At 40.8% G+C, this 288358-nt stretch overlaps 4 protein-coding genes across 5 annotated transcripts in view; 1 reads left to right on the forward strand and 3 right to left on the reverse strand.

The window, feature by feature from the left end:
- The window catches only part of UPF3A (UPF3A regulator of nonsense mediated mRNA decay), an 18848-nt gene extending 1066 nt beyond the window's left edge, over positions 1 to 17782 (reverse strand). Inside the window, exons 1-9 of one of the 2 annotated variants that reach the window (XM_075265096.1) lie at positions 17506 to 17782; positions 15098 to 15204; positions 13536 to 13642; positions 10972 to 11070; positions 7850 to 7960; positions 7039 to 7094; positions 6790 to 6948; positions 4849 to 5003; positions 2436 to 2677 (exon numbers count right to left, since the gene is read on the reverse strand). In XM_075265096.1, the coding sequence (XP_075121197.1) occupies positions 2436 to 2677; positions 4849 to 5003; positions 6790 to 6948; positions 7039 to 7094; positions 7850 to 7960; positions 10972 to 11070; positions 13536 to 13642; positions 15098 to 15204; positions 17506 to 17646 (1177 nt within the window). In that variant the 5' untranslated portion in view covers positions 17647 to 17782. Of the gene's footprint in view, positions 1 to 2379; positions 2678 to 4848; positions 5004 to 6789; positions 6949 to 7038; positions 7095 to 7849; positions 7961 to 10971; positions 11071 to 13535; positions 13643 to 15097; positions 15205 to 17505 lie in introns of both variants that reach the window. The other variant, XM_075265095.1, reaches the window with a different exon arrangement.
- A 6211-nt stretch (positions 17783 to 23993) lies between these two features.
- CDC16 (cell division cycle 16) lies at positions 23994 to 44483 on the reverse strand. The gene is made up of 18 exons (XM_075265097.1): positions 44212 to 44483; positions 41407 to 41461; positions 39759 to 39856; positions 38387 to 38425; positions 37086 to 37226; positions 34793 to 34952; positions 33829 to 33920; positions 32194 to 32327; positions 31610 to 31689; positions 31455 to 31504; positions 30590 to 30663; positions 28739 to 28864; positions 27749 to 27901; positions 27146 to 27209; positions 26947 to 27008; positions 26304 to 26439; positions 25617 to 25707; positions 23994 to 24717 (listed from the first exon to the last, which is right to left on the reverse strand). Exons 1-18 carry the CDS (start codon positions 44257 to 44259, stop codon positions 24449 to 24451), a joined length of 1872 nt encoding a protein of 623 aa, XP_075121198.1. The 5' UTR covers positions 44260 to 44483; the 3' UTR covers positions 23994 to 24448.
- Positions 44484 to 49782: 5299 nt separating this feature from the next.
- On the reverse strand, positions 49783 to 65620 carry CFAP97D2 (CFAP97 domain containing 2). Its single transcript, XM_075263128.1, has 5 exons — positions 65520 to 65620; positions 56781 to 56861; positions 53715 to 53833; positions 52529 to 52724; positions 49783 to 50241 (listed from the first exon to the last, which is right to left on the reverse strand). The coding sequence occupies exons 1-5, from the start codon at positions 65610 to 65612 to the stop codon at positions 49783 to 49785; spliced, it is 948 nt and encodes a 315-aa protein (XP_075119229.1). The 5' UTR covers positions 65613 to 65620.
- Positions 65621 to 74478: 8858 nt separating this feature from the next.
- Positions 74479 to 235512, forward strand: RASA3 (RAS p21 protein activator 3). Its single transcript, XM_075265117.1, has 25 exons — positions 74479 to 74604; positions 75086 to 75423; positions 132480 to 132597; positions 147943 to 148046; positions 160483 to 160577; positions 170157 to 170233; positions 187678 to 187758; positions 190151 to 190223; positions 194760 to 194836; positions 196806 to 196910; positions 199038 to 199191; positions 202109 to 202257; positions 203104 to 203218; positions 205173 to 205247; positions 208954 to 209077; positions 214305 to 214411; positions 215883 to 215960; positions 218669 to 218746; positions 219460 to 219533; positions 222830 to 222936; positions 223551 to 223633; positions 224990 to 225198; positions 227543 to 227646; positions 228898 to 229081; positions 234761 to 235512. The coding sequence occupies exons 2-25, from the start codon at positions 75369 to 75371 to the stop codon at positions 234834 to 234836; spliced, it is 2502 nt and encodes an 833-aa protein (XP_075121218.1). The 5' UTR covers positions 74479 to 74604; positions 75086 to 75368; the 3' UTR covers positions 234837 to 235512.
- Positions 235513 to 288358: the final 52846 nt, after the last annotated feature.

Genomic DNA, 288358 nt, shown 5'->3' on the forward strand with positions numbered 1-288358 from the left:
TTCCAGAGAGCTGATATGTGCATAGTGAGATCTAGTTTTGTTCAGTATCTCTTATGATTTATATATTTTTTTTTCGCTTAGAATCAGTCAAAGAGTCAGTGATAAGTGATTGCTAGCTATTTCTGTATGCCAGACATACATAGATAGGACCCCACCCCATAATTCCATGACTGTATCTAAGTGTAGGAAAAACTAAAATGTATTAATAAGTAAATGACAATTTATACTGAATCTTTCCCCACAAAACATTATTTCATTCTGTTCAGCATCTCCTGCTGTAGTCCCCCTGCCGATTATACTGCATTTTATGCTGAAAGCTTCACTTTAATGTGTGTGAATATGTGGGTAATTTGCTTATACTGCCCATATGTATGCAGAATGTGCTCGCTCTCTCTATATATATATATACTGTATGTGTGTGTGTCTTTTACTCTTGGTGCCTGCCTGGTTTTGGCACTACACAGAAGAGCTACATTTGGGGATCACTGGAAACCATAGTGAATAGTATTCAGCACCTGAGGGGTTTTATATGTAACTTGAACTGGAATTTACTGGAAGGTCTACATACAATTTGAACCAATAAACAAGTGAAAACACCAACCAAACACTTTAGTAAAATCCTAAAATGTACTTTTTTAATTACCTTCTGAGACATCATCTCTAGGTCATTGACTATCTTTTCTTTATTTTATAACAAAATGAAAATGAAAATTTCAATGCCACTCCATGAGGCCAACATTTCCAGACTGATTTTCTGGCCTACTAAACGAAATGTAGAATGATATGATTTTATGTCTGTCTTCTAAGGTATTACTGGTATTGTTGCCGCTTTCTTGGAAATAAATAGTAATACTCATCTCAGTTAGTGACAAATAACAGAATACTAATATGTCATAAACATCAGGTATTAACAGGTGGTTGAGGAACAAACAGCATGAGGAGCTAAGGCCACACCGTATGGATTCCTAGCTCCTGGGAATAGATGTTGATGTTCACCTGAGTGTTACCCTTTGTTCACATCTGCATTCAGTATTCAGTTCAGCGAGTCCGCGTGGGGACCAACCACCCCCCCCGAACGGACTACCAAACTCAACTACAAGTGCTGTGCAGTAAAAGCACACGGACCCCATAGACTATAATGGGGTCCTTGTGCTTGCCGAACGCTGCCTGTATGAATCATGTGGACAGGAAAGTAGATTGTGAACTACTTTCCTGTCCGCATGATCCCTGCGGAGATCTGGCGGCAAGCACACAGACCCCATTATAGTCTATGGGGTCCATGTGCTTTCACTGGCACACCGCTTGCAGTTGCGTTCGGTATTCATGTGGACTTCCCCAGACAGAATACCAATGCAGATCTGAACAAGGCCTTAGAAATAACAAAGTAACATCTGTTACTCTTCCAATTAATGCCAGTCTTAACCGAGTTAAGAACCAAATTAATGGCACATAACTCCTGGGTCAGGCTCATATAACAGGCATTCGAACCTATAGACAGCTGAGCACTTATTTAACAGCAACAGCAAAAAAGCTGTGTTTCTGCAACGTGGGGCGTCAGCCTTAAGGTATCTTTATTTCATAATAGAGATAGTGCTACTTTTTATATCAAAATGTAGATCTCAGAGTAAAATGAAACAATAGAGACCTGTGCATCAGAGATTACACTTCATAGCTCCCGTTGGCAATGCATAACAAAGTGGTATGAATATAATCACAGAAAAGCACATTAAGGCCGGGAAGCATGTCAATTATACCTACAGAAATGCCAGTAGTTTCCATATAGGTATAATTGAAGCAGAAAGTTGGCAGAGGAAACCATTGTGGTTTTTCCCACAGCACTCTTTTGCAGCGACTCGCTGCATGGAGACTTAGCCTTAAAAAAACATATGTATTCCATTTTTTGGAGCAATTCAATGACCAGTAGGAAAAGTTTTTACATCTCTCCTTATAGTGTACTGTATGTATAAAAACATTTGCAAAGAAAATATATGCAGTGTACATTGTAAACAATGAAATTAAAATTGTCATTTACCATGTACAGTTCACACAATAGAATCAAACAGGATTCATTCCTATGGAAAATATTGCTGTTTGCCTTTGCAATATTTCATGCAAGATTCATTCTATTTGTCATGGATTGCACATGTTTACTTCTACTCACCATGTTGTGTATATTTTGGCTTTATATTATACAATCAAGACAACTGAAGCTGAATAACATCCAGAAAAGATGCTACATGGAAGTCATAAATGTGGCCATTTTTATATAGAGAGTATTTATAATGCGCTTCTTTATGCTTTATAGTTGGTGCATAAAGAACACTCTTTAGAAGGGGTATATTTAGCGAATGAGAAATTATCCTAAAAGAATAAAAGAACCTTATTTCTTATGCGCTCCTTTTTGGATGCCATGTCATCACACTTGTCCTCTTTACCCAGTTTGTCTACAGCATCCGCTGCATAGCTGTTGTTGTGGCTCCCTTTCTTGACCCGATCTTGGCTGAATCCTTTTCCCCATTTCTGGTCATCTTCATTCCTTCTAAGAAACTTGTCAAACTCATAGTGGTTTCTCGGTTTTCTGCCATCATCCATTCGATGATACCTTTGTCGTTCTTGATCTTTATCTCTGTATCTCCTTTCAATATCTCTTTGCTCCTTGTCACTATCATTTTGTGTCCTACAACCAGAAAACAAGATATTTATTGCGCTAGTCCTCTGATACATACATATATACATGCATATACTAGAAAAGTGACAATTATTTCATTCTGGACACTTATCCCCTATACACGGGATCGCCAGTGATCAGGAGAAAAGGGGACGGAATGTCCTCCTAATGCCTTCTTGTGAATGGGGCATCAGTGCGTTTGTTTTACCGGAACTCTGGAACAGCCAGCGCACCGATTACGCATGCGCACTGGCACTCCATTCACAAGGAAGCTTTAGCGGGACTTTCTAACCCCTTTGTTTTGCTGATCATAAAGAAAGTAACGGCCTGAAAAGTGGAGAAGAAAACATATTTCTTTAATAAGATATATTACAAGGTTTCTTATTTTAACCTGTGATATTATTTTATGAAAACTTGTTTCTAACTGGAGACTCACTTTAAGAACCCTCAAAAATGTACACATATACAGTCCTATGAAAAAGTTTGGGCACCCCTATTAATCTTAATCATTTTTAGTTCTAAATATTTTGGTGTTTGCAACAGCCATTTCAGTTTGATATATCTAATAACTGATGGACACAGTAATATTTCAGGATTGAAATGAGGTTTATTGTACTAACAGAAAATGTGCAATATGCATTAAACCAAAATTTGACCGGTGCAAAAGTATGGGCACCTCAACAGAAAAGTGACATTAATATTTAGTAGATCCTCCTTTTGCAAAGATAACAGCCTCTAGTCGCTTCCTGTAGCTTTTAATCAGTTCCTGGATCCTGGATAAAGGTATTTTGGACAAACAATTCAAGTTCAGTTAAGTTAGATGGTCGCCGAGCATGGACAGCCCGCTTCAAATCATCCCACAGATGTTCAATGATATTCAGGTCTGGGGACTGGGATGGCCATTCCAGAACATTGTAATTGTTCCTCTGCATGAATGCCTGAGGATTTGGAGCGGTGTTTTGGATCATTGTCTTGCTGAAATATCCATCCCCGGCGTAACTTCAACTTCGTCACTGATTCTTGAACATTATTCTCAAGAATCTGCTGATACTGAGTGGAATCCATGCGACTCTCAACTTTAACAAGATTCCCGATGCCGGCATTGGCCACACAGCCCCAAAGCATGATGGAACCTCCACCAAATTTTACAGTGGGTAGCATGTGTTTTTCTTGGAATGCTGTTTCTTTTTGGACGCCATGCATAACGCCTTTTTTTATAACCAAACAACTCAATTTTTGTTTCCAAAATGAAGCTGCCTTGTCCAAATGTGCTTTTTCATACCTCAGGCAACTCTATTTGTGGCGTACGTGCAGAAACGGCTTCTTTCTCATCATTCTCCCATACAGCTTCTATTTGTGCAAAGTGCGCTGTATAGTTGACCGATGCACAGTGACACCATCTGCAGCAAGATGATGCTGCAGCTCTTTGGAGGTGGTCTGTGGATTGTCCTTGACTGTTCTCACCATTCTTCTTCTCTGCCTTTCTGAAATTTTTCTTGGCCTGCCACTTCTGGGCTTAACAAGAACTGTCCCTGTGGTCTTCCATTTCCTTACTATGTTCCTCACAGTGGAAACTGACAGGTTAAATCTCTGAGACAACTTTTTGTATCCTTCCCCTGAACAACTATGTTGAACAATCTTTGTTTTCAGATCATTTGAGAGTTGTTTTGAGTAGCCCATGATGCCACTCTTCAGAGGAGATTCAAATAGGAGATCAACTTGCAATTGGCCACCTTAAATACCTTTTCTTATGATTGGATACATCTGGCTATGAAGTTCAAAGCTCACTGAGGTTACAAAACCAATTTTGTGCTTCAGTAAGTCAGTAAAAAGTAGTTAGGGGAATTTTGGTTTAATGCATATTGCGCATTTTCTGTTAGTACAATAAACCTCATTTCAATCCTGAAATATTACTGTGTCCATCAGTTATTAGATATATCAAACTGAAATGGCTGTTGCAAACACCAAAATATTTAGAACAAAAAATGATTAAGATTAATAGGGGTGCCCAAACTTTTTCATAGGACTGTACTTATTTAATAGTAGTAAGTTATAAGACATTCTACCATTATATATTTCTTATGCTTAGAATCAACATACATTATACAAAGAATGTAAAACATTGAAAAAATATAAAAATGTGTAATTTGCTTGAAGAAGATAACATCAAAGTTCCTTACTTTTCCTTCAGCTCCTTCACAAAATTATCAAATGTTCTCACTTTATTGTTCCCTGATGATTTTTCCCATTTTGATTCTTCGTGGTCAATTTCATCTCCTTTCTCTTTTTGTTTCTCACTGGTGCTTTCATCTCCCCTTTCAGGTTTTTTAAGGAGCTACATGTGGAGATATATTAAAATGAACATTGATAAGAAGTGAAAAAAGAAGTCAGAAGAACACTTCTTGAATTGAGAAATGTTCAAACTGCTGCAAGATAGCAAGTTTAGTAAGCTTATGCCACAAATCATAATGGGCACATTTGGATATACCAAATTTACAGAATAGAGTTTTCAGTAATTGTCCAAGTGACTGTGATAGGATTTTTCTGATGGAAATAATGGCAATTTTTCCAGCAAGCATAGGGTAGCCTGCTATACTATTCTAACTTTGAAAAAAAAAAAATATATATATATATATATATACATACAGTATATACTGTATATATATTGAACCTGACAGATTCCATTAAAGTTAATGCAATCATTCAGAATCAGTGTCCTCTCTAAGGGTGTGTTCACACGGAGGAATTTGACACGGATTTCGGGGCAGATTTTACCCCCGATTCCGGAGCAGATTTCTCCCGGAATCCACTTCCATTTATTTTTAATGGGAGGCAGAGATCACTGTATCGGCACCCCATCGCAGCTAGTCCACGGCAAAAATGCTGGCAGAAAAAAAAAACCTTTTCATTTTCCGCCATGTGAACACACACTTAGATGCTCACTGTGTAGGCAGGTAGAGCTTTTATTGAGGTCGTAGATACTTATTAGGCTGGAGTCACACACTGAATTTTAGCTGCTTTTTGGCAGAGATTTTGATTCGTTTGAGCCAAAGCCAGGAGTAAATACAGCAGGAAGTAGAACTGAAAATCCTTCCTTTACAATTCCTGTTTTTTAAATCCACTCCTGGCTTTGAGTCACAAAACACAGCAAGATCTGCACCAAAAAAATCAACAAGCTTACTGAGTATCTTCAAACTCACAGACAGCAGACTTGTTGCAGAAATTTCTGCGGCTGTAAATCAAGAGCATTGATCTAAAAGGAGTTAGTTTGCAGCAAGTGCTTGCTTTTTTACATGCCCTATTTAAATGCATAAGACTGTTGCAAAAATGTTTGCAGCCAATCCTCCACATCTTACTTTACCCTAAATATGCTGTTTTAACATTTTCCTTTCCAGAGATTAAAGGAAATAAATAGGTTCACTTAGGGTATGTTCATAAGGCGGAATTTGCATTCTGCGTGGCTAGCCGCGACTGTTGCAGTGCATCGGCATCCCATCGCAGCATTCCGCTCCGGATTAGGCCCAAATGAATGGGCCTAATCGGGAAGGAGCCTCGCACTGCAAACGCCACGGCTGAGTCAACCGCGGAATCAACGGCAAAAAGGGTCATCTCGCTTCTTTTTTCTGCTACTAGCAAGCGGAAAAAAGAAGCAAGCGACTCCTATTGAAGTCAACGGGAGCCGTTTTTGGCAACGGATTTTGATGCAGAATCCGCCTCAAAAAACTCAGTGAGAACAGACCCTTATGCTTTAACTTAGGTTAAACTACATAATGAATCTGCCAGAAACCAATGTTTGAGGCTGACTGAATTATTGTCCAACTAGTCAATGTCATGAGTTTGGAATCAAATAGTACATATAAATGTGATATCCACAGTGTTAGCGGTGGTCTATGGGGCAGATTTATTAAAACAGTCAAAAAGCAAAACTATCTTTGTTGCCCATAACAAGCAGTAATCACATTTTGTATTCCTCTCCTGAAAATGGAAGTTACATTGTGACTGGTTGCTATTGGTAAGACAATTTTTTTTAAAACCATTATAATAAATCTTCCCTTATGACTGTTTATTCTATTATATATCAATTATATGAATTATTGACATGTTAAATAACACATTGCTACCTTAATGCGTATTTCTTTTTCACACAATTTCTTTTGCTTGTCTGCTTCTTTCCGCTTACGTCTTTCTTCTTCTCGCCTTTTTCTCTTTTCTTCCTCTCTCAATCTCTTTTTTTCCAACTCTCGTCTCCTCCTCTCTTCTCTTTTTTCTTCTCGTATTCTCTAGAATACGGTTACATAAAACTTTGCGTATTAAGTGACATAGGAATCTGTATCAAGTTATACCAACTATGGCATTGTAATTCCTCATACCTGTTTCTCTAACTTCCGATTTTTGATAAATTCTAGAAGTGGAGTTGTTCTTCTCGCTGGAAGGCAAAACAGATTTTTGTACTCACCATAAAATCCTTTCCTCATTGTATCCATTGTGGGACACAGCATCATGGGTATAGACCTGGCCACTAGGAGGCTGACATTAAAACTAACAAAAGAAGTTGGCTCTGCCTCTACCATTTCCACAGATATTGCACTAGCCAGTTTGTACCACAGCAGTAGATGAAAGACACACAAATAAACAAAAAAGAACACAGAATCAAGAGTGAAGGAGATGTGAATGCCGGCACAGTGAATGTCGAAGAATGTCCTGGACTCTAGAGATAACACCACTGACTATAGGAAGTCCATGCAAAACTTTCAGAACTCCTAGGGACACCAGGCTAAAACTAGCTAGCATAGTGTCGTGGAGAGGCTCAGAGGCGGGGCTGACATCTTTTGTTATTCCTAGTGTCAGCCTCCTAGTGGTCAGGTCTCTACCAATTGTGCTGTGTCCCCCAATGTAATAAATAAGAAATTGTAATAATAAACAACAATGCTTCACAACACTAAAAATTATAGTAAATATGACACCAGCTAGCACTCTACTGGTTCACAGTGGAATATATGCACATGATATTTTAAGAAATAAATTATAATGTCTGCTGTTACTGAACTGTAACAACTCTTATCAGTACTGTTATACAGTAAAACTCTGTATATATATATATATATATATATATATATATATATATATTATGTTAGTTAATGGCTATGATAAATGCAAAGCAAGAGACAGAGCTGTACAAACCAATTAGCTCCTTTGTTTTAGCTTCAATTTCTCCTAAGAGGGTCTCTGGATTTGCACATATTTTTTCCTCCTCTGCACAGTAGTTCTCCAAAAACTTCTTATATTCCAAATCTGTACAAAAAAAAAAGTGCTTGCTCAATTTCCAAAGTCAGCTTATCTGGTAGGAACACGTCTCGTTTTCTGGCACAACAGTAAGTTTGTGATTACTGAAGCCTTTTACTATATATGCAATATACAAATTTATTTTTTATCATTATATCCATTCTCCAATCTGTTATACTATAATATGATGTAGTTCTACCTTATATAATTAATGTAGATATTTGGAAATGTACAAAATATTTAGTGGACTCCCAAGTGTGTAACCTACCATCTTTCTGCAGAACAAATAATATGTTTCTATAAAGCTTGATTTGGATCAATGGAACCGCTACCAATCATGAAAATTGAAATTGCTTATTCAGTGAATCCCCAATCATGAAAATGGAGGTCCTATTTCCTCTGTTTCAATAGAGTTGCAGTCAAAAATGTGTATTCCCCCTTATTTAAAGTTTATACGACTGATGTAAATGGTCACATACAGCACTCAGATATCTCTATCGATATCATAGAGTCTGAAAGGATCAGTAGTTGTATGCTCTACTGCTTCTCCACTCAAATGTATCCTGTGATCACTAAGGGTCCGTGCACACGATGTAAAGCGCCGTTGATTCTGACACGTAAACTCGTGTCAAAGTCAGCGCTGCAAAACAGAATTCCATTGACTTCAATGGGCTCCGTTTAGTGTACGTAACACATTGAGTTCAATGGGAGGCTATTTAACCCATTGATTTCAATGTGTTACGCACGCTAAATGGAGCCCATTGAAGTCAATGGGATTCTGTTTTGCAGTGCTGACTCTGACACGAGTTTACGTGTCAGAATCAACGGCACGTTAATTCGTGTGAATGGACCCTAAGGGTTCCAGGAGTAGGATCCCTGGCCAATTAGTCATATATTCTGTGGATACTGGATAAGCTGTAATTGAGTGACTACCCCTTTAATGGATTTTTAAATTTTACATATGTAAATGTCTCCTTTCACTGACAATAAGCACAGATCTTGGTGATGTTGAGGAGCTTAAACTATTTTATACAGTTATAAAATATTGACTTTATTAATAAAAGTAAGGCTTGGCGATATTTGTTTAAAAATAATAGCTCAATTTTATTCATGCTTATGGGTGATTATTGATTTTAATTAAAATTTTCATGTCTTTGTTAAATATTTAAAAAAAAAGAACAGTGAGTTGACATAAGAAGATGTCGTCAGATATAGTCATGGCCAAAAGTTTTGAGAATGATACAAATATTAATTTTTACAAAGTCTACTGCTTCAGATTTTCTAATGGCAATTTGCATATACTCCAGAATGTTATAAACAGTGATCAGCTTAACAGCAATTACTTGCAAAGTCAATATTTGCCTAGAAAATGAACTTTATCCCCCAAAACATATTTCAACATCATTGCAGCCCTGCCTTAAAAGGACCAGCTAACATCGTTTCAGTGATTGCTCCATTAACACAGGTGTGGGTGTTGATGAGGACAGGGCTGGAGATCAATCTGTCATGATTAAGTAAAAATGACACCACTGGACACTTTAAAAGGAGGCTGGTGCTTGGCATCATTGTTTCTCTTCTGTTAACCATGGTTATCTCTAAAGAAACACGTGCAGTCATCATTGAACTGCACAAAAATGGCCTAACAGGGAAGAGTATCGCAGCTAGAAAGATTGCACCTCAGTCAACAATCTATCGCATCATCAAGAACTTCAAGGAGAGAGGTTCCATTGTTGGCAAAAAGGCTCCAGGGCGCCCAAGAAAGACCAGCAAGCGCCAGGACCTTCTCTTAAAAGCTGCGGGATCGGGCTATCAGCAGTGCAGAGCTTTCTCAGGAATGGCAGCAGGCAGGTGTGAGTGCATCTGCACGCACTGTGAGGCGGAGACTCTTGGAGCAAGGCCTGGTCTCAAGGAGGGCAACAAAGAAGCCACTTCTCTCCAGAAAAAACATCAGGGACAGACTGATATTCTGCAAAAGGTACAGGGAGTGGACTGCTGAGGACTGGGGTAAAGTCATTTTCTCTGATAAATCCCCTTTTCGATTGTTTGGGACATCTGGAAAACAGCTTATTCGGAGAAGACGAGGTGAGCGCTACCACCAGTCTTGCCTCATGACAACTGTAAAGCATCCTGAAACCATTCATGTGTGGGGTTGCTTCTCAGCCAAGGGAATTGGCTCTCTCACAGTCTTGCCTAAAAACACAGCCATGAATAAAGAATGGTACCAGAATGTCCTCCAAGATCAACTTCTCCCAACCGTCCAAGAGCAGTTTGGCGATCAACAATGCCTTTTCCAGCATGATGGAGCACCTTGCCATAAAGCAAAGGTGATAACTAAATGGCTCAGGGAACAAAACATAGAGATTTTGGGTCCATGGCCTGGAAACTCCCCAGATCTTAATCCCATTGAGAACTTGTGGTCAATCATCAAGAGACGGGTGGACAAACAAAAACCTACTAATTCTGACAAAATGCAAGCATTGATTGTGCAAGAATGGACTGCTATCAGTCAGGATTTGGTCCAGAAGTTGATTGAGAGCATGCCAGGGAGAATTGCAGAGGTCCTGAAGAAGAAGGGTCAACACTGCAAATATTGACTTGCTGCATTAACTCATTCTAACTGTTAATATAAGCTTTTATTACTCATAATATGATTGCAATTCTATTTCTGTATGTGCTAAAAACATCTGACAAACACACATAAAAACCAGAGGGCAGCAGATCATGTGAAAATATAAGATTTGTGTCATTCTCAAAACTTTTGGCCATGACTGTATAATGCAGGTTTCCTTGGCCTACCAGCCCACTACTGAAGACAGTGAAGGAACTGTCGGTCATAGTTTGCAGCTGGAGGGGAAAGACTGCAATGAATTTATCAGACTCTAAAGCAGGGCTAACAAATGCACGAGTTTGGTTAAAATCAGAATTACGATATTTAGAAATGGCAAATTAGTTGAATTAATTTGATTAATTGCACAGCCCTAATATTACAGAATTGTGTGCTTTTAAAGGAAAATGCTTACCATCAGCAATACTTCCAACTTTTGTGTCTTTTTTCTTCAGTTTCTTTTTTGAAATTTTCTGAAAGGGTGCAAATTCAACAACTGCGGGATACTCCTGACCTGCAGATGTGTATTAGAGACGTTAGTAGCACAGCACTGTTATTTGTACAACTGTGCTTACAATATTTCATCCAGTCTAGGATGTCTGTACACAAAAGTATTTTATTAACCCCAAAATTTTACATGTCAAACCTGTGATCAGTTTTTATGCACAAAAATGGTCCTACTACAATATAGTTCACATAAAGACCTTTGTAAATGTATAATTGTCCCCAGCATATGCAAAAATAAGTTCAAATTCATGCTGTATATAAATGAGACCTCAAGTGTCCACTGGGCATAAACTGAGAAATGTCCAGCCTTTTCATCTGTAACTCAAACACCTCTTTCCCTGATTGACATGATTCCTTTGTCCCACACAGACTTTGCCAAAAAGGGACCAGCTCATATGCACTATGGGTCAAGATTTCAATTCCCTCCTGGGCATGGGCCAATCCCAATCTGGAGAAGACTACGGATGACAGAAGACATGTTATCCATGTCTGTTATAGAAACCTGAATTGGGTTAGAGATGAAAACGCCAGATGTCTTCCTGCTGATGCTGGGTTCACACCAGCGTTTGGGTCTCCGTTATGAGGTTTTGGGCTCTCCGCAACGAAACTGTTTTTTTTTTTTTTAAAATGTAGATTGTGAGCCCCACAATGTACATTTTTCCCAATCAGTATGTATTTTTTGGAATATGGGATGGAAATCCATGCAAACACGGGGAGAACATACAAACTCCTTGCAGACGGTTTTTTGCCCTTGGTGGGATTTGAACACCAGGACTCCAGCGCTGCAGTGCTAACCACTGAGCCACCCTGAACATAAAGGAGATGCAAGTGTGAATCTAGCCTTACTCACATCTCACTATTTTATTTAAAAGAAAATAAATAAATGGGTTTGAAAAAATGCCTGCAGGTTTCCATCTCCTGCCCAGTTTTGGGCAGGAAACGGAAACCTAGAGAACGGAGGCCGGGACGCAGATGTGAACGAGCCCTGAGTCTACACTGAACAGTCCCTTCAGGTCTCACCTACAAACGAGTGGGGCATTTTAGAACTTCCTTTTATGTGTTATGCTGTGCCAAAAACAGTCCTATTTAGGGGAATAAAAGCTAATGGCAGGTTAACATAAGGGTAACTCAGATTAGCTACATTATTTTCTTCAAGGAAGCTCTCTATGGCTGGTGCTAGATACCACTATGCCTTACACTAGGTTCACACCTACGTTCAGACTTTCGTTCTAGGGGTATGGTTGGGGACCTGAAGAATGGAAACCCACTCAGCTTGAAGCCTGTGGACCTCATAGCCTGTAATGGAGTCTGCCGGGTTTCTGTCTGAAAAATGCAGAGCAAAAAGTCTTGCTTGCAGTATTTTCTCTCTGTGTTTTTTAGGATGAGGCCCCACTTTGCGGAAATGCAATTTTTTTTTGTTGCAGATTTTGCTGCGATTTTTTTGAGCCAAAGCTCATGGTTACAAAAGGAATGGAAAGTATAAGGGAAGTTCTTATACTTCTCCCTTCTGCTCAATCCACTCCTGAATTTGGCTCAAAAAACGCAGCAAAATCTGCAACAAAAAAAGCTGCGTTTCTGGGATGGAAACCCTGAATATAGAGGAGATGCAGGTGTGAATCTAGCCTTACTCACATCTCACTATTTTATTTAAAAGACAATAAATAAAACCAAACATTTGCAATTTGTATCAGATACAGTTTGAATAACATTTTCTGGAAAAAAAAAAATCTCACAAGTTTCACATGTCAGTATTTTGGGTCTCTATCACCCCAATATCTCCAATAAGAACCAAGGCTCTAACATATCGATCACAACAGATTGTTAAAGCCTCACTCTGGCAAAAAGTTTATGCCTTACCCTTGTAGTACAGGGCATACTAAGGCAGCATTCACACTGAGTAACGCTGGCGTTTTCTGTGCTTATTTGAGCACGTAGCACCACGTAAACGCCGCGTTTGCGCCGTACAACGCTACCACAAAATAGCGCGGCGCAAACGCGGCGTCTACGCGGCGTTACGTGCCCAAATAAGCACAAAAAACGCCAGCGTTACTCAGTGTGAATGCTGCCTAATACAAAAGGAATGATGCACTCACCCACAAAGTGCAAAGTGCATGGACAATGCCCAGTTAGAGTGACCTGCTGATTCAGACACCAGCCAAAAGTCACTTTTTCTATGTAAGGCTATGAGAAGCTGGATCTTATACTCTTATAGCGTTAAACAGAAATCAGTTTGTACACTTTGTGTCAGTATGTGCTATACTCCAGGGCTAATATAGAAAATGTTTTGCCAGGGTAGGAAAGCTTGTAACATCAGATAAGTAATGTGTAGGAGTCTGGGTAGCAAAAAATATCTTGTGATGTGTCTTATGTTTAGATAGAGTAATAGTACACTGATAATATTGCATGATGTACAATATGCTAATATGAACTATGATACATAACTTCAAAGGAGTTATAAAAAAGATTCCTAACCTTTATTGTCAATAAAGATAAATCCATCAAATCTATCTCTGAAGAGAATAATGTCTTCTGGGTTTCTGAAGTTAATGTAGGCTCTTGAGAAGAGATGCGGGTACAGGCTACAAAAAACAAAGTAACTGAAGGCACACAGCATTGGAAGTGTATTCTCACATGCAGTAGTATACTGAGCAGAAAAAATGTTTACCACTAATACTGTCAAGTTAGTTTTTATCTGCATAGTAATTACTGGTGAAACATAAGTATTACTCCTGTTATTGACATGCAGTCAGGCACGATGTTAAATCGATATTGACTTCCAAATATTGAATCAGCTGGATTCTGCCAGCCAGAACCCCTCCAGATCACCTATTTCCCTGTACCAGTGTGACTTGTAATGCTTTCTTGTCCTTTTGTTAATAGTGGCCATTGTGAGAACTGCAGTGGTTGTCCAATTCAAGTCTATGTTTTCTATTAAAACTATTGTGAATGAGTCTGTGGCTTATTTCAGCTGATCTACAGGGGTCTTGGAAGTAGGACCCCAACTGATCTAAAATTTCCCTACTCTACTGCATTATCTTGAAAGCTATGTGACGTGAAAAGGTTATCTGGGCAAAAAATTATTTTTAAAATAGGCCAAGAGGTGAAAATTAAAAAAAAAACAAAAAAAACATACTCGCCTGTCCTTGATGCTCCGATGTCCTCCCAGCACGGTCCGGTCCTGCTGCTTCGGTGTCTTCTAAACATTAAACTCCTCGCCGGCTGTGACATCCCGGATCCCTTCCACTGAAGCTGCTGATTGGCCTCACTGGTCACATGACTGTTGAAGCCTGTCAGCAGCATCAGCATCCTATTGAGTGGCCTATATCGGCCCTAGCAAACTATAACGTCAATTGTGCCTTGCCGGCAATTTCCAATTGTTACATTTGCTATATTGTTTTGCGCATATTTTTACTTTTTTTTCCTTCTCTTTTGAATAAAAATTAGTTATAAAATAAATAAATAAATAAATGGATAGGATATCAATTTAAAAAAAAACAAAACAAAACTGCAATTTAAATTTTTTGTCCCTAACACGTAGGAATAGCCTAAAGAAAGGCTATTCCTCTCCTACCTTTAGATGTCTTCTCCGCGCCAATGTTCTGTAGAAATCCCGGTTTTCGTCGGTATGCAAATGAGTTCTCTCGAATTTTTAAACCACCGCCGGAAGAAGACGCGGAGAGAACTCGTTGTTGAAGAAGATGGATGCGGCACTGGAGAGTTCTCTCACAGCATTGGGGACAACCCCAGTGCTGTTTGAGCGCTGGGGCCTGCCCCCAGTGCTGCAAGAGAACTCATTTGCATACCGACGAAAACCAGGATTTCTACAGAACGGCGGCGCGGAGAAGACATCTAAAGGTAGGAGAAGAATAGCCTTTCTTAAGGCTATTCCTACATGGCAGGGACAAAAAAAAATTGAGTTTTATTGATAGGATCCCTTTAAATCTACGGGATTTTGGTGTGGTTTTTGGCATACCAAGAAACAAACAAATCATAATGGGACAGCTGAATCTCAGCTTATTTCCATATAATTGTACCTGGGATCAGCAGTACAGAATTCAAAATAATCGTATGCTGGTAAAGGATGTAGTTGCTCCTCCAGTTGCTCTTTACTTATGCTTGGCGGAAGACGACGTATTACCACCTGTAAGAGACATCACATAGTAAACTGTGGCACTCTGCAGTAGGGTTAAAATGAAAGAAGCATAAGATTCCTAGCCCTAATACCTATTTCTAGTGTAAATGACCATTATTCACATAGAGGGGTATAACTAGCAAACACATAGCAATCTTTGACGTGACCCTTCCCCCACACACACATGGCATAGTGTCCCCTTCTTGTTGCCCATACCATATAATGCAAACTTTACTGGCCCACAAACACTAAATCGCTCTCTTTACTGGCCCCAAAAAGTTAAACACCCCATTTATTTTCCCCCACATAATATAACTTCCACATTTTTGGCTCCATATGGTATGAGGGCCTCCCACACTCCTTAATAGCCCTCAAACAGTTTAATGCATCCTTTACGGGCCCTATACATAGAATACTGCCCCTTTGTTGGCTCCGATGCAATAAGTGCCCCTTTTAGGCTGCCACCAGCCCAAGGCACCTTCAGAGTTTGTCCGATACTTGGTCAATCCCTTTAGTGCATTGCAGTATAATGTCCCATAGCAGCCCTACACATAGTATAATTTCCCAAAGTGGACTCTTCACCAAGTATAATGTTCCACAGTAGCCCTTCCACACAGTTTAGAATCGCATAGTGGCCCTTCCACACCATACAATGTCCCTAGTGGCACCTACTGTGTTCTTTATGCATTTTGCAATCATTTTAGTGTTCAGCAGAACCTGAAATTTTTGGGGTTTGCCTCCCACTAACTATGATTATACTCTGTAATTGGGCCTCAGCACTCTGTGACGTCATTTAAGATGCCTGAAGACCCGCGGCGGTGCCCAGGAGTAACACTGTTTTCACGTGTAATCACCTTCTCTGGGCCTCTGCTCAGAAGAAGAAGACCACAGAGCTTTCTCCCACCTCCACTGCTACCTTCAGCCTTGTAGTCCTAGGTGCTGTGCTGAATAGGGATGTTTTCATGCTGTAAAACTATCTTCTTCTCTAGTGTACTCCCATAGATTTTGGGGCAAAACATGCATATTCATGATGGAGTACTACTTGTGTTTTTCAATAGGTAAAAATCCTAGAGATGTTTTTAGATTCGATCCTCTTTACAACAACAAATCATTATTTTGGTCATTAAAGGTGTGTTCTATTGTACTTTTCTTGGATGTAACAATTCATGTCTTTCCTAGAGATGAGCGAGTATATTTGATCAAATACCTCCCCTGCATAGTTATTGTCATAAAAAAAGGCGCCAGGGAAGGTGGGAGGGGAATCGAAATTTTCCCGCGTGGTATTCGACCAAGTACACCAATAACTATGCAGGGGAGGTATTCGATCAAATACTACTATTATAATACTACTATTCAATCGAAGACTATTCGCTCATCTCTACTGTGTAGCTAGAAAAGGTAGCAAAAGAAGCTCTGGGTTAAAGCATGAACTGCTGTCCATGGTGCTGTCTCATCCTGTCTGTCACGGTGTGTGACCACAAGCCATCATTTCAAGTTCTATATATAGATAATCTGACACTCCAGGGTCAACTTAAAGTGCACCAAAGGTGGCGTTCCACTATTGCCGTTGTCCGCCCAGAGGTTTCCGTCCTAAACCCTGGGGAAACTGGACGGGGACGGCTTGCTGGCGGTCAGCTTTAAAACCCATTCATTTAAATGTGTTTTTAAAGCTAACCACTGGGGTCTGTATGCGGCCTCTCTGCCTGGAAACCTTTTATTGCACAGACAAAACGTCGTACATGGCACGTACATGTGGTTAGCTTTAAAAGCCCATTCCAACAAAACCTAAATCCTACAATGGATTATCTGAACTGATCTCAGAATCCAAGTTGGTCATTTTACATGGTTCAGTGACATGCAGCACAGATGGCGGTACTTCTACTAAGTATATAATACCAGAAGAAGCCTCTTCTGCCTCATTGTCTGTACTAGCGTCTGCATAATATCTGCCATTCTGTGCAATCCCCTGGGAATCAGCAGGGAATAGGTTGACATTATATTAGATAACATCTACCTAGAGCCCTGTTCCAGGCTTGGGCACCACCTCGGTCTGCAGCTGCCCAGTGGCTCCAGATGTGCTGTAATAACCAGCCCTATTATCACAGCTGTCTAGACACCATACACACCATGCATGGGAAATAACAGAGGCGCACACAAGGCTCTGCTGAAAGGGGAAGACTATGGGGACAGGTCACGTGACGTCAGCGTCCAATCACAGACTGGTCCCCAGCATAATACCTCGGGAGATACACACACGCAGTAGTAGAGCATAATACAGAGGGGTGATGGGGCAGAGCCGTACAGCCTCACCTTGCTCAAAGTCGCCTTTCGTTCCTCCCGGTGTTTCACGGTGGTTGCCGTTCCGCTAAGTTCCACATCTCGGCTGTCACTGCTCCGGTTCTCCCGGTTCGCCCTGAGCACGGCCGGAGGAGTCTCCCGCTCGCTCCTCATGACCAGGGTGTCGCCCCCAGCCTGTGCCCTTTTTCTTCAGGGCCGTTCGTGCGCTGTGTGTGTCGGGTCACACGTTTCTATTCGGCTCCGTTTCCGGTGACAACAGTCTGCGTTTAGTCCCGAATCCCTCCACGTAACCGTCACAGTGCAGGAGGGGCTGCGGATGGTGCGCGCCCCCGACACCGGCACCTGAACGCGCACCCACTGTCTAGCGATCTGTAAAGCATTTGTCCTTTATTCTCTGCTGTACTATTTGTGGCCAAGTGGCTACAGAGCTGAGGTGTTGTTACAGTGTTGGAGTCACTGGTGCTGTTATATACAGATACATTGCATGACACTGATTATACTATATATAATGAGAAGACTCATATCTATATATATACTCTGTGCCAAGGGGAAAACAACAGTTGTGACTGACAGGGACGGATTATAGCGACTGCGCGAAAGAGTCGCTGCTAAAGGGGCCGCAACAACATACACAGGACACAAACATTTCACAAACACCATATATACATCACACAGACAGCACACATACACCAACCCACAAGCACAACACCACACAAACACCAGACACTTCGCACTCAGATGGATGCACACTACGCACATGTACAAACAGAGCACATGCGTAATCACACACAACTACCGCACGCATGGACACATGCTCTGTGCATGCACAAACACATCAATCACATACACGCATAACTATACATGGACCATACACACGTGCATGGACACGCGCATACATACACATGGATCACACACATGTACATGCACGCATGCACTGACAAAACATGTCTGGTAATCTTAATGGGTGCTTGCATACTATAGTATTTATGGATTTGGCGGTTCCATAGACTTCTTTGTGCACAAAGCTGTGAATTTAGTAGGCTCCATAGAAGTCTATGGAGATGTAGAATCCACAGCCCGGAGACTGTAGTGTTACTGTAGTGTTCAAGCAGCCTTACTGAGCAGCAATATTGGTCAGGCGAAAACTACTTCATAGTAAGATTGTCATTATTGCTGACTGTACAGGGAGCTTTCATCACTGAAGCGCTACAATAGATAGTTGTGTAACTGTAAACCAATTTTACTATTTTGTCCATGAAATACTTATAGATTACACTGGAGGGAGGGGGAAGGGTTGCACTATGTTGTTAATTGGGTGTAAATCAGTGGCATAACTAGGAATAGTGGGGCACCGTGGCGAACTTTTGACATGCCCCCCCCCCTCCCGACACTGATGACCCCGACTGACCCGCCCCCCGCAATCCTGCGTGCACTATTATACCCCATAGTAGCCCCTGCACACAGCATTATGCCCCATTGTGGCCCCTTCACCCAGCATTATGCCCCACTGTGTATACCCATGAACAATTATTATAGTCTGAGGGCTTTTCCCACCAGAGAGTATAATAGTCAGAGACCCAGGAGGGATACAAACATAAAAAAAACACTATTACTTACCTATCCCTGGCTTCACTGTACTTCCCACTGATGGCGGCCATCTTCAATGACGTCCGGGATGTCACGTGACTCGGGGGGCCCTGCGTTGCAAAGGTCGCAGCCAGGATCGGTAAATAAATAGGGCCCGTTACCGACTGGAGTAACTTCAGCCAGTAACAGCCTATTCAACAACAAAAAAACAAAACACAGCGGTAGCAGCTGTCGCCCGGGCCCCCTAATGTCCCGGGCCCTGTGGCTACCCCAGTAGTTACACCCCTGATGTAAATGTTTTATATGTTTGTGTAAGGGGCATAAATTTTAATTTTTGATAAAAAAAAATAGATCTAAAATAGTTGTAATAGTTTATACTACATAATATGTATTGAATATGTAAAATCAATAAAAATGATGAAATGAAAAAAAAAAGTTGTCCACATGAATGTTACGACAAATTAGTAAAATGCCAAAATACCGTATTTTTCGGACTATAAGACGCACTTTTTTTCCCCAAAATTTTTGGGGAAAAGAAGGGTGCGTCTTATAGTCTGAAGGTGGCGCCTGGCATCCGCTGTAATAGAGAGGCGGAAGCCGGTAAGTGATAGACACCATTACAGGTGCCGGGGCCTGCGACATCGCTGCGCTCCTCTGCCCCGCATGAAGCCAGCAGCGGCAGGGGCTCCTCCGTGCCCCCGCCGCTGGCTTCATGCAGGGGAGAGGATCGTAGCGATGTCTCAGGCCCCGGCGTCTATCCCTCCCCGGCATCCGCCTCTCTAGTACAGCGGATGCCGGGTCAGTATCAGCGGCCCCTTCTCCCCCGGGGCCGGTCCCCACCGGCCCCGTACCTGTAAAGTTGCAGGCCGGCTCCTGCGCGGCGATATCGCAGGAGCCGACCTGTTCGGGTGACAGCCGGGAGCCTAATGAAGCTCCCGGGCCTGTCACTGCTATATATTAGTATTGCGGCTGGGTCTATGACCAGCCGTAATACTAATACACAGAATGTCCCATAGACGGCAATACAGTTGTATTGCCGTCTATGGGACTTGCAATCAAGTGACCGCAGGTTCAAGCCCCCGGGGGGGAATAAAATAGTAAAAAAAAAAAAAAAAAGCTTTAAAAATATGAAATAAATAAAAGTTCTAAATCACCTCCTCTTTTTTTTTCAATACAAGGTGATCTAAGCAATAGATATCCCCCAAAATGGTATAACTAAAAATTACAGCTGGCCCCGCAAAAAAAACGCTCTATGCATCCCTGTACAGCTGCAGGGTCACCTGTCAATGTGGTCTTGCAGCTGTTGCAAAACTACAACTCCCATATATTAAATATTTTACCAGTTTTTGCTTCAAAATTTTTTTTCCCTATTTTCCTCCTCTAAAACCTAGGTGCGTCTTATAGTCCGAAAAATACGGCAATAAAAATTTTAAGTGGAAAAAAAGATTTACTGTAGTGCTCTGAAAATGTCAAATTCAATGTGACACTGAAAATTTTACTTTAGCATAATCAACAATTAAACATGTTTTCTGCAAGCAAAGCCGCGGGTATTCTACTAGTAGATCTATAAAGTGGGAAATTAGCAAAGCTGCAGAGCAGACCAAAAAAGTCTGGGACACGCTTGTCTGGTGAAAATGGTTTTGCTCCTGTGGATTTATTTTGCAAAAATAAAACAAATAAAATACAGCCTATGGCCCCTTGTAGGCGACTGGGTGCTAGGTCAATGAGCTATCTGGCACATGAAAAAAATAGAAAAGAAAAATAGGGCACTCACCAGTCAACGGATCTAAAAACAGCAAAATTTTATTTCACCCTTAAAAAACAAGGTCAGCCATTTCGACCATCAGGACAGAGAAGATGGAATGATACAAAAAAGAAAAAAGCGACGATCGTTTCGTGCGTCTAGCACTTCGTCAGGCTTCCATTCATTTCTATGGGAGCGTGCTATTCGAAACGGCTGGTTCTTGGACCGGATTTTAATGCGGAATCCGCCTCAGAATCCGGTCCAAAAAAAAGCCTCCCCTTGACTTCAATGGCAGCCATCCACTTCCTTTTTCTGCAAGCGGTTTCTTCCCGCTCACGGAAAAAAGAAGCGACCTGCCCTTTCTTGCTGTGGATTCATCCGCGGGCGTCCGCGGTGCGACACTCTCTCCCGACTAGGCCCATTCATTTGGACCTAATCCAGAACATAATGCCACGATTGTTGGAATGCCGCGACAGACTTCACTTTTGGCAGGGGTCATATTCAGTGTGATCTGCTAGTGAATAAATACTTGAACTATAGTATAGGTTGTTAAAGGTCAATGTTCTAATAATCGCTGTATTAGTACAGTGTTTTATTAATCACAATATCAAATGCAACCGAAAGTTCCAAAAGGATAACAACTAACCACTCACCTTTGGCTCTTGCACAGTATGATGGCCCCTAAGTACCTCACCACAAAATGCGAGCCCCTTTAGGAACATTGTACACAGAAATAGTATCCTATAAAACTGAAATTCGGACATGTCATGGGCTGTCCAGGACAGTGCCTGCATTCCCAAAGAGCAGTACTGGCCTTATCATAGTAATGGATATGCAGTAACCATACTATGGCATTTCATTTGTATTAGTTGCAGATATTAGTTTTTTGCTGTATTTTTGTCACCCTCTTTTGAAGAAGTGATGACAGAAAAGGCAACAATAATGAACGCATTTCTAAATGAAGAATTCCATGGTAAACTTTCAATGTGTTATTAATTGAACAGACTGACAACATGACAGCTGACCATCTGTTTCTGAGAAGCTATTATTTTAAAATGGACATCCTATATGGAAGCACTTCATGTAACTTGGCCATTAGCGCTATACAGAAAAAGCCAATACCTCTAAGTAAAACAAACATACAGTAATTATTACTGTTCCGATTTACCAGACATACAGACATTTGGTTAATTCTCATACTTATGTTAAAGAGGACCTTTCACCGATTTGGGCACAGGCAGTTCTATATACTGCTGGAAAGCTGACAGTGTGCTGAATTCAGCGCACTGTCGGCTTTCCCGATCTGTGCCCGGGGTAAAGCGCTATCGGTCCCGGTACCGTAGCGCTTTAGTGTCAGAAGGGCGTTTCTGACACTTAGCCAGGGGCGCCCTTCTTCCCAGCAGCGCCTATCACACTGTACTGTGGAGCGGGGAGGAACTCCCCCCCCCTCCCTCTCCTGATAATACTCGTCTATGGACGAGCACTGTGAGCAGAGGGAGGGGGCATTCCTCCCCGCTCACACAGCACAGCGCGATAGGCACTGCTGGGCAGAAGGGCGTCCCTGGCTAACTGTCAGAAACGCCCTTCTGACACTAAAGCGCTACGGTACCGGGACCGATAGCGCTTTACACCGGGCACAGATCAGGAAAGCCGACAGTGCGCTGAATTCAATGCACTGTCAGCTTTCCAGCAGTATATAGAAATGCCTGTGCCCAATCTGATGAAAGGTCCTCTTTAAAATAACTATGGATGGCTGTATGAATACTATGTAACCATCAGGTCACCATACAACTGCAAAAATATAGGTCCTGTCCAAAGTTGTGTGCCAGGAGAAACCCTGGGACAGTGACCAAGGAACATACATTAGGAAAAATTGGTAAGTTGCTTTGTGAGTGTTTAGGCCTGAGTAGATATATACCATAATGTCTAGGTTTCTTTTGGTGTACGTGAGCTACTGAGTTTCCTATCCTGGATGAGGAAGTGAGAAACAGACTCCATGTGTGGATGTATTTGCTCACTATTTGACAGTATTTTTGCACAGAAGTATGCACTGTTGTGTCGCAATGCGTGGACCAATGTATTTTGTCGAATTCATGCAATGTTTCGTACAGTAATAGGTGCTGCATGGCACAATTATGGGGACGCCAATGGTAGTGTTATTCAGGATGCAATTTAAGTGTTGCCAGGTATGTTGTCCAGGTAAAAGCAAGTTATTGGAATGCATATGGTTTATTTGGTGAAGTTAGGTACCGTATATACTCAAGTATAAGCCGACCCAAATATAAGCCGAGGCCCCTAATTTTACCACAAAAAACTAAGAAAACTTATTGACTCGAGTATAAGCCTAGGGGAGGAAATACAGCAGCTACTGGAAAATTTCAAAAATTAAAATGATCGGAGTTTTTGGGTGCAGTAGATGCTGGGGAAGGGAGGGGGTGTTTTGGTTGTCTGTCTGCCCCTTCCCTGAGCTTGAAGACTGTTTTTTTTGTCCCCATTTGGAATTCAGTCTAGCTGAATATAGCGTATCTGCAGTGCTCCTATTAACCCCTTCCTGACGGAACAGGAGCACTGCAGATACCCTATATTCAGTAGAGCGGGCACTTTCAGACACAGGGATACCTAATGTGTATGTGTTTCACAGTAATTTTCTACTTTTGTATCTATTCTAGGGAAAGGAGTGATTTAGAACTTTTATTTTTTTTAAAGCTTTTTTTTTTTATTACACTAGTTTATGGGAGATTCTATACATGGATATTGCGGCTGGTCATTTTTTTTGCTGACTCCAGTATAAGCAGAGGGGGGCTTTTTCAGCACAAAAATTTGGCTTATACTCGAGTATATACGGTAGATTATTTATTGTTCATTGGAGAGAAGAGTTTGTAGGTGGATCGATCAAAGCTCTGTACTAGAAGATTAGTGCCAAGCAGTTGAGCAGGTAAAAAAAGAAAAATAAAAAAGGATCGGAAATTCAGGTAACAAATCCTCATGAATTATCTTCTGTCGAGTAAAAATACGTTCAAAAATCTAATCGAAATCCTTGTAATAACATATAACACAAATCATTAAAGGCACAAGAATGAAAAGTTAAAAAAAGTGAAATGAACACAAATAAATTTAACTGAGGTGATACATTTAATAAGTAAAAAAATAATAAAAAATGTTTTGTCCATCCAAGTATTTATTGTAGACAATGAACACATTTGGTGCAAGTTGTACATTTCAGAGTAAAGCAATTTCACATTATCAAATGAGAGTGGTTCGCGGACGACGCTCTTCCCTATGTAACATATTAAAAGATTTTTCTTTTACAGGTGATTAGTTATACATCAGTGTAACACAATCATAAAGGCAGTCCACGGTACAATATTAAAAAAATAATGTGTGAAATACATTTTACAACACTAAAAATGTAAAACCTCTTGTAGGTAAACATACCATTTTGTTTCCAACAAGGGAAACAAGCAGTTCATTGCTCACCATTCTTCACTAGCACTTCTGTGATGAAGCAAAGGCTTCTTTCCCAGTTCAGGCAATAAGTGGTGTGCCAGTTCTCAATCACATATCTAAACATCAGGGTGCAAAACAAAGTCCCAAATAGTACAAGCAGCCTTGACACCCTGCAACTCATGAGCTGTGGTCAGACATTGAAGTCTCTAGCATCATATCACTTTCATTCATCTCGATCTCTAGAGCTTCTTCCACTGGTGATCTGGCATCAGATGCTTTAGGGAGCAGGTGAGATGTCTCCAAGGCCATGATACCACTTTCATCAAGGGACTGCCGCTCAAGATCAAATTCCCTTTCTTCCCAAGGAGGTGAAATGATGTTCTTCAAGGTTTTCATGGTATGGACGTCAAAGTCATAACATCTTAACTTGTCTTTAATCTCTGTTCCTAAAAGAAAAGTGTTGATAGACACATAAGTAAAAGTTGGTTGGATGTTTCAGTTACTTAGATATAGTTATATACTGTAAATTCTCAAATGGAGGGTAGTGCAAAATTTTCATTACAGTCATGTCAATGTTAATAACATCACTGCTGCTGAGCTAAAAATTACGCTGAACTAGTGATTCTCAATTGAGGTGCAGCAGCATCCAAGGGTGCTGTGACAATCCAGAAGGAAAAATGGACATATGTTCTTTTTCAACTACATCTCATTCTCTCAAACATACAACAAATCAAAATCACACAAAGGAAATCACTCCAAATATAGATGAATTAGTATAAACATTCATTCATTCATTAATAAATCTCTGTCATTTGCCTTGTGCTATTCCTTAAAGGGGCTCTATCATTGGGAAAAGTCATTTTTAACTAAGTACATACTTAGATAGCCTTTAGAAAGGCTATTCCACACATACCTTTTGTATGTAAATCGCCTCAGTAGTTTTTGAATGGGATTGTTTTTATTCATATGCTAATTAGCCTCCAACCAGCACAGGAAGTTGTCAGTTAGCACTGTCTGCTGTGTGTGTGAGAGCAGGGAGACGAGTCATCAGCAACAGCAGACTGTGCTGTACACACATGGCAGACAGTGCTCGATGAGACTTCCGATGCAGTAGATCATTTCCAGTGTGTGCGACTGCAGCAGCAGGTGGAAGAAGTCATCTCAATGGCTAGAAGCACAGAGCTCAGTTCTGACATCATGGAAGGAAGAACTCACCATTCCTTCAAGCATATTTTAAGTAACCAACAATGGAAGGGACCCAAAACATGCAGGTACAACATTTGTGGCTTCAGTATATGTAATCTGCGCTACTGCTTAAGAAGTAATTTTTTTTGGTTCATCTTACCAATGTATGCCTCTGAATCTCCAATATACATTTCTATGCAATGTCCAAGCATTGTAACAGAAAATGTATCATCTCTTCTTAGACCAAGTGCCTGGGGAAAAAATTTTAAAGCATATTTAAAGGAACTCAATAATTTCACATACAAAATTCACAGATAAGATTTCCTAGATTTAGCCTTTAATTCTCATATCTACAACACTACAGAATATCAATGGCTTTTGACTAGGAGACATTATTGTAGTTTAAAAGGGCTGTGCACAGACAGGCATTGGTGGCATGTCACTAGGATAACCCATCAATGTCTGATCACTCCAGGGCTGACCAATGTGACCCTTGATAATCACTAGAACAAAGTGGCAATCAGCCTAAGAAAAAGGCCAAACAAAGCAGCGACTGCCCCTTCCTCTGGTGTCCCTACCCAGATAATTAACTTTTAGTTATACTGTATGCATCTGATTGTTTTTGGCATCGTGTCACCCCTGATGAAGCCCTTACTAGGGCATCAGGTATCAGTACCATATAGAACGACTTCACCCTTGGGGCATACTTCTTGCTATGTGTATAACCTGCTGGCTCATTCATGCACTATATATTTAGTAGCTGTTTGTCTAATCAATGCCACTTTTAAACATTGTCCTATTCAAAATGTAAAAAAAAACCCCAAAGAACTAAAAGCTAAAATCTCACCGTGTGAAAGTAGTCAATCGCACTTTCAAAGTTTCCCATTAAACTATGTATGTATCCAATGGCAGAGTAGGTGGATGCATTTTGTGGTATCAGGACCAAGGCCTGGCGATGATATTCCAATGCATCTTCATACTTTCTACAGTTAAGGGGAAAAACATTCAGATGACACATAATATGTCAACCATAATAATATACACACACAGTATTGTGCAAAGGTTTTAGGCAGGTATGGGGAAAAAATGCTGTAACAAAGAATATTTCCAAAATAAAAGTGTCAGTTTTTTTGGGGAGTTAACTTAAATAAAATTATCAACAAGCAAAAAATTTCAAAGGTCAAGTGAAATAACAAAACACAAGAAAAAAAAAATGGCCAGGGTAACTAATACTGTATTGTTTAAACCTTGTTTTTGTGTTTAAACATACTGTATTTTTTGGGAGAAAAATGGGGGTGCATCTTATAGTCCGGATGTAGTGGGGGAAGGTAAAAGGTGAGGCAGAACAGGGACACAGGAGGCAGGAGCAGGGTAATCCAGAATGGCAGGGGTACACAACTACAACAAACATGTACGGTATAATGCCTTTAGTTTACTCAGAAGATTGAAAATTTTAGTTATGTCACAAAACAGTTTCTGCATTTGCTTACTTGAGTTTTCGTCGGACATGGCCCAAGTTGTTCAGCAAAGGTTCCCATTTATCAACTGTCACCTGTAAAACAAAAAAGCGTTTAGTAACGTTGTAGAGTAATTTAATGCAATGCTAGCTACTGCATCAGATCATGCTTTCCAAATGCGTGATCTGAGACTCACAACAATAAGAATATGGAACTGTCCATTTCGTTTTACCTCATTGCCAATTGCTCTGATTTTTTCCAGTGCTTCCAGGAACCATTTCTCAGCAGTTTTCCAGCTGCAGAGCAGACATAGGAGTGAAAATTAGAGATGAGCGAGTAGTATTCAATCGAATACCTCTCTCCCATAGGAATGCGTGTAAGCGGCCGAACACCAAGGGGTTAAGCGCAGTGAATATTCACTGCGCTTAACCCCTTGGTGTTTGGCCGCTTACACGCATTCCTATGGGAGCGAAGTATTCGACGAATACTATTCGCTCAACACTAGTGGAAATCCAAAAGTACAATCCAAGAGTTATTACTAGAGATGAGCAAGTAGTATTCGATCGAATACGACTATTCGATCGAATACTCATATCGGTCGAATACCACGCGGGAAAAATCCATTGAATTCAATGCAAAAACCTCCTCGTGCTCCTCATCCTGCTACTTCCGGAACTTGGAGGATCCAAGGTGTTGAACTTTGATTTCCATGGAAACCGGAACAACATTCCCGTTTTTTCCCATAGACTATAATAGGATTCGATATTCGAACGAATACTACTCGCTCATGTCTAGTTATTACTTTTTGTAACGAAGAAAAACCTTTCATACTTACTCTCCATTCTGAAATGCCACCACACCAACTTCATGCATTACAAAGGGATCTTCTGGTGCAATACTCAATGCTTGGCTGAAAAATCTTTCCGCTAACTTTGAATTATTAGTAAGCCCATACTCCAGTCCAATATACAACATGGGCAAATGACATCTAAAAGCAAATATAATATTAAGACAAAATAATACAATATAAACACCAATATGAAACATGAAAAACACTTCTTAAAGGGATTCTACCATTAAACTACCTTTTTTTCTAATGAACACGCCGGCGGCCATTTTTGGGTAGCCGCTCTTGCAGTTCAATACAGGAGCCGGCCGGTGGCCATTTTGGGGTGGCCTCTCTATGCTCTTGTATAGAACTACAAGAGCAAGAGGAGCCAGAAGAGGCGGAGTTGCTGCAGAAGAAGGAGGCGGCGCAGGAAAGGGCTCTCGGGCAGCAACGGGGATGCGCTCATGGGCCTTTCAGCGCTGGGGCCCGCCCTCATTGCTGCGGAGAGCTCATTTGCATACCGGTTAAAACGGTATTTCTACGGAACGGCGCGGCGGAGACCATGTCTAAAGGTAGGAGACGAATAGCCTTTAAGGCTATTCCGACATGTTCATTAGAAAAAAAGGTAGTTTAATGGTAGAATCCCTTTAAATATTGTTTTGATAGGTGATATATGTCTAACCAGTGGGGGTCTGACTGCTGGGACTCCAACCTACCCTGACTGGACCTCTTTATGATATAGAAGCTAACAAAGCATCCTTGTTAGGATTACTGTCCCCATTAATAAGATATCCTTATAGATAGGATACCACTTGTAGATAGGATACTCCAAATCAAACTGTTGCTTTTTCCCATTACAATATTTTAGGCAGTTTGGAGACAGAAGCAAGTAGAAAGAGCAAGTCCAGTTCACCTATTGCTGTATTTCATGATGCTTACAGTTCTTGAGCAGCACAGGATACAGAAGCCAAATATACATCACAAGTAACAGCATACCCTTTCATCAGTTGTGCGGCTGTGAAGTAAGCAGCCATCGCCTGGTCATGCTCACTCTCCACTGCAAACGAGTGACCATAAGCAATCCATGCAGGACCATAGCTTCTCTCCAACGTGGTAGCTTTGCTACAACAGAGCACACATTTTAGTGAAAATGTATTACCAACATGAAAAATCTAATATTCACATTCTGATTAATAATAAAGTGAAGGGAAATGAAAAAAAAAAAAACAACTAAAAAACCCACATCTCTAGTATAGGGTTCTTTAGTAGGATTTATGTGAGGAAGTGCAGTAATAAATCTGCCCCCATGATCACTACTTTATTTAAAAACTGAGAACCTACACATTCACTTATATTTCTATGTATGAATGATATAAAAAATATTTTTATAACCTTTATAAAGTTTTTTGAGTAATAAAAATTGTAAAACTTATTTAATTTTTTTTTCCTATTGTGTTGGGAAGTGTTTGGTAAACATTTTTGTAATATACTTAAAGGGAGTCTGTTAGCAGGAAAATTGCTAATAGATTAATGACCGCACCTTGTAGAGTGGCCTCTACACTTTCCAAGGAAGCCTATCTTATTCTGCATTGCTGCTACATGTTTATGGAAATCTGCATTGTATTCCGATGCAAATTTGCTGAAAAGGGCTTTAGGGGTTTTTTTTGGTCCTACTGAGGCTTCACTTTCCACTGCAGATAACCACCCCACACTGTAGACAAAATGTGACAAAGTGGAAGATGTCACTTAAACACTGGGGAGGAGAGCTAGGCTGCAGTTAGAGGTAGGTATCTAAAGCACAAATAATTATCACCAATCCAAAGTCCCCGTCCACATATAATAGCAAAAAAATGTTTAAAGAGGACCTTTCATGGGTTTGGGCACAGGCAGTTCTATATACTGCTGGAAAGCCGACAGTGCGCTGAATTTAGCGCACTGTCGGCTTTCCTGATCTGTTGCCCGGGTAAAGAGCTGTACAGTATGAGTGAGGAGGAACGACCCCTCCCTCTGCTCACAGTACTTGTCCATAGACAATAATAATAATAATACATTTTATTTATATAGCGCCAACATATTCCGCAGCACTGTACAATTTATAGGGTTCAGATACAGACATACATAACAAAGAACGTCATTTCACACAATGGGACTGAGGGCCCTGCTCAAAAGAGCTTACAATCTATGAGGTAGAGGGGGTGACACAAGAGGTAGCAGGGGCGGCATTGCGTATACAGTGTTCAGACAATTTTGTGCATTAGGAATTGTGATAGGCTTGTCTGAACAGATGCGTCTTTAGTTTGCGTTTGAAACTGTAGAAGTTGGGAGTTAATCTTATTGTCCGGGGTAGAGAAGTGGTGCAGCTCGGGAGAAGTCTTGTATACGAGCGTGGGAGGTTCTGATAATAGAGGATGTAAGTGTTAGATCATTGAGTGAGCGGAGAACACGGGTTGGGCGGTAGACAGAGATGAGGGAGGAAATGTAGGGAGGTGCGGCATTATGGAGAGCCTTGTGGATGAGAGTAATAACTTTATATTTTATTCTATAATGAATAGGCAACCAATGTAGTGACGAGTATTATCAGGAGGGGAGGGGGCCTTCCTCCCCGCTCACACTGTAAAGCGCGATAGGCGCTGCTGTGGAGAAGGACGTTCCTGACAGACTGTCAGGAACGCCTTTCTGACTGTAAAGAGCTACGGTATCAGGACCGATAGCTCTTTACCCGGGGCACAGATCGGGAAAGCCGACGGTGCGCTGAATTCAGTGCACTGTCGGCTTTCCAGCAGTATATGGAATTGCCTGTGCTCCAAACCGTGAAAGGTCCTCTTTAACAATCAAGGTACTTCCTACCTTAGATACCGCCTGGCATGTTCATTTTTATGCCCAACCATGAGATAATAGCACCCTACAGCAAACCAGGAAACCTGCAGAAAGAAAAAATACATTTATTAGTTACAATACAAATACTCATCCTCATTTAATATCCCCCTTATTACTAGGATATGTTGTGCCATTCTGATAAGACTCTTGAGATTTCCATTTACTTTCTTCCTGCACAGAGACAATCATAACCACCTACTTTAACAGGAAACACAAAACATATCCATACAAATAAATAAGTGATAGAATATTGTAATGATAGCGGATAAACCCACTTAATTCAGGCCAACATTTATATCCATACTGCCATCTTGTACGGTAACTAACTTTCAAAAATAGAAGTGTTATTTATTATATATTATGATGTCCCGGGATCCGGATATACACAGGAGGGACAGTTAAGTATAACGGAGCTGGGGATGAGCTTCTTTCCACTGACGTTCCAGGGTGCGGATATCCATTAGACCGAGACCCCGGAAGATCAGCGGAAAGGCAAAAAATGTAATATATGTAAATGACATGACATACATATATTACAAAAAAACTAAGAAAAATTATTAATAAATGTTATTTAGAAAGTTGGGGGGCCATATCGTTAAAATATAAATTTAACCTAGATAACCCTTTTCTGATTGTATGCCAGTCTTAATAAATCTGCCGCACTATATACAGTATTTTCGGTCACTGTGTTCGTAAAAAATTCTTCAGATAAAAGAAAGATGTAAAGAAAAGGTCACTCCATAGATACATAACAGAATTAAGTAATATACAAAAAAGAACATCATCAAAGCTACAGTATAGTACTTCATATAATAAATGAAATGTATATACTTACAGGATTATTAGGGTATAAATCAACCAACTTGTGAGAAAGATAGAAAAGTTCTGGAAAGACAATGCCAAAGTTTAGAATGCTAACTTTAACTGAAAAATTATATATTAATGTATCATTATATGTGGCATGTTCTCATTTGAGAGGATAGGAGTTACCATTGGCTTTGTTCAGCTCTACTAAAGTGCCTATATGTACAGGTAAACAATTTGCATGGAAGGGATCTTTTTCCATTACCCTGAAAAGCAGAGAAAGTAATAATACAACATATGTCTGAGAAAGCTATATACATCACAGTCAGTGACCAAAGTCTCTCACAAGGTTTATATTAGGTCTTTAAATTATATTTAATATTTATACAAGAAATCCATAGTTTTTAGTAACATAGCAGGAAAGGGTTAATTTAAAATGTAAATTAGATAGACTACACATAAAATAAATATAAACAAAATTTTCCATTTATCTTTTTATATTTACAGCACTTCAAGCCGCTATCTGCCCTCACTTCTTCTGCAGCAACGTTGTCCTCTGGTTAATATAGGAGTGTCCCAAGGCAGGAAAGACTCCCCTAGTTATATGCCCTTGGACAAAACATGCAGCGACACCTAAAAAACCTATTGGCCCCTGAAAGATTCATTATTGTAATTCCCAAGTACTAACACATGAATTCCTAGGATGAAGGAGTAGCTTTAAATCAAAAGCAAGGAGGAACCGGTTTTCCCAACCTAATTGATTTACTTACGCAGACGTAAGTTTATAGCACATCTTGAAGTCACAATTGTAGTAATGTCTTTCTGCTAATGAAACTACCACATCTAGATTATCCTGAAGACCATCTACAGATTCCGGTATCACTGTTTCACTGGGCTTGTTGTACTAAAAAAACAAAAAACAAGAAATTTCCGTTAAATATAATATAGTGAACCAAATTAAAAAAACAAACAAAAAAGTAACTGTTGCTTACGTTCTTCCCACAAGTCAGAAAAATGCCTTTTACCACTTACTAGCTTTTTCTTTCTCCTTTGCTCTTCCTAAATCACTCATTCTCAATTTCCTGGTAAATCTTTCTTGAGTAAAGATGGGTTAGCAATTTACTAAAGGACCAGACTGTATCTGCTGCCCATAGAAATATATGGAATAGGATGGCAGTAGCTGCTAGTTGAAAGAGAGATATGCTGGTTCTACTAAATATCCTAACCTACAACAGTATTGGATTTACAGCTACACTGTTCATTACTGCCATATAATGTCATCCATGCTGCTGCTGCCGATTGTACGTGTGCTACAAATAGACAGGGTAGCAGGACCTGTTCTGGGTGCTGTGTAAGGGAGACATCATGACAACTATTATCTACCTGCTCTAAAGCTAAGGGTACTGAAGAGCGACAAGAAAAACAGCTTAAAAAATTTCAGGTGTAAGTCATACAATGATCAGATATAGTGTTATTTCACATGTACCACATACAGCTTTTTGAAAAAGTCACTCACAGCAAAGGGTTACACTTTAGGTTTTGTCTAAAACTGGCCATGTGTAAATTCCTTCTTTCTTTATATGCAGCCAACTGTTAAGTGTAGCTGATCACACCAGAAATTTCGCTTACTATATACCGTACTGGGTAAAAGCTTTAAAAAGGTGTTTAAAAAAAATGTTAAAGAATGCTTTCCAAAATAAAAGTGTTAAAGCTTTATTTTTGTCAATGAACAAAGTTAAGTGAATGAGCAAAAGATATAAATCATAACAATATTTGGTGTACCCGCTCTTTGAAGGAAGAGTACTGGAAATAAATATATTTATAGCTATATAGCCTGAACAGAGAGCCCTGACCTCAGCATCATGAAGTCTGCCTGGAATTACATAAACAGACAACCAGATGATCTGTGGTTAATTCTCCAAGATGTTTGGAATAACTTCTCTGCAGAGTTCTTTAAAAAAAAATGGTGTGCAAGTTTACCTAGAAGAATTCATGCTGTTTTTAAGGCAAAGGGTGGTCACTAGAGATGAGCGAACACTGTTCAGATCAGCTGATACGAACAGCATGCTCCCATAGAAATGAATGGAAGCACCTGTGAAGCTGACTTTGCCGGCGGCCGGCCGGCGTCACAGGTGCTTCCATTCATTTCTATGGGAGCGTGCTGTTCGGATCGGCTGATCCGAACAGTGTTCGCTCATCTCTAGTGGTCACAAGAAATAATGATATGATTTAGATTTCTCTTTTGTTCATTCTTTTAATTTAGTTAAATGACAAAAAATAGACTATTAACATTTCTATTTTAGAAACCATTCTTACTGTGCAGAACTGTATATTGTATAAACACTCATCATGGGTGATAGAAATAGCTACCTACTAGACATTTTATTTTGCACGATCTACGGTACCTTTTTCAGCTTGTTCTCAAAGAGAAAACGGAGGAGTTCTTGATCTTCTGGACATTTCTTACTAAGAGGTAGAGAATCAAGAAGTTCTTTCTCTGTGTAAAGAAGAAAAACACTTATTAGAGATCTGGATATACTGGGGCAGATTTATTAAGACTGGCGAATGAAACAGCCGACAGGCACACTGTGCAATTCCAACCATAATCTACGCTAGTCCAGTTCAGGCTAGAAAAACGGCCTGGTTAGTTTCAGCCCATATTTGTAGAAAGTGGTGAGCAAGGACAGAATGTGCAATGTGTTGTAATGATTTCTTGATTGTTTACGCATTATTTCCTCAGACAGCATGCGCTGTCCATGTCTTGCTTCTGTGCTCTTGCACAGATAATCTGATCACAATAAGGGTCTCTGACAAGTGCCAGACCATAGAAAGCTCTTAAATGCCTTTGCCATACACTATGGGTTAAAGGTGTCATACAGCTATCACCCGGTATCAACTTCCAAAATCAGAGACACCAACCCAGAATGTTCAACCACCTAAATGCGGTGGATGAGAGCAACCAATGCACCTGCCCTTCAACGCATTCGGCTTGGCTATCTCTGGCAATACTGCAGAGAACAAATAGACTTGTGGCATGCATGCTCAACCTGCAACTCCATTCAGATGTAGAAAACTAAACAGAGGATAGTGAATAAACTTAAAATTACTGTAATATACCTTTAACTGATTAAGAAACTAAATCTAGTGACGTATAGCCATCTTGCTGTCTGCTTAAAGGGTTGTCTTACAGCTACCTGACTTTTCGACTGTCATCGTTGCTGAAGAGAAGATCAATTGAACAGCTAGTAGACACTTTGAGAATATGTGCTTTTCTAACTGTTGTAGTGTTAATGTAAAATACATTGGGTCATGCAATTCCGAAAAAATGTAGGAGGCCGTAACTGCACAAGAGATATACAGATGGCTAACCTTCTTGGGCTGTCAGCATATGGTGTGCCGTTAATAGGTCAAATGCTTCAAAGCAGTAAACATCAAACTTCAAGGCCTCTTTGTAGCTATAAGTTGCCAGGGTCCGGTTATCCAGAGCATCATAGATCTTTCCACGTAAAAGGCAAATTGAACTTTTGATCTATAACAAAAGCATTTAGTTCCCTTATTATTCCCAAAGTTAGTCTCATACAAATGACATTATTGCAACATAGCGCAAAATAAAAAAAATACAAATATTGAAAACTGCATAAATTGCAATTGTTTTGTTATTGTTTGATAAAACATTCATCGTAGGACTGGGCAATTAATCAAAAAAAAATAACTGAAAATCAATCAGAATTACCAACAGAATTGTATTCACGTCGGTTAGTTCAGTTGGGTTATTACAAAATTTGTGAGGTTTCTATTGGAACTGCTGTCTTCGGCACTTCTGACTGATGTCAGGGACCGCTAAGGCCTGAGATTGGGCCTCAGCTGGTCATGTGGCGCTGTGATACATAGACGCAAACGTCAAGAAACTGCATAGCCCATGTATCCACAGCTAGGCATTGTGCCAGAGCCCAGGAGAGGTGAGTAAAAGTGCTTTTTATGTGTGATCACCTCGCCCTGGGCCTCCACTTATACTCTGGGAAATCTTTGACCCCAGAGTATAATAACAGCAGTTTTGGTTTGGCTGTAGTTTAAAAAGAGTATGACCTAAATAATCGCCATTCATCGTAATTGAGGTAAAATCCCTGATTAATTACTATGGAGGAGGAAAGGCCAAAGAAGAAAAATCAGATGATAAGGAAATTGTGGAGAATATCTACACTTATCACTAAATATATACTGTAAAATACATTCAGAAGCACGAAAACGGAGAATGAGAGAACATTTCTAAGCTCTGAATAAACTGGGGTTTTTCTCTGTTATTCTGTTTCATAATTTGTACAGAAAAATTTACAATAACAATTAGGAAAGCTGTTGAAATGGATTGACCCCCAGGTCCCATGGTTTTTGATGGGCAGAATTCTGGTCTCTAGAAGGTGAAAGAAGCTGTTGTATTTTATTTTTCAACTCGGATAAAAATCCATTCCAAACTACCGTGTAAGGCTTCTATTAAAATAATATACACTACCGTATTTTTCGGACTATAAGATGCACTTTTTCCCCCCCCAAATTTCGGAGGAAAATGAGGGTGCGTCTTATAGTCTGAATGTGGGGGGAGGAGCGGATTTACAGCATGGCCGCGCTACTGCCACCGCTGGTTTTCTGCAGCGGCAGGAGCGTGACAATCTTCAGGCCCCGGCAGCTAAGACACTCCCCGGCATCTGCCGGTCTATTACAGCAGATGCCGGGGACTGTCTTAGCTGCCGGGGCCTGCAGATTGCCACGCTCCTGCCGCTGAAGAAAACCAGCGGTGGCAGTAGCGCGGCCATGCTGCAAATCCGCTCCTCCTCCGCAGGTCCCGGCAGTTAGTTAGCCCCAGGGCCGGTCCCCACCGGCCCCATACCTTTAGTGATGCAGGCCGGCTCCTGCACGGCGAGGCCGCAGGAGCCGACCTGTTCCGATGACAGCTGGGAGCCTAATGAAGGCTCCGAGGCTTGTCATAGATATATATTACTATCGCGGCTGGTCTATGACACTCCGCGATAGTAATGTATAGAATCTCCCATAGACGGCAATACACTTGTATTGCCATCTATGGGACTTGCAATCAAATGATTGCAGGTTCAAGCCCCCTAGGCGGGGGATAATAAAATAGTAAAAAAAAAAAAAAAAAACACTTAAAAAAAAAAACACTTAAAAAAAAATATAATAAAAAATAAAATGAATAAAAGTTCACCTCCTTTCCCTAGAATACATATAAAAGTATAACATTACTGTGAAACATATACATTAGGTATCCCTGTGTCTGAAAATGCCCGGTCTACTAATATTTTTATGTACAGTGAACATCAAAATCAAAAGTGCTAAACCGCCGGGTTTTTTTCTCTGTTTTGCCTCTGAATTAAATAAAAGGTGATCTAAGCAATAAACATTTCCCAAAATGGTATATCTAAAAAGTACACCTAGTCCCACAAAAAAAACGCCCTATACATCCCCGTACAGCTGCAGGGTCACCTGTCAATATGGTCTTGCAGCTGTTCCAAAACTACAACTCCCATACATTAAATATTTTACCATTTTTTGCCTGAAATTTTTTTTTCCCTATTTTTCTCCTCTAAAACCTGGGTGCGTCTTATAGTCCGAAAAATAAATAAATATTTAATTGTTATTATCAAGACTTTACCGAGGACTGTGATATTTGCCATTCTGCAGAACCATCTTTGATTATTTTGTCATCCTTTGAATTCTTCTCAAACAGCTTTTTACTAATTGGCTCCTCCATATCCAAAATATCTAGAGCTTGCTGGTACTCCTTTGCAGCATACTTATTAGATGAAAAAAGAAACATCTAAATTAGCAAATGAGTAATAATTATCATAAACATATCATAACCCTAAAAGTTTTGTGAATACAAAATATTTTTAATTATTAGCTTCTTAAATGGCTTTTGTGAAATTTCAAATTAATAGTCTATCCTTAGACTATACTATAAACATTTATCAATTCCTATATCCAAGGGATGATCTTCAGGTGCACATTTGGCATAGGGTCTTTTCTTGCTCCAAACATACGTCACAACCTTTATTCTGCACCTCCCTAGCCACATTATGTGAATGTGGTTGGAGCAGGGTGAGCCGCAGGGGCCTAGACCCAACATTTTTATTATAATTCACGCCAGTTTTCTAACATGAGTTATAATGGAAAACTAATTGATGTATATATCTCCATTCATGCGTATGGCCGTGCAAGTGATTTATGAAGAGGCCGAAACCTTGTCAGAAATCAATCATACCCTGCTCCTGCTGGGCATTTATTAAGGCTGGAGTATGTAGCAGTCTTAATAAATCTGCCCCAATGTATATAGCAATCCCCTGCAGTCAGCATGGGGTAGATACTGAAAATGACATGTATTCTCTGAAATAGGCTATAGACATAACAGATATATTGCCGAACCCCTTATAGATACAACTACCACTTATGTCATGCCGAGTCCGGCCGTGAGCGCCGGTGAGCGTTTTATGCTCTCCGCGGCGAATCCGTTTTTTTTAAACTGGACACAGAGTCCTGCATGTCCGACTTTGCGTCCGGTTTAAAAATAAACGGTTTCGGCGCGGAAAGCATAAAACGTTCACCCGCACTCATGGCCGGAGACTTTTCAAGCCCATTCAAATGAATGGGCTTGAAACATGCCGGCAGGTCTCCGTCTCCTGCCCCTGTTTTGTACAGGAAACGGAGACCTGCAGAACGGAGTACGGGCGCAGATGTGAACGAGCCCTTAGTGTGAATGTTTCCTATTATAGGGATAAAGCCCTTGGTCACTCATTTCTTATCAGGAATTGTCACACTATACAGTACAGTCCTAGAGAATACAAAAACATAAAAAGCACATGCGGGCACTATATTTCAATCTCCACTCCTACCCCCTTCCAAAAAAAGTAGTCTTGAATCTTTATGCGAAACAATCTATGTTTTGATACTACTTACATGACATCGAGCAGCAAGGTAACGACATGCCTCGTACGCCTATTGAAAAGAGTAATAACAAACATCACATGATGATCGTTTAATAGTTATAATGAAAGCAATAAAACTGTCAATCTAATAAAATATAATCTCATAAATATGTCATCATCTTACAGATTACAGATAGAAAAATGGTTCAAGATAATAAATACCCTGTTAGGTAAAGCAAGTTCCTGTAGTGTAACTACTAATATAATACTATAGACCATGGATGATTCCCAAAGTATCAAACAATATAGGACCACTTCATGATGACAAAGTACTGTAGGTTAGTTAACAGGGAAAAGCACACTCACATAGATATATTTCCAAATGCATATATAACACCAGCATATTCAGAAACTCTATACAGATATTTCCATCACTAACATCAGTCCATGTCATAATGGCTTAATCTAAATTCCTTAACGCACATGTACAAACTAAGATCTTATTCACACTGTGACAGGCAAAGTGCTGGAGTCACGGTATATCTCCCCCAGATTCCTGACCTATGTGTGGTCCAGGGTGGATCTTAAATAAGCTGCAGCTTAGGTTTGAGTCCTGAGGCTCATTACTGGGTCAGAAAGGGGCTGCAGATCCTGTAGTCCAGTGCAGATCCCGGGAGGAAAGGAAGTGACTTGATCTGTCTGGAAGTGACTTGATCTCTCTGGTGAGAAGTCCCTGCGCTAATTTGTTTTGTTTGTGTGGTTGATAGTAAGCCACACGTATAGTTAGTAATTTCTGTTTAGTTAGTGCTCAGACGAGCAGGTTTTGTTTTACCTAAAGTTAAGGCTGTATTTTATTTTGCTTATCCTGTGCCTGAAGTCAAGGTTTATTTATTTTGCTGTTTTTATAAATAAACCAGTTTTTGCTGCATATTTTGTGTCCTTTTCTTGACTGTTTGAGTCCGCACTACTGCTACTACAGAGATAACTTCCCCACAACACAGAAGTATTCCATTCAGTATTTTGCCTCAGTATTTTAAGTAAAAACTAGAAGTAGGTTTAAGCACAGATGAAATACATTTATTTCCATTACACTCTCTAGATTCTACTTCAAGGTTTGACATATAAATACTGATGCAAAATACTGAGCGGAATACTGCCATGTGAAGATATCCTAAGGCCAGTTTAAAAAACAAAAACACCCATATTTTGGGATTATGGGAGGAATTCCATGCAGATGTTGTCTTTGAACAGATGCAAACCCAGAATTGCAGTGATATAACGGAAGAGTGCTACTCCTTGTAAGGTCATCTGTGATGTGTGTTCGGATTTCCAAATCTTGTCAAAGTCTTAGAAAATAACCTCCAATCAATTAGAAATCTATCAGTGTGTTACATAAAACTCACCTTGTCCAGTTTTCTTGACCTGAGGGCATGTGAAGCTCTGTGATACTGAGCAGTCAGATACAGACATTGTGCAAGCCAGTAAATATCTTGTGGTTCCTCTGTAAACAGAAAAAAACAGACTTTTAAAGAAAGTTTTCAAAAAGAAGAGTCATCTTATGACACATATAACCAGCCTCCAAATCAAGCCCTGATAAATGGCAGATTGAGCATACGACTGTAATATACGTGTAATACCATCCAGTAATCTTTATAGGTGGCCAACATGCCACTGCTAGGTCCAAACAGACATCAGACAAAAAACCCTCAGCCTTGTATGTATAGATGAATCTGCTAGTATTGATTTCTGGCTGTATTAACACAGCTGTAACTTTTCTGAGTGATGCCTCTGCTTAGATGATCTGACCAACTCTTGTAACACTAGCTCTGTGTCCTCATCCTTTGTAATCTCCAATAGCCTGAGGACACACGTTGCAGATTTTTTGTTGCAGATTTTGCTGCATTTTTTGAGCCAAAGCCTGAAGTGGATTTGGTGGATTTCCTTTATAGTTCCCATTCCTTATGAAGTCACTCTTTGCTTTAGCTCAAAACCTGCAACAACAAAAAAATGCAACGTATAGCCTCATCATTAAGTTATTCTAAGAGTAATAACTGGGACCCATACCTGTTAAAATATGAATAGATTATATTATATGTCTATTATGGCAATAACCTTTTAACCCCTTAGTGCTGTATGCAGTTTTTTACTTTTTCCATAATTTTTTTTTTTATTTTTCTGTACACATAGCCTTATTTTTTGCAAGGTGACGCCCGCCAGGTTCACACTTGCATCTCGTATCTGTCCACTTGCAACCGTTTAAAAACTCAAAAACAGTTTGGTACAAAAAGGATTCCAAATGGTTATACAGTGGATAACCGAATCAGTTTTTTTTGTGTTTTTTTTTTTAATGTAGATTGTGAGCCCCATATAGGGATAACAATGTAAATTTTTTTTTTCCTATCAGTATGTCTTTGTAGACTGGGAGCAAATCAACGCAAACACGGGGAGAACATACAAACTCCTTGCAGATGTTGTTCCTGGCAGTATTCGAACCCAGGACTCCAGCACTGCAAGGCTGCAGTGCTAACCACTGAGCCACCGTGTTGCCCCCCAAATCTGTTTTGTTAAATGGATTAGTCAATGGGTGTCCGTTCAAAAAAAAAACAAAAACAAAAAACAACTGACAGTTTTTGTCAGTTCGTGTCGTTTTTGACCAAACCATATTTTTTTGTTCCCCTTCTTCATTCTGGGCATGCACAGAAGGAAAAATGGATTGCAAAACAGACACAAACTGATTACTATCCTTTTGTATTCTGATTGGGGGTTTTTTGTGTTTTTTTTAACCTTGGACTTATGTTACATTATATCAAACAAATCAGCAAAAAAGATGTCCGCTTAATGGATGATAGATGGGATAAATTGCAGACCAGTGGGTGTGCCTTGTACCCCAGTCCAAAAATGCAGAGGTCAGCCAGAAACGCTGCTGCTCCTTCCATTCCTTAGAACCACTGGAGATGGCAAACCCCTCTAACTATAATATTCAGCAAATATTTAATAGTACAACATGAACAATATTATTGATACTAGGAATGTAAATACAAATATCCTTACCGTGTGATAATGAAGCAACCTTATCTGCCCAAAACAAGGCACTCTGGTACTGTTGCTGCAAGACACAAAATGATTTATGTTTATTGGTGAAGATACAATATATCATTTGCACATTTCATAATAGGTGCAGAATGCATAGGCAACTGCATTATAAGCAATTCCCAAACATACTGAGGTATAATGTTATTAATAGGGTTGTCAAACAACAAAAAAGGTGCTTCAAATGGCAACTGATTAAAACCGAGACCATATGGGATGCAGATGCAGAGGGTTAGCGGCTGGGTTTCAACCTACAGCAGGTTCATTTCTTGCTGCAGGTTCAGCACAGTTTTCAACTTTTGCAATGTAGGAGTAGGCTAAAGCCCCATGTCGCAAAAATCAGTGTTTTTGCAGCTGCAGAAATGCCGTGGCAAAAAAAACCCGCTGCATTTTACACCAATTACGCTGAGTTCACACCAGCGTTCGGCACTCCGTTCTCAGGTTTCCGTCTTCTGCATGCAGAAGATGGAAACCTGTCATGCCAAGTCCGGCTGTGAGCGTTTTATGCTCTCCGCGGTGAAACCGTTTTTTTTAAACCGGACACAGAGTACTGTATGTTCGACTCTGTATCCAGCTTTAAAAAAAAAAAACGGTTTCGCCGTGGAGAGCATAAAACGCTCACCGGCGCTCACAGCCGGACACTTTTCAAACCCATTCAAATGAATGGGTTTGAAAAGATGCTGGCAGGTTTCCTTCTCCTGCTCAGTTTTGTGCAGGAAACGGAAACCTGCAGAACGGACTTCTGGGTGCAGATTTGAACGAGCCCTTACTTATTCTCAGCAATCACTGGCAGTGGAAGCTCACGGCTACATTCACATTGTGGGAACTGGGCACATGCCTTCACCAACATCAATATCATTACCCTGGAAAACCCCTTTAAACGTACTAATATACTTTATTAATAAAAGCTGTCCAGAGATTCAGATTTCAGTGATGTCCCACAGTCCAGAATCCTCCGCCATTGTACTTGCTCCAACACAGACAGGCCCTTTCTGTCACATGCTAGACGTTGGCTCAGTGCTGTCACTAGTCATGTGCCACACAGAGGGGAAGTAGTGCTGAAATCAAGACACAGAGCAGCTATCATTATAAATATCAGTTTTATTAATCTGGTCAGGTCCTGTATGTCAGAAGTGAAATCTCCGCCAGCCAGGGACTAGCACAGATCTCAGATATACCTAGGGTCAGTGGTAAAACAGGTGTACTCTGTTTAACAAATTTCTGCCAATTTTTTATTTATTTATTTTTTTAATATGGCTGGGTAACCACTTTAAGGGCTAGTTCACACGTGGGCAAAGGGGCGGATTTTGACAGCGGATTTCGCTTCAAAATCTGCCCCTTTACAATGGTGGTCTATGTAGACCGCCGCTAGTGGAGAAAAGAAGCGACCTGCCCTATCTTCAGGCGGAAGCCGCGCGGGCTCAGCCACACGGCTTCCGCCCCCGGCAGCACCCTCCTATGTCGGCTCATTCATTTGAGCCGACAGCGTAGGGGAAAGCCGCGACCGCGATGGTCACGGCAGGCGGGTTTTGACAAGAGAGAGTCGCGGCTCGCTGCGGCTCTCTCGGTGTCAAAACCCGCGCGGGCAGTTCACGTGTGAACTAGCCCTAAAGGGATCTTCTGTAATTACATGTTGATGGTCTATCGATTATTGGTTTGTCTCAAAATTACAATTTACAGTACCACCAATTTCATATGTATAAGATGTTCTGGCTGTTTGGGCGCTCAATTATCATGAGGGACCTCTGGTCTCCATTTGTATAGAAAGGTGATTGAACTGTAATAAAGCTCCATTCAGACTACAAGACTGCCAAAGACACAGTACGGCCTTCAACTTCCACCAGCAGTTTCAGTCTTTGGATGACCTCTTTTATAGAGGACCTTCCACCAATTCTGGATCTTAGCATTTGTTAATAGGTGCTTCACTGATTTCAGCACAGTAGGAATTTTCTCTCTAGCCTTCACAGTTAGTTTTGGTCTCGGATGTGCTATTTAAAGGGTTCTATCATTGGGAAAAGTCATTTTTAACTAAACAGTTCAAAATGACTTTTCCCAGTGATAGAGCCCCTTTAATCTCTGTAATGTCAGAAGAGTATGGTCAGACAAGGGGTGTGATCCAGAGCTCCAATCAGAGGCAGCCGGTGTCAAAGCTCAGAGACACACCCATTGCTGCTCCTGTCTGACACCGCCCTCCTGACAGTATAGAGCCTTAGGGTCCCTCCACACAGCGTAAGCGCACCGCTCATTTATACACGTATATACGTGTTCGAGCGCAGTGCTTCAAAACAGAGCCATTGATTTCAATGGGAAGCGCGCGTATATCAGCATAAATAGCCTGTCAGACATCAAAACTAATAGCATTGATTGCTCAAGAACGGTGGAGACTAGAGAACAAATCCAACTGTGCTGGAATCAGTGGAGAACAAGCTATTAAATGGTGTGAAAAGCTGGACTTGTTGGAAGTGATGAAAGCTTATTTTTAAGCCTTACAAAGAAGAGCCTATCAGCGGACCACTACAACCTGCACATGAAGAATACAGGCTGTATATTCTAGATCCAAAGATGGCAAATAGGTGGCCCAGTCTGGATCTCTGTTCAATGACTTGTCCACATGTGTGAAAATACAGGCACAGTATAACTTAACTTTTAGGCGTGGTTTCACTATACAAACCACCCAGAAACATGTACCCCATGTAGGGCTGTGAGGGTCCAGCACAGGCACAAGGGATGCCCTGTCACGTGATGCACACTGATCACGTGTCTTACCTGCTCTATATACTGCCGCACTCTCTTCCTTAAACGATCTAAATTCATGGTTGCTGTGTTACTAGTGCACACGGAGACGGCCAGGCGCGGCCACGATGGAAGAGCGCGCTCCCGGCCTCCACTGATGAATGGGTGACCCGCTGCTGATTTGTGTCACTTGGGCCCCCGCTTTCCAGCACCGGTTTCCCCTCCTATTCCTCCCTGGTGTGCAGCGGCATCAGCAGGACAGCATCACAACGAGTGCACACACATCATCCGCCCGGCCGGAAACAAAGACTCGACACAGACGTTCCGGGCTAACTACTGACCGCGAGAACGTCCATACAGTGTGACTGCCCTGGTCGTATCAAATCGCCCAAGTAAGGCTGTGCCCTAACACTTGTGATCCACAGAGGAATGCAAGCTGTTGTCCCCTGGGACTAGAAACAATTGGATTGTTCTTCAGGGTACATACTGACAGGAAGTCCAATGGAATGACTTGCTACATTTCTTACAAATTTATATACATATAGGTTGAAGATATTGGGTTAAAGGGATTGTTTTATCAAGACAGCCACCTCTTATGGTAATGTAAAATTAGAAAATGATCTTTTTTTATTGAACAATATTTTTTATCATTTTTAGCGATTTCTTCTTTTTATTTCAATTTCCAGGTTAGTTTCTCTATTTAAAAAATACAACCTTAAATCCCGATCTGTGGGGGTCTGACACCCTGATATCCACCCAGTCTCCTGGTGCTGAATGCTTCTAGTGGAGGGGCAGACCATATGAACGGCACAGCAGCCCCATCCATTGGATAGTGGTGATTACTTGAGGGTCCATTCACACAAAGAAAAATGGCGCTGAATTTGGTAGTGAATTTTCTGCGCTGAGAAAAACGCGAACTGTATTTTCCACGTGTTTTTTTTTTTTTTTTGCACCATACCTCGCGTTTTTCTCAGCATGGAAAATTCAGCACTAAATTCAGCGCCATTTTCCTTCATGTGAATGGACCCTGACTGTAAAATGTCACATCAGGCCCTAGTCTCAGACTGTCATCTGAATGCTGCTTAAAACTTCTCAGTGCTGGTTGGACTCCCAGCTAGTGCAAAACAGCTGTATAAACATCAATTTTTCATGGCCATCTTACATGACCAATATTATATTGGTTGCAACAGACCATCAAAATAACGATCATGTGACTAGCCCCCATTCACTGACATTAAAGTTAATGCTGCCGTCTGATGCCCATTAGAAAATATTAAGCCACACAATCAATAATTATTGTGGTGTAAATGTAGCCTTGGACTGTTTAGGGACACACTTCATAAAAAGGGGAAGGGTAATGTCCAGTTGTCATTTTATTTATTTCTAGGAGAAATAACAACAGTTTCAAGAAAGAATACTCTGCAAACGTTATTTCATTGGAATAAAAGTATTGATTTAAACAAATCTGCTGTGATTTTTTTTTTTTAGACTGAAATCAGTTCTATTCATCTGAACAGGGTTGTTTAGGAAGCAAATACATGTTTTGTTTTGTTTTTAAGGCTGTGGTCGGACTAGTGTTTTGTGACTGTTCGGGGTCTCCACCCCACATTCTGCTTAAAATATGCAGAGAGATAAGTCCATGGGTAACCGCTTTTTAAGCGCATAGGGTTTCCAGGCAGGCTCGAAGAATGGAAACCCGAAACCTTGTGTGAACCTAGCCTAAGTTGCATCTGATGGGACAGTCACATAAATTTCTGCAAAAAATTAACTACACGACATGGCTAGGTAACATCGCCATCTCATGGTCACTGCAAAAATAGCACATAATATTTGTGAAAGGTGAATGTACTAATTTTCCTAAACTATAAGGGGAGATCACATATAGCCGAAGTACTAAGGATTTTCTGTTGCTTGCATGAAAGTAATTTGGAGCATATTATAGTACTAGCTAATTCTGCAGAGGTTTCTGCTTCAATTATATCTATAGAGAAACCGCCAGTGTTGCCTTAGGTATAATTGGCATGCTGTGATTTCTAAAATCATAACTGTTTTGGAAATCATAGCATGTTCTCTGCGTGTATTTTTCCAGAGCTAGCCTCTGCCCGCGACTTCATCTGTGTGTTGTTGGCATCAATGATCCTCCTATATTCAGCAAATTGCTGCCGTCAATGGTTTGCCTGCTCTTAACCTGTCCTGCTGCTGAACTTGTTCCTCATGCTGAGCCTGTGATTGTTTTGTCATCTCAGCAGCTCGCTGGGACGCCATATAATGAGTGTGTTGTTGGCGTTGATGATCTGCCTGCTCCGGCGTTTCAGCAGCTGTCAAGCTGGCCTGCCGCTGAACTCATTCCTTGCACTGTGCCAGTGATTGTTCTGGCATCTCAGCAGCTCACCAGGAAGCCATACAATGAGCCGCTGCCAGGATCGGTAAGCAAATAGGGCCGTTACCATCTGAGTAACTTCAGCTGGTAACGGCCTATTAAAAAAAACAAAAAAAAACACAGGGATAGCGGCTGTCGTCGGGCTCCCAATGTCCCAGGCCCTGTGGCAGCTGCTACTGCTGCTACCCCCGGTAGTTACACCCCTGCTAGAATCCACATTGCAGTGACTGTAACATGCTTTGTTTACACCACATGTGGCCCCAGCCTAAAGTGGCAAATATCAGGTTTGAAAAATGGTGCGGTGTCCTTAAGGGTTTAACATTGACTCCATAGATTGACAGTATCTAGAAATAGGAGGTGTAAGAGAGGACGCTCATCATACATAATACTAAATATCATAATTTAAGATAACTTGTTTGCAAGTTCCACAGTTCACTATTGTGACCTAAAGTTGTGTTTTACCAGGAAGTTTTGAACAGCACGTGGATGACTAATACAATCCTTCAACTGTAGAATTGTGTGTCTACTCTATGTTTATTCTATCACACATCGCATGGCACTACAGATTAAAGTAAACAGAGGCAAAATTAACCTTTGGAACTTCCATTCACCACTGGCATAAGTTGCACAACTGAGACTAAAAGTAATTGTTGACAATAGTTCTATGCAGGTAGTTCAGAAATGCACTTTATTATTCTATACAATTACAACATGTCATAAAGATGAATGAGCAGAAGTTGCTAAAATGTTGATATGTAGACATTGTTCTGGGTTTATAAATGATCATACTAATGTTACTGCTGTGGTCAGTGGTGTACCTTGGAATGGCGGGTTCCCAAGGCAAACATTTGACCTTTTTTTTTTTTTTCACCTTCCTCAGCCTAATATAATTTTTATTTTTTTATCCTCGTCAACCCCTTTTAAGACATTGTACAAAACATTTGTCGCTGGGTATTTCTTTCCACTTTAGGGTCTTTTTACACCGTAGCAGCAGTGTGCAATTACCATTAAACTGACCAATATCTTCTTAATCTGTGACTTAGGACTTGTATCATAATTAAAATGTAACTAAACTTTGGACAACTATTGATTTTTCTGCCAGTATTTGTGCCATTAACAAATTTTGTAATATACTTTACTGACAAATGTCGAATTTCTTTCTGTGAAGTCCCGCATTTCTTTATTCTTTCCCTATTCTCTATTAAGAGCTAAAATCTGTACACTGCTTTCACTAGGTGGTAGGGGTGGGCACTAGTGTAATGCAGAGAAGCTTAGGCTGTGTATGGTGTTACTTCAAATAGTTATGTCTCAGTCATTATAAAGCCTATATGAGATTCTCATCTTTCATATGACTCCAAGATCACAGTTCTGTCTGTATTATTTCCGGCCAACGCTCCATTTATGTGTTTGGAATTGAAGTGTACTGCCCTCCGTTCCAACAGTGCAATGCACATGCTACATTGTCCTTAGAGAACAGTTGAAGTTATTAATCACTAGCTGGTACCCGCGACTTCGTCTGCGGTGATTGTAGAAGTGGGTATATACAGGCGTGGGTAAGGTTTTCGTACTGTGTATAAGGTATGGGATATGAAATGTAACTGTGTATCTTGTTTTTGCTGTAATTCTGAGAATACGTGAGACTTTTGTGTTGCAGTTACTTTGTATTTGAGCTGCTATACGGTGTTGGTATAAACTTTACATAGTGACTTTGGGACAGAGGTATTTGAAGTTAGTTAACCCTTTCCTGCCGATGGCATTTTTTGATTTTCGTTTTTGACTCCCCTCCTTCTAAACCCCATAACTTTTTTATTTCTCCGCTCCCAGAGCCATATGAGGTCTTAATTTTTGCGGGATAAATTTTTCTTCATGATGCCACCATTAATTATTCTATATAATGTACTGGGAAGCAGGGAAAAAAATCAGAATGGGGTGGATTTCAAGAAAAAATGCATTTCTGTGACGTTCTTACGGGCTTTGGTTTTACGGCGTTCACTGTGCAACCAAAATGACATGTCCCCTGTATTCTGTGTTTCGTTACGATTCCGGGGATACCATATTTATATGGTTTTAGTTACATTTTGACCCCTTAAAAACAAATCCAAAACTGTTAAAAAAAATTTTTGTGAAAAGTCGCCATATTCCGACAGCCGTAACTTTTGTATACGTGCATGTACGGGGATGTATATAGCGGGTTTTTTTGCGGGACTGGGTGTACTTTGTAGTTCTACCATCTTCAGGAAATGTTATTGCTTTGATCACTTTTTATTCAAATTTTTATCAGAATCAAAACAGTGAAAACCGGCGGTTTGGCACTTTTGACCATTTTTCCCGCTACGGTGTTTACCGAACAGGAAAAATATTTGTATAGCTTTGTAGAGCGGGTGATTTTGGACGCGGGGATACCTAACATGTATGTGTTTCACAGTTTTTAACTACTTTTATATGTGTTCTAGGGAAAGGGGGGTGATTTGAATTTTTAATCCTTTTTTTTGTTGTTTTTAATATATTTTTTACTTTTTTTAAACTTTTTTTTTTTGCATTTATTAGACCGCCTAGGGGTATTGACATGGGTGGGCGGTGTCGCGGATTGTCAGAGCGGTGGGGGTTGGCAAACATGGCTGCTCCGGAGCGTTAAAGAGCTCGTTAAGGTGAGGGGCAAAGTGGTAAAGTATATGTATATGTGATTGTGTGGGGTTAGGGGCGAGGCTGCAGAAGGCAATATGAATTTTGTGACTTGCTATGGTCCAAAGTGTGTGAGATTGCAGAGATGGTGATGTGAGTTTGGGGTTTGTGGGGGTCCTGGGAAAAACGTATGTGCGCAATTGTGACGAAAAGTAGCCTATTGCGCAATGGGGTGTATTAACTATGTTTGTGGAAAATTTCAGCCAAATCGGTCGAGCGGGTTTTGCGTGATTGACTAACAAACATCCGAACACACAAACCCACAAACATCCAAACTCACAAACTTTCACATTTATAATATTAATAGGATATAAATGGAGCGGGACCCTAAAACTGCAGCAACATAAGAAAATAGAAGATAGTTTTGGGGGTGAGTGTTTACAGACCTTCTGTAGACATTTTCTAAACTTCATTATGTATAGTCTTAGTATAAATAAGATTGTGTTTTAGATTTAGTGATCATGTATGAAGTAGAGACTTGACAAGAATATGTGTTTCAGTCCAATGAAGATTACCATAAAGATCCCTAATAAATTAAAAATCTATTCCACATCTGAATCCTTCTTGGAATAAACTGATCCCTTATTTTCATCATCTGTCTCCTGTTCCATTTCAGAGTGTTCTGGCTTGTGAGCTTCATCTTCTTTACTAGGATCATAGTAACTTGTCTCATTGTTCCCCATTAATACCTTGCTGTCCTCTTCGTTATGCTTCATAAACTCTTCATCCTTTTCTGACTTTTGTTTGCCAACTGTACTTGCCTGGATTTTCTCTTTTTTGTTGCTTACTTTTTGTTGATCTTTATCTTTGCTCTTTTTTTCTTTCTTTTTTTTTGGCTCTAAATCCTTATTTTCCTTGATCCTCCCTGTATTGTCCTTGCTTACACCCTCCTGTTTCTTAGTTTTAATTCCCTCAATTGATCCTCTGTCTCCATCTTTATCAGTTTTTGCTTTGACATCTTTTACAGACTCTTTTCTGACAGTTTTTTTTCCTGATAAAGGCTGTAGAGAAAAAGAAAACAATCAAAGGTACAGTATGATGCACCTAAAAACAGTTTATCCCTATTTCCTAAAAGAAATGATTGTTTATTGGGTTTGTAAATTAAAAAGTATAATAGCAACAGTTGACAAGTGGCAAACCAATAATGACAGAAAAGCAATCGGATCAAGAAATAATGCGTATTTCACAACTGAAAGTTACCCCCTTAAATATACCATAACAAAGAAATAAAACAGAGGGCTGAGAAGAGAAAGAAAAAAGGCTGGAGGATGGAGAGGAAAAAGGGGAGAAGGCAGAGGTCAGGAGGCAAGGGGATCAACGGTTGTCCCATCAAGCCACCAGAGAAGGGGAGTACCTCAGAGTGTATCTTGATGCTGTATGGATATAGCGTGACCTACAAGGTCACGCTACTCTTGATAGCCTTGGAAAATAATCCAGGGATCAAGGCAGAGACAGTGCTATCATGAGTATTTCAAAGATCCTTCATATGTTGGATGCCCTCTACTTTGTATATCCATTGAACCAATGATGGGGAGGCAGTAGACTTATAAAGAGATGCAATAAAGGTCTGCTGGCATTAACAAAATGTATGAGAATCAACTTGCTGAATGCATGCAGAGACAGCCCAGTCAAATGCAAAATGTAAAAAGTGCCCTGAAACACTCTGGAGATCACACCAGGACTGTCCCAAAATATGTGCAGTGGGGGCTCCTTCACTGTAATACACCTCCAGCGAAGTGAAGAGCCAGTTGGGGAAAATTTTACGTATTGAGAATTTGTGAGCGCATTCCAGAATTCTGCAACATTGAGGAGTGAGAAAAAGCATGAGTGCGTAAAAGTCCAACAGAGATTATCGGACTCGACCCAGTTCTTGAATAGACCCTTTCAAAAGGCGTTAAGGATCTATTGTATCCTCATGGGTGAGACAGATAGACTAAAAGTAGGTCCCTGTGTGAACAGAAATGCATTGCCCTTAACTTCCCAGCCTCGCACTAGGATTTATAGGGAACTGAAGGTTATCTAAGATTTTAAATATGGCGGTTTAGGGGAGATCACAGTGAGCTGGACCCTCAGTGCAGCAGAGAAAGAGCAATCCAAACAAGGGGAAATGTGGAGGGGAGTGCCAGAGAAACAGTTTTCCAATAATACCCATTGCTTGGTCGGGCCATGACTACAACAATCCAACATCTGCTGCAGCACTTGTAATGTCATTGATAGTGGGGTAATCCCAAACTCCGCATCAATTTTGTCAGAGTGAAAAGTGATTGCAAGAAGTGCTAGTCTATCCCAAACAAACTAGACTGGCAGCAGTTTGAAGAACATGGGGGGGAAGTCATATGAGGACAGTTTGTAAGATATATAATAGACGGAGAAGAATGCTCACAATTGCACAGTGCCTGAACCAAGTGTAAAGGCCCTTTGACAAACTCTTCTGCAAATCTGCCCAAATTGTTCTCAAAAGACAGATCCTAGAAAAAATCCCTCTGAAGACCACTGAAAAAGAAAGGCGTTAGCTAGCGTAGTCTGAATGTTTGTAGGGGGCAATGTGTTAAGGTCTTCAGACTTTTGGAAATTGATTTTCATGTTGAGTATGGATTGGAATTTAAAAAAATCTGACATTACTCTCAGGAGCTGAACATCTGCCATAGCTGCAGGGTCCATGCTGTATTATGCAGCAGAGTTCCAATGGTAGTGGCTGCGATCAATTCACCACATTCATCACAGACATTAAGGCCCCTGGTTCCTTGGTCAAAGCTGACCAAGGCATCATTTTCCTCACAGTGCATGGGCGCCACCATTTTTGGTAGTTCGGTTGCCGTGGCAGAGAGGAGCCTATAGCAGGCTTGTCTGGCATTTATTTGTATCCAGCCTGTCACACAAAAGATGGTATTTTGCAATGCAACAGCATCGTAATTCATTAGCATTGTAATGCATTGCATTATTGATCAGACCCCCTGGGGTTCAAGGTCCCTAGGGGGGGGGGTCTAATAAATAAACTAAATCATCTACATCTAGAGAAAAGAAGGGTTCTACATTTTCATTGAAAAGGATATTGTAGTCCAATATATGACCTGTGTCAGGATAGAACTCTCTGCTTGAGGAAGTTGTAAAAATGATAGAAACCTGAATGGCCCTAAAAAGAGGAATTAAGAACATTGGCTTCTGCTTCATGACTTCTTCTAGATCAAAACTCACTGCAGGAGTGTGGACTAAACTAGATGGACATTTGTCCTAATTCGACCTTACTATGCAGAAATCAATTTTCACATATTTCATGAACAGCAATACCTTTTCTGGGTGCTGAATAGCATACCATCCCCTTGGGTATTTAGCAATGGTGTCCATGTACTTCTCTGCTTTTACCCAGTCTTCATGCCATTTTTCAACTCTATACTGCGGCTCGCACTTTGTGATTCTGTCTCCAATGGTCTGGTTCTCTCTGGATACTTTCAGCAATTCTTGCTCTCTTTTTTCTTTATTTAAACTTGAAAAATGAAATGTTCAGAAATGAATGTTTTTTTGTATACAAGGGTTAACTAAAAACCTCATGTTCTAAATATAAAGTAATGGGATTTGTCACATCCACTGTGGTTCCAAACAAATCATCAAGGGTGACAATTTTGCTTCTAAATTCCTGTTGGAGCGGTGAATCTGGTCACATGACAAGGAAGTCATTAACATGCAGAGTAAATTGGTAAATTAAGTATTGGAGGAGGATTGTCACAATATTAGGATCCGAACAGATGTAACAATCACATAGTGCAAATTTCTATTATATCATTGTAATATTACTTGTGCTTATACAAAAATAATGATTTCGCCGATGATCTTTAAAGAGGACCTTTCATGTCCTCAGGCACATGCGGTTTTATGCATCGCTAGAAAGCCGACAGTACACTGAATTCAGCGCACTATCGGCTTTCCTGTTATGTGCCCGGGAGAAGAGCTATCAGTGCCGTTACCGATGGCGCTTCACTGTCAGAAGGACGTTTCAGACAGCCTATCTGTGAACGCTCCTCCTGACAGCCTGTCCATAGCTCTGTCAGAGGGGGCATTCCTTACTGCCCAGCCATGACACTGAGCAGTGAGGAATGCCCCCTCTCATCCTAACAGTACTCGTCCATAGACTAGTACTAGGGGACTTTCCTCACCGCTCAGCGTCATTACTGGGCGGTAAAGAACGCCCCCTCTGACAGTATAAAGCTCTTTAAATTTATATTCCTGCATTAGATATTGTAGATCATGTACATGGAAGTGTAAAGAATCTTACCTACGTTATCCATTAAAAGGGTTTTCCTATTAAATAAATTATCCCCTCCCAATAGCAGAGAGGATTAATTGCAGGATAAGGGATTTTTGTCCCCCATTCTGAATAGAGCGGTGGCTAGGCGGCATGTGCACTGCTGCCTTCATTTCAATGGGAATGTGGAGATAGCCAAATGCTTCGATGAGAAAACTCCTTTGGACTACTCACCTTTTAGCTTCATAATTATTTTTGTTGTCAATTCTTCCTTTAGTTCTCATGATAGCTGACATTTTCTCCAGCAACAGTCGGTTGTCCCTTTCAATGATTGACAGCCGTTCCTCTTCAAGCTATTGGCAAAATAAGGGGAAAAAAAAGTAGAAAGAAAATAACTTTAAAAGGGCTCTATCAGCAAAATCATGCTGATAGAGCCCCACATATGCATGAACCATAAATGTTATATTAAACTACCCCCCCCCCCCCCCCCGTTTTAAAATAAAACCCTAAAAAAGAATGTTATCTACTTACGCATTGTGCACGCTGGGCGGGCATTCAGAGTCCGCCGTGTTCTTCACCCACGCCTCTTCTTCCTCCGATGTCCTCCGGTCCCATCCTCCTCCGGCACTCGCGGACTGACACTGATAAAAAAAAATGGCCTGGGCGCCTGCACAGTAAGCCATAGTAGAAGCCGCATGCTACTGCGCATGTGCCCAGGCCATTTTTTTATATCAGTGTCAGTTCGCGAGCGTCGGAGGAGGATGGGATCGGAGGAAGAGAAGAAGAGGTGTGGATGATGAAGAAGACACACCCTGAATGCCCGCCCAGCGTGCACAATGCGTAAGTAGATAACATTCTTTTTTAGGGTTTTATTTTAAAATGGGGGGGGGGTAGTTTAATATAACATTTACGGTGCCTGAATAGCCTTTTTAAAGGCTATTCACGCATATGTGGGGCTCTATCAGCATGATTTTGCTGATAGAGCCCCTTTACTGGGCCATAAAATCCCATATAAGGCTGCCTTCACACGGAGTAACGGCGGGCTCAATTTGAGCTTATTTTTACAGGCGTAGAAGTCCGAGGGTTGCGTCAACGTTGCATTTACGCTGCGTTTTTTTTACTATGAGCGCATACGCTACGTTTTTTGCTAGCGTACACGCTCTGTTAAAAAATGCGGAGCGTGTACACGAGCAAAAAACGGCAAGTAAATGCAATGTTAACGCGACACTCGGACTTCTACACCTGTAAAAATAAGCTCAAATTGAGCCCGCCATTACTCCACGTGAAGGCAGCCTAAATGTAAATCCTAACCAATTAAAATCCTAATGTTAAAGGGTAGGTAAGCCCAATGTTCCCTCAGACTTGAAGAAGTCCTGGTGCTGCTTGGGAATCTCCAAACACCTTAGTTTGCTCATTCCTGTAAAAACAATGTGGTTAAATCTCCTATCAGTTATAAATGTCATATGTGGAAATGGAATATATCATGAGTCAGAGTGGAGAGATGCTGCAAAGATTAGCCCTCCAGTAGTAAACCTGATGTGTCCACATACAGTAATACATGGTTGCCTATTGTCCTTGCATAGAAATACAAGGTTGCAAATTAATGTAATTGGGCATGGTGTATTACTATACTGAAGCACAGTTCTCCTCAAAAATTAAAACCGATAGTTGGGAAGTAGATAAGATGAAGCCATTTCATTGCTTTATTCTGAGAAGGAGTTGTCGCTGTATTATTTATTCTATGGATGAATAACACTGTTTCTGAAATAAAGTTTGCCTTATTTAAATAAAAAGAAATGCTAAAGAGAAGAGGCTTGTCAATCTTTTAAAGCCATCTTGCAAAATAATAGTTATGGAAGGTGAAAACGGTAAAACTGACTTTTCAACTTCCGATATGGCTATCTTTTTGTAATTTACACGGCACCCTTTTTTCTACATGATTTTTGTGTTTGGACTCTTCCAAACAGCTTTATTGCCCCAAATGTTAGATGCTGAGGGTGAGTTGGTAGTAAAAGAGGTATTCTGTTTTATATGACTTAATTTATTTGTGTAGAGAATAGGATATCATATGTTTTTCTGCTGTACATGTATTTATATATTTGAAATCTTGTTCACATCTCTTTGTTATCAGAAGAAAAAATGGTATGGTCCATTCTTTGACCTATGAAATGCAGCTGTAGGAGCAGGGGCGTAGCTATAGGGGGTGCAGTAGTTGCAGTCATGAAAAGGCTCTAAACACTAAGGGGATCGCAACGGTCCTTCTGCCTAAAATATTCCACTATCTTAAATGACACAAGATAGGGGCCCATTTACAGGTCTTGCATTGAAGCCCATGAGCCCATGGTGACACACATGACCCTTACACAAGTCATGTGACCCCAGAGATTCAGTTAATCATCCAGTAGAGAGATTAATAGTGGTATATTCAGGAACAGAACACATACAGTATTACTAAAGCATCATTACATCATATCTGTGGAAAAGAAAATCTTATACTTTATATAAACGTATGTGAGCAAAAATGTAATACATGTAAATTAGAAAATTCTAGGAATTTGATTTCTATAGGCAAATAATTTAAAATAAAAACTGGAATATCCCTTTAGATATGAACTTCTACTTCTAAAACTAAGATTTTGTTTGTAGTATTCATAAGATCCATTGCTAGTACTCACATATCTGCACATACAGCAATGAAATAGTTTGTAGCTTTGTAAAGACTGGACAAAAGCATCTAAACATAATACAAAATACATTTATCTTCCACATAGTGTGTTGCTGTGCAGCAAGCTAATCTTGTTGTGTATTGATCTAAACATATGCAAGAATACATGTATTGTTTTCTATAGAAGCATACTGGAACAGCTTGCTATATTTGTTGCTATGTGAATTTGGACTCTCCAGCTAAATGTTTCCAATCAATAATGGCTATTATATGACCACAACCCATGTGACATTTAGGAGACTGCTATCTTTGCTTATGTTATAATTTATCATAGTTGTCACCTTGGCATAGGGGGCATTATATTCTTCCATCTGTAAAATGTTGTAGGTAAAAAATGATTGCTACCACATCTCTCATATACTTAATACTAAACAAAAGAAGCAAGAACGTCTACTACATAAGAATACAGCAGTGGTATAAATGGCACATGGTACTGTAGGTCGGGGGCCTTGCTGTGAATTTTAAAGACCTTTGGAAGAAAGGGGAGTTTTTTCTTTCGCATGTTAGTATCTACAGAATACCTAGTTACTGTAATACCACATATAGAAATTAAATAGTATGTTATGAAATATTACCTTTAATTTCTTCAGTTTTAGGTTGAGATGTACATACGCTTGAGGACTGTTTGTGTCCACCATAGGTTTAGCTGACTGTACCTATAATATACAATTGTACATTGTATCATTATCAGCACCACTATTATGTATGACCCACTGTGAAAAGGCTACAAAGCAAAATGTGCCAAATTTTTACTTAAATTGTGTATGTTTTGCATCAGATGTATTATATGTTTGTGACACTATAGAGAGGTTATTGGGGTATGCCTGGAAAGGAGTATAGCATAAATATAGATGTGTCTAGAGATGTTTCAATGTGCAACAAAATCTCACCAAAATTGTGTTGGTTTTGTATAGCTACACAAAAGTGTCTCAAAATGTATTAAATTTGTCATCAAGGACAAAAAACTGTTTCACTGGGGTTTACCCGCATTCATACTTGAAAAGGGTAAAGCAGTATATACTGTATTGTCAACAGCACCAAGATATGAATCTTGAAAGTCTAAAATTCAAAACATTGTTACCCTTTTGCTCATCAGTGTACCAACAAATGTCTATGGCATACATTGTTTTGAAGGAAGAAGAATATTTCTGCAGTAAAATGCTGACTGCTAATCAGGTTGTAATATTTATCTGTGTCTGTATTTATTGACCTATTCGCATACATAAATACATATATAACATTGTGCATTATTTGCTCTCATTGCATCTCATACAGTAATCCTTTTATAGTTGTTCTTCCGCCACTGAACGCTGTAATTTTATGCTTTTTTGTTGGCAAACAAAACATAATCTCCTCTGCTCATTTGTTAAGTGAAAATTGTATGTTACATAATACTTAACTTGCAACTATGCTGTGTTTGCACATACTAGTATACTTGTTTCTAGTTGTAGTGTTGTTAAGCAACATTGTATTCATTCACATCCGCTGGCTAATTTGACTAGACTGTAGATTCCAATAGAAAATTTAAAGGGGTTGTATTAAAAAAAATAAATAAATAAAAAAAAAAATATATATATATATATATATATATATATATATATTTACCCATATCCCTGCGGTGGGATAGCTTACCTAGGGAGATGGGAGGGGGTAAGGAGGCGACATTAGTAGTGGTCCATCAACACATTGCAGAAAAAAATCACAGAAAAGATGGCCTCTACGTGACTGTGCACTTAAAGAGTATCTAATTTTTCAGACAACTTTTAATTTCTGGCAGTATTTGTTTCATTAATAAATTTTATAATCTACTTTGTCAACAAATTTGCTGTTACTATATGCAGTATGTTCCTCCTTCAATGTTCATTTTACGTTGTAAAACGTTAAAACTCAATAAAAATACTTGAAAACAACAAATTTTGGATCATTTATGTGAAATCGGTGTTAGGAGTATTTAGGTTCATTACTTTCTATTTTTCTTACCTGGGGAGTTTTTGGCTGCGCAGTGTCTGGGGTGGCATCCTGGCGCTGCGGGGTTGTCCTGTTGTGGGTATTGGTGCACACCTTCTGACTTGCATGCGCGCACTGCTGGTAGGCAGCTTTATCTCCTGGTTGATTAGTCTGTCCTCCCATTTGCACCTGGGAGGAGTGGTCTCTACTCTGTATTTAAACCCATGCCTCCCATGGTTCTGTGCTGAGTGTCGCTTTTACAGAGCTAGGCCTTAGCAGGAGGAGTAGGTGGTTATCTTGGATAGAGGAAGTTCCGTGGTTGGTTTTTGGGAGGTTTGGGTGAACGAGTTGGTTTGTGTGTTTTCCCTTCTGTGTTCACCAATCCTCCCTCTGTGTATAATTGACTGTGTGAGTGAATTGCCTTATCCTTTGATTTCTACTCAGTTTCCCTGTGTTTGTTTCCTAGTGTAAGGTTCCTTCCCATATTGGTTTGGGGGAATCCTTTCCCACATTTTTCCTGTGTGCTGCTTGTGTTGTTAGTCAGCGCACACCCTTGTCAGTCCCTGTCAGTAGCAGCTTCACTTGTTCGTTAGGGGTGTCCCCCTTTAGTCTCCAGTCCCTAGATATCTTATAGGGCATTCCTTCTCCCACTTCCCTCTAGGCCTACGGTATCAGTGAGAGAGGAGCTGTCGGGGTCAGGCTTAGCCTGAGTACAGCCGACCCACACCCGTGAGGCAGGGACCGGGTTAGCTAGTGGGAGTAGTGCAGGGCGAGATTTCCTACTGCTATTCCTTAGCCCTGTTGCAGCTACCTGGACTGACATAACAGTACACTCAGCCTGTAAAAAAAAAAAAAAAAGTTCGTTTGCATTATGACGGACCTGAAACAGTTGTACCAGGCGGTGCAGCAGATTTCCACTGAGATGGAGGGGATCAAGCTACGAATGGATGCCATCCAAGCTTCTGACGTATCTCAGTTACAGCAGTTGGCTAAACACACAAACCAACTCGTTCACCCAAACCTCCCAAAAACCAACCACGGAACTTCCTCTATCCAAGATAACCACCTACTCCTCCTGCTAAGGCCTAGCTCTGTAAAAGCGACACTCAGCACAGAACCATGGGAGGCATGGGTTTAAATACAGAGTAGAGACCACTCCTCCCAGGTGCAAATGGGAGGACAGACTAATCAACCAGGAGATAAAGCTGCCTACCAGCAGTGCGCGCGTGCAAGTCAGAAGGTGTGCACCAATACCCACAACAGGACAACCCCGCAGCGCCAGGATGCCACCCCAGACACTGCGCAGCCAAAAACTCCCCAGGTAAGAAAAATAGAAAGTAATGAACCTAAATACTCCTAACAATCGGGATTGGGTATTGGTACTGTAGTGTACCAATACAACGGGACACCCCCCACCCCTCCAAAAGTGATTCCATTTTGGAAACAACACCCTTAAGAATTTATCAAGGGGTATAGTAAGCATTTTGACCCCACAGCCATTTCACAGATTTATCATTTGGGTTTTCAACTAATTTCTCCATCTTTTTTTTGGTGACACATAGGGCTTTATTTTTAGGTTGTTTTTGTTTTTGCATATTGTTTTTAATATCTATGAGAATATAAACAAAAGAGGAGGGAGAACATGTCTGTTTTTCAATTTTCTTTTATTTATTTTTTGTAATTACTGTAATTAGCATAATAAATATATATCTATTCAAGTAATTGGAACCAAACCCCAAACTAGTTACTTTTTATATCAATTATATTAATAAATATTTCTTTATTTGCCTTACATATTTATTACAGCATAATTTGATTTTATTTATGAGTCTTACTTCTCACTGGTTATATACTATATTTGAGGATTACATGTATAATTGGGCTTAGGGTCAGTGCACACTGAATCCGCCTCAAAATCAGCCTCCAAAAAAAGCCTCGCAATAGAACTCTGTTAGGAGGTTTTTTGTGGAGGCTGATTTTCAGGCGGATTCAGCGTCAAAATCAGCGCCAAAAACCTCCGTGTGCACTGACGCTTAATCGTTCAGACTTACCTAGACTCTGGATTTATATTACAAATATTTTTTTTTATCCTAATAAACATGATTATTGGCTTTTTATATTTTTTCTCCCGTGTATTGTTTCTTAGAATGGATAGATCCAAAATAGAATATATTAAGTGCAAAATCAATCAGACTGTATGAAATAAATGCAAAAAAAAATGTGCGTGCCATGGCTTGCTCAAAACAGCAACAGATACAAGAACACAAAGTGTAGTTAGTACGTTACTAGCATATCAAGTAGTCTTTCCCTGTTAGCTCACTGATCCACGCCAACACTTTTTAACAGTGCCCAATACTGAGCAGGAGTGATGGATGAAGCAGGATTAGCATCAGAATTGCCTTTTGTTATTTCAGTTTAGCTTTTACATGGAAACCGTGATTTACAGTATCTGTTACAAACATGCAGCACAATGACAATATGCTGTATATTGTACGTTATGTAAAATCTCGTCATGTCTGAAGAATAGCGTATGACACTGTGTGCACTGTACTCCCTAACAAGACGCAGACCTGCTGAGAAAACCAGTCCATGGTAAGTAATTGTGCCAGATCGCATAAAAAAAAGTGCCAGATAATGTTTAGGGGATAATAACACTCCTTAGGGAGTGGGCACCTTTACAGGTGTAAGGAGACTTACAATGCTATTTTCACTCCACTGGGGCATTATGGGAAATATATGCAAATTTGTTTTCCAGGATGTAATTAGGAAAACAGTGCCTCTGTTCGCTGTCTCTTAGGACAGCCCCCTTAACATCATGCATGACTTTTTGAATAAGCCTAATAACAGAGAATGTTTAGTATCTCATTTACACTGGAAGGCTACAGTCCAAAAACAAGTCAAGAAAAGTAGCAGCAGAACTTCATACATATAAACTGCTTGCAATACAATATGTTTTACAATTATATGAAATTGTTCTGCAATGAAATCTGTACACTATTGTATATTAATGATATAATATTAAATTGGCTTGGCCTTGTAGAAAGCACATCCCTGACAGATCATCTCAACTGCATGTTTTCAGAATTTATGAACAGCTTTGAAAGTGAGATCCTTAATGTATCTTGTATATAGTTTCCATTGAGCTAGTGCTACTATTCACTTCAGGAACACAACACCATTGATGAGCAGTTAGAGTGGATTTGAAAGGACAAGCCAAAGCTGCAGGACATGATGAACATGTGTCTCTCTATAGCATCTATTGTCTAAAAAGAGATGTTCTCCGGGGCAGACATCAATCACTCCTTACAGTAGGCATTAGTCTCTGGGATAAATGGCATCTAGTAAAACGTGAGTAATCGCATTTAAAAAGAAACTTAAGATGCTAATAGTAATTACAAGCTTACAAGAAAAGTTAACACAATTTATACATTGTACCAACTGTGAGGAAGTTAACTCAGTAGAAGCAGTGGTACGGACCCAAACAGTCAAGACAGAGACACAAAATATGCAGCAAACTGGTTTATTTACAAAAAAAACAGGAAAATAAATAAACCTTGACTTCAGGCACAAAATGAGAAAAAATACAGCTTTAACTTCAGGAAAAAACAAAATAAAAACGGATAATCTAACTATACTCGTGGCTTACTTCAAGCCAAACCAACAAAACAGGAGCAATATTGTCTCACCAGACTCAGGGTTACAGGACAGACGGCGGCCATTTTTGGGAGGTCGCTCTTGCTCTTGTAGTTCAATACAGAAGCGTACTGTGCAGGCGTCAGAAGTTGGACCGACAGAAGAAGACAGAAGAGACGGGGTTGCAGTGAAGATGGAGGCGCCGCTGGACTGAGCTCTCAGGCAGAAGTGGGGACGCCCCATCGCCGTTTGAGCGCTGGGGCCCGCCCTCATTGCTGTGGATAACTCATTTGCATACCGGTTAAAACCGGTATGTCTAAGGAACAGCGCCGCAGAGATTTAACTTTTAATTATCTATACATTTAAGTATGGTTATGTTTGTGGGGAAACCCCTTTAAGGAATCAATGAAAGTGTATTAGAAAATGTTATAACTATTTGCTATATATTAATTAACCTTAAGCTACTTATCACTAGCAACAATGCTACAATTCCTGAAAAAAATGCCATCTCCCAAATAAAAAATAATCTATACTCTATGTACTTTGAGTAACAAAATATATATATTCAGGGGTTTAGACCTTAAAAATTGCTGCACTAGTTCGGATAAATGTATACGCTCTGTATAGCATATAGTATACACTAGTACTAGTATACGCTCTGCTTTGAATTTTTAGAACACAGGTATAATCTGAGACATAACTTGAAGCTCCTGGACCTCAAAACAAAATCTGTAATAGGACCCTCTCTTACTATGTGCTATCTAGAATATTGGTATCTTCTTATGTTGTAGAGAGGCATTTGGGACCCCTGAGGATCCAAGGAATTAGTAAATACTAGCTCGGGATACCATAAATCATATATATTTTACAATGTTTTTAGGGCTTGGTAGCCATAACTAATAATCAAGTAGTTACAATTTATGTCCTTTTCCAATACTACTATGTAACTTTGTAAGTATTGCTAGACCTTCCTCCCAAGTCCAGGCCTGTTACTGGATGTAATTCTACTAGAAAGTAGAACGTGGGTATTTGAGCACAACGCAGAAGATCAGACAAGCTATTGTAAGATACAGTAACTGCTTCTTGTTTATTCTTCTACTGTAACCACTATAAGCTGGCACCATATCAATAAAACACTTAAGAAACAATTCACTGAGATCCACTTCAACCTGAGCAGATATAACAAACAGAATATGCTCGGCACAAAAAGAGCTATTTTTATTTAGTCATACATGATTGCATTTTACCACTGTACTTCAAGAAGCAGTGCATAACAATTGAAGTCATGGGTTAAACTAAGGATTGTGCTTGGTGGCTTTCTCCCACAGAGTGTATTTCATACCATCCATGCAAAGCCAATGTTCAGGGTTATTAATCAAATTCCTCTGGTCTCCACATGACATTTCAACCAGTTAATATCGTATTAACAGCCCATAATACCAAAATATCAAATTCCATTCACATTTTAATTGTCTCTCTTGATCACTACAACAAATAAATTATTTTGAAAAGAGAATTGAAATAACTTTTCAGATGTCATCTGGGATGGTTGTGTTCACTGACATAAAAGTACTTCAAATTGATTTCTAAAAAGAAAATAATTTAAAATTGTCCATAAATTAATTTAAAGTATATGGGGGAATGTTGTGTCCTTAAAATGTAAACCTGGAATGCACATTAGACTTTGGCCAGTGGTCAGACATGTAAATGCCATGAACTTTAGTCTGCCAAAAGCAGGTCAGCCATGCTGGATATTTTTGGCTGTTAGATGAGAATACCATTTTTTGTTCTTTTTGAAATGAACAACTAAATTGCCCCATTGATTGTGCTGTTGCTAATTTTTATGGTTGGATGGAAGTTTTGGTGTTTAGGGACTTATTTTATGTGAATTGTTCTCATGTGATGCCTGCATGAAATAGAAAAAAATCTAAAGTAATGCTAGGTTCACACTAGAGTTCTGGTTTCCGTCCTTTTGGTCCGCTTGGGGATCCAAAAGACGGAAACCATATCCACTTAAAAAGCGATTAAACGCGGAAACTTGCGTACCCCATAGATTATAATGTGGTTTGCCAGATTTAAGTGGAGACAAAAGTCCTCCTTGCAGAATTTTTCTCTCTGCAGATTTTAAGCACAATCTGGGACAGAGAGGCTCAAACTCTAGTGTGAACCTAGCGTTACTTGCATATTCTAGGACTTACTGTAGGGTCTCAAACTGTACTTTGTAATGGCACCATTCAATAACTTTACAATGTACTGGGAAGCTGGAAAAAATTCTGAATAAGGTAGAATTTCTTGTGCCAATTTCTTATTGGTTTTATTTTTATGCCATTCACTATGTGGCAAAAATGACATGTTAAATTTATATAGTATTTGTAATGTTTTGATATCTTAAAAAATGTAAAACTTTGAAAAAAAAATGGTGTCACCATATTGTGACACCTGTAACTTTTTTATATTTATGTGTATGGATCTGGGTAAGGCGTCTTGTTATGCACGACAAGATGGCGGTTTTATTGATACCATTTTGGGGAAGGTCTGATAGTTTGCCTTCTATAATAAAATGGAATAAAAAGTGATCAAAGTGGTGAAAAAACAGCCAGTGGACCATTTAGATTTTTTTCCCTGCTACAACATTCAAAGTATGGGATAAATATTTTTACATTTTAATAGCTTGGGCATTTTTGAGAGCGGGGATACCTAAAGTATTTGTTTACATTTGTTTATTTTAATACGTGATCTACGGAAAGGGGGGTGATATATACTTTTGTGTTTATGTATAGAAAACTTGGGGACCTTGAACCCTAGGGGGTCTGATCATTTACACTATACACTGCAATACTAATGTTTTGCCGTGTATAGTGAAATACTTTGTAATCTATTTCATGGTGTCTATGACAGCGTGTAATAGACCTAATGTAATGACAAACCTTGGAGCCTTTAATAGGTTACCGGCTGTCATGGCAACTGATTGCCGCCCTCCGATGACATTCTGGATTGCGGCGATTGGAAAAAGAAGGCGGCACCCGCAGCATCTAAAGTGTTGACAGCTGTGATTGGTGTCGGCACTAATCGCAGCTATGAATGGCGGGTGCTGGCTATATTATACAGCTGGTATTGGTCGTATAAGGACAGGTCGTAGCTCTTGCGCCATCTCCATATATACCTACATTTATCATACATTTATGAATTATCCTGTGGATTTTCCATAAAGGTCCCAGATGGGAAGAACCCTTTAAGAATTTCAAGTACTCTTTTGCATGCTTGAACAGCACAATATGGCAGTCAGCATTCCTGAAAACTATGGGCACAGAACATATTTTAGCAGTATTTTTTTAAGTGTATTCATAGGCATAACCAATTAAATGGAAATAATTTATTGATACCATAAACTCCTTAAAAATGATGTTTATGGATTTGACTGTTTAACCCTTTATAAGAGTGCTTGAGGAAATTTTCAGCTGCAGTCTTTCTTTTTTAAGAAATCGTTCTATATTTTGAAATCAGTAGGTCTATATTGATTATTTATTTCTTTAGCTTACTTATATAGCTCCATGATATTCCAACGGGCTTTTACAGATATTGTTAACGCTGTCCCATATAGGGCTCACAATCTAAATTTGCTATCACTATGTCTTAAACTATGGTAATGCATGAGTTATTTCATTTAGTGCCATGTGCATAGTCATATAAAGCTAACAAATTCTAATGAAGGCTTTGCGTTTTTCTCTACGTACCTTTCTTTTATGCTCATCATAGTAGGTTTTGTCCCATTTCTGTTGCAGGTATTTGTTACCACATGGTAATATGGGCTGGTAGGCTCTATGCATCTTGAATGTGGACTTCCTTCCCAGGCTGATGACTGAGGATCTGAGACTATGGAGGAATACTGTAGAGACTACCGTGTGTTTGAGGCAGGTCATGTGGTGGTTGTCATGACATTGGTGTTCAGCAGAAAAGTGAATAGCTAGTGGTAGACTTCCAAACATTGAAGCTGTAAATCAGCAAACAAAGCCTGAATATGCCAGCCTCTCTCTATTACGAGATTGTATAATATCACAATGCTTCACCTCCAGCTCTGCTCATATACTGTCACACGTGAAAGATCCTGTTAGATTAAAGGGATCAACTAGACAAAAGAAAAAACACACAAGCTATTTGTATAAAATCTGCCAGAATAATAAATGCAGAAAGCAAGAAGCAGTTCACGTATTTCAAGTCCTAGGGACAACCCCACAATTATATTTTCTTTTATGGATTTGTATTAAGGTAGGAGTTACCATCTACCAGAAACTGGCTTTAGGTGGTTCACTATGTCCTCTGCTCAAGGTTGCAACACCATACCTCCAAACTGTCCCACATTCAGCAGGGCAGTCCCAGATTACGGGTCCTGTCCCACTTTTCCAGTCCAATATCTCCTGGTTTCAACTCATCTGCATCCAGAGGATACAGATATTCACTTCCATTGAAGTGAATGGGATGTGTTCAGCGCTCGTGTATACGTGTCTGAATCAGCGGAGCGTAAACTCCGTGTGAAGGGGCCCTCAAAGTCTGACTGTGCATATGTGAGTGGGTTTTCTACTGAGCCTAGTAAGTCAGCAGTGTGTATATGGGGTGCATGGACTGTGTTGGGGTGTGGTTTACACACAATTTGCAGCTTGAGTGAAGGGTGAGTGCAAGTCTGAGTGAGTAGACTGTCAATTGCTACCATGTCATGTGCTAGGACAGGACACCTTTGTTGCCATAGTCGAAGAGGGCTACAAGTCTCCGACTACAGATTTTTATTTATTTTTTTTAATTTATTTAACATTTCTAATAAGATGCAGTGATACTAAAAAAAATCTTGTGTTTAATAAACCACAACTTCATTTGCTTTGCCATTTTTTGTTAATATGCATAAGTCCACAACTATATAAGAGTTTTGACAAGGATTGTTTTAAATTAAACAATACTTTTCTTGCTGTCGAATTTGAGTAATAGGCTATAGTCATTATACTTCAGAGAACCAAGATATATCCCCCACAACGGAGCTTGGAATGGGCATCACCTTGCCCTATACAAATGGCTCCTAAGTGCAGCTGTCACTCAATGTAGTGTTGAGTAAAATCATCAAAGTTAGGACAGGTGGTCACCTGCTGCCCAACACAGCATCCAAAAACTGGGACTGTCCTGGTTGACAGCTACGTTTTTTGATTGACTGCTAATTTTGGTCCATCCAAAAAAAAAAAGATGTGAATAGACCCATAAAAATGCAGTTATGTTAGTGTAGCCATGTGATGGCTCGTAGAAACATGATAGCCTGTTTTTCACATTTGAATGAAAAGGCCCTAGCACCACCAATTTTGGACCTAGAGACCTGTCCTTATCTGAAGAGCTGTACCAACACACATTCTAGACTGTACATAGGGTACACCGTCACATTATCTGAAACAAACAGCAAGTGGTGCTGCTGAGCTATTTTCAAAGTATACACTATTAATATACTCGAATTCTTACATGGGCACAAATATGCTACACTTTGACAAACAAAAAACAACTAGCATAAAATATAACTTTTATTTCGTCAGCTAAAATGATGTAGCCAGGGCTAATAAAAACAGACAAATATGTCAAAAGACATGATAAGGGTAACTCCTGATATACTCCTTTGTATGTGTCTCTACAGCTTATTGACACAAGTGAAGTAAGATAATTAAGCACCGGGGAATGGTAAACAAAGTTTTCAACAGATGCTAGACGGACACAGTCTTTGAGCCCAAGATAAATAGCCAGCTACTGTCTTGACTCTATAGGATAATTATCCCCCGTTCCCCTGCTCTGATATCCAAATTAAAGCCCTCCAATTTTTCCCTGGCTACATCATTTTAGCTGACGAAATAAAAGTTATATTTTATGCTAGTTGTTTTTTGTTTGACTATTAATATACTGAAATTGTACTTGGAGGATTTTAACCAAACCTTATTCATTGTAAATATTAAATCTCTATCAAAATGTTAAAATTCTGGCTGGAGCTATAGGTGATGGAACCACCCATATGTTTCTTTAAGTAGGTAGGCTCTGTGACTGTTAATATAGGCACTTTATTTGGTCCAGATGATTAACATTGTGTGGCATAATACATGGTGTGTGTGTGTGTGTGTGTGTGTGTATGTGTGTGTGTGTGTATATATCTATATATATATATATTGTCAGGGTCTTGTGTTGCTAGGTGGGGTGGCATAGACACAAAAGTCCAGATTCTTTAGTCCAAAACAAAGGTGGAGTTTATTTTCACTAAAAAAGGCAGTGCAACAACAAAAGGCAACACTACAGAAATAAATACCTGCCTGGCTAGGCTCTGACTAAACATAGAATAGGTTACCTCACCTAGAATAACAGAAATCAATAGCCAGTAGAATCCTTCAGGACACAGCTCCAAAAATATGACCCTCTGTCAGCTCTCCAGCCAAGCTCTGCCTAAAGTCTGCTGCTGGAGCTAACTTCTTAAGCCTCCTCGACGAGGAGACTCTCAACAGCTGAGTCACTGCAGGAACAAGCGCAAAGTGTGGACTGGAGGGGGTGGAATGACAGGTCCCACTACCAACCTACCTACCATTCCTAAAAAATCCAGCCCAATAAACAGAACTTTGAAATAACCCTCAGCAGACTAAAGTATCTGCTGAGAACCATTCTTTCTGGAGTTTTCTCATCCCACCCACCTGAATAGTCTGGGTGAGATGTACACCCCCTCCATGAACTGACCAGCCATCGGCTGGTCAGATCAGTACAGTACAGACCAAAAGTTTGGACACACCTTCTCATTCAAAGAGTTTTCTGTATTTTTATGACTATGAAAATTGTAGATTCACACTGAAGGCATAGAAACTATGAATTAACACATGTAGAATTATATACTTAACAAAAACGTGTGAAACAACTGAAAATGTGTCTTATATTCCAGGTTCTTCAAAGTAGCCACCTTTTGCTTTGATTCCTGCGTTGCAAACTCTTGGCATTCTCTTGATGAGCTTTAAGAGGTAGTCACCGGAAATGGTTTTCACTTCACAGGTGTGCCCTGTCAGGCTTAATAAGTGGAATTTCTTGCCTTATAAATGGGGTTGGGACCATCAGTTGTGTTGTGCAGAAGTCAGGTGGATACACAGCTGATAGTCCTACTGAATAGACTGTTAGAATTTGTATTATGGCAAAAAAAAGCAGCTAAGTAAAGAAAAACGAGTGGCCATCATTACTTTAAGGAATGAAGGTCAGTCGGTCCAAAAAATTGGGAAAACTTTGAAAGTGTACCAAGTGCAGCTGCAAAAACCATCAAGTCCTACAAAGAAACTGGCTCACATGAGGATTTATGATACGTCATAATTGGATATTGTACATAACCACTGTACCAGTTGAAGTGCTACCTCCAAGCTTCTTGCTGACTGACAATAAATTTGCTTATCTGTAAGGAACCTTCTCAACGTATTTTGCTAAAGAACAAACTTTGCCAAACCATTTTCTTCTTGGCTTGTGCCTAAGAGACTTTGCTAGAAACTTTCCCAGAGACTTTACTTAAAGGGATTGTCCCATGAAGTAAACTCAGCAGGACTATTGTTACACTTCACGTTCAACCTGAGCCAAATCAGACTGGTGGTGGTCGGCACTCCCATTCACTTCAATAGGAGCTCAGGAGATAGCCGAGTGCTGTGCTTCAGCAATTCCCATAGCTCTCACTCAAGTGAATGGGAGCACCTTCTAAGTATTCCTTATCAGAAATATACACGCTGAGAAGGTCAAAAAAAGGTCTTATTGTTACTATGGAAAGTTTCAAAAACTTTCTTGGACTGTAAGGCGCTATATAAATAATGCACACATCCATAGCTCTCCAAGCTTTACACATCTTTGTACATTGCTAGCATTCTAAAGCAATATGCTTGTCTTATGGATATTACTGTTTTGTAAAGAGATGTACAGTATACAGGATTAGACCACAATCCTTATATAGAAAGTAACACATGTAAGTGAGGATGGGTAAGGTTGGAAATTGAACTCTGGGATACACTTCTCACAAAGAGCGTCAGCCTCCAGAGTTTGTCCTTCAGTGCTGCAGATAATACCTCTTCATTGTCAGCCAGATGCATAGCTAGGGATCAGCACAGGGCAAACACATCCAAGTGTACCCATAATACCACCATACAATGACCATATGATGGTAGACACTAGCTTTATACAGGTCTCTGCAAACCATTTGAGTGAATACACATTTCCCATTTGTTCCATCTGGACCACCATGACCACTTCTTCCAGCAGTGATTTGTCACGGAAAAGTTTGCAGCACAGACATCTTTGACTCCTTTATTTTCCCAGGCACCTGTCCCACATTTTCCTCCCCTATGCAAAGTCCCCATCCTGCTGTTACCCCCAGTTATAAAATATGTAACATAAAACCCCTCTGGGAATGAATAATACCACCTAGGTACGTGCTTAAATAAATAAACGCCCCGTGTGCTCTCTCAATGAATAATATCCCATTTTCCCATTTAAATTATTAGTGCCCGTAAATTAATAATGTTCTGTGTGCCCCCTAATACTGCCCGTTTGCCACAAAATAAATGCTGCCCACTACCACATAGGTTAACACTCCTTATATTATGCCCCAGGGTATAAATACTGCTCCCCCTGATATTAACCCTTTACTGACATCTGTTGTAATAGCAGATGCCGGGTCTTTAAAGATGGCTGCTACTCTGAAGTAGTACTCTGCAGCTGCCTTAGCCACCGGGATGTCTGATATAATGCCTCGAAAGACCTGGAGCTAATGTATGTGATCACAGTTCACTCTGATCATGGGCACTGCATTCAGTGGTGACCCCCAAAGTTAAAATAAGCCCCGTGGAGCTGATCCACACTGGTCTGTACATTTGCCATGGCAGGATGGCTTCCAGACAGTGAGATTGCGGGAGCTGTCCTGTTCCTATGACACCTAGGAGCATAATGAAGGCTCCCAGTTCTGTCATAGCAATATAACTATTGAGGTTGGTCTATGAGCAACCTTAAAGGGATTCTATCATTAAAATGCGTCTTCTTCGGCAGTGGGGTGAAACTTCTACGCATGTGCAATTCGGCTCTGCTGTCCGGCCCTAGGCAGAACCGACTGCGCATGCCTGCCTGGTGTACGTAGAACAAAAAGTAGACACCGAGCACACTCATAGTGCAGATAATCATAAATATTCTGTGGCAATTTGAAAAACCCACAAGTGACAAATAGACCTGATTGGCCTCTCACCTAATGTGACTGTGATCCCGTTCACAGTTACGTTTAGAAGATTGATGACTAGGTGGAGGGAGCAGCACGTCACAGGAACACCAATAGGAAAGGACCAGGTGTGAAAGAAATGTAAAAAACCAAAAGGACCGCGCTCACAGGTCAATAGATTTATTGGGAAAAAACTGGAGTGCACAACACAGACTCACCGTGTTTCGGGCCTAAATGCCCTTTATCAAGTGCATAAACTGTTTAAAAACACAAGACATGGAAAATATAAAACAGAAATATCACACAAATATCACACCATTTTCTTGTGGCCGCTTACCTCGCTTACTGTGTAAGTGGCTACAAGAAAATGGCCGCTTACACCAGATGGGCATGCGCAGTCGACTCTGTTTGAGGCGCAACAACAGAGCCAACTTGCGCATGTGTAGAAGCTTCACCCCACCGTTGGAAGAAGATGCATGAAGAGGCTGTTCCAGAAGAAGATAGAGGCATCACTGGAGAGTTCTCTCGCAGCATTGGAGACGCCCCCAGCGCTATGAGAGAACTCTTTTTACAGAAAGCCCGCAGACCATCAAACTTAACTGAACTTGAATTGTTTTGTAAAGAGGAATGGTCCAAAATACCTTCATCCAGGATCCAGAAACTGATTAAAAGCTACAGGAAGCGACTAGAGGCTGTTATCTGTGCAAAAGGAGGATCTACTAAATATTAATGTCACTTTTCTGTTGAGGTGCCCATACTTTTGCACCAGTCAAATTTTGGTTTAATGCATATTGCACATTTTCTGTTAGTACAATAAACCTCATTTCAATCCTGAAATATTACTGTGTCCATCAGTTATTAGATATATCAAACTGAAATGGCTGTTGCAAACACCAAAATATTTAGAACTAAAAATGATTAAGATTAATAGGGGTGCCCAAACTTTTTCATAGGACTGTATTATACCTATACGTAGTGTGGGGACGTTAGCTTGGTAGAAGCAGAGATGTGGACCCAAACATGTGGTGACATTACTTGGCAACCCTCTACCTAGGTTCAGCTCATTTACTGTCTTGGTGTGATTTACTGCTTGAGAGCATTATAGATTATTCTTACACACATAGGGACCTATTATTATATTGGTTGTCTATATGAATTTTTGTGCATTGTTTTATTTAAGTTAATATATGATGAATTGGAGATATTAATTTACCCATATTTATTACTACCTTCCATGCTGGGTGCATATAAGAATCCTGAGTGTAATATTCTACTCTGATTAATGTACTGTATATATGAATTGAGGGCATCAGCATTATATATTCTTGTGTCAGATATATACACGGTCCTTTTAGTGCAATATTTCTATAACTACAAACACATATATTCATTACTGTCTGTATTAGCACTTGGGAACTTTATTATACTTAATTATGCAATACAAACATATACAAACATACAGTTACATATACAATACATATACAAACATATAATTGTAATTCACAACTATATGGTTATATGTATTCATAAATGTGAATTGTTTGTTGCATTTTTGGTGCCACAACTTCCATCTAGTATGTATATTTTTAATTGTTTTTAACAGTAACCTTTTCCTTTTTTTGGCTTTTTCTAAAATGTATTCATGAAATTATTTTGTTGTGTAAGATAAGATGAGATAAAATAAGATAATCCAGTGATAGTCCCACCATGGGGAAATTTCAATGTGTTGCAGCATGATAATACGGATACAGGATAATAAACAGTAATATATTACATAAGGAGACACACATAAGCTCAGAATACCAGATAGGAGAAAAATACTAGGAGTCATAGCAGCTAAAGAAAAGAAGACTTCAGGATCATTTAGCTCTCTCTCTTCGCTTGGCCTGATGTAGATAATGTAACCTGACCGCGGTTCGGAGGAAGGATCTCTGATAGCGCTACTTCTCACACTTGGGGTGCAGCAGTCAGTCACTGACAGTGCTGCCAAGTGCCGTCAAGGTCTCATACATGGGATGGGAGTTATTTTCCAGCATGGAGGTCACCACAGACAGTATCCTTCTGTCACCCACCACCTGTACTGGGTCCAGGGGGCTCCCCAGGACAGAGCTGGCCCTTCTGATCAGTCTGTCAAGTCTATTTCTGTCCCTGGCTTGTAGGAACTTATAGGTCTTGACTATCTCAATGCCTGGATCTCTACCGGAATCGGAGCACTTCTCCGCTTACTGAAGTCCACCACCATCTCCTTGGTCTTCCCAGCATTAAACCTAAGGGTATTCCGTTGGCACCAGTCGACAAAATCCCAGTTTAAGTCTCTGTACTCCCTGTCATCTCTGTCAGTGGTGAAGCCTAATATTACAGAGTCATCAGAATACTTATGTAAGTAACAACTAGATGAGTTGCTCCTAAAGTATTGATCCTTGTAGGGAGACATATGTATAGGAATGATGGTATAGCACCAGGGCAATGGGATTGCTATATTATAATGACATTGATATCTTGAGCAGATTTATTCATTTATTTCCCTTTTCATTGTCTGTTCACACTAGAGTTCGAGGACTCCATCCCCCACTCCGCTTAAAATATGCGGAAAGGAAAGTCCTACAATTCTATGGGGTCTGGGGATTTCCGCAGGTAACTGCTTTATAAACAGATAGGTTTTCCATTTCTCCCCAAGTGGACCCGAAAAAGCGAAAATCCGAATGCTAGTGTGAACCTAGTGTTATATATATATATATATATATATATATATATATATATATATATATATAATTTTGAGAGTCTTCAGTGGTTGATACCGTTTTTAATGGCTAAGGGTGCATGCACACTACGTAACGCCGGGCGTGTATGAGAGCCGTACACGCTGGCGTTACAGCAGGGCTGCCGAACACTTCCCATTCACTTCAATGGGAGCGCTCGTAAACGCCGCTGTTACGAGCGCTCCCATTGAAGTGAATGGGAAGTGTTCGGCAGTCTGCTGTAATGCCGGCGTGTACGGCTCTCATACACGCCCGGCGTTACGTAGTGTGCATGCACCCTAACACGGTACAAATATATATATTTGGGAATAGTGATAGCGCTGATACCTCCCTCTTTCTGTCCATGATTAGACTATCCCTTTTTAATTGTTTTATTTATTTAACTTTTGCAACTATTATACTATCCTTTCACTCTATAGCACATGATATACCTCAGTTGTATAATCTATGTGATCTTCTCTCTGTATGGAAAATGTACTGTCTACCAGTTTGAAGATATATTGTAATTTATATCTCTAATTAGTTGTTATGTATGATGTAATTTATACCCACAATGTTGCCATATTGAGCATATCCCCTATTTAGTCTATTTTCAGACTTTTCTTGCCATCCACTAATGAGTTAAACATTTGCCTATTGGCTGTGGTTTGCCCGGTCGCCACACGGTGGCGCTCTACACACTGTAAAGTCCGCTTTTTCTATTGCACATATGCTTGGCTGAATGTCATGTGACCTGATGACGTCATCGGAATGCACCGTCTCCACTATAAGACACCGGAGCTGAGTGAGCCGACGCTACAGTGTGGCATGCATCCTTGCTGTACTCATGGCTGGGTAAGCTCATCCTAGTGAACTTCCTTATACACATTACTTGTTCTTCTTTAGTCTAAACCTATTTACTGTCTTCCATAGTAAACCTGCATCTAGATATGTGTATGGACATATATAATTAATTTGTAAAAACAGCATTAATTCTTCTAATAGGACTAATGCATCTGCATAGAGCGCCCCCTGGTGTTTCTCTTTTTTCATGACAATTGTTTGGCAAATTCTAATAGCCATATACCTGGTTAGATACACCTGGCTCGAGATGTATACAGATTAGACGCATGAATTTATAGTGTAATAAGCATTTTTATTGCCTTTATTCTCGTTCTTGTGAAAAAGTTTTTGGTTGTTTCGATGTATTTTTTTTTTATTTTAAATTTCTTTTTCTTTTTTTTTTTTACATTTTTCTCTAAAAAAATTTCTGCTTCAGAATTTATTTTGTTTCTATATTAATGTACTAATATTGTCTTTCTGTTTTATATTATAGATGGTGGTTGATAAAGGTCCCACATTGGAGCGAAACATCCGATTAATTGTGCCATCTGTACTACTAACTCACTAATTTCTTTAATATTGCCACGATCATTGTTTATTTATGACTTTCTAATAAAATATAATTGAAGAAAGCTTGACGAGTACTGTGGATTTTGCATTTTTTTGGACTGTGTGAGGAGGAGACCAGAGCTCAGAGCTGCAGTGGACGGAACAGAAGTGCAGTGATCGGGGCAGAACCCCAGTGACCAGCTAGCCGTGCTAGAGCACCGAGCACAATGGCGGTGGAGGAAGAAGGGATCCGTGTCTTTCAGAGCGTCAGAATCAAGATAGGTGAGCGTTTACTCTGCATTCGTGCCTGGTGAGATCCAGCTGTGCCCTGTGTGTTCTGGTTCTGATCCAGGAGTACTGGTGACAGGTGGACCCTGGCAGTAAGTTATCTGATAATGAGTGGTCACTACATGCTTCAGGCAGTGGATACACCTGGGCAGTGCCTGCTACTATAGCAAGACTTTACTCTGTTCTTGCCATAATCTCCATTGTGCTATGACGTGAGGGCTGGCATTCTACCTCATCAGCAGTATATTCCACTGCAGCGGTGTGCCCCTTGTTACTCTGTTCCCGCTGCACAGATGATTAGGTGTAAGTGCAGTGGTTTCCTTTGTTCAGTGGATGACACCCTGGCATCAGTGTGTAGAACTTGTATATATCAGCTTAAACTGGCATACTTGTCTAGCCCATTGCTACATAATTCTCTGTGATGTCAGTTGCCAGCCTTTGTGTGGATATGTAGGTAATCTGGCTTTGAGTCTGCCAGTACATAAGAGAAGCTGAATCTCATGCCCATGTCTATATGATTTGCCTGCTGGCAAAACCTCTCCCTGGACAGCAGAGGCTTTTTAGTACAACAAAGCTTTCATTCTTCTATCCCAGTGGAAAATCTTTGTAAAGCAAGTCCCTCAGTGACTGGAATACAAACTCATGGCAGCCTCTTGCCTACTTCCAGCATGGACACATTGTAGCACTTCTCTGCTTTCAGACACTCTAGCTTCAGCCTGTATGCAGCCATCCTAACTTATCTCAAGTGGTCACTCTGAGGAAGTGGTTTCTTGGAAGAATCAGTTACTTAGAGGAATTCTTCATATAGAACCCAGTTTCTTATTTCTGCTTTACACAGTGCTTGTGTGAATGTGTGTACACAGTATATGTATACAGTGTGCATGTGCTCCTATATATAAATACTACTGTATCGTTAAGCACTGGAGGTACTGTCAACATAGTACTTATTACAGTTTTCATGATCGGAGTCATAGACGTCTTGACTTTTCCTGTTTCTTTGCTATGGATACAGTACGTCATATCAAACAAGTAACCACAGCAAAACATCATTGACGAAAGTGCTTTTTTTTTTTTTTTTTTTTTTTTTTTTTTTTTTTTAAACAAAAAACACATGAATGTCCTTTGAGCAGAGGCATAGCTAAAGGAGGGATTGCAGTAGTACTGGGGTCCTGGTACCTGAGGTTTCTTCATCAATAAGAACACAGGAGTACTGAAATGTCAAGTGATAGGTAGGATACAGATTTGCTGATCGGGATGGTTAAGCAGTGGTATATCTAAAGTCTTGTGGGCCCCAGGGCAAACTTATTAACGACCATTATTAATACTGCAGCAGTATCTCACATACTTGAAAAAGATATAACTATAGTAACTACATCTGTGGTCCTAAGACATCAGTGGGCGTTCAGCACCCAGGACACCTGCTGGTCAGCTATTTTAAGGAACTTTCATGCTTTTGCGAGGGCGGTGACCGCTTCACTTTGTACATTCGACAGTATCTGTTTTGTAGTGATTGTACAATATAACTACAGTCTATAATAACATCATGGCTGCTATAAAACAGATGGAGTGTGATGTAAATAGTGAAGGGGCCCCAAACAGTATAATACACCACAATGGCCCCACACTTTATGACATGATCCACACAGTATAATGCTCCACAGTGGCCACCTACAGTATAATGTTCTTTCCAGAGCTTCCCCGCACTGTAATGCTCCACAGATTCCCCACACAGTATAATGTGCTCCTCACAGTATAATGCTCCATAGTGGCCCAATATAGTATAATATGTTTCCCATTGCTTGCCCACAATATAAAGCTTCACAGTGAGCTCATACAGTATAATATGCTCCCCAGAGGTTCCTCCCACAACATAACTCTCCACAATGACCCCACACAGTATAATATGCTCCCAAGAGTCCCCCCACCACAGTGAAATATGCCCTGGAAACTCTAGTCACTTTACGCGAACCCCACAAAATTTATTTCTATGAATATTCATAAGGTTTAGCCGATTCGTTTGTTTCCGTGCAATTATTTTACTCTTGGGTCTTCTCAGGAAGTGAGTAAAAGTAACATACACTTACTTTGTCTCACCTCTCTTTGCATATTCTCTGTGTTTAGCTGCCTCCCGCACCCTTTTCGGGCCTCTTTAGCCTTTGACTGTCATGTGCCCCAAAGGTCACTGCTAATGCCTGTGACTGTGCGACATTGATCACTTGGGGTGAGCTGACGCCATGACACCTATGACTGCAGAGGCTCAGTAACAAGCCGTAACTTTGACCCTGGAGTGCTCGAGATTAGTTGCATGCTGGAAGAGCCCTGAAGAGGATGCTAGGAACCTTTGGAGGTCCAGGAGAGGTCATTTTTACTCTCCTTTCCTGGGCAGGCTTCTATTGGAAAGGAGCCCAGCAGCTTATATACACATCACACCTTGGGTCTCTTTCCGTTAATGATACAGTACAGTACCATCTCTGCTGCCTGAGATATATAGTGGATGGGGCGCCAGGCTTTCCCTGACCAAGCTAATGGTGCTGCGGGGCCTTGGCTATCTCCAGTTGGCTGCAAGCTCCCTTACCCCTCTCGGACACTGTCCTTAAGCCAATACAGCACTTGTTAAAATTGCGTGTATTTATGTGAATTGCCTGCAATAAAAAAATAATATAGATGAAACCTACTCAAAGGCAGGCATGTATTCTGATCAGGCATTATTCACAAGTATCACTGGCTTTGTTGGTATGGAAGCAAAGAGGGATTGTAAGGTGAACATGGACATCTTCCATATTTATTTATTTTTAACCCATTTTGAGCACATCCATGTTTAGCTACCTGGAAGACTTTTTTAATAATTTACTGTATTTAGGTGTTTATTGTTATACACAGGTGTAAAACGTGGATTCTTGAATGAAGGATGACTGAGCAATGAGCATTCTGTCATGAACCAATTGTTCAGTTAATAGCTTTGCTTACATTATACTTTATCATTATTTTTATCCAAACTTGTAGTTATTTGGATTGAGCCGATCCCATAGACCAATGCATTGCTTCTATCTGCTATATTCTTTGAGTTACTGTGCATGTACATAGAGAATATCTGTCATTTTACACCATGAGGATATAACGCTAAGCAGTCTTCACATATTTGATATATAATTTTTTTCAGTTAGAGGTTTTCCCATGTAGAAGGAAACTAGCAGTTTGGTTGTGGTTTTCTATCAAGTGTCAAATCAGCTGAGAATTTATTTTCACTTAAAGGTGGAGTCCTGCTTATGCTAACCACAAAGTGTTGATATTTTTACTGTCATACACATACACTTTGGTCACATCATATTTGAGTCCTGCAAGTACAAAAGTGTTTACTGCAAAAAATGGGCAAATGTCTAAAAGCTATGCATTAGATATTGGACAAGATTTATTACAAGTAAAATGCCAATAGCCAATCAGGTTGTAACATTCATTTGACTTAAAATTTTACATATATATACATATATAAAACCCCTCTTTCTTAAAATGGCAGACACAAAAGCTTCTGGTTTCCAGTTATCTTCAACCTCCCCACTCAACATATATGATATGCTGTGGAATCTGTGAAGTTGGCCACATATGAGATAAATGTGTTTGGTCAATGGGCATTTTGCCTGTCTTTTACATTAGTGTTATGATGATGGTTTGTCGGTTGTGCATCTTCTCATGTAATGGGGTGATCTGCTGGCAACAACATACCAACTGTATGGGGATAAGATTATACTAACAGACGTTGGTCCCAGAACTCACAATCGTTTCTTTATTTGGATGTGCTAATCCATAATATTGTTATCAAGGATTGGCGCTTAGTACCAGTCTGGAGATCTGACTGTGTTAAAGGACCCTGATGGCAGTGTTCAATTTAGAAAAGGAAGTGAGAAAGGCAAAGGAAATTGCTTCATCTAAACAGTGTGGTAGTAGTAGTATCAGTAGTAGAAGTTACAGTAGTAGTAGTAGTACTAGCAGTAGTAGTACTAGCACTATTGGTAGCAGTATTAGTAGTAGTAGTAGTATCAGCAGTAGCAGTAGTACTAGCAGTATTATTAGTAGTATCATCAGTAATAGCACCATTGGTAGCAGTATTCATAGTAGTATCAGCAGAAGTAGTAGGAGTAGTATATTATTTCAATTACCTAGCTGTGTCTTTAGATTTATGCAAGTGTTGTAAATGTAACAGTTACTGAAGTAGTGATGCGATGCATCAACTATCTGTGCCTTTGTTTCCTCTTCTAATGATGAAGAAATAAAGTGAAAAGGTCAAGCAATGTATGAATCAGTCTTTAGAGACTCCAAATAGACAGAGGCCCAGTGCAGGGCAAGACTTGGTATTATGTAAATTTGTCTAGAACTTGAGTGTATTTCTGTGTTGTTCACAGTCCGTTCGGATTTAATAGGAAGGATAATGCTGCATTTCAGTGTTATATAGACCACAATGTAACTTGATGGACCCCACCCAGTGGTAGTTTCTATTGTATGATGCGTCCAGCAATGTGCTCTGGTTTCCTCTATAACCAGAAGCTATTACAGAAGTGTGAACAGAGCCTTGCAGTTGTCACACACAGAATCAACCCAAAATGTTCCATCAAACTTCAATATGAGGAACTATTGTAATATAAACGCTTCACAGATGAATCATGGCACTACTATACTAAAATCTAAGAACTTCTAATTTATTTTTATAATGACCTTTCCCAAGGATGGGTCATCAATATTCTTTCATTGGGTGTTATATACTGAGGACCCTTAGCAATCTACTGTTCGAAGAGGCTACAGTGCCCTGACTCCTTCACTGTCTACATCACGCACCATTTGTTTCATAGCAGCTATGAAATGTAAGCACAGCCTCGGTCCATAGAAATGAAACAAACATTGTATCTAAACTGTGATAGGGTCACATAAGTGTCGTGGTCCCTTCAAACAGCTAATCAGCAGGGGTGCTGGGTATTGAATCCTCACTGATCTTTTCTTGATGATCTTCCTGAGAATAGGTCATCAATAAAAGATAACTGGACAGCCCCTTTCAGACTTCAGTCTTCTTCGTCGGAAGCTTGACACGACTTTATTGATTAATTTGTAAATCTTCTGTGATTTATTATAACTCATAACAGTACTTTTTTAAAGTTGATACTTAGGTATACTTTAAGGGCTTGTCTAGTGGAAAACTGCCCAGCATGAACAACGATGACAATTAAAGTGACCGCTCAGGGGAACAATACACACACACACACACACACACACACACACACACACACCCCAAAAGTGGCCCATCATGCTAGACACTGGTATTTTTAACCAACAGCCAGTGAAAAATATCCAGAATGTATTTTCGGCAGCCAAGCGCCTTGCGATTATCATGAATGCTTGTACAAGCGCTTGTTCCTCATGATCAGCCTTTCTAATAATTCTCCTATAATAAACGGGTGTTTTTACTCATTCATCGGGTGTTTGGTTGCTTTACTTAGGACAGATATTCATTGTTCCTTGGCAGCACATTGTCCTGTGCCGTAAGGACTGGGCTGCTAGCAAACAACAAAAGTACTTGTCGGGGGGGAAAGATCACTTTATTGATCATTTTTTCCTGCACTGACCTGTGGCATGTTTTGTTGTTGAATAGCACTTGTTAAACAAAATGCTTCATCTAATACAGCCCTTAGTCATAATTTGGCTCACTCACACAGCCACATTTTTCGTTCCAGTAGGCCAACCTGTCTCAGATATTGTAAAGGGAAAAGACTGTCACTCATCAGGAAAAGGGGTCATTGCAAACTGACCTAGTAGTGAGATTGTGGAAAGGAGAATGCCATGAAAAGATCTGGATCACTCATTAGGTTACACACCAAGAGTAACGCTTATCGGGGGGGGGGGGGGGGGAATATATATTTTTGGTCCTGAAGGTTATGGTATGGACCATTTTAATCTAACATAACAGGTAAACAAAGCATTATTGCTAAAGCATTGTAGTTAGGAAAACTTTCATAAGCTAGCATTATAGATAGAATCATTGAGATGGGAATGCCCCTTTAATACATTTTGTAATAGACTTTATTAGAAAAAAAAAAATTCACTCCTTTCTGTGAAATCCTGCATCACTTTATTCTTTCCCTTTCTTCTGTATTAAGAGCAGTTCCTGCTTCGCACTAAGTATCTGTGTATTGAGTAGGGGCTAGAGAAAATGAGGGTGAAAGAGGGTCACTTCAAACAGTTATCTCTGCCGTTATAAAACCAAGAAACTTGTTGCATGTGATGTCATATGGAAAAGGAGATTCTGTTCTTTCATATGACACTAAGGGTTTTCTATCTATATTCTTTCTAGAGATACCACTGGTTGAAAACATAGTCAGGTTATCATATATAAAGCGGTTGCATACACACATCCAAATTCTGAATGTTTTCACCCAGTGCTATCTCTGAAAATAATATAAATTGCACATCAACCATATTACTGGTTGAAAAGACAATACAGAAAGAATAAAGAGATGCAGGATTTCATACAAAAGAGCCAAAATTTGTTAATAAAGTATAATACAAAATTTATTAATGACTCAAATACTACCAGAAAATCAAGAGCTGTCCGAGAGTTTAGTTACGCTTTAAATTGGTTAATCTGAAATAATAGATGTTCATTTCCTCCATTGTAGAAGATTCAGGGCTGGCTTGAAAGATGTCTCACTGGTTCCTTGTTGCATACAGTGATATGCATTAGAGTAGTTGTACACATTGTAGAGTTTTATGTGGAAAATCCACAGCATAATACAATAACATTAAAGTCAATGAGACTTGCAGTTTTTCCCCATACAGAAATTGACATGGTGTGGATTTTAACATATGCAGAATATCAAACTCTTTGTGCAGATTTTCACTACAATGAGAAGAGTGAAAACTGCAAAGAACTTGCCAATTTTACTGCAGCATGTGACTGGCAGTGAAGTGTAGGAATAGAGAGGAGGATGTAAGTAAGTATACGTGTATTTTTATTTTTTGGGGGGCCTTCAGACTGGTGTGATTGATCACAAATAACTTATTTAACATTCAGTACCCTAGTAGTGAGAAATGTCATACTAGTGGGAAACAAGGTGCAGATTTATATGTTCATAGTTGGCTTTCCTAGCAGTATCATAGGCATTATATGAAGTTCTGGGACTAGGCATCATGAATGATAACTACTGCAGACCAGCAATGGAGATATTACTTAATCTTATAGCATCTTATTAGATTTCAGCTACCATTGTTTTGAAGAATATCAAATTGGCCGCCCTGCTCATGTTTTTCCACTTAAGGGCCAATGAATCGCCAATTGAGCAACCAATATGAGGACATATTTCACTTTCTAACCTGCACAGGAAATAACCTGTTGATCTGGACAGCAAAGTCACTTTCTCTCTGATACACCATTAACTTCATGAATGAGAAATGTATTTAGCTTGTGCAGAATTAGAAGCCTCAGTTATGGACGGTTCATCCATTTGTAAATACTGCAGATTTTATAATGTACTGTGTTACAGATATAGTAGGAAAGAAGTCTTGTTAAAGGGATTAAATGGCTTTAACAATCAGACGTTCTAGGTGAAAAGTCCACTTTAATCCAGGGATGGACAGCCTGCAATACTGAGTGCCTAAGCTTTATCCCATTATGTTGTGGTATGCTATAACTCTGGCTACTCTTTATAGTGTCATATAGCATATTTGTGCAATTTGTTTTGATTGACAATTGCAAGGTGTGTGTGACTACTTTATCAACTTCATGTGCTCATTCGCTAGTGATTCTGATAGTATTGGACTGAGGTATTTTGTTGGACATGTGAAAGACTAAGCTTTTTTTTTTTTTTTTTTCTTAATTGAGTAATCCCAAGTTTGATAACCGATCTTTACATTGTAATCCACCCATCTGCTTGGTTGCCCTCAGCTGCACGCTCAGCTATGTCTTTCTTATATATCAGTGCCCAAAATTGTGCACCGTATTTTACATGTGGTCTAAACAGTGATTTGTAAAGGCAAAAATATGTCCCTTTAGTGAGCATCTATTCCCCTTTTGATGCATTCCATGATATTATTTGTCTCGACAGCAGCTGTCTGACACTGGTCACTAAAATTGCATCTACTGTCCACCAGTACCCCAAGTATTTTACACTGGTAGTGTTACTTTGTATTTTATTATTCAATACATAAAACTTGTTTCCATGGCCCAGTTGCATTACTTCATATTTAACCACAATTTAATTTGCCATTCTACTTTTCTACTCTGTGCCATTAATGAACAGCATGGGTGGCGCATGCCGACACACGGATGTCACTTATGTGCCCCCTGTGCAATAGGGACTGCAAAATAGGAAAGGAATAGGACCTACAGGCCTATAGAAATGAATGGGTCAGTGTGCTCTCTGGGAAAACCCAGAGAGCACACTGATCCAACACACGGTTGTCTGCTTTTTTTTGTTTCAAATTTTGCTTTTTTTTTTTTTTTTTTTTTTTTGAGCCAAATCCAAGAACTGCTACAAAAGGAATGGGAAATTTTGTTCTTCTTGCTTCTCCTTAATCCACTCCTGGATTTAGCTACAAAAACAAAAAACATAGTATAACCTGCAACCAAAAAAAGCTATCTTTCCACAACGTGTTGCCTGAGGCTAAGGCCCCACAGTGCGGAAACGCAGCTTTTTTTTTTTTTTTTTGTCGCAGAATTTGTTGTTTTATTAAGCCAAAGCCAAGAATGGCTACAGAAGGAATGGGAAATATAAAAAGTTCTTTTACTTCTACCTTCTGCTCAATTCACTTCCAGCTTTTGGCTCAAAAAACCACAACAAAATCTGCAACCACAAAAAAACCTGCATTTCTGCGACGTGGGGCTCTAGCCTTAGCCAGTTTAGTATTATCTGCAAATAGTGGGATTGTACCAATATACTACATCTGCAGCCTTCTCAGGTCCAGGAACTTGCCTCCTTATAAAAGCTGATCACTCTAACAGGACTGATCCCTCATAAATCCATGCTGATAGTGTTATAAGTTTATTATTAGAGATGAGCGAGTAGTACTCGATTGAGTAGGTATTCGAAATACTCGTACTTGATCGAGTACCACTCGCTGTTCGAATGTAAAAGTTCGATGCAGAACCAGCATTGATTGGCCGAATGCTATACAGTCGGCCAATCAACGCTGGTTCTTCTCCTACCTTTAGAAGTCTTCTCTGTGCAGCTTCCCCGCGGCATCTTCTGGCTCTTCATTCACTCTGCCAGGCATCGGGCCTGGGCAGAGCCGACTGCGCATGTCCGCTTGTAGTGCGGGCATGCGCAGTCGGCTCTGCACAGGCCCGATGCCTGGCAGAGTGAATGAAGAGCCAGAAGATGCCGCGGGGACACTGCATGGAGAAGACTTCTCGGAGGATCCAGCCTGACCCTCACTCGTCGACTTGGTAAGTATAATTTGATCGAACGTTGCCTACCCCTGAAACGAGCATTTTCCCCCGATAGACTATAATGGGGTTCGATATTCGATTCGAGTAGCCAAATATTGAGGGGCTACTCGAAACGAATATCGAACCTCGAGCATTTTACTGTTCGCTCATCTCTATTTATTATCATTGTGATACTCAAGATAGCATCTATTAGAAATCTTTCAGATAATTTTCTTCCTTCAAATAGTGCTTTACTAAACTTATGCCAAATGTGCACTTCACTGTTGTGTACGTGTCTCAAGGAAATGTACGCTGTGATTTTCCACTTTTCAGATATACAGATCACAATGCACCTTGTAATTAGTGATATTACTGGCCTTGCCTTATATAGTCATTTTCTGTTATTCCGAGCTGTTATGTAACAAATACGCGCTTGTTCCAAATAGTACACAACATAAATCACATGTAGAGATCATTGAGGTTTCATTTCCTAGACTTGAGCTGGTCACTTTCAAAAGAGAAGATTCTTGTACTATAGGAAATTAGACGTTATTATTAAAGCCATAGACCATAGCTACACATGGTCATTTTGTCATAAAGTGTGTGCCTGACTTGCATTTCATCAAAATGAAAGCTGCATGTACCGTATATGTTACACAGAGTATCTGTCTCTACTGCCTGGAACAGTTGCTGTCACAGCTGCTGCTCTACACAGTCTGTTAGTAGCCCCAGTCACGTTTTACTAGTGTGAGTAAGCAGGTTCCAAATGGAAGAGAGCTTGGCTTCATTGAGCTGCCATACCATATTTAGCCCATGGACAGATGTACAACTCATTTAAAAGAAGTTGAAACTTTTTCTGCTTTTCCATCCATTCTTTTGGGGTCATGCATTAGTGTGCTTTTAATATAATCCCTGTAATGGCGCACGACATTGAGGCTTTGCGACTTATTACAATAGCCTACCCAAAGCTGCATACACATAGTACAGACATAGGTAGGTCATGTGGTCACCAGTACTTCACTGAGGTGGTATTCAGCTGCAAAAGAAGCTAAATGGTCACTAGCTTTTCAGACAACTTAGTCTCATTTAATAGTGCTAGTGATTGTGGACCAAAATGTAATGCATCTCAATTAAAAATGTTGTTTTTTTCAGCCTGAAAAACTTCTCTAAACATCCTACTAATAGTTGTCTTCCTTAAAACTAATTTGCAGTTCACTCCGTTACTAGAAAACTCTGTCCATAGATACCATTAAAAAGCAAGACTATTTTACAGTGAGTGGAAGGAAAGAGGACTGGGCTCTTTTCACAGTGAATACAGAGGAGGAATTGTTTTCTTTGGTCTCTACAGAAGTCTTCAAACTGCTTTTTTTTTCTGTGCACTGGATTGAAAATTCTGCACAGGTCACAAGTTACAATGTAAAAAAAAAAAGTCTTATATGTACTTCTGGTTGCTTGTGTGATTACAGATGGGATATTATTCACAGACCACAAACAGCTTTCCAGGTTGTGCTCACAGACTGCTCTTTTCATGTGCCAGTATTTTTTTTCCTTAAAGGGATTCTACCACTAAAACACTTTTTTTTTCTAGTTACCACGTCGGAACAGCCTTTAAAAAGGCTATTCGTCTCTTACCTGTGGAAGTGCTCTCCGCTGCGCCGTTCGTTCAAAATACCAGTTTGTACCGGTATGCTAATTAGTTCTCTCGCAGCGATGGGGGCGTCCCCATTGCAGCTCGAAAACCGACCGCAGCGCCGCCTCTCTGGTCTTCAGTGTCCTCCCCTTGCCTCTTCAGCGTCTTTCGGACGCCTGCGCAGTATGCTCTCTGTTCGGCGAAGATTGCCGAACGTACTGCGCATGCGCGAAAGTTCGGTGCCCGCACTATGGCTGGGACCGCAATTTCGCGCATGCGCAGTACGTTCGGCAATCTTCGTCGAACAGAGCGTACTGCGCAGGCGTCCGACAGTACGCTGAAGAAGCAAGGGGAGGACACCGAAGACCAGAGAGGCGGCGCTGCGGTCGGTTTTCGAGCTGCAATGGGGACGCCCCCATCGCTGCGAGAGAACTAATTAGCATACCGGTACAAACCGGTATTTTGAACGAACGGCGCGGCGGAGAGCACTTCCACAGGTAAGAGACGAATAGCCTTTTTAAAGGCTGTTCCGACGTGGTAACTAGAAAAAAAAGTGTTTTAGTGGTAGAATCCCTTTAAGCTGCATAATACCTGCATGTAGTTGCTCTGTATTTGTAGTTTAGTGTTCCTGAATCTCATATGTTATGCTCACTTGGGTTTTTTTTTTCTTCTTGCTATTGTACAGTTACTCCTGGCAGAATTACCTTTACATAAACGAGTATTAGTTATAATGGATAAAGGAGGGAGGCAGACTGCCCCTTATTGTACATGTCCACAGCCTTAGCGACAAAAGTAAAATGTGCTGCAGTCATAATAAGGATACTGGAAGTAGAGAAACTAATAATGACACGATGTATGAAGGCTTATACAGCCATAGAACAGTCAATATTAAGATCCTGCAGATATTTCAGCTTTTCATGAAACACAGTTATTCTTTAACAGCAGTTGCTTGGGTATGGTAGTAGTTAACATCGGTTTCTCCAAACACAATAGAAGACCTTCTTTAGTTTGGGATTCACCATCTTGCTGCGACATAGCAGCGCTACAGCTTGTGAAGGAGTTGTCATTAGCTTTCATAGGTTCTGCTAATACTGGCACACACTGAAGCTTTTAGGTGCCGTCTGGGCTCCAACCCCAGAATGAAATGAATACTTTGCACTGACTGGTGGCTTCAACAGTTGGAACAAAGCATTGGCCAGAAGACCAGAGAAGGTGTGGGAAAACCTCCTTTTTATAAGGAAACTTTCCTGCCCATGAAGGTGGTGTGTCCCACTGCATCTTGCAAGGGCTGTACCACACAGAAAAACAATGGTTGTTCCACAGCCAATTGGTTTCACAGGGTTCCGTCCATTTGAAAGAACCATCAGGCTACACACCATCCAGACCGTTTCAGAAGGCGGTGCAAGGCCTGAGCAGCCCAGGTCATCACAGAGATACAGAACACCCAGCCAAAAATCATCGGCATTTACAGATCTTACATGTAATGTACAGCAAATACACAAAGTCTAGATAATCCCATGCTCACTTAAGACCTAACTTAAGTCACCCACTGAAGGCTAGCTTTGTGGAAGGTAGTGGCGCCGATCACCTTGCATCCCATCAATGATACATATAAGTTAAAGTGTGAATATGTTACTCATAGATTCTCAGAGAAAAATTAAAACCAAATCTAAAGAACCAAACTTTTCCATACAGATATAAAAAAAAATAGATATGCCAATGTAGGTCTGAGTTTGGCATATGCCCTAGAAGCTTTTCTTGTGAATGTGCCAAATGTAGTGTTCAGATATAATGTGAACGCATCCCAATCTGACCGCTATATTATAGGCCCTTGTACTTTTGTAGGGTAGCTTCTTGGGAAGTCTCTATTTCTATTCTCAATTGTGACTAAGTTTACCACATAACAGATGTGTTGTGTATGCTTTGTGGTACATTCCACCCGCTTTAGAGTGGTTTACTGTATTGTTTTTTCCTGTGCACCAGTATGGGTGGAGTATATTAATAAAATGCAAAGTTTGTAAGGAAGGGATGCTGTTTCACCTCTACAAAAGCCACTTGAGAGCAGTCTGGTTTGGTTACATGCTGTTGAGCTTGGCATGACTTTCAGTCTACGGTTAAACATTAACTTGTTTATTGGCTGATTTGCTTCTGTTGGTATTTGTCAGTGCTATGTTCTCCACCTGTTTTGCCCTGAATTGGTGTATTCTTTGATATGAAGCTTTGTGTATATTATGCTTGCATGCCACAGAAACTGTAGTAAATGTGACACCAGAAAAAATTATGCCGGCATCAAGCACATGGCATATCAAGGCACAGAATGGCTACTTCATGCGCCACCATATGGTGCCTCTGTTTGGCATTTTACTACTGAGACACATTCCAGTAGATCAGGTTTTTGTGTAAAATTCTGTAGCTCCCTGTTCTGAACATGTCTCGATACATACAGAATCTAACATATGGAAGGTACAGTATGGCCCTATATCAGTGGTGTAACTACTGGGGTAGCAGCTGCCACAGGGCCTGGGACATTAGGGGATTGCTGCGGGGTTTTTTTTTTTTTTTTTTTTTCCTAAATAGGTCCAGTTACTGTCTGGAGTAACTCCAGCCGGTAATGGCCTATTTACTTACCGATCCCGGCAGGGGCCGGGATTGGTAAGTGATGCTGTGGGCCCCAAAAACACTATTATACTCGGGAAGGGGGGGGGGTGTCTTTTCAGACCCACAAGTATAATGATCGGAGGCCCAGGGTTGGTGAGGGTGCATTAAAAAAAACCTGTTACTCACCTCTCCGGGTTCCAGACAGGCTTCAGGCCTAGTTGTGACATCCCCGACCCCCCCCCCCCCCCCCCCGGGTCTCCGGTTATTATACTATGGGATCTGAAAAGATCATTTCAAAAGTTCGCCATGGGGCCCGTCATATAGTTTTACCACACACTATATATAGCTAGATAGATAGATATAGATATATATTATTTATCCTATTAATATTATAAATGTGAAAGTTTGTGGGTTTGTGAGTTTGGATGTTTGTTCCTCAATCACGCAAAACCCACTCGACCGATTTGGCTGAAATTTTCCACAAACATAGTTAATACACCCGATTGCGCAATAGGCTACTTTTCGTCACAATAGCGCACATACGTTTGTGCCAGGACCCCCACAAAACCCAAACTCACACCACCATCTCTGCAATCTCACACACTTTGGACCATAGCAAGCCACAAAATTCATATTGCCCTCTGCAGCCTCGCACAACCCCACACAATCACATATACATAGACTTTACCACTTTGCCCCTCACCTTAACGATACTCCAGGAGGCGCTCTATAACGCTCCGGAGCAGCCATGTTTGCCGACCCCCACCGCTCTGACAATCCGTGACACCGCCCACCCATGTCAATACCCCTAGGCGGTCTAATAAATGCAAAAAAAAAAAGTTTTAAAAAAAGTAAAAAAAATATAAAAACAAATAAAAAGGATTAAAAATTCAAATCACCCCCCTTTCCCTAGAACACATATAAAAGTAGTTAAAAACTGTGAAACACATACATGTTAGATATCCACGTGTCCGAAATCGCCTGCTCTACAAAGCTATACAAATATTTTTCCTGTTTGGTAAACGCCGTAGCGGGAAAAATGGTCAAAAGTGCCAAACCGCCGTTTTTTCACTGTTTTGATTCTGATACAAATTTGAATAAAAAGTGATCAAAGCAATAACATTTCCCAAAAATGGTCGAACTACAAAGTACACACAGTCCCGCAAAAAAAGACGCCCTATGCATCCCCGTACACGGACGTATAAAAAAAGTTACGGCTGTCGGAATATGGCAACTTTTGAAAACAAAATTTTATAACATAGTTTTGGATTTTTTTAAGGGGTCAAAATGTAAATAAAACCATATAAATTTGGTATCCCTGGAATCGTAACGAAACACAGAATACAGGGGACAGGTCATTGTGGCTGCACAGTGAACGCCGTAAAACCAAAGCCCGTAAGAAAGTCGCAGAAATGCATTTTTTTCTTCAAATCCACCCCATTCAGAATTTTTTCCCTGCTTCCCAGTACCCTATATAGAATAAATAATGGTGGCATCAGGGAGAAAAATTTGTCCCAGAAAAATTAAGACCTCATATGGCTCTGGGAGCGGAGAAATAAAAACGTTATGGGGTTTAGAAGGAGGGGAGTCAAAAACTAAAAACCAAAATCACAAAAATGCCATCGGCGGGAAAGGGTTAACTTCAAATCCCTCTGTCCCAAAGTCACTATGTAAAATTTCTCACAACACCGTATATATAGCAGCTCAAATACAAATTAACTTCAACACAAAAGTCTCACGTATTCTCTGAATTACAGCAAAAACAAGATACAAACTTTATCCCATACCTTATACACAGTACGAAAACCTTACCCGCGCCTGTATATACCCACTTCTACAATCACCGCAGACGAAGTCGCGGGTACCAGCTAGTATGTATATATATATATCTATCACTATACAACTATATTGTCAACTATGACCACTGTGTTCAAGGGGTTGTGCAGGATAACAAAACATGGCTGCAGCCTTTTTCTCAGGAAGTAATATAATGCCAGTTGGTCACATTGTAATGCTGAGTTGGATTAAAATGATTTGGATCATTTTCAACTCCCTGGAGCCCTATTCTTGCTGCTCAGGCCCCTTCTATCCCCTGTCAACACCGCACTGTAGAGTTGACGTTGTTCCTCACGATCACCTATGCTACTTGAGCATCAAGAGCAGTGGTAGACTTCCTTTAAGGTTTTTATATTGATCAATGGAGCCGCAGGGGGTCTTGTTTTTGGAAAAAAAAAAAAATGTTCAGCACATTCAGTGACTAGTAAAACTACAGAATCTGAAAAAAACATAGCGTACTAGCGTACTCTGAGAATATAAATTCATTATTGCCATTTTCACATGTAACGCTACTCATAGACGTGTTAAGTTTGTTGGTTGGGTAAGGGTCACAAATAAACAGGTGTTGGCTGTAGGGCTTGTAGTAATTTTTGATGCAAAGAATAGCTCAATGCATACCTTGACTGAATTCCAATGGACCCAAATAATTTAATGGGTCAAACTTTGGCCCATTATAATATCACAACTTCAGTTGTAAGTGGATGCTATGGTGCTAGCGCAATCATAGTAAAAGTATGTTGTTTATCACTATAATGTGCTCTATAACACAGTAGTGACAGTTCATTATACTTGCCAGAGGTGGGAGACTCCCTTTAAACTTTGACCACTGTTGACTAGAGTTGCACTGTAAAGTTTTATGTATGTATGACGTTTAGTTTTGCCTTTGATATCTCCATATACCACACACTAATGTTTGTCTATTGGCAGAAGTATACGCACATGTCTACTTATCTTCATACATCATTGTAATGAGGAGCGTGCTGCACAGTCATAGCCCTTTACACTGTCCTCTGATAAGGCCTTCAGTAGTAACCTAGGAAATCTAATGCTGTGACGCACATGGCTTATTATGTCCACAACACAGTCAAGTGCAAGCAATTAAATAATTATCTTTATTGTACTGGATTTCCCAGGATCTTCATGTCTGAGTTCCTAAGAATTTTTCATTTATTATGTCATTTGATACTCCTGTTTCCATTTGCTGGTTCAGGGAGTCTTTTTACTGGTCTTGTATAAATGCAATCTATATAACTGAGCCTGTTTACAGACTACTTTTGGTTTTGGAGGCACCATACAGTAAATATTAGAAAATATTTTTGGCTGTGGCATTTTGCAGTACCTGTAAAGTGTATGGGATTCTGGCTAATCCCATCCACATATTGCAGAAAAAATCTGCAGTGGAAATGCTGCGTTTTTACAAACTATTGTGTTTATGTAAATCACAGCATGTCAATTATACCTATGGAAATGCTGATGGTTTCCATATAGGTATAACAGAGGCAGAAAGTCTTTCTGTGAAAAGTGCTATGGGAAAAAACCCCAGGATTTTCAGCTGTGGCTCACTACATGGGTAATAAGCCTAAAGGGGTTCTCTGGTCTGCAGGGAACAATAATAAGCTTAATATAAGAGATCATGCACACAGCTATATCTCAAGTGACCACAGTGAAATTCTAGCTAGTTCACACGGGGACAAGGAGGCGTATTTTGATAGCGGATTTTGCCTCAAAATCCGCCTCCACACAATGGTGGTCTATGTAGAGGGCCAGCGTTTTTTTTTTTTTACTCTAACGTTTTTTCCACTAGGCGGAAAAAGAAGTGACATGACCTTTCTTCAGGCGTTTTCCGCCTGAAGAAAGCAAGAGAAGTGAATGGGGAAGTGAAAAATGTGCTTTTTTTTTTCCGTGCAGTTTTTCTCCTAAAAATGCGTCACTTTTTTTGCAAAAAACGCAACACTTTTTTTACGGCCCATTCACTTTACGGGAGGGGAAAACCACCTGGCATTTCTGGAAGCGGTTTTTCAAAAAACTGCTCCACATAAAGTGCGGTAAGGTCCAAAAAATGCTTCCTAATTACGAAGCGTTTTTTGTCAGGACCAAAATAAGCCACACGTAATTTACATGTGAGCTAGCCCAAAATTATCTGTGTGGGTCCCCATAGCATTCAACGCTTTGTATTATAAAGGTTAGAAACCATGTGAGCTGGTATGTTTTTAATAGAGCACTTGGCACAGAGCAGTAAAGGTGGCTTCATACGTGGCATAAGTTTAAGTCTGCAGCAAATTTACATCAAAATGTGCACATGGATTACTATGCTTACTAAAGCTACTAAGTATGTTTTTAACTTTCTACTAGCAAAATAACCAAACAGAAAGTCAGCCCAATGAATTGGTGTGAACTTGCTCACATTGATTATATTGGTTATATTGCAGTGCTTTTATATACACTTCTGGATTTGAGATCCAAGCACTTTGGCCAATTGTTTTTATGTATGCTCAGTGTGTCTGTATCTGAAGCCTGGAAAAAGTGGACGTGCTAGCAATCTGTGTGTGTGAGGGTATATTTATACACGGATATATTGATGCTCTTTATGATGAGAACAAGAAGTGCAACCTCACTGGTTACATTAGAAGTTCAGAAATGAGCAGTAATTTATGACAATGGAGGCCCTCCTCCCACTGCAGGTCCATACACTGCATACCAGTATATCTAACCCCCTACAGATGGCCCATACTTCAAACAGCACAGCATTTTACAGGGGTGCTGCAGACAACACCAAACTTCCTCTTTAAAGATTTTCAGGAAGCTTCCCATGGGGTCCCTTCCTTGAGTCATATGTTATTTTTCTGAGCTTGAAAGAATGAGGACAGGAAATGGCAAGAAAATCCCAGTTAGCAAAGCTGAAGACCCAAGCTTATGTTGCTAAATATATAGAAAATCCAGACCCTTTTATTGGCTGCTCACATTCTTCTTGGCACATGGAACATATAACTTCTTTATGGTTCACAGCATAAAGCACACTGGTGAGGATGTTTCAGTTCAGAAGATCATCTACAGTAAATGTAGAGCTATTTAACACTAGTTCACTTTTTTAAAGTGCCATAAATGGTTAAAAGTCTGAATTTTTGTTGCGAATATGGCCATTTGCTAAAAATTCAGAAACTGGCATAAAATGTATGGCAATTCCTCCCATGAGTAATTATCAGTGTTAAGTGAGTGGGGTATGCTCAATTTATGGGAAAAGGTACTTACATCCAAGGGTACAGTAATCCATTTTCAGATAACTTGTAGATTTGAGTCTATGGAGGGGTCTGAGAAAATGGACTGTGAAAAAAACAGTTGTGTCCCCACCACAACAGTGGTGCCCCTTCACTATTTACATCACACCCCATGTGTTTGATATCAACCATGCAGTGTTATTACAGGCTATTAATTACATTGCACTATAAAAAAAAAGTTAAAGGAGTCATGGTTCTTGCTAAACAGCTGTTCAGAAGTGGTCCTGAGTGTTGCACCCTCACTGATCTTTTAGGACCCTGCAGACCAGCTGTTTAGAGCAGCTCCCAGCACTTCCATGCTCGGTCGCCACATTCTTGCTAACTACAGTTGTGGTTACTATGTTGGATTCCTTTTAAGTATCTAAGGTACCACTGCAGTGCCCATAATTGTAGTTATCAAGAAGGTAGGTAGTAGGTTGGGTGTAGGGGGCCACAGTCAAAGTTTGCCCATAAGACTTTGGTTACGCCACTGCTCTACTTTCCCTTTGATAGCCATAGAATGTGACAATATTGTGACATGCCCAGTCGTCTACAATATAAGTAAGGTAATCTCTCTGAGCAACATACAATCCCATATAGTGACTGAGTGTCTGCAGCTCAGTATTACAGCTCCACAGAGACTTAGTACAACCTCATGGCCTTACACAGGATAAAGTATGTAGAAGCTGTGTAAGGGGATCAAGCGCTCTCTTCATTAGAGGAAATTGACTTCATAATACAATTTATTTTAATTGTTGAGCTATCGATTCTTTGAGGAAAGTTTAATCTCTTAGTGTATTTACAAGCTGAGGGAAGGAGCTGTTCTTGTTACCGAGAGTATACTCGCAAGGTGACTGCTCTGACTTTTATTAGTAAAGTCATTTAATGAAAATGATCTTCCGCTTTAGGAATTGCAGATGGTGCAGCACAGCTATAAGTGTCTGGTAAATTTGGTCATCCAAACTGATTCATTAGTCTCTTTTTAGTGCTATGATGAATGCATTTGCCAATTTGTACTTGAAGAAATCAATATTCATTCTAGGTGCAGATAGCCCAGTGTACTTTATATAGTACAGGAAGATTGGCAATGCTATTAGACCAATTGCCTATGCTAAATCGATTTACTATCACTGACCTTCATCAAGGATTTGTACAAAAATAAGCTGAACCTGAAAAAATGCTTATTTGTTGTAGGTTGTTCGATACATGACATTTTAGATCTCGTAAATTTATAGAGAATGAAGATTATATAGATCTTTTTTGTGAATGGACTTGAAGAAATCTTTGTGCAATTGTGAGAAATAAGTTGTCGCTCAAACTTTTTCAGAATTACGTTGCCCGATGCTCAGGTAGGATGAGTGCCAAATGCCTATGCAAAGTACAGTTGGATTGGCTATTTGCAGCACATCCCCGTGGACACAAGGCAATATGCTGCTGACCATTATGCTCCTTTTATGCTGCATAAAAGATGGAATTGGCTGACAAGCATTTATTGGTGTGGCAGCTTTTTGGTAGCAGAATTACATTGGTCATTTACTGTCATTTAGTCTTCTTAAATAGGCTATTAAAAGCTGCTTTATAGAGCCCAAGTGTTGGTTATTGCCTATTCTCAGTATAGGGGATAACTTGCTGCTATGTGGCAGTCTTTCTCCTGAAGGGAATGGTAGGCCAAATATGCTCACGGCTACTCCTGTCACTGTCTATAGCAGGAATCGGCAACCTTCGGCACTAGAGATGAGTGAGTAGTATTCGATTGAGTAGGTATTCGATCAAATACTAAGGTATTCAAAATACACGTACTCTGTCAAATACCATGCGGTAAAAATTTGATTTCCCTGGCGCTTTTTTTTTTTTTTTTTTTTACACCAATAATTATGCAGGGGAGGTGGGACAGGAACTAGGACAACGTAGGCATTGGATAAAAAAACGTATACAGTCATTGGCTGGCTAAATCAGTGGCGGCAGCAGTAGTAGTAATAATAATAATAATAATAATAATAATAATAATAATAATAATAATAATAATAATAATAATAATGCAGTGACTTGGGCATATTAGATGCACCCAGACATGCTTCCCCTGCTGACCCAGTTGCATTCCAGAGCTGTTGGCATCATTTCCTGAGGTGTCATTGTGGACTTGGTGACTCCAATTGGTCGAATTTTGATTTCCCTGAAACAAGCATGTTTTTCCTCATAGACTATAATGGGATTCGATATTTGAACGAATAGTCGAATATTGAGGTCTACTCGAATCGAATTTTCGAATATTTCACTACTCGCTCATCTCTATTCGGCACTTCAGATGCTGTGAAACTACAACTCCCAACATGCTCCATTCACTTCATGGGAGTTCCAAGACCAGCAGAGCAAGTATGCATGCTGGGAGTTGTAGTTTTACCACAGCTGGAGTGCTGAAGGTTGCCTACTTCTGGTCTATAGGAATGTCGGAGATGACGAAGTATAGAGCCCACCTGTTGCTAGTAGTCCCATAGAGAATGAATAACAAAACGCTGCACATGCTCATCTTGTCATTCTATTCAGACAGGGGAATGGGACCCCTGTTCTTATAATCAGTGGGGGTGTCCGCACTCAAAACCCATCGATCAGCAAGTTGTCTCCTATCCTGATAGGAGATAAAATTTTGGCTAAACTCATTAACTCTTAACTATATATAGTATTTGTTTTACCCTGTTCTTTTTATCATCGTAGAAGCATTCTTAAGTGATGTTTTATTCATCATCTCGTAATAAATATTTAAGATTTATTTTGCCTTTAACTCTTCCTCTACCTATTAAATGTGTATGTTTTTAGTGAGTAGTTATAATTTGGAGTCTGCTGAGTTTCTGCATTCTCAGACTGCACTCGGACACCAGATGAAATGAATTATTGGACATTTTAGCACTTGGAGCAGTTCTGTACATTTAGAAAATGATGAAGTTCATTTACCAAAAAGAGCAGTCCTCAGCTGCGGTCTTAGAAATTCTATCCAGCATGTGTTGCTGAGTCTGATCAGAACATGTCCGCTCACCTGTTCAGCCTCCAGCCATGGAGAGTTTCCTTGCTCAAAGCTGCTCTTTCTTTAATGCTTTGTAAAGTTGTGAAGGAGATTTCTATTCAGACCTGAAAGTATTGTCCTCTAGTGTCATAGAAATATGCCTTTCTACCTTAGATAATGTCCGGCATTTTCAAGACTCTGAGCTAGTTGCAGGTCAAAGGTTAGCCGTATATGGGGTTTAAATCCAAAGGGGTTTCTCTACAACCATTTGAAGCTCTTCATTTATTGACTTTGCAGAATATTCTTTTTCTACTTTTCTGATGTTTTCGGTGCCATGGCATATGGACAAGATATGGATACATAACTCTTCCATCTCCAAGAAATTAAGAAACCAAACAATTGAAAGCTCATGACTCATGAATAGATGGAGATCAGTATTTTCAGGCTGTGTAACACCAACCACATACAGTCATCTAGCACTTTACAAATAAGAGAACACTGAAGCATTGCAGATCTGGGTGACATTTACTTGTATGAACTAGCTGGTGGTATTAAATCCAACTGACAATAAGGAAATCCATAAATGTAGGCCAGATCTTGAATTGAGGTCTGTCCATCTGTCTGTACTCTCCGGCCCCAGGCTCCACAGTTCTTCTCTTCGTATTAGTGTCATGACAAGGCATGTTGAGGATGAACATCTGTCTCTTGGTCTCATATGCATGTTTTATTTAAGCTAGAATTTCTTGCCTTTTTGTTGTGAAATAAACCATTTAGACAATATAAAACTTAAGCCTTTGACTAGCCAGTTAAACCCTGGGATGTAATACCAAAGTATATGAATATTTGTGGTGATATCTGTGTTATAGATTTGTAATAGAATAACATGTCAGAATAAATCCAACAAACTGGGGTCATGTGGTGTAGATCCAGTGAGCGGCTAATCCACTGTCCTATAAAATACCAGTGTAGTGGATGGGATCTAAATTCCACGCAATACTGTAAAAACTAGCAGCGCCAAGTAGTGTCCTGCACTGTGGATTTCAAGCTGCAGCAATTTCTTGAAACCTTTGCAACGCAAGGGTTAAAAATCCACCAAGCTGCGGGAGTATAACACTGCGCCAGTCGCCGTTTTTTTTTTTTTGTTGTTGTTTTGCTGCAGGTGTGTCGAATGTGAGTATCTATCATGTTTGGTCATACCCCTAAATGGATTTTCCAGGATAGTGATATTGATGACTCAGCACCCCGCCGATCAACTGAGACTTTGGTGTTCAGATGAAGATTGAGTCTGAACTGCAGCATGGATTGGAGATGTGCAGTTGCTGTCACTGTAACAAACAATTGGGCAATTGGGTGTTGGTCCCCACTGATCTTTTATTGATGACTTATCTTAAGGATAGGTTATCAATATCATAATCCTGGAAGACCCCTTTGAGCCCTATTCCATAGTCAAGTAGAAGTCATGCTATGTTATTGTGTATGATGGGTTGTGCCATATCATAGACTATCCTCTAGCCAGCCATATGAATTTTATGTCCATCTATCTAAACCTATTCATTTTGTCAGGTTTGGTGACAATCGTATGTATATGGAGGCTTCCTGAATCATCTTCATGGCAGGTATAGGGATGAATTATCTTTCAATATGCATTATGCGTTGCGATAGAAAAACCATTGCTAGAGTTGTATGGCAATATATTATTCCTTTTCCTCATTGAAATGTACATATACACTGGAGCAAGCCAAGCATTTATAGTGCAGTAGGGAGAAATGGCTGCCAACTGAATGAACCTGGTTATCACATGTACTGCCAGCTTATGGGGGAGAATTGAAGAATATAAATAGATGCCTCTGTTACAAGGCAAGCCTCTGACGTGATGTTGGCTCTTCCAAGACATTACTCTTAATTACCTCTTCTGTATGGATTCTTGGTCTCCTAGGGTCCCTAAGTGACTATTGCAAGGTCTTTTCTCTGGTTTCTCATAGCAGTTAGCAAATTGGCATTTGAAAGTGACTGAGACTGTGATAAAAAGGCTTGGCAATCTACGCAACCAGCTATCTGAAGTTTCCTTCCTAGTTTGGGAGCAGAGTGTAATTTTTTTTTTTTTTCTTCTTTTGTCATGGTAAGACGATGTCAGGTAGAAAGGTGTTAGGAGACAGGTAATAATTATAAGCTTGGATAGGTCAAGTTTCAGGAAGATAGGAAGCATGAAGAATGGAGACAGCCAAGAGGCGGTCAGTGCTGTTTGTAATATGAGCAGACTTCTTCATGCTTTCTTTGCTTTTATTCTGTATTATGTGTCATGTGTCTCCCATTTGCCCAGATAGTACATATGTTAGTTGTGACCCCATTTGACTTATTATATACATGAGCCTATTGATGAAGAGGGCAGATTTGAATACAATAGATAAGTCATGTGTTGTGTGTGGGAGTATGTCTTCTAGAACAAAGTTTCAAGGAAGTAAATGTGTAACTTTAGGTTGTGAGGTCATTTATCGACAGTCTTTCAGAAGGAAGAATGTCCCCATTATTATGACATCCTTGTTTTTCTTTCTTAACAGCAGCTGAATGGAACTGAAAGATAAACCATGTGGCTGCAGATAAAAGTGTTCTGCGGCCGCAGGAATCTACGAATAAAACTGTGACATGAAATGCGTTGCACATACTATTGTGATCTGTTCCAATGAACACACTGTCATCGAGACCAGTGAATAGAAAAATCAACTTGTTTCATGACTGCTATATTATTGTTATTTTTTCTAATTAGAATATCAAACTGACTCATGTCCTCACGTGGAAAAGCTACAGATGGTCAGAAATTCTTGGTTACATACTGTTGGGTATATATCCCATTTAGCTATCACTCATAAGGGACCAAAAGGCTTGTTTGACAGCAGAAAGCAAATCCAGTCTGAACAAAAATCTGAGTATATGACCAGGCCATACAATAATTTTAACAGTATTAGTCGGCAGAACTGATTCTTTGTTAAGCAATCCTGTATAAGTATGTTTAATAATAGTTCAAGATGGGAACTTATCTGTGATGTGGGCAATGCAATGTGTGCTAGAACATCATCTATGAATTTTGCTACTATCAGATCTAATGGGATATCATCACCTTAGTTATATCTGCCACATGACCAGCATGGTGTCCTGTGGACCCTCAGAATGCCTGGAAGGGTCTTCTCTCTTCTTGTTTTTTTTTTTTTTTTTTTTTTTGTTACCTGCCCATTTGGAGAGCTGTTTTCTGACTATTTACAAACACGAAATATCCCTTATCTATAGCTTTTCTCTCCATGTCTCCATTAAAGGGGTTGCACCAGAATAAAAAAAAAAAAAAAACTTGTCTACTTTCTCCTAGAAAAAGTGCCAAACTTGTTCAGAGCTTGTGTGTGGTATTGCAGCTCAGCTCCATTCACTTCACTTCAATTTGCTCAGCTGCAATACGAAACACAACCCATGGACATGCAACAATGTGAAGTGCTCTGTCTCTTATTGTTAGGTAATGGATGGCCATAATGCTCATGGTATTACAGTAAGTTATCTATTGTAGTACAATTTCATTGCAGCAATGCTTACTATATGTAATCTACAATGCCACGTCTAATGTTATTACCTGCTAGTACTACTTGAGTGCTAGTTATGACTGATTCAAAGATTCATCCTAAATCACAGGACATTTAAGGCGCCATCATTGATCCACTTGGGAACAACCTCAGACAACCAGGAACTCTCTTTGGAACAAAATGACTTAAATTCCACACATTATGAAAATTCTTGTCATGTGACGGATCTAAGTGAAATGAGTCTGTAACCAACTATGCTTATGGTTCCCAATGACATATATTGTGTCCATCAGATTTCCATTTTTATGCAGTTGGGAATAGTGTATCAGAAAATTGCTCTCAAAAACGCATCAAAAACACATTGGAAAGTAATCCTAACTACTGAGAAGAGCATTATATTGTGAGGTTGTCCTCCCAGGCAGTATACAGCGGCATATAACTTGTATACTTGTCGTTTATAAAATTGAAAATGTACTTGTCACACTGTGCGTGTATCACATTGAAACCAATAGGGAAAAAAGCAGCCAATTCATTTCTATGGGGAGCGCATGTATGCCGGCTCCCATTGAAATGAATGGGATCTGCTTTGTACGTGCTGATTCTGAACGTGTTTTAACGTTCAAAATCAGTCCGCGTATACTCAGTGTGAATGCACCCTAACAACAATATTTTTGTCGAATTGCCAAATATCCTGTTTCTTGAAATGGACTTCACTTTTGACCTTTTCATTCATCTGCCTTTTCAATCATTAGATAAGTGCGGCGCGTTTATTAGCACATTTTCATCTCTGTAGTTTATTTGCTTTTATCGAATATGCAGGAACAGTGATTCTTGGAAGTAGCAGCCATTGTAGGAAAAGCAGGGGCCTCGTGCATTTCTATGCTGAATGCTTCTGATTTTAGTCATTGTTTACAGCTGAGGCCTTCACATTCCCTAGATCTGTTGCAATTGCTTTAACAAACATGGATTTACTGTGTTTCATAATTTTATTTTATATTTTTTTTATTTGTATTTTCTTTAAAAAGTATTTATTATACACACACTTCTAATTTACACACAGAAGTGCATATACCGTACATACATTTTCTGTATATGTTAAAAAGTTGCTGCTGTTACAACATGTACATCCATATAACAACCTGGCTTCATTATATGGCTTTTATATAAGGTAAATATACATTTTTGAGCGCAAACCCCTGCCAGCCAAACAGTACAATGAGTACTGACTTGACCACTAGCAGTACTAATCTGTAGCCATAATATGCTTCCCTTTTAAAGGGGAACATAAAGAATGGTAAAAAAAAAAACACAAAAAACCACACAACTTTACATGGTGTATTCACTGCAGCAGAAGGTGAAACATATTAGTATAGATGCTGTTCCGCCATTGTGCCAGTTACTAGCTTTTAATGGCGCTAACTGGGGGCCAGAAGCCTTCTAACTTGGCTCTACTGCTGACTTTCCAACTATAGATGACGTGGCCTGCTGTACTCCTTCTGTTTTGTCCTTAATGTCCAGCGGGGTGGGTCATGTGATACAGATTCACAACAAAAGATATGATCTAGAAGACTTCCGGGGTCTCCAGGCAGTGCTAATCGTTATTATGGGGAGTGGCATCCATATTAGGAAGTTTCTAACTAAGGCTGATTTAGGCCAGGCCTCACATGGTGTAAATGCTGTGGGGAAAAACAAACCACAATATTTTACAGTCCCTGTATAGTAAATGGGAATTCTAGTTAATACCATACACACACTGTAGAAAAATACAGTTTAGGAAATCGCAGCATGTTAATTATACCTACGGAACCTCCGGTGGTTTTCCTATAGGTATAATGGAAGCAGGTTTCCTCTGTGGACCATCTGTGAAAAGCGATGCAGGAAAATCCGTGATGTGTTGCCACCCTGGTTATCCCCGCCATGCTTTTTTGCTGTGGCTTGCTTTAGCCTTACACTCATTTATATATACTCCTTATTTCTATTGATAGACTTTGCCACAATGGAAATTTTTTTAGTTTTAACAATTTTGTTAATTGTTCCAAGGCACTCTTCGAAGACAAGTTGTAAAATATTGTGGGCAATTAGACCCCCTTTTTGATACTCCTGAGTGTATATATGTAAGACGTACTGTGTTGTCTTGTCTGTGAGGGAGTATATAGCACTCAAGTTCATGAAAGAAGTCTAGTGGAAATGGCATCGGATGTCCTACATCCTTTCTCCCAGTGTTTGTGTTGGCGGGATTTAACACATAGCTTAACTTTCGACTCTTCTCCTTTGTTTCTTTATGCATAACATGATTCATGAAATGGAAATCTTAAAAAGGCCAAACAAATGTGTGTACTGCACTGATAGAAAAGTGCTGCTATGCTACTTGCTCCATGCTGTGATTGTGTTATCACAAGCTTTAGTATTTCCTGTTGTGTCTGATATCAGTAACTACTACGCAAATGTGTTGTATGGGAGGAGGTGGTATATATATTGTATGTTCCATAGTTATCCCATAGACTACTTGATCTAAGCGAGGCAACTTTGTAAAGTAGCTGTAAAAATTGTTTCCATTAACCCCTGTATACTGCTGAGTGTGGCGATTCATTATGCGGTACTGTCAATTTGATGTCACTGCCTGTATTTAAACCCCTTAACCCCTTCCTAACCTCCTCTGTAATAGTTCACTCTGACTGTGGGCATTCATTACTTCTGTGCACTCTGGTCCCAGCCCTCACCTCCCCTGTACCTTTTCCATTACAGGACCGCTGTTACAAGGCGACTTTGTGGGATCTGTCCTGCTTCTATGACCGTAGAGAGCCTTATGAAGTCTTCCAGGCCTGTAATAGGCATATAGCTATTGAGGCTTGCCTGTGGGAGGCCATAATAGCTACATAGTGATTTTCCAAAAGACTGCAATACGGTGGTTATCACTTTTGGAAGGCAGGGAGGAAAACCTTCGGAAAAGGAAAAGAAACTAAAAAAAAAAAGAAAAAGTGTACTGGTACAATGAGGAACAGATATATTTGATGCAGGTTTCCCCATTCTAGATGACTCTGACACTTGGAGTCTCGGTCCCTGCTTGGTATTTGGTCTGAGAAATACTGCCGAAATATGGTTTGAATTTCATGGGCTGAATGCACCCATGTGAAGCCGACCTAAGGCTAGCCATACCCATGGGATAACCATCTGTTGCATTGCAGCCAATTGAACTATGGTGGTTTCGCTCAGATAAACGGTTCCACTATCAACATAAACTAAACTGCTGATCGCGGCGGCAGAAGATTTATTCTGTGCAAAATGGAAAATGATTGGCCCATGCCATATACTTTAATTTCCAATAACTTAAATAAATAAATCAGACATTTCAGAGAACTGGTCATCGTAGGATTTCTGAAGCATGAACTACTTATTCAGGAGGAAAGCTTGTTGTCTGTTCTGTACATATACATACATTATATACTATCCCTTGTTGTCTGTACCATGTGTAGCTGGTGTATTTCCTTGGTAAGGACACGGATGTCCCTTAAGGAAGTAGTATTTTTTTCTATTGCCTTTTTATCAGCTCAGATCCTCGGAGCCTTTTTGTTAATATAGATGGCCACCTCCACAAAGATGACTTTTCAAGATGAGCTGAGAGCTCATTCATTTTCGCTTCCTTTCTCCTGTCCACTGTTTTGTGCATGTCTTCTGTATTCCCCTTGGAACTTCCTTTCTTCTGTGGTACATCTGGATTCTATGAAATTCCTTTCTGTAGATATCATTTCCTGTACAATTCAGTTCTACAGTCCATGGCCTTGAAAATGTTCTCCTCTTATAAAACATCATTATTAACTACGGCTGACCTTTTTCATCCTTAGAAAGCCAGGCATTAGCTTTCAGAGCACTGATGCTGCTGTGCGCCTTTGTTGTATTTGTATAATTGGTTGTCTTGTTTGCGCTGGTGGTTTGGACACTACAGCTTCTTAGTATGTGTGTGGGAAAAAGTAAGCGTTTCCTAAAAGGCCATCACTGCCCAAGGCGAGAATATATTATTCCATGTTAGATTGTGCTGTTACCAGCCCATCTGTCTTGACTCTTTTATAGCTATTACTTTTATATTTGTGTAACTAGAATGTTTTTTCATTTATTTTACACAATTGTATTTTTTTTCTTCATATATGAACCTATATATTTAGTATATGTTAGTTAGACCATAGGGCACATCTTTTGAAATTGGCTTTACTCTGTTGGCAAAATTAGTGTATAGTTTACCATATGCGATGGACTAAGTTAGCAAATTATCACATATCCAACATATGAATGGAATAGAGCAGCATTTTGCTCAGGCAGTCGAGCGCTGTTCTCCGTTATCTAAAACAGTGAATGGAATGGGAATGTGACTCTGCACCCAGACATGGAAAAGAGGCCTAATTCTATAGATCCAAGGGTGTCCCGGCAGTCAGACTTCCAGCGATCAGCAAGCTGTCATACAACCTGTGGATAAGTGATAGCATGCTAACTTCCTCGAATCTCTTTAAGCAGAGTTTTCATCACTAGGCAGCACACAGTGCCATTTTTCCTGTTAAAATGATGGCCACTAGTATAAAACCTTGCTAGAACTCATTATTAGTGGTTGGTGTCTCCCATGTGATTTTCCAGCACTGATGTCGCCATTTCCATTATAGGAAAACCAGGAGTGTGGAGTCAAGGAGATGGAATTGGGGAAAAATGTTCCCGATTTCAGGTTCAGACTAAAAATGTTTATTTTTAATAATAATATTATACAATTATTGATATTTTATAATTAATTAAATGGATAGTTTGTTGCCTATTGACTTTGTTAGCCATTCACTAGATTTTTTTTATGAATTAGAGGAGCTCAACAGTTTCTCTGACCTTGACTGTAAACCATATATGAAGGAGTTGGAGCAGGGCTATGGAAAAATACAGGAGTCAGAGTCGTGGCTTTGTCTTGATGATGATGATAATCATGATGAACAGCCATTAAATTCTGTTGCATTGCATCTGCCTAGAGATTGTATTATGCTACACACTAGTTGCCAGAATCACTGTGATTCTATGGTATGAGCATATTTCTTCCAATGAATGCTTTCCCAAATGCACAGGATTATGCCATAAATGTCGTATTGATATGGTCTGCACTGAAATCTAACAATTCTTTCACCTTACAAGATGTGATAGAGCATGCATTAAATGGGATATTTATAGAGCAGTTTTAGCACTGGGTCTGTAGGGAATGAATCGCTACGTTAGCTTATTTGTGGCTCTGCCTTACTGGTAATGCTGGTATATGTACCTTGTACACTTGAGTACACTTATAGTTGTATCTCTGCAGGCATGTCTGAAGGAACCAGTTTAGTCAACCTTGTTATTGGTAGATAAATGGAATTTCACTCGCACATACTGTGTTGTATACAGATAAACAGCAAGCCCTGATCATTGCTCCTGTTTTCACTATTCAAGGACAAGTGTTACTGGATCATGGTGAAGGACATTGAGTATCATTGGTTTTTCTTTTTACAATCTTTTATTTATTTTTTTTTAACTTATTTTCTATTTATACTCACCTTAAGTTATCTTTCCATTATGCAATATTACTATGTTTATCCTTGGTAATGTGCAGGTATAGTTTCCGCATATTTGGATCTTGTTTGTTAACCAAAATATTTCTTGCACTGATGTACTGTTGTAGAAATTCATAATTAAAATTCAGGTCCTGTTATTTTGGTATGGCAAGGGTTAAAGGTTTCTATGTTTACTTCTCAATAGCATATAGGCCCACAACAAGGGAGCCATAAAATATAAATGTAGAAACCATTATTGGCATATAATCATTAAAAGACATAAAAGAAAAAAAGGGAAAGGCAACAACGAGAAATGGGGGGAGGGGGGACACAGGACAGGCACTACAAAGAAAGGAAAAAAATAAGGGCAGTCCTCCTAGTCAGTTGTCTTCTGCCGGAAGTTCCCGCCGCACATGACTGCTGAAGGGCACATGATGTCCCGGGGTCTTCTTCCTGAAGCTACTGACTGGGGGCTTGAAGGTTTGGACGTGACCAAAATAAGTGAAGTATATCAGCTGAATGGGCACCATACCTACAGTAATTATCTGGTATAGTTGAGTTAAGAGTTCAGCAAAGCAGTGGTGTGGGACCAATGCATCAACATCTTATAGAAAATTTGTTTAAAAGTGGCACAGCGAGAGGTCCTACCAGATTATGGTTCAGGACAGGTCTGATACGGGTTCCCCTAAGTAGCTTTCCCACTTACCCATATTGGGAGGGGTCAGATCAGAAAGGATCCTGTATATGTCTGATATAAGAATTGCAGTGGAGCAATCAGATTTACATAGTGTTACAAAACTAGTAAGGAGAGATACCTAAGTGCTCTTAAAGACAGAGTTAGCTAAGTGGAATATCTGAATATACGGGAATTCACTAAGTCATTTAAGTCAGCAAATGACAGTAGGGAGCAATGTCCGAAAAGTGGAACAATCCCGCTGAAGGGATATCTATACCAGCTCATAGTTGACAGATTTCCATCATGATTTACACCAGATTTCTGATTTTCCAATTGCCTCACTTTTGCACGCCATTTAGAGAAAGAGACGAAGGGGGGTGCAAAAGGTTTGTGCAAAATAATGTGTGACTTTTAAAGCTTTTGTAAGGCACTCTCTTTGTAGAGACTTTACTATTCTACACTGTACAGAATGAGCAAAATCCAAAAATGTAGTCAACATATGTGTAAAAAACCCAAGCCAGCTACATGTTAGAGGAGATAACCGTTCGGTCTGTCATGTTGGTGGTCAGATCATTCACATGTATGCATGGTTGTCAAAGATTATTCCCTTCTTATAAAATGATGGCGTATTACTGGGACCCCCTCCCCCATCCTGAGAATAGGTCATAGCTGAGTTGGCAGTGGTTTTCTCCTCTGTACATCAGAGCTTTTGATCATCTGCTGCAGCCCCTTCATTTTCAGATATGCCCTCGATTTACCCACTATAGAGACTTATCTTCTATCCTGTGGATAGAGGATAACTGTCTGATCACTGTGGATCCCCTTCGATCAGGAGAACATGGTACACAAGTGCATCATGTGAATAGAGAACTTGTGTGCATGCATGGTGGTTGTTTTTTCATTTCTATGGGTCTGCTGGAGATCACTGTCCCAGAAGCCGCATAGAAGTGAATCTGATTTGCAGTTCAATATACAGTGGATGACCATTATTTTAGGTCACACATGAAGTTTAGAGGAATAAATAATAGAAAATAGAGTCTGTTTCCTACCATGTGTCTTCCATGATTATCTTTATTAATTGTTATCAGTGATTTGCAGCCCGTTCTATCTCGCATATCTGGAAATGTAAGGTTTCCCATTGCCTAGAGAATAAGAGGGAAATGTTGTGGCAGCTTCCTGTACAAGACAGCTGTGGTTACTATCCCAGCAGCAGGAAGGAGATGGGTAGATGTATGTGTGTAGTATATAGAATGGTTCGGGGTATTTTTGAATTTGAGATGGAGGAATGCCATCTTACTATAGGAGATTGCAAAATAGTACTGGGCATGACAAAAGGCCAACACTGTTCTTATTGGATGGTAATGGAGCTTTCCAGAGCCTAATTTTTGGACTGATTGATACTGTATATTGTAGTAAGAGTACAGATAACTCTATAAAGACATATATTCAAAGTCGTAAATGGAAATTCTTGGGGGCTTTCTTGAAAAGGATGCAGTCTGACTTCTTAGAATGACTTCTTATTCCAATGTTGACACAGTAGCACTAAGCGGAATCACAAGACATTAGATGCCGTTAGACACGCATGATTTGTTCTGAAAGTTGTAAATCAGAGAGTGAAAGAAACGTGAATACTGTAGTATGACTAATATATACTACAATATGTAATTCTACATACTAATAATGGTGAAGCAGATTGCGTAAAGCTATGTATGAATATCCATGAGTTCCTCTTGGTTTTGCATCTTGCTGATTAGTTTCTAACACATTCTCCTGGCAGCGATCATATATGATAGATAGGAGCTAAAAGACTAAATACAGACTTCAACTCTGCATAGACATGCATTCAGGGCACCAGGTCTCATGGCATGTCTGTTTAAGATAGATTTCTATAAATGAAATATATTCTTAACAATACCCAGTAATCATCCTATGGAAGACACCAGAACATTTATAGTACTTTCCAACTCAAACACATGAAAAAGTCGAAACCTGCAATTACGCTGCATAAATCCCAGATTCTTAGCATTTTTTATTTGAAGAAGTGGTGCTAAGCATACCACTTACATACCCAGATGTATTTCCCTGCTGTATTTTGGGAGGTTGACAAACAGCAGCACCTATAATTTTCTCCTACCTCATGAATAATGAACTTGAGTATGAGTCACTGTTAGCGGAGCTGCTGCCTTCTCTTATTCTCTTTTGCATGTTGAATTTGAAGACCATGGATAACCTAACCATTAACTGCCCTGCTGGACTACAGTCACACACTCCTCTTGCTGTTTTATAGCATATGACCTGGGATTCATTCTATTCACTTAAAGGGGTTGTGCCAACTTTTGAAGTTATTCCCTATCAATAGCGCAGGGGATAACTTCATGATCGGCATTGGTCCAACCTATGGAAGTCCCAACAATCCCACGAACAGGTCTGGTTCCTCCCTCCCAATGGAGAAGCAAGCTGAGCATGCACTCTCACTCCATTCATGCTCTCAGAAAGTGTTAGAGATAGCCAAGCACTGTACTCTATTATCTCTGGTACTCCTATAGAGAAATAATAGAGCAGCAGGGTGCATACTTGGCCCACCACTCCATCAGGATGGGGGAACTGGGCTGCTGTCCTCAGGATTGGCAGGAGATCCCAGCAGTCGACAGTCATTCAAAAAATGTCCATCACATGGCTATTTTTCAACACAATGAGAGTCTATGGGGCTATTCATTTATTCATTTTTTTTTTTTTTATTAATCCTGTCAAAGAAAATAGCACATGTCCTATTTCTGACTTTTTTACAGATCACTAATGGACTCTTCATATATTTCCATATTTCATCCATCTTTCATGGTCATTTTCCATCATGGCTGTGTGAATGAGTCCTAAGTCTTGTCTTTATATTTCTCATTCCTTCTGAATCCAGTTTTGGTTTTGATTAAAAAAAACAAAAAAAAAAACAACCTGTAGAAAGCACTACATGTGTGATTTCAGCCCTAGAGGTGTCCCCTGATAATAGGCTCATCATAGGCTTTCCAATTCTAAGACATCTGGTATAATATGTAACATATGTATGTTTAATTTCTCTGCAGTGCTACCACAGGAAAAATTAAAGGGTTTTGTCCGAATAAAAACTCACTACAGACAGGAAACTGTATACCATAAAGTATGTATGAATAACATCTTACTACCGTGACCAATGATTGGCCATAGCAGTCAAATGATCAGAAACAGAATAGCATCACTTCTCAATGAACATAGTGGGCTCTCTGTGTAATGCGGGGGTATGCCGGGTCTTCCAGAGTTGGATATATTTTTGCCAGTAAGAGAAGGACTTGAACAGGGATAGTCCTATCTTTCCCAGAATTTCCATAAATATATATTTTTGTAAATTAGTTTTCTATTCCAGATAACGCCTAATGTAAGATGTAAATGTAAAATAAAACAATTATCCATGGCAGTCACTTGGGGGTTAATGGGGTTTCTATAAATCTTTTGTAGGAAAATCGATTCTATGACAATCCACATTAGAGAAACCCTGTACTAACCAGCCTTCCCATTAACAGGGTTTTGGTTAGAAGCCTTCTATAAGATACCCATTAGTTGAATTACTTGTCTGCCTCCCAGTACACACATACTGTCCACCTCCCTGCTAGAAACTATTCCTGTTGCTGTGAAATGTAATCGCACCTCATAGACTTTTAATTAGAGCTGCCGCGTCAGAAATGCCCTACTGTAGAAGCGGCCTTGGCACAGATCCCAGCTTTATGTCTGTATTGGGAAACTGCTGAATTATGAGGATGGTGAAGATGGAGAAAGAGAGCTTGTTATATGTGCCATTGAAAAGTTAAGTCGTCACGTTGCTTTTTTTTGTGATGAATGAATACACATTTGGGTGTTTTGTACGTGATACATTTTCCATTCTATGTAATATTTACCCTTGGCAGTGTATGAGCATCCTCACACCAACAACACCTAACAAATACTTTACTTTAGCTGATCCATTTCTAAAAATGTGATCATATTAAAGAAATATCCCAGTAACTAGAAGTATGAAGAAATCTCTATAAATCCACTACAAAAGCCTGTTCAGCTTTTATCAGCTTGGTGTGAATTAGAGGTCATCTTTAATTTTTATTACCATCTGCTTCCTTTCTCTACATGTTTATTATAATATCTTAAAGGAGACCTTTACCACAATGGCTATTGTTTAAAATACAGGTGGTTATTATCTAGGTTTCCTTTAGATAGAGATCTCTTCTTTACATACACTATGGTAGAGAGCCAAAATCTGAATGCCATAAAGAGTAAACTTCAATAGAAATAAATATTTCATTGTAATTTTTATTTTGTGCTTTGGTGCAGATTCCAAAGGCCTCCATTATTTTTGTTGCTATCCTTTATGAAGAAAATGCATAGGGGTTTCTGCCACAAATTGTGATCTGAACAAGGATCTTACGACCAGCCTGACTGTATCATAGATGATACTGTTATTTCTGGGCATAAACCCAGATAAGGAGCCTTCTTGGGTCCACAAGGTGCCATATTATATTTGTCTGAAACTCGCCTTAGGGTAAGGTCCCATGTTGCAGAAAGTTTTTTTTTTTTTGTTTGAGGGTTTTTTTTGTGAGCCAAAGTCTACAGTGGATTTTACAGAAGGGAAACCTCTAAGTTTCCTTTTGTATTTTCCATTCCTTTTCAAGCCACTCCGACTTTGACTCCACAGAAAGTTTTGAAGAAAAAAAACCCGCTGCTCTTCTGCAATCTGGGGCCTTAGACTTAGGCCAGGGCCCCACATGGCGTAGACTGCGGCGTTTTACAGTCACAGCAAAGTGGAAATGGGATTCTAGTGAATCCCAACCCCACGTTACAGGAAGATACGTGGATAACCGTTGCAGTTTTGGAAATTGCAGCATGTCAGCTATATCTACAGAAACTCCGGCAGTTTCCCTATAGGCATAATTGAAGCAGAAAGTCAGTAAAGATCACCTCTGCGAACTTGCTGTGGGAAGAACCGTAATGTGTTGTCGCTGTAGCTTTTCTCGCAGCACTTTTTTGCTGCAGGACACCATGTGGAGCCTGAGCTTCACTCTGATTTGAGTTCTGTGAATTGCGTTAACCCTTTAAGGAACATAGTAAATGGTCCTTGAGCTATTTGCATGGCTTGTCTGGTGGAGTTCTGTCCTAGAATGATCTTAATGTTGACAACATTGCACCACTGGGTTTGTTCATGATACTTGTCCTGAACACACACTGTCTAACACAAGTTACTGGTTGGACTGAAATGTCACATACGATTGTTGATACAGCACTTCAGTCCAGAGATTCTGTTTCAATAACCCTCTGACTTCTCCTTTTAGACTCAAATCTAAGGGAAAGAAAATGCCCAGTCTGTCTGTGGATTGCAGACTGCTTCTTAGAAACCCATAGCTGCAGGGGGTGGTATGTGATGGAGGTTGTATGAGGTTCATTCTCTTCCTATTTTATTACTGCTGTTTATACAGTTGGATATAAAGCTTTGGAGCTATTTATAGCTCACTGTAGCCCACTTTTAGTAAGTATATCCTTTCCTGTCTTCTCGTGGAGAGAACCGTAGGGGTTCCCCCTTATCCCTTTGATGCTGACTTGTTTAGTTGCCCAGACAGAGAGGATTTTAGATTTGGTGAAAGCGTCAGGTTGGTGAGATTGAATGTCAGTGTTCTGGCAGGGCAGCTTGCAGCTGTTGGTGAAGCTCAGCATGCTCAATGCAGACAGCAGACTACAGGTGTTCAGCCCAGATTGTTTTATGTCATTTGTCACCGATGTCTCTTGAGATGTGGGCTAATGCTTGCTCACCACACAGTGACAAAAGGAAGGGTTGTTGCTAAGGCAAGGTTCACACTTAAAGGTTTATTTTTGCATATCCTGTTAATGTCTGGGGGATTCAAGCCAGTGGCGGGGCTTCATTTAACACCAGTCATCACCAGTTTCTCCTTTGTTAGATTTTATCATGAAAGTCAATGGATGATGGACAGAGAAAATGATAGATTTTAATTTGTCACCATTTTTTGTTCAATTTAGATAAGTGGCAGAAAGACTTCTTACATAAAACAAATGAGACTCTAGGATAAGATAGTGTCCTAAATGTTTGGCCACATCCATATAAAATGGCTCATATTTATCACAGTCATGCAACGCATATACTGAGTGGCTCATGATTTGGAAAAATAAGGTCCCGTGGATTGCAATGCTGATATTCCTGTTGTTTGAAAAGATGAGGATAACACCCACAGTCCATCCATATTGATATCTGTATACCAAGGGTTGTGGAATCAGTAGGCAGAAGTACGGACTCCAATGCTTCTATTTTTCCACTGTCTGATTCCGACTCCTATTCTGACTCCTTCATAAATAGCTGACAATGCTGATCAGTCAGAAGCAGAAGATTCTTTAATTAGAAGTAAACTAGTGGCTGAAATCCTGTGAAAGCAAATGTGCTTCAAATTAACTATAATATACATTACTATCATATATTAAGAATTTTATAATATAGTTCAAATAAATGATCATTTCATTTTTAAGCTAGAGTCATTGGGGCAAATTAAGCTACTTGCCCCCTTTTTTTGGCGTGCATTATGCCCTTTTGAGGTCTTTTTTTGCGCTATGCTGCATTTATGAAGCATTTGCACCTTTTTTCATGTGTAAATATAACACAGTTTTTAATATTGTATCAATTGAATAAAATTATATTTTGGTGTTTTTCTTGCATATTTTGCATACATATGGTGAGTGTCTTACCTACCTGGTTTTTCCAGATTCGTGTATCATTTTTCATGTGGTAATTCTGATCTCGCCACTTTTGGGTTTTGATGAGAAAAGGGGGTGTGGCCTAAATGGGGATCCTGTGTTTACTACTTGTGCCTTTTGAAAAGAGGTGCAAATTAGGCACAAAAGCACTCCAGCCCATTTGCAGCGTACACGAGCCGTGGATAGTAGGAGAGTTGAGCTGAGGTGGGAGATAAGATGGGATACTGGATGGAGGGCACTGGATGGCATACATTCATGTCACAGTGAGTGGAGTAGCCTGGGGACAGCTGAGAAGGTGCAGCTGAGGCGTTCAGCACATGCACCGCGGCAACATGCCCTCCAGACCTGTGAAAAATATGGTCAAAAAAGGGGCAGATGATAAATGACCCCCAACAACTTTTTCCCCACTTCACCCAAAATTGGCCCTGACTCTGAATCCACAACCCTGTGTTTAACCTGCCTCATTTCTTGCCACTGCTGTAGGAAAGCTGGACATGTAAGCCAGCAGTGCATACAGAATAGCTGTGACAGCATAAAGTAATGGCATTTCATTAAATTTGCAATAACTAGCTGTCTCTATTCTATGCTGAGTAGGGCCTGAATATTTTCTGTATGCACCAAACCTATGTTGCAGTCAGCAGGGGTTGCATATAACTAGCTCTTACCATGGGAAGCTTCTGCTTATTCTTCCCTTGTGTGAAAGGAAGAAACTCTTTCCTGTTCTACCCAAAACCATTTCCTTCTTCACATTAGACAGCAGGTGTTAGTAGGGCACTGATTTGTACATGGGTCATACTCATGTACCAGAGCTGAATTTGTTATTTAACACAGACACTTTGTTGTTTGTGCAAAATGATTATTCTGAGCTGAGATAATGCACAAGATATAGCATGATATGACATTGTTATAAATGGCAGGAAATGATAGCCAGTCATCACATATGACACTAGTTATGTTGGACTCGTGGCAGGTTTGATGAGATGTACTTTTATATACTGTGCACTTCTGCTTTTATTGATCTATTCATTACATGCTACACTCACCGGCCACTTTATTAGGTACACCTGTCCAACTGCTCGTTAACACTTAATTTCTAATCAGCCAATCACATGGCGGCAACTCAGTGCATTTAGGCATGTAGACATGGTCAAGACAATCTACTGCAGTTCAAACCGAGCATCAGTATGGGGAAGAAAGGTGATTTGAGTGCCTTTGAACGTGGCATGGTTGTTGGTGCCAGAAGGGCTGGTCTGAGTATTTCAGAAACTGCTGATCTACTGGGATTTTCACGCACAACCATCTCTAGGGTTTACAGAGAATGGTCCGAAAAAGAAAAAACATCCAGTGAGCGGCAGTTCTGTGGGCGGAAATGCGTTGTTGATGCCAGAGGTCAGAGGAGAATGGCCAGACTGGTTCGAGCTGATAGAAAGGCAACAGTGACTCAAATAGCCACCCGTTACAACCAAGGTAGCCAGAAGAGCATCTCTGAACGCACAGTACGTTGAACTTTGAGGCAGATGGGCTACAGCAGCAGAAGACCACACCGGGTGCCACTTCTTTCAGCTAAGAACAGGAAACTGAGGCTACAATTTGCACAAGCTCATTGAAATTGGAAAATTGAAGATTGGAAAAACGTTGCCTGGTCTGATGAGTCTCGATTTCTGCTGCGACATTCGGATGGTAGGGTCAGAATTTGGTGTCAACAACATGAAAGCATGGATCCATCCTGCCTTGTATCAACGGTTCAGGCTGGTGGTGGTAGTGTCATGGTGTGGGGAATATTTTCTTGGCACTCTTTGGGCCCCTTGGTACCAATTGAGCATCGTTGCAACGCCAAAGCCTACCTGAGTATTGTTGCTGACCATGTCCATCCCTTTATGACCACAATGTACCCAACATCTGATGGCTACTTTCAGCAGGATATTGCGCCATGTCATAAAGCTGGAATCATCTCAGACTGGTTTCTTGAACATGACAATGAGTTCACTGTACTCCAATGGCCTCCACAGTCACCAGATCTCAATCCAATAGAGCATCTTTGGGATGTGGTGGAACGGGAGATTCGCATCATGGATGTGCAGCCGACAAATCTGCGGCAACTGTGTGATGCCATCATGTCAATATGGACCAAAATCTCTGAGGAATGCTTCCAGCACCTTGTTGAATCTATGCCACGAAGAATTGAGGCAGTTCTGACGGCAAAAGGGGGTCCAACCCGTTACTAGCATGGTGTACCTAATAAAGTGGCCGGTGAGTGTATATCACTATGGAATTGTACTGGCGGATAACGTTTAGTTAATATGCACTTCCCCACATGGAGCCCCCAGGCTTCTTGCTTAGTTTCTGATGTCCTCCCCTGTACCATATACGTATTGTTGAGCAATCTTTTGAGATCAGTATACACATGTGGTTTGTAAAATTCAGCCTGAAATCTTTCCCAGTTTGGGGAAGCTGTTAGTTTAGTGTAACTGGTTTCAGTAAGGTAATGATTTTGTATGAAGTGTAATTCCTGTTCTATTGCATGAGGCAATGTTTGATCCCACCTAATATAGAGTTATGCTGAAGCCCCACATTGTGACAACGCAGCTTTATTTGTTGCAGATTTTGCTGTGGTTTTTTGACCCAAATTCAGGAGTGCAGAAGGGAAAAGTATAAGATCTTCTTATATAATTCCCATTCCTTTTGTAAGCCACTCTTGTCTTTGGCTCAAAAATCCGTATCCAACAATTCCAGCTCTTTACATCTCCAATTACAATTAATAGGTGCCCTCCATTGATTCTAACACATTTATATATTTTTTCTTTGGCCTCCTCCATTCCTGAGCAGCAAGCACAGTTACTTTTTACTACTGGAGTCAGTGGAGCGGCGCCTATTGACGGATATGAAGAACTTGAATTGGTGAAGGTGGTGAAAGGTCCTCTATGTAGCCTATTACTGGCCCAAGCTGAAACTACTATTCACACAAGGAGTGAGGAAGTCATCTGCGAAACAATATCCCTTACACCCCAAAAACAGAACTGAAATAGTATTCTCTTTAATTCATTTTTGCTGCTGCAAAACCTCAATCTGAAAACCTCAATATGTCTCTCAATTTGCCTCCATTCATTTAAATGGAGAGCTCCATTATTATCTCTTATACTCATAGTATGGGTTACATGTATTATTAATGCATCGGTGAAGCAGAATCTCACCAGCAAGTGGTTGTCTGCTTCTTGTTCAGCACAGCTTGCCCAATCCTTGCAGTACATGACAGGATCCTCCTTTTGTTCCATTGTGTGAAATATTCAGAGAGCTTGAGCTTCAACTGGCACATCCTCTGTCTTTTGCTCATGTCTTAAGACCATAAAATTAGGTGAAATCTGTCTTTTCAGCAATTCTATTACCCCAGATTCAGTTTGTGAAAGGGTTAATGCTTCATTCCTTGAAGTGTGATATACTATAAGATCATGGGCTGTGTCATCTTAACTTCATCATCCTCTCCACTGATATACAGAGACTCTTTGTCTTCCTTTCCGGCTAGACTTGTTCTAACCACTTTCTTCAATATAATTTTTTTTTTTTTTTCAAAGGTATCCAGCTGGTTTATGAAAGATTTTTTTTTTTCTCTCTGCTTTCTAGAAAATAAATCTTGTATACCTGCATGTAAAAGAAGCATTAGAGAAGGAGAATGTGTGTGAATACAATTGTCATTAACAATAAAGAATACCACACACACACACACACTATTTTAGTGTTATAGATCTGGTCCTGATGTGCATTGAGTAATTCTGCAATCTTTAAATAACGTCTAATCTTTACAGTAGTATATTAACCTGATGGTGCAAGTGGAACCCTTCTTGAAAAGGACCTGTCACCAAGTCTGAAGAGCCCAGTGAGATCTGATAGGTGGTGTCACCCTGAGCATTTTGGTATTTTTTTTTTTTCAAATCCATTGAGCTAGCTATTCCAAAGATATAAGCCCTTTTAATGCAAATTTGGGAATACTAAGCAAATAGGATGTAACGTTGGCTTCTCTGGGGTGGAGTCTCTGTGTTTAATATATCATGCAGTGTTACTGCCCACTTGGCTAATATACCCTGATCTGCATCAACACTAAAAGGGCTATCTTTGGAATGGCTGAATGAATGGATTTCGATAAATAAAACACTAAAATGCTCAGCTGAGCTGTGTCACTGGGCTTTTCAGATTCAGTGACAGGTCCTGCGTAATGGCAAATCCAAAGTAGAATTGGGTTTCTATGTTAAAATCTATGGAGATTACAAAAACAGCTATTCTCCCAGCAGGTGTGGGTCCCATCTTTAAGGCTTGAGGAAAGTGGCATCCTCCTTAGTCTGGAACCACATTTGCAGTTTTAAAATCATAGCCAAGAGTGGATTCATATAGAAAGTTAAACATAAAGGAAGGATGTATACTTCTCCTTTCTGCTGGGTCTGGCTCAGAAAAACTGCAACTCAAATGACATAAAAAACCTGTCAGTGTTTTCCCAGCCTAAGGATGAGTTCACGCTATTATCAGTCTGTTGCTGTCATCCATTATAGGTTGAGAGCAATGGATATTAACGGTAGTAGAGTAAAGGACACCGATGGTGTGATGGTGATGGATCCACGACAGAACTTGGAGGTTGTCAAAGCTAAACATAATTTTCTAATAACGCTGGGTTCACACCAGCGTTCAGTCTCCGTACTTAGATTTCTGTTTTCTGCCGGCAGAAGATGGAAACTTGTCAGACCGCGTCTGGCTGTGAGTGCCGGTGAGCGTTTTGTGCTCTCCGTGTCGAAACCGTTTTTTTTTTAAACTGGACACAAAGTCCTGCATGTCCGACTTAGTGTCCAGTTAAAAAAACAAAAAAACAAAAAAAAAAACGTTTTTGCCGTGGAGAGCATAGAACGCTCACCGACGCTCACAGCCGGACACTTTTCAAACCCATTCAAATGAATGGGTTTGAAATGTCTGCAGGTTTCCGTTCCTGCCCAGTTTCGGGCAGGAAACGGAAACCTATATAAACGGAGACCCCAGGAGTAGATGTGAACGAGCACTTAGACCACAGGAGGTGAAATAAAAATTAAAACAAAAACAAAACATGCATACCTGTCTCTGGAGCTCTGGGGTCCTCCCAGGACAGTCTGGTCCTGTGGCTGCCGCCTTACTGTTGTCCTTCTCTTCGTCTGTGAAGTCCTGGTTCCCCTCTGCTGAGACTGCTGATTGGCCTTGGCAATCACATGTCGCAGCTACTTCTGCTTGAAGATCACAACTGAGCTGCAGGACCAGATCATGCGGGGAGATGCCGAGCACCGGGGACCGGTGAGTATGGTTTCCTTTTATTTATTTTTTTTCACCTCCACGGCCTAATTAATAAATAAAATTTTAGTTTTGACAACCCATTTAATGTGTCTGTAATACTCATTTCTAGAAACAGGTGGATTTGTTATTTGCAATTTTTTTATATGGGGAAACACTGAGTGCGCAGCAGATTTTCTTTGATATGTATACCGTCATATGTGGCAGTACATTTGCTTTCATTTAGCCACATCATGTGTTCAAAAGAAACGGAGTCATCTGGACAGAAAGGAATGGCTTATGCAAAACTTCAATGGTGTTGTTGCATTGCAGTCATTGGGAGTAATGGCACAATTTTGACACATGGCCCTGATTTGCAACAAAGATAGACCATTTCGTATGTGCTCTACTCCACACATCACTTTTTTTTAACCCTATGGGTACCAATACAAACGTACTGTATGTTGATGCGTACCTGACTAGTATGCTGTTTATGTAGAGCAGGTGTACAAGCCGCTCAGTCTCTGCTGTTTCACAAAGCAGGGACCTCACAGCAGTGCCTGCGATCAGAAATAACTGTAATTTAGAATGCAGGGAGTAAAAAACAAAAACATAAAAATATCTGTGTCCTGTAAGGGTTAATACATTGTGTGGAGCAGGGCATGTATCAAGGTGGACAGACCAGGGACATCTCTGCCCTTCATATGTACTATTAACTCACACCAGAAAACTGATGTGTTATACCTGAAATCAGTTCTGGCACACAGGACCTCACAAAATTAGAGATGAGCGAACACTAAAATGTTCGAGGTTCGAAATTCGATTCGAACAGCCGCTCACTGTTCGAGTGTTCGAATGGGTTTCGAACCCCATTATAGTCTATGGGGAACATAAACTCGTTAAGGGGGAAACCCAAATTCGTGTCTGGAGGGTCACCAAGTCCACTATGACACCCCAGGAAATGATACCAACACCCTGGAATGACACTGGGACAGCAGGGGAAGCATGTCTGGGGGCATAAAAGTCACTTTATTTCATGGAAATCCCTGTCAGTTTGCGATTTTCGCAAGCTAACTTTTCCCCATAGAAATGCATTGGCCAGTGCTGATTGGCCAGAGTACGGAACTCGACCAATCAGCGCTGGCTCTGCTGGAGGAGGCGGAGTCTAAGATAGCTCCACACCAGTCTCCATTCAGGTCCGACCTTAGACTCCGCCTCCTCCGGCAGAGCCAGCGCTGATTGGCCGAAGGCTGGCCAATGCATTCCTATGCGAATGCAGACTTAGCAGTGCTGAGTCAGTTTTGCTCAACTACACATCTGATGCACACTCGGCACTGCTACATCAGATGTAGCAATCTGATGTAGCAGAGCCGAGGGTGCACTAGAACCCCTGTGCAAACTCAGTTCACGCTAATAGAATGCATTGGCCAGCGCTGATTGGCCAATGCATTCTATTAGCCCGATGAAGTAGAGCTGAATGTGTGTGCTAAGCACACACATTCAGCACTGCTTCATCAAGCCAATACAATGCATTAGCCAGTGCTGATTGGCCAGAGTACGGAATTCGGCCAATCAGCGCTGGCTCTGCTGGAGGAGGCGGAGTCTAAGATCGCTCCACACCAGTCTCCATTCAGGTCCGACCTTAGACTCCGCCTCCTCCGGCAGAGCCAGCGCTGATTGGCCGAAGGCTGGCCAATGCATTCCTATGCGAATGCAGACTTAGCAGTGCTGAGTCAGTTTTGCTCAACTACACATCTGATGCACACTCGGCACTGCTACATCAGATGTAGCAATCTGATGTAGCAGAGCCGAGGGTGCACTAGAACCCCTGTGCAAACTCAGTTCACGCTAATAGAATGCATTGGCCAGCGCTGATTGGCCAATGCATTCTATTAGCCCGATGAAGTAGAGCTGAATGTGTGTGCTAAGCACACACATTCAGCACTGCTTCATCAAGCCAATACAATGCATTAGCCAGTGCTGATTGGCCAGAGTACGGAATTCGGCCAATCAGCGCTGGCCAATGCATTCTATTAGCCCGATGAAGTAGAGCTGAATGTGTGTGCTAAGCACACACATTCAGCACTGCTTCATCAAGCCAATACAATGCATTAGCCAGTGCTGATTGGCCAGAGTACGGAATTCGGCCAATCAGCGCTGGCTCTGCTGGAGGAGGCGGAGTCTAAGGTCGGACCTGAATGGAGACTGGTGTGGAGCGATCTTAGACTCCGCCTCCTCCAGCAGAGCCAGCGCTGATTGGCCGAATTCCGTACTCTGGCCAATCAGCACTGGCTAATGCATTGTATTGGCTTGATGAAGCAGTGCTGAATGTGTGTGCTTAGCACACACATTCAGCTCTACTTCATCGGGCTAATAGAATGCATTGGCCAATCAGCGCTGGCCAATGCATTCTATTAGCGTGAACTGAGTTTGCACAGGGGTTCTAGTGCACCCTCGGCTCTGCTACATCAGATTGCTACATCTGATGTAGCAGTGCCGAGTGTGCATCAGATGTGTAGTTGAGCAAAACTGACTCAGCACTGCTAAGTCTCTGCATTCGCATAGGAATGCATTGGCCAGCCTTCGGCCAATCAGCGCTGGCTCTGCCGGAGGAGGCGGAGTCTAAGGTCGGACCTGAATGGAGACTGGTGTGGAGCGATCTTAGACTCCGCCTCCTCCAGCAGAGCCAGCGCTGATTGGTCGAGTTCCGTACTCTGGCCAATCAGCGCTGGCCAATGCATTCTATTAGCCCGATGAAGCAGAGTGTGCACAAGGGTTCAAGCGCACCCTCGGCTCTGATGTAGCAGAGCTGAGGGTGCACAAGGGTTCAAGTGCACCCTCGGCTCTCCTACATCAGAGCCGAGGGTGCGCTTGAACCCTTGTGCAGCCTCGGCTCTGCTACATCAGAGCCGAGGGTGCGCTTGAACCCTTGTGCACACTCTGCTTCATCAAGCTAATAGAATGCATTGGCCAGCACTGATTGGCCAGAGTACGGAATTCGGCCAATCAGCGCTGGCCAATGCATCCCTATGGGAAAAAGTTTATCTCACAAAAATCACAATTACACACCCGATAGAGCCCCAAAAAGTTATTTTTAATAACATTCCCCCCTAAATAAAGGTTATCCCTAGCTATCCCTGCCTGTACAGCTATCCCTGTCTCATAGTCACAAAGTTCACATTCTCATATGACCCGGATTTGAAATCCACTATTCGTCTAAAATGGAGGTCACCTGATTTCGGCAGCCAATGACTTTTTCCAATTTTTTTCAATGCCCCCAGTGTCGTAGTTCCTGTCCCACCTCCCCTGCGCTGTTATTGGTGCAAAAAAGGCGCCAGGGAAGGTGGGAGGGGAATCGAATTTTGGCGCACTTTACCACGTGGTGTTCGATTCGATTCGAACATGGCGAACACCCTGATATCCGATCGAACATGTGTTCGATAGAACACTGTTCGCTCATCTCTACACAAAATCTGCCAGAGTTATTAAAAAGCCAGGACAGGTCCAGTCTGTAATTGAACGGGTGTTGGGGGAGGATGGTTGGCCTTCCCTTGATCCCTAAGACATATCTATTTAATCTACCCTCTGAACCCTCCCCCCTCACTGGAATAACTGTATGCAAGAATACGTGAGGCTAGGACACCTGAATATTTGACAGCTCTCCTGAACAATGAGGAGGAAAGGTTTTTAACTGTTTGGGGACCCTGGGATACCTTCTGGGCGCTTTGGAATTGGGATTTATGTTAATTCTCCCCTTTTCTGAGACAATAGTGTGGCATTGCATTCCTTTGTGGATCATGTTCTGTGTCTCCACTATATATCTTTAATGTTCTTTGGATATATGTCTGTATTACTGTTATGTATATCTTTCTCATGCTAGCTTTCTTTGACTCATGTTATGGGCTTATATATCTTGTGCATACTTTCATTCCCTTGTATTTTTGTTCTTCTTTAAAAAACTTAATTAAAAAAAGCACATATGCCAATGGGGAATGTATTAAGTGTGGAATACACCAGTCTAAATAAATTCCCCTGCTCTATCTTATTATCGTTCTCTCTTTTCAGGCTAGCCATTCCAAGACCAGTTGTATAAAATTATGTGATGGCAGTATTAGGATAAAATCAGATTCACTAGCTTTCTTTTGTTTTTGAGAATTGCTGTAGACGCACATAATAGACCCATAACCTGAAATTACCTTAACATAAATGTATACTGATCTCCATAGTGTTGTGTTTCAGAGCCATTGGTTTGGAATCCCGCAGCTTTTTCTATCTTATTGTATAGCACAATGTGTAGCTCAGGCCTGTGGTTGGAGCTGCAATGGGTCTCTTGAGAAATAGTAGATGGCCCTTAATGTACTCCAAGGAGCACTTAACAGGTTTGTTTATGACTTGTAAAGAACTATTAAACCGATGGATGTACACAAGCTGCTGCTATATTTCATCATTTCACCTTATCAATTGCTTGGTACTAGAGAACAACAAGAATATTTTCTGTTACAGTGTGAAATTGTAACTTTTTCATTGTTTGCTTGTAAAATTAAATTAGGTCAGTTAACTCTTTCATATAATGTACTGTATTATAGATTAATTCAATAGATAGTATGAAACACCAGTATTAAATATTGAAATAAATTCTATAATCCTGGTCATTGAAGTATATTCCAGAAAAGACTAGTGATCATCAGAAAGTAACTTCAATGGCAGGAAAAAAAGGTATTAAAGATATGGATGCTAACATGACAAAACTTGCCTTTCCCCAATTTGATGCTGTCCGGGTACTGCACTCCATTTCCTGATTTCCGAAAAAAAACAGGAAATAATCAAAGATGGCCATTCAGCCAATCACTGGTGGAGACGGCCATCTCTTCACTGGTTGGCTTTTGCAAGCATTTCCTCATCATGAGACTCATTGAAATGAAGAGCAGCACTACCCTCTCCTTCTATGTTTTTGCTTTAGTCCGTCTCCATCCCCATTCTTGGATCTCTCTAAAGCAGATTTGCAGATCACTTTTCTGGCAGATGGGATAGTTGTCTGTCAAAACAATTGGTCATTTGCCCAAAAATGTATTTTGGTACTTGATGATTGGTCAGATATTTGTTCATGGAAGTGTAGACTGGTAGGGGGATTGCAGCCGATACTGAGGCTTGGGAAGTTTAGATGATGTCCATATTGATCCAACTAAAAAGGGGATCTTTATTGAAATTTAGTCTGGATTTATAGTGTAGGTTCCACTACTGTCCCAAAAAGGGAAGTTTATAAACCAGATGTCCAAGTGAATAAATGAAATGATGATAAATCGTTCACAAAGTTTAAGGTAGGTGTATACGAATAGTGATTAAGTGTAGGGAACACACAATTCATTTCTCTCTCTCTTTTTGTCTTCTGTGGTTTGGAGACTGCAGTCTCTATTAGGTTTTCTTTGGGACAGAGCGCTTTGTAGATCACAAGTTCTGTGTGTGGGTGTGACACTGGAAATTATACAGCAATAGAAGACATAAGAGAAGTAGGAATGGATTTTACCCCTTGTGTTTACTTGGAGTGTTGTCAGTGTCTTCTGTGTTTGGAGGTTTTTGAAGAAGTCAGTGGGAACCCCCTCCGAGAGGCTTAAGTGTGTTTTTTTGTTTTGTGGGTTATTGGCACATTTCCTTTCCTTCAGTTTTTCCTGTTATGATCCATTAGTCATTACCTTTATTGAAAGTCTTGGGAACACAATCTCTTTAACTATTAAAAGCATTTTCCTTTCAGTACTTTTTGATACCCTTATTTAGGTAGTGCCTTAGGCTTCTTGCACATGACCATATCGGTTTCTACGGTCTACAAATACTGATCAGCAAAAAGCCATGTTACTATGTTATCCACAATCACAGATCCGCAAAAGACTTGTATGATCACCTACACTTGTCTGTTCTGCAAATGTGGAAAAAATAGGAAACTCTTTATAATTTTCAGTCCTTGGATATGACATGGACACATGGCCTCAAAAAATGTGGTCGTGTGCCGGGACTCATAAAAATGCATGTGTCAATTCTGGCTAATGCCATACACACATTGCAGAAAAATATCTGCAGTGGAAATGCTGTTTTTGTAAATCGCAGCGTGCCAATTATAACTACTAGAGATGAGCGAACAGTGTTCTATCGAACACATGTTCGATCGGATATCAGGGTGTTCGCCATGTTCGAATCGAATCGAACACCACGTGGTAAAGTGCGCCAAAATTCGATTCCCCTCCCACCTTCCCTGGCGCCTTTTTTGCACCAATAACAGCGCAGGGGAGGTGGGACAGGAACTACGACACTGGGGGCATTGAAAAAAATTGGAAAAAGTCATTGGGTGCCGAAATCAGGTGACCTCCATTTTAGACGAATAGTGGATTTCAAATCCGGGTCATATGAGAATGTGAACTTTGTGACTATGAGACAGGGATAGCTGTACAGGCAGGGATAGCTAGGGATAACCTTTATTTAGGGGGGAATGTTATTAAAAATAACTTTTTGGGGCTCTATCGGGTGTGTAATTGTGATTTTTGTGAGATAAACTTTTTCCCATAGGGATGCATTGGCCAGCGCTGATTGGCCGAATTCCGTACTCTGGCCAATCAGTGCTGGCCAATGCATTCTATTAGCTTGATGAAGCAGAGTGTGCACAAGGGTTCAAGCGCACCCTCGGCTCTGATGTAGCAGAGCCGAGGCTGCACAAGGGTTCAAGCGCACCCTCGGCTCTGATGTAGGAGAGCCGAGGGTGCACTTGAACCCTTGTGCACCCTCAGCTCTGCTACATCAGAGCCGAGGGTGCGCTTGAACCCTTGTGCACACTCTGCTTCATCAAGCTAATAGAATGCATTGGCCAGCGCTGATTGGCCAATGTATTCTATTAGCCTGATGAAGTAGAGCTGAATGTGTGTGCTAAGCACACACATTCAGCTCTACTTCATCGGGCTAATAGAATGCATTGGCCAGCGCTGATTGGCCAGAGTACGGAACTCGACCAATCAGCGCTGGCTCTGCTGGAGGAGGCGGAGTCTAAGATCGCTCCACACCAGTCTCCATTCAGGTCCGACCTTAGACTCCGCCTCCTCCGGCAGAGCCAGCGCTGATTGGCCGAAGGCTGGCCAATGCATTCCTATGCGAATGCAGAGACTTAGCAGTGCTGAGTCAGTTTTGCTCAACTACACATCTGATGCACACTCGGCACTGCTACATCAGATGTAGCAATCTGATGTAGCAGAGCCGAGGGTGCACTAGAACCCCTGTGCAAACTCAGTTCACGCTAATAGAATGCATTGGCCAGCGCTGATTGGCCAATGCATTCTATTAGCCCGATGAAGTAGAGCTGAATGTGTGTGCTAAGCACACACATTCAGCACTGCTTCATCACGCCAATACAATGCATTAGCCAGTGCTGATTGGCCAGAGTACGGAATTCGGCCAATCAGCGCTGGCTCTGCTGGAGGAGGCGGAGTCTAAGGTCGGACCTGAATGGAGACTGGTGTGGAGCGATCTTAGACTCCGCCTCCTCCAGCAGAGCCAGCGCTGATTGGTCGAGTTCCGTACTCTGGCCAATCAGCGCTGGCCAATGCATTCTATTAGCCCGATGAAGTAGAGCTGAATGTGTGTGCTTAGCACACACATTCAGCTCTACTTCATCAGGCTAATAGAATACATTGGCCAATCAGCGCTGGCCAATGCATTCTATTAGCTTGATGAAGCAGAGTGTGCACAAGGGTTCAAGCGCACCCTCGGCTCTGATGTAGCAGAGCCGAGGCTGCACAAGGGTTCAAGTGCACCCTCGGCTCTCCTACATCAGAGCCGAGGGTGCGCTTGAACCCTTGTGCAGCCTCGGCTCTGCTACATCAGAGCCGAGGGTGCGCTTGAACCCTTGTGCACACTCTGCTTCATCAAGCTAATAGAATGCATTGGCCAGCACTGATTGGCCAGAGTACGGAATTCGGCCAATCAGCGCTGGCCAATGCATTCTATTAGCCCGATGAAGTAGAGCTGAATGTGTGTGCTTAGCACACACATTCAGCTCTACTTCATCAGGCTAATAGAATACATTGGCCAATCAGCGCTGGCCAATGCATTCTATTAGCTTGATGAAGCAGAGTGTGCACAAGGGTTCAAGCGCACCCTCGGCTCTGATGTAGCAGAGCCGAGGCTGCACAAGGGTTCAAGTGCACCCTCGGCTCTCCTACATCAGAGCCGAGGGTGCGCTTGAACCGTTGTGCAGCCTCGGCTCTGCTACATCAGAGCCGAGGGTGCGCTTGAACCCTTGTGCACACTCTGCTTCATCAAGCTAATAGAATGCATTGGCCAGCACTGATTGGCCAGAGTACGGAATTCGGCCAATCAGCGCTGGCCAATGCATTCTATTAGCCCGATGAAGTAGAGCTGAATGTGTGTGCTAAGCACACACATTCAGCACTGCTTCATCACGCCAATACAATGCATTAGCCAGTGCTGATTGGCCGAATTCCGTACTCTGGCCAATCAGCGCTGGCTCTGCTGGAGGAGGCGGAGTCTAAGATCGCTCCACACCAGTCTCCATTCAGGTCCGACCTTAGACTCCGCCTCCTCCAGCAGAGCCAGCGCTGATTGGCCGAATTCCGTACTCTGGCCAATCAGCACTGGCTAATGCATTGTATTGGCTTGATGAAGCAGTGCTGAATGTGTGTGCTTAGCACACACATTCAGCTCTACTTCATCGGGCTAATAGAATGCATTGGCCAGCGCTGATTGGCCGAATTCCGTACTCTGGCCAATCAGCACTGGCTAATGCATTGTATTGGCTTGATGAAGCAGTGCTGAATGTGTGTGCTTAGCACACACATTCAGCTCTACTTCATCGGGCTAATAGAATGCATTGGCCAATCAGCGCTGGCCAATGCATTCTATTAGCGTGAACTGAGTTTGCACAGGGGTTCTAGTGCACCCTCGGCTCTGCTACATCAGATTGCTACATCTGATGTAGCAGTGCCGAGTGTGCATCAGATGTGTAGTTGAGCAAAACTGACTCAGCACTGCTAAGTCTGCATTCGCATAGGAATGCATTGGCCAGCCTTCGGCCAATCAGCGCTGGCTCTGCCGGAGGAGGCGGAGTCTAAGGTCGGACCTGAATGGAGACTGGTGTGGAGCTATCTTAGACTCCGCCTCCTCCAGCAGAGCCAGCGCTGATTGGTCGAGTTCCGTACTCTGGCCAATCAGCACTGGCCAATGCATTTCTATGGGGAAAAGTTAGCTTGCGAAAATCGCAAACTGACAGGGATTTCCATGAAATAAAGTGACTTTTATGCCCCCAGACATGCTTCCCCTGCTGTCCCAGTGTCATTCCAGGGTGTTGGTATCATTTCCTGGGGTGTCATAGTGGACTTGGTGACCCTCCAGACACGAATTTGGGTTTCCCCCTTAACGAGTTTATGTTCCCCATAGACTATAATGGGGTTCGAAACCCATTCGAACACTCGAACAGTGAGCGGCTGTTCGAATCGAATTTCGAACCTCGAACATTTTAGTGTTCGCTCATCTCTAATAACTACGGAAACGCTGGTGTTTTCCATATAAATAGAAGCAGAAAGTCTCCTGTGAAAAAAAAACTGATGCGTTTCTGCCGACTTAACCTTATTCAGGATATTCACCATGCGTTAAGATTCCATACAGTCTCAAAATTATTTATTAATTCGGCACCCATGTACTTTTCTGAGCCCTACTTTTTCTATTAAATCCAAAAGGAAAGAAAAATCATACTTATTTTGTGTTGCCACTTCTAGGAAACACTGTAGAGTCTCAATACAGCAGATTTAGCTCTGCCGTGTGAACAATGCCTTATGCAGTTTACTGCTATTCCTGGTATCTGATATACAATCTGTGCTTTTAGCTAAATTTACTTATAGTTTCTCCAATTTCTCCTGTTTGTCCAGTTTCTCTCTCTGGCAAATGGGATGCACAATGTGTTCTACTTGGCCTCAGGCATTTAATAATGGGCCTCAGGCATTTAATAATGGATCTAAGGCCCCACATAGTGAGGCACAGCAGAAAAGTGCTGCAGAAAAAAAAGTGGCGGTAACTCATTCTGATTTTTCCTACAGAACTTTTAAAAGAAACCTCTGCAGACTTTCTGCTTCCATTATACCTAGAAGGAAACCACTGGTCTTTCCGTAGGTATAATTGACATGCTATTATTTCCAAAACCGCAATGGTTTTCAAATGGCAGCGGGTCCACTGCAGGTATGTTTTCGCCATGTGACTGTAAAACACTTTGAGTGTAAAATGCCGTGTTTTTTTTCGTGGGCATTTCTGCCGCAGCCAAATCACGGCATTTATACCACGTGGGGCCCCGGCTTAACATTGCCTTATAAACTAAGCTCATGTGAAGGATCTCATCTTGTACCTAGTCTCCATCTTACATTCTTTTCCTGAGCGCTGTCCAGAGAGCTCATCCTCCTAGAAAAAAATGTATCTATAATGAGATACGGCTTCTTCTGTGCCAAAACTTATGTTTCAACTTTATACCCAGCCATGTTGTGTTAGTTACACTAGTCATACCTTCTCTTTGTCTATATATAACCACACCTACACTGTATTTAAAACTCACCCCTTCCTCCATTAAAATTCAGAATTTACTTGGCACACCATGATGATTCTCTTCGCTAGCTCATATAACTAATTAATAATGATATTAATTTGTACTTCAATAGGGTGATACTTAGAGTGGATTATTCTCATACTCTTGTGTAGAGTTCCTATTTATATTAATACTTTGCGATTTATGATTATTCATACATATATCTTATACAGTATCAGACAACTTGCCATGAAAATTCTGTTGCATGTGATTCAGTCTCCACTTCTCATTTAGTTTTCTGAGGTTGGCGTCAGAACCCATGGAATAAAATTAGATCATCTTTCTCCTCTTTAATATAAATTGATAATGTCATATTCCTTGTTTCGCCCATGTAAGTGTTTCTCCATTTCTGTGTGCGGTGACCTGAGGTGCCCTTTATCAGTGGGCTTGTTTGCCTTTTATCTCTGTTTCCCCAGGTCACGCCACTTGATATTTTTAGGTTTAATTGCCTTTTAATGGATATGCTGGCGTACTGCACCTGACTATATAAAGGACACTGGTCATGTAGTTTACATCAGGGCGTCAGCTTCATGCAGGCAGCGGCTGATTGATTGTGTAGTAATGCCATGTAGTGATGGAAGGCGCATTCAGTAAAGTAGGGCAAAGAGTAAATCCTCAGCACTATTAGCATCAGATCCGTTTTACTTTAATGTATAAGTAATAGACTTACTAGTCCTTTTATAATCATTCGTTCTGGCTGGATGTCAAAAATTATTCTCCGTTATGTACATGTTGCTAATAAATAAAACTATAATATAAATAAAGTAAAAGCAATATAATAGGGGTTAATGTTTACAGTGTCCATAAACCATAAAGGAGTTAAATGCATATATATTTGTACCGAGGCAAAACAATTAACCCCATCAGTGCTGTTATGTATCTCCATTTCATCAACAATAATGCCAGGGCTGTACCCCAACATGTTGTATTGGCATATAGGACATATATATGTATATATATACGGTAATATGTTGGTGAAATTGAGCAAGGTTCTTTCATTTGTCTTTTCAGCTAGCTTCCATTCCTTTTTGATGGCAAGAATAGTTTAGTCTGAAAACCTGAAAGACTCATTTTTATTTCATCAATGAGATCACTTATATCTGTCATGGCTTCTATTTAAAAAAAAATAAATAAATAAAAAAATCATAACTTGACCGCATTGTAAACTGAGCCTTGTTTTGCAAAAAATTCTAAAAACATATATTTTATACATATACAATGGGTTACCTTAAAAGGATTCTACAATTAAAACCTTTTTTTTTGTGGATAAGACATCGGAATAGCCTTTAGAAAGGCTATTTGTCTCTTACCTTTAGATGTGGTCTCCGCTGCGCCGTTCCTTAGAAATACCGGTATTTATACTATTAGATTGTTCATATAATTTATTTTTAGGTAGTTCTGAACTACAAAGTTACAAAGTCCAAGTGATGATTATGTAAGGCTCACTCTCATATCCATAGGACAACCCATTAAACCATACCATAATTCTCCTAAAATGCTGTTGATTATTGTTGCATGCCTCTGCCAGGGTCCATTGTCATTCTTGGATAAAAGGGATATAGAATTGCGCACAGATCTGTATAGTTCTACAGCAATATTATCATCATAGTCTTCTTCAGTTAACAATAACGCTTGAAATGCTTGCTTGACATTCTCCACCTTAGGTAGTCCTCAGTAAGCCTATATAGTTAGTGCCTTTGTTTTACCCAGTGATTGTGATGGGTTCAGAGACATCTGTATATTTTCAAGTTGCTGACTCATGAATTAAACAGTGACTATGTCTTTCATACAGGTATGTCTATGTAAATGTATTTAAAACCGAATTGCAGATTTGTCACTGTGCGGACACAGCATTTCACTATCATGTTGTTACTTTGGGCAGCTCCTTTTTCATCCTTATAATCCCACTTGGCAATACTACTTTTTGACTTGGCTGTGAGTAAAGCCACTTGGGAGACGCTATAGACTAGAGACACATGTCCTATGCTTCTAGGAACAAACTCAATACAATTGGCTACAATGTTCTAACAAATTCTGAGAATTATGGATGAAGTTTTTTTTTGGTCAGGTTTCAAAATGTCTTGGCAACCTTTGCTGATAAGATAGGTATTGGATTATATGTATGATCTCTTCTCAGACACCTGTGTTAGCATTCATGATTTGTACTCACAGCACTTGTTGAGGAGGCCCGGATCCTATCGGAAGTGGCGTAGTTACAATTGGGTTCTTATCTACAGGAAGCTTGTGCAGCACTCATCTATATAAGAGTGGCTGTATATCCAACAATAATATTTTGTAAGATCCTACAATCTTACAATTGTCAACTCTTTTATGTAGTTATAAGTCTCTGCAAATAAATGGTCCATTCTTCTGCCTGTAGTGATGTTTTGCTAGGTTTTGTTATCATCTGCAATCTGGATCATCTATATTTATTTGAATGGGGCAGCATTTATTAGAATAGGGTATACAATATACCATAGGGCCGCATTTACCTAGCAGATGCCAAAAGAAGATGGTGGTGTGTGTGTGTTTTTTTTTTTTTTTTTTTTTTTAACTTCCTTCAGACTAGTATATGTATGTAGCTACACCTTTTTAACATTTATGTAAATGTGTTGTTCACTGATTTTCTAAATAGACATCCCATAAAAAATATATTGTACCAATATATCATGTAGGCAATGTTTGCCATGTCAGAGCCTTCAGTCTAAGATCCTCACAACATATACGTATGACAGGAGGGTCAATGTGATCTTACCAGTGCCTAACCTATGTCAATACCTGAATACACTAGCAAGCTTTAGCTAAAATTAGGCTTGACTGTTGTGTTCTTATAATCCTCAGTTCATGGTGTCTTTCTTTTTTTTTCAGGTGAAGCCAAAAATCTTCCTTCTTATCCAGGGCCAAACAAGATGCGGGATTGTTACTGTACTGTGAACCTAGACCAAGAAGAAGTGTTCAGGACCAAGATAGTAGAAAAGTCACTATGGTAATTTTTCACCCTTTCCTGCTTATACTTGATTTATTTTTAATAATTTGTTCAGTACGAAATCGAGTGGCAACTTTTAAGGTTATGTTCACATCCGCCTTCTGGTTATATTCGAAGTCTTCATCACAGATTCCATCTAAAATCAAGCAGGACTTTTTCATTTGGCAGCATAATGGTTATCTGATGAACCCCATTATAGTCAATTGGGTCCATCAAGATTTGTTCGGGATAGGTTCGTCCGATATGACAGATCCGTCCTTATCATAATTTCCTTTTTTTTTTTTTTTTTTTTTGTTCCTATAAGAGAACAGAAAAATGGAAATTCTTATGAGCCTAAGCAGATGACAGAAGCATTGAAAAGGATGTTAATGGTAACAGATATACCGAGCTCATAGGTTTAGCAATGCACAAACCAGAATAAAGTGAATTTCACTTTAGAGGGGAATTTCCCCCCAAACGGTAATAAGTCAATTGCAGTATGTTGCAAACTAACCTTGTAGAAGAGATCAAACGCATCTTCATGATACTTAGAAATGTTGGACAGATCCAAGTCTGTGTGGATTTGATGCTATTTCCTTTTTACCATTTCATAATGTACAATATTGCAACATCCCTCCAACTGGGAAGATTGCAACATTAGATTTACAGTTTACCATGCGGAGGGACTGTGATGTCTCCTGCATTCTCTATGTTCCTTATGTTGCCATAAATCCTGTGTGTTTGTGTCAATGTATACTAGCCACTCTCATGACTTCGCTGTTGTGTTAAGTGTCCTTACAAGAGACTGTTTCCTATTGAGTTTTGTGATAACAGTCCAGCAAATAACTGCATAATGTATCATGTAATGCATGACATGACTCTGCAGACATATGCCCCCATGTACACCAGCAAGGGGAAAGACTAGAGAAGGGTCCGAAAATGGATTTCAGTGCAGGATTTTATGGAAAGGAGACAAAATTTGTTACCACTGTATGTTAGAAAATGTATGAGGCCAGGGACCCGTGTGGTGTAAACGCTGCGTTTTCCAGTCACTGCGGATAGGAGTAAATCCCATTTACACATCGCAGGAAGAAAAATTACAGCATGTCAATTATACCTATGGAAATGCTGGCAGTTTCCTTATAGGTGTAATGGAAGCAGAAAGTCCACTGAAGAAACCTTTGCGGACATTATATGAAAATCACAGAAAAAAACACGTTGCTTCCACCAGAGTTTTTCCCACGCTTTTTTGCTACGACCTGAAATGTGGGGTCTTAGCCTTAATGTCACAAATGCTGGCAGAAAATCTAAAGTTTTTTGCGAATATAAGTTTTAAGCAACTTTATGGATGTACTTGATGACCAAAGGGACTGTTATCTGGGCCTCTTACTGTATGGCCCATATAATTAGTAGCCATATTTGGAAGGGAGGAGTAGCAATAGAAGGTACATATCGCACAAAGACATGGTTCCAAGTAAGCCCTGCTAGGCACATGAATATTCACATTAACAGTTAGGCCCGGTTCACATCTGCGTTCGGTATTCTGTTCGGAGAGTCCGTTTGGGGACCACCCCAATGGAATACCAAACGCATTGACAAGAGCGGTGACCTTATGAAAGCAACCAGACCACATAGACTATAATGGGGTCTGTGTGTTTTCCGTGCAGTTTCCACATGGAACGTGCAGAGAGAAAAGTACTTCATGAACTACCTATTATAGTCTATGGGGTCCGTGTGCTTACATTGCTCACCGCTTGTCAATGTGTTTGGTATTCTGTTCGGGGGGTCCGCAAGCGGACTCCCCAAACAGAATACATAACGCAGATGTGAACCAGGCCTTATATAGCTGTATAGAGCTGAGTTTGTAAAAAATATATTGTATGTACATATCCAAACATTATATACACAGAGGAGCCATTCAAGCATACCATTCCCTTATTCGAATAATAATAATAATTATTTTTTAATGCTTGTTTCATGTGCACTCCTTAATCTGAGCTTTTAGGCAAGTAAGGGGATAGCTAATAGTGCAAGCATATTAATAGACCGGATTGTGCAGCACCAGCTTAAAATAAATTCTATTAACTCTGACTTTTTTTTTTTTTTGTATGAACCAGCTCATTATTATTCCTGATGCGAGTCCCTGTACAGACAAAGCTCAGTGGTGTCTTCTAAAGAGGAGCTTGAATGCACTGCAGGGTTCTGAGCTTACAGAGGGTAGGGCAGGTTACAGGGTTTATTATCACAATGTCAGGCGGGTTAATGTCTGTACAGGTAGTGTGTCATTTTGATGAAGTCAATACATTTGTGGAATTGCCATTTGAATAGATTTAGTAGTTGTTACTATTTGCAGACAGTTTATATTAAGAGTATAACTTGTTGCTGGAACTTCAGGAGTTTTTGATATGTTCGGTTTATTTTGGTATTTTTAGATTTGATGAATGTGTGCAGTCTAAATATCATATATTGTACAAAAACGGATCTATATTGTATATGTTGCTCATTATCCTAGTAAAATAGGTTTATAATAAATACAGTACTCATTGTCCTAATAAAATAGATCAATATTGAATATACTGCTCACTATCCTAGTAAAACAGATCTATAATATACTGCTCATTGTCTTAATGAAATAGATCTATGTTAAATATACTGCTAATTATCCTAATAAAATACATCTACCGTATATTGAATATACCGTTCATTCTAGTAATAAAATAGATCGATATTGAATATACTGCTCATTATCCTAATAAATCCAGATCTAAATTGAATATATAGGACAGTATACCCGCCCTGGGCTTTCTAGTTCATGGATAGACTAATACTTACACAGAGAGCATGGAGGACATAATTCTGCACAAGGCGCATGTAATATATATATACTGTACTTCATATGCTACTTGAATAGAATGAATGGGTGGTACTTTTATAGATGGATAGGTGGATATAGATATATAATAGGCAGGCCTCCTTTAAATGGATCTAAAATATTGTGAACACAGTTTTGAGTATTAAACTATATCCTGACTTATAGACCATATTCCAAATAGGAGACCCCTGTGAAGCCCCCACCCCTTATAATTTTGCAGTGAACAGTTACAGAGAAGAAATGTTCAATTACTGAGCTATAATTGGAATGGCGATTTCTCCTATGTGGCGTAATTGAGAGCAATAAGAGAGCCTCATATGCTTCATCACCATAGCACAGATTACATCTCCATCTCATTTCCTTCACTGAACGCTCCTTTTTTGGGTCCTTCTAAAGTGGGCTGTTGTGAATAGCTAGCAAAAATCATTTTTATAGCCTCTCACCTGCATTTTTCAGACTTCCCAACGGATTCCATAAACTATATTGTTACATTAGCCACAGCAGGCAGTAGAAAATTACTATAGGATAGATCTTTTTGGAATAGTTTAACCAGCGACCTGAATACTGTATAAGGAGTATAAAGGTTTTTTTTATTTTTTATTGCTGACTTGAGCAATGTATCACTATGTCTATTTATTAAAATCAGTGGACTATATCACTTTTTTTTTCTACTCCATTTTTATTTTTAGACTTTTATTTATTTATTTTGTACATTATGGGGGATACTATCATTGCTGAGATTCTCCTGATATTGTGATATTCTATACATAATAGCCGCAATAGACTGGAATAGATTCAATGAGATCTGTGGGAGAGTTTTCTAGACATGCTGTCTGCAGGGGAGGGGGAGTAGATAAACCATTACATCAAGTATTTTCAGTAGTGGATGCTAAGATGAAGTACTATGAGTGTTATCTGGAAAGGTGTGATATTCTATTATAATGCTATATGTTTAGTTTGTGATGTAATTGAGGTGACTTCTGCAATGAATTACACCTATGGAATTTAGAGATGTGAGATTATTATTGGGCATAGTGGCCAGAGTGAAAATTGCAGGATTAGTACTTTTTTAATATACCGTAGATTGTGACATGAAAAATGTAAAATAAAATAATCCAAAAATTGTGTAAAAAATGTCTCGCTTGAAAACTTAAAAAGAAAAAAACCCTCAAAAGACCATTTTTGGTGACTCATTCCATTTAAAGACGGTATACAAACCATAAAGGTGTTGCAGAAATTTCTACAAATAAAAAATATTTCCATTCATCCACTCATTAGGGCTGTTTTTGACAGTGAGGCTATATATTTCTGTAAGCTCCATTCAGATGAGTGAGACAGTCACAGAAGTTTTTACAACAAATCTGACTTGTGTGAATATACCCTAATAGAACATCATGTGCTCCTCGGATAAAATCCTAATTAATATTGTATGTCTGTACTATTAAAGGAACACCCTGATCCAAAGAGCACTAAATAGCAAATCCCCTTCAGGCCGCACTGGATGGAGCACGTTGTACTTTGTTGCAGAACCTTCTGTTGTCCTTGCTCCATTACAAAGAAAAGTGATTTTACAGAGACAATGAACAGTGATATAGCTCCAGCAAGTGAAGGTTTTCAGCAGATTTTCCATATATGAAAGTGATGATAAACAGTTGCAGTCATGCCTTTGTCACTTTTCAATAGCTTGCACAATATTTTTCACCGAGCATGCAGATAGAAGAATGCAGATAGCGGTTAAGATCCCCAGATGATAATGTTACTTGGTAAAACATGTCAACTGGCAAACTCTGTTTTTTTAATCTGATATTTAAAAATGATATAAAAACTACATTTATTAAGTCGTGCGCCACATTTTTATTCATATTTTTAGGGCATATGTATGTATGCCAGCCATGTGGCCTAATATGTTTAGCATACTTGTTTACTATGCCACATTCATCATTTTGGTAAATGGATAGTCACTCTGCTCTACTCAGGGACACTATGACTACTTTTCCATCTTCTGCCTTCAGAATGGAGAGGACACTAAGTAATGCCACATGCAGTGTCTACTGACCCTATCAACATGGTCTGTACAATGTCATTGATAGGCAACAGCAGTGTCTTAGACTGCTCCTTCCCCATATTGTCAATAATCCATTTTAACCTACATTGAATCTTCAATCTGTCCAATAAACAATATAGAGGTTTTACATTGTCATAAATGTCTTGGTACAAGAGCACTAATAAATGCATTTCTCCTCTATGTACTGGTTTTCCTGTGCTCTAAAGATTGTATTTATTTCTAAATATTATATTCATTACCATTTCCACCCATATTCACATCTTTTTCTATCATTTTCGGTCATTGGGATGCTTCCTGGACTTTATTTCATTTAGTTCATCATCATAGTTATGCGGCAACAGAGTCTTTTATAGTGAGTTACTTGTATCTGTAGAATATATTGTTGCTTTTATTATATTGCATATTGTTGTGAAACATGAATAACTGTGATTTTATTAAAATAAGCTATATGGCATAGTATAGAAACAACTACAGGAAATTCCAAATAGGAAGGTAACACAAAGAAGGGAACAGTTTAGGCGGATGTATGTAGAGATTTATACAAGGCATAGGGAACTCTAAGGTTAGATCTTGGTTGTACTGTAAAAGCAGAACATGCATTGGCTGCTACTGAGCTTATGCCTTAGCCATGTCTTATTTCAGTATATCCCTGTAGTCTTCTAGTCAACATTTTTATAAAGAACAGCAACATCTACCTTTGGCTGTGCTTCTTTGTGCTGGTGCTCAACTAACTTTCAGCAGCCCAGTTAAAGTTAGTTTGTTCTTCATTGTTGTGGCGGTCTGGTCCTGAAAGTCATACAGTTCATTAGGTGAATGTAATGTTTTGTGCTGGTTTTAGGATTCACATGACTGATCTGTGCTTGCTGCCAATCTTTCAGCTGTGAAGTTTCCTTGTTGATAGATTCCTGTCAATGCCTCGATGTACGATGGCAACTTTACAGAATTTTGTTTCCTTTTGCTTTGCTAATTGAATTTAAAATGAAATAAAAATTTATTACTATTGTTATTTGTATCGACTTACCATAAGTATGTTGCTCTTTCCTGTTGTTTTACAATATGCACACTTATTTTTCTCACTTACTTCATACCATAAAACAAAGTCGTTGTTAGTGCAGGTTCAAACTGCATTTGGGCTGTAGGCTAGATGTGCACCTTAGTTTCCAGCCATGTGTATTCTCTCTCTCTCTCTCCCCTCCCCTCTCCCCCTCTCCCCTCTCTCTCCCCTCTCTCTCCCCTCTCTCTCCCCTCTCTCTCCCCTCTCTCTCCCCTCTCTCTCCCCTCTCTCTCCCCTCTCTCTCCCCTCTCTCTCCCCTCTCCCCCCCCTCTCCCCCCTCTCCCCCCTCTCCCCCCTCTCCCCCCTCTCCCCCCTCTCCCCCCTCTCCCCCCTCTCCCCCCTCTCTCCCCTCTCTCTCTCTCCCCTTTTTAGAGCTATCTGCTATGATATAGACTGTAGAGTATTCAAACATATGCTGTAACATTGTTCCCTGTAAGGAAGACAGTCAGTGAAATAAAACTGACATGTGAAAATGCCTGTTCAGTTTAATGTGTCATTGCTTAGTCTATGTCCAAGGTATAACTTCTTGACAGCATACTCACTGGAGTCACTGTTAGGCTTAGTTCACAGGTAAATTACGTGTGGCTTATTTTGGCACTGGAAAAAAATGCTTCCTAATTAGGAAGCATTTTTTAGACCTTGGCCTGCTTTTTGTGGTGCATTTTTTTTTGTAAAAACTGCTTCCAACAAGGCCAAGCGGTTTTCCCATCCCTTAAAAGAGAACAGGCCGCAAAAAACACGTTGCGTTTTTTACCGCGCTGTTTTATGTAAAAAAAAACGCAACACGTTTTTATTGCTTTCTTCAGACGGAAAATGCCTGAGGAAAGTTCATTTCTCTTCTAGCGAAAAAAAGCAAGCCCTTTACATAGACTATCATTGTATGGAGGCGGATTATGACGTGGACTCCGCTGTCAAAATCCGCCTCCATGTCCCCATGTGAACTATCTGAATGGAGATATATTGATAATTATCAGTTATCCTTAAACTAGTGGGTGGCCTATCTGCTGTGAAATAGGCACAAGGTGCACAGAGAAGAGGAGATTCAGCTCCCGTATGTATCTGTAACACACCCTCAGAAACAGCAGCAGAACTGACTACATAGTTCAGTAGCTGTAAACCCAGCACTGGGATAGCATAAAACCCTTCAGCAGCAGCGTCTCTATGCTTCTGTCTGTACTCTGCAAAGGCACCCTCTTCCAGGACTATGATGAATGATCGGTTCAGAAGGCAGAGCGGTGAGACTGGCTCAGAACTGAAAAAGAGGCCTTATCGTGTCTTATATTTTATAATTATATTGGCTTGTACTATTGCTTTTATGGGAAGTTTGTTGAAACACTGACTATTAAAATCATTTGCCATGCTGGTATCACAGTGTCCATTTTACTTTGGAACCAATTGATAGCCACAAGGTCATATGCAACTTTTCCACCCTTAGGCAGGGTTTACACTAATGTCCGATGCTAATGTCCACGCAAAATCCACAATATTAAGGGAAATCCTACATGTTGGGTTTAGCTGTCTGCTTGAAAAATCGGACATCTTTGCAAATGGACACTTAAGGACAGACACTGACAATAAAGAACGCTCATGATGTCCCATTTAAAATTATGCAAAATGTAACGGACACAGCTAGTGTCCGATGCTAATGTTCGCGCAAGATTTTGTGCGGACATTAGCATCGGACACTAGCTGTTGGACACCGACGCTAGTGTGAACGCCCCCTTAGAGTTCCAAAGTTGTCTGTTCCTGTTGGGTGGACAGGATGATCATATTTCCCTTAATGTTCTCCTTAATAAACTTTGTAACCATAGGTATGTGGTCAGAAAGACTGAGCTGTGATCTCTTTATGGCCATATGACAGGGGCTGTCTAATCATCAGCAATAATTGTGATAAAAGTTTCTGTTCCTACCTGTAAAGTGTGTATGGAATAGTAAATACAATTTCATTGTACGTGAAGCTCTGATGATCTGTAAAGACTCTAGTAGAGAAAGTGTTATCAAAACCTAATTTAGGCTGGGGCCCCACGGGTTGGAAATGCTGCGGGAAAAATCGGGGCATTTCACAGTATGGGCAAAGTGGATGGGATTCTATGCCGTCCTTGTGGTAAAAACCGCCGTGCGGACATGCCACGGTTTCCAAAACTGGCATGGTTTTGGAAATCACAGCATGTCAATTATATCTACAGAAACGCTAGTTGTTTCCCCATAGGTATAATTGCAAAAGAAAGTCTGCGGAGGAAAACTCTGCGAACTTTCTGTTTAAAGTGCTGCAGGAAGAACCGTGATGCGTTTCCGTCGCGGTTTTTCCTACAGCGCTTTATTGCTGTGGGATGTTCTGTGGGGCCTTAGCCTACCTTTGTTACTATGCAACGTCCTCCGTGTGATATGGTGATAGAAGAAATAATAGACTTCAATGTGAGGAACAGACACATGGAACTCCTTAATGGTGTACATGAGATGCTTTAGATTTGGATGGAGATTTGCTTATAATAATACTTTTGCCTTCAGCAAAACCCAGTAAAATTATTTCCTTTGGGATAAAGTGTAGCATAGGACTGTATACGTTCTTTTAATATAGATTGTATGTGTGCTCTTTTTCAACTTGTGACTGGTGTCACCCATGTGGTTCTTTGCTAAATTTAGCTTTGAAAATTCATGAATACAACATTCCAGAGTAATCCTTTGATGTTGAGTGTTCCTTTTGTTCATTTATCTGTAGCAAATCTAATTTCTATATGTGGGTGGATGCATGTAAGTTTGTCTGGTTTAGGGTCGTGTTAGAGCCAGTTATATCTGAAATACCAAGAAAATGCTGCTTTAATATTTCTATAGAGATTTTGCTTTGCCTATTTGATAGAATTATGGAGATACCACATCCGGTTTAGCGCTTGGGTAGATAGCGGTTACCATGTTTGGGCATTGGATGCACAAATATTAATACCTAATGTGAATGTCCCATGACGGACCAATAGGTTCACCAATGAATTAGTCTAGTTTCTGTTTGGTAGTGGAAAAAAGGAGCATAGGTGGCACTACTGCAGTCTTAAACACAGTAAAGAACAATCTCTTTAAATAGAGAGATAAAGTGGGTATTGGGTGTAAGCGAATTGTAGCCAACGCCTATATGGGTTGTGCACTACATCCCTGAACAACAGTCCATATAATATAGAGTCAAAAAGAGAAATGGGGGGGGGCACTCACCCAAGGCTTTTTATTAATCCATTATCGTTAAAAGCAGTTGGATAAAGAAGAATGCATACACAGGAACCAATAGGCAACGATCATTTTGCTTCCTCAGGCCTTGTACATACTTCCATACTTTTCTTGTATAGGTAAACAAAAAACAGAGACCGCACCGAGCTGCATATGGTGAGGTACCGTATGGTGAGCGAAAGTGTGTGTTGAGAGCTTCTCACCTTGAAAGGTTGTATCAAACAACCAATTGTTAGGCTTTCGAACCACTTAGGGAAGGGAGGGTTCCACCCCAGGTACTGAGACGGCAGGATCCGTACCACCCTTGGTTTCAACAACAATACTTTTCTTGTAAGTATATACAAGGCCTGAGGGATAATTTCAAAACTTACTGTGTGCTGTTTTTATAATTGAGTGAAATTCAGTATATTTATAAGCTCCCTCTAGTGGTGGCTGCAGACATAGGATAAGTTCACATCTGCATATGGTGTTGGAGACTCCGTTGCAATGTCTGCCTGAAAATCGGTGGAGGAAGTCCTGCACCAACGACTTTCTCCTCTATTTTAGCATTCCACCTCTCCATTGGCATTGCTAGTATGAATGTAGCGATACTTTGTGTCATATTTTGAATTTAAGAAAAATAAAATTTAAATAAAATAGTGTTTGAGTGGAAAAACACTTTATCGTTATTATACTGCCACGGTCTTGTTTTTGTTTGGACATTATGCTATATGTATTCTTGTATGTTTGGTCAGCAGTCTTAAGCAGACTTCACTTACCACAATGAGTTGCATATGATATAAACATTTGCTTATCTGGCATAGCAGAAAAACCAAAATATAATGTGGCAGTTCCACAGGAAGCAATATATATATATATATATATATATATATATATATATATATATATATATATATATATATATATATATATATATATATATATACACACTGTGCACTGGAGCAGCTCATAGCTGATATTATAATTAAATAAACCTGTCCCATTCTCCAAGTGTTTTAATAGTATTTTAGAGCGGTTTTATTCATTTCCTTCCTTGCATCCAAGTCAAAAACTGCAATTGTGAATCTCATCTAAAAGGGGTTGTCTGGGCACAATTTTATTTATTGTTTTTTTTTATTTTATTTTTTTTTTATTTCCTTCCCTACCTTTTTAACCTCTACAAATTCTCGACACCCACCTAACATTACTTGATTTTCCAATGAGCACTTATTTGCACTATGGGAGATGGTGTAAAAGAGTAAATAACATGTGGTCCCGGATAATCCCTAGAAGATAATTAATTTATTAGTTTTAGCTTTGAAATAAACCCATTAAATTATTTGAGCTACGAGACAAAAAATATATATATAGACCCAAATATCAGACAGTTTTCAGAATGATGTAACCTTGAACTTGAGTGTCCACATATTTAAACATCTGGTCCTCTATCTGCTTTTCAGGTCAGTTTCTCAATCTGCATTGCACAAATGTGGTTTAATGAGTAGGTGTGATGTAAATCGTACCGCTCTTGTTATTTGTCATTTCTAGTTGTCTAGTTTGTCATGAACAGCTTGTATGTACCAGGTACAACATCATTATCCATGCATAAGAGTATAATGCAGAGCTTGTACTGTATACATGTGAAAAGGTTTGTCATGTGCAGCAGACATACTTTTGGAGTACTTGGGTAAGGCGCAGAATTGTAGATTTGTGCAATAACCAATGCATGGATACTTATATTTAGCAAACAAATTATGTTGTCTGTGGTCATAAAAAGTATGATATATCTTTAATGCACCTTTCCACCCATATTATAAATGTGGCATGTGTTGTTGAATAGTGCACTTTGTTTAGGCACATTATTTCATTTATTAGACCAATAGTTGGTGCCCCAGGGCTGCTATGCCCGCTGTACCAGGGCACAGGAAGTTGCTACCATTACAAGCCATTTCAGAATGCACGTACAACTATTTTTTTGTCAATGAATTACTGACCATGACCATGCATACAAATGCCAAATTCTAGCAAAATCCCATTAGGAGGCATTGACACTACCATTAGTAGTGTCTGTTGCTACCATCCATTACAAAACGTTAACAGACACGTCATAAATCCTTAAAAATCCCATTGATTTAATTGGGATTTGATCTGTTTGTTCATGTCTGTTAGTGTCCATTTTCACCAAATCTGTCACGTGTCAATTTTTTAGCAGACATAATAGTGCTGGGTGCATAAATAAGTGGCGGACATTAAGTTTGTATTATCTTAATGTGTATGGCTAATAGACAGTAACGGATAGCTGTGCGTTATACTGTCTGTATATTATAAAAATGGACATTAACTGATGCAAATATGTCCATTTGCAGATAGTTGGAATAGCTGGAATCTGCTATATACTGTGGTGATACTGAATGTTTATAGATGTTTTTACTATTGGATTTTTTTTTCTTTTATCGCAGAGCTGTCAGCAGTAAATTATGCTTTCATAATGTATTACAATGGTGTTGGCATATCCTTGACTACATTCTCAGTGTAGGTGTTAGTGTTTCTGCCTCAAGGTTTACGTAGTAAGGCCCCTTTCAGATGACTGCTGACCGCTGGCTATGATTAAACATCACGGTCGCCCTATGGGTGGCACACAGATGTCATCAATAAATAGGAGCCTTGGAAGCACGGTCGCAAAACCGAACAGGAATAGGACAGGTCTTGAGTTCTGCGGCCCAGACTGTCAGCCCGCACACAAGACCGTGTAATACACAGTCATGTGCAGGGGCCGATAGAAATTAATGGGTCAATTTGCTATTTGTGAAAAGCCAAGATAGCACACTGATCTGGCCCAGTCTGCAAAGGGCCTAAGAATACAGCTTTGACTAGACAGTATATAAGCTGCCTTGCAGCCAATCTACACTAGAGGACTCCTTGGGTCAGATATTCTCCTAAGTGTTCCCGTATACCAAGTTATTGAAAGGCATGTTTGATCTCACAATATTTATTCCACATGCTTGCATGAAATGTGGTTAAGTGACCATAACACACCAAATATCATCATTCGCTGATGTTCTCTGCTGTCATGCTACATTTCATTTGCTCAGGAAGGTCTCAGATTACATTGAGGCATAATTTTGAGGTCCTTCTAAGATATGGTTTTAGGTCAAAGTTAGTCTTTTTACTGCAGTGACTAACACGTACCATGATTTTTATACAGTATAACAAGTATGCAGAGTGCCCATACGTGTAATATAAACACTAGGCTTTTGGATAGGATATTTTATAAGAGGAGGTGGGCATGCATTGAAGAGGTGAGTGTTTTCATTGTATTTTATGGATACACTGTGTAAAGCAGTTTAGGGTCTACTGGGAACATTGGTTGTGCTGAGGGGGAATGGTTAAGATTTATTTAGTTGCTGGACAGGTTTGACTAGGCTTAGACCTGCAAATACTTCTGTGTTCTTATACTTGTCCTTCACGATTCAGATAAAAAAAACTGCCTTGTCATGTCTGTTGTGTTAGACCTCAGTATTTATTGCATTCTATGCTTAGTAATTAAAAACTGTGTGAGATAAGCCACACAATGAACCCATTACTTCAATTAGATGTGCTTGTGCATATACAGATTGTGTGTGTATAATATATAATATAATATATAATATGTATGTATATATAAAATATATACTCAAAGTGTACTACCTTGATCAAAGTCAGAGTAGATGAGCAGATAACCCTCCTGTTGGCGTGCATTTTTAGCATACTGTTCTTTTTGTTGGGCGGAAGCTTGTACGATGTAAGGGCTCTATTACGTTATTTCCATGGTCTACTACTTGTATTGTTTTGCTGCATATTATCTTGACAGGCACTTTCTTACCTATTCTTCTCTAATCATTATTTCTTGTCTTGAACCCAAAACACTCAGGCACATAAACAATATAAAACAGGTCTCTGTTGACAAGTCTCTATTTTTAGTCTGATTACATTTAGACATGCAGCCTAAGATTTCACCTGATTTATCAAACTGGTTGATAAATGTGGCATATATGAAGATTGTCTAGTTCACGTTATAGCAAGTATTAATTGGCTTAGTTTGGGGCAGAATTTTACGACAAAAGTTTTTGCATCCTAAACTATGCCCCCTTTCCCTACTAATCCACATCCATTTGTCTAGCAAGTTGGGAAAATTTCCTGACAGAATAGACATTCAGTATGTTAAGGATCTCTGTCACATTGGAAAATATGACTCAGTGTTTCTTCATGTGGTATCTGAAAATCTCAAAAGCCTCATTCCCAAATAAACACCACCATCCAAAAAAGGATGAGCCATGCTTTAATGTGTGGAGACTGCCAGTATTCCTTAAAAACAATTGGAGTAAAGCAGTTACAGGTTTATAGAATATATGAAACCTTTAGGCTGAGGCCCCATGTTGTAGAAACGCAACTTTTTTTGTTGCAGATTTTACTACGTTTTTTTGAGCCAAAGCCAGGAGTGGATTGGGCAGAAGGTAGAAGTGTAAGTACTATCTACATAGCTCCCATTCATTTTGCAGTCATTCCTGGCTTTGGATTAAAAAAATGTGGCAAAATATGAAGCAAAAAAGCTGTGTTTCTGCAACGTGAGGCCTCAGCCTAAAAGAGGTCCTTTCATGTCCTCATTAATTTTTGGTATCATATACCATTAGAAAGCTGACATTGCATTGAATTCAGTACACTGTCGGCTTTCCCGGTATGTACCTTGGTGCTGGAGATATCAGTGCTGTTAATTTCGGCACCGATCTCTCCCCACTGTCAGAAAGGTGTGTCTCATGGCTCAGAGTCATTGCTGAGCTGTATAGCATGCCCCACCCAACAGTACTCTAGCATAGCCTTGTATTGTCAGAAGGGGTGTTCCTCACAGCTCAGTGTCATCTTCCCAGAACTGGGAAGAACTGGCGGTCAACTGCCTGATAACAAGTTGTGCAACTGTGTGTGGACCATGGGCTGATTTTTACCTACTGGAAGTAAGCAGAATGAATTACAATACAATGAGGAATTGATACAGAAAGTATATTGGACAACTGGATAACTTTTCATTATACAAACAATAGTATTTGTCTGAAATTGGACAACCCCTATAAGACCACCCACTGAATTTTGATGCCCCGAATGAGCAGAGATTTACAGTAAATAACTATAACTTTATGGCCAGAGGTCTGTTTGTCTGACATCCAAGGGTCATTTATTTCACAAAGGGATGGAAAATAAAGATCTGCTGTTTTCTTCCCAGAAATACTGTCACTGCAATTTTGGCAAATTGGGTTCTAAATAATAGTCTACATAAGGCTATGTTCACATTTGTGGCACTGGTACCATTTATCTATTCCATCATAAAAATAGAGAAGCCAAATGAAAACTGGGCACAGATTCCTTTACATGACAGCGACCAATGGGACCTTACATATTACATTGATTGTAATGGGGACAATAACAGAATTTGCTATAATGGAGAGAAACTCATATGCAGATGTGAATGTAGCCTTATAAAAAAAATTACATATTTTCTATGTTATTAAACTTACTGTGACACAAAAAACCCTCTTAAGGCTAAGGCCCTTTGATGCGGAAGAGTTGCTTTTTTGGTGCAGAATTTAGTCCTTGGTTTGGCTAAAAAAAAAAAAGCGACAAAAGCCACTTTCACAATTTCACAAAGTGAAATGCATAAAAAAACCCAGCAATTTTCATTGTGTTTTCGCACAGTTTTCCTCTGCAGACTTTCTGCACTCATTATACCTATATGGAAAATGCCATCTAATTGACATACTTCGACTTACAGTAAATTCATTGCTAACTTTGTATTTACATAGGGAGATAACAAACACTGTCCAAACCTTTATCAGCAAACTACAGTTAACTGTTAACGGTTGGAACATAAGTGTAATTCAGAAGTGAACCATGTTATGCATCCTATAATGCTAGATAAGGAGAGATACAGGCCAGGTTTCCTGACAACGATGTGTAAACAATGGGAGGAATAAGTTCACATAGCAGGAAAACAAAGCAGCATTGCTAAAGCAATGTATTTAGGAAAACGCTTTAATTTTCATAAGCTAGCAATTTAGGATCATTGAGATGAGAGTACCCTATTTAAGCATAATTGTACGAAGAATTGTGTAAGATTTTCCATACTTATCTGAACTTTTTCTCTTCCCCATTCAGCCCTTTTTATGGAGAAGATTTTTATTGTGAGATTCCACGAAACTTTCGCCACCTCTCCTTTTACATATTTGACAGAGATGTTTTTCGTAGGGATTCCATCATGGGTAAGTGTCATATTTGTGATCATGAAAAATATATGTGCATGAATTGACATTTTAGATTGGAAAGTTTTTTTGGTGGGATATACCGTGTAAGCCTATCTTGTAAATGTAGCTGTCCATGTTTGTGATTGTTATTTATAAATGATATAAACCGCATTATACATTTTCATGATCATTTTTATTAGTCGCAGACTACTACAAATTCTGCATTCTTCTCCTACCTCAGAAATGGTCCAAGCTGAGGGCCGTTTTTACTACTGATGACCTTTTCCAAGGATCAGATCAGTGGGGCTTCAACACCTCGACCCTGCACCAATCAGCTGTTTCAGCAGCCTCTGTCACTGGTAACCTACACAGGGTGTTCTCAGTTGATTTAACCCTTGCTTATGTTACCTCTGCCTGCTTCCAGCCCAGTTTCTGCTTATGTTACTACTTCTTTTCCCTATATAGCTCATGCAGGCCACTGCATATGGTATGGGACCTGGGGTTTATTTATCAGTATGGTGGTTACTGCAATTGGCTAAATAAGTCTGTTGCTTCTCCCTTCCTACTTTACACAGAACTGCAGGTTATCCCTATGTAAAGTATCCAGGAAGAGACAACAGTCTTGCATAAAGTATGGAGGGTTAGACCCATGTAAAGAAAGAAGGCAGTAATGATTTCCTGGCAACCTTGAGTAAAATATCATAATTTACACTGGACTTCTGCAGCCTAGACCCCCCAGCTTTCACCTCTACATTCCTCACACAGCATTGCAAGCAGGACTTTTCTCTCCCCATTTTAAGGGTGGAAACATGGCAGACCACAGTATAATCTTTAGGGTCCTTGGGTAGCCACTTTTTAAGTGGATTGGACTTGTATGTGATCCACAAGGATCACATACAAACTGATAAGGTCATCACAAAGCAATCCTAACGCTGGCTACAACATAGTTTTAGCCAAGATGACCTTATCTTTTTGTATGTGATCCTTGTGGATCTCCTCTTTGCACCACTCTGCTGGAGATATTTATATGATTTTTGGAGGACTTTTATCAAAAATTAGTAGTTAGGTCCCCTGTTAGTAGTTAGGTGTGAAGGCACCATGAAACGCCGCATAGGGACTATCTTTTTTTTTTTTTTTTTTTGTGGAGAGGTTCAGCTTGCAACTGCCCTTGTAAGGGTGGGAGCAATTATGGGGTACGGGGATAGCATCTGAGGGTCAGCCTAGGGACTGTCCTGCACCCTATTTCTGCTCACCATGATATCTCTGACTGTGGGTAAGATCAAACCATATTTTTCTCTATACTCCATGCGGTTATTATGGCGATTAGATACAGCATATTCCTACCCTGAACGCTCTCTGAGGCCAAACCTAGTCGTTTACAATTTTTGTGTTATGTTTTTATTTTATTTTATGTGTGTTATATCCTAGGCTGTACTCACCCTAAGGACATTTTTAGGGGTATATAATTAAATGTTATGTTTTAATATTTTTGCATCAGTGCTTTGTGACTGATAATGTTCAAAAAAGCAGTCGTTTTTGTAATGCAGCTTTTCCGATGCATATTTTTTTATGCAATATGTGGATGGGTTAGCCAGAATCCCATCCACTTTGCATATACTGTAAAATGCTGCGTTTTCGCAACATGAGGCCCCGGCTTAAAGCAGACAAAGCGGTTTTTGGCTGAGGCCCCACGTTGCAGACATGCAACTTCTCTTGTTGCAGATTTTGCTGTGTTTTTTAGAGCCAAAGCAAGCACTACTTGAGCAGTAAGTAGAAGTATAAGTACTTTCTATATATTTCCCATTCCATTTGCAGCCATTCTTCGCTTTGGCTCATTAAAACACAGCAAAATCTGCAACAAGAAAGCTAAGTTTCTGCAACTTGGGGCCTCAGCCTTGCTTAGGTTTATATCTTGACTGCCTGTGTGTAACATTTTGGAGTTTTGTGTATAATGATATAGTTTTGCTCATACATATATATTTTGAAATGCTTCCAATTGGTACACATACCCTAACACCAGTTATAGTATTGAATAGATGCCATGCTATTATATAAGTAAACTGTCTGGATTAGTTTTTGCCAGACACAATTTGTTCAGTTAGACCCAAATCTGAAAGCTCCCTATTGTATACCTGTCTCACAGATTTCTATTTTACTGCTTTGTTTTATGGATTAAGGGTATTTACAGCCTTCAAAACTCAGCCCAAAAGCTCATCTTTGTATAATGGCATTTACATTGGAAATGCAATCTGCTTTAATCCCAGTTTATCTACTCTTTAAAGAGCTTTTGGATAAAAGTAATTTTAGGGAACTGCACGTCATGTGTAATTCTCCAATAACAGGCGGCTTGTGGGGTATAAATAAAAGTAGAAATTTTGCTTCATTTTGATGGATTTATTTTTTATTTATTTATATAGCACCATTAATTCCATGGTGCTTTACATTTGAGGGTTTACATACAGTACACAAAATATACAAACCGATATAATACTAACAATGACCGACTGGCACAGTGGGGTAGAGGCCTCTGCCGACAAGGGCTTACAATCTATGAGGGAAGAGGGATAGAGACAGAAGGTGAGGGGTGTGACTGTTCAGGTGGTGATGTGGTGACAGTAGTGTTATTGGAGGTTGTAGGCCTTCCCATTGAAACCGTGTTTGATAAACATTTCCAATGAGTCGCATCATTTTGTTGACCATATATGTGACTATCAATGTACTTCAGCTTTGTGTAATGTCTATAGGTGGCTTAGGTCTATCAACATACAGTAAACCTTAGTATTTTTGTTCATCCAGAACTCATACTCAAGTGATATTTATGGACTGATATTGTCTGTGAAGGAAACAAACTTGTTGGCAGGGTGTAGAAAGAAAATCTGTTTGTAGGAAGAAACCAGCAAGTATAAAATGCCTTAAAGGGGTTGGCCACCTTCAGACCAATATTGAGAGACAAATGTTATGGTTTGTATAGTAAAAAGGTCAAGCACAATTTTCCAATATACTTTCTGTATCAATGCCTCACAGTTTTCTAGATCTCTGCTTGCTGTCATTCATTCTGTTACTTCTAGTGGATAAAACTCTGACCATGGTCATGTGACTTACGGTCCATGGTCATGTGATGTGTACACAGGTGTACAGCTGATTACCAGGCAGATGTCTGATTATTGTGATGTGACTATAACGAGCAGCACCTGTGTGCTCATCACATGACCATGGACCGTAAATCACATGACCATGGTCAGAGTTTTATCCACTAGAAGTAACAGAATGAATGACAGTAAGCAGAGATCTAGAAAACCATGAGGAAATGATACAGAAAGTATATTGGAAAATTGTACAACTTTTTATTATACAAACCATAACATTTGTCTCTCAATATTGGTCTGAAGGGGGCCAACCCCTTTAACTGGTACCTGAATGTTGCTGGGCAATCTGTAGCTGTATAAGCCTCCGTACATGGTATCCTATCAATGTGTCTGCTGTTAAAGGGGTATTCCCATAACTCTTGTTCTGGAGCCTGCAGGCTCTGTTCTCTCTTCACTTCCTGGTTTTCTCGGCACATTGGTGGGTGGGGTTTCACTTGCTCTGCTATCTGCTATGTTTGCAGTTAGTAATGAGGGATTGGTTGTAAATGCATTACCACAATATGAAGCTGATGTAGCAGATCTGGATTTGAGTCAGTTTGTAATGCATACAGAGGTACTGGACTCCCTATTTCAGCCCTTATCAGCCAAATTCAATTACATCGGCTGATAAGTGGAAGAGCAGGAGATAAAAAGTTCAAAAATCTTGGAGCTCTCGCCTCCCCCCTCCCCTATCTGAAGAGCTCCGTTACTTGTCAGACAAACTGATCTTTCTCTATCCCGTCCTTTTTTGTTCACTTTTTTCTATTACTATAAGGAGTATTAGTATAAGAACTTACCATGGGCTGGAATTTGATGCAGAAACTCTTATAAAGAAATCCTTTTTGAGCCTTTTTGTCTGAAGCATGCCTCCACACAGACAAGGAAGACTGGTTTACACTAAGGAGACACTATTACACCTTAGAAGCATGCTGCAGGACAAGCTGGACAAGCATGCTCTTACCATCCCCCACGAACTAATAAGGAGACTTAGAAAACGCAGAAAACGCGGAAAACGAGCCGGCATACTGAGACGCGAAGGAAGAAAACGCAAAAAGCATGTGATCCCGTCCATCATTATGGGGAATGTGAGATCAATTGTGAATAAGATGGATGAACTGACAGCACTGACCAGACATCAACAGGAGTTTCGTGAGTGCAGTATGATGCTGTTTACAGAGACTTGGCTTACTGAAATCACTCCGGACATACTTGCCTCCGTGGAGGGCTTCAAACTTCTTCGGGCGGACAGAACACTGGAGAGCGGTAAGCGAATAGGCGGAGGAATTGCAATATTTGTCAATGAGAGATGGTGTAATCCAGGACATATTGTGGTTAAGAAACAATTGTGTGGAAAGGATATTGAGCTGCTAGCCGTGGGCATGAGACCTTTTTACCTGCCAAGGGAACTATCACATGTTATCGTACTAGCTGCATATGTCCCCCCCTCTGCTAAAGCTGACGCTGCCTGTGAAGTCCTCCATGCTGTTGTGAGTGAGCTGCAATCATCTCACCCCCATGCCCTGCTCCTAGTGTCTGGAGACTTCAACCATGTCTCAGCATCCACTCTACCAGGCTTCACACAGTATGTAACCTGCCATACAAGAGATTACAAAACGCTGGACTTGCTCTTTGCCAATGTAAGGGATGCATATAACTCATCTGCCCTACCACCCCTAGGCAGATCAGATCACAACCTGGTACATCTGCGACCCACATACATTCCACTGGTGCGCAGAGAACCGGCGGTTACCCGTACCGTGAAGATTTGGTCAGAGGGAAGTGTCGAGTCTCTAAGGGACTGCTTTGATATAACTTTATGGGAAGTGTTTCAAGACTCATTTCCAGAGGACATTGAGGGACTCACACATTGCATAACGGACTACATTAATTTCTGTGTGGACAGCACGGTACCAACTAGGAAGGTGAGGTGTTTCTCCAATAACAAACCATGGATTAACTCTGAGATTAAAACTCTCCTCAAGCAAAAAAAGAGAATTTTTAGGTCCGGGGACAAAGATGGCCTGGGGGCGGTTCAGAAACAGCTGAGACAATTGATCAGGGAAGGGAAAGCCAACTACAGACGGAAGATGGAGCTACAGATGGGGGAGGGTAGAATCTCTGAGGTGTGGGACAGCCTTAAGGCAATTTCAGGACACAAGGAAAAGACAAGGCACTGAACAGTAGGGGACAGGAAGTGGCTTAACGAGCTTAATCTATTCTTCAATAGATTCGACTCCAAGCAAATGCTCCCTCCACCAGCATGTCAGCTAACCGCCCTCCCCTCACACACCAAGACCCAACCCCCACCGACCTGCGGTCAACTGCAATCTGACTATCTGATCCTGCAGGAGTCTCAGGTGTGTAAGGAAATGAAGAATATTAGAGCGAACAAAGCGGGGGGACCTGATGGTATAAGCGCAAGAGTTCTTAAAATGTGCAGTGACCAGCTGTGTGGTATTATAACGCACATGTACAATATGAGCCTGAAGCTGGGGGTGGTACCTCAACTGTGGAAAACATCTTGCGTGGTACCAGTCCCAAAGAAACCCAACCCGATGGGCTACAATGACTACCGACCTGTAGCACTGACATCACACCTAATGAAGGTCCTAGAGAGACTGGTCCTGACACACCTACGCCCCCTAGTGAGCTCCGCTCTGGACCCCCTCCAGTTTGCCTACCGGCCAGGCATTGGGGTAGATGACGCCATCATCCACCTTCTTCACAGAGCTCTCTCTCACCTGGAGAAACCCGGGAACACTGTGAGAATAATGTTCTTTGATTTCTCCAGTGCGTTCAACACCATTCAGCCAGGGCTACTGAGGGAGAAGCTGAACCTTGGTGGTGTGGACCATCACCTGTCCAACTGGATCCTAGACTACCTGACAAACCGCCCTCAGTATGAGAGCCCAGGACTGTGTGTCTGACACTGTGATCTGTAGTACGGGGGCACCTCAAGGTACAGTTCTTGCCCCATTCCTCTTCACACTGTACACTGTACTCTGCTATAGTCGGCCTTATCACTGATGGCGATGATAGGGAATACAGAGACTTAAACCGGGATTTTGTTGAATGGTGCCAGCAGAACCAGCTCAGGATTAATGCTGGGAAGACCAAGGAGATGGTGGTGGACTTTAGTAAACGGAGAGGTGCTCTGACCCCGGTGGAGATCCAAGGAACATGTATTGAGATAGTCAGGACCTATAAGTACCTGGGCGTGCGCCTCAATAATAAACTAGACTGGGCTGATCACCTGGAGGCGCTGCACAGAAAGGGCCACAGCAGACTCTACCTGCTCAGGAGGCTGAGGGCCTTCGGAGTCCAGGGGACACTTCTTAGGGCCTTCCTCAACTCTGTGGTTGCCTCAGCCATCTTTTTCGGTGTGGCCTGCTGGGGAAGCAGTATATCAACCAGGGACAGAAATAGACTTGACAGGCTGATCAGGAGGGCCAGCTCTGTCCTGGGGAGCCCCTTGGACCCAGTACAGGTGGTGGGTGACAGAAGGATACTGTCTGTGGTGACCTCCATGCGGGGGAACAAATCCCACCCCATGTATGGGACCCTGATGGGACTTGGCAGCACTGTAAGCGACCGTCTGCTTCACCCCAAGTGTGAGAAGGAGCGCTATCGCAGGTCCTTCCTTCCAACCGCGACCAGGCTGTATAATCTACATCAGACCAAACGAAGAGCTCTCCGCACAGAGAACTAATGATTATGAGGATGACCATGAGGTCTTCCTCTTTCTCTTCTGTTTTTTTCCTTAGCTGCCATGGACTCCTAGTATATCTTCTCTTCTCAGCTTATCTGTGTCTACGTCTGTAACATATTACTCTGTATTATCCTGTATCTGTATTACCCTACCCCCCCCCCCCCCCCCCCCCCCCCCCCCCGAGAGCAGGCAGCTATGTCACTGAGGGACTGAGCAGATAAGCCCATGGTCCAGGCCCCGTGGTCATAGAAACGCATGTGAGCAATGAAGTGAATAAATTAAGATAGTGGCCAAACAAAGCAGTTTTGATAAAGCAATGTATTTAGAAAAAGTCTTAAATCCACATAAACTAGCAGTATAGATAGGATCCTTGCTATGGGACAACCCCTTTAATAGTTTTATCATGGCTGCAGTACACTTTGCCTTTTTCTCTGAGGCATGGACTTGTACAGCCCCAAATTAGCAAGAAGGGAGACACCTAGTGGCAGAAACTTTAGAGAGGTTTTTCAAGCAGAAAACAGCAACATAATAAAGTGCTTTATACATTTTGGTCCAGAATCACCTACTCTATTAAAGGAGACTAGGTTACCTGAATAGTCAGTGATCATAACAGACAGAATGTCCTGCCCAGCACATTTTTAGTGGAAATGTTGTGTTCTTCTAGTGGCTTGAAAAGAAAGCATGCAAGGACCATGAAAATGATTGTGTTTATACAGTATGGTTCTCACAAAATCCATTATTAGGACTGCTTATAAGAAACGTAGGGAAGAACCACTTCCTAGTTCTCCTGGGCATTTTCCTGGTTCTTTTATGTTTATGTTCTTTTATGTTTTTGTGCCAATGATAATGGTAGATGACATCACACTTCACAGTTGCTTGAGCAGCAGACGATGCCAAGAAGACCAGGGCAGCTCCCAGGTATAGATAAGTTACTTTCCTCTAAGAGTCTTTAAGTTGGGAGATTTGTATGTATTTAACTTGATAGATTCCTGGGAATGTTTGTAGAGATTTGGAAGTGTTTCAGATATTTTATGAACCTCACTATAACATATCCATATGCACTATGGGAGTGTGATGGTGGTTAGTGCCAGTCGTAAATCTGCCATTGCTTGACTTTGGCTTATACTTTTTTACTCTCTTATATCATCAGAGTTGTTAATGAGTTTCCATGCCTGTATTCTTACACCTAGCAGCTGACATTCTGTGTACTGTCACCTTTCTCTTCTGAAGGAGAAAGTAAAAGCGTATTTCTTCTAGTACACAAGGCACATGCTTCATTAATGTACAACCAAAATAAAGCCCAGAATCTTTATTTAAGGCAGGGCTTTTTTTAGTGCAGCCGGCTGCAGTACAAGAGGCGGAAGTGAGGATAGCCCAGACTGGCTGTTGGAATGCACAAGTTAGTTCAGGTTTCTCTGTGTGACAGATCTTAGTAATCCCTCCACTCAAAAGGCAGACTGGCTGGTTATTTATTACCAATGCTCATGTTTCTTCAACCCACATGACTGTTTATTATGGCTTAAAAATCCTGGGAAACGTGTGTATATATAGATATTCAGAAATAATATTCTTCCCCGTACATTTTGGAAAACACTGGCATCAGCTCATTCCTGTAACATGCCTGCCATTAGATTTTACGCTCTTAGGGACATATTTCTATTTTACAGAATGCTTGTTAATACTTGAAAATTTAATCATGCATTGTGTCTTTAGTTATTTGGGAAGGAAGTACTTTTATATTACAAATTATTAGTGGCTCAGGAATTCTTAAAGGGAAATCACCAAAATCATATGTACATCATTCACATAAGCACTGCAGCCTCTTCCATTTCTCTTACTGGCCTCTCTGCTGTTGGTCGGATTCACACAAATACTTTCAGGTCACGGCCCCACGTAGCATAAATGCCACAGTTTGGCTGCAGTGGAAAGTACCTGCAACGTGGATGAGATTCCAGATAATCCCACCGATACATTGGAAAAAAAATCTGCACAAATGGCGCTGTGCTTGGTAAGTAGTGCAGAGTCTACAGCGCTCACCCGAATGTTGCAGCCTCTTCAGACAGCTGATTGGCTGGGGACCTGGATGTTGGACCCCTGACAACATATATCAATTGCATTTGAAAGTGAAAAGAAATGAGACGTGTCAGATAACATTGTCATGGGAGATATATATATATAAAAATACCGGACATCTAGAGGGGTTTAATAGCCAGAGATTAGACTGGTAGATGATGCATAACTGGTTACTGATAACCAATGTCTATGAGCCGCTTTATGTTACAAGCATCTCATCAGATAGGGATCATTCATCCCTATGAATTGAATCATTGCTCACAGTACACTGTGGAAGTCAATGGGAATCCTATACTTACACATTTCCATTCGAAAAATGGCACTGATGTTCAAAAGCTGAAGGTCAATGATATACATTACCCTTGTGAGTAATCCTCATGATTCAGATTCTTTCAGTAAGGTATGTGCAGACACCACCATGTTGTCACCCTATGTTACTTACAGTATTGGTAATGTTGTTCTTCCTTTTCATATAGTCACAGCTCAGGCTTGATAAAATCTCTGGCCTATCATTTTCAGGGGAATGTGATCCACAATTTGGTTAGAGCAGTGAAGCACAAAATGAACAATTTGGAGTCTCTATAAGAACCCGATTGCTCTGTCATATTGTTAAATTAGGTCTTCTCATTCACCTGCTCACTGCAGACTCCACATTGGAGATTATGTGAGCACAGCTTACTTTTTATCGTTTTTCCTCTCTGCACGTGACATCTAAAGCAAATAATAATAATACTACATCATATTTTTATTATTATTAGTAGTATTAATAATTACAACAATAATAATGCATCTTTCACACATATTATTTAATACATTTAGTCTCCATGCACACAAACTTGTCCATGTCGCCAACCCATTATTTTCTATGGCCCCATACACTTGCTGTGTTAATACACAAGTCTGTGTTTTGCGGCCCGGGGTTCACTAAAGGATAACATTGTCTGTTACCTGCTGGTTTAATCCGGTAGACAACAGCCTATTAGATATTTAATAAAATAAGTACATTAAAAGCAGGGGTTGAGACAATAATCTCACAGGCTCCATAGCAGCTGCTATGGTAGTAGTTCTGGAAATGCTAAAAGAGAGCACATATACCTGATGTCAGGTGAAGCAGTAATTCACTGCAGGACACAGACCCAAATGGTATAATGTATGAATTGCACAGATGCTTAACCCTTAAATACTATCATGGTGTCTATCCTACACCGCTATCATACACACATGATTATGATAGACACCATGATCGTACTTAAGGGTTAATACTGATGAAGAAACCACTCGCACATCTACAATACTTGAGGGGGGTGATACCCAGCTTTTCAAATACACACAGATAATGTGAGGTGCACAGTGCTGGCTTACAGCGTATTAGATAATGACAATACTATTAAAACAGGTGGGCTGTCCAGCACCAATATACACCCCACTAATACCAGCACCCCATTTTCCCCTCAACTAACATAACAGGGCAACACTTCTTCCTGCAAAAAATGAGTTAAAGGTGTTGTCCCATAACAAGGATCCTATCTGTACTGCCAGTTTATGTGGATATAAGACTTTTCCTAAATACATTGCTTTATGAAAACTGCTTTGTTTGGCCTCTATCTTAATTTATTCACTTCATTGTTGACACTGACCCTTGGGATTATCTGCTCATTTGTCAAGTGACATAGCTGCCTGCTCTCAGGGGAGGGGCTGACAAGCAATGGAGCTCCTCATATAGTGGAGGGGGAGGTGAGAGCTCCGGGATTAGTGTGCTGTTTATCTTCAGCTCTTCCACTTATCAGCCGGTTTAATTGAATTTGGCTGATAAGGGCGGAGATAAGGAGTCCCTTACCTCTGTATGTAATGCAAGCTGACTCAAATCCAGCTCTGCTACATCAGTTTCCACATCATTCCGCGTCATACTGTGAATCATAGCAGATAGCAGAGCAAGTGAAACCCCGCCCACCAATGTACGAGAAATCCAGGAAGTGAAGAGAGTACAGAGCCTTCAGGCTGCAGAACAAGAGTTATGGGAATACCCCTTTAAGAACTATGAATTGGTATTTTGTCTAATTCATTTAAATTATTTTTGATTTTAACTTAGGGACTTACAAGACATGGGAACTCTTGACGTGGTTTTAAGCTTGAGTGTTTTGGCCAAAATATCTACTAATGTGGAAATTGGAATTTAGCAACATAATTAGAGCCATTAATAAAAAATTTCCTGGTATTATTGGAGGTGAATACAAGTGTAGCATTGTCAAACTATAGCAAAGTGTCAAACAAGGTCGCCTTGTTTTCAGCCAGTGACTTCTGCAAACAATAAGCAAAGCATCCCTCTTTCCCATATGATGCACTTCAGTCTTCCTCTGCATATTACACAGCTGGTGCTGGATGAGATTAAACCCACCCCAGTGGGCTCTTGTTACACTCTCTGACCTACTTTTTTTTTTCTGTCTATTGTGGGAACAGTATTACGATCTGTTAAATTATGTATTTTTTTTCTCATTCTTAACACTGTAGTGATTACAACACAGATTAAAGAAAAAATCCATTTATTAAACCTTTTTCACCATTGATGTACTATTATGTAAAGTTAACTGTCACGATGATTCAGGTTACAGAAAAAAAATTATAAGGCTGAAGCTTCAGTTGCAAAAATGCAGTCTTTTTGCTGCTGCAGAAATGCTTCGACAAAAAACGCTGCATTTTACAGCACTTGCAAAATCAATGGGATTCTGGCTAATCCCTTCCACACATTGCAGATAAAAATCTGCAGAAAAGATGCGTTTTCAATAACGTTAGCTTTTCAGAAAACTGCAGCATGTCATTTATACCTGTGGAAATGCTGGGATTTTCCGTATAGGTGTAACAGGAGCAGGAAGAGGTATAACTCTGCGAAAACGCATTGAAAAATGCTGTGGAAAAAAGTGGTGTGTTTCCACCACAATTTTTTCTGCAGAGCTTTTTTGCTGCTTTTCACTACTTGGGGCCTATACTTTTAGGTCAGGGCCCCACGTTGCCAACACACACCGTTTCGGCTGTGGCAAAAAACCATCTGGCTTATCCCATGCACACATTGCAGAAAAAATCCACAGTGGAAAAGCTGCAATTTATGCAAATTGCAGCATGTCCCTTATACTTATGGAAATAGGTATAGAGGAAAACTCAGTGGACTTAATGTTCAGTTCTGACTCATTTTTATCTATTTTTCGTATCCCGGATGCACTCCATTATAATTCAGCAAGCTCTGTTAGAGATGTTGGACTTCCTATTCAAAGTGGATCCAACATAGCTTTCAGAGCGCCTAACATTGTCACTTTTATATTTGGATAAGCGCGAAGACTATGTTAATGCTTATATTCCCGCCATTGCTAATGTGTAAAATTCATGACAGAACTGCACATTGGATGCCATAATCTTTAATAATTCTGAGCTCTAATAAGTGGCCTTTGGATTTAGTCTATGAAAGTTTTCCTATGGTAAAAGATATTAAGATATTAGATTTGTTGTTTGTATTACATTTTTACACATCTACAATCACTTTTTTTTTCTCTTCTAGGCAAAGTAGCAATACTAAAGGAAGATCTTCAAAAATATAACAACAGAGAAACTTGGTTTCAAGTACAGCATGTAGATGCAAATTCAGAAGTACAGGTTAGACTACTATAATAATATTTTACTGTATGGTACTATTCCCGGAACATAAAAGTACAATGGTGGGTGACCTGCAAATGCTGAAATATTATCTGCAATTCCCTAATTATAAATGTACCCAAAGTCAAAAGCTAAAGTTGTCGGCGTTTTACAGTCACAGCAAAGTGGATGGGATTCTAGTGAATCCCATCTCCACTTTGCTATAAAAATACGCACAGCAGACATGATGCCATTTCCAAAACTGTTGCATTTTTGGAAATCACAGCATGTCAATTATACCTACCAAAACGCTGGCAGTTTCCTTATGGGTATAATGGAAGCAGAAAGTCCGCAGAGGAAGACTGTGCAAAGCGCTGCGGGAAGAACCTCGTGTCACCATGGTTTTTCTCACAGCACTTTTTTCCTGCGAGACGCCTTGTGGGGCCTTGGGTTAAAAACAAACATTCTAACAACTATTTTGAGGCTGGCTATTTTTTTTTCTTTCTTTTGACTAACTGTGGACTAGTTTATTGTTAATCTACACCACAGAAGCTCCAAAATGTTCTCTGTAGTCTGCTGACAACTGGTAAGCCATATGATTTCTCCTTAGCTTCTTTAGCCTATGTTCTAACAATGCAGCAAATATAAAGAATGAAAATAATGCAGCTCTTAAAGGGGTATTCCCACGTCGCATACTCACCAGTCTTCACTGCTGTAAAATCTTCTTTCTTCCTGGTTTCTTGTCATTTGGTGGGCGGGGTTTCACATGCCAGCTGCTGTTTAGCTCCGCCCCCAAATTAGCATGTAGCTCCGCCCACCACGTAGCGTGATCCTATGGGGCAGCTGAAGGACCTGTGATGTCATCAAAGGTCCTCAAAAAAACACTATATGCACAATATTGGACTATGAAGTACAGGCAGGAGCAACTCCATTCTGTGTTACATACAGAGACTGCCTGTCTCTGCCATAATGAACCCAATTGAATTAGCTAACCTGATAACTGGGAGAACAGAAGACGACTTCAGAAATGCAAGCAGCTCCTCTAATCTATCTGAGATCAGGGAGTTCAATCATGACACGTGGTGTAGACACAGGAACAGCTACAGACACAGGCTCGCTCCTGTGCACTTAGCCCCTCCTTCCTGAGAGCAGCAGATACATCACTTGACTTTTGTCAACAATGAATTGAATAAAGTAAGATAGTGGACAAACAAAGCAGTTTTGCTGAAGCAGTGTATTTAGGAAAAGTCTTACATCCACATTAACAAGCAGTATAGATAGGATCCTTGTGATGGGACAACCCCTTTAAATATATTCATGTCTGCAACACAAAACCAGAGGTATACTGTTGAGCAAATAGTACAAGTGGTACCTAGTATTATCTGCTCTGTCCTCCCATATATGAAATGGACCTATATAGCACATAACTCTCTCTAAACATAAGAAACATGAACCTACTTGTAAAATGCAATTGTCTTGTAAGTGCCTGCTAATATGTTGTGCTTTACCTACATCACCCTTAGGCATCTTCATAATGTGACTACGATAGAGAAACATCACATTTACTATCCGTGGTGCACTGAAATAACTATATCACATATTGTGTTATGCCAAAATGTAATTTCAGTCTTTTAGAAAGCCATGTTCTTTTTTGTAATGTTCTGTGTATATAAATAGTAGGACATCCAAACAGAAACCTTCATCTACAATAGACTATAATTGTGCGGTGACTTGGTTAGTGTACATAGCCGAGATGAGAGAGCATTGATTTTACAGATGTCCTGACCATATACCAAGGTGGAAGATTTTCTATATTTATATTTTAAATATAGTAGATTACATTGGTGGGTGGGTGGTGTTCCTTAAGTCAGCTGTTGCTCATTTCAGCGACTGTCTGGGCATCATGGCTAATGTATTATAACAACTGTGTGGGCAGTTTGTCATATGCTTAGAGTAGTATGCTTTGAAAAAAACATTTGGACTGATTTGCTTTCACAATGTTCAAGTGCTTTGTATTCATAAAATAAAAATCTAAATACATTTTTGGCAGATATCTTTTATAATTTTTTGTAAAGGGGTTGGAGCTCACTTACTGCTTCTCTTGCACAGCCAGAATTAGGCTGAGGCCCTGCGTTGCGGAAACACAGATTTTTTTTTGTTGAAGATTTTGTTGAGGTTTGGATTGAGCAGAATGTAGTTGTATAAGAGCTTCCTATATGTTTCCCATTCCATATGTAGTCATTCTTGGCTTTAGCTTAAACCCCCCCGAGTAAAATCTGCAACAAAAATGCAGAGTTTCTAAAACATGAGGCTTCAGCCTTAAATGATAAAGGTCTGGCAGCGTGCAGCCACATAGGTGTGTCAATAAGTTTTACAGTGGACTTGAAGTCTGTGGCAGGAGGCTGCAAATACAATAAGAAAAAATAACAAACTGAAAGATTTTATTAATTGATACCCCGTCTGTCGCTGCAGAACTCCACAATAGGCAATGGCAAGGGGGGGATGCTTGCTCATCCAATCTCAGGCTGAAGTTGGTCACTGCTGCAGGCAGTAATTGGCTGAACAAACTTTTTAAGCCATTTTCAGATGTGTTTGGATGCAAGCCAGAAATGGAGCTCAGCGGGACTCGGGCACCATTGGAGCAGTGTCAACAAATACTTTTATTTATTTATTGTTATGGCACGTGCAACATCCTGGCATATGTTTTTAAACTGCTGGAAGACACCTTGATGTGTCGGGTTGGGGTTCCTATAGCCCAGCAGAGAAACTGAAATTTGGGACCCACCCTACAGCTACATTAAAGTATTATAAAATATTGTTAGGCCAAATGTTCATGAACATATGCAAGGATAAAACAAGTCATGTCACATATATAATCATAAAAACAGGCATTTCACATATATAAAAAGTGAAAGCAGACTTTTAGACTAGGTTCACCCCTGTTTTAGGGTGTCAATTGATCTGGTTTTAACAAAAAGTGACAGTCTGACAAGGATGTGAACATAGCCATACCAAACACACCATATACAGGATGATTATGACCTAAATCAACACAATGATTAATTAAAATTTTTACCTGGATACTAATTAATAAAAGATTTTTTTTTACATGTCACACCACTGAATTTTGGTTTTGGTTATTTACATATTAGCAATCCTGGTTGGATAATGTACAGTGCATACCACATATATAAAATTAAAAGCAGGCATACCATATATATGACCAGAAAATAGGCATAAACTTATGTAAAAGTGATATAAACAGGGATACCACATATATGAAGGTAAAAAATAGATATATGACATGTACCGTATTTTTCGGACTATAAGACGCACTTTTTTTCCACCAAATTTGGGTCCGAATTTATAGTCCGAATGTGGCGCCTGGCATCCGCTGTACTAGAGAGACGGATGCCGGCAAGGGATAGATGCAGGTGCCGGGGCCTGAGACATCGCTGCGCTCCTCTGCCCTGCATGAAGCCAGCAGCGGGAGGAGTGATGCTATTCCGCTCCTCCGTCCCCCCGCCGCTGGCTTCATGCAGGGCAGAGGAGCGCAGTGATGTCTCAGGCCCAGGCACCTGTGATGGCGTCTATCCCTCGCCGGCATCCGCCTCTCTAGTACAGCGGATGCCGGGTCTGTAGTTTGTATCGGGGCCCCTTCTCCCCCGGGGCCGGTCCCCACCGGCCCCGTACCTGTGAAGTTGCAGGCCGGCTCTTGTGCGGCGATATCGCAAGAGCCGACCTGTTCGGGTGAGAGCCGGGAACCTAATGAGGCTCCCAGGCCTGTCACGGCTATATTAGTATTGCGGCTGGGTCTATGACCAGCCGTAATACTAATATACAGAATTTCCCATAGATGGCAATACAGTTGTATTGCCGTCTATGGGACTTGCAATCAAGTGACCGCAGGTTCAAGCCCCCTGGGGGGGAATAAAATAGTAAAAAAAAAAAAAAAAAAAAGCTTTAAAAATATGAAATAAAAGTGCTAAATCACCTCCTTTCCCTAGAATATATATAATAGTTAATATATATATTTAAATGTTATATATAACATTTTTTTCAATACAAGGTGATCTAAGCAATAGATATTCCCCAAAATGGTAAACTAAAAAGTACATCTGGCCCCGCAAAAAAAACAAACACTCTATACGTCCCCGTACAGCTGCAGGGTCACCTGTCAATGTGGCCTTGCAGCTGTTGCAAAACTACAACTCCCATATATTAAATATTTTACCATTTTTTGCTTCAAATTTTTTTTCCCCTATTTTCCTCCTCCAAAACCTAGGTGCGTCTTATAGTCCAGTGCGTCTTATAGTCCGAAAAATACGGTATATAAAGATGCAACCTGTGCAACTCTGTTTTCAGCTGGTGATCTGTGGAAATAATACAGCTAGCACTATGCTCTTGACGTCATATGACACCAGAATTGCTTTTCTAGGTTTTAAAATCCCTAAAACGTAACTGTTTGAAGTGACCCCAACTTCCCTTCATTGTGTGAGAGCTTGCCTACCTTTACATCTGTAGGGATTCAGGGCAGCTCTTTCACACCCCAGATACTGTGTCCAAGACTCTTCTGTGTCCCTGGCCCTACACTAACCTAGCACATTATTTGCATGCTAGTAGACTCTCCACCAAAAAGACAAAGCAATGATCGCCCAGTTCTCACAGGGGTTTGGGCCTAACTTCTACAGGTACTTTGGAATAGTCACCCACCTAAAGCCATTTTCTCGAAGGTGGTGCCATCTTACACACCTAGTTAAAAGCAGTGCAAAGATTTCACCTGGCAATAGGCAAATGGGGAAAGAATAAAGAACGGACGAAAAATGGATTTCAGAGCAAGAGTTCTTAGTGGAGCCAAAATTCATTAATAAAGTATATTACAATATTTATGCTTTATGCTTTTATAAATGTGCTCCACTGCTTGCAGTTGTCCTGCTTATTTTTCTACCATAACATGTATGTTACAGTAAGGGTTTATGAGACAATGTATTTTAATACAATTGCTACATATTATAAATTGTAAACATATAGAATAAATGTGAGATAAAACTGCAACTATCCGCTGCTATTTCTGCTGTCTAGTCAGATGACTAACCGAAAGTGCAAAGACATACTGTATTGAATATACTTGTGTATGTCTATTTTAATGTATATATGTTATAAAGGGTTAATAAAAAAAGAGAGGCATGGGATTGCTTTGTTTGTGGGAACTCCGTTCCTTCCTGTGTTCACTTCTCTTTAATGTTGCAGCCAATATTGATAAGAGCTGAGTAATGGAGGCCGCGTGGTGTCTGCTCTCTGCCTCAGACTTTCAGTTATAGCATGGCCGTTACATCATGGACATTTGCCAGCTTTCACTTCATAATTGAATCTTTTTTTCCAGACCCATATGCATTGCCAGAGTAAAATTACGTTAAGAAAAAATGCTTTAGAGAAGATAAGTTTATAAAGAATTTGGAATATAATAGAGCATTTCACTTGGTTAAGAAGAGTCCGAATAAGTAAGCTTTTAAGCCGGTCGTGGTCTGGTGCTACATTATATGGAACTCTATGAGAATGTTTACATTGCCTAAATGTGGTATTTTATGCCCACGAATCATGAAAAACAGCCGGACGACCATAGTTTAGTAGCATTTGTATTATCATGAAAGCTAGCCTGACCCATGCTTAGTAGTACTAGAGACAGAACAATACCTGATTTTATGGACGACCTACAGACTCCTTGTGTTAAAAGGAGTCTGTAATTAGATCCCAACCCCACAGATAGATAGGTTAGGGTCTCCTGCATCGAACCGTGTTTTCCCCTTGTAAATCAGTGCCTTATTTACCAAGATATCCCCTTTTTCTTAATATGCAGGTAGCTCTGGAACAATGAGGGTGTTGCCATTGCTCCAAAGAGATAAGCAGCAAAGCCCTCATTGCAAAGAGATCATTTGCATATTGACAAAAATTGCAATCGCAATGCATAAACTAATTCACAAGGGGAGAGCATTGTCTGATTTAGGTGACCCTAACCTATCTGCAGGGCTGGGTTGCAGGGTTCTGGTGACAGACTTCCTTTATAGGATACATAAACACGTTCAGTTTCCTCTTCTTCCTATCCTTGTTTGCCAATTCTAGATACGCTATTGTCCACAGCCCTTGCTTGAAGGCTTCTGTGCCTGCTTAAACCATTCAATGAGGTGTTGTGTGTTTTTTTTTTTTTTTTTTTTTTTTTTTACTCTATAGGGATTCTTAAAGGGTTTTCCAAGCTAAACATACTGATGACCTATCCTTAGGATAGGGCATCAATATTTTTAGCTTGGAAAATCCCTTTTAAAAGAATTCTATATACTAAACTGCCCATTTATCCAGCAGAGTCTCTGTTTAGGTCCCTGGTCTTGTTTACCTGCACACAAGTGCGTCAGCTAGTCAGTGACTGAGTGCTGCTGCTCCATTTAAACAGAACATCACTATTAAGCCACCTGTCGGCTGATGTGTTACTGTGCAGGCCAAAAGTCACTTGGGTCCCCATTCCATTGACAACTCTTTGCCTTGGCAGTGTGTGACTTCTGAGTACGCCACTAATGCTCAGAATGAAGAAACTGCAGCAAGTCAATGAGGCTATGTTACAACTTTGACACTTAGTAGCAAGGTCAGGGTGTGGCGGTGTTTTGTAGAAATAACCAAGGATGGACCTTGCATTTTACAGACATATAATATATAGAACTTTCAGCTTATATATAAACATACAGTGATTTAATTGGGTTCATTGACGTGAATGTGTACAAAAATTTTGAGTAAATATCTGCTGATAAGCGTGAAATACATGCTACACATACAGAGTGAAGGTGACCCTCATAGAGAAATTTCACAACGCTACGATGCCCATCCAGGTTATGGTAAATGCAGAGCACAAAGTACTTGCGATGTGTTAGCACAATTTTGTTGTCCTTGATGAGTAATGGATTCCCTGATCAAGTAGAGAGAAATGAATTGATGTTGACTTGTGCGCCTGAGCTCCAGGCAGTACTTGACACGGTGAAGAATGCTGTTTACACAGGAACTGAATTAAACTTCAAGCACATTACCATGTACAAGGTGCACTTGAGCCTATAAGTGAATCTCATCAGGTGCCGTGCCGCTAGAACAGGATCGTCTGTCTCATAAATGATTCCCAGCATACTGCAGGTTGAAGAACGGTATAAAGAAAGTGATTATAAGGCAGAGAATCGGAGAACTGTTTGGGGTTCTTTGTAATATTTTACTGTGACTTTTCTGAAGATAGGTATGAATTTGTCAGAATGAATCCATCATGTAGGCATATTGGGCTACAAGCACACTTAAGACAATGCTTTGGATCTGACTAGAGAGGTTCTCATCCTGAGACAGTTTGCCTATCTATGCCTGGACAATACACCAAACTGGTGTCAATGGCGATCCTGACAACTGCTATCTTAGTTGTAATACAGTCGAACACTGCAGTTTGTAGCCCTTCATGCTGAAGGTAGAATGCCCCTTTATGGTGACTCCTTCAAACGTTTAACAGCAGATATGGTAGACTGTATATGTCGCATTATTCTACCCGAGAGGAACATTCCCGTCATTATATAATCTTACACTGATTATGTCATAGTATAGTAATGATTATTGACCATCATGCATAAAGACAAATGCAAGATAAGCATCAGTATTGTCCATGGCAGAAGATTTCCGATTTGAAGATACTAAGGCCTTGGTTCAAATCTGCATTCGGGCCATTCCGTTTCCCTATGCGCATGTAATATGCGGAGAGAAAAAGTCCTGGAAGCAGCACTTTTCTCTCTTTTTCATGCGGAAACCACAAAAACCCCATTTATAGTCTATGGTCAACAGATTTCCTTAGGTAACCGCTTTTTTATGTGGATATGTTTCCTTTAAGGGGGTCCCCAAGCAGAATCCCTGAACAGAAATCCGAACGCAGATGTGAACTGGGGCTAAACCTTGCTAAGGGCACATATCTGCATTAGCTTTCACGCGGGAGGTTTCTCAACTATTATGGTAGATCATTTTTATGCAGAGTGCTTTCCTTCACCTATCCATGGCATTACATGATGAAAAGCTGCTGGGGGGGAAGGGGGGTAGTTTACTAAGGGCTGATTTATACAACTCGCACTAGAATTATAATCCTATCTTCACTAAACTGCATAGTGTCCCATAGTAGTGATATGTACTCCGCTTCAAAATTGTGTGACTCTATTGATAAATTAATGAGCAGAGAATATCTGACTTGACTTGTGTTGGGTAAAAGTGAATCTTTTCGCAAGCATGTCTGCCACAACACAGCATGTAATTTAGTTTGCTATATAACGAACATAAGAAAAATGACAGTGGATTACATCAGATTTAGCCACATTTTCCTAACTGTATCCAGCAAGTATAGTGTTTTAGTGCTGCTCCTGTGCGTGAATATATTGAGTTACACCCATCATTTGTGAAATCACATCCTTGGTTGTCGCAGGCCTCACAGACCATATATTGTCTGGATAACTAGCTGGCTATATTTAGCAGTGTGGAAATTATTTTGTTCACAGTATTTATCTATGTGCCAGTGGAAAGTCCGTTCTGTCCTCTGAATACGTGCGCATTCTGCCTCTTTTGTTTTACCTCTATGAATAAGGCAATAGAGAAGCTTTATGAAACCTGTGATGCTTTTTCATATTCCATGTAAGTTCTGTATACTGATATGTTGAGCTCAAAGCCCTGCGATAAATTGTAACACCTATACAGAAGTCACTGTGATGTAAATGGCATTAGACAATCTGTGACTCCACCTATTGAGAAGAGTGTTCACGTAAACATTTTTTTTTAGGTTTTTTTTTTTTTTTTTTCTAACATGAAAACGTGATTTTAAAAAAAATGGGTCATTTTCCGCTAACATATTCCCTAAAATATAGTCTTCACAGTTTCCTTATAAAATTGATCCCAAAATCTGTGTATATGATACAGGGCTAGGGAATGTTGTACCACATTAGAGATGTGCGTGGTATCGTAACAGAAAGATGTGGTACTGTTGGCGGAAACTGAGCTCCTTATGTTTACCTCTGAGATATTCGAGGCCTGAGGAAATGAGTATTCACCTCACATGACTCTTCTAAGGACATAGGTTTATCTTCTTTTCTTTTGCTCCTCTGTGCATTGTCTTCTATGTGTAAATACTTATTTGATGAATACTTTGGTATATTACATGTTACATGAAGCTGCTACATTGTATCACTTGATTTTGGGCAACTTTAGTTGTGCTTGTGATGCAATATCTGCTCTAATATTCCCATATTTATGCGCCTATTCATATACGGTTTATTCACTCGCATTGCTTACTAGTGAATACAAACTCATCAGTTGGCTTTGTGTCTCAATATTTCATCCACTCAGGGTTTTGTCTTAAAAGATATATATGCCCTTGAGTCACTGTCTTCTGACAAGTTCTTGTAAAATGTCTTTAGCTGTTTCCTAGTTATCTTTGTATTTGCGGAAGATTAATGAGGTCAGTGTGACTGCTCGCAGCCTGTGAGCCCAACTTTTGGGTTTGGTTTTTACCTCTGTTATTTTTGCCATGTAACTCTTTACTCTGTATTTTAGGGGAAGGTTCACTTGGAGCTCAGACTGAGTGAAGTTATTACAGACACTGGTGTCATCTGTCACAAGCTTGCAGTCCGGTAAGGAAAATCACATTTATAACCTGTGATAATTGCAGAAATGTATCAGCGTCAAATACTATTACTGTTAGTGGGTGTTACTACAATATACAGTACAAGGGGGTAATGGGCTGAATAGACAGTGAAAGATAAATTGTACATTTTGCATTTCCCATGTCACCCTAGATGTTCCTTTGTCTGTGTAATTCCCCTGATTTTCTGACAGTGCTGGTATACAGTTTTGGGGAAACATTATGTATCATCAAATACCTTCTTAATCTCAGAATGGATAGAGCATACTGAAGAACAGTGCTGTGATCTAACAGTCCTCATCACCTGCCACTTTCTATTACCTACCAGGATTTTGTGGCTGAATTACATCCCGTCCTAAGGCACGTGGATTTTTTTGTCACTTCCTCTATTACTCTCCTAAGCAGAACTATCTATCCTTTTAGCTGCTACAGGATAAATACTATAAGTGTCCTTCTAGCGTACTTGAAAAAGTAAGTTTCAAGCTTGGTGCATATAACAGCCCTTACAATATCTTTACTGCCTTGTCTGATGGAAAGAGTTAGATCCATATTATAATAAAATAAATAATAAAGCTTTGTCAATAAAAGGCAAAGTTACAACGTTGATGTATGCAGCCATATTGCCATTATATTAAGGGACGCACCAGAAATATAACATCTGCTGCTGCCCTTCCCCAATACCTGGCAGATTCTTAGTCCCTTTGTCAGTCTTTATTTTTCTCCGTCTTTCTCTCTTTCTCTGTATTGTGGTTAACGCTGGGGTGCTCTCCACCTCCTCAAGTTTTGGTGAATTTTCACCTGTCTGCTTTCATATGCAGCTACTAGGAATAACATCTAAGGAAAGGGGACAGAGGGGTCTCCTTCCTGCTCCATTCCATGCTGCTGTGGACAGCTTATTGATGGGAGTGTCAGTTTTCCTTCCCCAACTGATCTGAAATGGTTTACCTATCTGTAAGACAGGTCATCAATGTTTTTCACCTGGAAAACCCCCATTAATACATGCCCAAAAGTGAATTCAGGTCCAAGATAATGCTACAAAATACATACAGAACCCAGACTAGACCCCAAAATAAAGACTCCAAACCAGAACCTGGACCAAATCCAATTAATACATATTAAAACATATCCTGTACAGTAAGCTAATACAGGCCCAAGACACAAAACCCAAATTCAGACTTAATACCATGATGTTTATTTCTCGCTTCATCTCCAGCCTCACTACATTGTTTTAGGGCCTAGTGCAGCAGTATTGAATGTTAAGTGGACTCTGGTACAAGGATCCATGCAGTGGCGTAACTAGGAATGGCGGGGCCCCGTGGCGAACTTTTGACATGGCCCCTCCCTCCTCCTTCCTGACCAACACCGAAGACCTTGACTGAATCCCCCCCCCTGCATTCCTGCACGCTCTATTATGTCCCTCAGTGGCCCCTACACACAGTATTATACCCCATTGTGGCCACTGCACACGGGATTATGCCCCATAATGAACACCCATGAACAATTATTATACTCTGGGGTATTTTCAGACCCCAGAGTATAATAATCGGAGACCGAGGGGAGATACAGACATAAAAAAAAAGTTACTTACCTGTCTCCGGCTCCGCTGCAGTCTCTGGTGGTGTTGGCCATTTTTAATAACGCACGGATGTCACTTGGCACAGCAATTGCAGGCAAGTCTGAATACAAACAATGTGTAGAGTACTGATCCATCTACTGACATTGACCTCCCCCTCCTCCTAATACACAGATATTAGGACACTGACGTCCCCCTCCTCCAGACCACACATATATACACACACTCACACACAGACAGACACTCTCCATCCTGCATCCCCCCTCCCCTTCAGTACCTGGCAGCACATCTCTCCTTCTCTTCGTCTCTTCTAGGACTGCACGGGCTATAAAGACACGCCCACCTAGTCATGTGACGGCTGACGTCACACAAGGTCCTTCAGGTCCTACAAGCTTTCCCCTGCTCTTATCACAGTTACAACAGTTTGTCTGTGATAAGAGCGGGGGTAGCAGGGGTAGCTGTCACTGGGCCCCTAATGTCCTGGGCCCTGTGGCAGCTGCCTCTGCTGCTATGGTGGTAGTTACGCCACTGGATCCGTGACTCTAGGATGTCTGGGAGAAGGATCCAGAACTGTCAGACCCAGAGACTTGAAATTTCTGAGCCCCAATGCATAATCTGCTATGGGACCCCTACCTAACATGTGCCATCCAGAGAAGTATATTTTATGTGGGGCCCCCTCAGGATCCTAGGGCCTGGTAACAGCTACTACCTCTGTACCCCCTATATCTACAACCCTGGTCAGACCCATATAACTAGCTCCTCTGTGTGCATTACTGTTCACCATCCATAGCAATATCTCTTATGATGTAATTACAGCATAATAACAAATACAGCATCATTCTAACTTGTGTTCCAGTAGCTTTGTAAATTTATGTAACTAGCTATGATATCTGTGTATACATATTAAAACCAGTAAGTGATTTACAGTATCCAGCGATTCTCAGAAAGATCACTTAACAATCACATGTCTCAATGCACATTCTGACGTAAAGGGAAATTACCAATTCTATTTATCTCCAAATTAGCTGAATGAATGTGAATGAGAAAAATGTACATTGTGTCATGGAGGTTTACAGATCTATATTTGGGCTGTGCTGTAATGCAGGCTGTAAATGTAATAAATGATGTGCGTTTAGAAGTAGCCCACATTAGTGCGGCATATGTAATTGTATTACTTCTCAGGGCACTCTTTGCACATTATTATATTATTGCGTTTTAGCATGCAATTCAGCCATGTATGTCAATCTACTTCCCTCTTGTGAAGGCTGGATCGCTAGACCTTACTAGTAGCTGCTTGGACCTCATGCCTGTACAAGGCAGAATATTCTATATTCAGAATAAAGTATGCTTAGCATATGTTACTGTATATATCAGTTGGTGACACATGTAGCACTGTCATACATACACAACCCATAAATAATAACGGATATATTTTTATTGGTCCCTGTGATCGATCCATTAAATAATTGAACTTGATATTTCTTAATTGACTTAGGACTCATGTACAGTGTAGGGGGTCATATAGGATCCGTGGTCGTGGATGACAAACTGATGCAATGCGAACATGTTTTTGTGCATAAATCGGATTGGTATATGCCAACCGTAAATCCTTTACATTTGTGTGTAGGAGACTTTAAGTCTAAGAAGGATTCATGAAAACGGATGAATAACTTACATTTTCACAGCTGAGTACACGCCTTGTCATGTGAATGAGTACATACAATTGTAAAGGCCAGAGATCTACGCTTAAGGCTTGTGGAAGGCTTGTAATGTATTAATAAGGATATGACTTTATTGCAGCGGATTCACTAATTTAAGCTTCAGTGGTCAATATTGTTCATACATTAACAAATGACAATCTATATAACAATCTATATAATATGTGCTTATTTATTTGCTCTGTATATTGATTATCATACAGTCTTACTGTGTATGGCTATATCCCAACTGTCCCCTGTTGTTTGGGCATGTTGTGTTTTAACTTGGTAGTTCCCATACAATAAACTGCTGCAAGGGAGTCTAGCAGTAGTAGCATCTCTTCCCCCTATTGAAATAACTATGGACGCTTACTCCAGTTCAGTTTATGGATGGTCAGAGGTAGGTTTCAGCCAACAGTTATTCCCAGCTTTTCTGCCTTGAGAGTTCTGCGGGACTCTGAAGGACTCTTACTCTTACTCTGTATTCGACCTTCACCAGTAGAATATGACCATCTTGACTTTCAGAGATCTATACCCAAGATCAAACCACATTCTGTTTTTCTAAATTGCACCCAAATCCAACTCTAAGGCTTTTTTGTTGCAGATTTTCCTGCATTTTTTTGAACCAAAGTCAGCAGTGGATTTAACATAAGGAATAAATATATGAGCTTCCTTTATCTATCCTATTTTCTTTCAACTCAAAAAAACTCAACAAAATCTGAAACGAAAAAACCCCCCACAATATGGGGCTTTAGCTTTAATCTTCAGAGATTTGCCTGGTATTCCAGTAAGCAAACAGTTGTCTGAATTATGAGTTTGTGCTAAGCAATGTATTTCCATAAAGGCTAAATAATACATTCAATGCCCTATTTTTTTTTAGGGTAAAGCCCCACGTTGCAGAAGCACAGCGGAAAAAAAAAATGCAGCATTTTACAGTACCTGCAAAGTGAATAAGATTCTGGCTAAACCCATCTACACATTGCAGTAGAAAAAAAAAAACGCTACAGAAAAGCTGTCAATTACACATGCAAAATACTTGTGTCTTCCCTATAGGTTTAATAAGAAAGAAAATCCTCAGAAAAACGCAATGAAAAATGCTGCGGAAAAAAGTCTGATGTATTTCCACTGTGTTTGTTTTTTTTTCACAATGTCATTTAGCTGCGTCTTGCTATCTGGGGCCTTAGCCTGAGGCTAATAAAAACTGTGGCAACAATACATTGTGGTTCTTCCTGCAGCACTTTGGACTGAAGGTTTGCATGGGTTTTCTCTGCGGAATTTCAATTATAAACCAGTGGCGTTTCCGTTGGTATAATTGACATGCTGTGATTTCCCAAAGCACACCTGTTTTGATAGTTGGCACTTGTCTACAGCACTTTTTTTTTACTGCAAAGTGGGCTTTGGATTCATTAGAATCTTTGCTCTGATTGTGAAATGCTGCAATTTTTTCCATGGCATTTTCACAATATGGGGCCCCAGCCTTAAACTGTTTTCATATATGTGGGCTAATATTCCCTACATTGTTTTAAAAAAAAAAATTAGAAGATTTTTGCAGATTGCATTCACAGGGACTTGTATTAGTATTCATAAGCCTGGGTGACGGTAGGTTTAGGTTTTTGTGACAGTTTAGTGACGTTCTGTGTTTAGCTGTCATTAATGTAATTAATTGTACATTCAATACATCAGGTTTCAGTTCCAATTTCTCACTTTTTGTTCTGGTTTCCATTTCTATTCATTTGTGTTTGTATGAAGCACAGCTTGCATAGACTGGTGAGTCATGCACAGATTGCCAGGCTGATGTAAAGTACCCGCTGCTTCCTGCTCCACAGATTCAAAATTACTTATTCTTCCAACAGTTTAATGTTCCCATCCTGTACGGCTCCTAATCTCTCCTGAGGGTCCTTAATGACAGCCCCATCCTCACAGCTCTGACAGTAAGGCAGTGAATGAGAGGTGACGTAGAGTGATCAGACATGAATCACTTGTCATCACAGTCCGTTACCTATTACTGCGCACAGTACTGTATAGAACCGTACAAAGTGGCGTATTTCACCGAAGACATGTCTCACTTCCCTTTTTCCATTCTTTTTCTTTTTCTGCTCTTCATTTTATCAGTGTGACTGTTGTAGTGTTAAGGAATTACTACAAACTCCATACTCCATGAATGTTTCATTCATGTTTATTGGGTATTTTTGGATTCTTAAAAAATATTTAAGAATGACCATATAGTATGAACCCACATGTACGGAAATAAATACCAGGGCTGTGGAGTCTGAGTCAAGGAAAAGGTTATCAACTCCAGCTTGAACATAAAAATGATTAATCATTTTCAATGATATTCTACAATTTCATATATTCTATATGTAATTCGATTAATACTTTTGTACGTTTTTACTTTCACAGGAATTCAGTTACTAACTTTTTAATGAATTTGACAGATTTTAATGCTTCTGACTGACCATGGATGTCAGCCGACACTACTAGTGACGGCCCATAAAGCTTTGTTTGTGTAATGGCTGCAACCTCTATTACAAAATTGTCTGAACACGGTATAAGCAATGCCGCCCCTCCTACCTCTTGTGTCATCCCCTCTACCTCATAGATTGTAAGCTCTTGTGAGCAGGGCCCTCAGTCCCATTGTGTGAAATGACGTTCTTTGTTTTGTATCTGTCTGTATCTGAACCCTACAAATTGTACAGCGCTGTGGAATATGTTGGCGCTATATAAATAAAATTTATTATTATTATTTATTTATGTAGGAGTCTTATGCCGGTTGCAGACGTCCATGGTGTGGGCCAATGTGCTATCTTGAATTTCCCGGATAGCACACTGACCCATTCATTTCAATGGGCCTGTGCACGACCGTGAATTTCACAGTCCCATGTGTGGGCCGACAGTCTAGGCTGCAAAATATAGAACAAGTGCTAACTGTGCCAAAAAGACATATTGTATATTAACATATAGCTTACTGATATCTATGACTGTACACTTAGGGGGCCCACACACTACCATTAGTAGTGTCTATTGCTAGTTAGTATCTGTTACAAAATGTTAACAATGGACACTAACAGAACCGTCGTAAATCCATTAAAAATCCCATTGATTTCAATGGGATGTTATCTGTTTTCTGTTAGTGTCCATATACACCAACTCTGTTACGTGTTCAGGTTTTTTTCGCTGACATAAATAAAACAGGTCTGTTCAAAATAACATCCATTATATTTTAACATTTAATGTCTATTGTGAACAGACAGTAACAGATATGCGTCCGTTATACTATCCGTTATTACTGTTTGTTTTTTCTGAACACTAACAGACACTTAATGAAGCTAATTCATTAAATGGATTAGGTAAAAAAACAGACACATTAACATCAGTTAGTGTCTGTTAATGTCCGTTATGATAGGCGTCCTCTATCAGAACATACATCCAATGGTAATGTGAACGCCTCCCTTGACCAAGTAAGGGAATAAAGGGAATCTTAAATCCCTTTGTCATCTGTGTTAAATTTCATATGATAGCCAATGTCATAAACATCAAAAATGCACAACTTTCATTTACTTAAAATGACATTTTCAAGCTAAAAATGTGTTTATACGGTTGTCCACTAGGTATATTCCTTCCCTCTAACTTGTCCACTACCTGTTATCATGTGAAGTTTGTCTCTAGCCGCAGAAATGCTGAGATGGACTGCAGGTAGTGAGGATGGGGCTTTGCTTTTCTAATCACAAACCTGCTCTATACGTCCTCCTTCTTCAGAATCCACAGTATTCTGTCTGGCTGCAGACACTATGCTATTCTGTGACAATGTAAGCATTGTCTCACAGTCCATACATGTGCTACTGTAGGTGATAGTAATAGTAATACTGTACACTGTAATACATAGTACACTGTACAAAAATGGAATGCTGTATGCACTTTTATATTGCATATGTTGGAGATGCACTATAGATGAGGCAGCAGATAGTCAGAATACTGTAACTGGCTTTGTAAAGAGGCAGAAATGTGAGGTGTGTTGCTATTATTAAATTGATGGACAAGGTTACCCGTTGCCTCATGTATAAATGGGCTTTTACACTGCATGACTTAAATAGTGGCAGCCATAGGAAAACATTCTTCATTCTCTAGTGCAGCGCTGCCTTCTGCACAGTAATATTGAGCTTTTGGCTTCACAGTGTAGTGTGTGGTCCAAAAACCATTGCCATGTTCCATAATTGTCCACTATTTCGAGTTCTGAGATCTGATCTTTACTCGACTGAATACTTTAAATAGATAACTGTTAAATGACTGTTGACAACCTGTGGATGAACTTGTGCCTGTATTAATAGACCAGAAAAGCTATAGATAGTGTTTTTTTTTTTTTTTTTTTTTTTTTTTAATTTGATCAAAGCTGACATAGAATTTATACAGTACTAGCATTACCTGCGACTTCGTCCGCGCCGCCCTCACTCCCTGCGCCAATCACCACTTACACAGGCCCACATTCCCCTGGGCACCTGTCCGCCTTCCATGTGCGGCATCGCTGAGCCAGTTTCCTCGCCATACAGCACCGAAGCCCGCCACTCCCATCCACGCACAGCATCCGGTACCTGGCCACGGCACGCAACAACGTCCCCTGCCAGTGCTACACATACCAACTCCCCCGGGTGGCCTCACTACCTATTTCCTCCCCCCACTCCATTCTCCCCTAATGCCCCCTCCTAAAGCACCCCCCCCTGGACCCCCCCACCCACCACCACCACTTCCACTGCGTCCTTACTCTCAGCTAATGGTAGGCAGCACCACCCAGATCTCACTTCTGAGCCCACTCACCCACAATCAGACAGAAGTTAGTCACAAGCTAAAACAGGATTGAGCACAGTGTCAGTGATCTCATCAGCAGTTATATTATTTTGAGTAGTGACAGCCATGTTGGCACAGATAAGTATTGTCTCTGCCTAGCCAATATAGTAGCTATACAGTGAAGTATGTGTATGTTCTTGACTGTAGCTTATGCTTCGTAACTTGAAAAACACATTAGCTTAATAATGCTGCATCAATTCAAGAGACTCCATTCACACTATGCAGTTCGACAGCTATTGTATGTGATCATAACCGTCTTTGCTGCATGTGCTAGGGCTCTTATAGATTTTTCCTATTGAACCTATTACATTATATACACTATATACACTCACCGGCCACTTTATTAGGTACACCTGTCCAACTGCTCGTTAACACTTAATTTCTAATCAGCCAATCACATGGCGGCAACTCAGTGCATTTAGGCATGTAGACATGGTCAAGACAATCTCCTGCAGTTCAAACCGAGCATCAGTATGGGGAAGAAAGGTGATTTAAGTGCCTTTGAACGTGGCATGGTTGTTGGTGCCAGAAGGGCTGGTCTGAGTATTTCAGAAACTGCTGATCTACTGGGATTTTCACGCACAACCATCTCTAGGATTTACAGAGAATGGTTCGAAAAAGAAAAACATCCAGTGAGCGGCAGTTCTGTGGGCGGAAATGTGTTGTTGATGCCAGAGGTCAGAGGAGAATGGCCAGACTGGTTCGAGCTGATAGAAAGGCAACAGTGACTCAAATAGCCACCCGTTACAACCAAGGTAGCCAGAAGAGCATCTCTGAACGCACAGTACGTCGAACTTTGAGGCAGATGGGCTACAGCAGCAGAAGACCACACCGGGTGCCACTCCTTTCAGCTAAGAACAGGAAACTGAGGCTACAATTTGCACAAGCTCATCGAAATTGGACAATTGAAGATTGGAAAAACGTTGCCTGGTCTGATGAGTCTCGATTTCTGCTGCAACATTCGGATGGTAGGGTCAGAATTTGGCGTCAACAACATGAAAGCATGGATCCATCCTGCCTTGTATCAACGGTTCAGGCTGGTGGTGGTGGTGTCATGGTGTGGGGAATATTTTCTTGGCATTCTTTGGGCCCCTTGGTACCAATTGAGCATCGTTGCAACGCCAAAGCCTACCTGAGTATTGTTGCTGACCATGTCCATCCCTTTATGACCACAATGTACCCAACATCTGATGGCTACTTTCAGCAGGATAATGCGCCATGTCATAAAGCTGGAATCATCTCAGACTGGTTTCTTGAACATGACAATGAGTTCACTGTACTCCAATGGCCTCCACAGTCACCAGATCTCAATCCAATAGAGCATCTTTGGGATGTGGTGGAACGGGAGATTCGCATCATGGATGTGCAGCCGACAAATCTGCGGCAACTGTGTGATGCCATCATGTCAATATGGACCAAAATCTCTGAGGAATGCTTCCAGCACCTTGTTGAATCTATGCCACGAAGAATTGAGGCAGTTCTGAAGGCAAAAGGGGGTCCAACCCGTTACTAGCATGGTGTACCTAATAAAGTGGCCGGTGAGTGTATGTTCCCCAGTGTGATACCACCAGTACAAAGGAGATCGCACTGAAGTAAATATGACATTAGGTATCCATCATATATGCGTCATATATGAGAAAGTCTCACTTTTTTTTTCTGTGGGACATTTATGAGAGATCTAGAGGATATGCCTTAAATGTCTCTCTCTCGGGGACCTGCACCTGTCTTAATGGTCCATGTCTCATAGCTGCGATTACTTCTATGAGACTTCCAAGAATAGCCAAGCAGTGTGGCTTGGCACATCTTGGAAGTTCCATAGAAGTGACAGGGAAGCGTGTACTCTTCACTCACTGCAGCTATGGTACAGATCGGGACCCCTTTTCATGAAATAGATGTGGGTTCTGTAAATACACTACAAATGTCCCAGATGGTAATGCCACTTTAGTGAATAGTTAATAATTTTAAAATTGCGCCACCAGTTAAAGATTGAAAAGATTGGATAATGGTCCCCAATCTATGTCTCCATTTTGTGTCAGTCACTATGTAAATACGCAAAATAACCTGGAGCACAGCTAGCTCCAAAACAATAAAAGTAGTATATTAACAGACCCGAGAATTACAACCCAGATAGATAGTCACTGGAATCAAACAGTGTTTTCCCCTTGTGCATTAGCGCCTCCATTGCTAAGATATCATTGGTTTTGTCAGTGTGCAGATGACTTATTTGGAGTAATGAGGAAATTGCCACTTACCTTGTTGCTCCAATGAAGTCATTTGCATATTAACAGATTCAAAAGTTAAAGGGAACATACTGTTTGATTCAGGTAACCCTAACCTATCGCTATGCTGGGTTATGGTGATAGAATCCCTTTAATTGTAGAAGGAAATCTGTAGAATATAATTGATTGTACACTGTATGATATTCCTAATGAGATCTGGAGGATTCTTGGCTGTATAGCTAGAGGTATAACCAGCAGGAAGAGAGAGGTTGTGATCCCACAGTATAGTGTTTGTGAGCCCACTTCTGGATTACTATGAAGACCACTACTATAAAAAGGCATAGAGAGAATGGAATAAATACAAAGACAGGCTACAAAATGGCTGAGGATCTTCTGTTGCTACAAGCGTCGACACATGAGAGAAACAGGAGCGAGTATGACTTTTTAAAATTTTCTACACTCACCCCGGATGCTTCCAAATCCTGGACAACCACTTTGTTTCTTATGGAGACACCAGCGCAGATGTTATTCTAGACTTGGCGCAGAGCTACTGTATTTTGTAATTTATTTTGGTGAAGGAAACAGGCTTCTGTCTGCAGGTTCTTTTCCCAAAGTCCCCCACAAATTAGTGTACAGCAATATATTAAACTAGCTGGTACCCGCGATTTCGTCTGCGGTGATTGTAGAAGTGGGTATATACAGGCGCGGGTAAGGTTTTCGTACTGTGTATAAGGGATGGGATATAAAATGTAACTGTGTATCTTGGTTTTGCTGTAATTCTGAGAATACGTGAGACTTTTGTGTTGAATGTAATTTGTATTTCAGCCGCTATACAGTGTTGGTATAAACTGTACATAGTGTCTTTGGGACAGAGGGATTTCAGGTTAATATACTTTGATATATGACATTGTATGAGTTGTTGTTTTGCGCCAGTACATGTAAGTTTTGGGCACAGGATACTCTTGAGCAAGCAACATAAAGTCTGGCCCTGTGCATGACAGTTTAGTAACTCCATGTGCCTCTTATTAATAGCAATTAACCCCATAATGTCCCTCACATTAACCCCTGTGTAAGAGTTACTGATAGAGATGAGCGAGTACTGTTGGGATCAGCCGATCCAAAGAGCACGCTCGCATAGAAATGAATGGACGTAGCCGGCTCGCGGGGGGTTAAGCGCGCTGGCTACGTCCAAGCGGAAGTACCAGGTGCATCCATTCATTTCTATGGAGCGTGCTGTTCGGATCGGCTGATCCCAACACTACTCGCTCATCTCTAGTTACTGATATGTGAGAGACTTGGAGGTAATAATTAAATATCTTCATTACTGAGGTCTTTTATTAGTCCCTCCATATGTCTCACATATTAGTAACCGCTATATGAGGCACACAGGGGTTAATATGAGGGACATAAGGGTGTTTATTCCTATTAATGTGAGGCACGTGGAGTTACTAACACTAAACTAATAACCCCATGCCTGACATTAATGAGAATAGGAACTAAAGGAAGGGAGCTGTGTGTTTCTTACTTTCAGTTTGCTAGCAGCTTCGGCAGGAGCTATCACTATAGCAGGCAGAGACTTGAGCAATTAGGGCTAGTTCACACGTGAGTATAAGGGGAGGTTTTTGACAGCGGATTTCGCGTCCAAAACCTCCCCTTATAATGGTGGTCTATGGAGACCGCCGGGCTTCTGTTCTCCGCTAGCGGCGAGCTGCTGCTAGCGGAGAAAAGAAAGGACATGTCCTTTCTTCAGGCGGAAGCCGCGCTGTCTCAATCGCGCGGCTTCCGCCCCCCGCAGCTCCCTCCTATGTCGGCTCATTCATTTGAGCCGACAGCAGAGGGTTAAGCCGCGACAGCGATGGTCGCGGCGGGCGGGTTTTGACAAGAGAGAGACTCGCGTCTCTCTCTGTGTCAAAACCCGCGCGGGCAGTTCACGTGTGAACTAGCCCTTAAGCTGCACCCCTCTCAAAGGGGAGTGTCCTTATGCCTCAGCTCTAGCAGAGACTTCATTTAACTCTTGCAGGTCCTGTGCTGCTGGCGTGCCAGTGAAATATGGCAGGAGTGCCACTCTTGGCATGTGTGCCAGGGGTTGCTGACCTCTGCTGTAGAGGGTAATATGAATTTTGTGGCTTGCTATGGTCCAAAGTGTGTGAGATTGCAGAGATAGTGATGTGAGTTTGGGTTTTGTGGGGGTCCTGGGAAAAACGTGCGCTATTGTGACGAAAAGTAGCCTATTGCGCAATCGAGTGTAGGGACTATGTTTGTGGAAAATTTCAGCCAAATCAGTGGAGCGGTTTTTGCGTGATTGACCGCCAAACATCCGAACATCCAAAGGGTCCTGGGAAAAACGTATGTGCGCTATTGTGACAAAAAGTAGCCTATTGCGCAATCGAGTGTAGGGACTATGCTTGTGGAAAATTTCAGCCAAATTGGGGTCCAAAGTGTGTGAGATTGCAGAGATAGTGATGTGAGTTTGGATTTTGTGGGGGTCCTGGGAAAAACGTATGTGCGCTATTGTGACAAAAAGTAGCCTATTGCGCAATCGAGTGTAGGGACTATGTTTGTGGAAAATTTCAGCCAAATCGGTGGAGCGGTTTTTGCGTGATTGACCGCCAAACATCCGAACATCCAAAGTCACAAACTCACAAACATTTCACATTTATAATATTAATAGGATAGTAGGTGGGGAGGGGGGCAGCAGGATTCTCTCTGTTATGTTCACCCTCCTGGTTTACAGAGAACATGTATGAGATTACAACAGGGAGAAACTGAACAAATTCCATGTGTTGTACATAGAACTATAGGATGTCTGGCAATAAGGACAATACAAGAAAGGGTAATATCACATCAGAGACAGTCTGTCTACTCATAACATGTGCAAGGTATGGAATATATGTACAAGAAACAAACAATACTCCTCTACCTGGTTAAAGAGTGACTGTAACCAGAATATAGCTCCAGATGGCATATTGTTTGGCATAAGGACTGTTTTTGTTGCATTTATAGAAAATATCAGCTGCACGTATATAGGTTATAGGAAATAAAAACAAGATCTCTTTTGGTAACTTGTATTGGCCTTGCATGGTGGATGTGTCCAGATTGTTTTACTCTGCTCAGTGGAAACAACAACAAACTTGCTGTTCTTTTTATTACCCACAAGCTTAGCACGAGTAAAAAGGGAACTATCTACAGGCAAATAAAAAGTACATTGTATGGTCATAAGATGGCATCTCTTATTTCCGTCCTGTCACAGAAGCTTTTGTTCTTCCCCACGTAGCCTATAATTGTCAAGTCAGCTTTCCGAAGCATGACGAGAACTTTTCTCAGACTCTTTTCCCACTGTTAATTGCCAAAACAAACCTTCCATGTGATCTCCATATGTTTTCAATGATTTAATTTCAACTTTGTTTTTTCCATTTACGTCTGTGGTTTTATCAGCTTTTTAACATATGTACGTTATAATGGAGAGAGAGAAAGAAAAACAAACAGATAAATGTAGATATGAGAATGGATTACTGCAGATATTGGGATAGATAAAGGTAGATATGAGGATAGATGGGGTAAAGAGATAACAGCTAATATTGGGATAAAGAAAGACAGGGAGATAGCTTCAGGTTGATTTGAAAGAGAAATGTGGTCCTATTACACCAGCCAAGAATCAGGTCAAGTGTTGGGATAGCGCATTTCTATGAATGGTCACTCCTAGTAATTGACCTAAATAAAGGAGCTGATGGTCGCCCAACAAATGAGCAAACCCTCTTATGAGGAATGATCACATCTTTTCTACTTCACCATATATGATCATGTGTCAGCAGCATAATTGCCCATTGGTCAGCTTGTGTAAAAGAATCCATAAGAGAAAGATGTTAGAAACCTAAGACTGATGAGAGATTTCATTGATAGGTAATATCCCATGTTTCTTGGCTATTCGTTTTTTTTGTTTGATAACATGGCAGCCTGAAGATTTTTATTCAAAACTGCTATTTTGGGATTTCTCTGCTTTTCCTCTTTGTGGAGATGAAACATTTGTACATGTAATAAATATTATAAAGGGAAATTATTAGTAGCATATACTTAGGAGCATGAATTATGCTTTTATTTTTTATTACAGCATTATGTCACAACCATTGCGTAGTCCAGATAAAGACTGATACTTTACACACCAGTCTTTGTCCATACCCCACAGGCACTAACTACTGTATGTCTGAGTTATTAAGAGGAGTCTTAGTAATTTAGACACACTCCTGAGCACCATAACCAAAATGTATGGCACTGAAGAACTGGCGTACATTTCAGATTTATATCATGCCAGCTTTTTGGTGTGAGTTTTAGTAAGTTTGTCAGGCTTGAGGCATTCTGGCTTCAGCCTATCATGGTGTCCATCTACTCTGCCTATTTTTGTAAAAAGTGTGAAGAATGACAATGAAAGGCACCTCTTTAGTTCAAGAAAGGCCCATATTCTTAAGTCACCACTTTTAAAACCATCTATGCTCCCGTGCCGCTAGCTCCTCTACTTGCATTTTGTTTTGCGAAACCCAATACAAACTGCTCATGCATTGGTACCATACCCCGGCCCTGCTCCATTTCCTTAACCCCAGTATTCCCTCCCAATGTTGGTGGTGCCAGACTGAAGTGGGTACCTTATACCATATTTTCTGGGATTGCTCGGGTATCCGCCTTTTTTGGTCTGCAGTTAAGTCCATCACTGATGCCCACTTTATTCAGGGAGTTCTGTTAGACCCCCTTGTTTACCTGCTTAATCTCCCCCCTAGACAGTAGGGCAAGCAGACCTGGAAGCTGTTTCTGTTCTTCTGCATAGCCGCTAAAAAGGCTCATTGCTCTTCATTGGAAGAGGCACTCCCCTCCCACAGATTCGGATCTTATAGCCAGGATGAAGGACGTTCACAGTATGGAATTCCTGACTGCGTCTCTCAATCATAAGTTAGAAGCCTTTCAGGCTGTGTGGTCATCCTGGGACTCGTATTGCATTCTCCATGGTCTTTGACTCCCTCCCTTCTCTACCCTCCCTCGCTTCGCCTTGCTTTCCCTTTTTGTTTTATCTGTTTGCTGATTTCAACATTGTTTCATTTTGTTTGTTATATTTACGAAAACCTTCAATAAAAATTACAGTTTATAAAAAAAAAAAAAAAAAAGTCTATGCAAGAAAACTGACAGATGAGTTAGTAAATCTCCCCAAAATGTTTCATAATATGCAATAATCATACAACCCGTATGGTTATTTTTACATGCAATTTTGCTGTAGAATTTCTTTGTGGATTATTCACCAAAATTCTGCAGTAAACTACTATCCAATACAAGTGGGTTGAAATTCCAAAGTTTCTGATAAGTTTCTGTTTCTGGATAGATTATTCCTCGTATTTGACTCTTGGCATTACAAAAGATGAAATTAATGATCAAATTAGCAAAATCACAAATATGTTGCCTACTTAATTGTAGATTTCTTGCAATGGTTACTATAGCATCGATGACATCCAGCATTTCTATTGTTGCAGTTCTATGCTTTGTTACATACTGTTATTGCAGTGTCATTTATATGAATGCACAGTATACATACCGTATACCTCAATATGCTTTCACACACAGCATGATATAGAATAGTGTAATAATACTATTCTTTTATCTGTATTAAAACAAATGTGCAGCTAGCGTGTGCTGCCTTGTATGACGTGCCTTTCTGGATCTGTTTGAAGCAGGAATGTAATTTGATCAATTTTATTTTCCATATTTATGCAAATATTCAGCTGTGTGCGTATGAAGAACATCGTTTGAGTCACTACACTGTAGTAAAGAAAGAATAATTAGGTGGTAATGAATGATTTGGCTTGACGTAGCAATGTTGGCATTAGTTCCTCTAATGTATTTTAGATCGAGACTACAGCACCCCATGTCTAATTATCACAACTGTGTGTATACATCCACAATATACAGTTTATATGTGAAAGCTGTCTTATACCTAAAGACTTACTAACTCATCTATGCCCGATGTCCGAAGTTGCACCTTCTCTGCCACCACCATCACTTCTTATGGAACTGGCCAGAAAGGACAGAAGCTAAGCCAATCCAACTGGGGCTTGTCTCAGCATGACAAATTTACTGTAACGCACCAGAAAACCAGTGTGAGCTATACCTGTACCTGAAATCTACGCGAGTTCCTGACTTCCTCAGAGTTCAATTTTGGCATTCAAGCGTTATTCATTAGAAGGCCAGTACCTCTTACTATTAAGACATAGTTGGCACCAGTGGGAGAATGAACTAAGACTGCCATACAGAATGCTAGTCTTAATCCTCACCTCCAGTTATAATCAACCTTTCAGAAATGAATAGGTTAATATGTGAAACTTTATCTTATTATAACAAGATCTCCGTGAAGCACTGCAGGATATGATGACGCTGTATAAGTAAGCAAAATAAATAAATATGTTTTTTTTCTCCACTTTTCAGGCAGTTACTTTCTACATATTATTGTATAAAGAGAAGAGGGAAGGATGGAAAGACCATAAAATAGTTGCCGCTCTTACACTCTGTATTAATGTAACACTGCTAGGTTGTACATAAGTGGCTATGAGTGCACAGAATGAGGCAATAAATCAATTAACTAACTGGTATGAGAATCCTACTGTACCCCTCCTTTCTCTATAGAGCTTATAGAGGTGAATGTTGAGACAATAGAATATAATGTAAACAAGCAGCCACATTGAAGATAAGGAGCTTATTTATTTATGAAAAGTTGGTTTTTAACTTGCTGTACACTTTGATAAATTTCCCCCATGTTTTTCAATGACAAGAAGTTGGAAAATTTACTGAAAGTCAAGCCTCCTGTCCTCTTGCTTCCTCTTTGCAGATTGCCTTTAGTGTTTAAAAAAAATACATTCTCCATATTAGGCTGTGGTATTTATCTGACTTTTCTAAAAAAAAAAAAAAATAATACAGATGAGCCCATATAAGGACTGTTTTATCAGTAGTAGATTTAGTTGCCACTCTTACTATTTGCCTCAAAGTATATATTGTGTAGTATTGCTTCTTGTGCTATGGTATTATACTATTATGGCTTTTTTTTAAATTAATTAATTTTTTTTTTTTTTTATAGAGTATTGGAATGCCGAGGCCTACCGATTGTGAATGGACAGTGCGACCCTTATGCATCTGTAACTTTACTAGGGCCAACAAGGTAAGAGTTAAAAGTGGTTACAGTTCCTTTTGTTATGAAATATCCAATTCTTAGATTTATTAAAAATAAAAAAAATAAGTGGCATTTCACATAAACATTTGGAACAGTAAATGTGTAACATTGTTAATATACCAAGTAAAGGCAATGTATTTGTGGGACTATGACAGTGATTCAAACAGCGATGGGGGTGTCCCCACCGCTGCCAGAGAAGTTTCTCCAAGCACCACCTCCTTCTTCGTCCGCAGCGTCATCTTCTTCAGGTGCAAGCTCGTAACATATGCGTGAATAGCCTTTAAAAAGGCTATTCAGGCACAGCTAAAGTTATATTAAACTACCCCGTTTTAAAATAACACCCTAAAAAAGAATATGTTAAACTTCTCTATCGTGCACGGTGGGATAGATAAGTTTAACATATTCTTTTTTTAGAGTTTTATTTTAAAACGGGGGGGGGGGGAGTTTAATATAAATTTAGAGATGCCTGAATAGCCTTTTTAAAGGCTATTCATGCATATGTGGGGCTCTATCAGCATGATTTTGCTGAAAGAGCCCCTTTAAAAAAAAAAAAAAAAGAATGCCCCCCCCCCCATTTATTTCACTAAAATATCAATGTGTGGGGCCAAAAAAGGTGGTCATACACTCTTTATTCATGGAAGATTCACCCCTGCTCAGATTGTGTTAACATATAACGTCGTCACGCAATTTTAAGTCACTTCTTTTTTTAACTAGCCTCTTGTTTAAGACACGTAAGCCATGTATTCAAAATTATTTGTATAAATTGCTGCCGAATTATTCAATTACTTGCTCTGTACAGATGCTTTCATGTATATTTACACATTCACCACAAATAAGTCATTTTTCTTGAGTAGTATTTCTTTTTCTCATACTATGGCCCATAAGGGCATTGGGTAATTTTTTGGGCCGTGAAGGGATGTACACTCACCGGCCACTTTATTAGGTACACCATGCTAGTAACGGGTTGGACCCCCTTTTGCCTTCAGAACTGCCTCAATTCTTCGTGGCATAGATTCAACAAGATGCTGGAAGCATTCCTCAGAGATTTTGGTCCATATTGACATGATGGCATCACACAGTTGCCGCAGATTTGTCGGCTGCACATCCATGATGCGAATCTCCCGTTCCACCACATCCCAAAGATGCTCTATTGGATTGAGATCTGGTGACTGTGGAGGCCATTGGAGTACAGTGAACTCATTGTCATGTTCAAGAAACCAGTCTGAGATGATTCCAGCTTTATGACATGGCGCATTATCCTGCTGAAAGTAGCCATCAGATGTTGGGTACATTGTGGTCATAAAGGGATGGACATGGTCAGCAACAATACTCAGGTAGGCTTTGGCGTTGCAACGATGCTCAATTGGTACCAAGGGGCCCAAAGAATGCCAAGAAAATATTCCCCACACCATGACACCACCACCACCAGCCTGAACCGTTGATACAAGGCAGGATGGATCCATGCTTTCATGTTGTTGACGCCAAATTCTGACCCTACCATCCGACTGTCGCAGCAGAAATCGAGACTCATCAGACCAGGCAACGTTTTTCCAATCTTCAATTGTCCAATTTCGATGAGCTTGTGCAAATTGTAGCCTCAGTTTCCTGTTCTTAGCTGAAAGGAGTGGCACTCGGTGTGGTCTTCTGCTGCTGTAGCCCATCTGCCTCAAAGTTCGACGTACTGTGCGTTCAGAGATGCTCTTCTGGCTACCTTGGTTGTAACGGGTGGCTATTTGAGTCACTGTTGCCTTTCTATCAGCTCGAACCAGTCTGGCCATTCTCCTCTGACCTCTGGCATCAACAACGCATTTCTGCCCACAGAACTGCCGCTCACTGGATGTTTTTTCTTTTTCGGACCATTCTCTGTAAACCCTAGAGATGGTTGTGCGTGATAATCCCAGTAGATCAGCAGTTTCTGAAATACTCAGACCAGCCCTTCTGGCACCAACAACCATGCCACGTTCAAAGGCACTCAAATCACCTTTCTTCCCCATACTGATGCTCGGTTTGAACTGCAGGAGATTGTCTTGACCATGTCTACATGCCTAAATGCACTGAGTTGCCGCCATGTGATTGGCTGATTAGAAATTAAGTGTTAACGAGCAGTTGGACAGGTGTACCTAATAAAGTGGCCGGTGAGTGTATATAGTATGTCCCCTTTGTGTTATAAGATTGTACTGTATTTAGGTTAGCATATGGTGTCTGCAGTCTGCCAGTACATCAGCGTGTGTGAGAACAGAGCCCTAATTATTATAGAGTAGACTATTTGTAATTTCAGATAGTACTTTAATAATCTATTAATATAGTTTTGCTGCCATCTTGCAGATGCCAAAATCAATAGTAATTTCTCTTCCTGCTTTGATTTTCTCACCTCTTGCAGAAATGACTCCAAGAAAACTAAAGTCAGAAAGAAAACGAACAATCCCCAGTTTGATGAAGTGTTTTATTTTGAGGTTGGTATTTATGTGGGCATGGTGATGGGATGAAATCTCATATGCTCAGATATTTGGAAGCTCATACATGTGTCCTGCCAACTGTCATCTCTGGAAATGTGAAACCTTGAATGTGCCAAGCTGAACTCAGTAGACATGGGTAGAAGTGTCTGGAGCTGCTTCATGTTTATCCCCTGAGATAGGCTTCTGCACAGTGTCTCTCATGATCTCCTTCCATTCACTGTTTTTTCTCGTCTTTAGTTCCTTTACACTTGTACGTTCTGATTTTATTGTGGGTGTTCACCACTTGGGTTAAATGTTATATATGTGTTAGATTACTGGATATGGGTTGTTCATCTAAAGATATTTTATGATTTCCATATTTGGATTCGGGAATTCTTTCCACCCCTACAATGAGGTAACTGCAGCTATCTCATAGGGGATTTTTGCCTACCAGTAAATCAACACTGTTGGATAATGGGTTGAACTTGAAAATGGACCTGTGTCTTCTTTCAATCTTTTTAATTGTTATTATGTTGCCATAATAGTTTAGAATACAGTTATATATTCTTCATTTTATTGTACAGAGGCTCAGTTCTCCTTGCTGTACTGTATGTTAATATTGTGGCCACAGCAAAGACTGAATATTAATGAGCATAACTGGTTAGATTATGAATGGGTTTACACCACCGTTATTTACTTCCATGTGTCTGTTCTGTTGTGTAAGCAGAGCAACGGCAATGTGGGATCCACCATTGACACCTGACAACACCCTGTACTAAAATAGGATTTTCATCAATGCTACATAAGCATTTTTCATAGTTTCTGTGACACAGATGTGAACATAGTCTTCGAAAGATAAAACAGAACATGTTTTAGCCTAAAAAGATGTGTAAGCCAGTTTTATTCAAAGAGAAATATGCAAGTTACAAACATATTAAAGAAGCAAACAATAGAGTGAGTAAACAGATGAATACAAGGCATATCAGGTGCATATATCAATACATGGTAGCACTGGGAGACTAGAAATGTCATGAGGAATGATAATATAGGCCTTAATGAAAAACATAACAGCCTCAAAAGTACGTGGTTCACATGGAGGGAACGGGGACCTGGCTTATTGACAAGTGAAATAAATCCCTTGTGGTGCATTACACCACAGGCCCCATATGTTTTCAAATTTAGGAAGGCATTGCCTATTTTTGTACTATCTTCTCATATGGCAGTGTTTTGTCAATTAGGTACAGCCACTGTGACAGTGAGGAGGGGGATCTATCCGCCATCCACCACATTGCATCGCAACCACTTTCCTTGCCAAAAAAGTGTCTCTCTCAGAAATATTCTGGTGTGTTGAGGCCATACTTCCTACTGCAATAGACCCAACAGGCACACCTCTGGGATATACAGAACAGGGGACTGTAAGAGATCTGTTAAAAACTAAATTACTTTGCTCCAAATGGATCTCACTACTGGACAGATCCACAGTAGGGCAGTTTCACAGTAAATGGATCACATTTTCTCCCTGGGACCTGCATCTATGACCTTCAGTGTGCAGTATCCTACCCATTTTGAGATTGCAGGTAGGAGTTAAATAGCTGTGGTGTATGATAATTGGATTAGTTTATTGTTATCTGACAGAGAGATGTAAATGGGATTCCAAGGAAATAAGTCTTCTCCATTGGTCCTGTACTGGATGCCGTTGGAGATATCCCGAGGGAGATATCCCTTTGTCTTGAGGATCCCTATTAGAGGGAATTTAGACATAGGGGGATGATTTACAGAGAATTGTACATTTATCGCATGCCAAGTATGCAAGTACCTATAGAAGTTGCACTGCGGGACCTATAGCTTCTCTCTGAGTTGCTGAAATGATAGGAGAATATTACCTTCAAAAATATGACACCGGGACACCAAAAGTTGTGGTCATCCAGCTCCCGCATGTGTGGAAACATTGAGTTATTACATAGATCAATGTCATCAGTGAAATCCCCTGTACAACCTTTGCCGCCTGCCACACTTGTTGAGCCAACTTATGCAGCAATAGAAGCCTGCCCTTAAATAAGGAGGGGTCTTCCAGTACCAGCTAGCAGATACTCTGCTCGTGTATGGGGACTTATAGATAGCCATGATGTCAAATATCTCACCTGACCCATGATAAAATAAAGAAATACGTCTAGCAAAGCAAAGCCTCCCTGGGCTTTGGGGCATTGTAGGATAGAAAGAGCTATCCATTTCCAGGAAGCCCCCCCCCCCCCCCAACAAAGCCAACCATGTGGGATCTCAACCTCTGAAAGAAAGTTCTAGGAATTGGCTGATTTAGCCAATGTGTTCCAGCACATAAAGTGCCTTGAGCAAAATGATCATTTTTATTAAGTTCACCCTACCCACCTACCCATATATATTTTTATAATTGTGTGTAGCATGTGGGTCTCTCGTTATATAAATTCCTAAGTATTTGAAAGCTGACACTACTGGGAGATTAATGTGGGTGGGAGGCCAATCCACATCCCATAGGGGCATTAAGGCAGATTGGACAAGTTTATATAGACACAAGAATACCAACCAATCTGGTTAATGAAATCAGTGGCTCTAGGTAATGTGTCCTCCACCTTACACATAAATAAAACCTTAACATCTACATACAGTCCAACTATGTTCATTCTTTTCCACATACCAACTCCGGGTGGGAATCCACTCAATGGGTGTATTCCCACGCTCTGACAGTTCAGGATCTCTTTGGCCTGAGGAAGACACCAGATTGGCGTCAAAATGCGTAGCCAGTTTTTACTGTCAATTGAAATTCATTAAAGACATGTTCTTTTAATTTTTGCTTGCATTTGGCTTAGAGCACTACTGTCAGGCAATATGCACTATCACTATCCCTATTTTTTCTTCTAATACTTATGACTATGTGCACCACCTAGTTGGGTTGGTGTCCAGGTAAGAGCTGCAACTGATCACTCCCAGCACCCTCCGGGGTTTACTCTCAAGGGCGCCAGGTGATCTTTTTCTCCATTGAGGACTTTTCTTTTCTGTCATACTTTGATACTGAATTGGGGCTTAGCCCATTTGCTGCTTGTCCGTAAAGTCAGTATTTTTTATTGAACATGTTGTAAGGTGACATGTCCATATAAGGTAGAAAGGTTTGGGTTTCCTTGTATTGGAAGTGCAATGTATTTTGGAGAGGCATACCACTTGAAAATAGCACGATGATGGATAATCATGAGCAACCATGCAAATTCCTTTTATAGCAATATCTACTTTGTTGGGCACACTATGCCCCCATGGTATGACTTTTAATGCAAGTTTACCCTTGAACTGCACTGGAGGTTGACTTTAATGACAGCTGATCACTGAGCTTAGTTTAGCATTGATCAATGTTGGTGTGCATCCGTCTTGGACTCTGTTTATTCTACCTTTGTGTCTTCTTTGCTTAACACACAGCTATGACAGATCCATTATAAATGGCTCTCAATACATCCTGACCAATTCTCTTGAACTATAATGGCATCCATCAGGTCTTCTGTAACTTTGAAGCCAATAATAGCCTTGCTGAGTGTGCTATTCTAAAGAAATTGTCTTCTTTGGGCAAACTCTTTTCCATGTGTTGAACATAAGTGAACAGAAGGAAGTGATATACGTCAGACCTATTTTGTTAGCTAGACAAGTGAAATATGTTTTTTTTTTTTTTTTCTGGAGGAGTTGTCTCCTCGATGTGTTACAAGGGCCTCCATTCGTTTTATTGGGCACTATGTAAAGCCTTGTTTCTCTGACAGAAGATGTCTGTCTTCTAGTGTAAGATTAAGTTATTCTTAACAGTATTTTTAATAGATTTGCAAAAACAAGAAAAGCATTTAGGTTCACACCTACCACACCCATGTAAAAGGAGAGTATCAGATCTGGGTTATAACCTTCACAGAAAACCTTGTTGTGGTCCTGCTCCAAGGTGTGTCAGAGTTTGCTTTGCAAGTTTGCAAGCAGAATATCATCTTTTAATTCATCTAGTATTCTCATTTCCTCTAGAAAGCTACAAGTGATTTGCAGAAGAATATCAGTAGTCAAGATATCAATCTGTATTTCCATATGCCTCAGTCAGGAGAAAAGCATTGTGCTGTGCTTTGAACTAAGTTATAGATCTGTTCTTCCTTACACAGAACCATATGGAGCATATGGTATGGACAAAGTAACGTTAAAGGGAACTTTCCATAATGAAAAAGGATGACTTGGATATATTCTCCGGTTTTGATCGGAGTGGTGTCCAATAAAAGGAACCCCACGTATCCTGAGAATGGAGTAATGCAACACTGTTTTTTTTTTTTTTTTCCTGCACAGCGTACCCTGGCTCATCTGCTGGGCCCTATACATGCTGCACAGTACTAAATCAGAGCTGTAGGAGTAGGACCCCTTCCACTCATACATTAACAGTGTATCATATGTATTATATGTAATCATATGTATTGTCTTTGTTCTATATCAAATTGATTTACTAAAGTAGTAAAAATTCTAGGCCATTGTTTTTCTTAAACAAGCTGTGTTTTTTGCTCTTTCCATATTCAGGTGACAAAGCCCAGTAGTTATAACAAGAAATCCCATTTTGAAATAGAGGAGGATGATGTGGACAAAATGGAGATAAGGTAGGAACAAAGAGCTTAAGAATCTCATCGCCTAAAAGTCAAAACACATAATAGGATCAGGATGTGGTGTATGAGTGAAATGCATCCTACACAGTTTTTGTTTTTTTTTGTATTTGCACATCTTCCCCTTACCCACTCAGGTCAAGGCATGGTAGGTACTTCAAGTGTAAACCTTAACTCTGAGCCCAGAATATTCTCTGAACAGTTCAGTCTCTTTCCCCATAGAACATGTCTGCTAAGTTAATGTAGTTCTTAGGCTGAGTTCACACACAGTTTTTTTTGGAGAGGATTTTGAGGCCGAATTCGCCTCAAAATCCTGACCAAAAAGAAAGCTCCCATTGAAATCAATGAGAGACGGTTATTTCTGGCTCCCGGGAAAAAAAGAAGCGACATGCTCATTCTTCTTGCAGATTCACCTCGCGACATTCATTGGGCCTAATCCGGAGTGCAATGAGCGACTGGATGCCAGTGCAGTGCACTGACATCAAGTCGCAGCTACCCATTTTTTAGTCTGGAAACTGAGGTGGCCTCAGCCTCAGTTTCCAGACCAAAAAACAACGTGTGAACCTGGCCTTATAGACTGGGCTGCAGGCCTATCTACATAGTGCTTGGATTCTTTGTTATGTCACTTTATTATAAAGTGATTATATAGTAAAGTGATGACTGAAGACTTAGGCCGGGGCCCCACATGGCATAAATGATTCTAGCGAATACCATCCGCAAATTACAGAAAAATATGCGTAGCAGAAATGCTACAATTATATCTACCGAAACTAGAGCGGTTTCCCAATACGTATAACTGAAGCAGAAAGTCCACAGAAGAAAATGTTGCAGACTGTGTGAAAAGCACTGCAGGAAAAAACGCAATGCACTTTTTTGATGCAGCCCACTACATGGAACCCTAGCCTTAAAGGGGTTTGCAGAGGTTTAAAGATTTTTAGTTTCTTACTTCTTTAGTTTTGACAGTCTGTTGTCTTGATCGGTTACCAATGGATATGACTATGAATGTAGGAGCTTTCTATACTCTGAAACCCACTGTCCCTGCCTGATAACCTGGTCATAATAAGGACATCATGGCTGGGTTTCTAACAGTTCCTAAACCATAGAAAGTTCCAGCTTTTATGGTTAAAGAATTCTGGGAAAACTCAAAATTTTTGATAATTTATACTTGCAAAAATGTTTAACCTTTAATTGTCTGCAAATTTAAATCTGGTTACGTTCATGGGAATATCACATAATAATAGTAGTAATAATAATAATATTATTATTATTATTATTATTATTATTATTGTTGCACCATTCATTCCATGGTGCTTTACATTTGGGGGTTACATACAATACACAGAATATACAGGTAGATATAATACTAACAATGACTGACTAGCACAGTGGAGTAGAGGCCCATGCCCACAAGGGCTTACAGTCTGTGAGGGAAGGGGGTAGAGACAGAAGGAGAGGGGGAGACTGTGCAGATGGCAGTGTGGTGATAGTGTTATTGGAGGTTGTAGGCCTTCCTGAATAGGCGAGTCTTCAGGGCCTTCTTGAAGCTTGTGATTGTGGGGGTCAGTCTTATGTGTCTTGGTAAGGAGTTTGAGTTCCATCACTTCAAGGAATGAAGGCTCAGGTTCCATTACATCTTCAACATTCATAAAGCGTGTATTCATTGAACCTTGGTGTAGTTTCTCTCCTTCTATGACTTAAGCCAGCAGCTGAGGAAATCTATCTGCAAGTGGTGATGTCAAAGACTGGAAGCCAGCCAGGGTTCAGTCTGTGAGGTTTCTATGAGATTTCTAATAACTGAATTTGTATGCTCCGCAAGTAGAGAAAGTGGCGGCATAGTTGCCTGTATGGTCAAATATATGTACAATAAATTCATTTGCCTCACTGTCTAACCTTGCATTTAGAATCTTAAATTGTGCCAGTATTTACTGATAAACTATTTTCATGTAATCTTTGCTATTCTCTGCAGGGTTGACCTATGGAATGCAAGCAATCTAAAATTTGGAGACGAGTTTCTTGGAGAACTTAAAATTCCACTCAAGGTCCTACGACAATCCAGCTGCTATGATGCATGGTATATAGCTGTAGTTTTTTAATTTGTTTTTAAGATTTTTAATAACAATCCAACAGATCAGATACATTTTTCAGTAGCCATCATTTTGAATGGGATGATGAATTGCTTAAATGGTCAATAACGTTTCAAAAAATTGTATAAATCAACAGTGAACGTGAGAAAATAAGTTTTGTAATACATCTTAGCTGAGAAAATTGCTTTTTACTTAACTTACTTTTTACTCTGCTCCCTATTTCCGCATAATCTGACTTTCACCCTAAAATCTTATTTAGGCTTTGTATGACCAGTCCTAGGAATTTGGCCTACTCAAAGCAGCTAGAATGTGATAGTAAAAAATGAATTATCAGGAAGTGGCTTAGGAAATGTGGGTGATGTGGTAAATGGCATATGTAGATATGGTCCTGGTTTCTAACTCTCATATATCCTTGCAAGGTTAGCTTGCTGAGCAAAATTGTTATTACAGCTGGACATCCCATAGGGAAGAGAGGGACAGATTATTTCCATCCCTGCCTTCCTGATAGCAGTGTACACAGCCCTTTGTGCACAGCTATGGGAGCCGCCATGGCAGTCTCATGACCACTAGGGAGAGGGGAACTTCAGAGCTTATCTGGGTCCTCTATGACCAGGACTAGCAGCTCTGGGAGTTCAACATAGAAGGATGTATTTCTCCTGCAACTAGAGCTGTATGTTTCAGCCCTAGTTACAGGAGTAATGATCGAATAAAAAGAAAGTTAAAATGCCTCTCCAAAGGTCTATTACCTTATAGGGGGCACAATGTGTAAGAAAAATAAAAAAGAAAGTCTCCAACTACTACCACATCCCCATCACAAGCACTAAAGGACTTAAATAAGGTTTTGTATAAATGGAATGTTTTAAAAAAAATAACTGCTATGCATAGGAGATAATAAAGGTAGTATTTTAGTTCATTGAGTTATGATATGCAATAAAAGGCAAATGAAGATCTGGTGTAATACTCATTTGATAGTGTCTACATGTCTGGATCTGTTTGTGTGAAGCCGCACACAATACTCCTAGCTGATGATTCTCTATCTTTTCCAATAAACCTTTACAGTAGTTATGTGCCTTACCTCCTGGGCATGCTTAGTATATCCAATATCTTGATATTTCATTGACTCAGGTGTTTCTCACATGTTGATGCTTGTGCACTCACCACTGCTCTCCTAGAGGACACATCAGTGTGAGACGCCAACATTCCTGTTTTTTAGGGGAAGGACACTATATAATATTCTAAATAAACTTCTTTATGGAAGATAAGGCAGTTTCCAAAATCTAGACAAACCAGTGAATAATATTGTCTGCTTCAGTGTTAGTCTACATTATGTCATTGTCACTTTGTCAGAGGTTGTCATTGGGTGTAACCACTGCAACCTAAAGATGGCTTAAAGTTAAACTGGAAACGTTAATATAATTGAATTTGATTGACATTGAAAATATGTGAATGGACCTGAAAAGCAAGACCCTAGTGCATGGATCTAAGTATATATACAATATACATACCCGATCCCCCAACAGATGTCATCTGTTGAGCACTGGGACCCTGCCAATCACTAGAAGTAAAGAGTGCCATATTCTATGGAGCAATGTTTTTACCATTACCAGAACTCCTGTGCTACATTTCTTTGCCCAGTGTTTGGTCTTGAGCTGCACTGTATTGACCATCCCCAATTAGTCATATCTTGGTTTCTAAGGTGGATAAAATCCATTTAAGGTAAGGAATACTCGCTTGTCCCCCTGCCAATTTTATGTCGGTGCATCACTGCCGGAGGTCCTCAGCCTCACGTGACCAGCATGACCAATCAGCGGTCACTGGCAAGGAACCAGTAACGGATATGAAGGACATCACCAGTCCCTCTCCAGTGGCTGCTGAGTAGTCTCAACAGTCATGTGAGAATGATTTCTGGCACTGATGCACCAGCATTAGACCGAACGGACACTTGCAGCAGACAACGCAGAGCCAGGGATAGGCGAAGGTAGATATTTTTTTATTACACCTCACACCAGCCTCTACATGAGTTCTTCCAATTCCTGGACAACCTCTTTAAATACTGTTACATATGCACTGTAATATATCTCATGTCATAGTAAATTTTCTTTATTGTTTGCCAGGTACTTGCTTCAGCCCAGGGATAATGGCAAATCAGGCAAGCCAGAGGATCTTGGCTCACTAAGGCTCAACGTAGTTTACACTGAAGATCATGTTTTTGCAAGCGAGTACTACAACTGCCTCAGAGACCTCCTATTAAAATCTGGAGATGTTGAGGTTAGTTAAAGAGCTATTAAAGGGAGAGCTTAATGTGCTTCAATTTTATTTCAGGATATTGCATTTTTAGTATTTTCAGTATTTACAATGGGCAATGGAAACAAATGTAGTACTTCTGTGTTTTGGGCCCATTCGTAGTTATGGCTTATGGCTTCCAGTGCCCCTAGACACCACAGATGACAGAGAAGCTATGCTATGTACATACATATCTGTATGTAAAGAGTTGGTATTCTTTCTTATCTAGGCCTCATGCAGTAAACTAAAAAACACCCACATTATTTAAAAAAATAACAAATACTAGAATAAAATAATAAAAAAAAATTCAATAATAATTTCCTATGATACATTAATTTTAAAAAGCAAAATGTTCCCAACTAAAAAATCCACCATCTATATAAAGAGTTGTATATAAAAAGCAGTGTATCAATGGATGATTCCATCACAAAATGTATTATTTTTGTATGACAGATATTCATCCTTGAGGTAAGAATGGTGAGTATTGCTGCTCTGTCTGTAACCCCTGGTCTGAAAATAGTTTCTTTGTGGTTTTCTGAGTGATTATATCTCCTGTGGTGAGCACATATTAAATTGACACACCCAGACTTCCTTTGTACAATTGACAAAAAAGAACCCCTTAGTTATAAGGTTTTATGAGATTTTTTTTGTATATATATTTTTTTTGTTAAATAAAAGTTCTCAACATATGCTTTTGTCTTCACTTTTACATTGTAAAGCTTCAGTAGATTCCTTAACGTCACCTTGTTATCAGTAGTTAGGCTCCCAAACCTGTTATCCCACTGGTCAGGTTTGTCATCACATCCCGCATCCAGCACAAGGGCAGTGAAGCGAGATGTAGTTAAACATGTGACATGTGCTGCTAATGGTAGCTCGTGACTCGTGAGCCTAAAGCGTACATCCAGTTGTAAACAATATTGATTTTGAAATATGAAAATATTGTTGTTTTTTATTTATTTATTTATCCATTAGACATTGGGTTTGGTATATTAGGTTGGCATGTTATCATTTTGGTGTATATAGGTGCATTCAGTCTTCACTTAGTCACTTCTACTCTCTAGGTATATTATACACTTTAGTTCGTAGAAGTTTCCTACATTCAAGTTATGTTTGAGAAGTTTTGAATTGAATGTTCTTTAAAGGACAGACACAGACCTTATGACTTTGATTTGTGGCTTATGAAAAAACTGACTTAATTTTAGCTACATCCCTGACACTCCGTGGCAGTCTGTAATATGCTTGGTAAGCATCCATTTAATCAGATCTGCATTTTCAGTTCAGTCTCATTCTCTACAGATACTTGATTTGTCTTTTTTTTGTGGTTGGGGAAAATCTGAACAAGCTATACATACGTGTGTTTGGTTTGTACCCCAGACAAAGTTTATGTAAATGCTGTTGTACTAGTAATATAGAAAGAAAATAGTGTGGAGCCTCTCTGTTTCCATATTACAAGTTTGGCAATGTGAATAATATAGTCACCGTGTAGGGAGAAGAGGGCAGGAGAGGTAATAAAAGTACAGGAGGCCGAATTGCATTATAAAGGAAATATTCAGAGCCTTTTATGCCCTTAAACATAAGCACTAAGATGTGGTGAGGAGCCACGTTTATGGAAGATAAAGTCTCTGAAGAAATATTTCCTGTTTGAGTTAAAAATTCTGCCCTATGGTTGAAGGATTGTAGGCTTTTGTCTTATTTTTCTTGTTTTGTATTCAAGAAGCCTAAAACATAATCTGCCCCATATGTATTTATAACCCTTCCTGCTCTCATATCACTGCACAATGCAAATGATACTATAACTTTTCTGCATCTGCAAAGCCAGTGGTGAGGGGAATAGAAAGATACAGGACAATGGTGTATACAAAGGAATGCATATCTCACATCACATCTCCCCCTGTGCAGTAATGCAGACTCCGTCTCTTGCCTCCTTCTGGTCCAATAAGAGCCAGTGCTAAGCTTTGTCTGCCAGACTCAGTGCTAATCTAACAGACACCAGGGCAAGTCCTACTTCAGGGGCCTGGGAGCCACATGTGGCTTCTGAGCCACGGTTTGGGGAACACACAAATTATATCAACGTTGGGCAAACTGATGTGTATGCAGAATGTGTATGGTGCTGTCACATCTCTTAGCCTACAGTAGGGGGTGAAAAAGAAGGATCAGGCATATAGAATCTCAGCATGCCTGATCCTTTGGTTCTTGTGAAGATATGCTGCCACCATCCTCCCTGTTGAAAACACATGCATGTTCATCTGAGTGTGTATGGGGAGGTTAGAATCGAATGAGTAACTATGAGCCAAGCAATTGTTCAGTTGTCAGCTATAGGATGTAAGGCTATTTTAAGGGCTGTTGCACAGTCATTTTATGGCATGATGGCATCATTTTGCACATGTCCACTTCTTGTTCCTTTATAGGAAAGGTAGCAAGTTGACCCTTAGGTTATTGTTGCATAAGATACAGCAGGGTTCAGTGACCCAGCATGGTCATCTTGCTCACGCAGTCAGGCTGTATAATCATCATCAGGCTAAGCGAAGATCACTCCGCAGAGAGAACTAAATGATCTATGATACGACTACTAGTATCTTTTCTATCTGCTATGAGCTTGTATGTGTTCTTTTTTTGTACTATATTACTGTATTGTCCATGCTGCTGTAACACACTAAATTTCCCCATGGCGGGACTATTAAAGGATTACCTTAGCTTATTTTTTTTCTTTGAAAATTCAGCTTTTGTCGATTCACAAATTAGAGAATTATAATGGATAATGTAGTCCAGTATTATAAAAGTGGCATTGCAGGACACACTATTGTTCACACTAATTTTCAGTATTTCAATAATCTGCATGATTGTCATCAGCTTTACCTTCACACCATGTGAAATTTGTAACTTTTAATGTCTCACTTTCCAGCCTGTCTCAGCATCTGCAGCGCATGTGTTGGGTGAAGTCTGCAGAGAAAAACAGGAAGCTGCAATACCTCTGGTCCGTCTCTTTTTACATTATGGCAAGATTGTGCCTTTCATCAGCGCCATTGCTAATGCAGAAGTGAACAGAACACAGTGAGTACCTGTTATTGATAGAACACCAGCAAAGGACTCATTTATCAGTCCTCATATTGTTACAGTCTGTGGCACTGTCAGTAAATCCATGTGAACATGTACCAGCCTGAGCATTTTATTATGCCTTCATTGTTCTAAGATCAATAGGAATGTATCTGTGGAGGTCATGAAACTAGGTTATGGGTCAATGGGATGTCTTGCAAATAACTTAGTGTAACTAACATTTCAACAAACTTTGCACATATCAGTAGTACAGAGTGTGTACGTGAAGACAGAGGATATCCCACGATATGGCTTGTATTCTGGATTTCATCAGTTTTCCCCTATCCGTTTGCCCTTGGCATGATTTGAACCTAGGACTCCAGTGCTGCAAGGCTGCATTGCTAACCACTGAGCCACCGTGCACAGTGAAATATCTCAGAACTGGTGGGTGCTGGTACTCCACAACTCATTCATTCTCTTTTCTCACCCATCCTGTATATACTGACCATGGTCCACAGGATATTCCGTAAATGTCTGATAGTTGCAGGTCCCGCCGCTGGGACAAACAACTGCCTGCAGCACAGGGTTGGTTCTTCCTTCATCCTTTCCAGTTTGGTGGCAGAGCTGCAGTGACTGCAGAGGCGATCACACATGTGTAACACTCTGCAGTCACCTCTATGGGAGCTCCTTAAAAATAGACCTGCAAACTGGTCCATTCAACAAAGTAACCTTACATAGATTGAAGTGAATACACAGACACAAGCTTTAAACATGTAGAAAAATGGTCGATAACTACTTCAACTGATTGGACACATTACTTGTCTAGACCATAGTTACCTTTCTCTTATCTCTTTTCTTCTTCAGAGATCCAAATACCATTTTCAGAGGGAATTCATTGACGTCCAAATGCATTGATGAAACTATGAAACTAGCTGGAATGCATTACCTCCAAGTTACTCTAAAGCCTATTATAGATGAGGTAAAGTAATGTGTGTATATATACACTCATATATGTGTGTTTGTATGTATCATGTATAGAAATTCATGAGCAACACAGTTTGTGCGACTTTGTGGATCTGTATTTTGTTTTACAGCTCCAGCAAATTGTCTTTTCATGTGATTTTATGAGTCTCATTGTATGAGACTGCTGTGACATAATCCAGTCTGGACAACAATTGCTTCCTGAGCTTTTTTTTTTTTTTTTTTTTTTTTTTTTTTTAAGATATACTGTATACTCCCAGCAGGGATTAACAAACGAACACTAGGTTCACAGTAACATTCAGCTCTCCGTTCTTCAAGTCCACTTGCAGACCCAAAAAACAGAAAGCTAACCTGCTTAAAAAGCAGATACCTGGGGAAACCCATGGATCCCATAGATTATAATGGGATTCGCCGGGTTTTCGCCTGTTTTCCGTCTGAAAAATGCAGTCCTGCTTGTGGGACTTTTCACGTTTTTTAAAGGGATCCTATCATTAAAATGACATTTTTTTTGTCCTTAACACATAAAAATAGCCTTAAGAAAGGCTATTCTTCTCCTACCTTTAGATGTCTTCTCCACGTTGCCGTTCGGTAGAAATCCCGGTTTTCTTCGGTATGCAAATGAGTTCTCTCACAGCACTGAGGGCACAGGGAGAGGGTGTTCCAGAAGAAGATAGAGGCATTGCTGGAGATTTCTCTTGCAGCATTGGGGATGCCCCCAGTGCTGTTTGAGCACTGGGGACTGCCCCCAGTGCTGCGAGAGAACACATTTGCATACCAAAGAAAACCGGGATTTCTACCGAACGGCGGCGCGGAGAAGACATCTAAAGGTAGGAGAAGAATAGCCTTTCTTAAGGCTATTCCTACATGTTAGGGACAAAAAAATGTCATTTTAATGATAGAAACCCTTTAAGCTAGTGTAAACCCAGTCTACGTTGTGTTTGTGTTGCCTACTGAAAGAATACTGCCTATATATATATATATATATATATATATATATATATATATATATATATATATATATATATATATATTCACATTTGTAACACAAGCTGCAGTACAACAACATCCAGAGAAAATCATAAGTTGCCGTCTTCTGCTTTATACAGATTTCCAGGAAAAAGCCAGGGAATTTCTTTGCTTTTTTATGTTTGGTCACAGGATGGTGCTCACTTTAGTGACCTCCACAACACAAGAAGACAAGGGTTAGGACAAAACACAGGGATTGTGTACATATTGCCAATGCTGTTACATCCAGACAAGGATTTTCATGGGAACATTCATTATTTATTGTGGAGCTCCAGGCAGCTGTTTAAGCATCTAAGTGACCCGACCGTGCATGTTACTAATTATAGATGTTTATCAGGATCCAGTGCGGAAAGCAGTGTTAACACATTCAGTGCTGCACACCTAAAGTACAGGACAATCATATGATCACAGCTCTACATAGCGATAGATGTCACCTAGCACAATGATGGCACATTGCTGTAAGAAGGGCTTCACACACGACTTGTAAGCTAATCCATAACTGTCAGCCACAGTATGGAAAATATAAGAGACTCCCCAAGAAGAGCAGATACATGTGAACCACTAACTTATAAAATCTTTGATTGCCATTGTAACAGCTGATAATACCTCCTTCAAAACGTATATGTTGCTGTATCTTTAAAAGTGTCACATCCAGTCATACAGTTGCTGGTTACACCCTGTTTATATCTCCTTTCAGACCATCACTGGTCAACCTGAGACAGTAATCTTCTGGGATGCTGACTTATCAACATGTAACCACACATTTCCTTTCACAGTGACTCAGCCCCAACAATCTGTGAGGCCCATCGGTCTACAGGGAGTTCAGCTTTACTTTAGAGGAATACAAGTTCACAGCGCCCTCTGTAGGGTAAAGATTGCCAAGTACGGATGTCTTATTTCTAAATGATGTTTTTCGTGCCTCTTAGATATGCGAGTTACATAAACCATGTGAGATTGATCCTGTGAAGTTGAAAGATGGGGAAAACTTAGAAACCAACAAGGTAAGGGATGGAAATAATTTTTTACTGTGCTATGATTGTAACGAGCTGTACACCTTTGTGTCCATCACTTGACCATAGGCTTTATATCACGACTATGGACAGATTTTTTTTTTTTTTTAACCTGTAATCTTTATTATATTTTTCAATAAAGGAAAAGCTAACAAAATAACAATAATGAAGATGGCCGCCAAGACAACAAACGGCAGGCAGACCACTAAGATGTTGACAAAAAGAGAACCATACAAGTGTAAAGTAGCAAGGGTCGGAACAAAATCAGAAAAGAAGGGAGGGGGGGGGGCAGACACACAAAGACAAGAAACATAAAGGGAGGGGGAAGAGAGGGAAAGATCAGAGACCATGTAATGAACAATACAAGTCCCATAGGGCCCAGACCGCTTGGGCTTTCTCCACAGTATTATTCAGGGAGGCCGTAAGGGACTCCAAACATTTAACGTCCTTAATATGAGCCAGAAGGAAGGGGAGTGAGGGCAGTTGGGTGTTCTTCCACTGGCGAGCGATAAGAGACTTGGCCACCGTGAAGACATACAAAAACAGCAGTGACGAGTTCTTGCTCAAGGTTTGGGGCGGGAGGTTGAGGTGGTAAACTTACGGATATAACGGGACATCAATAAGGAGGACATCTTCCATCAGAGACTGAACCTCTCGCCAAAAGGGGCGAATTAGGGAGCAGTCCCAAAAGATATGATAGAGAGTTGGACAGATTTTTATCCACTGGTAAACAATGAAGCGGAGATCTAGAAAACCACAAGGAGTTGAAGCAAAGAGTATATTGAAAAATTGGATAACTTTTCAGTATACAAACAATAACATTAATTTGCTGCAACTGGACACCCCCTTTAATCTTACAATATGCCTCGCTGTGTACTGTTTTATAGTTGTTCAATAATGGGCTCTGATCAAAAGGACTCCGGTGATTTTTTTGTGACTAGTTATACTGCCTGAATAGTAATAGATGTCTACAATAGTAATAGCTGTCCACACACACAGGTCACATGATCACAGTGTGACTTTTTTTTTTTTTTTTTTTTTTTTTAGCATGAATTGTTATGTAAACAGGTGACTCAGAGTTCTACCCCCTTCTGCCTCCTCTGCCTCTCATATAATCTGCTTCCTATAACATACTGCCCATAGTTCCCTCTCACTAATACTCAGGTCACCACTCCCCTATTACCTCTCCAGTGTTATCAGCAATAGTTTGAGCAGCTTTCAGGGCCTGTTGTGATATTATTATAGAAACATAACATAGTAGATGAGGTTGGATGAAGACACAGGCCCATCAAGTTCAACCTATAACCCTATAGTATTGATCCAAAGAATGGCCAAAAAAATCCCATGAGGCTGATGCCAAGTGGCGTATATTAAGGGGGAAAAAATCCTTTCTGACTCCAAATCAGGCAATCAGGATTAACTTCTCTATTTACCAAAAATCTAAAACCCATGACCTGTAATATTTTTCTGTTCATGAAAGGTATCCAGGCCCTTTTAAAATGTGCTCAATGTGTCCACCATCACCACTTCCTGTGACATTGAGTTCCATAGTCTCGCTGTTTTTAGAGTAAAGAATCCCAGTCCAGTATATAGTATTGTAGAAACATTAACTAGACATGGGTACAAGTACTAGACATGGGTGACAGCATCAGCAATAGTAAAATCTTTTTTCATGTCTACCTTGCATAGCTTAAAAAATGCTGGAGTGTCACATTAAATAGTGGTCATTATCTGCATCAATTCTGATTGTTCTTTCTGGGCTCATGTGGATTGCTCCAGTTAAAGCAACAAAAAATACATGGGATAGATTGGTAGCCTTTCTGTAAAACTGGTCCTAGTATATTTATATACCTATATTTGTAAATTTACAATTCTATATTTGTGAATTCATATTTGTCAGGATTCTTAAATCTAACCTCTCAATGGATAGATTTACAAATACTGTCTAACAGACAGTGAAAACTTAATCCAGATTTATTTTTGTGGTTAATGCTGGATGACAAATCTGTTGTATTACACCAACACTTTACAGTCATGGCCATACGTGTTGCCACCCCTGCATTTTTCCCCCGAAAATGAAGTATTTCCCATATAAAATTATAGCAATTACACATTTTGTTGTACACATGTTTATTTCGTTTTTGCATATTGTATCAACACAAAAACAGAGGTAAAAAGGCAAATTGGACAAAGTCACACAAAACTCCAAAAACTGGCTGGATAAAATTGTTAGCACCTTTTTCCACAAAAAACAATCTCAAGTTTACAAGTCCATCTCCAGAGATGATGATGTTCTCTTGTCCACAGCGCACACCTCAGTTAAAAAATGTACAACCCATGGCGCTGTATCTAATCTCACTGGCCAGGAATAGAAGATAAAAATTGACAAAAGATTATTACACAGAATAGTCCAGATGGTGAATAAGCAACCCCAATGGTTTCTAAGAAATTCAAGCTGCCCTGCAGGCTTGGGGTGCATCAATGTCAGCACAAACTATATGCCAACATTTTAATGAAATAAATGCTATGGCAGGAGACCCAGGAGGACCCCATTGCTGACACAGACATAAAACATCTAAACTGCAGTTTGCCAAAATGTATGTGAGTAAGCCAAAATCCTTTTGGGAAAATGTCTTGTGGATGGATGAGACCAAGATAGAGCTTTTTGGTGAAGCACATCGTTCTACTGTTTACTGCAGAGTGAGTGAGGCTTATAAAAAAGAACACCGTACCATCAGTGAAATATGGTGGAGGCCCAAAGATATTTTGAGGTTGCTTTGTGCCTCTGGCACTGAGTGCCCTGACTGTGTGTAAGGGATCATGAAATCTGAAGATTACCAAAGGTTTGTGTCTTAGGTCTTGGGTCTTCCAGCAGGGCAATGAGTCCCATCATGCTTCAAAAAGCATCCAGAAATGGATGGAAACAAAGCGCTGGAGGGTCCTGACATGGCCAGCAATGTGTCCGGATCTAAATCCCATTGAACACCTGTGGAGAGATCTCAATATTGGTGTTGGGAGAAGGCACACTTCAGAACTTGCAACACTTGCAAAAAAAAAAAAAATGAGTGGTTCAAAATTCCAGTTGAGAAGTGTAAGGCGCTTGTTTATGGTTATAGCAAACTTTTGGGGTTTGCAAAGGTGCGCAATCAAAGATTAAGATGAGGGTGCCAGTAATTTTGTCTGGCCCATTTTTGGAGTTTTGTGTGAAATTATATAATTTTTGCCTTTTTTTCTGTTTTTTGTTGTTTTCCAATACACACAAAGAAAATAAAAACACACACACACACACACACACACACACACACATATATATATACATATATTTCTGGGAGAAATTATTCATTTTCTGGAAAAATTTCAGGGATTCCATCACTTACGACCATGACTATATTTGTTGGCTTAGCGTATATTCAAAGTGTTGCATATTAAGACTCCCCCCGACCCACTTTTCTGTTCAGTCATATCCTATTACCACTAACCATGTTCATTTATCATGTGGTAAATAATGTTGTAAGACAGAAACTTCAGTTTTTTGGTGCAAATTACACCAGAATTCTAATATTTTCATTGATATATCTATCCCTAAATCTCAAAAACAAACACAATTCCTCCGGGTCTCAGCAGAGGGCATTATTCTTGGTTGACAGAAATCCTTTATGCCAACATAACTGTTTTTCTTTTTTCATTTTTTTGTTAGGAAAACTTGAAGAATTATGTAGACCAGATTTTTAATGTCATCACAAAATCAGGAGTAAGTTGCCCGACTGTTATGTGTGACATCTTCTTCTCTCTGAGAGAGTCTGCTGCCAAGCGTTTCCAAGGTAAGCCTATACTTGAGTTAATGCTAATCCTTTTTCTTAGTATGTAAAGCACTTAGAACATGTGTTCTTTTAAGGAATATGTAGGAATACTGAAGAATTTGTATTGACTATCAGTGTTGATCACACTTCAGCATGAGAGCTTACTAAGCGACAGGTCCACATTCACGCACTGCTAGGCTTCTGAGAAGAGCGTTTCTTCAAGATTATTTCAACACAATTCCTAAGTGTTCTTATCACAATGCCAATGAACTCACTCAAGTGATTCATGCTGCAGAAAAAAAACCCTTCTCACATCTTCTCCATGCTGGCCAGGTCTAGTCAAGTCCTTCAGTCTGTCCAGGCTTTGCTTATTCCTTACGAGGCAAATTCTTTGTGGTAAAATCAAGGGAAAGGCAAAATAACAACCTTGTGTGTGCAGCCTGTCGAGCCTATCCAGAAAATGGAAATTATTCTCCTTATAAATCTTCAGCATCATACGCCTTTATGAAAGTGCAGACTCACGAAAAAATGATTGTTGTCTTTGTAATAGAACCAAAGAGCTCAGGCATTTCTCAGACTGGTAGTAGACATCACTGAGGTTAACTCTTAAGTTCCACTTCTCGAAAATTCTCAACATGCAACAAACGTTTATACAAGATATCCGTCCTGAAATTGTCTGTCTGAACAAAATTGGATTTTGTACTACACAGTCATGTCCATGCCATTGTTATATTTCTACAACCTAGCCAAAAAGCATCATATTAGAGACCCTTGTGAGTGAAATCAAAATGTGAGAGATGTTTTAAGATATTTGGGGGAATTTACTATGGTGACAGTACTTGAATTGTGGCTTAAAGAGATTGTCCGGGCTAAAATTGTATTTCTACACTAAGCCAAATACCCTCCCCCACCTACCTCCTAACTGAGTTAGAAAAAAATGTCAATTTACCCAAGTCATCGGAGCGGTCATGTGACCGCCCTAAGTACATTTTCAATTTTTCGGGTAACTTTTCGGGAACGTCCTCTATAGTAAACTCCCCACCCCATCATACTTACCTCTCTGGATCTTCTGGGCTCGGGACACCACTTCATTCCGGAAGAGGGGTCGGGGTAGGGCAGTTCCTCCTCTTCTTGACATATGCCGGCCTCTGTACAATAGAGTGGTGTGCCAGCATGCTCTGCAGCCGGCACTCCGGCTCTATTGCACAGGCTTGAGCAGCCGGCAGAGGTGAACAGCTCATGCCGACACTTCAGCTCTATCGAGGTGCCTGCTGACGTCAAGAAGAGGAGAAGCCAGCCCCCCAGAAGGCAGTGATATTCTGTGAGAATCCAGACAGGAAGACAGGTAAGTATGAAGAGTTGGGTTGAGTTAGTTAGTTGGAAAGGACTAGTAGTGGGCAGGCTAGCTAGGGAGAAAGGGAGGGGTTGTGAGAGACAGAGGGGTTAGTGAGTTAGAAAGGGAGGTAGTGTGAGTCAGCTCTGAGTGAAGCGCAATGCATCATGATGGTTGTAGGAAAGCAGAACAGAAAGCTACATATATAAACAAATGAAGATGATGCCAGGAGCTCACAGAGAAACTCAGAAATCACTCAAAACACTGCTAAAGGTATTTGTTTGCACTTATTAACCCATTAATAGCACTAACACCTTTTTTGATTTTTTTTTTTTTTTTTTTTTTTTTTTTTTTTTTTTACCTGTTAAACCCCTTTTAAGATAGGTACATTTTAGGAGTACAATGTTGCATCTCTTTTAGAGCATTCTTTCAATTCACAAGGGTATTTATGTCAAAAAGGTTAGCTATTGCATCAACAATTTGATGTAAAGTTATGACACAAAGTTAGTCACCTAGAAGGCGGTATAAACTTTAAACTAGACAGATGCACTAGATTTATTATCCAGCATCAACCACTGTAATAAATATGGCACATTTCAAATTGTCTGTCTAGGATTACACTGCCCGTACTCTGTCTGTTTCAGTGATGTAACTAGGAATGGCGGAGCCATAGTGCGAACATTTGACATGGGGAGGATACACAGCTCAGCACACACTATCACACATCAGATGATTAGATACAAAAGTCAGCACACATCAGAGGATTAGATACACTGTTACACAAGGTCATATTCACACAGCTTTACTCCAGATATCCATAACAACTGATCGCAGGTTTCTCACTGATATCCAAACTGAAATACAAATGATTACATGAGGTTTATGAACACACACACAAATGACATACAAAATAATCCAGTGCAAAACTGGGCAATTCTTATGGGGCTTCTACACAAACAAAAAATGAAATATACCCATGTAAAGCCGGGTCCTCCTGCTAGTATTAGAATAGAAACAACTTGTTAATACGTTTAAAGGGGTATTCCCACGTCGCATACTCACCACTCTTCGTTGCTGTAAAATCTTCTGTCTTCTTGCCTTGTTGCGTCATTGTTGGGCGGGGTTACATATGCAAAGCCAGCGGAATAGCGGCATCGCTCCTGCCGCTGCTGGCTTCATGCAGGGCAGGAGCATAGCGATGTTGCAGGCATCTGTGCCGATGTCTAACCCTCCACGGCATCCGCCTCTCTATTACAGCGGATGCCGGGTCTGTATTGGCGGCCCCTTCCCCCCAAAGGGTAAACTACCCCCCCTCCCCCTCCAGGCTTGCTCCCGTGCACTTAGCCCCTCCTCCCTCCCCCCTCAGAGAAGCAGATACATCACTTGACTTATGACCAGATAAGTCAAGGGATGTGTCAAAACAAATGAATAAAGTAAGATAGTGGACAAACAAAGCAGTTTTGCTGAAGCAGTGTATTTAGGAAAAGTCTTACATCCACATTAACAAGCAGTATAGATAGGATCCTTGTGATGGGACAACCCCTTTAATTAATTACTTCTGGCGAGTCTTCTTGTTTGTCTCATTTCCAATCTTTTAGCATACGTAACAAATGCCAAATGAATGACACGTTTTTGCAAGGAGATTATTACTAACTGAATTCTTTAAAGTGGGGACCTCAGAATCCAACCATTGTGTCCAGTAAAGGAGTGTCATTCCTGCAATGAATAGTGTGGGCACACCACAATTTATCTATTGTGCCTATAACAGATGGTATACTAAACTGAGTTACCATCCTTCTTTATCTTTCAAATAACTTTTATAGTTTTTCAATAAACAAGAATATAATAAAATGTGAAATACAATATTATACAAATCACAAAAGTTGTGATAAAATATGCAAAAAATAACAATACGGCAGCACGGATGGCTCAGTGCTTAGCTTTGCAGCCAACCTAAGACTTGAAAACTTGTGAATCTGGTCTAGTGTTTTACACCATCTCATGGTTGATTTCTGTGTGGAGTGCTGCATACGAGCACGATGTGATGTACCCAGTGAATGTTTAAATATGGAGGTGATTTCACAGAATCCCAGGCCTGCAAAAAAAAAAAAAAAAAAAGGGGGGGGGGGGGAATTGATTCCCTAGTTCATTTTGTAGAATGGCGTACAGCAAAGACAAAGGCTTTTTAGGGGGTTGTCTTTGGAGGAAAGACTTTTCCTACTGAGCTACCTTCATTTTTGTTCTGCATATTTTGCAAGATATTCAGTTTGTGAATACAATGAAGACCCCTACTGAGTCAGTCTGCATGTGGCCTTCCCACTTATACAAACAATAATAACGCCATGGTTGGAACCAAGGTGCTAAATAAAGTAGTTGTGAAACTGAGACCACACAGCAGGTAGAATATATAATAGGAAATCCTGTAATGGTTCACTGGGCTGGAATACCATAAGCCATAAGCACTGAGGCAGAGATAAATAGACAGCTTAAGGACTTAAACCATCATTTATCTGTGTATGCATGTACTTTATATGGTATATGTACATATTCATTTAAAGTATTGTAACTAAAGAATGGCAGAGTTGCCTGTCTTTGTTACCGAAAATACAAAATACATATATACAAGGTGTTAATTGCCACTAAGGAATCCGTGTTAATAATTATTGTTATATAAATAATAAAATAAATTTTATTTATATAGCACCAACATATTCCGCAGCGCTGTACAATTTGTAGGGTTCAAACACAGACCAAAAGATACATTACAAAAGAAATAGTCACTTCACACAATGGGACTGAGGGCCCTGCTCGCAAGAGCTTACAATCTATGAATATTAAGAATATACGGTTGTATGAGACCATTGGAATTGCTAATTGAGCTTAATGAAATTCTACAATATTATTAAAAATGAATATTCATGCTCTTAAAATAATTTACATTCAGCAAGGGATCATTCCTGAGAATCCAGGCTATTCCACAAGCTTGTCCTCTATGAATTAGAGAACTGACCTGTACCAGCCTTTGTATAGTTTTGTTAACACTGTCCCAGAATTACTAATAGACAGTATAGTAGTCATATACACCAGATTTATTACAGTGGCTGACACTGGATGATAAATATGGCATATCTGTACAATGTATAGTCTCAGTTTATACCACCTTTTCCTTGGCTTACTTTGAGCCAGAATTATTCAATACAATTTTGTTGCCCTGTGGTACATTAAAGCCCCCTTTTCTGAGAATTTACACCCAAATGTGGATGAAGTCGAAAAATTTTAGCTTAAACTAGATACACGACTATGTGCCAAAGATGCACCATATGTACACCAGTTATAAGGCACAATAGTAAATCTGGGCTACTGGCTTTTACTTGAAGCTGTATTGTGTTTTATATATATACCGATTTATTTTGGTACAATAATAAGTTATATTCCGCACTGTTTTTACAGTAATACGTTGTGCATTTTTTATGTGTCCTGCTTCTGTTCCCATTTATGAGAACTATTAACAATCTGAAGCCTTGGGCAATAATGAACACATATCCAGTGTATTAGTTTGTACTTTGAGATATTTACTATTTTCTACAGAACTCCATACTTTGTTTCTAGAGGATTTTACTTCTTTTTTTCATTACAACCCATTGTTAATCCGCTACCTGTCACTTCTTATGGGTTATGAATAGAAATAAGTTTTCGATATCTGCAACTTGTTAGGACTTTAGCTCAGGATCTACTTTGGTAGAAGCTGCTTTTAGAACTATCATAGTCTATATACTTTCAATATCAATGAAGATTCAATAGGAAAACCTAGAATTTCTGTCACTTTAAGATTCCTTGTAACTGCAAAATGTTGTTCTCCATTTGCTGTAAGTGTGTATGTATACTTTAACTCTTTGTGCGTTGTCTTTGTCTCAGACGACCCTGATGTAAGGTACACCGCTGTGAGCAGCTTCATTTTCCTGCGGTTCTTTGCACCTGCCATCCTCTCTCCTAACCTTTTCCAGCTCAGTCCTCACCACCCAGTAAGTGCCTTGAAAGACCCTTGTAAGCTTCAGTAATGTGTCAGAGAACTGATTGAATGAAACTCCTGCCGCGCACAAGGCACACGCTGTGCCAGACTTCATGTTTAATGTGGGGAACGCATTACCAAGTGACAGGCTGCCGAAAACCAGACTGAACTATATATTGGTTTACATTTCCATTCTTTTAAAAGATGTCTTATCAAATATATCCTTATTCATTTAGAAAATGTTACTTTTAAAATATTTTTATAAACAGCTTCAAGTATTGGGCTCTAGTGAAAAAAAAATAAAAAAAATTCACATACTGTACTGGTGGCTACCAGATATACCTACTTCATTTGCGGAGGAGGTATGAAAGAGTATTCATACCAGACACGATTTAGTGCTCAGTCACAATAATCGACGTGTGTATATATGTGTATTTATATACTGTATATGGGTTTGTGTTTATGGCCATATGTTCATTCTGGTACATCATAAATCTGTCTTCATGGAAAAAACATTCTGCAGCAGCTGCTCATCAACTTACAATAGGAGAGAACAACAATGAACTACACATACAGGTCTGCAGAGTATTGCACACTCTTTACAAATGAATACTGTATATAATATGTTCTTCACAGTGTGCGACTTGCAGATTGTAGCAGATTGTAACTTTAGTTGGTGACCTTTATAAATTTGTTTTCTGGATATACTTCTGGTTACATGCTACAGAAAGATTTTTTAAAAACCTTGCTGTAAATTGTGGAACCATAAGGTTGGGTTACCTGCAGCAATGACTGCAGATATGCTGAACTAAAAACTACCCAATTTTTTTTTGGTATTGCCGTTTTCAATGGAACAAGCTGCCAAATTTCCCTGACCAAAAAAAAAAAATCAGTATTGTGTCTATTCCTTATGGTCACACCCTTAAAGGGAGTCTGTCATTAGAATCCAACATTTCAATCCAGCTCTCCAGATAGTTTAGACTCAGTGTATTCCTCTTGTGAATTGGTATCTTCATGCTCTTTGGAGCCTTGAGGGCTTTGTCATTGCTCCAAAGAAGTAAGCTGACCTCTGCCACTCCCAAGTGAGGTACACCTAAGCTTTTACCTGTCACACTCACCGCTGCTTGTTTTCTTGGTACATGCACAGTATATGTGACTAGGGTTTCTTTTCGGAGCAGGGCTTGTGTTTCAAGCATACTCCAAAAATCCTGAAAAATCATGCTAGGGCTTATTTTCAGGGCAGGTTTTATTTTTGGAGAAACATGGTAGTTACACTAAATATTCCTTTTTGCATAAATTTGCAATGAAAGTTTTTATAGAAAATATTGAAGTGAGATGCCCAAGGATTGTCTTAGACCCAGGTGCCGAAGCTCTTTGGCAGGACAGACATTTGTGAGCTGTAGGGTTTCCATTTCTCATTTTTTTCTGTAGATGAGGAGGTCTCAAAATACTATCAGTGACTTTATTTTAACTATTTTGTGCAGGATCCACAAACTTCTAGAACCTTGACGCTCATCTCCAAGACTATACAGACTTTGGGCAGCTTATCAAAGTCAAAATCTGTAAGTATTTCAAGTTTGAATCCACAGCATAAAAATAAAAGCAGCAAATTATATGGGATGTTATAGACTTTACTAATATGCAGTGGCGTAACTACCGTGGTAGCAGCAGTAGCAGCAGCCACAGGGCCCGGGCCATTAGGGGGCCCGGTGACAGCCGCTACCGCTGCAGTTTTTTTTTCAATAGGCAGTTACGGGCCCTATTCACTTGCCGATCCTGGCTGGGCCGGGATCGGCAAGTGACACCGCGGGCCCCACAAAGGCTATCATTATACTCGGGGGTCTTTGCAGACCCCCGAGTATAATGATCGGCGGACCAGAGAGGTAAGGGAACATAAAAAACTGTTACTTACCTCTCCGCGATCCTGCCAGGCCTCCGTCCTACTGCTGTCTGACGTCTCTGACGTCACATGAACCCGGCATGCTTCCCGGGTCATGTGACGTCCGACGTCATTAACGAAGGACGCGAGAGGAGGACAGCACAGCACAGGAGCCGGGGAACAGGTAAGAAGCAACAGTGTTTTTTTTTTTGTTTTTTTTTATGTTTTTATTTCCCGGGTCTCCGATTATTATACTCTGGGGTCTGAAAAGACCCCAGAGTATAATAATTGTTTATGGGTGTCCACAGAGGAACGTAATACTGTGTACAGGGGACACTATTGGGGTTAATACTGTGTGTGCAGGGGCCACTATTGGGGTTAATACTGTATGTAAGGGACACTATTGGGGTTAATACTGTGTGTGCAGGGGACACTATTGGGGTTAATACTGTGTGTGCAGGGGACACTATTGGGGTTAATACTGTGTGTGCAGGGGACACTATTGGGGTTAATACTGTGTGTGCAGGGGACACTATTGGGGTTAATACTGTGTGTGCAGGGGACACTATTGGGGTTAATACTGTGTGTGCAGGGGACACTATTGGGGTTAATACTGTGTGTGCAGGGGACACTATTGGGGTTAATACTGTGTGTGCAGGGGACACTATTGGGGTTAATACTGTGTGTGCAGGGGACACTATTGGGGTTAATACTGTGTGTGCAGGGGACACTATTGGGGTTAATACTGTGTGTGCAGGGGACACTATTGAGGTTAATACTGTGTGTGCAGGGGACACTATTGGGGTTAATACTGTGTGTGCAGGGGACACTATTGGGGTTAATACTGTGTGTGCAGGGGACACTATTGGGGTTAATACTGTGTGCAGGGGACACTATTGGGGTTAATACTGTGTGTGCAGGGGACACTATTGGGGTTAATACTGTGTGTGCAGGGGACACTATTGGGGTTAATACTGTGTGCAGGGGCAAGTAAGGGACATAATAGAGTGCGGAGGAGGGGGTCGGTCGAGGTCTTCGGCGTCAGTTGGGATGGGGGGGGGCCCCATGTCAAAAGTTCGCCACGGGGCCCCGCCATTCCTAGTTACGCCACTGCTAATATGTCATGGCCTAGAAGCAGTAATAGTATTTTGTTTTAAGTGTAGTCTTCACCATAGTGAATTGTGAAGATTGGGCTTCCTGGCCACTGATAGGGTTTGTATATAGACATGCTGGGCAGTTAAGAACTTGGTCTTGCCAATGTTAAACAGTCCTTTGATTTATTGGTTCATTTTAAGTTGTTGAGTGCGTCATTTCTCTGCGGTCAGCTTGTTTATCACTAGCTCGCTATGATACTATGATACAACCACATTATTCATCATCCACTCCTGTTAAGCCTCATTTCATGCAATGCAGAACGTATCACCACCCATTTGTTTATATTAGTAGCCCTCTCCCCATAGAGCCATTATTTATGTTAATAGTGAGCATCTGATTGTCCTCAGAGGAATACATGGGTTATCCAAGGGCATGGCACTGGCAGCTGTAATAGAAACAGGTCTTGGCATCACTTTTCCACTCTGATGGTTGGGTAAGAGACTGAGTCACAGGAGGGATCCATATTTTCCTCTGTATTATGAATAACATTCACTCCCTCTTTCACTGATTCAGTTTCTCTCCCTATAATCCAAACTTATACTAAGAACTGTAGAATAATATTTAATGGAGACAGCAAAAATTTCTTTCAAGCATTGCTCTACATAGCCAAGCATGAATGATTGATTCTCCGGGCACTGTGTGGATGTGAGGCCTCGGAACCATGCCGTACACTTTACCACCTGTAGCCCCCAAACTGTTATATAGCAAGCAGAAGTCTATTTAACCATGTCTGATATCTTCACCAATTCTGACTTTAGAAAGGTGTAGCTGTCCTAATATTAGTATAGATGAGAACCTTCCTGTATTCTGTAGTAACCTGCTATATGACATTATGTAGATCACTGTCTACTGCCCTAACCGTCCTCTATGTTCTGCCAATGACCTCAGACTTGCATCCTCTGTCCTATTGGGAACCCCCTGAATGGAAGCGGTTACCTGCAGAAATCCATGGACCCCATAGACTATAATGGAATCCCAAAAAGTGACAGAAACCCCGAACGGAGTTCAAGTGCTGGTGTGAACCCAGCCTTAACCTGCACATTTATTTTTGCTGAACACAAGCAGAGACTGAAAATGCTCAATGCATATTAGAAAGTAGCATAAGATTTTATTATACCGCAAAACATATTTACTAATGGAGGAAAAGCTGCTTTAATAATTGCTGTACTCACCCGCTGTATTGCTGTGTATATTGCATGTCCTATACTGTTATAACCTTATTACTTCTCTTTATAGGCAAGCTTCAAAGAGACCTACATGGCTGCATTTTATGACCACTTTAATGAACAAAAGTATGCAGATGCTGTGAAGAATGTGAGTTTTCTTGAATGGCAAAGTATAACTTCCAAGAAGGTTAAACATTTGAGAATACAGTCCTCAAAAACTTACTGTATAGTTAACCCATAAAATCCTGCTTGACATAGATTGGTAACCCTTAATTACTATCATGGTGTCTATCATAATGATATGTGTATGATAGTCGTGTATGATACCATGACAGTACTTAAGGGTTAAATCAAAAGCAAAGGACTTGAAAACAAGGATCTGGGAATTAATCCTTGTAAAGGACATCAGAATTACAGTATTTTAATCAGAATTATGTTAAATTAATGAGCACAGATTTTCCTTTCGACAACAGAGGACCAGCTGTAGCTTTCCATTTTGTTACATTTATCATGAGCAGCTGGTAGCATTTCTGGCTCACTAATATATATTTATATCAATCTGATTTTAGTTCTCATTATCAATGATACATTGCATGATGGCATTGTGTACAGTATAACCCTTAGGGCTTTACTACTAGGTTGTCACCTGCAAATGAAGTTGATGTGAGTAGATCCATGTGTCTTAATTGTCAGATGCAATGTACGTGGTGAAGACACATGCCCAGAATATATTCATGTAATATGAACATGGTTGATGGACACACAAGCCATACAGTGTCACATTATAAACATTCTCCTATAAAAATTCATGTCACACAGCAGTTGCCTTTGTCATTAATTCATATTCCTTATTTTTTTTAGTTTCTGGATCTGATTTCTTCCTCGGGAAGGAGAGATCACAAGAGCATAGAGCAACCTATTCTCCTTAAGGAAGGGTAAGATTAATCCCAGGCTCCTGTGAAGAAGTAATACTGTGCTTATAGCAGTTGTCACATGAGCCCTGTCCTCCTCTATCCTAAACAAGGAGAATAGCAGATAAAATCTGCCATTGGCAACATATGTGCTTGAGGTAGATTCTACAGAAAAGCCCTGTTGTTTTCACCAGCAAAGATGAACTAGTATGCAGTAAGCTAATGTGGCATATGAAAAAAAATTTGAGATAACTATGAAACATGTATAGTTCTATACCATAGATTTAACTATTGGGCATGCAAATAAAGTATCTCCACACATGCTTGCTCCAATCACAAAACTACACTTATCTTTTCCATACACACCACTACCAGTAGTGTCGGACTTAAGGGCCTAGGGCCCACCAAAGGAACTTTTGGGGGCCCACCCAACAACTTCCATCTAATAGCCAACACCACACCTCCTTCACTGATAGCATATGTGCTTACTATCTGGCATTACTATTTTCCCAGTATGGTCATCCCCTATAGTACTGTACATTCCCCAATGGCTCTATGGCCAGTTTATGCACAGTACTATAAGGGGAATGACACGGCCATGGAGCATTACACGCATGTGCAAGATTTTAGTGAGTGAACTGCGATGCAGGATGCCAGCCAGGGCTGTCAGCAGGAATTTTGAGTCCCCCTGCTCCCTTCACAGCTTAACTCTCCGCATGGTTATATAATACTTCACCGTTTCCTCTGCAGTATATAATGCTACCCTGAGCCCCCCCTTTCCATAGGGGCCCCACATGGTATATAACGCTCCACACAGGACTGTAGAGAGTTTTATTACACTAACACAGTATAATACTTCACACTTGCCCCACATAGTATAATACGCTTTTAAGACCCCCCATACAGTATGATACCCCATAGTGTCCCTACACAGAATAATATGATCCACTAGCAGCCTTGCACAATATAATATGCCCCACACTGTATAATATGCTCTCCACATTGGTCCCACACAGTATAATGCTCCGCAGTGGCCCTCCCACAGTATAAAATGCTCTCCAGAGGCCCCCCCCCCAGTATAATATTCCACATTGTCCCCACACATTATAAAATACAACCTCAGCAGCACCGCACAGTATAATAGGCTCCCAATAGTCCATAAGAATGTCTCACAGTATAACAGGCTCCCCACACTGCTTCCCCCGTATAATGCTCCATGGTGGCCCCAAACAATATTATGTGCTACAGTGGCCCTACACACTATATGGTCAGTACCAATGCTTTCTGGCTGATGTTTTGGTCACTTTTGAATGTTGGTTGTGCTATCACACTCATGGTAGCATGAGACGACTCCATGAGGATGGTATGAGGGCCCATCGTCCACAGATGGGGATTGTGCTCACAGCCCAACACCGTGCAGGAATGTTGGCATTTGCCACAGAACACCAGGATTGGTAACTTCGCCACTTGTGCCATGTGCTCTTCACAGATGAAAGCAGGTTCACACTGAGCACGTGAAAGACCTGACAGAGTCTGGAGACGCTGTGAAGAGTGATCTGCTGCCTGCAACATCCTTCAGCATGACCAGTTTGGAAGTGAATCAGTAATGGTGTGGGGTGACATTTCTTTGAAGGGCCGCACAGCTCTCCATGTGCCTGCCAGAGGTAGCCAGACTGCCATTAGGTACCGAGATGAGATCCTCAGACCCCTTGTGAGACCATATGCTGATGCGGTTGGCCCTGGGTTCCTCCTAATGCAGGACAATGCCAGACCTCATGTGGCTGGAGTGTGTCAGCAGTTCCTGCAAGATGAAGGCATTGAAGCTATGGACTGGCCCACACGTTCTCCAGACCTGAGTCCGATTGAGCACATCTGGGACATTATCTCTTGCTCCATCCACCGACGTCACGTTACACCACAGACTGTCCAGGAGTTGGCAGATGCTTTAGTCCAGATCTGGGAGGAGATCCCTCAGGAGACCATCCACAACCTCATCAGGAACATGCCCAGGCGTTGTAGGGAGGTCATAGAGACACGTGGAGGCTACACAAACTACTGAGCCTCATTTTGACATGTTTTAAGGACATTACATCAAAGTTTGATCAGCCTGTAGTGTGTTTTTCCACTTTAATTTTGGGGGTGACTCCAAATCCAGGCCTCCATTGGTTAATAAATTCGATTTCCATTGATGATTTTTGTGTGATTTTGTTGTCATCACATTCAACTTTGTACAGAACAAAGTATTCAGTGAGAATATTTAATTCATTCAGCTCTAGGATGTGTTATTTGAGTGTTCCCTTTATTTTTTTGAGCAGTGTAATTGTCACTGTGGCCAAAACACTGTATTTTGGCGGGGACCTGGCCTAATGCTGAAAATCAAAATGGTTATCGGGCATATTTTATACAGCTATATTAGTACCGCTGTATGCTTTAAGAAGTGGTTTTCAACCTATCATGACATGCAAAGGTTGTCTGATAGTGCCTGAGATTTCAATAAAAACAATATTATACTTATGATTTTTCTTGTAGTAGTCTGTAGGCAGTGTTGCTGGTGTCAGAAGGGTCCACAAATTAGCACCCAAGATTGTCCCCCCTCCACACCTCTCATTGACTGAATCCCTCCTTTCCCTAGAATACATGCAAAAGTAGAAAATTACTGTGAAACACAAACACATTAGGTATCCCTGTGTCTGAAAGTGCTCGGTCTACTGAATATAGGATCTGCAGTGCTCCTGTTCCATCGGGAAGGGGTTAATAGGAGCACTGCAGATACCCTATATTCAGCCAGACTGAATTCCAAGTGGGGGGAAAACCCCCCCAGTCTTCAAGCTCAGGGAAGGGGCAGACACACAACCAAAACACCCCCTCCCCTTCCCCAGCACCCAGCATCTACTGCACCCAAAAACTCCGACCATTTTAATTTTTGAAATTTTCCAGTAGCTGCTGCCCCCTAGGCTTATACTCAAGTCAATAAGTTTTCCCAGTTTTTTGTGGTAAAATTAGGGGCCAAGCCATATTCGGGTCGACTTATACACGAGTATACACGGTATTTCTAAATCCTGGTAAATCCTTTAATATTCGCTAACTTCCCCCCTCCCTCTTTGACTCTTGTATCTGTTGTTAAGCTTTCTGCATCCACTTCACGGTATATAAACATAGAAATATTCAGACTTACAAATGTTTTCCTTGCTATTTCTTGCAATGTATGTTTTGTAATGTGCAAGCATGAAGAAATGTAGTAACTGTGTTTTATGATTTGATGTTCTCTCTTTTTCCTGTACTTAATAATGAAATTAGTTATTCTTGTACCCTTCACATAGATTTATGATCAAAAGAGCTCAAGGGAGGAAGCGTTTTGGCATGAAAAATTTCAAAAAGAGATGGTTTCGACTAACTAACCATGAGTTTACATACCAGAAAAGCAAAGGTAACTCATGCGAAAATGTATTTTTTTAAGTTATAATCTTAAGTGTAGAGTTTAAGATGTTGCTAAAATAACTGTTTAACTTAAAAACCCCGTTCAGACACTTGTATCCAGATTCTTTATGTATACTGGTTTTACGTCTAGTTTTTATATCTCCAGAAGCCTGCTGACCCATGCATTTTATTTATAAAATTTACAGGACCTGTCTCAAGTGTTTTCCAATAAATATAAGAGATTGGTCAGGTTAGGCTAAGGCCCCACAAAAAAACACTGCAGGAAAAATCTCGGCAGCAATGCATTGCGGTTTTTCCTGCAGCGCTTTTTAAAGAAAGTCCACAGAGGTTTCCTATCTGGAAACCACCAGCTTTTCTGTAGGAATAATTGACATGCAGCCATTTCCAAGTTGCACTGGCTGCAAAACACTTCTTTTTTTTTTCCATGACGTTTACGCCACATGGAGCCCCGGCCTTAAACGGCATTAGCTGTGATCGAAACTGTGCAACCAATTGGAAAGGGGGATTTTATTAACAATTACATTTATTTCATAAAGAAAAATTGTGGAATCTGCTGTGTTATTGTATAAATGTTGCAGTTGTTAATGCTCTGGTTTCTTGCAGGTGATCATCCACTCTGTAGTATTCCAATTGAAAACATTTTAGCCGTAGAAAGAGTAGAAGAAGAGTCATTCAAAATGAAGAATGTAAGTATTTAAAAAAAAACAAAACAAAAAAAACACAACCAAAAAAAACCTGCTGTTGAACATTCAATGTGGATTGAATAGGTCATCAGAATGCTTTGAATCACCATTTTATATAAGTTACATGTAATTACTATTTTATTAATTCATATTTTATAAGAATTTTTTTTTATTTTCCATGTCACCATCTATATTGCAAAATCAAATGAAGTAGCAGTCAATTATTCTTACAGAACAGGATAACAATGAATTAAATTATCTATATACACATAGGGTACATCTTACAGAGCATATACACACTTTCCCATAAAACTTGACAGGGCTGCTATCCCACTCATGTCAGCCTGCAGGACTAAGCTTAGGTTCACATCTGTGTTGGAGTCTCCGCCTCAGATTCTGCCTAAAATAGGTGGAGAGAAAAGTTCTGCAAGGAGGAAACTTGGCAGACCCCATTATAGTCTATGGCAGTGATGGTGAACCTATGACAAGATGACATGCCAAAACATTTTAAGTAAAACACATCTGCAGCTACTTATTGTATTATTGCAATAAGTAGCTGCAGATAATTTGTTACTCGCCTGTCTACGTTCCTGTCCTGACTGCCCTCCACGGCCTCATGAAGACGGTGCTACACTGATGTCATGACACTGGCTACAGTGCACCCTGGAGACGGCAGTGGAGAGCGACCAGGACTGGCGTGTGGACAAGTGAGTAAAATGTATCAGTCACTACTCTGTGTGGGAGGTTAAAGGGGCTTGCAAAAGTATTCACACCCCTTTAAACTTTTTCACATTTTGTCACCTTACAACGACAAACTTAAATATATTTTAAACTGAGATTTTAAGTGATAACCAACACAAAGCAAGATAATCCTTTAATAGTCCCACAATGGGGAAATATCAGTGATAGTTTCATAGATGGTACAGTAGTATATAACAAGAGAGAAACACATACAAGCTCATGGCAGATAGAGAAATCCTAGGAATCATAGCAACTAAAAAAGAAAGAAACACAGACATACTGCAGGATCATTTAGTTCTCAGTGCGGAGTGATGTTATTAATAATACAGCCCGACTGTGGTTGGAGGACATGAGGAGGGGGGGGGGGGTTACAGCATGTAGATATAACAGGCAGAAACGTTTTTTTTTGCAGAGGTGGGGGACATATGCATAAGTAGCAGATAATTGTGAAGTGGAACAAAAATGATACATAGTTTTAAAAATTTTATTCAAATAAAAATCTAAGAATTGTGATGTGCAAAAGTATTCAGCCCCCTGTACTCTGATACCACCAAATAAAATCCAGTGCACACACAGATCAGTTGAATTAGTAAACCGTTCAAGTGTTTGTCTTTTTAGATGTTTCAAGTCATTCAGCCTTCAAGAACCTTATATATTCAAGCAAATAACTGTGTTGAAGCCAAGGACTGGATAGACATCCTCACCAAAGTTAGCCAGTGTAACCAGAAACGCCTCACTGTTTACCATCCTTCAGCCTACCTGAATGGGCACTGGCTGTGCTGTAAGGCTACCTCCGAGAATGCCCCTGGCTGCAGTCCATGCACTGGGTAAGAAACTGTGATTTTGCATGACTGTCTAACCTGTAGGAGATGATGGTAGTATTTCATGATCATGGTAGTTTGGGCTTGCTCTCCGACCTGTATTCTGTATGTATTTACTTACACTGCTCAGAAGAGAGCTGCTCACAGACAAGACACAGGATTGTCCTCCTCTATGGAGTCTAGCACCAGGTTCAAGTAGAGGTGCAGAAAGAGTTCTTGGGGCAGATTAAATAATTTTTATGGATATCTGATATATGCCCCATATTTAAAGTGTCACCGGCTCTACAGAGTTTTCCTTTCTCGGTTCTTGTCACAGCTTTATCTATATATGTTCTTGTAATGCTTTTATACTGTACAATGAATACAGTATACAGTACAGTGCAGACGGATCAGCTCCACTATACAATCTGAGCATTTCTACTGAGTGAGGATGTCTTTACTGTGTACTGAACGTCAGTATTATACAGTACATTATTAAAGAAACACTCACTGAAATAGTTTTAGATGTTGGAGCAGATCTATACATTCAAACAATAAAGAATATAATAGATTAATAATAAAAAAATATATATATTTGCTGCACATGGACATATGGGAAAAATTTAATAAGGCTTAGTTCACATCTGTATTAGGGTGCGTTCACGCGATGTAACGTGCCGCGTGATATGGCACGTATACGGCGTGTGAGAGTTTGCGCGCCGTAAACGCTCACATTGATTTCAATGGGAGTTAGGATCGTATACGCTGCATTATTTTGCAGCGGCGTATACGATCCTAACTCCCATTGAAATCAACGTGAGCGTTTACGGCGCGCAAACTCACACCGTATATGTGCCATATCACGCAGCAAGGTTTAAAAAGATCCCACTGATGTTTGGATGCAATCAAAATTTATTTGAGACAATTGTAGAATTCACAACAGATGGTGTACATGTGAACGTTTTCGGCTCGGTAAGGAGCCTTCCTCAGACTCAAAATGAAGATCTATATGCCAGGAAAGTGATACTGGAACAATATTCACAATTAGGGCGGGCGCCCCTAGTCTTGTAGTCTTGATAGGCAGATTAAAACTGAGCTGGGGCCAAAGTCCAATGGAGTCCCTCGACTGCTTCTGTTAGGTGGATATAGCGTATAACGTTGGTAGTGTCTAGTGGAGGCCTCCACTACAGAGGCAGTCGAGGGACTCCATTGGACTTTGGCCCCAGCTCAGTTTTAATCTGCCTATCAAGACTACAAGACTGGGGGCGCCCGCCCTAATTGTGAATATTGTTCCAGTATCACTTTCCTGGCATATAGATCTTCATTTTGAGTCTGAAGAAGGCTCCTTACCGAGCCGAAAACGTTCACATGTACACCATCTGTTGTGAATTCTACAATTGTCTCAAGTAAATTTTGATTGCATCCAAACATCAGTGGGATCTTTTTAAACCTTACGGAGACGATTGGGACCCTATCCCACTGCAACTATTCCCAGTGTTTTAGTCACACCTGTATATATCACGCAGCAAGTTACATCGTGTGAATGCACGCTTAATATGTGATATCCATCTGAAATTGGCAGACAAATTTCAGGTGGGCTTTTTCCTCTACTGGTTTCATTTTTAAAACGATGGGCACCTAGCGGACCCTTGTATAGTCAATGGAATTCACCAGGCTCCACTCCACTGTAACCACTATTACAGCAGTCTGCCTGTCCATCCTACAGATCCAAATGATGGATCAGTCAACACTAGTGTGAACTTACCGTAATACTCCCTTCCCAATATTCCTTCTCTGTGCTGCTATCAGATCATTTTTCATCAGGGACTATATAAATGTGCCAGGATGTTAAAACAATATCAGATTAGATATGGTATAGGTTTTTGTAACTTCTAATGGGAAACATGGCAGAGATGAATTATATGAGATGGACTTTGTGAATGAATCCTCTGTCACTTCCCCCCCATATAGTGGTCCATAGTGCAAGGGCTTCATAAATATGATGCTTCAATCAAACACAATATGCTCAAATATATTTACACCAGGATAAATACATTGGGATTTCTTGGAGATTAGTTTTTACAGAACAATTTGACTATCAGTCTTAAAAATTAAAATGATGTTGCTTTCAGAGAAAGCTGGAGCAGTATTCTGTATGTTACACGGAGCAGTTTCCTCTGTGTTACGCGGAGCAGTTTCCTCTGTGTTACGCGGAGCAGTTTCCTCTGTTACGCGGAGCAGTATCCTCTGTGTTTCACGGAGCAGTATCCTCGGTGTTACATGGAGCAGTATCCTCTGTGTTACACGGAGCAGTATCTTATGTGTTCATCCTTAACAAGTGCATTTACATATCTTGTCATACTGACTACAGGGGCCTACCAGCAAATATCCAACTTGTGATTGATGGAGATAGAGAAACAGAAAGGATTTACTCCCTCTTTAACACATATATGCCCAAGATGGAGAAAATGCAAGGTAGGCACGAATTTTATAGTTCCAGTCATATGTATTTAATATATGTGGGGGAGGAGTTATTGCTTAGTATGAGCAGATATAACGCAATATGTGCAATATAACATGTATGGATGTGGGTAGTATTTATAACAATTATGCACATGGTTTACCTATCCGCTCCCACCTACCCCTCCCCTCCCCTTCAAAAAAAAAAAAAAAAAAAAAAAAAAAAAAAAAAAAAGCAAATTGTGTTTATCCTGAACTGGAGCCCAACTTAGACAATGCAATATTTTTCTCATCTGCGCCATCTGATAAATTCATGTTATGCAGCACCAATATATTCTGTAGCACAGAATACCGCACACATTGTCACTGCTCCTGTTTTCACATGCAGCACATACAGACAATGATATTGTCCTAGATCAGATTCAACACTAGGATACAAATGTCAATATCTAACTATTATATTGATTTCTGACACTCGTCATATTTACAAACTATTGAATTATACACTTGGAAAAGCGATTTCCATAAATATGAATTACAAAACTTGACTTGTGAATAATTTTTACGGATTGTTACAACATATTTGGGATGTTTACTGGAAGAATTGTATGAACACAGTGGGAAAATGATGAAAATGTGGCCCTGTGGTTATCTTTCTAGTCTGCAATACTGATGCCAAGTATTGAAGCCAACCATCTGCATGCTGTTTTTACGTTCTCCACATTATTACTTGGGATTTTGCTGGGTGCACCAGTTTCCTTCCACACTCCAATACTGGAAATTAAACTGGTTTCTCAAGATACGGGGTCTAATGTGTACTGATTGTTTGCTATATTGTACCAATGACAGTGTAATGTATGTGCCTGGAGTCCATGTAGTTTAGCTGTACAGCTGTCTGTGAGATGTATTAGATCTATATACAAGTATCCAGCCTCAGAATGTGAAAAAGAAGGGTTAGGAATTGAAGCATAAAGTATATTAGAAAGTTGTATACCATTCCCTTATTCAGTGAGTAATATTTAGACCAAACTAGAAAGCCTTAGTAGATCACTTTGAAATGTAGGAGGCAAAAACCACATACAAGATCCTACATTTCTCATTGTAAGGGAAACAGCGGAAAAAGCCCCCGTCGGGATGTGCTATAAATATAGCTCTTCACCATATCACTTGGTTAGTATATACTATTCGGTTGCACAGTAGAGTTTTATAGTAAACTTGCATATCCTGTGTTAATATAACTGAATCCTGTTTTGGCTGTTTTGCTAGAGGCTTGTGGTAGTAAGTCCGTGTATGACGGTCCGGAGCAAGAGGAATATAGTAGCTTTGTCATCGATGATCCTCGAGAAACCTACAAAACACTATGTAGCATCATAGAAGCTGTCAAAACATTGGAAGAGGAGCATGCACAGTACAAGAGGGATAAATTCAAGAAGACAAAGTATGGAAGCCAGTAAGTACAGGTTTTATGCTTCATGTTAAAAACACTTCAGTTCTAGCCATAACTTATTGCTGCATACTTCAAAAACCTCAAGAATCATGTTATTGATTTTAATAAAATACAGTAAGGGGTCATTCATACTACTGTTGGATGTCTGTTATAAGGTGCAAAAACAATAAAAAATCGTAAAGGACATTAACGGACACTAACTGATGTTAATGTGTCAGTGTTTTTAACTAGAGAATAGAGAGATACCGAGCACACTTATAGTGTAGATGGTCTATTATAAATATATAGATGAATTATCTGGTGTTTATGAAAAGAACTCAGGACCTGGTGGCCTCTCACCTGATCGGGTTGTGACTCCGTTCACAACTCCGTTTTCAGCAATATTAGGCTTCGTCAGAGTGAGAGTGGCAGCACGTCTCTATAACACTGGTCAAAAACCAGGAGGATGCACCAATGGAAGAACAAAAGGACGGCGCTCTCAGGTCCAAAGGAATTTATTCAAAAAGAAGATTGCACAACGCAAAAACAGTTGCCGCGTTTCGGGTCGGAACCCTTTATCAAGTGCGTAACTAGTTAAAAACAATAAATATAGTATATGTATAAAAAACATGAATATACAAAGACATAATTTAAAAAACAAATTAGCTTGTTAAAGAAAAAAACAACAGACCACGACGTTATTAGGCAAGAAAATCATTTACCTATAAACCCAGAACCTATAAACAAATCCAAGGTATATTATATGAATTCTGAATTAAACTCAGGTGATGTATTACACATCATTAGTCATAGACAAACTATTATATATTGATCATATTATTCATACTCGAGATAACTATAGATCCTTAACATCCCATATGTTCAGTGACTATTATTATATTTCATTAGAACAAGATTCCAGCAATAATATTGTCTTACCTTCACTAATCGAGCTTCACTCAAGCTAGGAAGAAATAAACTCTATCCAGAGCGCTACTCGGCCTATTTAACCGTACCGCTCCATGTGCCACTTCCGGAGGAAAAAGATGCGGTCCAAGCTGGAACGTATGCTCATTAGCTAGATGTTACGAGCCTTTGTGCAAATTTTTTCGCCGGAATATTCTATCACCACAAGAGCATGGGCACTCCGCCCGCACCAGAGAAACCAACAGTACGGGCTAAGAAAAAACGGTGGTACGACCTATAATTATCAAGAGTCGTATAGCTAAGTATGCAAATGTGAATAAAAAATAAAATAAAAGGAAGTCATGCGGTTCAACCTGGAACGCATGAACTTCTGCGCATGCGTAAAAGGACAATCTGCTATACGAGTCATCTAAAAGAATTCATAGTGATGATATTTGCCTAGGACGTAACATAAAAGTTTAGAAAATGATTCTATAATTAGAAAACATAAAAATCTATATGATTACATTCCTAAAAATATATATATATATATATATATATATATATATATATATATATATATATATATATATAAATATAGCCCACCATGTTCATGATATACTCGATATTGGTACATTAAATTTCTATCTGACTATTATACAAATTAAAAAATGAAAAATAAATTGAATAATTTAAATAGTTTAAAACATGCATTTCAACCAATTATATAGGCCCTTCCCTAAAAATACACCTTTTAGTTAACAGTATACATTAAGAATGACCAAAAGGATTATACAAGGTAACTCATCTGTTTACATCCTCAGTTGCGATATTTAGGCCCGCTGGATGTAATGTATTAAATTTAAACATCCAGAACATCTCTTTTTTATTTAGCTTACTCAGTCTATCACTATTACCCGAGGGAACCCAGTCAATTGGTGTTACCAAAAATCCGCTGAAGCTTTTGTTGTGATGTTCAGCTGCATGTCGCGACACACTATGTTTCATGTAACCGTTTGTGACATTCCAACGAAATTTTTAGATTAACCCCTTAGCGACCCTTGACGTAACTGTACGTCATGGGTCGCATGGGGATGTATGGAGCGAGCTCACACGCTGAGCTCGCTCCATACACGGCAGATGCCGGCTGTATAATACAGCCAGGACCTGCCAATAACAGCAGCGGTCGGTGCCCGAGCCGATCGCTGCTGTTAACCCTTTACACACTGTGGTCAAACGCGACCGCAGCGTGTAAACAGCGCAGGCGGCATGGGCGCCGCCATGTTTCCCCGATCGCCGCCCTCCTGAACGTCACATGAGGGCGGTGATCGGTTGCTATGACAGCCGGAAGCCTATTGAAGGCTTCCAGGCTTGTCTCTGCACGAGATCTATTAGACGATGCCAGAGGCATCAGAGGCATCGTCTAATACAAGTGCTGCGATTTTCCTATTCACTGCAATACTGTAGTATTGCAGTGAATAGTATGAGCGATCAGACCCCCTAGGTTTCAAGGTACCTAAGGGGTCTGATCATAAATGTAACAGAAGAAAAAAGAAAGTTTTTAAAGTATTAAAAAAATAAAAAATATATAAAAGTTAAAATCACCCCCCTTTCCCTAGATTAGCTATAAAAGTAATTAAAGAACATTAAACATAAACATATTAGGTATCCCCGCGCTCTAAAATGCCCGAACTATTAGAATATTAAAACATTTATCCCGTACTGCGAACGGCGTAGCGGCAAAAAAAATAAAAACAGCCAAAAAGCGTTTTTTTCAACACTTTGCCTCCTATAAAAAATTGAATAAAAAGTGATCAAACCATCAGATCTTTCCCCAAATGGTATCAATAGAAACGTCATCTTGTCCCGCATAAAAAGACACCACAACCAGCTCCATACATGGAAATATGAAAAAGTTACAGGTGTTAGAACATGATGACACAAATTTTTTTTTCTATTTTGCAAAGTTTATCATTTTTTTAAAATTATCAAAACATTTCAAATACTATATAAATTTGGTATCACCGCGTTCGTACTGACACGTAGAACACAGGTAACATGTCATTTGTACCAAACAGTGAACGCTGTAAAAATTAAACCCATAAGAAAATGGCGCAAATGCATTTTTTCTCCAATTGCACCTCATTCTGAATTTTTTTCCAGCTTCCCAGTACATTGCACAGCATATTGAATGATGCCATTACAAAGTACAATTTGTCCCGCAAACAATAAGCCATCATGTGACTGTGAACTGAAAAATGAAAAAGTTATGGCTCTTGAAATGTGAGGAGGGAAAAACGAAAATGCGAAACCAAAAAATGGCCTGGTCCTTAAGGGGTTAAAATACCATCTGTATTGTATCTGATTGTACTTCGTCATTTGTAATATATTTATTGGAATGCCCATGTGGCCTCCAATATATAGGCAGAACATCTAGACAATTAAGCGAGCGTATCAACAAGCATCGCTCGAATGTCACAAACGGTTACATGAAACATAGTGTGTCGCGACATGCAGCTGAACATCACAACATTCAGCGGATTTTTGGTAACACCAATTGACTGGGTTCCCCCGGGTAATAGTGATAGACTGAGTAAGCTAAATAAAAAAGAGATGTTCTGGATGTTTAAATTTAATACATTACATCCAGCGGGCCTAAATATCGCAACTGAGGATGTAAACAGATGAGTTACCTTGTATAATCCTTTTGGTCATTCTTAATGTATACTGTTAACTAAAAGGTGTATTTTTAGGGAAGGGCCTATATAATTGGTTGAAATGCATGTTTTAAACTATTTAAATTATTCAATTTATTTTTCATTTTTTAATTTGTATAATAGTCAGATAGAAATTTAATGTACCAATATCGAGTATATCATGAACATGGTGGGCTATATATATATATATATATATATATATATATATATATATATATATATATATATATATATATATATATATATATTTTTAGGAATGTAATCATATAGATTTTTATGTTTTCTAATTATAGAATCATTTTCTAAACTTTTATGTTACGTCCTAGGCAAATATCATCACTATGAATTCTTTTAGATGACTCGTATAGCAGATTGTCCTTTTACGCATGCGCAGAAGTTCATGCGTTCCAGGTTGAACCGCATGACTTCCTTTTATTTTATTTTTTATTCACATTTGCATACTTAGCTATACGACTCTTGATAATTATAGGTCGTACCACCGTTTTTTCTTAGCCCGTACTGTTGGTTTCTCTGGTGCGGGCGGAGTGCCCATGCTCTTGTGGTGATAGAATATTCCGGCGAAAAAATTTGCACAAAGGCTCGTAACATCTAGCTAATGAGCATGCGTTCCAGCTTGGACCGCATCTTTTTCCTCCGGAAGTGGCACATGGAGCGGTACGGTTAAATAGGCCGAGTAGCGGATAGAGTTTATTTCTTCCTAGCTTGAGTGAAGCTCGATTAGTGAAGGTAAGACAATATTATTGCTGGAATCTTGTTCTAATGAAATATAATAATAGTCACTGAACATATGGGATGTTAAGGATCTATAGTTATCTCGAGTATGAATAATATGATCAATATATAATAGTTTGTCTATGACTAATGATGTGTAATACATCACCTGAGTTTAATTCAGAATTCATATAATATACCTTGGATTTGTTTATAGGTTCTGGGTTTATAGGTAAATGATTTTCTTGCCTAATAACGTCGTGGTCTGTTGTTTTTTTCTTTAACAAGCTAATTTGTTTTTTAAATTATGTCTTTGTATATTCATGTTTTTTATACATATACTATATTTATTGTTTTTAACTAGTTACGCACTTGATAAAGGGTTCCGACCCGAAACGCGGCAACTGTTTTTGCGTTGTGCAATCTTCTTTTTGAATAAATTCCTTTGGACCTGAGAGCGCCGTCCTTTTGTTCTTCCATTAGTGTTTTTAACTAATCCATTTTATACTGTCCGTTTCCATCCATTGTACGTCCGTTAGCCATAGACATTAATGTTACAAAATAATGAACACTAACAATGGTAGTGTGAACGTCCCCTAAGAAGCAGAAGTTTTGAGAATAGATTCAAGAATTGACATTTAATTGTCTTTGATGTGGTCTTGGGGCTTTCTTGTAAGATATAATATTACAGGTTATAGGTAGTAGATGACTGGAAGTAGGCTGTTTGCTATCCAGGTATGGACTCTGTACTGTATTCCAAATATGCCTGTTATTCAGTTGCATTTTCATGTAAATCATCACTTCATTCATATACAAATGAGATGAAAAGCAGACATATCTTTGGAAACTGTAGAATCCCCTCTACAAGGAACTGTGATTTAGATTTATAACTATTTTACTGCTGACAGACTCCCTTTAAGTGAGACCTGTAGGCTTACACTAGTCACAAGTAGCATTCTTTGGTTTTGTAAACAGTCTAGCACGTGTTAATGCAGTTTAGGTTTATGCACGACCTTAAAGGCATTGTCCAGATGCCTGACTGTCCATTTAGAATTGCAGCTTATCCCCAATTAAGTATTTCAGACTGAGCTGAAATGCCAGATATAGCCTATGGAGAGATTTGGTGTGCTTTTCTTTTTTAGCATACTGTTTCCCTTATATTTCTTGTGACATGTCATGCTTGTGTTCACTTTTACTGGAAATTAAAATAAAGGGCTGTAAATGAAAGTAGGTCTTTGAGAGTATGGTTTTGCAGATGTAATAGTTGGGCTGTGTTCATACACCATTACCGTTTACTTGATACGCTGTACTTGAGATTTGTCTAATGGCTTCCTTTTCATCTTTGAAGAGAACATCCGATAGGAGACAAGAGTTTCCAGACCTACATCAGGCAGCAGTCGGAGGTGTCCACACATTCCATTTGACTTCCCATGGAATGCACTTCAAAAGGAAATGGCCCTATTAAAGATGTCCTCACGAGATCCAGCACTGTAACACAAGATTTGGAACTGAAAAGGCAAGATGTGCTGAGTCTTCGTGAGTGTTTTGTGGACTGTTACAAGAGTTGCAATGCACTTTATTCATCTGTGAACAGATGACAGAACTTTTTTTTTTTATTTTCTAACCATATGCCATAACTCTCCAGGACTACTCCACATGTGGCTCCTTTGCGTTTCTGATACTACTTGCATTCCTTGAACAGCTCCTCACATTTAGCAGCATTAAGTCACAAGAGGGCTCTGAATTGCAGGCTTCCCTGCTTGCTTCTTACTCAGGTCCGCATTACTGACACATGAATATTAAGAATTTGAAGATGACTTGACTCGGCCATTAAATCGAAGAAGATTTGCAAATGAAACTATACATCCAGCATAGGACTTTTGTGCTGTGGCGATAAGAATGAATCCATACTAATGTGCCATGACATTTATGGTATACTTATTGAGTAACATATTCTTCATACAGTGTTCATGTTAGCCAATGCATTGCCCTTCACTCCATACATATTTGAAATGAACAGAAAACTCAAGTACCTCCTACCCACTGGACCAATCATTTCACTGTATACTAGGATTTCTGCCTGGCTAGGCTTCCATTATTTTTCCTGTTTTTCCATGAAGATGGAAACCCTGATGCAGAGATACATAACTGCGTACATTAACTGGTTTCTATATTAGAATATATAGGTAAATACAAAATGTTAAGCTTGCAATTTGTTATTGCCTATACAGCAATATTTGCCAACATTTTCAAGACCACTATTCTGAAGGTAGAAGATTGCAGCACAGCCAAGCCCCCTATTCTGCCAACTAATCCTCTTTTTGCAGGTGGTTTTGCTCCCTTTATGTCCCACCTCTGAATGTGACTTTGAGCATCAGGACTGCATTCACTGACATAGCATCCCAGTACCTTGCTCCTAAAATATACATGGTTTGAACATGAAGTTTAATTTTTGGTCTTGGAAAATGTACTGAATTTTCCAGAATTCTCTTGGACTTTCTGGAAGAGAGGGCATGTGTGAAATATAGGGCTTGCCATATTCCTGTCCACAAGAACAGTTGACAGAACTGATGGGTTGGCTGATTTCTAGAAGGATAGTATTAATCAACTTGCTGGACAACATTCATTGCCAGAATTCTGATGTCATAAACTTACACAATAGGGTTTGTGACCATGTGGGCTTAAGTGTACCAGATTTTGAGAAATTTACCATTTTATACCATTCATGCATTACTTATAACTGATGGGAAATGTTAATCTGCCAAGCTGATGTCTGCCAAGCTTACCAACTGTGACTCGTTAAGGCTAAGGCCCCACAGTGCGGAAACGCAGCTTCTTTAGTTGCAGATTTTGTTGCGGTTTTTTGAGCCAAACCCAGGGGTGGATTGACCAGAAGGGAGAAGTATAAGAAATTCTTATATATTCTCCATTCCCTCTGTAGCCATTTTTGGCTTTGGCTCAAAAAACCGCAGCATAATCTGCAACAAAAGAATCTGCATTTCCCCAAAATTGTTTCAAAATCACTTCAGTTGGGGGGTGGAGTAACATCTAAGGATAGAAGTGTTAAACTTAGGCCAAATTATCCAAATATTGTACAAAATTTGAAAAATTTGGTGCAGATTAGAAAAGCAAAGCAAACTCCAACCAAACTAACTTTAAAAATTCCCCTGATGTCTTTGTTGCTCTGTCTTCCTTATAGCAAAAGTTGGATCATCCTGTTTTAAACACAGACTAGCAGTCATCTCATCTATATATAATGGCGGGCCTTTGCTTTTTTCCCCATCAATTTGAAGCTTGAGCTATAACTCTGCTACACACCTGGTCATAACATTGTCACAACCATATGTATCAGACACAGTCTATATTTACCTAGATAGGAATATTTTTAGATTTTCCTATGATGTTCTGTTTCCATGTTTCCAGAAACAAAATGTCACCTATACTAACCCACCCCATCATACTTATCCGTCTTCCTGTCCAGATTTTCTGGGCACAGGAAATCACTTCCTGTTGGATGGCCAGCTCCTCCTTTTCTTGACGTCTGCTGGCCACCTACAGAGCGAAGGCTACAGCACATGCTGGCACTCTGGCTCTATTGCGCAGGCGCCGGTGGCAGATGTCAAGAGGAGCCGCCCCCCCCAGAAGAAGGTGATGTCCCGTGCCCAGAAGATGTGGACAGGACTATAGGTAAGTATGATGGGCTGGGGAAGTGTTGAGTTAGTTAGGAAGGGCTAGTAGTGGGCAAGCTAGCTAGGGAAACAGGGAGGAGGTGTGAGGGAGTGAAATAGGAAGATAGTGTGAAGCAGTTCTTAGTAAAGCACAATGCATCATGGTAGTTGTAGTTGAACAGAACAGAACGATACTCATGCAAACAAATGCAGAAGATGCCAGGAGCTCCCAGAGAAACTCAGAAATCACTCCAAATACTGCTAAAGGTATTCGGTTGCACTTATTAACCTATTAATAGCACTAACAGACCTTTTTTGAAAAATTATTTTTGCTCTGAATATTACAACTAGACATACAATGGTGTGCACTTTCATGAAAACCACCACTACTTGTCATGGGCCAAAATCTGACTTGTAGAAATTGTGAGAAATGGAGTTCTAATGGAGAAAACTGCCTTGTGTCTTCTAAGACGTGTGCGGTTCTCTGGCAGTTTTGCTTCTATCTATTGAAACACTGAAAAAATGTTACAGAATGAGTTTCATAGAAGATCCTTAGTCATGGAATAATCTTATACATGAACCTAACATCTTGTATTATATAGTTTGCTTAGTCTTCATCCATTGTGTGCACTATGATTTAGTCTACACTGTGCAGATATGTTTCTTTCTGGATCTAGAAATGTCCTTCATGTATTTTTACTATTTCAAGCTATTCCTGTGGTGGTAAAGAATTAGGGTGTGATATGAAGAAGTGGGACGGTATATGCTATAGTACGGTTTGTTATATATTCACTCTAGAAGCTTTAGCAACGTCTTGATTTGGCTCATAATATAACTTGAAGAAAAGCCATAGGCCAAGAGGAAGTGTCAACTATTTCTCATTGCATAACCTGATATTTCTATGTTCATTTTTTATCAGTATTAATTTAAGTGTCACACTATTATTTTTTTTTTAATTAAAAATGGACCTTTAAATAGGATTTTCACCAAAAAATGAAAAACTATACATTAGTTAACTAGAAATTAGAGCAATAGTCAATGTTATTAACTAATTGTGGTTGCTTACACACGATTCTGTTGTAGCTGCCATGTAGTCACAATGTTGATGTAGCATTACACAGACCCCTATACTACCATACAGGGTGTCCGGAAAGTAAGTACACAAAATGAAAGGGTGGACTTTAGCCGGTATATGAAGTGTTTTTTTTTTTTTTTTACTAATGAACATGTGATCGAGGTGCACCATTGTGGCAGCGCTGCAGGTAGACCAATATGTCTTTTTCCTATCCCTTGCTGCACCATGTGAAAGGAGAAACGAAGGAGACTTTTTCTTGTGGGGACATGTCAAGTCCGTTGTGTACGCAACGCCTGTGCCAACCCGCAAACAGCTTGTGAACCACATCCAGGCTGCGTTCGTTGCAGTGAGGGCCATGCCAGGAGTCTGTGACCGGGCGCGTCAAGCCATCTCCCAGCATTGCACTGCTTGCATTGAGGCAGGCGGCCAGCACTTCGAGCAGTTCTTGTAATATGTAACTGTGATTAAACTGATTTCCCATTACAGCGCTTTCTCTTCTTCGTTTCTCCTTTCACATGGCGCAACGAGGGATAGGAAACCGACATTTCAGTCTACCAGCAGGATTGCCACAGTGCATTTTCTGTCACATGTTCATTGATAAAAAAAACACTTCATATACCGGCTAAGGTCCACCCTTTCATTTTGTGCACTTACTTTCCGGACACCCTGTATATAGGAAATGAATTGGTTAAACAAGCTTAAGCAGTGGTAAATGCTGTATACAACCACTGAATGACACGTCTGTCACTTGACCTTACTGTATAATCCCAGTAATACAGTAAATCACTTCTGACCGTGATATTATTTGAGTAGTAGATCTACCAGAAGCTGGTAGATGGTCATGCTTACCGATATGCTTTTGTCTGGACTTCTGTATCAGCATATCATTCTAGATTTTTTTATATTGCACCTTTAACTTGCAGTAGAGAAGGGTAATACATCCTCACATAAAACTGTCACCAGCTTAAATACCAAGCACTCCAAATTTTTGTTCTAAAACATAACTTTATGCCCATACAGCCTATTTTTATATTTTTTTACTCCTATGTCTAAATCGAACCAGTTAGCCTTTGAGTTGTTTTACATCTGGGCAGCAACACAAGCCAACCTGAAATACAATCCGTGCATTGGTTCAGTGTCTTACATTGTTTGGTACTATCACTCCTCTTCACGTTATACAGCAAGCAAGGTGTACATGTAACATTAATGTGTTGTATAGTGGTCGCTCATTTGCTGTACATCTAATGTAGGGTCATACATGTAGATGTATGGGTCAGTTTTGTATGTTTTTTTTTTTTTTATTTCACCTTATTTGGTAAATTGTCTAAAGCCAGAATGTATTTTTAAGCCAAGTTGTATACAATGAAATGTAGAGAATAATGTGTATACAGTGACTTGGCAAACATTAGCTAGTAATCTAGAAGAAAGGGTCTTTACTGCCTTGAGAAAATAAATCTAAAATATGTATATGTAATATATCACCTTTGATGTAGATACTGCATTGTGTTTTTACTTGTTTATTAAAACAAATGTTTTATTAAATGAAAATAATTCATCTCTTGTGTCTTGGGTTATTCTGTGTCTTTCACTATTGTAAAATGCAAAGTGTTAGTGTACTGTGGGGAAGTTAGCTCGGTAGAGGCAGAAACAGTCAAGACAAGGACACAAAATGTGCAGCAAACTGGTTTATTTAGAAAAAAAAACTGGAAAATAAACAAACCTTGACTTCAGGCACTAAAGGAGCAAAACAAAATAAAAAAACCTGCTCGTCTGAGCAACTAACTAAATAGAGCTGATAACCTAACTATATGTGTGGTTTACTTCCAGCCACACAAACAAAACAAGAACTATATTGTCTCACCGGACTCAGGTTACAGGACGGAAGCACACACCTCCTTACACTCCATGAAACTGCACTGGATTGCAGGATTTGTAGCCTTTTTCTGGCCCAGTAATGAGCCAAGAATCTACACCTGGGCTGAGGCCTACTCCAGATCTGCCCTGGACCACATATCTGTCAGAAACCTGAGGCTGAAACCTGGACTCCAGCACTCTGCTTTTCATAGTAGCCTTTTATATTAATGGGTGGCTAGAGATGTATGTGACAATCAAAACGTCAATATCAGACATGTTTACATGTTTCTAGGTACTCCATTCACCATGTACATTGCTCTCTCCACATACTCTATATTAATAATGCGTCTTTGTCCCTTGTCCAATATACATTAGTCAGTGAGAGTGCTGTATAAGCAGAGCAAAGGGTTAGTGTGTGTGTTTATGTATGTATGTATGTATGTATGTATATACAGTCCTATGAAAAAGTTTGGGCACCCCTATTAATCTTAATCATTTTTAGTTCTAAATATTTTGGTGTTTGCAGCAGCCATTTCAGTTTGATATATCTAATAACTGATGGACACAGTAATATTTCAGGATTGAAATGAGGTTTATTGTACTAACAGAAAATGTGCAATATGCATTAAACCAAAATTTGACCGGTGCAAAAGTATGGGCACCTCAACAGAAAAGTGACATTAATATTTAGTAGATCCTCCTTTTGCAAAGATAACAGCTTCTAGTCGCTTCCTGTAGCTTTTAATCAGTTCCTGGATCCTGGATAAAGGTATTTTGGACAAACAATTCAAGTTCAGTTAAGTTAGATGGTGGCCGAGCATGGACAGCCCGCTTCAAATCATCCCACAGATGTTCAATGATATTTAGGTCTGGGGACTGGGATGGCCATTCCAGAACATTGTAATTGTTCCTCTGCATGAATGCCTGAGTTGATTTGGAGCAGTGTTTTGGATCATTGTCTTGCTGAAATATCCATCCCCGGCGTAACTTCAACTTCGTCACTGATTCTTGAACATTATTCTGAAGAATCTGCTGATACTGAGTGGAATCCATGCGACCCTCAACTTTAACAAGATTCCCGGTGCCGGCATTGGCCACACAGCCCCAAAGCATGATGGAACCTCCACCAAATTTTACAGTGGGTAGCAAGTGTTTTTCTTGGAATGCTGTTTCTTTTTGGACGCCATGCATAACGCTTTTTTTTATAACCAAACAACTCAATCTTTGTTTCCAAAATGAAGTTGGCTTCTCCCAATGTGCTTTTGCATACTTCAGGCAACTCTATTTGTGGCGTACGTGCAGAAACTGCTTCTTTCTCATCACTCTCCCATACAGCTTCTCCTTGTGCAAAGTGCGCTGTATTGTTGACCGATGCACAGTGACACCATCTGCAGCAAGATGATGCTGCAGCTCTTTGGAGGTGGTCTGTGGATTGTCTTTGACTCTTCTCACCATTCTTCTTCTCTGCCTTTCTGATATTTTTCTTGGCCTGCCACTTCTGGGCTTAACAAGAACTGTCCCTGTGGTCTTCCATTTCCTTACTATGTTCCTCACAGTGGAAACTGACAGGTTAAATCTCTGAGACAACGTTTTGTATCCTTCCCCTGAACAACTATGTTGAACAATCTTTGTTTTCAGATCATTTGAGAGCGGGCTGTCCATGTTCGGCGACCATCTAACTTAACTGAACTTGAATTGTTTTGTAGAAAGAAATGGTCCAAAATACCTTCATCCAGGATCCAGGAACTGATTAAAAGCTACAGGAAGCAACTAGAGGCTGTTATCTTTGCAAAAGGAGGATGTACTAAATATTAATGTCACTTTTCTGTTGAGGTGCCCATATTTTTGCATCGGTCAAATTTTGGTTTAATGCATATTGCGCATTTTCTGTTAGTACAATAAACCTCATTTCAATCCTGAAATATTACTGTGTCCATCAGTTATTAGATATAGCAAACTGAAATGGCTGTTGCAAACACCAAAATATTTAGAACTAAAACTGATTAAGATTAATAGGGGTGCCCAAACTTTTTCATAGGACTGTATATATATGGGGCAGCACGGTGGCTCAGTAGTTAGCACTGCAGCCTTGCAGCGCTGGGTCCTAGGTTCAAATCCTACCAAGGGCAACATCTGCAAGGAGTTTGTATGTTCTCCCCGTGTTTGCGTGAGTCTCCTCCGGGTACTCTGGTTTCCTCCCACTCACCAAAGACATGTAGATTGTGAGCCCTATATGGGACAGTGACTGACAATATCTGTAAAGCGCTGCGGAATATGATGGCGCTATATAAGTAAGCATAAATAAATGAAATATATAGTCAGCTTGAAATATGTTAAAAATGTTAGTGGCCTTAAAAAAAACAAAAAAACAACTATGTAACCTGAAAGAAAGAGTAGCTTCTGCACAGATACATTTGGAAAGGTGGGAAAGTGGGTATGTTGGGTTATGCCAGTTAAGGTGTCCAGGCCAGAATCATGCCACTTTCATTGAAAATAAGCAAGGCATGGACCTGAAAGGCTCCATAATTATTATCAAGTAATGCAGGCATGTAACATATTAGTCTATAAAGGGGTTTTCCAGTCTTGATAATGGATGACCTATCCTTATAGTAGTTTAATTGAAGATTGACTGGGGTGCGACACCTAGGACCCCCACAGATCAGCTGTTTGAAAAGACCACAACATTCAGTTAAGCACTGCTTAGGACAGCAGATGCAGTTTAGAGCCAAAATAAGAACCAGTACTAGTTATACTGATAAAAATGGATAACACGGCGCCATGTGTTCAACACCCCCGGGCCACACCAACTTCAACCCCACAATGGTGTTCACCAGAGCCCCATATTGTGAGAATGGATTTGGCTGAACTGCTGGGCAGAGCAGTACGGGTTGGGAAATGCCAAACACACAGCGCACCACAAATCACGATGAACCAGACACTGAGATCTCTTACCAGCAGACGTTTTGGGTTGCGTTGTTGGTTCAGAGATCCAGAAGGCTCAGACGGGTGGTCAGCAGGTGGTGGCAGAGAGTAATTTGTAGTCTTGCGGTCCGGGTCGTCAGCAAGAGGGCAACACAATACAGAGGGAAATCAAAGTGGAACGTCAGGCAGGCCGAGTCAGTAACAGGAACAGTAACAGAGTGCAAAGTAGAGTTTAAGGAGCAGAGGTAGAGACAAGCCAAGGAACAGGAACAGGCAGAGTATGGAAATAGGAGGCAAAGGCAACATCAAAGGTCAAGGCTAAAGGGTCAGGAACACAGGTAATCAGATCAGGGAACGCTTACTACCAGGATATGGAGATCAACTCAATAGCCAGCAGCGGTCCGGAGCCAGAGTCCTCCTTAAATATCAACGCTAGGCCTAAACTAGAAGTCCCTCATCCGGCTCAGATGGAAACCGGCAACTCCCGCACAATGCTGCAGAGGTTCCGGCCCGTCTCATGAGACCCAGTAGAGGAGACAAGGGAGCGGAGCAGGGAAAGGGCCGGCAGCCTCCCTCTAACACCTACCAAATAAAGTGTCATATGTTTGTATAGTGGCTATGCTTAGTAGATAAGTCCCAAAAAACATTTTAATTTTCAGTAGGGTTACCAATGTCCCTATTTATTGGAATGGGTGTTATGTAATATAATTCTTCTCTTACAGCATTTCTGCAAGGGAAATGTTTGGCCTCTAGCTCTTTCCCAAGACATATCCCCCATGGTGCTATTGTACCCTGGGGGGATGGGGGTATTAAAGGAGTTGTCAAAGATATCTTTTTTTTTTTCTTTTTTTAAATTAGACTGGGGCAGGTATAAACAAACAACACCCCCCACCCCCCAAAAAAACAACTTACTCTCCTGTCGCCATTGTCACCGAGCGTGGTGTCGTACTGCAGCTCTGTTGTTTTCTTCCAGCAAAAGTTCCCACTGAACATAAGCACCTGTGCCAGTGGATACTTCTGGCAAAAGAAAACAGAGCTGCAAGACTGGACCGTGCTGGGAAGACACCCGAGCACCAGGGACAGGTGAGTTGTTTTTTTTTTACATTCATGTATTAAAAAAATAAAAATTTAAAACATGCTGGACAACCTCTTTAAAGTGTCGTGCATTAGGGGGTATATTAAAGGGATTGTCCAGGCATAATTTATGGGGAAGAGCCCTTCTGGAACAACAAAGGCTGTTTTCTCCCTGGCTTCCTTTGACAAAGGTATTTGCCAGTAAACATTTGTAAGGTCCAGTGTGGTTACGTACCTGGCATTACCCAACTTCTCAATCAGCTCATGAACCCTGGGCATGGGATAAGCGCCAAACTTAGTAATCGGAACACTTGGGAGGTATGCATATGGATAAAAACTCTCTCATTCAAAAACCACTGAGGAAATTTACATGCTAAAGGTAGGTGTGGAACAGCCTTTCTAAAGACTATGCAAGCATGTGCTTAGTTAAAAATGACTTTTCCCAATGAAAGATCCCCTTTAAAGCCTCCTTGTGAATGGAGCACCACTGTGACTTTTGGGTTTGCAGAGACTGCATTCTCCTGCAGTGCCTACAGCCCCCTATAAGTGAATGAGGCGGTGGTCACGCAAGCACACTGGTGTTTCTGTGGATAGGGGATAAGTGTCAGTAAAAGCACCGCCCCTTTAAGATTAAAACCAAAGTAGAGGAAAGTTACATGTTTAAAGAATGTTCACTGTTTTAACTACTATATAAAATAAAAAAAAATCTACATTGTAAGGCTTATTAACACAAGTGTGTGCTGGCCACCAGCTGTGCCTGAATAGCACAGACGCTCATGCATTGGCCATGCTTCTGCAGTCCCATTCATTCAATGGCTGGAAAACCAGGCAACAATAGGACCTGAGTATTGCTTTATGGGAAAAACCTGGAAAGCATACTGATCTAGCCCATGGTCGTGTGCAAGGGGCCTAAAAAGACAATATTATTTCTTTAAACAGGACAATAGTGCCATCTACTGGGGGTTCTATCAACTCAAATTCATGGAGTGCTAATATTTGCCATTGATGTCCGATCAGTGGAAGTCTAACCTCTGATGCCCCTACAAAGTCTAAGGGTGCATTCAGACTACGTAACGCCGGGCGTGTATGAGAGCCGTACACGCCGGCATTACGGCAGACTGCCGAACACTTCCCATTCACTTCAATGGGAGCGCTCGTAAACGCCGCTGTTACGAGCGCTCCCATTGAAGTGAATGGGAAGTGTTCGGCAGTCTGCCGTAATGCCGGCGTGTACGGCTCTCATACACGCCCGGCGTTACGTAGTGTGAATGCACCCTTAGAATGACCCAGTTCTGTGTAGAAGCTTCAACCATGTTAAGCCATGTAAATTACCAATCAACGTTTCACTTCTACTTTATTAGACAGAAATAATATGGGTTTGAGAGACCTCTAGTGGCCAAAGAGAGAAATACAGTTCTGATAGAAGTTACACTGAGCAATATGAATTTGTTGTTTCTGTTCATAATGTTTCAATAGATCCCATGAAAATGACCGAGTGTGCATCCGAGGTGGGGCCAAGTCTGCAGTAAAATGCGTCAGCTCATACTCACAGTTTACTGTAAATGAACAAAATTAAGTGAATGAACAAAGAGATATGTTTGCTGTGACTGGTTTGTAGTAATCCTGGCAGTGATGATGGTCCCCACAGAGCCCTGATCTCAATATCATCCACTCTGTCTTGGATTACATGAAGGAACAGAAGAACTTCAACAAGTCAAGATCTGTACTTAGATCTAAGGATGTCCCTGATGGATTCCTTCCAGGGTTGGACTGGCCCACTGGGAAACCGGTGAATCCCCCTTGACTATCAGTGTTAATTTTCCCAATGTATTTGCATTGGCAAACTGAGTACTGATAGTGCCAGGGGCCAGATCGGTAACCTCAGGGGCCCCAGGCTGCTGGAAGCACTGTAATGACTAAAGATGGACGGCTGCCGGCAGTTCCCCGGGACTCTGACACACACAGGGGCCTCCCACCAGTCGTATACTTTCCCTATATAATATATTAGTATACTTCGGGAGGACACTAGCTGCAGCAGCTTCACCTATCGCTGCCATCTTCAACTCTCTGTGCAGCCGGACTTCCCCCCTCCCCCTCCCAGCAATGAGTCATTGCTAACATCGTACTGTGTGGTGACAGAGAGAAGTCTGCTGCGATGCTGCACTTTCTGCTTCACAAATCTGAGTATATGTTTTTCTTTTTTTTGGTAAAATGTAATATTTAATATGTATATGTGTACATTTGTTTAACCCTTAAGTACTATCATGGTGTCTATCATAAACCACTACCATACACATATCATTATGATAGACACCATGATAGTACTTAAGAGATAAAATATGTGTCTTGTATACTATGCGAGTACTGTATGTTTGTATACAGGTATGTGTGAGTATATACAGTATGCTATAATAATGTATGTGTGAGTGTATGTATATATGTGGATCAGGGGATAATCATACTCATTAGGGAGAGTGTGCACCTACACAGGCGTACGGAGACTTACAAGTCATTTCTACTCCGCTGGGGATTATGGGTAAAATATGCAAATCTATTCTCCAGGAAGTGATTAGGAGAACAGTGCCTCTGTATGCTTCCCTCTAGGGGCAGCCCTCTTAACATCATGTATGACTCGTTTAACGAGCCTAATAACATAATGCGGGGATTATTGCCAAACTAGTATGTATATATGTGAGCATATATAGTATTAATACATTCATATAAGTATATATAAATGTACTGCATATATGCTATTATATATATGTGTGTGAGTACAGTGGAACCTCGACATACGAGTTGCTCCGCATACGAGTAATCCAAGTTACGAGCCTCGATGCGAGTGAAATTTCTGTTCGACACACGAGCTCAAATTCGGGATACGAGCCCAGCTTGCGCGTCACCTGACCCAGAATCCCCTTGCATCCGGTGATGTCGGCCATTTTCTTTTGCATCATGGGTCCCAAGAAGAAAGTAAGCGCTGACAAGAAGAAAAGGATGATGTCCATAGAAATGAAGCAGGAGATGATAAAGTTACATGAGAAAGGGACTCGTGTTATAGAACTTGCTCAGATGTACGACCGGAGTAAGACACTATTTGTACGATCCTAAAGTAGAAGGACATCATTAAAAGTGCTAAACCAGCGAAAGGCACGACGGTATTATCCCAACTTAGGACATCAGTACATGAGGAAATGGAGAGGTTATTGCTGATATGGATCAAAGAAAAGGAGCTCGCAGGAGATACAGTAACTGAAGCAATCATCAGCGCTAAAGCTCGTGCGATATTCTCAGACCTAAAAAACAATCAACCTTCAACATCGGAAGATCAAGACGAGTTCAAGGGAAGTCATGGCTGGTTTGAAAAATTTCGAAAGAGAACTGGAATTCACTCGGTGGTAAGGCATGGGGAGGCATCAAGTGTAGACACGAAAGCAGCGGAAAAGTTCATAACGCATTTCGCTAAGCTAGTGGAAGAAGAAGGCTACGTCTCACAGCAAATATTTAACTATGATGAAACGGGCCTATTTTGGAAAAAAATGCCCCGTAGGACTTACATCACTGCCGAGGAAAAACACATGCCAGGACATAAGCCCATGAAGGACCGTCTAACCCTTGCATTGTGTGCAAACGCGTCTGGTGACTGCAAAGTGAAGCCGCTGTTCGTTTACCATTCAGAGAATCCTCGAGCATTCAAGACCCACAAGATCTTGAAGGAAAAACTGCATGTTATGTGGCGCTCCAATGCAAGGGCATGGGTAACAAGGCAGTTTTTCGTTGACTGGGTAAATCTTGCTTTTGGTCCTACAGTCAAGCAGTATCTGTTGAGTAATAATCTCCCCCTACGTGCCTTACTGCTCCTCGACAATGCTCCAGGCCACCCGCCCGCTCTTCAAGATGACATCCTTGAAGAGTTTCAATTTATCAAGGTTGTCTTTCTCCCACCCAACACAACTTCAATCTTTCAACCAATGGATCAGCAGGTTATATCCAATTTCAAGAAACTGTACACAAAGCATTTATTCCGCCGATGTTTTGATGTGACAGAAAATACCAATTTGACATTGCGTGAGTTTTGGAAGGATCATTTTAACATTGTTTCATGCCTTAACATGATTGACCTTGCTTGGCAAGAAGTGTCAAGACGGACACTGAACTCGGCGTGGAAGAAGCTGTGGCCTGCTGCGGTTGAACCAAGTGACTCTGGTGGGGTGGCGGAAGAGACCGACATGCCATTGGAGGAGATTGTGTCACTCGGCAAGTCGTTGAGTCTGGAGGTAGACGAGGGCGATATCATGGAGCTTGTCGAGGAGCATGAAGAACCACTCTCTACAGAGGATCTGAAGGCGCTGCATGAGATGCAACAGACTGAGATGAGTCAAGAGATGAGCGGTAGTGAGGAAGAGGTACAGGAGCTGCAGGAACCTATTCCTACAAGTGAAATAAAATCAATGCTAGCACAATGGGAGAGTGTTGCACGATTCATTGAAAAGAATCATCCTGAGAAAGTTGCTACGAGTCGTTCAGCAGCACTGTTCAATGACACTTCATTGACTCATTTCCGCAACATTTTGAAGAGCAGACAAAAGCAAATGTCACTGGATACATTTCTGAAGAAAAGAACTGCTCCAAGTGAAGATGCTGAAAGTGCAGGCAAAAAGGCAAACACAAATGATTAGTGTAGTGACAACGTAGGCTACACACGTAAAGTTAAGCATAACTTCAGTTTAAAGTTTGGGATCATTCACACGGAGTAACGCCAGCGTGTGCTGTACAGTATCACAGCCATACTCGCCGGAGCTACGGCAGGCTGCCGAACACTTCCCATTCACTTCAATGGGAGCGCTCGTAACACCACTGTTAAGAGCGCTCCCATTGAAGTGAATGGGAAGTATTCGGCAGCCTGCGTGTATGGCTGTGATACTGTACAGCACACGCCGGCGTTACTCCGTGTGAATGCTGCCTTTAAAAGTTTTAAAGTTAGGAAAGTGTACGTTCAATATTTCTACAATTTTATTGTCATTTGTATGTAACTGTTGTTTTGTTGACAGTTTAAGAAAGTGTTGTTTACGTAGCCTAAGGGAGCGAGGGGGAGGAAGGACGAGTTGACTGCACAGGACAAAGGGAGCGTTCACACTAGGGTCGGTGTCCACTGCTAATGTCCGTGCAAAATCTTGTGCGGACATTAGCATCGGACACTAGCTGTCGGACACCGACGCTAGTGTGAACGCTCCCTTTGTCCTGTGCAGTCAACTTGTCCTTCCTCCCCCTCGCTCGTCCTTCCTCCCCTCGTCCTTCCTCCCCTCGTCCTTCCTCCCCTCGTCCTTCCTCCTTCCTCCCCCTCGCTCGTCCTTCCTCCCCTCGTCCTTCCTCCTTCCTCCCCCTCACTCCGTTAGCCACACTTGTCTTTCGCCAATGTAAGATTACTGAGTACTGTACTGTACCTTGTACATTTAATTAAAAATGTGTTTTTCTTCAGCATTTTGGCTAATTTTTGGACTTTTTAGAGGGCTAGAACCAATTAGATTTATTTACATTATTTTCTATGGGAAAACTCCGTTCGAGATACGAGTAGCTCGACTTACGAGCTCGGGTCTGGAACGGATTAAACTCGTATGTCGAGGTTCCACTGTATATATAAATGTATATCTATGCGTGTGTAGGTATATAGTGTGTACAATCCTATCCACATGTTGCAGAAAAATACACACAGTGGACACACTGCACTTTCCAAAGCTGTTGAGGTCTTGGAAATTGCATCATGTCACTTATACCTAGAGAAACTCCAGAGGTTTCCCTATAGGTATAATGGAAGCAGAAAGTCCTCAGAGGAAACCTCTGTGGAGTTTCTGCAAAAAGCGCTGCAGGGAAAACTGATGCGTTGCCGCCAGGGGTTTTCATGCAGCGCTTTTTTGCTGCAGGACGATTGTGCAGTTACAATTCCCCCGCCATGTTTTTAGAAGCGCACGCATTTTAGAATTTTCAGCATCTTCACTTTTTTTCCTGCAATGTGTGGATGAGGAAAATTTGATTAAATTTCATTCACTTTACTTATTTTGTAAAACACATCAATTTTTCTTCTGCCGTAGCTAAAAACGCTGTTTCTGCAGTGTGAGGCTTTAGCCTAAAGAGGTTTCCACAAACTGGAGCGATCACTGTATCGACCTCCAGGTAGGTGTAGAAATTAAAAAAAAAAAAAAAGCCTTCTCACCTGTCCCCAGCACCCCTTTGTCCCCCACCTGTGTCTGTTAGGTCTCATGGCCGCATTTCTGCAAATCCTATACCTAATTAGTCTCAGCGATCACATGAGGTGCAGAACTCCCAGCAAGAAAGCGCCAGCATGAGACTGAATGGACACTGATGGCGGACAACGGAGTGTTTTACAACTCCTGCCCAGCACATGGGTTGCTCCAATTCCTGGACAAATCTTTAAAGGGTTTATCCATCTTTCTAATATTGATGGTCTGTCCTTAGGATAGGCTATCAATATTACATCTCTGATGATACAATAGCCAGGACCTCTGCAGATCAGTTTCCAGGACAGCGTGGCTACAGGTAATGGTAAAAATTTTAGGAGCCACGCTGTTCACTTACCATACAGTGTGTAGCAGTAGGTTTAGGTAGTGCAGTGGTGCACATCGTATGGCGGGTGAGCAGCATGGCTCCCAACATGTTATTACCTTTAGCTGCCCTGTCTCGGTATAGCTGGTCTGCATTGATGCTGATGGTGGGCCCCTAGAAACAATTCCACTGGTGGGTCCTAGACACCCCAGTCCGACACTGGTTCCTTCAATAACTGTGTGCAAGTTTACCTTGAAGAAATGCTGTTTTAAAGGCAAAGGGTGTTCACACCAAATTTTGATATGATTTAGATTTCTCTTTTGTTCACTTACAAAAGTAAATTATTAATATTTCTATGTTAACTTCACAATCATAACAGCATCAACACCAGAGAGACTGACCCTCAACCCCAATAAGAACTGGAACAGAGAGGTTATAAGCACCATCCCCCTCACCTCCCCAGTGTTTCCTGTTACTATTAGGTTCCCAGAGAGGTGTCTCTCAGTCGTTTTTGAATGAACCCGCTATTATTCATATGCTAATATGCCAGCAATGAGCACCGGAAGTCTCACTGAGCACTGTCTGCTATGCGTGAGAGCAGGGGGCTGATGAGTCATCATCAGCAGCAGCAATCTCCCTGCTCTCCCACACACAGAAGACAGTGCTCACTGAGACTTTTGGTGCACACTGGAGGCTAATTAGCATATGAATAAAAATAGGGTCATTCAAAAATGACTGAGGTGATTTACCTACAAAAGGTATGTGTGGAATAGCCTTTCTAAAAGCTATGCAAATATGTGCTTAGCGAAAAATGAGTTTTCCCAATGATAGTACCCCTTTAAGCCCGGGTATAAACTGTCCTAGGCCAAACTATACCCCAAGGTGTAAAATATTCTAGGCCAAACTATACCCCAGGTATAAAATAGCCTAGGCCCAACTATACCCCTCCAGGCAAGAATATACCCCTCTTCCGTGCAACCTGATATAGTCTGGGTATAGTCTGAACCAGGCCCCAGGCCATGGAATAAACTTTATACCTGGGGGTGTAAAATAACCTAGACCAGGAAAATATCCCTCCAGGCCATAATGATATCACTTCACTGGTTTTCTCAACCGGTCTTTAATTTGTTGACTGTGTGCAGATTTTTTTTTTTTTTATCATTCTCATACAGCTGCTTCCTCTTATGGAAAATACAGTACAGTGCTTACATTGAACTGACTTTAGATGGTGCTGTCCTAACAGTGCATAATAACTTCATATGTTTCTGTCTGGTCTCTATGACACCAAACTTTTGACAACCATGGAAGACCAACTGTATGACCAGCTTTTGAGATTCTACATTGCAACACAACAAAAGGATCTACGATCTAGCTCCAGAGAAACGTGTAAATGCCAAGTCCTAGTTCAGACAAAAAGCTAAGCCATATCGAGCAGACGGAGTGATTCTTTACCATGGGGAAAAGGAGGCTCTCACTAAAAGCCGAATGCCAAATATCCTGAAGGCCTGTCATAACAACTAGAGATGAGCAAATTTTTCAAAAATTTTATTCAAACACTTTGCCGAATTTTCCAAAATGATTTGATTAAAATTAATTCGCTGTAGATACCATTAAAAAATACAGCTATTTCCTGGCTGCAGAGAGCCTGTATAGTGGCGTAGAAGACTGTACCTTGCAGTAACACACATTGGGAGTTTGCTATGGTAGTGAAACAATACAGTGAGCCAGTATGACACGTACATGACAGCTGTCACTCTCAGAACCACTGCACACTTCACTTTCCCTTCACTTTACTTTCCCTGCCTGCTGACGTCTGTCCCTGCTAAGTACACTGGAAAATGCCTGGATCCAAGATGGAAGAGGGTATTTATAGGGCTATGACATCATAGGGCTGGCTGGCTGGCTGCTGATTGGCTGCACGCATGGCATTGTGAATGATCCCATATTCCTAGAGTTCCTTGCCCCATGTCCTAACATGTGCAGCAGCCATTTTAGGAAAAAATATGATTTGCTACTATGAAGCGTGAGGAAATCCGGATTCCATGCAAATTGAATATTTTCTGAAATTCAGATCAAATGTCATTTTGTCAGCTTCGATACACTCATCTCTAATGACAACCCAATTTCTGGTGGCCAATTTGGCAGAGATAAAACATCTTTGACTGTTATTACTGGAGGGGAATGGAGAACGACATTCACCAACATGTCAAAGTCACGGTTATGTAGATGCCCGACAACCGTGGTACTGAATGGTGCTAGCACTACTAGGGAAATGGGGTAGGAAAGCTGTCCCTAACGCTACGATGGCTAACTAGGCCCTGCCTGAGGGTGTTGGTCAGCTGTTCCCGAGCTAAGCTCAGCCCCGACAACTATTGGCTTCTTAAATGTGAAGACCTACAGACAGGTAGGATACGAGCTGAAAGAGACTAGGGACTGGGAAACTAGAGGCGGTCACCTCTAGCCAAAGGATTAGTGCAACAGTACAAGCTAGGATGGGACGTGCAGGAGAACTAACAGGTGCAGCACGACCTCTAAATACAAAACAAGAACTGAGGAGAGAAGGAATGGAATAGTAAGGAAAGGTATAACTGGACAGGGGCAAAACAAGCCTGGAACCAAAAACAGAAACTCACTTATACCAAACAATGACAGACGGACAGGAATGCAGGACAGGGGTTGAGTAGGAAAGTAAGAGGGAAAACAGACTCTCACACAGAACAAAACTCTCACCACTTTCAATTCTGCTCCAGAAGCCAAGCTACTTCAACAAAACTCTCCTTCTAGACTGGGCCAAGAATCCTAGCTGGTATCGACGAAAACCAGCAAAGACTGAAGCCAGCAGTCAGCCTAATACAGACAAAGAATATCTTGTGAAATCTTTTGTATATGGACTTTGTTTCCTCAAGATTAAAAGTTAAGTTTTAATTGGATTTCTCCGATGTGCTGGATATATTTTTTTTTTGTATGCATTGCCACTGTGTCTTTACCCAGAAGACTTTATCCGAGCAGTTGGAGTTATCGTAATACACTCTTTTGATTGTTGGCTGTGGACTGTCAGGAACGCCCCTCTGACAGTGGGGAGAGATAGGTGCCGAAATTAATGGCTCCGATATCTCCAGCCCTGAATTCATTGTGTAATACAGTCTTCTTCTTAAAGTCATATATTTATTTGTACCATTTGTCTCAATGTATAATGTGACTGCTGTTTGTCAATTATGAAACATTTGGGTACTGTATTTTCTGATTATCAAAACAATCTCTTCGGTCTTTGTCTCACACCTGCATGCTTAATATTATACTAATGAATGAATGCAAGTCGGAAGGGGCAGGGTTTTTATCTGTTTTTATTCCTATATATTGGTAATGTCAGAAGTGTTTTCCTTATGCCATGAATAAGGAGACATAGTCTCCGAAACGCGTAGGCTTTCTTCACCTACCCCTGCATTACTTACCTTTTATCAGCTGTATGTGGCTATAATAAAAGTTATGTTTTAAAGAAATACCTTGAGGTGTCTACTTCACGCTGGGACACAACCTTTGTTTGTGGATTGTGTTATAACTAGAGATGAGCGAACAGCGCTCTATCGAGTAGATGTCCGATCGGACATCACGCTGTTCGCCATGTTCGATTCGATACGAACACCGCGAGGCAAATGCACTTAAAATTCGATTCCCCTCCCACCTTCCTTGTCGCTTTTTTTTTTTTTTTTCTTTTTTTTTAATGTAGATTGTAAGCCCACATAGAGCTCACAATGTACATTTTTCCCTATCAGTATGTCTTTGGAATATGGGATGGAAATCCATGCAAACACGGGGAGAACATGCAAACTCCTTGCAGATGGTTTTTTGTCCTTGGCGGGATTTGAACACCAGGACTCCAGCGCTGCAAGGCTGCAGTGCTAACCACTGAGCCACCGTGTGGCCCCTCCTTGTCGCTTTTTGTGCACCAATAACAGCGCAGGGGAAGTGGGAGAGGAACTATGACAACGAAGGCCATTAAAAAAAAATAGATAAAAGCCATTGGCTGCCGAGGGCATGTGACCTCTGATTCAAAAGAACAGGCGGCATCATCTCCGATTCATTTGCGGCTTGCACTTAGTTAGAGACAGACATCTGCTGAGGGCTAGTTAGGTTTCAGATTCTGCTAGGCAGGAAATCAAAAGAAGAAGAACAACAGCTCTTTTAAGAGCTACACTAAAGGGAGACGCTCAATCCAGCTGTGTGTACCCACAAACGCCAAAGTGGGATACACAGCAATCAAGCCAGGCTATATCCGCTCAACCCAGCTTTCCACGGTGTGGGATACACTGAAATTGTCAGTCTATATACCCTATATAAGCTTAATCCAGGTTTCAACAGTGTGTACCCCACCAAAACTAATTAGGATACACTGAAATTGTCAGCCTATATACCCTATATACGCTTAATCCAGGTTTCAGCAGTGTATACCCCACCAAAAGTAAGTGGGATACACTGAAATTGTCAGCCTATATACGCTTAATCCAGGTTTCAACAGTGTGTACCCCACCAAAACTAAGTGGGATACACTGAAATTGTCAGCCTATATACACCCTATACACATTTAATCCAGGTTGTAATGGTGTGTACCCCCCCCCAAAAAAAAAAAACTAAGTCAGATGTACATTCTAATTTGCAGGCTATACACCCTTTATCCAGGTTATAACGGTGTGTACCCACCAAACCATCAAAACCATCTAAAAATGCTCAAGGCTACCAGTAAGGGACGTGGACGAGGCCGGGGGCATGGGAATGCAGCTGGGGAGCAAGGTCGTAGGGAAGCCACAGTGCCTCCCGTGCCTACTTCTCAGGGGCAGCAAGCATTGTGCTTCTCCACAGTCCCCGGCTTGATGGCCACATTAAGTAGGGTGCAGGGCACAAACCTAACTAGGCCCGAGCACCAGGAACATGTGTTAAAATGGCTGGCGGATAGCGCTTCCAGCACATTCTCCACCAGACAGTCAGCCTCTACCTCAACTCCTCCTCCTACACAACATTCTGTTCCGCCTTCCTCCCAAAATGCCCAATCTTCCCAGCAGAGTAATCCCACCTTTCCAACCTCCCAGGAGCTGTTTTCCGTTCCTTTAACTGTCCATCTCCCTGTCCTTCCATTTCCAGATTCCACGGAGCTACCAGACGAGTTTCTGGGTCCAGATGCCCAAACACTGGAGCCTCCTCCATTTCCTGTTGTTTTTGTGGCGGTTGACCAGCAACCCACCCTCAGTGACAATTACGAGACACAGTTGCCATCAGGGCAGCCTGTTGCCATGTACGGTGTGCAGGAGGAGGAGGCGAGAGAGGAATTGGAAGAGGAGGTGGTGGACGACGAGGACACTGACCCAACCTGGACAGGGAGGATATCAAGTGGGGAAAGCAGTCGATGTGGAGGGAGGTGCAGCACCAAAGAGAGTAGCTAGAGACAGAGGCATGTCCAGAGGCAGAGGTCAGCTGCTTCGCTGAAGCCAGGCCACACCCAGAATGGCCCAAGATGTTCCCTATCATAGCCAGCCCAGAAAAACTCCCCCATCGAGGGCATGTTCCTCGATGGTGTGGAGATTTTTCAAGGAATGTGCGGGGGACAAATATAGTGCGGTTTGCACAATTTGCCACTCGAAACTAAGTAGGGGCTGTGAAAAAAGCAACCCTTCGACCACTTCCATGCGTCATCATTTGGAATGCAAGCACTGGACTCAGTGGGAGAGAGCAAACTCAGGACAATCGTCGTCCGGCGTTGCCGCCACTGCATCTCCCACTATTGCCAGTGCTGGCACTGCAGTCCAAAGCCAGGACACTGCAACATCTGGCTCCGCCACTTTGGGGACTTCTCCTTCATCCTCCCCTGTTCCTGTCTCAGCTCCTTCTCCTGCACCATCATGCACCTCCTCCCAGCAACCCACCATCTCTCAGACATTTGAGCGCAGGCAAAAGTACAGTGCTACCCACTCACATGCATAAGCCTTAAATGCGCACATCTCCAAACTCCTGGCCCAGGAGATGTTGCCATTCTGGCTTGTTGGAAACTCAGGCCTTCCGTGACCTGATGGCAAGTGCGGCACCTCGCTATGCTGTCCCTAGCTGTCACTACTTCTCCCGGTGTGCCGTCCCTGCCTTGCACCAGCACGTGTCACACAACATCAGGGGGGCCCTAAGTTCCGCGCTTTGCACAAAAGTCCACTTGACCTCCGACGCGTGGACAAGTGCATGCGGACAGGGACGCTGCATTTCACTGACAGCACACTGGGTGAATGTAGTTGAAGCTGGGACTGGGTCACAAACTGGGCCGGTGTACATCGTCTCCCCGCCTATCATTCCTGGCAGGGGCTCTAAAACAACACCCTTCTCCTCCTCCTCCTCCTCTGCTGCTGTTAAATTGACCCCAGCTACTAGCTGGAAACGTTGCAGCACTGGCGTGGGTAGACGTCAGCAGACCGTGCTGAGGCTCATCAGCTTGAGGGACAGACAGCACACTGCCTCCGAGGTGAGGGATGCTCTCCTCGATGAGACGGCAATATGGTTTGAGCCGCTGCACTTGGGCCCGGGCATGGTTGTGTCTGATAATGGCAGGAACCTGGTAGCAGCTCTGGAGCTTGCCAGCCTCCAACATGTTCCATGCCTGGCCCACGTCTTTAACCTAGTGGTGCAACGTTTTTTAAAGACATACCCAAATGTGCACAAGCTACTGGTGAAAGTGCAGCACTTGTGCCACTCTGCCCGCACACTGGCTGTTGTGCGATGTCCCCACACCCTGGAACTCAACATATCATATGTTGAGCAGAGTGGTTGAGCAGCAGAGACCTTTGATGGAATACCAGCTACAAAACCCTAGGGTGCCACAAAGTCAGCTGCCTCAGTTTCTCAACCATGAGTGGCCATGAATGGGAGACCTATGTGAAATCCTACAGGTGTTTGAGGAGTCCACCAAGAGGGCCAGCTGTGACAACGCACTAGTGAACGTATCAATCCCGCTCTTGTGTGTTCTGAGAGAATCCCTCATTGCCATCCAGGATAATGCAGATCACACTGAGGAGTCAGGGATAGCAGCAGAACCGTCACAGCAGGAGAGTAGTTCCACATACCGTATTTTTCGGACTATAAGACGCACTTTTTTTCCCCAAAATTTTGGGGGAAAAGAAGGGTGCGTCTTATAGTCCGAATGTGGCGCCTGGCACCCGCTGTACTAGAGAGGCGGAAGCCGGAAAGGGATAGATGCCGGGGCCTGAGACATCGCTGCGCTCCTCTGCCCTGCATGAAGCCAGCAGCAGGAGGAGTGATGCTATTCCGCTCCTCCGTCCCCCCGCCGCTGGCTTCAGGCAGGACAGTGGAGCGCAGCGATGTCTCAGGCCCCGGCACCTGTGCCAGCGTCTATCCCTCCCCGGCATCTGCCTCTCTAGTACAGCGGATGCCGGGTCAGTATCGATGGCCCCTTCTCCCCCGGGGCCGGTCCCCACCGGCCCCGTACCTGTAGAGTTGCAGGCCGGGTCCTGCGCGGCGATATTGCAGGAGCCGATCATAAACCACCGGGTTTTTTTTCAATACAAGGTGATCTAAGCAATAGATTTTCCCCAAAATGGTATAACTAAACAGTACAGCTGGCCCCACAAAAAAAAACACTCTATGCATCCCCGTACAGCTGCAGGGTCACCTGTCAATGTGGCCTTGCAGCTGTTGCAAAACTACAACTCCCATATATTAAATATTTTACCATTTTTTGCTTCAAAATTTTTTTTCCCTATTTTCCTCCTCTAAAACCTTATAGTCCAGTGCGTCTTATAGTCCGAAAAATACGGTACTTGTCTGCTTCACAGCGGTTAATGACGGAGGAGGATGAAGACGTGGCAGATGATATGATTGTGACACAGGAGGCTACCGGGAAGTTCAATGCGTTCCATTCTTGCAGCGCCAATGGGGCAAAAGGGAGGAGGAGGAAATGGAGAGTGACCATTCCAGTGGGGGCAGCGAAGTCATACCAAGTAACACTCTGGCACATATGGCTGACATTATGTTGGGGTGCTTTTCAAGTGACAAGTGCGTAGTCAAAGTAATGGAGAGCAACCAATATTGGATATTTGCAATCCTTGTCCCCCGGTATAAAAATAACATCTCGTCTTTTATTCCGGTACAGAAGAGGGCCAATCGCATTAATGATTAACACAATCAATTGGTGCAGAACCTGATGGAGATGTTTCCATCAAGTGTCATTGGCGGCAGAGAGGACAGTTCCTCCATGAGGCGAACAAGTGCCATCCGGTCCACACCCACAAGGGGCACACTGTCTAAGCTCTGGGACACGTTAATGGCACCCCCTCGCCAAACTCCTACCACTGAGGGGTCTAGTGTCACCAGGCGAGAAAAGTATAGGTGCATGTTGCGGGAATACCTGTCCGACCACAGCCCTGTCCTCTCCGATCCCTCTGCGCCCTACACGTATTGGGTGTCGAAGTTGGACCTGTGGCTTGAACTTGCCCTTGGAGGTGCTGTCCTGTCCTGCCGCCAGCGTGCTATCTGAAAGGGTCTTCAGCACAGCCAGTGGCATCATCATGGGTAAGCGCAGCCGGCTGTCAGCTGAGAGTGCCGACTGGCTGACTTTCATCAAAATGAACAGCCACTGGATAGACCCATCATTTTCATGCCCTCCAGTGTCAAGCACCCCAACATGAATTGTCATGTCTGTGCTCAACCTATACAATTCCTCCTCTGGTTAGAGGCTGAATCCACCCTGATTTCCCCAAACTCTGTTGGTTAGAGGCTGAATCCACCCTGATTTCCCTAAACTCTGCTGGTTAGAGGCTGAATCCACCCTGATTCCCCCAAACTCTGCTGGTTAGAGGCTGAATCCACCCTAATTCCCCCAAACTCTGTTGGTTAGAGGCTGAATCCACCCTGATTTCCCTAAACTCTGCTGGTTAGAGGCTGAATCCACCCTGATTCCCCCAAACTCTGCTGGTTAGAGGCTGAATCCACCCTGATTCCCCCAAACTCTGCTGGTTAGAGTCTCAGTCCACCCGGATTCCATCAAACTCTGCTGGTTACAGTCTCAATCCACCTTGATTCCCCCAAACTCTGCTGGTTAGAGGCTGAATCCACCCTGATTTCCCCAAACTCTGCTGGTTAGAGTCTCAATCCACCCTGATTCCCCCAAAGTCTGCTGGTTAGAGGCTCTACTCACCCCAAGGGCCAAAAACACTGTTGGTGCAAGCCTCTACTCACTCCAAGGGCCAAAAACTAAAACACTGCTGGTGCAAGGCTCTACTCACTCCAAGGGCCAAAAACTAAAACTCTACTGGTGCAAGGCTCTACTCACTCCAAGGGCCAAAAACACTGCTGATGCAAGGCTCTACTCACTCCAAGGGCCAAAAACTAAAACACTGCTGGTGCAAGGCTCTACTTACTCCAAGGACCAAAAACTAAAACTCTACTGGTGCAAGGCTCTACTCACCCCAAGGGCCAAAAACACTGCTGGTGCAAGGCTGAACTAAATTAAAGGACCAAAAACTATGCTGGTTAGAGGCTCAACTCACTCCAAGGGCAAACAACTCTTCTGGTGCAAGGCTGAACTAAGTTAAAGGACCTAAAACTCTGCTGGTTAGAGGCTGAATCCACCCTGATTCCCCCAAACTCTACTGGTTAGAGGCTGAATCCACCCTGATTCCCCCAAACTCTGCTGGTTAGAGGCTGAATCCACCCCGATTCTCCCAAAATCTGCTGGTTAGAGGCTGAATCCACCCTGATTCCCCCAAACTCTGCTGGTTAGAGTCTCAATCCACCCTGATTCCCCCAAAGTCTGCTGGTTAGAGGCTCTACTCACTCCAAGGGCCAAAAACACTGCTGGTGCAAGGCTCTACTCACTCCAAGGGCCATAAACTAAAACACTGCTGGTGCAAGGCTCTACTCACTCCAAGGGCCAAAAACTAAAACACTGCTGGTGCAAGGCTCTACTCACCCCAAGGGCCAAAAACTCTACTGGTGCAAGGCTGAACTAAATTAAAGGACCAAAATCTATGCTGGTTAGAGGCTCAACTCACCCCAAGAGCAAACAACTCTGCTGGTGCAAGGCTGAACTAAGTTAAAGGGCCTAAAGCTCTGCTGGTAAGAGGCTGAAGTCACCTAAAGGGCCTCAATCTCTGCTAGAAGCTCAGCTTAAGGGCCTCTAACTTAATTTGAAAGGGCTCACGTGAAGGGCCAGAAAAGTAATTTTTGGAGGTCTCACCACATCACACACACATAAACAATGACAGTTAAGGGTGGGGGCTTTTGGATTTCCCATTGCCTATGCCATCTGTGGTTGTCATGATCAACGTGATTTAAACGGGTGCAGGCTAATGTTTCTTTAGCTTTAAATTTGTGTTTCTGTCCATACTATTGTGGAGGAAAGAAGGTTTCCAAGCATTTTTCTAGTGTCTAGTTCTAGTTGATAGGCTGTGATAGTGGGGTAATACAGGGACTTTGGCGTGTTAGATGCCCACAGACATGGTTCCCCTGCTGTCCCAGTTGCATTCCCGAGGTGTTGGCATCATTTGCTGAGGTGTCATAGTGAACTTGGTGACACTCCTCAGTCGAATATTAGTTCCCCCATAGACTATAATGGGGTTCGATATTTGTTCGAACAGTCGAGTTTTGAGGGGCTACTCGAATCGAATATCGAACTTAGAACATTTCACTGTTCGCTCATCTCTAGTTATAACAGGCTGACTTGAGATACTAGACTCAGGTGTCTGCTCACTATATTTAGTGAGTCATTTTTGTATGTCTCCCTGTGATTTTTTAACTATTTGGTTATCAATAAATATTTTTCATACTTTTTGTATATATTTTTGCATTTGTCTCATGTTTCCTTTGCTTGTTATGTCTATTCTATAGTAGGACTTTATTTGGTAGGGTAAGTTTTTGTTTTTTTTATTGTACTAAACCACTCAGACAGGTTCCCTTTAAGGACAAATGTCCCTTTAGGCCCTATTCAGACATCAAAAATAGCCATGCCCATATTTTATATGCTGTGAGATGGCAATGTTTTTAGAACACAACAGGGTAGATATCTTAAAATGGGCTAAAAGCAATACTATCTTGGTTGCCCACAGCCACCAATCACAATGCAGATTTCATTTTTAAGGAACAGAATACAAAATGAAAGCCGCTCTGTGATTAGTTGCTATGGGGAAAATAAGACAATTTTGCCTTGAGAACATTTTAATAAATCTGCCCCATTGTGTTTATTCACATTGCTGTTTTTGTGATGGTCTGTGAAAAAAAAAATCGATATAGCATATTATGAATTCCATTGAATGTATTAACCACATTGAAATTTCAGCTTGATAATAATATCCTTTAACCTTTCTATTGTGTTTCTGCTTTTCAACTCTTTCATAATAATGCTAGGAAATGTCCTGTTGATGTCTTCATATGATAGAGTTTACATGGAGCCTCTGAGAAGTCAGACTGAATTGCAGGAAAATATGTACAATGCACTGATAATGTTTCTTCCTGTAATAGCACATTAAGTTCATAAATACCACTTTGTAAGATTTCCAGAATATTCATTGCATGCATTATGATAACAGTGTCTGCAAATAAGACTCAGACTGAAGCAGTCTGGCTCATATGTTGTGTATCCATAAGTATACACAAAATTGAAAGCTACAGATGGCTCATTTATAACCCCTCCAGATGAACCCATCTGTTATAAAAATCTAAAAATAGGTCCACTAGTCTGGCTCAATTCTTCAGTTTTTATGGGGAGATAGAAACACTAAATTGCTAGCAAATTCTGCACTACTGATTCTGCGGCATAGGTCGAATGAAGACATGACTTTTGTTCATTGGTGAAACATTACATATAGGTTTCTATTATTTTGCCATTTGCCAAATTATTTGTATATTGTCACTTTTTCTTATATGACTCATCTGGCACCACTTAATTTCCATCTCCATTGCTGAGTAACATTTGTTTCCTTGCAGTATACATGATGCTGGATTTTATTTGATGGTTCTTGTCTGAGACAGCCTGATGTATTGTATGGAGCCATATTAGAGCTGTCACAGAGATATGTGGGGCCTCAAGTATACTGCTCTATAGATTAAATGGAGCCCATAATATTGAAATTGCAGTTGAATCTTGGGGGAATCATGAAATCAGCAAGAGGAACTGGCCAGAAAGACACTAGTAGAGCCGACTGCGCATGCCGGCCGGCAGCCATAGTTCCAAGGCCGCGATTGCGCGCATGTGCAGTCTGCTCAACTAGTGTCTCACTGGCAGAGCCAACTGCGCAGGCGTTGGAGATGACACCGAAGAAAGACAACGAAAGAAGGGGAGGATCCAGCCGAAGATAGAGGCGTTGCTCCCATCACATTTCCAGCACTGGGGCCCGCCCCCATCGCTGCGAGAGAACTAATTTGCATACCAGTAAAAACCGGTATTACTAAGGAACGGCGTGGCGGAGATCACATCTAAAGGTAAGAGATGAATAGCCTTTCTAAAGGCTATTCCGACGTCTTATCCACAAAATAAAGGGTTTTAATGGTAGAATCCCTTTAAGGTGTGAATACCAGGGGAACACTTAGACAATGCCCTCAGGAGAAGCCCAAAGTCAAACTTTCATAGCGACACAGTGAGTCCATACCACCTGCATTAAAATAAAACCATTACCAATTGCAATTTCTTCAAGGAATAGCCTTTTATTTCAATAAAAGAGGCCACTGCCATTAGGAAATTCCATTGCAATGAAGAAGTATATTTGGTAAGCATGAAAGTTTAGTTAGGCAAAGATTACACTGCCGTCTTTGTGTCCATTGTTCTGATCCATCAAAAGATCAAAAGAATGCACTGAAAAATAAGACAAGTATTTTTCTGTTTACTTTTCAAACAGAAAATAAAGTGAACAACATGGAAAAAAACTTTTTTTAACATCATAGTGAATGGTGATAAATGCAAATGGAGGGTACTCCATCTGAATCTCTTATTCTGACAACTTTTTAGTCCATTGCTGAGATTGTATGATGGATCAGAACAATGGAACATGTTGGACTATAAAACTCCATTTTGATGTGTTGTTTATGTGCTGTTTGAATTTCTGTATATTATCATGAAAGTGTGAGGCATGTCCAAGAAGAGAAGCTACACCTGGATAAAGATGCCCTGCTGACTCCAAGAAGTAGATGACCACAAAGAAGGTAAAAGTTGACGTCATTTGGACTTGTCTCATGTTTTATACCTTATTCAGTGTGATAAGATTTTGCCTAAATAAACAACCTGAAACTCCAGCAGGCTGAGTTTGGGGTTTGAATGTTGAATGTTTACAATGTATGTATGGTATCGTATCTATCTACCATCATGGTCATCATTCATCTTGGAGCACGTGTTCCTATTTGCCTAAGGAGTACTAGACTATCTTGTGACAGACAGTAAATATCAAAGTAATGCTAGGACCCACAGCATTTTACCATAATAATGCCCAAAGCATCTTGTTGCCTACATCAGCTTTCCACCTTCTTCATAGTGCCTCCTGGTACCATCTCCTCCTCATGTAAGCAACCCTCATGTAACAAGCAGTCCACATCATGTAAAAGAAAATAATTTAGAGCAGTCCACATTCTTACATTGTTCCATTTTCCTGTTCAGATGCTTATGTGCCTATTGCAGGCTCTTTTGGTAATGGAGGACAATGGTTAACATAGGCACTGGCCAGTCTGTGGCTGTAGAGCAATGATGCAATGTGTATGTGCCAACAGTAATCTGTGCTATGGGATCAAACAATACAGCTCTGTGCATGTCAGTAAAGTGACTCAACAGTGCTGCTTATGCAGATGGCTTTATGGTGGCATGGGTCGTCATATCCCAGACCCAGATTGTCAGACCCAGTTGCAGGGTGCGATTGTTTTGGCCTTGTTGTAGAATAAGCAGTCTACAGTCCTCAGCCACCCTGGTTGGTGTATAGATCTGAAATGCAGAGTAAGGTTAAGGCTACTCGTGTGGAAAAAAATGCATTTTTTGTTGCAGTTTATTGCGTCAAAGCCAGGATTGGATCTAGTATTATAGTCTGCATTCTTATTAAAGTTATTCTTGGCTTTGACTCCATAATTTCAACTGATTCATTCCTCCAGCACACCTCATGAATTGGTGCAGTGCTAATGTACCTGATGGTGGTGGTGTAACCCCAGGGGCTTCTAGTTGGTGGTAGTCCTCAGCCTCTCTGAGCCACTGTATGGTGGTCAAGAGAGCCCATGATGGTAAGTGCAGGAATGACTCAGGAAACAGCAGATAACATTGAACAAAGGGATAAACTTTATTTAGGAAACTCAACAGCAACAGCTTCAAGATAATTACAGTCCTGCAATGGGAGATCCACCGTAGGTTGTGGATCTAAGTCAGGTAAGGGTTACTCAGCAAGGAGTGCCTAATATCTCTAACTTCTATATAATTATTCTCTTGCCTCTCCCACTATATTGGGGGCTACCTAAATAAGTCCCAATGTTATCCTGTCTACCTGATGGATGTAGGGTCCAAACCACAGGGTTCCAACACAAAAGCTTTTCTTCCAAACAGGCACTTTCTCCAATTCTTTTCTCTGAGAGCTGCAGTATGGGCAATCACTCACTAACAGGGATCTCCTTACACATCCACACTCTCTAGTGCAGTGGTTCTTAACCTTGTTTGAGGTACCGAACCCACCAGTTTCATATGCACATTCACCGAACCCTTCATTAGTGATACATCAAATATGATTTTTTTTCCAAATTCAAGACATAGGTATATGTTTTTTTTACTGGTACACAAAATGAACCGTGCATAGGGCCTAGGGTTCGATCGAAACCTGGTTAAGAACCACTGTTCTAGTGGCTGGTAGAGACTGCCAGGAGGTTACTCAAAGTCCTCCCTTTACCCAAGCCAACCACGGATTGGGCTCTCCCAAAAGGGTGGATATACCTTCATCAACAGTGTAATGTCCCTATCAAGGGAAAATACACTTGGACACGTGCAGACCTATGTATATATACAGTATATATAGTGGTACATACACAAAATGCAAGTGGTAACAATACTAGTTATCAGATCTGGAGTCCAATTGGTGAGGCAAACGGTACAGTACTTAAATAGTAAGAGATGCACGAATAGTACCTCCGGAGTAGAAGAAACTGGTCAGATTTTTGCAAAGTTTGGTACACAGGAGCAGTGGATCAGTCGTAGTCAGACGTTTGCAGAGTTCAGTACACAGGAGCAGTGGATCAGTCATAGTCAGACGTTTGCAGAGTTCGGTACACAGGAGCAGTGGATTAGTTGTAGTCAGACGTTTGCAGAGTTTGGTACACAGGAAACAGTAAAGTAGTGGTGAGGTTCAGGGTAAGCAAGGAACAGACAGCCAGAATAATCAGGCACAAAATGGAGCATACTGTGGGTCTATATAGGACTGGCTAAACTGTGATTGGCCACGGAGCAGGTAATATCCATAAGCCAATCACTCCAATGAAAAAGACCAGACTAAGCAAGGCACAGAAGAAGCAGGCTTCATAATGGTCAAGGCTGCAGAACATAGCCAGGAAATCAAGGGTTCAAGACACACTGAGCTCAGTTCCTGACACCAGTCTTGATAAATCTGCCCCATGTGTTTAGCAGTGTCCGTTGGGATAAGACATATCTAGCTCTCACCTTGCTTGGAGCTCAAAAATAGACTTAAATGAAATTTGTAACATTATAGCTGAGCATGAAATGTGCTGTAGGTTTGTAGCATATATTATGTCACAGTTTTATTGCAGTGCCTTGAAGTAATGCAAATAAAAATTTGGCATTCAGACCAAACAGGTTTGTGTACCCATGATGTAAAAGTGTTAAGGATATTTACAGACTTCCATTTAGTAATTGGTTAAACAACCAATAAATTTGTAGCATCTGGTTTTCTCCTAAATAAGTCATAATGGTTTTATTCAGAAATGACATGCCAGTGTGCCAGTAATGCCACCAGCCATGATTTCTATTCATTTCTGCATCTGCAATTACAGTAGTTAATGTACAAATGTTTAAGCAAAGAGAAAATATTTTTGTGGTGTCTGCAATATTCTGGGCATTTTTCCAGCTACCGTACATGTTTGTGGGTTAGGTCAGGACAGCTTCTTTAAGCTGAACAGATAGTGAAGCAAGGATGTAAATTAAAGGATTTGAACATTATAAACCCATTTTGTTTCCAATTTTCTTCCTTACTAAAACACTTAAATACAATTATAACTTTGGTTGCAAATTGTCATGTCCCAATTTGATTGTAGTCATGGTAACACGATTCCTACACGTAAAAAATATTTGCTATTTTTACCTCCACAACATAGATTCTGTCAGAAACAGTCAGATTGCCTTTCTGAAAGCAATTGAAGAGAAGTGACTTCTAAGACATGCTTGCAATGTAAAGAATATAAGCCATCTCCTCTAAAGTTTACCACATTAGTTACATCCCTACTCTATTTTCTGTGGCTCCCCATGCCATATGCTGCACTGATCTTCTGCAATCTTGTCTTCAATAAAATAATCATCTTCAGTTTGTGGATTCCTTAAGGGTCCATTCACACGGATACAAATGGCGCTTTATTTGGCTAGCAGAAAAAGGAACCCATTGAAGGCTTTTTTCAGCACTGATATTCCAGACCAAATTCCTCACCATTTTTCTCTGTGTGAATGGACCCTAACACTGCACACTCATTGTCTGTTGCCTAAAGTCCAAGGCAAGACGGTGAAAAAATAGTGGTTTGGCTATTTTAATTTTTTTTCCCCTATGGCATTTGCCATTTGTAAAAAATATAATTTTACGCTTGAAGACGGAGCTTTTAAACTTATAAAATTTTTAGCCCCCTAGGAGGCTTGAACCTGTAATCTTTTAACTGCAAGTCCCATGAACTGCAACACAATTATATAGCAGTCTATTAGAGATTTTCTACATATAACATTTCTATTTCTATGACATGCCTGGGAGCCTTCATTACACTCCAGGATTCCTGCAATGCCAAAGGGCTTATTTTAACTTTGGGGTGCCACCATTAAGTAAACACTGCCCGTTCACTCTGATCATGGGCAGTAGCTCTGGGGCTCCATTGTACATTACAAAGGTGACTCGCTGACCATGGCTTTGGAAGAACTGCCATCTTTAAAGACCTATATGGAGCTCACAATCTACATTAAAAAAAAAAATTAAAAATAAAATGCTTCACAGTTAATACTTGCCTATATACAGGGCCATTTTAACACATTGGCGGGCCCAGGGTAAAGGTTTCAGAAATGCTCCCCCCTATTACCACTTAGACATACAGTACCTGACCCACACAAATTATAATGCCCCCTCAGTGGCCCCCACATAGTATAATGCCCTTTAGTGTCCCTTACACAGTATAATGCCTGTTTAGTGGCCCCATATAATATAATGCACCTCAGTGGCCCATGACACAGTCAAATGTACCCAGCACCGCACCTCCCATGAGGCGACCTGAAGCGACCGCTTCAGGCGGCGCTATGCCAGGGCCACAGGGATGGCGGCATTTTTGCTGACCTAAGCCAGTCCAGGACAAGCTTTCCTGGACTGGCTTAGGGTCACCGTCACTGAGCGGTGGATTGGGGAGGCCGCTGGAGCAGTGCTGCTCCAGCGGCCACCCCTCATGCTCAGGAAGAGAGCAGGTCCTCTCCGTGCCTGCTTTCTGCCTGTTAAAGACGCTCGCTCCGCTCGGCTTTCTGACGTCTGCTTCAGGCGGCAGAAAGCCATGGTTCACCCCTGAATGTACCTCATATAATATAATGGCCAATCACATATTAACTTGTTCGCTACAGTTTAACGTCCCCCTACTAGTTGTCCCCACGATTTCATGTCTCTCTCCTGGTTCCCCCACAGTAAAATGTTAAAAAAAAATGAACTTATATTCCCCAATCCCTTCTGTCTCTGGTCCCAGTGGCATTAGGGCGCAACAGGTACAATATAAGCGGCATCATTACATCGTGTCTACTGTTCCCAAGACAACGAATGGTAAAGCAGCAGGGAGTGTATTGCTCAGTGCATATGCATATTACACACATAAATAAACACATTACGTACACACTGTACACACGTTGCAGACATAAATATACATTACAAAATATATATGTACATTGCACACACACGTTACATGCACATATAGTTGCAATTATTACTCCTACAGTACCTCATCTGTAGGTCGAGGTAACATCCTTGTACTGGAGAGGTACTGTGGTGAGCAAAGCAGAGCATGCTTCTTGCCTGGGAGATATTGTCTGGATTAAGTTACAACAGCAGGTAACAAGCTCAAGCTGCTGTAACTATCTCAATCCTGCTGCTTTACCTTTAAGGTTACTGTGTCAACTTCAGAAGTTCCCTGAGTTGATTCAATTAGCAGCTGCAAAGGCCTATATAAGACCCTGCCCTTCTGACACAGGTGCTAATTGTTGTTCACTCTCTAGTTTGGCTCTGTATCGTATTGTCTTATTGGCTTCATACTGACCCCTGGCTTGTTTTTTGGATTCTTTATTTTCTGCTGATTTTGCTTATGACGTACCGTTTGGATTTTTGACCCTTTGCCTGTTTCTGTATTTTGCATTTGTCTTCTGATTTTGCCTTTGATGGTTCTGACCCATGCCTTGCCTGTACGACTTGCCTCTTGCCTCCACTCTGCTGTGTAAGTTATTGTGAATTTTGTTTTGGTGCCAGCCAGCAATGCGTTTATTATTGGTACATCCTTCTGTTTGAAGACAATACAAATTTCCAGATTCAGTAAAAGTCCATCCGACCTCGTGACAGACTCTGGTGAAGGCATCTTGGGGTTTTTCTTGGCTCACAGTAGTGAACTGGTTTGAAATAGCTGTCTCTACTGCTCGCTGCTATCAGCCAACTCCTGCCATTGCTTTTGTGAGGCCTTGCATCAAAACCATAACAATAACTCTAAAATACAATCACAGGAGAGAAGAGGAAGGCAAGACTTTCAGTGACCTATACCTTGCTTTCCTGAATACCTGACTGCAAGTCATCCACCTATCTGTGGTACAACTCTAAGTTTACCTGTACAAAATTGTTACACTTCAATTTTTTTTATTTTTTTTTAGTAAATCACTAGTATAACATAACTTATAAAACTATATAGCAGGACTGTTTTTCATTAGCAATCCATAGATCTGGCACCAGTAAGAACAGGTCAGCCAAAATATTTCACTTTTTCCACTTGACCTTAATTCCCACTTGTTTTAAAAGCTGAATTTATTCTCGGAAACACAACAGAAAGAAAGAAAATCATCCGCTTTCCTTGGAGAAACTATTAAACAATTTTCTTTTCTGTAAAAACAAATACATTCCTGTAACTGCCAGTTTTGTTTTCCATGTGTTTCAGCACCAAATGTGGAATTCAGTAGTATAAATTCCAGTTATATGACATACATTGGGTTTTACAATGGCTGGTGTTGATTAATGGAAGACTGTCGACATTCCAAACATTACTATAAAATTGGGTGATTGTTTTTACATAAATATGTACATTTAATTATTATGAGTTTTAATTTTTGTATGTCCCAATGTATTTTATTTTTGTGTTTAAATGGCATAACTTTTTATTGACTTTACTCCATATTCAGAGAGATTTTAGATTTGAACTAAACAGCCAGGTATTACGCATGATACCAATTACCTTCATTATAGCAAGCAGGCTGGTAGAGACATTTATGCTACTGCTACTGTATATAGATCACAGAAGTTTTAACAGTATATTTTTGTAGTTTAAGCAATTTTCAATGGAGGCAGTCTACAAAGTTGCTACACTGTCTACTAATAAGTATTTGGACACCTGTGGTAGAATAGAAAAACAACATTTATTCATATTCAATAGTTGGTAGAACCCAGCAGATGTGAGTCCTTACGGATGGTATTGATCGGCACAATACTCCCGGATGCCTGATGAAACTCCTGGTGTATATAAGCCATTGGTTGGGTGCGGTTTCTCTGGCCAGCACTTGTCAGTCAGTCTCTATCTCCCAATTTCGGGGCTCTGCCGACTCAGGGCGCATTCCGAAAATCACCCTTCACCTTCCACTTTGTAATTATATAGGCCACTGTCGATTTTGGCTAATTCAGTTTGCTTGCTTTGTTCCTTAAGGATCGACCATTTCTGTGGTACCCCACAATTACCCCTTTCTTGAAATCGGACAACTCTGCACTTTGTGGCACCTTACATGTGACTAATGCCAATGCACTAATGCCAATGTTGTTTCCTATTTAATGGTGGAAGGTGTGATGTACATCACAACCGCAGATATCTTCATTTGTATCGGTGTCCAAATACTTATTGGTAGACAGTCTACTTACATGTCCCCAATGATCCAATTCCTCCCAACGTGATCCGGTCCTGCACCTCTGTTGTTTTCTTTCGGAGGAAGACCCCGACACATGACTTTTCCATTGTTACATAAATAAATAAATAAGCAAACAAACAGATAACCAAAAGATGCAATCTGTTGTGTGTTGCTGTTAATCTGCGGTTGTATTTACATAAAGGGATTTTACCATTAAAACACATTTTTTTCTCATTGACACGTAGGAATAGCATTAAGAAAGGCTATTCTTTTCCTACCTTTAGATGTCTTCTCTGCGCCGCCGTTCCGTAGAAATTCCGTTTTTTGTCGGTATGCAAATGAGTTCTCTTTCAGCACTGGGGGCAGTCCCCAGCGCTCAAACAGCACTGGGGGCATCCCCAATGCTACAAGAGAACTCTCCAGCGATGCCTCCATCTTCTTCAGGAATGTCCTCTTCACACGTCTTCTTCCGGTGCAGGCGGTCAAACTTGTAGACCTCGGGCAGAGCTGACTGCGCATGCCCGTGGCCACAAGAAAAATGGCCACTTACACAGTAAGAGGCCATTTTCTTGTGGCCTGTGGGCATGCGCAGTCGGCTCTGCCCGAGCCCTACATGTTTGACTCATCATATCAGAAATCTACTGTGCACATGGAGATCTATGATAGACACAGGGAGCTGCAGCCCCTGCTCTGCATAGATCACTACTTAGAAGACGACGAAGGACCTTGTATTGACATCATTACAGGGACAAGCCAATGACAGAGCAGTAGTGACGTCATCACAGGTCATTTTCCAGAAGCAGGGAAGAGACAGTTGGAGGCAGTGAATCGAAAGTAGGAGAAGGGACTTACATAGAAAGAACCAAGAGAGGAGGGCGTGAACAGATTATGACGTGAGGGGTGCACCGGAAGGCCCAAGGTGCATGGTAGGGTTCATTTACATATTCCTTTAAAAGGTAATTCATTAAAACGGGGGGGTGGGGGGTCTACTAACATACAATTAGCAGGACTAGAATAGCCTTTTTAAAGGCTATTCAGGCATATGTTAATCTAAAATAGTGAAAATCCAGTGATAGAGCCTTTTTAACCCTTTGAGAATGTGTTAATTTTAAGGATAAATGAATATATTATTGGATAAAAATGAAATATCTAAATTTCACCTGCATTTTTTAAATCCTGTGAAATGCTTAAAGTGTTAACAAATTTCCCAAATGCTGTTTTGAATTATTTGAGGGGTGCAGTTTTGAAATGTGGTGATTATAGGCCTTTATAATCCTCTTCAGAACTGAAGTGGTAAAATGGAAAATCGCTGTTAGGGAGCCTTCACACTGAGTTTACGCTCCGCTCATTCTGAACGTAAACTCGTTCAGAGTGAGCGGTGTAAAAAACAGATCCCATTGACATGAATGGGTGCTGGCATACGCGCGCTCCCCATTGAAATCAATGGGAGGCGCTTTTTTACCTATTGCTTTCAATGTGATATGCGCGGATCACATTGAAAGCAATAAGTAAAAAAGCCTCCCATTCATTTCAATGGGGAGCGCGCGAATGCCGGCACCCATAGAAATCAATGGGATCTGTTTTAACGCCGCTCACTCTGAACGAGTTTACGTTCAGAATGAGCTGAGCATTTACTCCATGTGAAAGCTCCCTTAGGGCTAGTTCACACGTGAACTGCCCGCGCGGGTTTTGACACAGAGAGAGACGCGGCGAGCCGCGTCTCTCTCTTGTCAAAACCCGCGCGCCGCGACCATCGCTGTCGCGGCTTAACCCTCTTCTGTCGGCTCAAATGAATGAGCCGACATAGGAGGGAGCTGCCGGGGGCGGAAGCCGCGCGGCTGAGCCTGCGCGGCTTCCGCCTGAAGAAAGGACATGTCCTTTCTTTTCTCCGCTAGCAGCACCTCACCGCTAGTGGAGAACAGAAGCCCGGCGGTCTCCATAGACTACCATTATAAGGGGAGGTTTTGGACGCGAAATCCGCTGTCAAAAACCTCCCCTTATACTCACGTGTGAACTAGCCCTTACACAGCCTTCTAACATCCAAAATAAATTAAAGGACGATTTAAAAAATGATGCCAATATAAAGCAGAGATATTGTAAATAATAATTATTTATATATTTGGGTGGTATGACTATCTGCCTGAAAAGCAGAGCATTTCACATTTTGGAATTTTTTATTTTTTTTTCAAATTTTGATCAAATTTCCAAATTTTTATAAATAAATATTAAAATTTTGATCAATGTTTACCACTAACATGAAGTATAATGTGTCATGAAAAAACAATCCCAAAAGCACTTGTGTAAGTTATATAGTCTCAAAGGGCCACCCGATGGCTCAGTGGTTAGCACTGCAGCCTTGCAGCGCTGGAGTCCTGGTGTTCAAATCCCACCAAGGGCATAAAACCATCTGCAAGGAGTTTGTATGTTCTCCCCATGTTTGCATGGATTTCCATCCCATATTCCAAAAAAGACATACTGATAGGGAAAAAATGTACATTGTGAGCTCTATGTGGAGCTCACAATCTACATAAAAAAAAAAACGTTATAGAGTCTCAAAAGTTCTTGCCATATAAAGTGACACATGTCAGTTTTGAAAAATGAGGCCTGGTGTTAGGGAATAGCCAGATAATAATTCCCCAGAAGCTGCTAGCGAACCCTGGAGGAAAGGGCACAAGGGGCAGTGAGCCCTAAGCTGAAGCCCCCAACTGCCCCTTCCTATTGCCAGGCCCTATCCTACGTAATAGGCGGCAACCACGAAGTTGTTCCCTTCCTGTATAAGTGATACACAAAACGCAGACAAGACGGACAACAACAAAGGGAGGTCAGCTAGCCAAGGGTCAGTAACAGTTGAGCAATGCAGTGCCAAATCGGAGTTTAAAAAATAGTCAGTAGGGAAAGCCAGAGGTCAAGAATGAGAATACAAGTAAATAAACAGCAAGGGAAACCAGCAAGCACAAGGCAATAACAGGCACCAGTGTGAATGAGAGCAAAGACTAAATAGGGGAGGATGAAAGTGCCCTGAACTTGACAGGAAGGCAGGCTGTCCATCACAGGCAAGACAAAATTTAACCACTGAATGGACAGACGCAACAAGGGCAGAACACGGGTGTGGTGCAAATACAATCACAGAACTAGAGCAGTGTTCACACAGTGCAACTAAAAACTTTAAGCAAATTATCAAACTGCACACGCCTCCTGTGCCACAGCATGCAAGCAGAGGGTGGCGCAGAGGCCCGAACAGGCAGAGATGTTACACCTGGTCATTAAGGTACTTTTAGACCTGGTCCTTAACCGGTTAAGGACATATGGGACATTTCAATAACACTTGATTCATACCATATTCTAGGTAACAAAATCTAGCAAGGGAGATTCATTAAAGCAACAAAAAACGCTGCCTACAACTCACTCCGCTCACTTCAGGGAGAGTAGAAGAGGTAGCCGGTCTGAAGTATGATGAGGACTTGCAAATCAAGTCAACCTCCTAATTCCTCTCCCTAATACCGTGTCCCTGTTAAATAAGGACTAACATCAGAGGAAGAGGAGTTATGTGCCATGTGCAGGTGCAACTATATTTTCAAAACGTTACAGTAACTGTACTTGATATGAACGATACAAATTAAAAATCGGCACTGATTTCCAGGCAGTAAAAGCAGCTGGCTGGTGATCTATAAAATTTCTGAATATAATTTGAGACCAAATAGGAAAAACATGTTTTATCATTGCTTTATTAACCAAATAAATTGTACCGTTCTAAAGCATTTGTCACATACTTGCCTTTTCTGAGATATTGCCAGTTCTTTCCCAGCCACATCTGGGGAAAAAAACCAAACAAATCCACACCAGATCAGATGTTACCAAAGACTTGTACTACTTGGCTATGCCACATATAATTATAAATTGAAAACAGTGCAAGAATACTCTAATGCCTGTGTAGGAGATGAACAGAATGTGAGATATAGTAAATCAGTAATCTAATCTTCCATACCTAAAAGATCTTTGGAAATACAGTGCTGTATAGACAGTATTACTTAAATACAGTCTTCTGTATTCTCTCTATGTGCAGATATAACAGAGTTAACCTGAACTTCTGCAATTGGTTAAACTCTTGGAGAGTGAGATCTTATCACAGAAAACTACCAAGAAACAATGAAAAGTCATTGGAAAAATATTTTTATTGGTTTTTGTTGTCTTCAGTCATAAGATATGCAGCAGTTTAACTAGAGGCGTAACTTGAAGCTCCTCAGCCCCAATACAAAACCTGCAATGGGCCCCCAACCTGCCTTGTCCCATTTAGAATATTGAAATTTTTATGCTATAGAGAAGACTATGGGGCCCCTTCAGTGTCTGGGGCCTTGTAGCAACTGCTACTGCTACCACCTATAGTTAAGTTTAACCAATCACAGAAGTTTAGGTTAACTCTGGTATCTGTATGCATTGTGATTAAGTGCAGCTGTATCTGGTTTGCATTGCAGAATGATGTCAAGGGAATAAGAAGGGTCTTTTATAGTTTTATTACTAAACAGCACATATTTACTGGAGGTACTGTGTATAGCACATATTTACAGCAGGTTCTGTGATGACTGAAATCTATATAAACATTACCGCAGCATCCAAGGGGTTGCGCCTTGTAAACTGTCCCCCTGGTGACCCCCACACTACGAGATCAGGGTGCTCATATGTATTTTGTGACTCCAGGCTGCCTGGAGCCCCACCATACCTGGTTGATCCTGCCAGGAAGTGAGGAAGTCAGCCTATGCATCTGCATAGGCTGACTTCCTCTATAGACTGCAATACACGTGTATTACAGTCTATAGTGCTGAGCCAGTGATTTCAGGTCCCCTAGTGGAACATCAATAAAAAGTTGAAAAAAAGTGAACTGTATGAAAAAATTAATTAATTAATCAATCAATCAACCAACCAAAGAAATACTGATTTTTTGCCATCTTGCCTTAAAAAATGCTATAAAAAGTGATCAAAAAGTCACATGTACCTCAAAACAGTACCAATAAAAAGCACAGATTGTCCTGCAAATAATAAGACCCCAACCAACTCTGTCAACTGAAAAAAAAAATGGTACATGTCTCCGAAGATGGCGATGCAAAAATAATTAATCTCTTTCCACAAATGGTTTTTTGTTCTGCAAAACTAGTAACACATAAAAAAAAACAATATAAATGAGGTATGGCCTAATCGTACTGACCCGCAGAATAAAGGTAACATATTACTTATATTGTATGCTGGGTGGAAAAAAAATAAAAATGTAAAACACAATACCAGAATTACTGGGGGGGGGGGGGGGGGGGGTTAGTCCATCAAGAAACAGAATTAATAAAATTTATTCTATAGGTTGTAGGCACCTATATAGTAAATTTGTTTCATTACAAAATGTATCTCATCAAAAAACATATGGCTACATCACCACAAAAATAAAGAAAATATAGCTTGTACAATGTGAAGACAAAAACCTCAAACATCACCAAATCATTAGAACACAACTGGCTGTGGCAGGAAAGGAATGTACAAGCTGTGCGAGCATATACCTCAAATTTACAACTAACAAGGAATAAAATAAATAAATTCTTTGAGGGGTGCAGTTTTCAAAATTGGGTCACTCCTCTGAGGATTTCACTTTAATGGTACCTTAGAGACTCTAAAAACATAACATGGCACCCAGATACCAAACATCTCAATAGACACTTCAAGAGTCACATATCGCTCCTTCCCTTCTGCGCTCCACTGTGTGCCCAAGCAGCAGTTTATGCCACATGTATAACACTGGTGTACCCATGATAAAATACTTAATGTCATATGTGTGTATGAACTGCTGTTTGTACTCAGCCGGGCACAGAAGGGAATGAACGATATTTTGGTTTTTAGAACACAGATTTATATGGTTTGGTTTTTGGACACCATTACACTATTGCAGAACCATTAAATTCACTCTTGGTCTCAAAATGATAATATTCCTTGATACATTTCTTGAGGAGTTTAGTTTCTAAATGGGGTTATGTTTTGGGAGTTTCCATTTTATTGGTACTTTTTTGGGGCTCTGCAAATGCGACATGGCACCCAAAAACTATTCCAACAAAATCTGCCCTCCAAAAGCCAAATAGCCCTTTCCATTTTGAGGCCCGCCATGTTCCCATACAGCAGTGTACAGGCACATGGGGAGTATTCCTGTATTCAGAAGAAATTATGTAACAAACTTTGGGGTGAATTTTCTCCTTTATCCTCTTGTAAAAATGAAAAATTTGGGACTATATTGACTTTTTTTGGAAGAAAAAGTAATTTTTCATTTTCACGTCCAAATATTAATAAAATCTGTGAAACAGCTATAGGGTCAAACTGTTCATTATACCCCTTGATATGTTTTATGAGGGGTGTAGTTTCCAAAATGGGGTCAGTTTTGGAGGTTTCCAGTGTTTTGGTACTCTAGGAGCTCTCTGCTAATGTCACATGGCACCCAAAATCTAATCCCAGCTAAATCCGCCCTTCAAAGGCCAAATAGCGCTCTTCCCATTCCCACCATGTACCCATACAGTAGATTACAACCACATATGGGGTATTGCCGTGTTCAGGAGAAATTGTGTAACAAACTGTGGGGGACTTTTCTCTTTTAACCCCTTGTGAAAATGAGAACTTTGGGGATAAAGTGACATTTGAGTAATATTTCATTTACAGATCCCAACGTTAATAAAATCTGTGAAAAGGCTGTGCGGTCAAAATACTCACTATAGCAGAGGTATAGTGAGTATATGTCAGAGGTGTAGTTTCCAAAATGCGGTCATTTTTTGGGTGTTTCCTTTGTATTGGTACTCTAGTGGCTCTAGACACGGCACCTGAAAACTATTCCAGCAAAATCTGCTTTCAATCGTCCAGTGTCGCTCCTTCCCTTCTGAACACTGCTGTGTACCCAAAGATCAGTTTACACCAACATGTGTGGTATGTCTGTGCTCGAGAGAAATTGCATAACAAACTGCATAATTTTTGCCTCTGTTTTGGTGATAAATAGGGTTTTATCGGTATGTTGTTTATATTTTTCATGTTTTTACTTTATTTTATAAAATAATAAAAGATGATTTTCACATTTTTCATGTTTATTTTAATAGTACAAAATATTACTAAAATAAAATTGTAATGGTTGTCCTTCTACAGTAACAGTTCTTTTTACGTAGGTGACATTTGAACCTGTGACGTGCTAGTGGTGGTTTTTTTTCACTTTATTTTTTTGCTGATTTCTCTTATAACTGGGGCTGATTCATTAGCCCTAATTACAGGAAGTATGCAGCTTCCTTTGCCGTATTCCAGACCTGATCTGGTTCCTCTAAGACCCAGCAGTGCATAGAGTTCTTGCACCAGCAGTCAGATTCAGTGGCGGATCCAGGGTTTGCGGGGCCCTGGGCAATTGACTTTGGCGGGGCCCTACTTACTGGGGGTCTTGCACTTCTCACCTGTACTTCCCAACTGTTGAAGACTAGAAAGAGGGAACAAAATGTGCGGCGCGCTGCACGCGCCGCAACAAATTAGGCCCCGCCCACTTTTATGTTGACTCCACCCATTCTCATTCAATTTTCATGTGATTCCACACAGTATAATCCTCCTACAGTCACCCGTAAATTATATCTCCCCCCCATTTTCATATACACCCTTCATCTACCTCTAGTTTCATGTCCCCCCTCTATCTCTGTCCCCAGTTTCATGCCATTCTCCCCCTTTATCTGCCCACAGTTTCATTTCCCCCCGTCTCTGCCCCAGTGTCATGCCATCCCCCCCTTCATCTGCCCCAGTGTCATGCCGTTCTCCCCCCTTCATTTGCCCCAGTGTCATGCCGTTCTCCCCCCTTCATCTGCCCCAGTGTCATGCCATTCTCCCCCCTTCATCTGCCCCAGTGTCATGCTGTTCTCTCCCCCTTCATTTGCCCCAGTGTCATGCTGTTCTCCCCCTCTTCATCTGCCCCAGTGTCATGCCGTTCTCCCCCCTCCATCTTCCCAGTGTCATGCTGTTCTCTCCCCCTCTATCTGTCCCAGTGCCATGCCATTCTCCCCCTCCATCTGCCCCAGTGTCATGCTGTTCTCCCCCCTTCATCTGCCCCAGTGTCATGCCATTCTCCCCCCTTCATCTGCCCCAGTGTCATGCTGTTCTCTCCCCCTCTATCTGCCCCAGTGTCATGCCATTCTCCCCCTTCATCTGCCCCAGTGTCATGCCATTCTCCCCCCTTCATCTGCCCCAGTGTCATGCTGTTCTCCCCCCCGCCATCTGCCCCAGTGTCATGCTGTTCTCCCCCCCTCCATCTGCCCCAGTGTCATGCCGTTCTCCCCCCCTCCATCTGCCCCAGTGTCATGCCGTTCTCCCCCCTCCATCTGCCCCAGTGTCATGCTGTTCTCCCCCCCTTCATCTGCCCCAGTGTCATTCCGTTCTCCCCCCTCCATCTGCCCCAGTGTCATGCTGTTCTCTCCCCCTCTTCATCTACCCCAGTGTCATGCTGTTCTCCCCCCTCCATCTGCCACAGTGCCATGCCGTTCTCCCCCCTCCATCTGCCCCAGTGTCATGCCGTTCTCCCCCCTCCATCTGCCCCAGTACCATGCCGTTCTCCCCCCTCCATCTGCCCCAGTGTCATGCCGTTCTCACACACACTCACCATTCCTCGTTCCCTCGCAGCTCTCTCCTCTCTCATACACATATTGTAGCCGCGATGTGATGACGTCATCACATCGCGGCTACAAATGCCGGAGGCCCGGAGCTCAGCGTTAAAGCAGGAGCTGAGCTGTGACAGCTCCGGCTTTAAACGCCTATGCATTCAGCTCATCGGCGTCCTACCGCCGATGAGCCGAATACATAGGTGTTTAAAGCAGGAGCTGTCAGCTCCTGCTTTAACGCTGAGCTCAGTTGGAATCGGGACATGCCGACCGGCACCATTTTGTTGGGCCCCGCTAAGCGCGGGGCCCCAGGCGGTTGCCCGGCTCGCCCGGCCCTGGATCCGCCCCTGGTCAGATTACCAAGGACCAGAAGTGAAGTTGCTCATTGAGCACTATGTACAAAGCGATCGGGAAAGCAGGAACAGTAAAAAACCATCCCTGCTTTATTGACTGGAGCTTTGGTTGTATTAACAGCTGGTTCCCCACTCCTGCAGCTGCACAATTTTGGGAATCTGCTTAACACTACAAAGTTTATCGAGGTATGTCCTTGCAATGTAAAAGTGGACCGCTTGTACATATATAGTCTATGGGTGGCCCAGCAGCATTTAGAGACTAATCCAAGATTAGAAAGCATGCCTACTTTTTTCTTATTTGGAATAACTATTTTTTTTTTAAAGAGGACCTTTCACCTCCTGGGGCACATGTGGTGTAATACATCACTAGGAAACTGACAGTGCGCTGAATTCAGCGCACTATCGGATTTCACGTTCTGTGCCCCCAGTGAAGAGTTATCAGTGCTAGTACCGTAGCTCTTCACCGTCAGAAGGGCATTTCTGACAGTCAGTCAGGAACGCCCCTCCTCACAGTAGCGCCTATAGCGCTGTACTGTGAGAGCGGTGAGGAACGCCTCCCTCCCCTGCTGATAGTACTCATCCATAGACAAGTACTGGGGGGGGCGTTCGTCACCACTCAGCGTCATCACTGGGCGGTAAGCAACGCCCCCTCTCACAGTACAGCGGTATAGACGCTACTGTGAGGAAGGGCCGGCACTGATAGCTCTTCAGCGGGAGTACATAACGGGAAAGATGATAGTGCCCTGAATTCAGCGCACTGTAGGCTTTCTGGTGGTATGTAAAACCACATGTGCCCCAGGAGGTGAAAGGTCCTCTTTAAATAGAATGTGCACACTATAATGTGAAAAAAGCTTCATAGCTGAACTGTGGCTACAGAAATGGGGCTTCATAGATATGTAGATATGTAACCTAGAATGAATCACTAAATATTTGCCAGATTTATACAAAGTAGACACTTGTGTAGCCATGTGAAGTATGTAAACACATCCAGCATTGCCTAAGTACCCAGCTGGGGTCTACTTAGCTTTGCAGAACAGTTGGATTGGACATTGGTGTTAAGTAAATAACCACTGTGGTTTGTGGTTTCTGTGCATTTTGGCAATTTCAGTAAAATCATGTGAATACTGTTACATAATATGTTTCTTTAGAATTTTATGTAAAGTGTAAAAATATGTACTCAGCAAAAGCATGTTTTGACTGTTTCTTGAAAAAGTCTATAATAGATATAGTAATGTAAACAGAAAGCAGCATATAATGCCTGTGACATGGAATAATATCATTAATGCATTATACAATATACATTATACTTTACTAATGCTTATTTACTTTTTGACAATTGTTGCACAAATCAATCGTACAAGTGGCTAAGAAACTAATATAGTTTATGAGTGAAAAACACTTTTTTTCTTCAGTTATCTGGCTCCTTTCCTTCTTCCTCCATTCTAAACTGAAATTCAGTCTGATATTCCCGCCCACAGGCCCGCCCCGGCCCCGCCCACAAAAGTGGGTAGTAGATCTTTGAACTTGGGCATGTTACAAAGTAGCTCACATGCTGAAAAAGTGTGAGCACCCCTGGTGTAAGGGAATAGCTAGTGGAGAAAGGGAGGGAGGGGCAAAACAAGACAGTGAGCCCTAAGCTGATCTAACCGCTGCCCCTACCTGCTTGCCTCACTGCCCTAGGCGGCAGAGGACAACTGGTCTACAAAGTCTTTCCTGTATAGGTGACAACACAGAACAAGACACACAGACAAGACAAACAACACAAAAGGGAGGTCAGCTAGACTAGGGTCCAATTACAGAGATAGGTAAAGGAGCAATGTTTACACAGTGCAATGAAAAACTCTAAGTAAGGAATCAAACTGCATACACCTCCTGCACCGCAGCATGCGAGTGGACGGTAGCACAGAGACCTTACAACTGCTCAGTACTTCTTAACAAGATCATTTTTGATCCTGCTGCTGTTTCTCGGTTAGAGGCAGTTATATGAGCAGATTTTCCTCTACTTTTTTAATGCAGCCTATGTAAAACATTATGGCAGCTACTCTCTACCTTCCAACTCAAGGGCAACTGGGAATTATGAATAGAGCCTGCAGAAGGAAAAACTACAAAAAAACGCAGAGTACAAATCATATAATGGTCAGAAATAGTTTTACGCTTCATGTAAACAGGCTCTAATACTAATACATGCAAAGCTTGATGAAAGGTTAGGTGATATCTCTAGTGTTCCTTAGCTCATATATAACCAGTTTTATGCTAGCAATTCAATTTTCTGTTATCTTTCTAATCTTTTTATATACTTATCTTGGCCAATAATAAACTTGGCAAAATCTGCCTTTATATATTTTAACTCTGACCCTATCTCCTCTTTGGCACTGGATACTCTTACAAGTATTAGAAACATATAGGAAATTAATATGTTATTTAACCAATGTTTCATTTTACAAGACAATGTCTACCTAGAGTTTGAGACATGGTCTAAATTTTTCTTGCACTCAGAGACGTCTGGTGAAAATGGTTACACTGCCAAAATGTTAATATGTATTGCAACATACTCTGGTTATAATTCTAGTAAATTTTTTCCATTAACCTGATAGTTTAATGTCATCATTTATTTGGGGCATATCCAGGGCTGAATGCAAAACAGCTTTCCAAGACTTCAATATAATCCTATACAATTGAATCCAACTCTTGGAGCCCCTCATTGATCAGCTGTTTGAAGAAGCCTCAAAATTTTTTGCACTGTATACTTGGTAGTAGCTATTCTGAGTAGTGCAGTGTGGCCCATTTAAGTGAAGGAGGATCGTGCTACAATAACCAAAAATGACAACTGCTGTAACAGCGCTGAGGAATATGTTGTCACTGATTTAAACAATAAACAGGTCACATAATGCACAGCAAAGTACACTGAAGTTGCAGCCAGGATGTCGGGGGAAAAGTTGTCACTCCTGGATTGGAAGTGGAAGGTGATATGTACGGCTGGGCAACTTGATGCATGTGTGTGCAATTCAGTCATAGCCCATGGACTAGAACAGCCAGGGCATGGTACCAAAGTCACAAAAGGAGAAGGCCAAGGACCATATTGCAAGGCAAGTGCAGTTAGTCATTTCCAACTGCAAAGCCATTGCCAGAGACGCAGAGTAGACTGGATACTAGAGTCACAAGTGGCAAGAGAACAAGGGAACTGCTGAAAGGAATAGTAAGGGTAAGTTTACGCAGGGTTTTTTGGACTGGATTTTGACGCGGAGGCCGCCTCAGAATCTGGTCCAAGAAACGGCTAGCTTCAACTGGATGCCAGTGCAGTGCACCAGCATTCAGTCGTGGCAAATGAATGGGCCTAGTCGGAAGGAAGTGTCGCACCACGGATGCTGCAGTGGATTCCGCGGCTAGAAAGGGCAGCTCGCTTCTTTTTTTCGCAAGCAGCAAAAAACTGTTAGCGGAAAAGAGAAGTGAACGGCTCCCATTAAAGTCAATGGGAGGCGTTTTTTGGAGCCGGATTCTGAGGCAGATTCCGTATCAAAATCCGGTCCAAAAAACCCCCTGTGAACTTACCCTTGGGGTGCTGCTGAAGAGTGAAAAGCTCAGAAAGACCCATGATAAATAGTGATGATGCTGAGCAAACTAGGCGGCAATAAAGCAAAGCAAGTTGTTTTGTTGCCCTAAGTTATACTGCTGGCATTGTGTTGAAGTAGAGATGAGCGAACGGCGTTCGATCAAATTGGTATTCGATCGAATATCAGGCTGTTCGATATATTCGATTCCAATCGAATAACACGCGGCAAACGCAGTAAAAAATAACTGTGCAGGGGAGGTGGGACAGGAACTACGACAACGTAAGCATTGAAAAAAAACTGGAAAATCCCATTGGCTGATGAAAACATGTGACCTCTGATTCATAAGAATAGTGTCGGCCATGTTTGTCTTATTTTTGTTTTGGAGTGATAGGGAGAGCTTGTTCTCAGTGTGAGAAACATACAGTGAACCTGCCAATTATGGACCAGGGTAGCAGCAGAGGACGTGGGCGAGGACGTGGATATCCAGCTGGGTATCCAGTCCACAGTCCAGGTACTGGAGAGGGGCTGCCAGCAGTGCCACTCATCAGTAGCAGCAGGGGACGTGGGCGAGGACATGGATATCCAGCTGGGTATCCAGTCCACAGTCCAGGCACTGGAGAGGAGCTGCCAGCAGTGCCCCTCGTCAGTAGCAGCAGGGGGTGTGGGCTAGGACATGGATATCCAGCTGGGTATCTAGTCCACAGTCCAGGTACTGGAGAGGAGCTGCCAGCAGTGCCCCTCATCAGTAGCAGCAGGGGACGTGGGCGAGGACATGGATATCCAGCTGGGTATCCAGTCCACAGTCCAGGCACACCAGCAGTGCCCCTCGTCAGTAGCAGCAGGGAGTGTGGGCTAGGACATGGATATCCAGTCCACAGTCCAGGTACTGGAGAGGAGCTGCCAGCAGTGCCCCTCATCAGTAGCAGCAGGGGACGTGGGCGAGGACATGGATATCCAGCTGGGTATCCAGTCCACAGTCCAGGCACTGGAGAGGAGCTGCCAGCAGTGCCCCTCGTCAGTAGCAGCAGGGGGTGTGGGCGAGGACGTGGATATCCAGCTGGGTATCCAGTCCACAGTCCAGGTACTGGAGAGGGGCTGCCAGCACCCAATTCACTCATCATCATCCTCCTCCTCCAACCCCAGCCCCTTCACCCTAATGTAATTCTTAAAAAAATTTAATTTTTTAAAATTTTAATAAATTTTTCATGGATACCCCCCAAGGGCCTGAAATGCAATTTTTTAGGGCTCCAGCCCAAGGGCCTGCAAAATAATTTTTTAGGGCTCCCCCCAAGGGCCTGAAAATTAATGTTTTAGGGCTCACCTCCAAGGGCCTGAAATCTAATTTTTTAGGGGTCACCCCAAGCGCCAAAGAATAAAACACTGCTGCTGCATGGCTCTAGTCACCCCAAGGGCCAAAAAAATAAAACACTGCTGCCACAAGGCTCTAGTCACCCCAAGAACCAAAAAATAAAACACTGCTGCTACAAGGCTCTAGTCACCTCAAGGGCCAAAAAAATAAAACACTGTTGGTGCATAGCTCTACTCACCTGAAGGTCAAAAAACACTGCTCAACTCACCTCAAGGGCCAAAAACACTGCTGGTGCAAGGCTCTACTCACTGCAAGGGCCAAAAACACTGCTGGTGCAAAGCTCTACTCACTCGAAGGGCCAAAAACACCGCTGGTGCAAGGCTCAACTAACCTTAAGGGCCAAAAACACTGCTGATGAATTCTGTTCAGTTCCAAAGGACTCTGTGTTTAGATTTGGCTCAGTCGCAGCTCCAGGATATGCCTTGGAAGGCAAGGTTTCCTTTAGTGGCTACGACCGGCCGTATTTGAGCCTTTATCGAGACCAAACCAAAACCCCCCTTCCCCTCCACTAAACCCCTTGTGTGTGATCTTCACATAAATACGGACCAAGTTACCTTTGAATGGGTGGGGTCGGCCACAGCTTTATTAAATATATATTATCTGACATAAGCAGTAACCCCTGTTCCCCTCCTCCTCAGCGAATGTTTTGGTGTGTGCCCCCCGGTGGGGCACGTTGCTGGTACTCTATATCGCTGAGAAAGGGGGCCAAGGTCCTGCTACTATGCCTGCTGTGACAACAATTTAATGCAAATATATATTTACAGCATGACATTTGCTAACAGAAAGAAGAAACAAACAAATTTTATCTGCACGGTTAAATAGTTACATAGTCAATGAGGTTGGATAAGGACATTATTCCTTACAAAACGCTACAGTGTTGATCCAGAGAAAGGCGAAAAACCCCATTTTGCCCTATTTCAGGGGGAAAATTCCTTCCCGACTCCAAATCTGGCAGTCAGTATGAAAACCCTGGATCAACGTGTCTAGAGTCCATAACCTGTTATATTTTACTCTTCAAGAAAAAGGCATCCAAGGAAAGAGGGGTACAATCATAAATGAAAAGAAAATGACTTAGCGGCTCGGTTTAGGTGTGGGTGGGTGGGGGGTTGCTTTGTCAGCTCTGGCCAGAATTCAAAAGGAAGTTCCCCGCCCAGAGCTGCTCAGATACTCCTGTGGGAGGCCCCACCCCCCTCCCCGGGCCACCAATGAATGGGACAAAAACTCCCCTTGAGGGGAAGGGCATAGGTCACAACGGCCGCTCAATATCCGGCTGGCTTATACAGGGAGGAGGAGGAAAATTTGGTGTCAGAAGGGAAAGTGGTTTCTGATCTACATCTAAAGTACATGTTGTTTGGATTATTAACACCTGATCAGAACCCTGTAGAGGTAATGTAGAGTCCGATATTAGAGGACCATTACCGGTAGTAGTGGTTGCAGCCAATTCTCCACCTTTGCAGTCCTTTTCAGTCCCCCAGGATTTGATGCCAAAATGTTATCAATTTCCCAATCACAATCAAGGTCAATATCTGGGTCATCATTCCAATCCACTGCATCAATCCCACACAATGAGATTGATGGTTCTGGAAACACCGTTTTAGGGGCTAAGAATTTTAAAGGGGCTAACACTCTGCTGGTGCAATGCTCAACTCACCCAAAAGGCAAAAAACTGTGCTGGTGCAAGGCTGAACTAAGTTAAAGGGCCTCAATCTCTGCTGGTAGCTCAGCTTATGGGCCTGTAACTTAATTTGGAAAGGCTCACGTTAAGGGCCATACACAATGACAGTTAAGGGTGGGTACTGTTGGATTTCCCATTGCCTATTCCATCTGTGGTTGTCATGGGCAACGTGAAGGGCTTCAACAGTCACGGTGACATCAGTGCACCCACGTGACCACTGAGGCCCAATCACAGGCCCCAAGGGTGACCTCTGGGGTGCATTGTATCAGTCACAGGAGGAAGAGAACTGAAGAGGATGATGGAGAGTGCCAGAGCGATGATGCCCAGGAGAGGTGAGACAAGGTGAGTATAAGTGTTTGTTATTCTTACACATCTTCCCTGGATTTACTCCTCAGACCCCAGAGTATAATAATAGCAAAACACATTTAATTGGATTCACATGAAGTGGCTCAAGGGAGCTATTGGGAGCATTTTATACTGTGTGAGGGCCACTGTAGAGCATATTGTACTGTGTGTGGGGCCATTATGGAGCATATTGTATTGTGTTGGGGCCACTGTGCAACAGATTGTAATGTGTGTGGGCCACTGTGGTTTGTATAATTCAAGCTCTGTAACTCCCCACTCACATGACCGTCTTTTGTGGGTCCACAACGGTGTGCAATGTGAACAGTTCCGGATGCATTTATCTCAAAGGGGTTGTGCATGTCTAGTTTTTTTTTTTTTTTTTTAAATCTGTTAATGTTCACGTTGATTTTCTTAAAAAACCCAAAACTTAAAAGTACTAAAGTTAAAGGGGTTGTCCTGTCACAAGGATCCTATCTATAATGCTTGTTAATGTGAATGTAAGACTTTTCCTAAATACATTGCTTCAGCAAAATTGCTTTGTTTGGCCACCATCTTACTTTATTCATTTTTTTGTGGCCACAGCCCTGACCTAGCTGCTCATGAGTCAAGTGATGTGTCTGCCTGCTCTCAGGGGGGAGGGAGGAGGGGCTAAGTGCACGGGAGCGAGCCTGGAGGGGGGGTAGTTGCCGGCACAGGTGAAGCCAGCAACATCTCTATGCTTCTGCCCTGCATGAAGCCAGCAGCGGCAGAAGCGATGCTGTTATTCCGCTCTGCGGTCACATATGCAAAGCCAAGCGGCGAGATGCCGCCGGCCCTGCGTGCACGCTCATACACCAGTCTAGCCTTCACAATGTATTTGCACTGTGAAGGCTAGACTGGTCTATGAGCGCGCACGCAGGGCCGGCGGCATCTCGCCGCTTGGATTTGCATATGTGACCCCGCCCACCAATGACGAGACAAAGCCGGAAGACAGAAGAATTCACAGAAACGAAGACTGAAGTATGCGATGTGGGACAACCCCTTTAAGGAACCTTCACACGGAGTAAACACTCCGCTCATTCTGAACGTAAACTCGTTCAGAATGAGCGGCGTTAAAACAGATCCCATTGATTTCTATGGGTGCCGCCATACGCGCGCTACCCATTGAAATCAATGGGAGGCTTTTTTTTTACCTTTGCTTTCAATGTGATACGAGCGTATGCCGACACCCATAGAAATCAATGGGATCTGTTTTAACGCCGCTCATTCTGAACGAGTTTACATTCAGAATGAGCTGAGTGTTTACTCCGTGTGAAGACTTTTTAAGGGGTTAAAATGTAAAGAAAGCTATATAAATTTGGTATTGCTGTAATCGTACTGACGCGTAGAATACAGGTGACATGTAAATATGGCTGTACAGTGAATATTGTAAAAACAAAGCCTGTAAGAAAGAGGCCCAAACATAGTTTTTTTTTCCCCATTTTGAATTTTCCCCCCAGCTTCCCAGTAAATCATATGGATTATTATATAGTACCATTATGAAACACAATTTATCCCGCAA

This window comes from Leptodactylus fuscus, chromosome 2 (assembly GCF_031893055.1).
Source record: "Leptodactylus fuscus isolate aLepFus1 chromosome 2, aLepFus1.hap2, whole genome shotgun sequence".
NCBI lineage: Eukaryota > Metazoa > Chordata > Amphibia > Anura > Leptodactylidae > Leptodactylus > Leptodactylus fuscus.

Coding starts and splice junctions, on each gene's coding strand:
- CDC16 (XM_075265097.1), bottom strand. CDS start 44,259: ATGAATTTAGATCGTTTAAGGAAGAGAGTGCGGCAGTATATAGAGCAG. Junction 41,462..44,211: donor TGCGGCAGTATATAGAGCAG/GTAAGACACGTG, acceptor TGTGTCTTGCAG/CAACAGTACCAGAGTGCCTT. Junction 26,440..26,946: donor CATGTCCGACGAAAACTCAA/GTAAGCAAATGC, acceptor CCTTAACTGTAG/AAAGTATGAAGATGCATTGG.
- CFAP97D2 (XM_075263128.1), bottom strand. CDS start 65,612: ATGCATAGAGCCTACCAGCCCATATTACCATGTGGTAACAAATACCTG. Junction 56,862..65,519: donor ATGATGAGCATAAAAGAAAG/GTACGTAGAGAA, acceptor TGTATATTATAG/GTACAGTCAGCTAAACCTAT. Junction 52,725..53,714: donor AATAATTATGAAGCTAAAAG/GTGAGTAGTCCA, acceptor TCATTTTTCAAG/TTTAAATAAAGAAAAAAGAG.
- RASA3 (XM_075265117.1), top strand. CDS start 75,369: ATGGCGGTGGAGGAAGAAGGGATCCGTGTCTTTCAGAGCGTCAGAATC. Junction 215,961..218,668: donor GCTTATCAAAGTCAAAATCT/GTAAGTATTTCA, acceptor TTCTCTTTATAG/GCAAGCTTCAAAGAGACCTA. Junction 229,082..234,760: donor AAGACAAAGTATGGAAGCCA/GTAAGTACAGGT, acceptor TCATCTTTGAAG/AGAACATCCGATAGGAGACA.